Genomic DNA, 288,358 nt, shown 5'->3' on the forward strand with positions numbered 1-288,358 from the left:
TATTTTTTCATCCATAACTTTATGCTTTGTCGAGATCAGTTCATCTTCAGTTCTCTAAACTTTTCGCTGAAATAAAAGTCTGCGACTCTTTGTCTCTGGCCAGGAGCTGCCACACGAGAACTTCAACCTTCATTACCCTCAGTGAGACAAATAAATGATGATACAGCAAACTCCAGACATGCTCTATCAAAAGATTAACTTTTCTCAATATTACGCAACATTAAAGTAAGATCATCTAAAGAAACATGACATGCATTTTAATCAGGGGGAAAAAAGTAGGGTCTAGTCTTTGTAACTGCTTCATAACTTCAAATCAAAGCTTTTGAGAAGCAGTCTTTCAAAAAGGGCTTTTTCTTTTGAAAAAAAGATTCTAAGCTTTCCCTCTGACACAAACTCTGAATGCTAACAGGACTTTTCCATCAAGAGCTGCATTGATAATAAAAGTGTCTTCCTCAGGTCAAGAGATTATTCAACGCGTTGGCATTATACTGGACAAAATGGCCTCTTCACATTTGTAATCAAGGATTATGAATGTGAAGAGGCCATTATGCAAATAGGTTGAAAATAACTGAAGCAACAAAAAACAAAGAAAAAAAAAGACTTTGACTCGTGAATGCTGTTAACTGGGACAGTCACATCCTGATGATAAATCTCATCTGCATCTGTCAGGTAAGAGACACGAGAAAGTAAATTCAAACAGCTGCCTCATTTGCAACGAGCCAGCAATATGATATATTATTTTAAATTGACTATAAACCAACGCCTCCGAGGTGCCACAATAAATTGATTTCTTATGAATAACTCGCATTGCTTATATTGTTCCGCCCGGATTTTGCATTTGTTGTTCCCTATGTGCAGTGCTCCCTCTTGGATTCCAGACGAACACAGTGTCGATTCCCTCCATGAATATCACATGAAATGCATATTAATCAATTCCCCTGGCAAAGACTCAACCAGAGAGAGAAAGGAATTAAACTGCAGGATGTCACAGGGAAGAGCAACACTTCAGCCGCTCCTCCGGAGAACATGCTTCTCCACATCGGGAAAAGGAAAAACAGTGTCGGGTCTATTTAGTTGGCAAAGGGGGGGGGGGATACACACTCCTGACCTCATGCTTGACGAAGAAAGTATTTTATTAAATCTGCCTCCACTTCACAAGAAAGTCAATTTGAAACTTTATGGGCCTCGGTTCCCACATTACCTGGTTTTGTTGAATATGCTGATGCAATCTCCTGCCAGAAATTTCAGAGAACAGCAGGGAGCCACCTGGCAGGGCAAAACCTCGTCAAACTTCCATCAGACTGCAGACGCACAGTGTGGAGCTGCACAGATTGTGAGAGGTGCTGAGTTCCATTCATTACCATAAGAACAGCAGTGACAACTAATAAAAAAATTTAATAAACATTCGGTTGAACATGCTGTTGATTTTGAGCAGTAAAAATAGGAGTAGGAGGGGAAACGGTGGAAGCTGAGGTTTGTTTCCAAAGGAGGTGATTCAAAGTGCAGAATTTTCGTGCACGAATCCAGCGGGGGAATTTGCATTGGTGTGTGGAGAGGTGCTTACTAAAGGACGGAGGCTGGGGAGCTGTCTAGCTGCTTGAGAGATCATGCGTGCTGCTGCACACAGTGGGAAGCTAATGACCGATGCACACTGGCTATTCAATGAGGAGCTCCAGTACCGCTGCTCTCCCACCCTCTCCAGCTCCGGGGATTTCCTGCAGCAATTAGAGCTGAGAGTGGGAGCACATATATATTTTGAAGGGGGAAAAGAAATGGCTGAAGTGAGATACCGGACTTGAAAAACAAATATATTTCAAGGCGCTGTCCGAAATCACCCACTCATTCACTAACCCCTAAATCTTTATAGGGACACAACTCTGTAATAACGTTAGTGTTGCAGGTTTATGGCACACAACAATGTCTGCTGGTGGAAAATCTCATTGTAAATTTAATATTATTATTATTATTATTAATACTTTTAGGTAAAAACATGTTGAAAGACCATGTTTAAATGCAGCATTAAACTTTTAAAATAGGTCTGCGAAAATGCCTGCAAATTTCAAGCTGTCCATGATGATCTTGTCTCTCTGCCATTTTTCTTCCTGTCAACGCCGCGAGCTCAATACATGATGGTCTATATCGCTCGGTTAGTGACCATCTGTTGTACACTGCTTTTCACGGCGCACTGTGGATACAATGAGTCGACTGTATAGGGAATGAAACATTTCACAGCACGACATAATGGTGAATTCACTACGTAGTGGACTATGTAATGGTTAGTGAGCGATTTCAGACACAGAGTACTTAGAATACAATGTAGCATTCTGCTCATCATCCACAAGAAACTGATCATGACACTTTAGTTTCACCTAGGTTGACCTACATTAATTTGTGTGGATGTAAATGAGTAGAATTAATTCAATGTTCAGTTAAATGGGAGATTTTACCTCAAATTCCCTCCACCTCCTGTTGTGCTTTGGCCAATGTTTTCAAGTGAACATTCATGTTGCACCGGTGTTACATGAAAACAGGATTGAATCACTTTGGGGCTGTGAATTAATGGAGTGGTTTAATACGCCTTAGGCACAGTCCACTGCCCTATTGTTAGCCGTCCCAGGAGAAAGACGGCACGGCTGTGTGTGACATGTGTGGAGTTCCAGGTACAAAAATATGTTTGCTGCTTGCAGGCGCGTGTGTTTGATACAAGTGCGTGCGGCCGTGCGCACATGATTGCCCAGCACGGAGACACATGCAGTGGAAATGCCACAAAATTGTGCCTGGTAGAGTGGAGGCAGCAAAAATCATCAAAAAAAGGAAAGGAAAAGATGAATTTTTCATAAAACTCTGAAAGAATGTAGTAGGAGGTTGGCTGGAGGACGAATGAAAACCAACTCAGGCCTTTGGTGGCATTCTTCAATATGTGAGGATAGAGAGGGCTTTTGCTGCATTTAAATTACGTGGGAGGTAGGAATGTGTCGGCAAAGATTCACACATTCATATAACTGGACTGCTTGAGACGGTGGCTGCCTGTGCCATTGTGCCTCTTTACACCACAACTGCCTTATTTTCAGCTCGTTGTGTTGTTTCGGTCCCGCGGTAGATCGATAATGGAATCAATACAAATGAATACAGCAAAACATTAGAGTAACCATGATTCTTCAGAGTCAAAGAAAAGTGATACTATAGAAAGCAAATAACTACTCATAACAAGTGGGATTTGAATGGAATAAAGACGATTGAGTCAATTTAATTTGACGGTGGCCGAGACGTCTCATGCAGGTGCTCAACACGAATGCAAAAGCCACAACACAAATTCAAAAGCCACAGCACAAACGTAAGAGTGACAACACAACCACAAAAAGCCACAGAATGGAACTACAACCACAGAGTGAGCAGTCGTTTGTGAAAACTGTGAAAAAGCCAGTCAACGTTTAAAATTTGAAGGAAGAATGCACCTTTACAGTGACACCTCAAATAGACAGTTCAGCAGTGGCTGGCATTTGCCTGGTTTTCACGAATGACTACACACATGACTAAGTAGCATAATAAGTAATTCTGCTCGTGTCATTGTCAACATCCATTGTCACTCACTCCCGTCGTGGTTTGCGTTCCCGCTGTGAGTCTTTTGCAGTTGTGTTGTCACTTTCTCGTTCGTGTCTTCCTCTACTGCGCTTGTGTGAGACGTCTCAGCCACTGTACAATTTGATTTGTATAGCGCCACATCACAACATAAACCATGTCAACGTTCCTCATATCGTAAGGTCATGACCTCGTAACATTATAGATAAACTCAACAGTTCAGCAAACACTGAGGAAACTTCTTTTACCTTTAGTGATGAACTGTAGCAAATGCGAAGCCCCCGTGCTTACTGTTTTCCCTCTGAGTCATAATAACAATGTTGTATAAATAGTATTCACAAGTTGGAAGCTGTTAATAGGCCGAACTGTAAATCCAGCGTGTGATGTTCGGTAAAACACTAGAAGTAGAAAAAAATGGGATGTGCCGTGTGTTGACACTTCATTTCCCAGAAATCACTTGCCTGTCGAAAGAAACGACCCTAAAGAAGCTCGGAGACGCCACGGCAGGAATCCAAATTAAATACTTGTTGATATGCTCATTTTCGTATGGCAGACCTTTTGTCTTGTAGCTCATAAGTAAGTGTTGTTTTTTATTTTGTGTGTGTGTGTGTGTAAATTTAGATTTGCCAGGAAGTCACGCAGCGAGTCATCGTGCACACGAACGCAGCCCTGGCACAGAAATGGCGTTTCGGGGCTAATGTGATTAGTGACACCTGTGTTTGACGAGTCCCATTGTTCCGTGTGTTGCGAGCGCGACTCGACCGCCCTCGTCCTCGATGATCTGCACAGAGCTGTGGAGAGCTGGTGACGGATTTAACACAGGTGTGTTTCCTCCATGACTGTGCGTTACTGTGCTGCTGTCCATGATGGTGATTATATCCCCTCAGAAAGCACTGCAGCACACGGGGCTCTGTAGTCCTTTGTGTAGGGGTCTTACTGAGCCGCTGCATTTCTTCAAACACTGTATCGCTGTCAAAGAAGCCTTATGGCGCCTAAAGAATTTCCACAGTGAGTACAGTCCTCTTTAAATCCACCTGTTTCCTGACTCTGCAGTGTAATCCTGGGCTGTGCTCGCACACAGTATTTATCAGTTTGCCAGAACTCAGCTGCTTCTGTACGTGTTCCCATTATGCACATAATTCAGTGGCGGCCATAGATCTTTTTCAGTGTCTCAAACAGAATTCCAATGCACTGCAGGATATGAACAAGTGCCTCACATATAGCTGCACGTGATCCGTGGAGACGCGGCTGGAATGTAGTTGGATTACGAGGGCAATTTAAGGGAAAAAAGAAAAACACAGCAGCATTTTGTCCAAATACGTTTTTCTTTTTCATATGTAAAGTCAACACCTTTTGATTCAATTGTATAAACTAGCACAGTGCCTCTTCTAAACCTGCCTGTTGGAATAATCTGTTCTCTCGTCCTGTGTTCATGCTCCAGAGCTGCTTCAGAATTATTCCTCGTCATTAGTGAGTCCTCCTCAAAAAGTTCCACAGTATACTGTCACTTTTTTATTGTTTGTGTGCTGGATGTTGTGTGTTGAGCTTTTTATAAACAGTCTATCTTGCAGAGTCAAGTTAGAAAACTTTGTGTTCCTGGTTTATCTGCAATGAAGATTTTTAGACCAAGTTCTTCATAAAATGAAACTGAATTTTCTATGTTACTGTTCACATGTGAGGCTTACATACCAGTTTGAATGATTTACTTAACTTTCACATATATTTTCATACATTGCATGTCGGCCATTTCAAAGGTTTGTCAAGCAAGCGGCACAAGCTTGGACCCAAGTCCACAACTTTTCAAAATAAAAGCTCAGTAATTTAGCTCGATATACAGCATTGCAACAACAAAGCAAATGTTTTGCTTGTACTTTGAAGACAAATTGGCAAACAGTAAGTGATTCTGTGAATGTCGTTGCCATGATGGAGATCAGCCCCCTCCGAGGGTCAGTCCGTCTGTCTGCTGGTCCAATTTGGTGATTATCAAAATGATCTGGCGCAATTTTGTTTTGACGATTTTGACCCAGCAGACCAATGCTCTAGTTAAACTGAGGACGTACAAGTGCTACAGTGCCCTGGTCAACTGTTTGTTCAAACTGTATTAATATTGAATGTATTGCATGTCCACACGCAGTAATCTTGGCAATGCACTTCCCTGGACAATTTACAGAAAGATGTTTGTGGATTTATTAGATAGATAATACGACAATGCATGAAGGTATGAAAAAAAGTGTTCCCCTTTTATTCGTGTTTTTGTCAGTGGCATAACCTTTAAATAAGAGGCACAACATGACAGATTTGGTTCTCCTACAGCTGAATAACAACTACATAAATAACAGCTTCTTACTGTTGGTTAACTGGTCTGTACTAGTTTTGCATGCCTGCTGTTTAGCAGCAAGGAGCCCACAATTATTGTAATGCGTAAACAGTATGGCTTGTGTTTCACCTAAGGCAGTAGGTTTACCTCCTGCAGAGCCCCGTGGAGATGTGTCCATTTTTATCTGCTGAAGGAGATGAAAGTGGCGGGTGGCTGCAGTATGGTAGCAAAGGCGTGGACTGGAAATATAATGCATCTGAGCAGCAGCCCCCTGTTGGCATGTTAAACAGATGTGCTACCTTCGCTGTGTGCTCCAAGCCTCCTATGTAACAGATGCAGAGCCTCTCAATCTGAAAAACATAATGCCTACAGAAAGAAAACAATACATAGTGTGCTCTGTGTGCGAGGCGATGGTCACAGTGGATGGCGCTGCGATGATGATTAATTCACGCTTCACACACGCATACTTTTCGGCTACAGTGCATGTACTGTGTGTGCTGTAATTGGAATCCACTCCTCTGAGAGACGCAATAAACAGAAGAAAAATAAGGTAAAAAAATAAATCAATTGGTGTAACGTTATTGACAATCTACCATAGGTCCTTACTGGGAGATATCGATATTCATTTCCAAGGCTCTGCTTCTGGCTGCTGGCAGCACTACGCTTAGTGCTCATTTGTGACTCTGAGAGGCAGCGGCATGCAATGACTTTTACATATGGGCAAGCAGAGCTGCAGAGTAACACACACACACACACACACACACACACACACACACACACACAAAGCACCACTTCGCTGCATGATTCAGCTGTTTGAGATACCATTTGCACTGTATGAAACATCAATGTAGTGTAATTAAGTCTAGACTCACCAGGTTCTCTTATAATTGTGAGGTGGACCAGTTCATCTGAGAGACGAATGAGGCAGACCAGTGTGCAAACAAAGTCCTTTCATCCTGTTGGTTAAACAGTAGCAGAACTGATTTGGACCTAATTAGGGAATAACATCAAAACTTTTACCAGGGATACCACAACATTTGATAGCGATGTCCATCCATCCATCCATCCTGGGGCGGACTGGGACAATAATTCAGGCCGGGAATTCGACTCGTTTCCAGGCCACACTTCACGCAAAGGACCAGACCTCTAATTTTGTAGGCCAACCCTATTTGGGTTATATCACCGCCCTCTGCCATCTTTTCAGTGATGTCATCTTTGCCCAGTGCCATAAGAATCACCAAAACACCAAAACAGTGAAAATATGATATTTCCATGCGCTGTTACTCAAACAAATCAGATTGTCCTGATATTGTCTGGGTGAAAATCTGAGGTGGTGAAGTGAAATTAGTTTGTGGAAACAGGTTGTTTCTCAATGTTGCTTGAATTAAGTTTTTCTTCATTATAAAGTGTATTCACACAGTTGTAGTGAGAAATCCAAATAGTTTTGTGTGACTTCTTTAAAATGAAACATTTATTTCGAAAAAATATCACTATGCATCAAGAACATTAAAGTCTAACAATTGGAAAACACACAAGACATTGTCTTTGGGCTCCACAGGCTCATGGGTCAGGTGCCTCGGAGGAGACTCAGCAGTGCTCACCGAGAGAGGAGGAAGAGGAGGGGCAGGAGGAAGAGGAGGGGCAGGAGAAGGACGAAGAGGAAGAAGAGTTTCCCATTCCCATGAAGACCAGGCTCAGGAAGCAAGTTTGGAGGGAGCGAGAGAGGGAGAGAAGGCAAAGGATGCCAGAAACGATCAGTGTTTCTAACGGAGAGGAAGACGTCGGCCGTCGGCCGGTGGTTAAAATGTTCTTGTGTTTCGTCTATTTTGCATGCACTTCATTCGACTGCAGTGCGTTGAGGTTTCAAGGCTTTTGTAAAATATAGTATCATATCAGTAGAATAATGTATACCTATGAACAATTTTACGAAAACCATTGGCATTGTTTTTCCTGGTCTAGCACCGTGTGTGCACGAAGAACTACGGGCGCAATCTAACTCTGCTAACACTTTCCACTGAGCGGTGCGGCGGAGGTTCATGCGGCACCGCTGTGCTCTGAACACTGTGATTGGACCTGAGTTCAGCGTTCATCACGGCTCGCTGCAGTGCGCTCAAAGTCCGCTGAGCAGCGCGCTTTGCTCGGCGGTTGCGCGGGGGGGGGCGTATCACAGAGCCAACATACAGACACATTTGTTCACCACTATTCTCACAGTGAGGAGAACATGCAAACTCCACACAAGTGAAATTCATTATTTGCTTCTTTTCGGTTGCTTAAATTTGTAAATTAAAGAATCCGGACCAGGGAATAATGGAGAAGGTTTTGTTCCTCACTGACACATTTAAATGTCCTCTAGCATTTCAGGCGTAATTGTAAAGCACTTAGTGACTTTTTTTCTGTGGCTTCTAGAAACTGAATAGATCAACACAGCAGGATATTCTTTGTTTTCGACCTTTTGGCTGACATCTTTTTTTTCCTAGACACTGAAATGTTTTTAAGGTGACTTTGTTTTGAAAAAAGCTAAATTAAGAAACCCATTGTTGCCTTAGCATTTCCATAAGGAGTATGTCTACTAGAAGAGACGGACCAGAAAATGAGAAGGTGAAATGAGATTCTGTGTGATTCATTTTTAAATAAAGTTTCAGGAGTATGTATTGTGCCCCTAACTGAATTTGGGAAATTGGATTGTGTTGGCAATCAGCCCATGAACACATTCAACTCTTATCCTCTTGTCGCCTGACCTTGAAGAGGACATGTTAGGTGAGCTCTTGGAAATAGCTTTTGGAGAGTGACATTAAACTCACCTCCCCCGCTGCCCTGAAAAAAAAGCGCTGGTCTGATCCCCTCTTGTTATCCAGCGGAAAGCAGATAGTGACTCGCTGGCAACACCGGGACTCAATTGCCTGTGCTTATTATCCTTTGGCATAGAAACATCTCACGTATTGCTCGCCGCACAGGCTGACCTCTATTCCATCACTTAACCGCCGATGATAAGATGGAGGAGACTCGAGCCGGACTTATTCATGTTCAACCAATCGAGTGTGAATACATAGCATGTCGAGGTCAGGCATGTCGTCATGTGTCAGTTGTTCAATTGATCCAAACGGTGTCAGTTATCAGTTAGGTCTACATGTTCTAGTGGCAACATCCTGCTACCTCGTGTTCGGGTAGAGACTAAAATATGTGTTTAGCTTTTCTCTTTTTGCAGATTGCATTATTTCACTAAATTTGCATTGAGTAATGTGCAGCGTACCTCTGTGTATACCTCGGAATAATGACTATTCAATATCACTCTCAACCGCAGTGGCTGCGTTCATTCTGGAGGAGAGGTCAACGGTGTAAGGTTTGGTGAGGCTATTAGATATCTGCAAGCTAAACCCAATCAATGCTCATTCTTATGAGGGCAGATAGTAGCTGCAGCGTGTAGGACAACCTCACATATTCATGTCCAGATTGTTGGAAATGGAAGGATAAGGGGCCAAAAATAGATATCCGCCATTCTTGGATTATCGAAATAAAACCTGCACAATACCTAATTATTTATAGGCCTAAATATGTTTATTTCCCTACTAAAATAAAAATGCAGCTGCTCAGCCATAAAAACCTAATTTACTCGATTAGGAAACAGTTCTGGTTTTTGTTTGTGTTCAGACCTTTTGTGTCGCTCTTTAATGGAAAGACTGGGCACTGATAATATTTTTTACGCAGTTAATTAGGTATTTAATAGAGTGTTTAAAAGGCTTTTCAAGGGAGTCAAAAAAATAGAATTTATTTTATTTTCTTAAGCTGTTGCTTTCCCCATCATATGTTCATCTGTGGTTTTATTTTTGCGTTTCCATCACCTCCTCATCAATAATTTATTCTGTTATCTTTTTTTTTATTTAACATTTGTCGCATGAGAAGCCAATTCAAATAGAGCTGAGTTTGTGCCTAATGTGCTGTATGAAATAATAATTACAAAAATTCTATCTTTATTTAAATGAGAAGTTGCACTGCATTAAAAATGCCTTGACATAGGTTTTTTTTTAAGTTTTTTCAAAGGTTCTTGATTAATTAACACTTTTATTATATCATGTCAGTGCTTCATGTTCAAATAAATGACCTGTCAAGATGGACACTATGAATCTGTGATCTGCCATCAGTCAGCGTGTCAAAACATCATCACCTGCCATCTGTCCACATTTCTAAAGGTGCAATGAAAGATATCTTATAAACTCTGCGACACACACACACACACACACACACACACACACACACACACACACAGGGAGGACCTGTTTAACATGCACAGAGCAGTGACCAGCAAAACCTTTAATGTGAGGGGGAAACACACATGTATATAGATGATGTGTAGCTGAGGTTTACATGGTGGGGGGGGGGGCTGGTTTGATGAGACTGAGATGAATCGATGTCTGTAGCAACTGACAATCATCGCCACCTTGCTGTAACTGTAAATCCTGTCAGTACAGCCCAGTTTGATATAGTTATGAGTGCAATTTACTGTTTCAACCTATTCATCTGTTTTCTACTTTTACAGCTTTTGCTATTTTATTATTTGTAATTATGATCTGAAAATCAGGAATGTAAAATACAAGCAAATTCTCACAGGTAATATGTGTAAGAATATCAGAAACAGAATGTGTTTGAATGCAATATAAATAACAGTCACACATTTCTACGATTATTTTAGAATATAAAATGAGATGGTGAATATCCCTTGTACGTTTGAAGGTCATCTGCACAGTTTAATTTACCAACTACCAGTAGATGCAGTTGTTAGTGGCCACCAGCGGATGTTAGGGACATAACCTCAGTTGCGCACCTTAGGGTCATCCAGTGTTTTGGCCTTGTGATCAATGATACAGGCCGAACCTGAGGGTACGCTGAGGCTGAAGGTAAATCTGACTGGCTACTGGCTTGTATGGTCGTACTATAAAAGCCACGTGGCTGGATCAGTAGATCAGACATCATGTCCTCTATGCCTTTTTAAACTAAACACTTTCCCATTTTAAAACATAGGACAAGATGGAGGATATCCCTTGTATGTTCTACTGCACTAATTAATGCCTACCACCAGTTGATGTTATCAGATGTTAGTTGCCACAAGCGGATGTAATGGTAATGGCATTAAATGTTGTAATGTAAATGTATGAGTGTGCTTCAAATAGACAACAAGCTTCATTACTCAATAATTTTGGTTATATGTCTGAACTATTAACTAATCATTTTGTGTATTTTAAAATCTTTATTTATGCCACAGATTTTTTTGAAGTGGCCCGTCAAGCAAAGGAAAAACGTCCTGCAAGTAGACAATGGGCCAGTAGTTAGTTGTGTAAGCTGTCACTTTGAACATCTAGTTTGCAACAGATAGTGTGTGCCACCATTATAAAATTAACATTATTTGTCAAGGGGCCGTTTGCAAATATATATATAAAACTCTAATATATATATATAACAGTTTTGCAAATATTACTATATAAATAACTCCACTGTTAACATAACTTGATGTTGTTGTATATCCTCTCTGAAGGGGGTGGGGTACTTTTGGGACAGACTGACAAACAAAGACCCGTTTCTGCCTCTGATTGGCTTAGTCTGCTAATCTTATCCTAACGAACCAATCACCACCCCTCAAACCTGAACCAAACAACATCACCAAAAAATAAGCAACGAGTACTATATAATCAATCAGAGGCAAAGTAAGGCGGGTCATGCTTTCGCTGTCCAAGCAAAAAAAATAGCTTGCACCACACCACTGAATGATGAGCTTTGTGGCTATATACCACACTGATTGAAAAAGAATGTGTGTATATGCCATATACCTGAGTCTGCCCTGCACTACATCACTGGTTATGAATTCCGACACACAATATTTGTGACAAACCTGTTTATATTTATTACAACAAATGTGGTAGATTTAACCTAAAGTTTCATGGGCTAATGTATGAATGTTTACAAAGACAGTAAAAACATGAAAGATAAAAGCAATGAACACAATGGATGCATTGATTCCATTGAGTTTGTTTCTTTACAAGCAAAAAAAATAAGAGATGACCCTGCATCCCGAGTGTAGAAACGGAGTTTGAAATCTGTCTGTCTGAGCTGTCACACAAACGCACAAACACCTCTCACCGACTGGATGTGTGTTATCACATCAAACATCCCCGCTGTCACTGAGGAAAGGGTACTGGCTATTTGTTGCCAAAGGATGGACGGTGAAAACAGTCCAGCTGTCAAAAACGGCCGAATAAAACGAGACAAACTGCGTCTGAGTACAGCTTGTGGGATGCAGCCGTCTCTTTGAGTGGGAAGGAATATACGCTTACTTTTAAAACAACTGTGCCTCACCACAGGCAAAATCACAGCCCTCCACTCACACTGCACTTCAGCTACTCAGAAACCGAGATGTCCTGTTCCTCTGGAGTTTCCTGGTTTTAAGTGAAATGGGTGGAAAGCTTGTGAGTCTGATTCAGAGGATGTGCCTTAGTCCTGGGAAAGAGGTCACCACTTTTTCTGTATGAGGACCACTTTCATGACCATCGTTAGGCTTGTCTTAGAGATGCTCTCTCCTCATAAACCTGTATTAAGTTTAAATATCAGATCTTAGATCCACAGTCTCTTGCCTCAAGCGAGGACATTCTGTCAAACTAATCCCATGAAATATGTTTTATAAGTAATTGCTTAATCCTGTGTGGCCTTTTCTGCCCCATTTTGCTTTTTTGTACATTATTCATTTTAATAAATGCTAAATGTATCCCAGTTCAGCAGTAATGGGCTGAAAACACACACAAAAACGAATAATAAATGCAAGTTATAAATGTCACTGAATTTAACATAAAATGTTGACTGTGGGAGTCACACATGATGAGTGGGAATATGTCATAGGGGATAATTATTGTAGAATCTGACAAGAAATCTAGATGGTGTGTGTGTTTGTGTGCACAAGTGCAGTGTTCTTGCACAGATGACATTTTGGGTGGTCCTCACTTTCAACACACGTTGTTTGAGGGTTAAGACTGTGTGTGTGTGTGTGTGTGTGTGTGGTGTGTGTGTGTGTGTGTGTGTGTGTGTGTGTGTGTGTGTGGCAAAATAATCAATTTCCAAGGTGTTCAAATCTGTCACCCTCCATAATGCCACGGTTATGAAACAATACTTTAAAGCAACTGTTGTGGCTGTGCTGCAATAAAGCTCTAACCTGCTCCTTCCCATTTCTCATTAACTATCCTGCAAACAGAGACATCTCTCCACGACACTATATTACCAGCACTAGAGTATAACCAGAAATGCCATGTCGTTCTCCCTCAGGCCACCGAAAATCCAGCATTTGCACCATAAAGCTTTGTTGGCTGAGTGACGCAACAAAATCTTTCGACGCAGTCCAAATCCTGGGGGGGGAAAGCTACTGAGGACTGAGTTCAGGATCCAATCAGACGAGGAAGAGAACAAACAGGATTGATCGCACTCTACCTGTTCATTCCATGTAAAGTATTGACAGTGCACCGCGCTGCAGGGTAATCCAGTCAAAGTGAACGGAAAATGTAATTTTGGTCCACTGAGTCTCGGTAACCAGTTCAGCAGCTCTCGCAGAAAATAATCCATTCTCCAGATGTTCAAATTGAACCAACACGATCACTTTGTTTTGCCTGCTGCTCTTTTAAATTTAAGTTGATTTCAGACTCTGCACAAAAAGCCCATGCACATTTAATGCAATCCTGGGATTTACCGTAGGAAGGCATCATGGGTAACTGTTATGCGCACCACTTCCTGGATATAGACTTCATAGTTAGTGTTAGATAACATGATGGCATGACTGAAAAGGTACATGACCTTGTCCTCATCTGAGTGCAGTAAACTGTACTTAGGATACAATATTTTTTCTCTCTCTTTGTAATACCATATTCAGCGTTTTAATGCGACTGTTCATCTTTTTAATATTATTTATAGATGTAAACGAGTGAAGAATACACAGCCGAGGATTAAAGCCGGAGATAATCTCATCTAACAACTCACATTGCAGAGAAGCTTTACGAATAATCCTCAACTCCAAAGTCCTGCTCCTGAACTTCCCTCACTGTCACGTGGGCTGCACATTTCCACGTAATAAAAACAGTATCGACTTAAAAAAGAAAAGTGCAGGTTCTTATACGTGAGATTTATTCCAGCACCTCGGAAAATACGTTTTCCTGTAAACGACCGTCGGCCGGACTATCTGGTTAATGTTGACAAATGACGCCGCTGTCAAGGGGGTTTATTTATGGTTCCTGTACAGCACCTATTGTGGGCACAGCTCAGTGGCTTGACGGTCTGACCCACCCTTCGCCATCTTGCATCTCAACTCTCCCACTCGCTCTGTCACAGCTTTTGGCAGGGGCAGCTCCATCGGTGTTCAATAACATGACAATAATGTGTATTCAGTCATGTCTTACTATCGACAGAAAGAAAACCACCCCTCCATTCTTGATTGCTTTAAATCAAAGTAAATGAATAGAAGGTAGCAATTGGCAAAGATAAGCTGGGTCTGCATGGCACTGATACATGGCAATGAAAAATAAAATGAAAAAAACATATATAAAATGCATAAAACAGAAGCAGGTATACAGTGAATATCCAGGGACTCAGCCCTCCCTCCACTCCCAGCGTGGTGTTTATTAAATCATAGAGCACATGAATGCTTTATTGAATGAGAAAAGATTGAAATTCCGACATTTTTCTCCAGTTGGGTTTGTTCTCGCACTCCTCTGCTTTTAAATTGATTTCATGCTCTTGTGGCTATCTGCATGAGAAATAATGTGCAGCATTATTAACTGGGAGGAGGGGAGAGGAGAAATCGCAGGAGGCTCTGACTAAGAATATGGGCCCGAGTCTATCGTCTGAAATCCATCCAAAATCCCAAAAAGTGGGTGTTCGGTGCAAATGAGCATGCTTCTGTTGTGTTGTGCTTCTCCTCAGCACTGAGACATATGTGTTTGTCTGGGAAGTCTGTGTTGATTTCAACCAGGCCTGGACACAGAAAGCATCGACAGATTGGGAGCTCTTCCTCGTTTCTGTAACTCTCAAATTGTCTGGTTAATTCCAATTACGAATGCATCGATTACGCACCCATGTGCTGTAAACTTCCTAGAGGGACAAGCAGAATTCAGCCACACGAGATTGAGCAATAACCGGTCTTAGATGTCCGGGGCTGCACACGCTTCCACACTGACAGGATCAGCCTCGGTCTACCCTTCCCCGAGAGGCAGGGGTAACCTGCTGAACCCCCCCACTAGTGATAGGGATTGGGGATTGCAATAATTTCCCATGAACGAGGAATTCCCAGGACACAAAGGTCATACGTTTGGGTTGTCATAGGTTTTTCCTCACTGTGCTCGAGGGTTATGGACAGAGGATGTTGCACCTTGTCCCTTTCTTAAGCCCTATGAGGCAAACTGATTTTGATTTGTTTCGATTTGATGAACATCTTCCCCCTTTTCATCCCAGTCTCCTCTGCCCTCATCAGGAATACATTGATTTCCATGTGTTCTTTGAAGAGCCTCTCAACTGGCAGCTACTCCACTGATGTTCTGCTGTTGATCCTTTCTGAGTTTCCACACGCTGATCTCTTTAACATGACACTGTTCCCTTTTTTAAAAAAAAACATGTTATTGTCAGCAACATCCAAACAAATGGGCAGAGAGTGAAATGTTTGGGATAGTATTCATAACACTGTTGTCTTGTTTTGCTCATAGAGACGTTCTAATCCTGCTCAATTCCCTTTGAGGTTCAGCCGGGCTCTTTCTATCTGGCAAATATGCCAAAATACATTTTGATGATTTTGAGAAAATCTCAACTCCAACTTCATCCTGTAAAACATGAAAAATATTTTGACCACTCTTCCTCCACTTGTTTTGTACGGATTTATCCAATCAAAAGTGATGTCTTGTCTCATGATATAAAACCACAATTGACTGCTAGCTTGTGGCCTTAGTATGGAGCAAATATGAGGTCAGAAGTGTGTGTGTGTGTGTTTGTGTGTTTGGATATCAGTTTTGTTGAAATGTCCTAAAGAACACGGTTCAGTGCGTATTTATTCATCCCCCTGTCGTTCTTCCCGGTCTTACAACACAGGTGACAGTGGTGTGGGTGAAGGTGAACAGTCTACCACTGTAGAGCTGCTGGTATAACAGGAACCTTCCAAACCTCCTGCTCGGGGGCCACCTGTGGGCAGATCAATCAAGCTGCCAGTTCAGATCCATCGTTCAGCAGCCATAACTGCTGTTGCTGTCAGGTTCACAAGTGAAGTACATCCTGGCTGGGTGCGTGTGTTTCGACTGGGAGCATCCAGGCTCACTGGGTCGTGTCACTTTGAGTGATCAATTCAAATACCCAATATGCTATAATTCTATTTGAAAGACTTGTAGAAGAATGTGGCAGAAGCTTAAAATAAAGTTTGCACAACTGAGGTTGTTAAAAAGCCAATGATGCTGTCAGCAAAATGAATATATCAGAAATAAGTGGAATGAATTTCACAATACAGTAAAAGTACAATAAGTTAAAGTTGTAGACATTAGTTCTTTACTTCAAGCTTTTCGGTTTGACTGTCAGCATGTGTGTTAGCCCATGAATCGTCTCTGTCGACAGATCCATGTCATAAAAAACTCACAAAGATCATCGTGTAGTTCCTTTATTCAGCCATCATCATCATCATCATCAGACAACTGTACAAAATATATTTCTTCATCAGTTACCACCCACAGAGAGACCCTCTTGTCTCTGGTCAGGGGTTCGTAAAGTAGTAAGTAAAATAAGTCGGAAAGAGCCAGACAATTGCCTGCAGGATACGTGGACAAGGACCAAACAGGTTGAAGTTCTTTGTTTCCAAAAATCCTTTATCCGAAATATGAAGTCTTTGTTGTATGAGACGCCTCACAGACTTAACTGTGGTAAGATTGTCTTCATATACAGTATTTACTTATTAATTCCACAAATGTCTGTCTTACTGTCTGTGTGTGGAACTCTTTAGCAATAATTATTCAAACTTTAAAGAGTTCACTGCACCATAGACTGTTTATAAAAAGCTCTGCACACAAACAATATAAAGTGACAGTATATTGTAGAACTGTTGAGGAAGACTCACGAGTGACAAGACATACTTCTGAAGTATAGCTCTAGAACACTGGACAAGAAAACAGAAGATTACAAACAGGCAGGTTTAGAACGGGCACTGCACTAGTTGTATACAATAAATTTGACTGTAACACTTCAGTGTTTTGTGCATATTTGTGTTTGCGTTTACAAACACAGTGATGGAACTTCTCCTGTGGAAGTGGAGCCTCACACTGGCTGTGTCATAATGTTGTTTTAACATCGTTTGTGTTTCGCACTGTGTGGCGCACATCAGGGAAAACAAACACAACTGAACGGCTCCTAAACATGACAGCTTAAAAAAAACATGTTGCGTCAGATCGCCGGCAGCAACGTTTTTGGGAGAGAGAATCAAACTCCTCATTGACTGTCCAGTATCGCAAGTGAGGAGCTCGGATGACGGCAGGAAAGCAGATCACATAGTGTGGGGTTTGATGGAATGCGTGTAGAGCTGGAATCCCGTCTAAGACTCTGCTGATCGTTGGGTTGGAGCGTTTGCTGCTGTGATGTTTAATAAACACACCAACAGATCTGTTCAGCAAACAAGCCTTTATCTGCAACAAGGTGATTACAACCTTCCCCTCTTGTTCACTGTGTTTATCTTCCTATGGGTTTATGTAATCAGATTGTGATGCCGCTGTTTACTGATGTGACGATGTAAAATACATGCTTTCTATTTACTTGAACATTAAACAGGTTAAGAGACGCTCTTTAGGGAAAATTAAAACATGTTGTCATAACAAGCAGAAACTTAGGGTTAGGGCAGCCTTCTAGTCTTATATATACATATAATGCAAATGTAATGCTCCAATGTACTAATATACAACCCTGAGCCACATTTCCAGGTTCCTTACCAGATCAATAGATGTATGAATTAGTAATGAATTCAGGTTACATGAATTTATTGAATGGCAAAAGTACATATGTGCTAATACTTTGAGTTTCTGTCTTAGAATTGTTAGTTTGACCATGTATAATCAGAAACTGCGACAAAGTAATGTGGTTATATATTGAGTTACACAACTTTTAAGAAAATGGTTCAACCTTCTGGGAGATATTTTTCTTGAAAAGACCAAAAGAGTAGAATAGCTCAACATCCTCTGTGCATAACCCCCTCAGTAGAGTCCTTCAAGAGTCCTCTTATGAAACCATATTTAAATTCACCAGATCCAGATTTTTAATTGGTTCTGCACCGAATTGCACACACTCACAAATATCTGTTATTTAGACATGTTTTTTAGTTTTTTTTCATCAGGGTCAATTAACTCTTCTCTGGGAAATAAAGGAACACAATAATAATGATAATAACTTTATTTGTATAGCACTTACCTAAACAAGGTTACAAAGTGCTTCACACAAAATCCATGGCAAAACTATGAATGAACTAAAATAAAACATTTTCAATTCAGTTTCATTTTAAGAGCCAAATCATAACATAATTAGGTCAAGACCTTAAATATTATAGAGAAACCCAACAGTTCCCACAATGAGCAGCACTTTGGCGACTGTGGAGAGAAAAAAACTCCCTCGTCGACTCTATCAGAACCAGACTGTATCTATCAGAACCAGACTGTATCTATCAGAACCAGACTCAGTGTGGGCGGCCATCTGCCGGGACCGGTTGGGGTGAGCAGAGGCAAATGCGGAAGAGAGGAGAGGTGGGTGGAAAGAGGGGAGAGAAGACGGGGGGAACAGCTGTGTAACCATCATATTAAAGCTCTGTCAGGTTGTTAATGAAAATAATGAAAATAATAATCTTCAGTTGTACCTTGGCGTCATCAGGTGAATGGTCTTTAATCGTTATAGTTGTGGTTGCCATATCAATAAGCCTAAAGTTTGGTGTTGGACTCTGTAAACGGCACACAGGTACCAAACCTGGCAACCTCACTGTAACAACAAGGGTTATTGCTGCTGCACACTGTCACTACAGCCAGCTATTCCTCTACCAAGACATATCTCAAGCACCCATAAATCGTCATTGTCATTTTTACATGCATGCTCATGCACAGATTAAACAAACAAGATAAATTGTGTTAATGTGTCTGTTTGGAAAGGACGCCCTTAAATCTTTTATTGACATCTCGCTCTTTTTCTAATGGAGATTAAATGCACTAATTGTAAGTGACGTTGGACAAAATTTAAAAAGAGATTGAGAGTGGTGAAATAATTTTTCATATACACATCTCACATCACATGGTTAGTATTAACAGTAGAGTAAGTAAAAGAGTGACTATTTCTGTTGAAATAGTAGTTGAGCACACAGAAATGAATCTAGCCTCATACAATCCACATGTTCTCGCACATGTTTCATCGTCGACGCTGCAGTCCACAAAAGAATCCCTCTGTCTGTGCTCACCTGCTTTTGATTCGGTTCACATGTCTTAGTCTGTCCTGTCAAATCTTTGATGCACTGTTGGCTCGGAATCATTTCTCAAAACACTGCACAGCACACGGAGGGAAGCAGGCACAACACGAACTATACGTTTAGATCCGAAGAGCTGGTCATCAAAAAATGTTTTAAAAAAAAAAACACAAAATAGGGAAGAACACACAAAAAGAAACTTGCATTCTGGCTCATGACGACACAGGACGTGCTCTTTAATCTATTAGAAAGCTTTTGAGCAGTGAATTAGTGTGTGTGTGTGTGTTTGAGAGTGTGGAGTGGAGGTAGTAATCCTCGGTCTGGCATGGGCCGATGCTCCGTCCTCCTACGCTGCTGCAGGGTGACGCGGACGGTTCTCTCGTGAATTCCCTCCCAGCCTGTGGCTTGTTAGCGATGTATGAGGGTATTTGCAAACAGCACGGAGAGGACCCACTCTGTCTGGTCAAATGCTGCATAATGTTTGCTGCTCTACTTATTGGCCTCGCCAGTGAAATTGGTCATGTGTCATCTTCACATCTCCGATACTAACAGTGCTACATTAGACGAGGATAGTGCTTCATGCTCCATTTGTGTGTAAATACACTCCGCTTAGTGCACTGACCTTGCGAACAGCTTGACATCTGGTGCCTTGCTCAAAGGCATTTTTACGATGATGGAGAGCTTGTGTGATTGTAGCTCCTCTCCGCTCACCGGCTCGCAGTCCACTTGCATCACCGCCGACTCCAGCATCTTCATATTAATATTTCAGCTAACATGCCCTCACTTGCACTTTCAAGTTTGCCTCCCTCCCAAATTGAAGAAGTGGAATTCCATGTTGCCTTTTCTTTGCAAGATAATTTCCCTCACTGAGTGACTCACTCCGTCCAGGACACATGGAGTTAATGGAGATAGATGCCAACGGCTAAGGGTGGATGCACAAAATATCGAATGGAAGGATTGCATTGGAGGACAGTGAGTGAGTCTCCAGGGCCAGCGACTGCTCTGTTATACCCGACCAGACATTTCTGCTGTTTCCCCAAGCTGCCACCCTCCTGTGTCCGATTGTCCTCTCACTTTGTCAAACCCACTGCTTCCCAGGAGACAAAGGTAAAAGGAAAACTCTACTTCTGTCGGCTCTTACCACTGTGACAAAAATAGCCCCGTATTATGGAAATAGTCAAATTTACACTCATTTTGTTTGTTGGCTTATGGCATTCCCAGGTAATTGTAAAGTAATAATGCTTTGTGACTTCCATTTAATATTTTATATTTCTACTGAGATGAGGAGCTACTAGTTTTGTAGGAACCCACAACCCATTCTGAACACCTTATCATGCTTGTCACTTGTCAATTAAGAAAATTAATTAATGACATAAAACAGTTTGATGTCAGGTATGAGGGGAAAGGGGATGAGGGGATACGCTGCTTCCAGGACCTAATCTCACCACCCACATCTCTGATTTGTTCGGCGATTGGAACTCATTGCTCATTGACTGTTGATTCCATTAACGGAGCAACAATCAATCAGAGCTTTGTAAGTGGGATCAAGAACAGGGACACCGTCTTCCCACACATCTCACTGGTCTACATTGGAAAGTGTGATGAATATGTAACTTGCTTATTAATGTGTTACTGGTTTGGGAATATAAAAACAAATAAATACCCTCTTTAAATGAGCTAAAATTAACATATGTGACTTCAGACCCAAAGGCAGAGACCACACAGGAGACTAAGGCAAAGGTAAAAAGTTTTTACTCACAGTCCAACAAGTCAAACACAGAGAACGAGCAGGCACAAATCCAAAAACGAACAGAGCAAGCAGGAGGTCATACACAAGAGGTCTATACTAGAACATGAGAGAGCCTATGTACATGAAGGTAATGTTGACAATCTGGCCACTGCAAAATGAACAGTGCAGAGTCTATAAGGGGTTTCTTGGTGGAAGCACAGGGACAGAACTATTCAGGTGCAGGTAAGTATGTGTGTGGTGACCAGGAGGTACTGGAATAATGAATACAATGGCACTCAGTGGAGCGCATACCACCAAATTCACAAAAATATTTTTAAAAAATAGCAGAAAAAACATTACCTCCTGGCTGGAAGTAACTACATTCTGAAGATTACTAAAATGATTCCATCAGATCATCTTACTACTCGAGGACATGTTTATGGGTTCAAATCAACCGTACCATAATTTTCAAAAGACACCCTGAATCACACTGTAGCAAGGCAAAGGTTAACACAATATCAAGGCTAGACGTTTTCCTCTGAATGGCTCAGTCCATGAATGGAGGCTTTGTGGAGACAGTTGATATGACCACAACAGCTGCTGACACATCCAAAGATCCCACAGCTTCCTTTACCCGGCTTCATATCAGACATTAGCTCAAGCTTGACATTCAAACGACATTATATGCCATTTTGCGAAATGCAAAGAACAGAGATTATAACACACAACAGATAACATGTAGGATCACAGTTGTCAGGTTTTCACAGACCAACACAAAACATGTGATTAGCAAGACACACCGCTCCTCTCCGGTCCTGTAAAGGACAGCTTCAAGAAACGGAGCCGCAGAGCAACATCGGAGGAAAACACCGATGACAGGGTGTGATTGTGAATGTGTTTGCAACTTAGAACAATGGAGCACCTGTTTTCTCATGAATCGAGTTTGCTGATCACTTATCCTCATTTTGTTTGTTGGCTTATGGCTCTACCAAAAACCCAAAAAAATGAAAGTACTCCTTTGCTGAAAACAAGAAGTTAGTTTCCTTTGGGGTAACTGGCATTTGTGATGAATGTCGTAGCGTACATTTAAAAAGCATTTTCATTCTACGTCTTTTTATCATATATATTGTGTGACCATGACAGCCACTGGGCAGGTCTTTTTGCACCACCTTTAAGGGAAAGCCATGGTCTCATCTGTCATTATATACATATTCGGCAGTTATGTTGATCCCAGTTCTGCTTCATTGTGTTTCCAAAAGGGAATAGTTTTATTTCTTACATCAAATTTTACATATTTCACGTACATTTCTGACAGATATGGTGTCGTTGGATCACTCAAGTGGGCGAGACACACACACCTTTCCAGACACGTTTGAAACCAGGGTTTTCAAGCAGATAAATTTGAGATTTTACATCATTTTCATATTCAATGGTGAGAAGAGAACAGCTGCTGCTCGGAAATGTGACAACGATAAACCCACGCACAATACGCAGCTTGTAACAAATGGAGCTGGAGACCTATTTTTGCAGATAAGATTGTATAACATGACACACCACTGCGACTTGCAAATATGCCCCCACGTTTTTTTTGTTTAAAAAAAAGAACCCTCATCGTATAGGTCACCACGTGAAATACTAGGAGGGAGCACAAATTCGTGTGTGTGTGCTCCCAGACAGCGAGATGGAGTTTACACTGATGAAAAATAAGTCGTCAACATTTTGTGCGTTTGAGTACAACACGAGACGAGACGCGCACGGCCAGGAGTGTTAAAGTGACCGCATCGACACGGATTCATCATCCAACACCATTGATTAATAACTAAAGACAAGATCGTAAGTTTGTCACCTAAATCATAACCATCCGATCCTGTTTAGTGAGGTGGTAACATAAACCCTGTGCCTAATGTTAATATTTATTCAAGAGCAATTTGTGTTAATAAAACCAGACTCTTCTGCACTTTTACTTCTATTACTTTAAGTGCTGATTAGGGCTGCGTATCGCCACTGGTTTTCCGATTCAATTTAATATCGATTCAGTTAGGGATATTTCATTGTACAATACCAATTTTGCTGTGATATGAAAGAAATTCTCCGAACTAAAGCTGTAAACCGAACAAGAAAACCTCTAACTTGGTGTATTATCAAATATATTAAGGTAGGCATGTCATAAAAAATGTACTCGGACGAATATTCAGTCTGACATTTAAATATTTAAATATCCTCAATAAATAATACATAAATAAGATAAACCACACACACCCAAAACAATAAATAAAATGGACTCTATTTCAGAATACTACATGACAGGATTCTCAATCTGATGTCAGAGGGTCCCTGCATGTGGACACAGTGGAGGACCTGGTTAGAATAAGTGTTGAGGGAACTAGCTTGGAGGGGTTTGATGCCAATGAGGCTGAACAGATGAGGTTCAGTCAGGGCAAAAGAGCTAGAAGGCCCAACTCCAAGGGTCGGCCTTCAGAGGTGCCAGGCCCTAGTGGTCCTCAGGGGGATGTGCTCTAAAGGGAGAGGAAGGAGAGGCATCCTGTAAGAGGAAGTTCCATGTTTACTGGTTTTGTTGTTGTTGTGCTGTAATGGCAGTAATGAGCTGACCACATAAGTTTTCATTTATAATGTTTCTATTTGGTATTAATGTTTTAAAAAGCACCATTTAACTTAATGAGTTAAAGCACTTAAAGCACCTGTTAAAGCACTACTTCACTTTGTGACTTTAAAATAAGCACATTTCTGAATTTTCTAAATTGCCTATCACCAAAATTATCAGTAAAACAGACAAGATGGGATAAAATATGACTCTGTTATGTCGTTGTAAGTGATGAGCTTAAATGTTGTGCTGTGCCAATGCTGGAAAAAGCTAGTCTGGAGCCCTGCCAAATTCAGGAGCCAGGTTCAGGTGAAAAATGATTAAAATATATTTATTTGCAGACCAAGTACAAGGTAAAGATAATTAAAACAAAACAGGGTCCAAAAAACCAAGACAAAAACAATCAACACCTGAAGAAAAACGAGGAGAACCGAAAGTGCAGGGACACACACAACAGACACGGAATGAGACGAACTGACAGAGACAAAGGGAAGCACGGAGACTTATATGTACAGGGGAGGCAGGGTGAACACAGGAAAAACACATGAGGAACAGGTGCAGGCGATCACAAAATAAAACAGGAAACACAGAACTCAGGGACAACAACCAAACACAACACAAATCTAAACACAAAGAATCCAAAGTAAAGGTCCATAAACTAAGGAATCCAAAAAACTAAAAAAGCTGGACCAAAACAGTCTTTTTCAAAGGTTCATTGGAACAAAGGCAGAACCACGACAGGAAGGAAGAGAAAGAATGGCAAAGATTCATCGTTGTTTTTTAACAACCACTCACACGTCTGAGTCAAGGAAAAGTCAAACTGAGGTCTGCTGCAGTGGCTCTAAGAGAGAGGGACACTGATATTCAACACGACATTCAAGTGGTATTTTCATCTCTGAACAAACTTCTCTTCTGACATTTGACATTCTGTTTGGTGGGGGATGGTGAAGAAGTGTTGTCCATCTTTATATACAGTCACTAGAGAAGTATTGCAAACTGCACAATTGAGTGTCTCTTCATTGATTTAACTCAACAACAACAACAGGCAGGAGTTTGAGTTTTGTGTCAACAACATGACAGTCTATCTGCACTACAGAGTAACAGCATGTTCTCTGTCGCATTGAGACTATCTCTCCATCCAGATACATATGCCATATGTACAGTGGGGGTCATTTGATCAGATTTGAATTGAAATTGTTCAGTTGGGAAATGCCATATGCAGACTTTTTGGTGGGATTGTACTATTGTATTGTGGTGTTGGACGTGTCCATGTGTTGACTTGTTGGCTTTTGGAATAAACTCATGGAAGATTATGACGAAGGACATTCACTCATGAGTGCCCAGGTTCCTTTTAGATTTCTTCACACTCTGTTGACATCGGTTTCACAAACACGTGAGTTGTTCAGTTAATCTTAGTGGAGAAGCACTGAGAAGTAACCTCAGCAGAGGAATGTGCAATTCAAATGAACATTCGCATTAAACCATATTACATACCTTCAAAAATTGTACTGGTGGATAGACAGACATTCCATTTTCAGATGTCGCTTAAACTCTAGGAAGTTATGGATGGAATTTGTTTTTCATGACCAATACATAAAACAAAGAAACTAACAGAAAACCTACTCATCAAAAGTTTATTGATAATCCAACTTCTGTATTTGCAGCTCCTCCTCTCTGCAGTGTGTTATTTCATTGCACATCATACAACCTGAGCAGTGCTTTATAAACTCCTATCACAACAACACAGTGTTTGCTGTCTGAAGTGTTTTCATGGAGGATACAATACCAGATGTTGCAGACTGAATGAATCTTTACTCCAGAGGCTTATGAACAGATGAACGTGTGTCTATAGCTCTCAGCGAGTTTGTGGGGCAACCAACGCAAGTGGATGTAAGTGGTCCTCCATAGGAGCTGCTTTACCAAACAAAGGAAGAGCCTTGAGCTCAGTTTCAATGTTAGGTAAGGAGGTGAGCACAGCTGGCTGTGCTTAATCTTTCCACTTAATGCATTCTAGACATTACAATATATCTACAGGCTTGCAACTGTGAAGTAGAGTGTGGCTCTGGCTGCATATTTCTGACAGAACGCCACCAGAGTACGAGGCAGTAGTAGCCGAGCCAGTCCGAACCAAGCCCTGAGTTAGTGTTACCCTGTTGTTGTTACCATGATCACAGTTTGCCTATTTACCATGTACATGAAGGCATAGCTTTAAATAGGCTATGGTTTTACATAGGTGGATGTCGTCAGGTGTAACTATAAATCATGAGCTAAATAATATTTCCTGCGTGTTGTGTCATTGTGTAGATAAAAATCCTCCGCACTGAAGAGGAAGTAGGCTAATAAAGAATGATGTCCTTGATTTGTATTTATTTCTACAATATATTTACCCCTAAATAAAAAAAAGATTATGGCTATTTTTAGTTCCATAGTGGTCAAATAAACAATGTAATAAATAATCTTCTGAATAAATTATATTGCATTAACTAATATACAGTATAAATGTAATTAAATCCTTTACACTGATATCTGATATCAACTACATACATATACATATACTGTATTTGTACTCGCGCTCAAATAGTAGTTTGTACGACCATTGTGTAACCCTTATTAGCTGTTGACTGTGTGTTAGGAGAGAATGTGAAAACACTATCCCGTTTGGAAAAGGGTCATGATCTAAGAAGACCTTTTGTTAAGTGTGAAGAAGCAAAGTGAACCAGTCTCTAAAGCTGTCAGGAACAGCTTAGGGTTGTCTCTGTTACAAAAGCCAAGATAATTTATTCCACTCTGTAAATTATTGGACAAAACTAAATCGTTATAAGCGAAAGAAGCAATCTGTTTGAATCAGAGTTATAAACTGGGAGTTATTATTTTGTTCAATATAAATGTATTGATATGCAATATTCAGTCTATATTCAGCTGGATCAGGTGTTTTTACATGAACATAAAGATCTTGAACTGAGAGCCTCTTCTCTGGCTCGTCATTTGCTTCCACAAAATCGTTTCCTCTTCCAGTTGGGGGGGCAGACAGCCTCTTCCCTGTTCCCTTCCCATCTTTTATGATACAAATTATAGTTACAGCTGGTTGGGTTCAGGTCTGCCATGGACCAGCTCTGTTATGCTGCTATAGCTCTATATTGCCGGGGACACTGATGGGACCCTCTTCTCCCTCTTTATCACATTCATGTCTCATCAATACATATTACTGGCTCGACTTCATCCTAAGAGTCCTTTTGCATTATCATTGCAGATCCAGGATCGTGGCCGAGGCCCGATGTGGATCGTGATGCTGGATCATGGATCATGATCATGGATTGTGACCATGATGGTGGATCATAGGTCATGGATCACGGTCACGGTGATGGAGCGTGATCTTGATGGTGGATCATCATGGTGATCATGATGGTGGATCACAACCTTGATTGTGGATCATGCTCGTGATGGTGGCTTGTCATGGTGGATCATGGATCGTGATGGTGGATCATGGATCCTGATGTTGGTGGCAGCTGATCATTATGATTACAACTAGATTGCTTAGATAAACAATAAGCCTATTGTTTATCACTACAATTGTCATTGGTGCTCCCTTCATCTCTCTGACATTTTCTTTTGTATAAAAACTATAAAAACATTGATACACCTCTCCATTTATGTTAGACATTCTCTTTACTCATGAATGTTGTAAACATTTCGTAGTTCATCCTCACTCTTGCCGAGTGTTAAGGGCAAAGTCTGTCTTATCTTGTTGTGACTAGGGACAGATTGTGATTTGTGGATATTAGCTATACAAATACAATTTGATTGATTGATTAAAAACTTTGCGGAGGTAAGTTGAAAATAAAAAATAAATTGCGATGATAAGAGATGTAACTTCACCATTCTTATATTTATATGGGTAAAAAAAATCACTGTATAATACAGCAAAATCTCAAGTTACAATAATTTAAGAACAATAAAACCAAAAATAAATATGAGAAAACAAAAATATGTCCTCTCATCCGGAGATTATTCGCCCTCGCAAACGTTTGCTTTAATAAGGCCTCCCTCTGTTCTATTTAAGTTGAATTGATTTAATTTGGTTTATTGGAAAACTGGGAGGAGTGAATAAGAGGATCATTCCTCAAATAGAGATGTATGTGATAGAGATCTTCATCTTTGGCTGAGATCGAGTCCACACAATTCATTCTTTTCATCCATTTCTTATTTCCTGCACTGAGCCCACCCATTCACTCCTGCAGCCCACAGTACATGCAGCGGGTCTCATCAATTCGTACTGTGCACATCTCTTATGTAAATACCCACCTACACACACCCCTCTACCACTTCTTCTATAATTTCTCCAGGCAGACAGTTTGTGGATTTTCTTTGGATCGGTATTAAATTTAAGCCGCGATAAAATACAAATCAAACAGATGCTTTCTAAAGCTGCAGTATTAGAAATGTGTGCAATACAGTGATGCATTGTTCTAGGACAGATCAAGGTTAATCTTGTGTGGTCTCTCGGCATGAATTATAAATAGGTGCTGGCACAGACAAGTGTGTATGTACACATTCATACACACAACTGGAAGTGTACAGGCCTAATTGCCCATGCAGAAGATGATGATGAACCTGTGGTAATTAGTCTTGAGGTTGATTTGTTTATAATTGTATTTTTACAAAATGTTGTGTAAAACTAAATTTTCTTTAACGATGCCAAGATTAGACTGAGACCAGATCATAAGGAAACTAATGTCAAATACTTGACGATTTCCAAAAATGATCAAAATCAACATCTGAACTAACATGTAATGGGAGGCTGCATGTCATAAGACAAAAACAGAAACAGGCAGCCATTGAAATATATAGCCCCGTTAAGTGTTTTTAATTAATCGCCTAACATTTTGGAAACTGCACTCTATTAAAAGAGACGAGATAAGATTAGTACTACTCTTATATCAATTGAGTACATAACTTGAGATTTAAGACAATTCATTTCTTCATAAGAAAATAATTAGTAAGACATCTAAAAAGCTCTTCTACATTAATCGTTGTGTATGAATTAAATAAATCTGGTACATTAACTTTAATTAGTCAGAGAGTATGAAAAGTATTTATTTAATCTTCTTCTGTCAGAGAGAATGCTTCCTCAAATGTTGAACATCTCCTTTATGTTCACATTTGAAAATAAAACAATTTTAGGATTCTCTCTAAATTGACGCCCCAAGTAGAATTATTTTTGTGTCGCAAGAGCGTTTTCACTATAGCTCTATCACACAGGATTGCATTAAAGGTGATAGATACCAATTCAATCACAACAATGTGTTGTTTCATATCTTCGGTGATTTAAACGCAACTGCACTCCCTCTTTACCCCATTAATTTGACATTTAACACAATCTTATAGTAGGGGCCTTGTTGTTGGACAAGCATAATTGATGGTAGAATGCAAGCTTTTTTTATGTGGCCACAAATTCCAGAGCGAATGCATTTACCTTGCACAGATTAGTTCCAAATTAAACTTATATAACATAGGTTCCAAGCAATCAGACCTTCCCCAGTCGCTCCCCACGACTCATTTCCTTCAGCAGGTTTAATTATCTTTAATGGCAAAGTCAGGCTCTGCATATCTGGAGAAAAACAAGGTCCATTCCTTATAAATGTATTATACTGTTGGCCTGGGTATAGGGGGTGGTGCTCAAGGCAAGAACATGTCTTGTGTCTTCTCAAGAAATGAAGAGAATGAGATTGTTATCCATCCAAACAGAAAATAATTAACTGCCATCAACCTGTTTGATAACCATGCACACCCTAAAGGATCGACACGTCCTCGGAAATAGTATAAAATAAATACACCAGCTGTGTGTGGAGGGGCGGGGGAATTGACTGATTGATTAAATACAAGATGATGCATGGACACAAATCTGTACAATAATGCTATTTACATTTTTTGTATAACGCTTACAGCAGCTGGGATTAATTGTGAGTATATATTTATTTATTTTAGAGATTATTAACATTAATCTCCAGCAAGGCATATCAAGCAATGCCTTGTGTGCGTGCGTGTGTGTGTGTGTGTGTGTGTGTGCGTGTGTGAACTAAGTGAAAGATCCTCTTGATATCAGCGGTTGCCTTCTGTTGTTGGCCTGTGTCACATGATACACGGTAATGTGCGGTGTGTGTGTGTGTGTGTTCTGTGTGTGTGTGAGCTGTGTGTGAGCTGTGTGTGAGGTCAAATGTGGGAATGGATGACACGGGCGAGATCAACTTATTAAATTTCATGCAGATCGGAGTTTTAAATTATGCAGACATTGGCTGAGACACACCTAAATGGGCGGAGCCACACATCCACAGCTCATGTGTTTTCTGGTTAAGTAACATTACACTGCAGCGCATTGAAAAGAGAGGCAGTCGGAGAGGAGGAAACTAATACTATAAAACCTTCTGACACTACTTATTCTGACAGAATGTAATCTAGCTAATACACAACCCGTCCTGACCTCAGACACAAAATTTGCTGTCCTACCTGACTCTTGAGCCGTGGCACCGTCACGCAGACATCCCAGTGCTCCCACTGCAATCCTCCCTCCTGTAAAACAGTGTGCTCCATCTTACAGTCAAAGGATATGTTGACACACAGCACACTACACAGCACAGAATGAGATACAAACAAACAACATTCATGAAATATGTTTTCCTGTAGAATCTTAAGATTTAACTGAAAATGTATATGAACATATATAAGAAATATAAAATGTAGAAACTATACACTAAGCCTGTTGACTGGTAACTATTACAGCCCTCACGTTATCACACAATTAGCTCCAACTAAACAATGGAAACATAAGGTTTTAGAAATGGCTCCAGTTTTATTTCTTAAAATAGTAAAATAAAACATTCAGCTGCCTTATAGCTTTTAAGTCAGATTACTAGTTTAAAAGACCTCCTTGGTGTGTGCATGTCTGATGTGGAGCCAGTGATAGGCCGGGGCGGCACTGGCCCACCCACATAACTTACTGGCCCAACCAGCCATATAGGGATACCCCTCCCACTTTTTCTTTTGAGGCCATCAAAAAAATATTCTAGCTGTTGGTGCACAGTTGGTAGCAGGTGACAACATTGTAGTTGACTATTGTCATGAAGTTAGATTTCACATTGCTTTTTAAAATCCACTTGACTCAGTGATAAAGTGTCATTTCACCATCTCATCTGTTTGTTTGTCTTTTATACAACCGGCAATGTGCGCACAGCACTGGAGCAGAAAACCCATTTCCACATGTCATAACAGCTGATCATTTTCATTATTTAGAAATAAAGTGGCTGCTGGGAACCTGTGAAATTACAGTTTGGAAGTGAACCACACGCAACCATGGATAGACAACTCTGGCAGCGAGCTTGACACATAATCCAATGAGAAACAGCAGCTAGCAGCAGCAGCAGCGATGATGCTACATGCGTCTCCTCACAAACCATCATCTCATAGCAAGGGTGAAACTTGAAAGTGTTGGCATAAAAAAAGGCATGCTGGTGTGCTGCCGGCATTCTGAGAGCTCCACTGTGCTGACTGCTGTTATTGTATTTGTAATATAATGTATGCTCTCTGCTTTTATAGTCATCAGCCTGCTTCTTTATTGTCTAAATGATTCACAAACTGAAACTCGGAGCACTTGTCAAACACAGAATATTCATGAATCAGCCTTAAACACAGTAACCGGGAGCTGCCTGACCTGAAAACTGCTGTTTATTCCTGCAGTTTACCGTATACAGGCCTCATAAAACCCAGAGCTGTGACCAGACTGTCTAAGCTAACAGGCAGGTTCACTCCTCGGATAATAAACATTTTCTACCCAATTTTTCACACTATTTCAGCCAGAAATATATTGATCTTTTTATATTGATCTGATAAGCTCTCATTCATTTTGTGACGCTTTCTACCAGCCGCCATATGCATGTCACTCATGACGCCAATCAGAAACCCATACAATGTAAGCCTGTAGGCTACGGCTGCAGGTTTATGTCTCAAAACAATCAAATAAAACTTAAACAACTGTATCAATAGCTTTGGCTATACAACGTTAATAAAAGCCTGCAGGCTACGTGGCTGCAACTTTATCGGTCAACGATAAAATAAAATCTCAGTCATTAAGCTTTGGCTATACAATGTAGACATAAACGTTTAATTCCGTCCACATATGAGCGCCCTGTGACAGTGTTCTGATGTTGCCCCTTTATTCAAACACAGTGTCAGAACACGGCGCGATCTGGAAGTGACTGTCTAACAAAACACAGACAGACCATAACATGGACTGTCTAGCTCGGTTACTGAGACTGACAGACACAGAGAGAGATGATATCTACTGACCAAGACTGTTTCTTTATGACTTTGGACAGAAGAGAACGCTGCACACACACAATACTCCCGTGGGGGGGTTTTCTCTGTCGCTCTCTTTCCGTGACCAGAGGGCCAGTCCTGCATTCTCTCATCAAAGTTGTGAACAGTGACACCTGCTTTGATACGATGGGGGCCCCCTGCCAAGTGAGCATAAAGGGCACTGAGCTAATTACTTACTGCAAGTTAGCCAATTTACCTTCTTAGTCAAGTTCATGGTAGCTGTTAGCTAATTGCATTAGCCTTCTAACCTGCCAAGAGTATTCACAGACCAAGGAGCAAGTCTGGAAGAAAATAATGAGTAGTTTTACTTTGAGTTTGTTGGTTACAGCTTCTCTGAACTGCTTCTGTTGCTTTTCCTGAGAACGTATGCTACATTAAAATGGATGATATGACTCTTCCCCAAAAGTGAAAGCCTCTCGATCACTACGTTGGCGTTGGCTACAGCATGGGTAAAAAATCATTCCTCCTCCATGTTAGTGGATGGGATATTGACCAGACTAAAAAGTAAAAATATTTTTGACAGTATGGTGCTCAGGAATGGACAGATGTAAGATATAGCCTAATGTAGCTATGCTATATCCATACTTATTATCAATATGCTAATCTGAATCGTTAAGGTGTTCTGCCAACACTTGGGCTGTGATTTGCTATCTGCCCTGCTAAGGGTTAACCTGATTCATACTTTATTAACATTTTTAATCATTAAGCACAAGTAGGTATTTAAAACTTAACCTTGACCTTGACCGTTGGCTGATCAGCTCCAAAAATTAATCATCTGAGGAGACCTGCCCAAGAAGAAAAAATCAAAAGGGAGAGATACATCATTCACAGGACAAAAGAGTGTAACAAGAGAAGTCTTCGCCTCACAAGTATTGGAGTTACAGACTCATTCACCAGGAGGCTATTAGTGGTGTTGCAAATATCAATAGATGAGTAGAGTACCGCCAGAGATAAATATAATCCCCCAAAAGTTTTTTTGAAGCCAATCAAACTGCTACATAAAACCTTACACAGCTCCACACCAACACTTTGGCACCCAAACTGCAAATCAAATCATAGTTTCTGTAAAAAAAAAAACATCTTCAATTCCCACTGAAGTCACACTGTCTGTAACCTTGAGAAAAACTTGGCAAATACGAGCTCTGCTATTAAAAAACGTGAGGAGATGTTACAGTGTTAGTCACATGTTGTTCTCTGCAGCCTTGTTATCTCTTCATCAGCTTCCAGGAATGTCTCTAATGCCGCTGTCATCTATTTGGCTCGGTGAGAAGTCGGAGCAGTCATCGAGTCATAAAATGAAAATGGGAAAGCTTTGGTGGCGCTGCCTTAACACAGCGCACCTGAACAAAATACTGACTGTGGCTTTTTATAGAGCACTTGGCTGCACCTGCTTCTGTGTTTTTGTCTCTTTTTAATCCGTGTCTTCTCTGCGGGAAACTTCATTTTCCTTTACCAGGTGTGCAGCTGTCATGAATTGTCTGCGTCTGCAAATTTCTGCTTCTGCCATTGACTCACAAATTGCTACCCTGTGCACGTATGACTAAAACGGCACTAATTATTTTTCTTGTTTTCTTTTACAATATCTCAATCTGCACCTGTTTCAGAAGTGCCAAGCTGTGGTATAACAACACACTTGTTGGTGCTTTTTTTTTTTCTTAACTATACTTTTTAAAGCCGCAAGCGCCCACTTTATACGGCTTTCTTGGTTTCAGAGATCATAGAACTTTAGAGTCTCAAGGCTGTCTTTAATGTGTCAAGAAACTAGTCCTCAGGTAAATTCACCCCAGGAACACTTGGTCTCTGCGGCCGGATGTGTCACAGCGTCTGTCAGAACAAGGAGTGTGGGATTAGTGAACAGATTCTTCCTCACTCGCTTGTACCATTGTTCCAGATTGCTGAGCCTGACATAGGCAGGCAGCAGGTGGAAATTTAGATCTTTTGTCTCTAGGGCAAAACTGTGCAGCTCATACTTCCAGTTAGAGCTGCGCAAGACACATCTTCGTTGTGTTGGCCTTTGTGTTCCAAAACGTAGGCTCCCACATAATATTTGCTGTAGACACACTTATGGTTGTCACGCAAAACACTGACTCATACACAGTTGACCATGAACCACATTCACGTAACATCTGAGCCTGAAGAAGGTTCCTCACCAGTAGTTTGAATACCTTGGAGCGATGTAATGTAATTTGCCATCAAACTTAAGGGAAACATTAATTCACAGCCTCAAAATTATTATTATTATTATTGTTACCTCAGCCAAGGAAGTTCTGTTTTCACCCCTTTCCGTTTGTGTGTTGGTTGGTTGGCATGTTTTTTGAACAAGATTACACAAAGAATAAAGGACGGAAGATGGTTTGCTGCTGTCCAATATTGCACTTGCATTCTCAGGGAATAATTCATGGATCTTGATTAAAGAAAATGTATGCATGTTTTAGGAAACTGATATCTATGTATGTGCAACTTGATTTAGAACATAAATTGCCAATTTTATTTTTTGATAAATATCTCTTATTTATACCTTTTTTAGATCAAGCAATTTGTAATTACAATTTTCAAGATGTAGGTTGTTTTTTTTTAAATCAGAACAACACGTGCTCAGGCAACTTCCCTCTATATAATTAAGTTGCATATTAGAGAGCTGCACATGTATTCCACAATTACTCACGTCACATGAACATATGCAAAATCAACCCCATGTCATGAGCAGTCCATGCAAATCCACAAAGAAAAGCACCAAGCGTGTTGAGCTTTTTCTTCACATAATGTTTACCTAACGTTTTGAAGATGCAGACTCTGCAAGACATCAATTATGTGAAATAGAAAAAAGGGGACATTTTTTTCTTTCAACTGAATCAAAGAGCAGAAGTCAACAAACACGTTGGCAGTGGCTGAGATTCTGTTTGTGCAACTTGCAGAACCAACAAGCCAAAGCTGCTTTCGTGTTTCTTTACAAACCTCATCTCAGGTTGTACTGTCTGATAAGTGAAGCCCCTGTACTGATGACATATTGTGGGTACAGTCTATAGACCTGCTCTGAGAGAACTCCCGCGATGATGTGGCGCTAAATGAACAAGCTTGACTTGTCTATTTGAGTGAAAAGTCATTTGGCCATTTGTTGTCCACAGATTTTGATTGTAAGATGATATCTGAATATATATATATATATATATTTTTGGAGCTCAGTTTATACAGGTCAATCTACCTTATCACCGCGTATTTGTTTGCTTGCCAATCATCAGGGTTTACTTGATAGATGAACAGACATGCTAATGGCTTTCAGGTTGTTGAAGAGCAAGACATTTTACTAACTATTATTGTCCTGTAATGCTATGAGAATGAGTATTTGTATTCAAGCAGAGACATGATAGTTGCAAATTTTTATTTTTCCCACAAACTTGAAAATAACTGGAGACAATCAAACCAGTAATGTGATCACACAGTCAACATGTTGATGTTCTGACCTGTGGGTAGATTCAAGTAGTATTAGATGAATACTTAGTAGTCATTACCACATATTTACCTGAGTACTCTGTGTTTGAAGCCTTTTCGATTTAAAATTAAAGTAAAGTAGTTAATTTAAAATCGTATGCCGCGATTGTGTTGATAGAAATATGTCCACAGATGTATGTGTATCCGCCACATTACTCAAGGCCACCTCTGTAATGGCTCCTGCTACAAGAACCACATGTTGCCATGGTGACACACACACACACACACATACTCATAAACAGAGTCACAGGATACAAACAATAGCAAAGGCACTATGTGGAATAATCGTTGCTTTAAAAGTAATTAATATATTCTAGACTGTCATTTTTAAACGTTCAAAGTTTTATTTCTCACAATTACAAACAAGTTATTTAATTGCCTGGGGATTGTAAGCTTACTTATTCTTGAGCTAATTAGCTGAGCCAACTCCTCTGCTGCCCTAATACTGCTATAAATGATATGGTTTTTCACACCCTGCAGCATCTTATTTTACTGTCATTCTGATCTGTAAGTAAAATATGCATTTAGCATGTAATAGCCCAAACTACTGGATAATAGTTCTTCTTTTTAAAGCTGAAATAACAACTGAAAATTATCTGATGTCTTTTGATTTGTTTGTAAAAAAACAAACAACTTTCTGACATTTCATAATAAACACACCTTTTTTGGCACAATACATGAGCTGTTGGTGTCGGTGTTGTTTTGATGCAGGAAATAAGTAATTTCACAGCCAAGTAATCCAAAGTCCGAAAAGAGGGGGAAATAAAGGAACGTCAGAGCGCTCTGTATTATTCTATATGACAACTGAGGCATCTCAAGGGCTTTCCTCTGTGGCGTGATGTGAGAGAAACAGGATTTTCTCACCCTCATCTTTCTCCTTGTGACTCCTTTTAAATAATTGAAAGCCGAGCAAAGCCGGGCAATTCTGTCCCACTGAATGAGGGGAAATTCTTCTGTGGGCTCCTGCAGTGAGACTGTTGAAAAAGCCAAAACAGCTTAGATTTGTAATATCTCCACAGCTGTGTGGCGCCTTGCCATTGTTGCATTGCTCATCCCCAGAGCTTTGCACAGAGGAAGTCTTTGCTGAGACATTCAACTGGTTTTCTGACATCGGTGCTATTTTACTCCGATGGATTTGGGTCTCAGAGAGACTGGATTGATCACAGCTCTTTCGTGTGCCGTTGAGTCCCTCTGAACATTTTTCAATGGGAAGTTTGAGATTTCAATTGGTCCTTTTGAAGTCCCCCTGTCACATCATTATTACCTCCACAGAAAATTACTATCTGTCTCCGTAAATTACTGCATTTGACAAAGCCCATTCCATACAATAATTATAATGTTCAGCCATTATAATAGTAAGTGATTTTACACACGTTCTGTATCCGGAATGGGGGCAGCATGTAATCAATCAATATGGAGTCTTTTCACTGTATGCACTTGTAATATGGGGAGCACATTGATCATAATGATGACAGACTTTTTAATGCAGCCTATCATTACTTTAATGAGTGCTTGAATGTGCTCAATTGGGAAAACCGGCATTTGATTAGGCACAGCTGTGTTTTGGGAATTATTTATTTCTAGTATACGAGGCGTCAGCGATTCCATCGACTGTTCAGGGGTTGTTCTGCCCGACGAACTGCAGCATATCATTGTGAAGGTCTTCATGATGTTATCACGTATAGTCTGACTTTTTAAAGTGGGAATAATATTAGGCGTTTTCTGAAATAATACTTGTAAACCCTCTATTTTCTAATCAACAGTTTGTGCATACTGAAACATATTTTCTACCCTTTTCTTATCATTTAATAAAGTAATGCAGAGAAAAGAGGAAATAAAGCAGAGCATATGAAGATGTGTTTCTTGCTAGGACAGAGCTCAGTGTCTCGATGTGGATCCCATTCCCCTCAGGACCAATGGACCTTCATCGAGCAGTGAGCAAAGGCCGAGACACTCAGACATCACAAACACAGCCTCTGAGTTGATTACAGCTCCGTCCTGTCCACTGTGGGGCTGCAATACACCCGGGAACGTAAGTGAAGATCTAAGTCTGTCAATAACTTCAATTGAACAGATAACGGATAAAGGGACTAAACTAATAGCCCTGAGACCTGGGAATTAGATCGCTTTGTGGTAAGACAGTATAAAGATAGCTAAGAACTGCAGTTCTCATTTCCATCATACACCTTTTACTCATCTTTAATGTATTACACATTTTAGATTCATCAAATTAATGACTTAATAGCCAAACTATCAGTGATGGAATATAAGAAAGTACATTTACTTTGTTACGGTTCTTTAATACATTTTTCATGTATCTGTACTTCAATGAAGTAGATATATTTTCAGGTCTGTATTATTCTTTTATTAAATAAAATATACAGAAGGCACAGCGAATGGTGTAGTTGGGCTGTTGCATTAGGGAATAGGTTACACCTTGCAAGTTACTTTTAATACTTTAAGCTTTAAATATATTCAAAAGCCAGTACTTACTTACTTTAACTTACGTTTTAATATAAGATAACTACTAAGAGTGAAGTATAACTTACAGTATGACTTTTCTACCATTAACACATATATAAATCAGGGGCTGCTGGTGATAAAAGTTATTTTGTTGCAGTGTTGCAGGGGGGGTCAAACAAACTAAAGCCAGACTCAACAAAAACAACACACCACACAATATTCCAATCCTGTAGCCTTCATCCAGCTGCTGAGCAGATGCTAAGCCTGCCAGAAAAAATGTAGCCTCATTGTGTCGAAGTGACTGTGGCAACTTTGATGTTGTTTGCATTTTTCAGGGGGATGTTTTAGGGGTCGCACCCCCGTCGTTGTCCACAGTACCTCCGTGCCGACACTTTGAAACAGGGGAAGCAGTAAAATGCATTACTTACACCCCGTCCAGTTAGTCAACTCTGTTTCTCATAACAAGAGCGCGAGGAGCCACGGGTGTGAGCTCGACCTCGGGTCGGTCCGGACCAAGCTCCCTTTTTTTTCTTGAAATGGTGTTTTTGTAAAGAAATGACCAGATTTGCCACAGTTGCAGGTCAGCTCACAGCAGAAGGACCTAATTGACGGCAGATATCCCTGAGACGTCGTTGAGGGTCAGCCAATCACATTTGATTAAAAAAAACGTAAATCAATACCAATTCGCCTTCAATAAAAGTGGGAGTGTCTGTCCGCACCAGGAAGTATATGTATTTAGACTGAAATGAACCAAATACAATTGAATGCTCACAGGCACTTACAGTCTATCAGACATGTGAAACATGTTATATAGGATTTTTGTTCTCATGATGTTAGCGGGCCCCCCCCCCTATTAACAAGGCGCCACTGATATAAATTATAGCTCTATTAAATACCACAGAATTAAATGCATGCAATGTAACATGAATCACAATCACATTAACACCAACTAACTGGATCATCCGTTTCTGGATCTAATTTTATGAGCGCAAAGCCAAACAATACCAGATGTCCCAACATCACACAATTTCAATTTGTTTTTTGTGTGTTATTCATGTACATGATGATGAACCTTTAACATCCCTGAGCTAACGTGATGGTTGGCGCTCTGGAAAGCTCCTGAGACCAAAACCCAATAACAGAGGGCAGATGGAGAAAATAATGAAAAATGAAGCTCACACTCACCTGCAGATATCTTGGAACAATGCTGACAAATGGAGGCAGCAGCCCGGCTGTGCCGTTTTCATCAGATCACGTCGTCTATCTTGCAATGGCACCTGCCTCCGCTGCCCCATCAAATTTCAGCAGCCTGCTGTCCTTGAGGCAAGTACGCGGAAGCCAAATTATTTGCAGACTGGTTAGTCACTTCAAGGTGAAACAACAACTGAGCTCTCAATTATTTCACAGTGGCATATTCAGGCCTGACGTGAGGGAATTGGAAATAGGGCAGAATTGTAGGATGGATCACCCCTTGCCTCCTCACCTATTCACCTTGATAATAATTTCCCAGATCACCTTGGTGATACATCTGGCTGCAAACAATCTGCTTTCCCAACAAAGTGAGCACGGATTATAGGTCCAGAATAGACGTTCCCCGGTGGTGACGCCATTTTAGCAGCCTGCCAAAAAGATGGTTTTAATGGCAGACAGATGCAGTCTTTTGGCTGTCGCATTTTTGGAATTGGGAACTCATAACTCTTTCATGGGGTTGTTAAATAAATAAGGAGGGTAGATTGAGGCGCCAACAGAGACATGAGCTGTGGCATATGGCCCAGGCAAAAATGGGCCCCAACAGATCCCCCTTTTGGATGCCATCCTGGTGCATGCTATAGCCACGAGCCAGCCTAGACAGTAAAACAATAGCGGAGCAGTTAAAGGCGAGTAACGGAGGAGAGTCAGGTGGCTTTTTATTTTATTTTTTCAAGCAGCAGGGCTCAGGGAGGTGTTTATTGACTATGCAGATCTGTCTGCTCAACATCAAAGCAAAAGCTAAGTCCCCTCATGGGAGCCACACCAGACATAAACCCGTGAACCCAGAAGGATCAAAGTTTCACCTACTATTGAACTTAAAGCACATTAAATACATATGAATATTCTGAATATATAATATGATGGTGTACTTCTATTTTATGACATAATATTCTGAATATTATGTCATAAATAGAAGTACACCACCCAAAACACCAGGAAACCATCTGTCATATTATCCTATGGTAATTTGTGGGCGAATGTACAGTGAGTTGACATCATCAGTGTTTTTTATTCTGGGAAGTGAAATGATGCCTATTTCCCCCCCCCCCACTAATGAACCACTACTGTATAGTAGTGGGTTACTTTTACTTTTAGTGAGTGACTTTTACTCACTTATGTTTCTTTTATCATTTTCTTTGCTATAACTTTTAAATGATGTTGCATCATATAATATGTTGCCTTTGATTTTAGATTTAGTTTTATATCATTTATTGTATTTTACATTAAATGTCATTTTGCTAATTTGCTTCTTTCCTTCAATGTTTTGTATTTTTTGTGTCCTTTTTGTGAAGGATTTAAAAGGTCCTATAATAAGGTGATGATAATAATAATAATAATAATAATAATAACAGTTATTATTATTATTATTATCACAAAATCTACTTTTTCTACCTTATACTTATACTACTACTATACAGTCCCAGTATCTGCTATTCCAGTGAGGGTCCCATAGGAAACAGAAGGTCACTATCACCTTGGGATCATCCAGTAAATGCAGTTGAGGATGTGCAGGCACAAATCCATATGGAATCAGTGAACCGGTGTCCCAGCTAACAATGATATAAAGTGGGCTTGCTGCTGTCTGGCTTATCTGGTAGCCCCTGTAACTTTATCACCCAGTCCATGGGAATCGGTAACAAAATCAACTGTCATGTCCTTTTTTTCCCCAACAATCCTGAGAAGAGAAATTCAGTCAACAGCCTCCAGTAACTGACACATTGCTGCTCGCTCCTTAACAAAGAACGCTGCTGCTTTGATTTTTTTTTTCTTTCAGTGAAACAAGACGAGACGCTCCTGCGCTTTGTTCCCTGTCCCTTCAGCAGCAGCAATCTGTTTAGCCACATGTATGGTCAGTTATATTCACATAATGGCTGAATTTCATGTTCTCAATCATATCTATATGTATAAACAGAATTCATGTTTGTTAGGTTGTATCCGACAGAAGATACCAAATCATGTATGACAGTGCCGGCTTTGTGGACATGTACAGTGTGCGTGTTTGTACAGCATGCTGATTTAGTTGCTTGGTGTTTGAATTGAGTTTTGTTTGGGTTAAAGCAGTTTTCATGGGCGTTTAGCCGAGCGTCTACCTGTTCTGATGAGGTAGAGCATGTCAGTATTAACAACACTTTATTTCGTATATGCTAAGGGTATTTCCCTTTTTGGTGTGAGTAATGTCCACCAGGTTGGTTTAGACAGAGGTAAACTTCTCTTTTCTAAGTAAATAAGAACAAAACTGCTTCTTAGAATAGTTCTTGACGGTTAAGGTAAAGAATATTTTGTTCATTAGCCTGTACCCTGTGTATTCAGTAATGACAGGACATCTATAGTCAGTCTGAGAACATCTGACGCATGCAAATCTATTTACTTAATCCTCCTCTCATCCCTCTGTTTTTCCTTCATGAAGTACTTAGCCTGAAATCACTGTAAAAGCAAAGGATGCTAACTGGACAGACTGATCACAAATGTTCAGTGCCTGACGTTTACAAATATATTGTGCTTTGTGAAATAAGAAGAAAATGTATATATAAACATATATATCTAAATGTAAAGACAAAACTAGTGTGATATACTTTGTGATCGGCACATGCACCCAGCCAATCGCAGAGTAACCATGTAAGCCTTTCACAAAGAACAGTCAAATGATAAAAATAAGCAGCCATGTGTGACTGTCGGGGGAATTGATGCTTTCAGACGCCGGAGTTAACGCTGTTTTGTTGAAAATTGTTTGCCGCTACAGCCTGTTTTGCCTTAATGATGCGTGCAAATGACTATCTGCAGCAGATGAAGTTTTACAACAGCGAAGTAATAAACTCTAAACAACCACACCACTCCGCGTTAAGCATGATAAGTTCTACGTCTCTAAGCCGAACTCATCCCATCACATTAGTATGGAAGTCATTTCACTATTTAAAATGACATTAAAGCTGGTATTTCAGATTTCACCTTGTACATAAGACTTCAATTTGTGTGTGCGGGTTTCCAATTGGAAAGGATTGTCTGAAAAAGATTGTGAGATAAAATATTCATATTTGTATATTTGTATATATGTATAACCGATGCTTATTCTAGGATTTTTATGCGGTTTTAATACATTGCATGGGCTGGTGGCTCTTTCCAGTGCACCTCCGGACAAATCAATGGACCATACAAGTCATGTTGTATGGTTTAGCCAATTTACTGTCGGGTACTTTGCAAGTAGGCGTACCGATTGATTTTGACATGTATGGCCAATGGTATGGTCTTTGAAAAGTCCCTCCAGGATCTATGCATATTGGCTCTGTGGCAGCTGGGAGGTGATCAAATGAAGTCAAGATACCGAATATGTATGACTTGTGATTAATATGTATGAAGGGAGTTATCAAACCCTCTACTATGTACGATTTCTAATCAGACTCAATGTATTGAATTCAACTGCTCTACTGTGCTACAGCTATACTCTTGAGAATATCTGTGTTATGTGACTATAGGTATTTTACTGTATATTATTTTACAACATGTAACATGTGTAGGTGCTGCATTTCATTACTGGACTAGCGTCAGTTGCAAAACATCACAGTGTAATCTCTAATTTCATAGAGTACGCAGTTTGATGCAGTTGCCTGATTTAAGTAATTAACATGTAAGCCCTATGAATTAGACGGCATTAGATAGTTACAATTAGATGCTATGGCATTTCAAATACAATAAAAAACACTTGATTTACAGTCCACTAATGCTCATTCCATTAGTTCAGTCCTGGGAATGGGACATATGTTTGACTGACAGTTTGTGAAATAGAAGAATTAGCATATAGTAGGCATAATAAACACACCCGTACCTCACAGAGCTACACAAGGCTTTAAATGGGAGTCTTTGATATGGATATGAGAAACAGCCAACCTGCCATGAGTAGGGATTTAACATCTAAACATGAATCTCAAGTGATTTCCTTTTTATTTTAGGAATCTGAAGCGTCTGTTGTGTGACAGAGGCACCGCCAAAAGCAAATTCACACTTTTGTTTGCTTACATGCAGTGTTTCCCCAATGTTGTGAAGCACATGGATTTGGATGAATGCAAGGGACACCCAGAGGTGTGTCTGTATTTTCATGCTCAGTTGAGGAGAGGCGACTTGTCGCACGGTGTCAGAATCCATCAGTCTGTTCCTGACCTAGAATTTTTTAAGCACAGATCTAATATCTGAGAAATGAAAACAATGGATGTCTCCATTACTCCCCGAGGCTGTGAGGCCTCAAGAATAGCTTCTCTGCGCTTCTATCCTGCCTGTCTTATTTCAAGTCAGAAGATAAATGAGCATGCTTTGATACAGCTTGAGGGGGGAAAAGAGCGGCATACGTCCCTGTGGAGCCCTAACCAAGGCAGCCAAGATGTGAAATAAAAGGGAAAGGGACTGAGATCCAAATTTAATGCAGCGCAGCACCATGTTTTATAAAACTAGGCTGTCCCAGTCATATCCCTGGTCATTTCCCGTAACCTTCAAAGTGTAACCTCATTTTCTAATGTTTTGCTTAGAGACTTTCCAAAAATAAAAACAGTTGTTCAATGCAATGCAGCTACTTAATGTTTGTTTCATTTTGAACTTCATTAACTAATTACTTGACCAATTTTGTCTCTTTAAGATTACAAATGTGCAGCATAAATTAGTAATATTCCCTTTACATATCATCATGTCTGTGATCCTTCACTAATGGTGGCTAATTAATGTTTAGAGGCCAGGAGAGTAAACAAGTGAACTACCAATTCCCCTGTAAACAAGCAATTACCACTGGCACATGTTATATAAATTACCTTGCAGATTGCATCATCATTTAATGAGAAAATCAATCATATGAATCAAACATTAAATTGCTCATTTGGTCATTGACACGTGAAAATCACACCCAGACGTTCAGCGAGACTTTAATTTGTGCTTGGTTGGCAAAGCGCTAAATTCCGCCTTCAGAAATCTGGTAAAAGGTGGTATGATGAAATAAGTAATGAAGTCACAGTTTCACTGTAGTGCCAAGAAGACTTTTCTAATTGGTATGAACGAGCATTATCCAACTGCACAGATACACCGCTGCCTATATTAAAACTCAGGTCTGTACTAACCACCTCTTTAAAATCAAGATAGGACCATAATGTGTTTAAAAAAGTCCATAGATTGTTTAATACAACATACCATATTCTCAACAATTCAACATCAACAAAATTTTGTTAATTAAAAAAAAAATCTGCATATTACCTTTATTGCACAGAACAATTTAAATGTATTTTCCATAGATTTCTTTTTTTAGTATCTTTTTTTGTAAAAAGTTGGCTCGGACTACATGGTCAATATAGTCCAGGGTCAAAATTTTAAAAAAAGGAGTAACGGAAAGAAAAAACAGAATCCCGGGATCACTCGGGGCCAAAAAAGGCTAGGTACAGTAGCCACACTTTGAACGAAGAGAGCATTCATTATCAGCAAGAGGGAGAACCATGAGCCATATCCAGTGTTTGTTTTTTTTTTCCTTTATGCAAAACGGATTACACCAAAGCTGCTTCAGATTGCTCCTCGGGTGAAAACATCTGCGTCCCTCCAACCATCTGCATGTCAGTCCATAGTTCCAGGCCATTACTGTGTCATTGTCTGTAATGTCATCCATGGTAAATGACTTAGCCTTTATCCTCACACGCGTTTGCAAAGCCCAGCAGTCCACAGTGTGTACTGGTAAAGGTAAGGCTGTAACATCAGGTCTCGTACGCAGGACCAACTGGGAGCATTATATGTGGCAGTTCTTTTTTCCCCTCACAAACAATACACATTTCATGGGGAGTAGCAAACCTGTAAATGATCCTGGTGGGTAATATTTCCATGGCTTTAACGGGGGGGGGGGGGCGCATTAGTAAATCACTGATTTCATCAAACAATCAAGAAAAATAACCCCACAATGAAAGAAATATTCTACAGCTTGAGGAGCACATTGTGTCCAATGACGTGAGCACCCCGACTTTTATACCTCACAATCATGTTGAGCACAAAATAATACCATTACATAATAGTTTTTTTAAATGCAATTTCCAAGGTCGGGGATAAGCTTTTGTAGTATCAAGGAACCAACGTCAACCACACAGTGTGATGGCTGAACTGTGTGACAGATGTTGCATCTATTCTTGTTACAAAGTTGTTACAAATCATATCTACAACATCTCACAATTCTTTCTGTATCATGCTCTCGATCCACGAGTGTGTACTGTCCGGGTTGCATCTGAGAACTGGAGGATGAGTGACACTGATCAGATACAGGGCTCAAAAGGCTACATCAGAGCATTTCCTCGATGTTAAAGTCCTACATCAACAACTGGATTCTCCTCTACTTCTCAGAACTAAAACTTGTCACATGAACCTTTCTAACAATGTTATTACTCTTACATACTTTTAGATCTTATAGTGCTGTATGGAGAATTGGTATTCATAGTAAAGGTGAGTTGATGCATCCCTATGTCACTGAATCTACACATTTTCAGAGCACTTATTCTTGTACATCATTCAGTTTTTCAGGTCACATGATGGCCAGCGTCAGGAGCGTCATGCAAGCCAAAATACTGGGGGGGGGGGCACAATTAAAGCGGGGCTATGGACATTTTTGAAAAGACTTTTGGTTTGGATTATTTTACTTAATATGTTTTAGAGCTCTGTTATACCCCCAACTGATTTCAGGATAAATATTTAGGAATATTTAGATTTAGATTACCAAGTCAATTTATTCTGCTGTTATGTTTCATTAAAAAGATACTTTGACACTAGCTTCTACAGCTGCTAGTTTTCTTGAAAAAGAGCTAAATCTTGTCCACTTCACAACCCTCCTGCACTGTGCACCTATAGACTGAGGAATAAGCTAATGTCTTAAGAATGACACGAGTTTCCTCTGCATCTTGACCTCGAGATATCACATGGAATACAGTGTTTTGCTGATGGTGTCAACAAGCTTGAGACAGCTCTCTTACCAATGCTATATTTCATTTGACTAGCTAGTAGGCCGGAGGGCTAAACAACCATATTGAGGGTTGGCTATTAACTATCTTGCAAAGCAAACAATGCATTATTTCTCAAATGCAATCAAGTGTGAATAACTAATTGCATTTTGTATGCAAATTTGAAGAATAGATTTATGCTTAACTAAGCACAACAGCAAAATACCATTAAGCTGTAGCCTATGTCTCCTAAAATGTTTTGCAACAAAGCGCTGTGCAGGAAAAACCCAATAACATAAGGAAACAGAGTGTGTGACTTTTTGAGGTATAATCTATATTTCTTATCATGATATATTATAAAAATAACTATAAAATAAAAATTTGGAGATGTTAAAAAATTTGGTGAAGCATGTGCCCCCCCAGTTTAAAAGGGCATGACGCATGTGACAAGTGTAAACCTTTTATCCAGTCCCATTCACTGTACTTTTTTGCTCAACAAGATGGTTACAGTTACAGTTTACATACGACAGTTTTGTATTTCCCATAATTATTGTTGTGTCATACTAACTCCTGTATTTCTACAAATTGCTGGGGAATATAACTTCAACAGAGTTTATCATGTACTGCGACAGAGATATACATTTGATCACAGTACAATCATCACTGTAAGAAAGAAATGGACCATATGTAGCACATAGGATTCACAATTGAAACACTAATGTATTGTAATGATGTAATGCATCCAAGTGGTATAAATGTGCTCATCAACCCATACACATCTCTTTCATAACTTGACATCTAACCTTTGAAACAAAAAACAAACTCTAAATTAAAAATACAGACAAAAACAGCGATGGCCAAAATATGATCTGCCCCCTTGCATTCTGGCTGTTTGAAGTCTTTTTCTTTTCTGATATATTTTTTCCCAGTATAAATCCACAGAAATATGAACCGCTTTTGACAAATCTGCCGTTTCAATCAGTGCCCCCACAGGCCATGTAGAATCCACCAATGCCCTGTAGTACTGGGTGAGCTTTTATTCCCTCTCACTTGTGAAAGTCAGGAACTGACCTCCTCTTTAGTCCTTCAGTCAAGAAAAAACATATTACTCTGTGTTGACAGACCAGGATCCACAAGTTTGCAGGAGAGGAAAGAAAATGTCTTCTGTTCCATTTGTCTTATCTTTAAGTTCAAAATTAGTAAATTCCACACCTCCGTTAAATCATTTTCATGTTGAACTTGCGAGGAGCATCCACTGTGCTGCTGCTCATGCCAGCGTCTGATTTCCGTGGCACATACTCGATCTCGATATTGTGTTTAGTGTTGCCTTTTCCTCTGCTCCAAAGGAAGAGCAGTACCAGACAAAACAAGACAACACCAAGAAAAGAGATGAAGCCCATTGTGGTTGCAATGATCAACGTCTTTATATCAAACGGGAATGGGACGTTGGCTCTTGTGCCATTAGCACCTGTTTCTGTGGGCTGGTTGGAAATGAAGGCAAACGTCTTATTGGGCTGGTGTGGCCAGTCGGGCGAGTAGCTATGAATATGCAGGTGAGAAAGGGAGGTGTCATTTCCGCCTGCGTTGCTAGCTATACACACATATGTTCCATTGTCTTGAATCTGGGCATAGCGCACTTCAAGGGTACCGTCTGGCAGCACGGAGAGCCTTCCGATTGTCTTGCTGGTGATGAACTTTTTCTGTGGGGATAGCCACATTATCACTGGAGCAGGATCTCCATCTGCTTGACAAGCGAAATGAACAATGGCTCCCTCGTCAACAAATTTCTGCTGGGGCTTGCGATCTCTAATCCTTGATTTGCGACATGTGAAGTAGTTCGGCTGCAGAACATCTGGGAAGTCTTTGAACTCTTTGCCTTGGACAAACTCGGGAGAGGCACAGGTCGGCTGTTGCCTGTTGAAGTTCAGTCGCCAGCGTCGTCTGAAAACCCATAACAGTCGGCAGTCACAGGCCAGGGGATTATCATACAAGGCGAGGGTTTCCAGGTTGCCAACTGAATGAAAAGCAGACTCCTCTAAAGTGCTAAGAGAGTTCCCAGACACATTTAGAATCTTCAGGTAGTTCAGACCACGGAACGAGTAGGGCTCAATCATTGCCAGTCTTCCTCCCACCAGGTGGAACTCCTGCAGACGCAGAAGATCATGGAGCTTATTCCCCTCAATGGTATGGATAGGGTTATATGAAAGATTGAGAAAGCGCAAATAAACCAGGTGCCGCAGGGCGACATAAGGGATTGTGGTCAGGTTGGCATTTGCAATTGTCAGGGAGGTGAGATTTAATCCATACAGGCAATTAGGGGTCATGGTATCCAGGTATGGCCAGTTAGCTATTTCCAGCACTTTCAGCCGATAGAGCCTTTTAAAGGAGTAATCCCGTATCACATTGATATTGAGGTGACGCAGCCTGAGAGTGATCAAACTGTGGAGGTGAGTAAACGCCTCTGTTGGCACAGAGGACAAGTTGCACTTCTCAAGACTCAAGTGCTCAAGGCTACTTAGGCCATGAAAAGCCCGGTGGGAGATGAAAACCAGATCGTTATCACCTACCTCTAAAGATCGAAGGTTGTACAAATCCTGGAACATATAGTCCAACAGGATGACGATTTTGTTCTCACTTATGTCCAGCTGTGTGAGATTGCTGAGGCCTGTGAAGACACCGAGCTGGATCAGCTTAAGCTTGTTGCTACGCAGCCCCAATGTCCGCAAGCCGTAAAGGTTGTTGAACGCTCCGGGTTCAATAGTGGAAATCGTGTTTTCACTGAGCTCCAGGTGTTCGAGGTTGGCAAAGTTGACAAACTCATCTGGGTTAATGGTTCTAATGCGGTTCTTGCTCAGATCCAGCAGTCTTGTTTCTGCAGGGATGCCCTCAGGAACTGTCATGAGCTTCTTGCGGTGGCACATCACAGAGCGCTCTTGAACATTGCACTCACAGCGGGATGGACAGCCTGTGGTGGAGCCAGACAGCACAGTGCCCAGCATCAGGATCAGAATGGGCTGCCAGCAAGCCACCAGGTAGCTGTGCCCGGTCGCTTCCCTGGCCACCATCTTATCGGTTACCTGGGGAGACACAAAGACAAAGCAAAACATTTAGAAGATTAAATCACACCTAAATGTGACTCTGAAGATTTTGACTACCCAATCCATAGGTCTGTTTTGGATCTTTTTTTAAGGCAAGGGGGTAATTCACTGCAGATTGCAATACATTCGAATGCATCAGCTCAAACGTGGACAATAGAAGGATATTCAAATGAGATATTATGGCCTTCAGACCACGGAGCTATGGGCTGATATTCAAATCAGCAATTTTGTGCTAAACTCAGCAATTTCTCATCACATGTGGTGGACGTGACGGACAGCAGTATGAAATGACATCAATGTGAACTCTTATTATAACACTTCCCTTTGGCCATTGTGTCTATTTTCTGCAAGTCAGTGCAGCAATAATAAAAGCTAAAAGGATGGCATTCTCATGTGACACAGTTCCTAACAGAACAGAGAATAGGATTCCTGCTGCAAAATTCATGCCACGGACACAAGATGAATGGAGATGGGTGGCTACAAGAAATAAGGTATGTGTTTGCATAATTGAGAGTGCTGACAGTTTCGAATTCTGCATTGTTCACTTTGTGCACAGAGCTTCAAAAGGTATTTCAAATACAAGTTGCTGCCGCGGATGTTCAGCATTCTATCAGACCTATTTATGATGTAGAAGAGGAGGTAATGAACCTAGCTAGAAAATCACAGGCCAAATGCTCCTGGTAAATTACATATATCTGGCACTGCACCCTCAGTTCGTCTGCTGTGGAATGCTGAGCACCATTTCCACCTCACACCATTCCCACTGCACACCTTGCAGACGATCAATCAGTCAATGCTATCACCCTGATATGAAGTGAAGGGGCACAGCTTCAAGTGGAATTAACAGCATTTTTCAGATAGTAATCCAATTCATGCTGTGTCACAGACACATCTGCTGAGAACATCTGTGGCTTGCTCTGTCTTTTTTCGCCCCTGCTCTTTTCTTTGTGCTTCCAGTCTGAATTTTGTGTGCGGGCTAGAAAAAACAGTGGGGGATGGAGCAGCAGTAGCAGGAGGATGCAATCAAAGACGGATGGTGGCAAGTGTGATGTATGTGCTCCTGCTGACGCTCGGCTCATGCAATCTTTTATGATAAAATATAGACCACACAGCACCAGGGAATTGGATACAGAGGGATAAATACAGGCTTTAAGAGCAAAAAAAACAAACCCTATTTAATTTGAAATACCATCTGTTAGTGTGCCTCCTCCCTTACAGCTGACAGTGCAATTAACAGCTGAGAGGATCAAAACAGAGTTTCCAGTTATATGCAAAAATGGAACCAGTTAAATTAAAGCATGGAAATGAACATGGGAAATGAACATTCTTAATGGTATGATTTCAAATCAGACTGCTGTCCAAACAGCTAACTATTCATATATGTCCAACCAGCTACTTTATTCCACTAAACCTGATTTACTTATTAAATCTATTTAACTCTGATAAAATAGTTTTGATTAAAACGCAGCATATTGCTTTCTGTTTATTACTACAGTCCTATTCAAAACAATGTGTGCATGGTGATAGAGAAACGTGCCTGTTTGTATCAGTCAAGCCCCGACATGGTCTATAGGGATGTAGGGAGTAGGAGAGTCGTCCTCAGTGATACATTAGCAAAATAATTGCTGACAACACACATTCATTGTTGCAGTGATTGCACAGACAGGGAACGTCCTAATAAGACAACGAAAAGTCCACTGAAAGTGCCTCATTTTCCACGCTCTAAAATAAATTGGACACACTAACAGACTCTGTGGATTCAAAGCAACGCATAAGTGAAATATAGAATATGCCTCACTGTAGTATATAGTGTCTAACATTTTCTGGAACACTTTAGTATGTTTTGCGATTGACTCATTGTGCAGACGGTTTAAAAATAAAACATGATGCAACTTCCTCCAATAATATACAGTTTATGATTAAGTATTTGTTTATCCACGTCATACATATCATCCCTACTGGACACAGTGAAGGTCTCAATAAATAAATACAATAATCAATAAAAAAAGTAAGGTCATTCAGTCAATATGGTTTATTTAACTATTTACAGATTATTTGAGTTGAAACATTTCTCCTTTAAAACAATTCACTCACTTAAAATTTGGTAGGAAAAGTCATTAAAATATGCAATAATTAAGAATTGGCCTGAGGCCATTCAATTTGGGCTTTTAAGGCCAAAATGTTTGTTATGTGTGGGAGGATGTGTGAGTCTGTGGGAGGTTACTTTTCCTCACTGCCTGGTTCCTATGTATCCTCGTGGAAAGCCCTGAGGAAGTATTTAATTAGCACTAAAAGGACAATATTTCTACTGAAGCAAATGGAGGTGGGATATTTATTTACTGACATAATGCAGGCAAACCTCTTGGGAGCTCCTGTCTATGTGTGATGGCTGTTGTCATACTACATAGCATTTTGCCAGAGGTACGCAGCTTCATCTCTTGCTTTAAATTTATCTTTGAGGTTGATTGCGAACCGGACACATGGCAGCTCTTCCCGATTCACATAAGGTTTTTTGAAGAATGATATTGTACCTCTTTGTGCTTCAGCTCATTTCAAACACCTTATCACATTTGGCAGATTGAGACTGCAGGGAGGGAGGAGGAATATGCGATATTATGGTTGACATGTCACTGCCATTGTGGTGGCATCGACAGTCAGCTGGACATCAGACTCATCTAAAATAGGGGGCTTTATGAGTGAGATTAACTTTACTCAATTTCATTTTATTCCCTCCAAGGTCAGAGTTCAGATTGGGGAATAGATGATACCATCTGTAATCAAGGGAAACCAAGTGATTTCAAAACAGGCAGAGATGATGGTGCGTCGGAGATCAGAGACCTGCGCCGCAGCCTGCTGTGCGCCTTGTTGCCTTCAGCTATACTAAATCATTCTTATTCTGTAACACCACATTGATCAAGTCGGTGCTGAGCGCTGTGAGATGGAGTAGTGTGGGGCTTTGTGTGGCATACTAAGACACCTAAGAAGGAGTGGCCTTATCACAGGCTCAATTACGTCTGTCACCATGGATCATGTGGCTATCACATATTGGATATCAGTCTATGAGATCTTATTGTCCAACTTTATTACCAGTGACACTGAAACGCAATCAGGAAAACAATCAAATCATAATCCCTCGTTGGTAAAGCTCCATAACTGCAGCAGGTTAGAGACGCCAGTCAAGGCATCTCAATGAGTCCTTGGAGTCCTCCACACAGGGGGGGAAATGGCCACAAAAAACAATACACTTCGCTTAAGTATTTTAAACAGCTGTTATGAAGAGAGAATTCTTTTTTTCTAAAGCTTTTTACAATCGCTCCCTCAAATTGTGTTCCCATGTTTTGTTCACGAAAGAGCAGCTCAGACATGTAATGCACATGACTTCGGCGGCAACTATGCAGAGAGACGAGCAGAGACGGGGACACATTAAGATGAAGTATGTCATCCAATGGGTAAACATCCACAGCTCTGTTTTGTTAATGATCTGGTGTTATCGTTCCCGCACAGGCATGTGGTCTGAATGCAGTTCCTCATTCCAATCAGCACTCCAGTGAGCTCCCAGAGAATTACATTAATTGAGGTGAAATGAGAGGGGGCGTGCTTCTGAAAGGAAGAAATGCGGTTGAGGATAAGCAAGACAACGGTGCTCAATAAATGAGGACCCGCTGGTCCAAGACCAGTAATAACTAGATCGGTGAATGGTGAGATTAACGCCTTTATGACAGGATCCACTGGGAGCCCAAAGATGTTGCTTCGCTTCTGGAAGAGGATTTAGCCCTTCGCTCCTTTTACAATAGATGGCATTACAGCAGGCACTTCATCGGTGGACGTACAATCATAATTAAATGGACGACAGGTACGATTTTGACTTTACCCTTTGCACCGAATAACAATGTGAGGGTTCACACCTTCAGCTCCTGCCCAACTGTAGTCATCACATCAGGTTAATTGGAAAGTGTAAATTGCATATAATTCTCTTTCTGAGGTTGTTTTTTTTTCTATGAGGGTCACTTTTCCTTTGATTAACTTCCTTTAAGACGTTTCCCCATTAAACAAGTTGAATGCACCCACTTGTTGTAAGTCATTGATTGCTTGGTGTAGCTTTCACATACAATACGCTATTGCTTCCCTAAATCTCCCTCCGTGCATCTGAATGAGTCTGTCTGTCATCATTAAGTTCTCCACAATAAGCACATTATACATAGGTGGGGAGGGGCATTGTTAAGACCTAACCATCGCCCCGCGCTTTAGTTTACCTGTCACAAGCCATCACTCCTGAGCCTTGTTAAATACCATAGTTAAACACCTGTAAGCTTCTGGGAAATCCTTGAGATGATGCTGACGTTATCTGTAGCACAAAGTGTTAAAATCCTTTAATGCCCGTTCCTCTGTAAAAATGCTCAGTCAGCTGCTAGGCTAATCCTGAATGGACGGACCCAGCTGCAGGAATTTATTTACTGTACTATATGCATGACTTTGATAGTCTATCCAGTAGAATTTGCAATTTTTGCGGTTTTTACAGGTTTTAGAGGTAAGCAGATGTCCCTATCTCCAATTTAATCTTACAGCAGATGTAACCGATTTACAAGGAGCAGGGTTTCTTTTTTTGATGGCATTAACTTTCAACACTGTATTTTTGTATTTTTTCATCATTTGAAAATGAATCAGTTTAATTTAGTGTGAGATGATATTAGATAAACTGCTTCTTAAGATGCTTACCGATTCTACTTTCTCTTATAAGTGGCAGCTTCGACTTATAACACAGAACATGTATATTGACAGCCATACTTTGCCAAAAATCCATCTTAACCGGGAGCGTCTGACCTTTAGCTCCCCAAGTAAGCTCACTTTCACACTGCTTTGGGGTCGCCGCGCAGAATTTTAAGAGAAAGGTTACCTTCGTGTCATTGAGACGCTAAGCTGCCTGTTGGGATGGCTGGCCGTGGCCTGGCCTGTGAAATGGCAGGGCTTAAATGTAAGCCAACGCCCGACAGATGGACGGCAAAGCCCTAATCCAGGCGAAGAAGCTGGTTGGTGCAACAAGGTGCAGAATTCCAACAGTGGCCAGCTGTTGTCCCGAGGAAACTCTGTCATGAATCCTGTCAACATGTCCCTCCTGAACTTCACCTCGGGGAGGGGTCATTTAGTGGCTCTTTGCGGGTCCTCAGCTTATTGATGCTGCACGGCTACAAATATATTTAATTAGAGGATATCACAGCAAAGTTAAAAGAGGAATTTTAGGTTACTCTGATTTAAATAAATGGAGTAGAGAAAAATATTCGTATAGGCCCATGCTTATTTTCATTTTTCTCTGATGTACTCAGGTGTCTCTTACAAAAAAGATATTGATTATTTGAAGGTTATAATAATGAAATGTTTTAATGATGCAATAATTCACCAGTATCTCAAACTATTGCAAACAAATTTGAATTAAATTGCTGAAAAAATAGCCTAGGACTGTAACCTATCAAGACATCAGGCTGCACTGCAAGACTATCGTACTGGATAGACTTCATTAGCTTTAGCCAGACGTTCCTAATAACCTGGAGACTGAGTGGATATCCTTTATCTGCACATATGTATTTAAATACCTGGCTTGTAAGAGTTAAATAAAAGGTTAATGTGAGAGATGCAAGAGTCTTATATAAATTGTGCATTTTCTGATCCAAAAGTGATTTTGTTGGCTGAGAAAAGCCTTTAGACCACTGTATGGGCCATTGACCCTCTGCTGTGACCTTATTGAGTTTTGTGGGTGAAAACAGTCAATACAAATATTATTGTTGTTATAACAGGTCCAGGGTTTTTGAAACTCTGAAAGTTACATTTCATTATTTCCCTCTCTCACACAGAACCACATTTATGTGGTTCTGTGGGACTGTGCCTCCCTTTGTGATGTTCCATCATTATTAAGCTCATTAGCCCCGTCTCCCCAACTCTGTTCGGAGAATCACCATTCATTTTTTGCTCCTAAGGAGACGTGTTTTCAAAGAGGAGCGGCCTCCAGAATGTCAGACTTTTATAAAGTGGATCCAGGACTGCGGAAGGACTCTGATCAGTGCTCGCTAATGAAAACCTGCATTTCTTTCACAACATCCAGCTAATGGAACGAAGCCATCCAAAAGTGTGTTTAGAGGAATTAAAAAACCAGACCTCATTTCCCCATGAAAACTAAATTTGACTGATATCAAGTCCATGGTTTAGCAGTGCAAACGCTTCTATATATCGGCATCTGACTACATTAGATCTAAATAAAAAAAGCTACAGGAAACTCTATGCTGGTGAAAAAAGAGGGCAGTATATTGTTTTCAGTACATTTAAATGAATATTATCTGTTGTGTAATATTTATCTTGTTTGGAAGGCCTTTATCTAATGTCACCTGTGAAAGTGTGGGCAGAAAGAAAATCTAAATATCACTTTGGTTATGCAAACATCACAGGCTTCACGTTCACAGTTTGGATGAAACCTGTAAAACCAGGGGAAAATGAAAACATATAGGCTGTATCAAACTACTCAGCTGCCTTATACGCAACAGATTCAATTTATTACTTGTATAACCTTGATCAAATGTCTTTCAAGTGCCTCTGAGGTAAAGCTTAAAGTGACTTTCACTCTTATTAACCTAGTCTATAATTGTATTATATTATATTTTTATTGTTTCAAAACTCAATTAGGGGAACCATGGTTCACAGATTCAACAAAAAAATGTTCTATGTGGACTCACAGTACTGATCTTCTGATCTTTAGCAGGTGTGCTGATCAGTGGGTTGTCCTGATCATTTGTCTTTGGTTTTGCAGTTATTGCTTAATAAATCAAGATCAAGAATAAATGGAAATTGGACCTGATGATGGCATTGTACGAACAGGAATTGGATCACCAAAAATTATTACAACTCAATTTTGAGGACAACATGAATGTCTGTTCCAAAATTCAAAAACAAAATACTCTTAAATAGTATCATTGAATACAGAAAAAACATGCAAAGACTTAAAGGTTCACTGTGTAGAATTTAGTGACATCTAGTGGTGAAGTTGCATGTTGCAGCTGAGTCCCCCCTCACCCTCCCCTTCCAAACATGGAAGAGAACCTGGGGTAGCCTTCAGTTTTCATAAAAACCCAAAAGGTGTTTAGTTTGACCAGTTCGGACTACTGTAAAAAACATGCGACTTCATTAGAGAGGACCCACGCCGGATATAAATATAAAATATTTAAATATAAAGGGGCCATTATAGGGTAAAGAAAACAACAATTCATACAATTTCAATGAACCACACTAGTGAAAACATCACTAGGATTATTTTCTATAAAATGTCTACCGATAGATACCTTTCACCTACATCTTACACACTGGACCTTTTAAAGTATCAACCAATTACTCCAAACATACAGTGCTCGAAGTGGGGGACATATTTATTTTAACAGGCCAACTGAAGTGTTGGGGCACAAAGTCAGTAAACAGAACAGCTACACTGGGAAAGGTTGAGCTCCCCCAGAGAGAGGTGCTGGAATGGCAGTTTCCTTTTTTCCCCCTTAAGGCTGAGAGAAAATGCTTGTCAGGCAACACACATACACATACACACACACACACACGGCCAATGCTGTTATAAAATCTCTGTTTGTCTGTGCGTTGCTTTGTCCCATAATACTGTGCCCCTTACTCTGAGACTTGATCTTTTAGTTTGGGGACAACTTGCTGACGGAGCCTTCAACACTTGAGGCGATTATGTCTCGGGCCACACGCAGCTGCACATTGACTCCTCGGCAAACACTACAGGAGATGCCAACCTTCGGTGCACCGCAGCACCACTGAGGGATACACTGGAAAAACACAGTGACAGTAAATGTAGGACAGGCAATAATCGATGAAGGTCACACAAGGTTTTTATGTTATACTTGGATACTGATCTTGGGTTTCGTGCGTTGCTGGAAATAATGTGCGTGGGACGAACCTGGCCAGTTCTACTCTGTTTAGTTTGGAAGATAGAGAGGCCAGTATACTAACAAGGCCCCAGGAGGTTCCTTTTGTCTGTTTCAAGCAACGGGCCAATGAGAACGGCCTTTTCTTCAGTCTGCAGTTCTTTTCATACTATTTTATTAAAGTTTGAGATTATAATCATTGTTTTACCAACCATTCACACAAATTGTTCGAAAGATGCAAAAGACTGTGAGGCCAGCCATGTTTAAGGAGTCGGCCTCCGATACAATTTGATTCATCGATCCACAGAGGATAGCTAGACAAGACTGAAAAGCGATTAATCATTAAATTGACTTTATCAAGAAAGATATCACATATTAGCTCGTTCTGGATTCTTAAACTGGAGGAGTTGCTGCTATTCAGTTTTCTTTCATCAAAATGAAAAATCTTTGCTTTTTGGGATGGCTGGTAAGCTCCTTTAAGACGGGACCATTGGCACTGATGGGCCCTTTTGTGACATTTATTTATAACAATGAACTGAAATATACAAAATTCACCTGTCGTTAAAATATTCACCTTTCGTAGCCCTACTCTAATAACCAGCAGGCAGTTACCCTGGAACTTAGTGGTGGAAGTGATTTCCCACAGTGTTGGTGCAGGGCTGTGTCTGAGCATCCACAATGTGTGCACTGTGCACACAGACGCTATTTGCCACTGAACTTCTGAACTTTGCTGTTTGCAAACAAAGTCAACTTTGTAGTAAAGGTTAGTTCAGATCAATTTGCTTTACCTTAGTCAGTACACACATTTTTTTCTGCAGAAACTTAATATGTGTCTTCATATAAACTGTTTTAATCGTAATGAAAAAGAAAGAGGCTGTGATTGTTTGCACTACAAACATGAGCTAACAGTTCAGATAACTTGTAGTCAATTTAAAGGTTAATGCTTTTTAAATGACACTTTTTTTCCAATCTTGCCTTATAGTTTTTCATTTCCAAAACTAAGGAACCCCTTTTCCTCTCTGGCATAAAGCAGCACACGCTTCTGATTATGAAGAAACACTGACGTCTCAACATTATTATTGTAATGAATTCACAGGCTTTTGTGCAAGAAGCAAAGGAGCTTAGGCCAATAAGCAGGTTCGCCCATTGCTGCTTTGTGGAGCAGCCATGAAAACATTTAACTTATGTAATAATTCATCTTTTCTTCATCTGCACAACGCAGCTTTTTTTGTTGCACAGAACTAAAATAGATTTTTATTAAAAAGCAGCTGCAAGAGAGTTGACTAAAACTTGATTTAAAACAAACAGAGACCAGTAGTAACTGAAATTTCGCAAATGACTCTGCTTCATTTGTTTTCACCTTAAATGTTTTATTTTTTTGATATTACCATCTACAGTGGAGTCCAAACACTGACACCACTTTCCCATGAATGAGATCCAGTGCACTGGGCATGTTTTTATGTATGGCATTAAAGACTGATATCCAGGAATCTATTTGCACAAGGCTGCAGGACATATACAGTTACATAAACAAACAGAGTGCCTGTCAGTGCAGCCAAACTGATTTAAATGAATCCATACTTTTGCTCAGAATTAATTATTCATGAGTGATGAGTTAATATTATGCAGCAAAATCAAGCTCTTACCTCTTCTCTTGCACATAAGTGATTGTCGAGACACAGTGTCAGATTAAATTTAAGAATGACAGTACTAGTCCTCGAGTAGTGCTGTGGGGGAAGGATCGTTTTGTTTTTTTTTTATATCTGAAAGGTGGAGACGTTGAAATTGTAAAAATTATTCTCGAGAACCCTACGGAATATCTCAGCAAATGAATTCAAGGGTGGATCAACTTTAACTAGGGGGGAGCCAGTGAAATATTACTCTTCTCACTCAATTTGTGAGTGAATACATTTTTTTTCCCTGAGATGAAGTGAGTGGATTTGGCAGTTGCCCAGAGTGTGTATGTGCGCGGGGTTTGTATTTGACCGCGCTCTCATGCTAAATGGGGAAGAACCACTATATCAACTCCAACCACACTCGGCTGTAGATTGTAGCTTCCTTAGCTGCGACTCCACCGCAAGCTACACTGGCTCCACAATTACGGGAGTCAACATGGAAATATGCCTACATTTCATAATAAATAATTTAGGCTATATCCTGTCTGCTGTTAGGAAATGTGATGGGCACAGTGTGCTGCGGCTCAAGGCCATATTGACTTTAATAGTGACTGGCAACTAAAGGCTTGCCTCTCAGTGTGGTGAAGGAAATGTGCCTCAGCTGCTTAGTCGGCCCTGCAGTGCACAGTGAGGCCTTTAAAGGAAAATGAGCTGTAATTAGTTGACGGAGAGGTGACCCTGATGCAGAAAATGCCACACTAATGCACTGAGATCTCTCATCTGAGGATGCTGCTGCATAACATACTGTGGTGGAGAGCGGCAACGATTACACACCAAACAATGGCGAATGTGAACTCTAACAATACTCGGATTGTTTTCTACATTGATAACTGTGTGTCGGTCTTTGTGTTCTAGAAATAGTCACCAAGAAATGCTTGTGTGGTTGAAAAGGACAAATGATAAAGATGCTGCCTGTCCGTGTTTCTACTGTTCAATGGGTAGAGGACAGGAAATGCCCTCCACAGGATACAAAGCAAAAAGCAAACCCCAAAACAGCCATATTTTTTCAAAGCCACTTGCAGCATCAGGACTTTGTATTAGACTTCAAATGATAAATTGGCTGCTTCAGTATTAGAGATTATGATAATAGTCAATTGCAGATACAGTCTTTCGGTATCACTGCATGTGTTTCCTAAAAAAATAAGAAAGTGAACTCCAGAAATGCCATAGATGCATTCAAGGTAGTTTAGGGAGAGTGTAGCAATTATTGTCTTTTAGAAAGCACTGAGATATTTATTTTATGACTGTACAATGTCCCGCGGAGGCTGCAGTTAATTTTTAATAACTACATTAATAGGATTTGTTTTTTTCTTTCAATTATTTATTTTTTATTTTTATATAATGATAAGTTCTGGTTTCAGTCTATTCTGTTACCAATTTATGTATTACTTTAAGGGACTCTGGTACAACACCTTACAGTATTGATGCCACCACCCATTTACCATAAAGTTATGGTTCTTTATATGCATTGGACTGTTTTTTTTTTTTATTACAATGAGCCATAATTTTATGGAAAATTTCACTGACTGCTAACCATAGTAGCTTGTAGAGCTTATCTCAAATATTTCAGTCTATACAGATGTGCAAAAGACATTTTTCATGTCCTATATAACTGTGTTAACGTTACATTTGTCTGTCAACATTAAAGCCTATATAAGATCTAAGATATAAGATTGTTTTTAATATTGGACAACAATATCATAAATGCCCTTGTTGTTATCAGCATCAACAATCTGCTGTTGGTTTGACTCTTTTCTTTTCTTTGTTTAAAACAAGCTTTAAATCTTTGTAATAAAACCTCGAAATGCTCCAATGTCAAGATTTATCTTTAAATATCCCTTCATGACTTTCCCTTTATGACTAGAGAGAAAATGTTCAATATCCCTCGCAAGGATTTCTAATACTGCAGTCGTGAGTTGCAACAGCCACTTTTATTCAAGCAAGAATTCAGTGGCATTGAACTGATTAAAGCCACAGTCGTGCCATCCATCTCCCAAGGCCTCTATATGTACCATTTCACACTTCGCCACTAGCACGCTTTCACATGTATCACAAAAAGGGAAAATAAGCAATAAAACAACTCCCCCTGCCTCAGCCTTGGGGCTATTTATCTCTCTCCCCCCTTTTTTTTAAATGCTTAGTCATTTTCTTATTTTCTTCCAAATACTTGTTTGTTGTAGAATGTCCATGAAGGTGACCCTCCCTCCACACCATCACCACACCATAGTTCTTGATTTATGGCTCTTAAATGTTCAGACTCTTGTATCAAACAGCCGAAGGGAAGAGACTTCGGTTTACTCATTTAGGATTTATCTCCTCCAATGGCACGGGCTCAGACAAAAGCACTGTCTCATAGGTGCTTTATCAAAAAACCAGAGGTGCACATGAGCCAAAAGCTCTGAGTCAGATTGTGTCTCTGCACCAAACAAAACAAAAGGTTTCTTTCCAACGCTCTCCGCAGCAATGAGAGAAGAGGGAGATTTGACCTCCTTAATAATCAGTGACGGGTCAGCAGTGGATCACTATGAGGTCTTCCCTCTCATCCTCTGTTTGGATGGTTAGCGTAATGGGCCTGTTGTTTTAATGAGGCCTGACCCAGGCTTTCATCTGTCGACTTTCAGCAATAAAATGTCGAGTGGGCCCACAACAACAAGGCAATTGGAATTCATATGGTGCCGTTCTTGCGCTGGCTGGCAAACGGTGACTCAGGATGCCCCGCTCCAACTCAAATGGACAACCTGATTGTTTATGCAAACAAAATGGAGTCTGTTGAGGCATTCAAGCCGACTGTAAATGAATTGTCCGAAGGCCACGGTCTGCCGGGGTATCAATCCAAATGGCTCTCTGTTGGTAAAACAGGCACATGCATTGACGCACACAAACACAAATATTTTTTTTGTTGTTTGTGTAGCTGGTAGACAGTCTAAGCTTTTACACACAGGACGTGAATCGATCAAAAGCAAACACAATCCTGCACATTTTGAGCTCGCAGGGTGTGTGATCCCTGCGTTTGGCATGCAATATTTATATTCTTCTCCTCTTCTGAGGATCGTTTCACCGAAAACAACCTTTACATGTCAATGCTTTTCCCTCCACAGCGTAGGGAGAGAGAGAGAGAGAGAGAGAGAGAAGCGCAGGCTTGGCCGACCCCACCGTGGCTCCAGTGCAGAGATAGGGGAGCTTAATCCATGTCCTCTGAGAGATCGCCCAGAAAGATGAAGCCTTAATTAGCCAGATAAAACCCCACATAATGACTCTATTGATACAGACTGGGAAATGAGGACTAAGCAGAAGGAAGAAAAAAAACACAAATACTTCTGTATATATGGCTGAGATTGGCTTAGGAGACAGTTAGCAAAGTAAGTCCTGATAAAAAAAAAATTGGACAGTTCACTCTCGCTCTCGACTCCAGCAAGGGAGTTTTTGTCTCATCTCTCTGCGCAATCCACCTGCTCCAAATTTCTTTCATAAGTAGCTTAGAGGAAAAAACGCTGACCTTCATATAATCAAAGATTACGTGCAGGAAAACAACAACAGTTTTTGGAGTACTTAAGCAACAGCACTCATGGGAGGTTCGAGCAATTAAAGGCAAAATTACTTGTCTAAGCTGTCCTTGTATCCTCCCCATTCCCTATCTCTGGCTCCCCGTAGTACGAGGGGAGGTCATAAAGATAGTGAAAAGAAGAGAATCACATCTCACTGGCTCTGCTAATCCGCCGGGTACTAGAGGAAGCAGAATCGCACTTTTTCGAAAGGCATCTAGGTATTTCACATGCTGCACATGGATCAGGGATGAGGTGACCCTGTGTGGTATTACCGGGTTGACTTTAGGGCGGCAGAGACACGGCAAATCCCTTGTCAACACTTGTGCACCCTCTTAGAAATCATTACAGAAGAAAAAACAAGACTCGTTAAAATGTCGCTCCTTTTTGGCTTCGGAATCCTCAAAGCAATTCTGATAGAACCGATTTAAAATGGTACGTTTTGATAAGCTCACATACACCATGTGTGAATTAGTATCTCCTAACACTGGAAAACGCTCTTTATAGTCTTATTAAAATTGGTATCAAAGCTCGTCCAGCGTCAGTCTGCGGAGCGACGGCAGTGAGATGCGCTCTGCCACTTGTGCCTTAATTAAGGAGAACGACTGCTTTTTTTTTCCTCTTCTTCTCACAAAGCACTGCGTCGCTACTGACAGGCAGATACATTTTAGAAAGTCCATCTTTGTAGTCTTGTCATGTTCGCCCCGTTGTGATGTAACTTGTATGACATTTACAGAGGAGACCTACGCCGGCAGAGCTGAACGACTGCAGACATGTTTCTTGGTTTTGAAAATAAAACAATCTGCGCAGTCTGGGTGATTAAACACTTATTTATAGCTTTGGCCGACGGACGAAAAATAACAAAAAATGGTGGATTAACAAACACCATCCTGCTAAGATGAAAGCCGTCCTGAAACTAAACAGAGACCAGACGATAAACAGATGCACTGCAGTGGTCTAATTTTAGTAACATTTAAATGCTGCACTCAGAATTAAATAGGCCTATTAATCGATGAGTCATTCAACAGAAAAATCTATTAATAACTGTATTCATAATTCAAACAATTCTTTACAAGTATTTATCGAGCAAAACATTTCCTGTGCTTAGATTGTTGGACAAAACAAGATGGATGACAACCCTCCAGACTCCGGGCTTTGTTTTGAAGAATGGATCCAACCTCTGCCCTGTGTCATTTTTGTTTTTGTACGTTCTGTTTGGGCTCCACCCCATGTGATCAAGGTCTTGAGTCACACAAAATAAACAAAATAAGACATTTTAGACAAAAACAATGAAGTTGAAACTATTAATTGAATTATACTCATGTATATTTAAGGCGGACTATTATCTACTGTTGTCTACCATACAATATTCAGCAGAGGGCAAAGCAGATGATAAAGAAAATAACTGCGCGCATGCTGTTAAGGGGCTGAGGCTGAGGGACGAGCTATGGGAAATGGAGAAGACACATATTTTTTCTTACTGTTTGACTCATTATTGCCAACATGGCAGGTACGAGCACAAAGAAATGCGGAAGATCTGAATTATTTATATGACATTTGCATATCTAACACATGTTTAAGACTAGGGTGAGGAGGGATCATATTAATACTCCTGTGTTTTTTTTATACAGAAAAAGCTTTGCCTATTCACAGCCTCAATGCAAAGTGAGACCTATGACATGTTTCACTCCAACAATATATATATATATATATATATTCATCTTGTCATCGTAATGACTTGTGCCCACCTTGGGAGTCCCCTGCTAAATCAGTTATGAGATGGAAGGGTGAAAAAATGCTTGGCCCATCCTCTCGCCCCACGTCGCCACTCTGCAGACCTGATCTCTCCCCCTCTCTCTATTCCCACAGGTTCCCAAACTACTTTGCACTTCTGTGGCAGAGCGTCACTCACCAGTGTCCAACAAGGTCAAATGCCATTTCATTTTCTCGCCTTTGATCGCTGACTGGCTTTCATCAGTCTCACCCTCCCCTCCCCACCCACCCACATACATGCCACCACCACCACCAGCAGAACCTTTTCACTGGTTAAACTGCCCTAACCCATCTCCATCGGATGTGACTGGCAGTAACGGGAGTTTAAGAAAAAACGTCTGTCCAGAGGTAATAACAGGAGCAATCGATCTCCGGCTCGTGAAGTCGGAGCTACACTTACGCTTTTAGACCAGATGAGAAAAATAATCAGAGTGGACCGAGGTGTGGATTTAGTTGTGGCAAACATTAATCTCAAAGTCGTCGGCCGCACTTGAAAAAAAAGCTCCCTGCATTCTCTTGCGACTAAATGAGAATCTCCATCTTGGCTCTCTGCGTAATCAGCCCCGCCTGCACCGAGCAGCTCCACTCAGAGAGGAGGCTGCGTTTTTGTGCTGCCGCGCAAAGTTCCATCAAACAGACCACATATTTCAAATCAAATCTCTCACATCAGAGCCACAGCACTTCAGCATGCTGCCGTGTATGAAACAGACATTATTTAGGGGTTTGATATGGTGGACGTGAAATAGCAACATCCCTGGTTTGAGCCCGACTAGGAATGTCCCCTCCCCTCTCACCCCTCTTATATCTTCTATCCATTAATAGAAACAATCAACCAAAATACCTTTTAGATACAGTATTTTATGACTCCCAGCTTTATTGCTTTATAGCTTTATAGCTTTATCCCGGTTATTGATACAGTGTGTTACGCATTTCAACACGTCAAACTAGCTTATACTTCCAAACAGCTGAACTACATATATATTCTTAGGAGCTCTATTATTATTATATTTCAGACATGAACTCTCTCTGACTCTTGTTAGGTAAAGGACATTGTTCAGAGTTTTCCTTTAACACATGAATAACGCAGCGGGAGATTCTCCGTTCCCAATAACATGTTTAAATTCCACTGTGGAGATCACGTGGTTTTTGTTTACAGCACATCAACACTGGCGTCGGTTAAGCTCTTGAATCTCGTTATTTTTCCAAGCTGACATCTTCTACATTTATGGCAACTCTTTTTCATCCTGATATATTTATATTCTTTTTTGTTTTTTTCTTGCATCGCTCTGTGTTACAAAAGTCATCAACCCACCTGCTGGCTCGCGGTGAAACCTCTGGAGAACCTCTTGCTGTGTTTTCACATGGGTTCACTCGGACATTATGCGGAGGCTTTACTGGGGAGCTGTCAGGAGAAACTCCAGAGAATGTCCAACTGACTTGGACACGTGCACTCTCACATACAGCCCCTCCAGTTATTCTAAGGAGATTATCCAGAGTTCAGTTCATCCCTGAAAGCAGCTTCGATATCTTCATATTAATGTAAACAGTCAACACATTGTGACCTGGCCTAAATCGTGATGCATCTCAGCAAACATCTTCCTAAACTGTGAGGATGCTACGATCGTTCATGTTAAATAATTGAAGGTGTGCCTGAAGAATTACATGTTAGGTTGAAAATGTATTCTATTTTTCAACGATCAATCATCAGATCTTTTAGCTGTTTATAGGTGAAAATGTTATGTTTAGATTGAGACTTGCTGGATATGGATTTGACAGTCCTGTGAGTTGCTTGCTGCAGTTTCTTCTTGTTTTCACATCATTAAATTGAACACTCTGGGCTTTTAGCCGCTGGTCGGACTAATTAAGCAATTTTGACACGTCGCTTTGGCTCTGGAAACTTGTGCTGGGGATTTGTCATTATTTTTGAAAGTCTTGTTGAGCAAACGATGATGTTTGGGAGGAAAAAAAATTATCAGTGATTAAAAAGGTTATTAGTTGCGCCGCTGATATATTCTGGATTTCTCAGTGTGATTTCTCGGCGCTCCATTTTGGACATGTTCTCCACTAAACGGGGATTGCACATGACAAAATGGAAACTGCCTCTGCATTGTTTGTCACATACCAAAGACAGACAGGATATTGTGGCACATCCCAGCTGTCATAATCGGGTATTCCATTTCCAAGACAGACGAATCCCAGAATATCCAAAGAATATGGTACTTATGTTAAAGAGCCGATTACGCTAATTCCACTGTATTCTTTCATAGCATTTCTTGAAGATATGAGTAAGCTCCGTTTCAGGTCTAACCATTGGTGCGATTACTGCTGCTTCTTCATGTCTAGCAAACTAACATCTCCCTCATGCCACCCGGGCTGGTCGATAACCTGAAATCCGACCTCTTGTTTCCACCCTGCACTTTCGCTCTCCTCCATCGACAGTATTAGTGGGTCTTTATTACATTGTTCTGTCATTCCCCTCTCTCTCTCTCTCTCTCTCTCTCTCTCTGCATTGACGGCGAGTGGGTGAAAAGGAAGCCAGAGTGAGAGAGAGTGAGAAAGCCAGACAGAGAGCGACAGAAAGAGAGAGAGAGAGAGAGAGAGAGAGAGAGAGAGAGAGAGAGAGAGAGAGCTTTCAGGGAAGTTTAACAGAGGGAGTGAGAGCGACCAAAGAGCCAGCCAAAGAGATGGGGAAAGGGAGCTTTTAGGGGACTAAAAGCCTCCTGCCGATGCCTGTGTTGTCTTGAATCACATGATAAATGGGACCAGACTGTGAATGGATGAAAAAGCAACCTCACTGATGTGACGTAAGGAGGAGATAATGGCCACATTGAAATATTTGAATTATCAGAGAGCGCTCTAGTCCAAGTATCACACAGGGTAGCCTTTGTGTACTGTACTGTGGGAGCACTTGAACAGGGGTGTCCATGTTTTTTAATGATTTCTAATTGGATGAGTTGGTGGCACTTTTGAAAGAGCAGCCACAGCCACATGTTCATATCTATTCAAAATGAATTTGCTTAGTGTGAAACGGGGGACTGTTTCCACATCGTGGAAAATCTGAACCAAAATGTTTTTCTTTTTTTTTTAAATGACTAATTTATATATTTTAGGCTACAGCAACTTTGAAAACCGGAGGAGACCTGGAGCAGATCGGATGTAAATGACAACTCCACTCCTAAGTAGCTACTCGGTCGGCCTTCTACCCAGAGACGAGAGGGTTGAGAGCGCTAATATTGTATCTAAACACCGAACTCACTGAACTCTGAATCTCAACAGGGTGTTTTAACAGCCATTACATCAGGGAGATGGGGCACAACACAAATCTTGCTCCCATTTATGGGAAATATCACACGCTCCATTTGAGTGTGGCTGTGTAAGTGGAGCTGCTGTTGTATTTCCAGTGGCCACTGAATAGTACGGCTTGAATAGATGCTTGCAGTGGAGCAGATGCAACATATTGTCATTTTGCTGCACAATGCTAATCATCACGGCGGCAAACAATTTCCTCCAAAATCTAGTCATAAATGCGAGTATCAAGTGAGACAATAATGTCCATTGTCTGCAGATGGAAAGAAAGGGAAGTCATTGTTAATAACAATGGATTTAGAATTCGCACCAAAAGACATCACATTTGGTTTTGAGCTGCTTTGTGTCGAGCTTATATCCTTGAAATATAACCATCTCCAAGAATAAATTGCAGATGGCTATCAGCAGCAAACAAGATAAATTAAAGAGAGCATTTGTCCTGTTGGAACTCGCTGTAGTTGTTTTAGCACCGACCTCTTATGCGAGGCAGCTAGTCCGAGGACATCTACCGCCTGAGCCGCTGTAGCACCAGCAGCGCTGTTGACTTATGTGTCAATCACACAATCATCTAAAAGAGAGAGGTCTACGTTTAAGTCTGCCTGGCAACAGGGGCCCCGGCACAGGCATTGATTAGTTCCTCTGCAGTGAATACAAATGCCTTCTCCAGGGTGTTGGAGAGGAGCCTTAGTAAGCACAATAACACCTCCCCAACCCTTGACCCATCACCTCGTCCACCATCAATGCCTTTTTTAATGATGCATCCTCCAAGGGACTCCGAGTGGTTTATAGCAGGAGGTTATTTCAGGCCTGACAATGATTAGGAGTTTGCATCTAATTCAAGAAAACGCTTTGCAATATCATTTCATTGGAAGTTGAAGGTAAGGGAATTCAAGAGATCATCAAAATGGGGGCAGTGGTCGAGCCTGATTACAAAAATATATGGATGCACTTGCACGTGGGTTGAATACGGTAAAAACGTGGATGAACAGGACTCTCGCTCTTCTATGTGGATATCTTGATTTCTTTTTTTTTTTTACACAGGCATAAAATGCGCAACTGCTCCCTCAGGCCACCTTTGCAGAAATTCCCTAAAGGCTTCTCTTTCACAGCACTGTGAAGCAGATCACAATAAGCTGAATCCTTTAAAGGTGAATGAACCCTACAGGCTAACGTGAATGCATTTTGACAGGCCCCTGACAACCACTGTGCAGGGACTTTTCACCTAAAGAATCCATTCAAATACTAATATGGTTGTCATCATAATTCGTCAGTCTTTTTTTAATAGCTCTGTTTAGTTAGAATGAGTCGTGGAAATACAGCTACTTAAATAATGAGCACAATCACAGGATGTGAATATTTCCTCTGGCAGTTCCCAATGTAAATATTTAAAATGTGCTTTTTGCAGCTTTGCGGCAAGTATCATTGATGTGATAAATACATGCTAACCTGTTTTGTATGTATTCTGGATTAGTGTATACAATAATTATGTTAATGTGTCCAACATCATGGGATTTAGAGCAATGGGAGAAATGATGCGGTGAGAGCCACTGTCCCACTAATGAAGGTAACGTAGAGGGCAACACACAGGTTTTTCTGTGGGTTTATACATTGCAGCATTTACTGTTGAAACCCTGGATATATATATATATATATATATATATATATATATTCGATTGAGTTTCGTTAAAGCAGCATGAAATGTCTGGTGCCTAACACATGAGCTTCTTTTGATTATTGGTCACCCAGAGGCCTGCAAACCATAAAGCAGCTCCCGCTGCGAGAGCAATATATGACACAGATTCTGAGCATGCACGCTGCTGCAAATAACAAGACCTCGTGTTTTTGGGGCAGAGTGCAACAAGAACAACCATTTGCTACGATGCTTCAGATGTTAGACTCATTTTGAAACAAGCGAATTGAATATTAGATGATAATATTATGAAGCTGTGTTAAATGCCAGTGCCACAGTGACTGGGACACTTTAACAATAGGTGGCACACACCCTGCTCCAAGGGAATGCACGGGTGAAACTATAAAAGACGGACCAAAAAAAGAATCCTGATGATTTTTCAACAATTGCTGCTGCTGTTCTTCCTCCTTATCTAATTCAAAAGACATCTACCAAGGACAACATAGGCTTGTGAGCAGCCGCCACCCTCCCCCCCGCCAATCAAACAGCTACTACAGGCCTTTTTATAAACATGCCACCCAGCCTCGGGCACTGATGTATCAAGGCAGTGGCATCAAGTAGAATGGCAGTCGGGTCTTATGAAAACAACTTAATTGCGGTCCCGGGTGGAAACTCTCAGCACTGTGTCATCGTGGCATGATGGAGGCATCATGGCCTCGCAACATGGGAGCTAATAAACACCTTATCATTGCAGTAGGTGTCAGCTTTGCACCCAGGATGACTGTCTCCAAGAGACACACACATACACGTCATAAGCCAGCATTACCCTGCTCACTAAGACTATTGGTCATTTAGTGTGTGATCAGTCATCACGCAGCAGCATCATTGTCCACACCGTCGCCGCCCACTCGGTCTCGGTTGCTCCTCTGCCCCTGTCACGCCGACGAAACTATGGCGAGGCGGATTTCTTTCCTAAATGATTTAAATGCCGCACACACGCCTATTCTTGCCTTATTGGTGCGCTTCCCCATTCTTCTGATATGGGATTAAATTACAAACATGCCAAGATGTAATCACTCCATAAATTCCCAGGATATATAATGCTGTTATCAGGAGCATGGTTTTCCTGACATCTGATACTCTATTATATTGGCCACTATGTAGAGGTTTGGCTTATTGCAAACATTGATCAACGTGTTGTAATTCAATACAGCGTGTCACCAGCAGCATAATGTTGCAGGGGAAGAAGGGTGGTGGTTGGTGCTCTTTGCTACATATGTCCTATGGCCTGCTGCAGGGCAAAGGGGTGAATCTCATTGACGGCTCGTGGATGGTCAAGGTCAGCGGCCGCACATTTGTTTAATGACGGCGGCCAGAGGAGTTTGGACGAAGCGGATCGCACTCTTCAGCAGCCGGCTTTCCTGAGACGGACATTATTGAGGCTGCAGCAACGCACTCGTCAACTGGATCAACCGGAAAAACCTCACCAAAAAAGAAGATTTCAATCCTGGGAGTGAAATCAAACATGTTGTGACACCTTGCTGGAATATGGAGAAACATTTAACGTGATAAGGTCGCTCTAAAATCACTGCTTAAATGGAAAAGGTATTGTTTGGTAAAAAGAGCACACAAAAACTGAGGGAAAACACAAAACAAAGGATAGGCAATAATGCCCCTTTAAACCCCCGTCCTTGTGCCACACCCTTGCCCCTGTATCTGCGTGACATCTCAGAGTGTATCAGCCATCTATCATCTTGGATCGTGGGTCCAGATAAGGCTGGAGAGGCTGTGCTGCTGCGGCTCCAACTACAGGAGGCTGCTCCTGCTGTATCTGGCTGTCCGCTCCCTCCGGCTATTTATAACCAATACAGCTACAGCACTTTATGAATGTCCGCAGGCACAGCATCACAGAGTCTTCTGATACTCTGCCGCAACTGGGTTTCTGGTGTGTCATTAGAAGAGCCAGTGCTGGACAATACGGGGCGAGAAAAGGGAAATAAGGAGAAGAAATAATCAGGGGAGGCCACTGTCATATATTCTGTGCAAATGCCGCCTTGAATAACAAACAACAGACGGTGTGTGGCACCCACCAACACACAAGTTTCACCCTGTGTCCTGTGTAGTGGCAGTGTGGGATCCCATGGCTGTTGCCTTAATGAAAACAAGAATCCCCAAGTCGTTTTTTTTTTTTAGAGGAATCAATAAAAATGCACAACTCCTTTGCAGCAGAAGCCCAGGCTAGCTTTTTTTGTTTTGTTTTTATGTATATATACACAGCCCATTTAACAGATAGCCATCTTTTTTTGCAGATGGATAAAATGGCATGCGGGGAGGACCTGCCTCACACTTCCACACAATCCACACAATGAGGAATAGTATCTCAGCCCATTGCGTGTACGTGGCCAAATAAAGGCTAGATTAAGATAACATTTTTCAATTCAACCCCCCACCCCCTCCACCTCCACACACACACACACACACACACACACATTTGCGGGACAATTAAATTTGATTAATGGCTTAAGCCTTCATCCTCTCAGACAGGACACACACACACACACACACACACACACACACACACACACACACACACACACACACACACACACACACAAACGTCAATGACCAGAAAAGATGATTAAATAGTCCGAAGGTTCATCGATAACAAATCTATAAATTAATTGTCAGAATCTGCGCGGGTGAGATGCGTTCTTTACCTGCAGAGGACGCGCCTAACCACACTCCAAGAACCCGCTCCTGCCTCCCCTGCCCTGACAGCCAGTGCTGCCCGGTGATCACCGCGGACTTTGCAGGATCCGATGTGAAATCGGGATGAGCTCCCGTGTGTATCTTGTGCTGAAGTAAAGTCTCCGTTGTTCGGATGCACATTCAGAAGTCTACACGTTTGAGCGATGTTTTCTCTCCCAAGTAGCGCAGAGATCGTGTTTTTAGCTGCATTCCATTCCCAAAAAAATCTTGGCCCACATTAAACTGCGGCTACATTACGCACGAACACCGTGGGGGGGACAATGAAAGAAAGACCCGGGTTTTGTGCCATCCGGATCGGACACTCACCTGCTGTAGCCTTCACTGCTTCCAAGCATCCTTTCGCATTTCTTCCCGACGGCAACTCCCAGCCACCAAGACGCAAATTGAGACGCACTATCTCAAGTCCATCGGCTCGAAAGACAGCTCTCGGAAAGAGGAGAAAAACGACGCAGCCAGTCGTTTCTATGCAGATTTCCCAACGGTTTCCAGAGGTCGTGTAACGATGACAGCTGTGGTTTGGGAACAGGCAAAAAAAAAAACCCTCACCGCAAACACACACGGGGACACACGCACACACAAAGCGGCGACGCTCCCTCGGTGGGTAATGGGACTCCCTGCGCGCCCCGGACTCGTCCGGAGGATGAGCGTAAAGAGCCGGAGAATAAAGACGGAATGCAAATGGCAGGTGGAGAGAGAGAACAACTCCCACGCACCCGCTCCCCGATGCAAGCAGCTCTCGATGCAGCCTCTCGACCCACAGCCTCGCAGACTCTCTCTCAGCACTGTGGCAGGGAGGAAGAGGCGCACACAATCCGCTTGCTGGAGGGAGGGACGGAGATGATCGGCGGAACGCACTCTGCCCAGTGTCCTACTCAGCTGTGTGCGCGCGCGTGTGTGTGTGGAAGGGTGTGTGCGCGCCGTTTTGTGCCCATATGAGTCTGATCACCATACGCACGCAGTCTGGTCATTTGCTGCCGTGTGTGTTTTAGATTCTGCGCGTTTTGTGAAGCAGCCTTATCTGTCCAGATTTGTCTGCCAAGATCCCAGCCTCTCCTCCCGAGCACACGCGTTTACGCGCACGAAGACGCACGGAGACACCCACATATGACACGTCTGCTGAGGGTGTAGTGACTACGAAAAAAGAACTCACAGTACCACCGCAACATGCACACGTTCAAAGGTTTCACAGAGAAGCTGCTGGATATACAAATCAAATTTAAGGCTGGAGTGGAGACAGTGGTGAGGAGGCACCAGAAAGTAGCAGTTCCTCTTTTGAGGGCCTGATGGCACTGTGGGCTTCATATACTGCTCTCACACACACACACACACACACACACACACACACAGGAGCAGGGTACACTTACAACACACAGTCTCTTCCAGGAGGCTGGTATCAGTGTATATGTTATCTGATACATATCTGATCCTCCGTCTATCCTCTGTGACTTTAAATGTGGTGTTCATCAGAATATGAAGCACACATATTTCATAGCTGAGAACTCTTATCTTGTCCAATCTGTTATTGTCTGTTATCTTTAATTTGATGCCAAAGAAGAAGATTGTTGTTCTTCAACACATGATGATGAAGGGAACTCAGCCTCACTTGATCTCTTTCACTGATCCGGGATCAATTCACGCTCAGCTTTAATGCATCTCAAGTCGATATAAGCAGCCGAATGATATAATTCATTTGCAATCGCCGCCCATGTTATACATTGATTAGCGACGGATTCCTTGTGGTGTGGGTGTTTGTCAACACTATAGCCTCTGCCTGACTGTGAGAGGCCCGGGTTAGTCATTAGTCTCCTGCATGTTGTGGGGGATGAGGGCATATTTGATCTCAGCTGTTAAACAAGAATTCAATACAAGCTATAGATACCATTCTCTAAAGGCCAAAAGAATTAAATGCAAAACTGTGTATCTGTTAAAAGTATTATTATTCTTTAAGTTTGGAAAGTTGAGAGGAAGAAAAAGGAAGTTCTTATCAGATTTTATCTGTAGATCTTTGGCCAGTGACAGCACATTTCACACAAATACAACAATTTTAGCATTTTAAATCATTATGGATATTGGTATTATGTCCAGGAACAATCCATAATGGCACTCAGAGTGCAAACCTCCACCAAGGCCACAGTATGAAACCACATTTAACTTAGATCCAGATTTGTATTTGAATCTGCACCAAATTTCACACACTCATACATGTGAGTACCCTAAACATGTCAGATTAAAATAATAATAACAGTAATTCCTGGATCCGGATCCACAGCAGTGGATCATGCCTCACCCCCCCCCCCATGAAAATGTCACGGATAACGGTCAAGTTGCTCTTATGTAATCCTGTTAACTAACAAACGAACAAACAAACAGACACAACCATCACCTCCTTGTTGGAGGGAAACAGAGGTTTCTAATGTTCCCAAAGGTAAGCAGAAAAACATAGAGCAGAATGAGACAAAAGAACTTAAGAGCTCACGCTGAATCAACAGCTGCCTCTGGCTGTGTCTAAAACCATTTCCTTGTTTACCCATTCACTCTTGCCTAACAGTTTACTCTCTGGTGAGCAGTGAAGTGAGATTTCAGATCATCCTGCACCAACTCTTAACCCTTACATTACGCTAATTAGCAGTTCATTAGCAATTTAGCGTTTGGAAGGAAACCGGACACTGTCAGGTGTAATGTGCAGTGTGTTGCATAGTGCGATTGGTAAAAAAAAATAAAAAGGTATACTCTCTCCATTCTGGGAACACTGAATACCTGAGGACCCATTTAGCCACGGAGGCTAAATAAATGCAGGGACATAAGTGCATTTGGTTTAAAGGGATTAGTTGCCTCTAGTAATTTACGTCAGTAATTTAATGTATAAGTTATTCAAATATGGCATTGGTAGATAACGTGAGCTGAATATGATGAAAGATGGAGAAGTAATGGTGCGTTTGCCTCACCTCGTCTAACACTCTCATCACGTGTGTGTTTCCGTGAAGTTTTCCCTCTGAGCGCACAACAGAGGAAATGCCACAAAAGTATTTGTCTGGCAGTGTTAAAATGCGTCTCTGTCCTCCGCGCATCCTCCAGCGTCTCTGCAGAGGCCCTCCGAGCAACTTAAACCACTCAGGCATCCCAGCTACATGTGAATGTCATCAGCATCAGTTCACGCATGGCCAGGGCACCCTTGCCATGAGTACATGGTATTTTCTCTGTATCGTACAGCTGTTTTCTACTGGCTGGCCGTGAAACCACTCCTTCAGGGCGGGATGCAGGCTCTTTTGTTTCCAGATCAGTTCACTCGCACTGACCAGATCCAAACTCAAATACAGGGGTTACTCAACGGCTACTTTAAACTACTCAGTTGACATTCCATTTCTTTATCAACGCTTATGAATTCCATTCTAAACAATTTAAAATAATTATTTACTGATGCATATCAACATGTTTGTATAAGTGCTTGTGTGACACTATCATCAGCTCAATCCTTTTAATGTGTTAAACCCAATAAACCAACCACAACCCATATGTGAGTAGCCCTGGTCAAAATGTGTGGAGAGTGTTGCTGGTTGAATAAAACAAAGAGAGAATGAGATTTTAAAAAATAGCTTTGACAGGATGCACTTCATGTGGAGGGAGGAGAGAGGGGGGGGGGAACTCCTGGTCTGTAGCTGTGCCCGCCTCGTCTCCATCCTCGCTGCCCCACTAAGAGCTGCGAGCAACAACAACAGAGGTAACAATGGATACCTAGTGACGCCACGGGCTTTTAAAGCATCCCATCAATAATTCATTTGTTCTGCTGTGTTCCTCAACGCTGGCACGCACGCTTGTCCTTAATCTTTTGTTATACCGGATGTGAGGGGCGCCTGTCACACGGACACTGTAAAATAAATGGCTCAACAATGAATAACCATTTTGTTATCGCGATCATTCTAACTATCGATTAGGCTCATTCTATAAAGAGCATCACTCCTATTCTGATATTAATACACTTCACTGCATCATTACAACACAGCCACATCATGACAAGATTGCGCCAGAGTTGGAATACAGACATCATTTCAACCAAAGTCAGGCAACGTGTCTGCAAGTAGAGCTCCTACTCCAGCTCAACTCATTTCCCTCCTTGTGCCAAATTAAATGCTGGTGTTCGGAGTGAAAGTTTGTTGCCCAAAGGAAGTGACAAAATGGAAATGTAAGAGTGAAATCTACGTGACGTGAAAGCAGAATTCACCTGTGTACACTTTCTCTCCCGACATGATATCTTTTTTGAATAAAACATGACGGATGGGGTCTTACCACAGATCGTTTCTATTGTATGTGAGTGCAGGCATTCATGATATTTTTTCTGAGTAAAGTCAAAATCAATAAATAATCTTTAAAATCTAAAAAAGACCAAGAGAAACAACAGAAATGTAGCCCAGAGAAGATATAGTATGCAGTAATGTATTCAACACTCGGCTGCACTTGACCACTTTATTGCGCTGTAGTTTATATGATATATCTGAAGCATAAATGCAGACTTTTTGCACAAAGAAATTCAAGAGCTGAATAAAAAGAATGGAGGAGACATTCACAAGCAGGGGATATTTGAGGTTCAGAGTAAGAGCAAGTCCTGCTCTCAAACTGACAGACAGCGCTTTTGAATGAAGATGGGGACGGAACCCATATGTTGCTGGCGAACGTTTTGTCAGTGAGGGAATTTCTTTCTGTGCAGGGTGTCTTATCAGAGAAGTTTGAAACTTTAGTGGAAAGTATTTTTTGGGGATTCAGGTCCAAACAGCAGTCTGCACCATGCTGTGACAGCAGCCCGGCCAAAGCGCTGCACAGTTCTTCTCCCAGCGCATGATTTGGATAGCTCTTCAGGAAGTCAGCCAAACCCCCCCCCCACCACTGAAAACAAACAAACACAGAATCTGATCTATAGAAAGAAGACCCCCCTTCTTCTATTAAATAAGCCTTTCAACTTCCAAACAAAATGTGTATTTTTCTCTTTTAGAGTTTGTCCTGTTTCATCAGCATGTGAAGCTAACAAAAGGAGAGTCTCCACTACAAGCAGGTAAGCACTACTACACCCAGGGCTATGGCCATAGATTCAATTACATCAACATATATGAATGCTATAATTTGTAGCTGTATGGCAGGTTACTTATACACTGTGATTTCAGGAACATGCAGAGCAGCGGTGATTGACTCAAGGCAGAAGAATACAAAAGAAGACCTGCGTTCTATCACCACCCTTGCATATATCCAGATTCAAGCAGCAGATCCACATTCTCATGAATGCCATGTTGTCCTTTTTACAGCAGCACGCACAGAACCCCAGATACATTAGAGCATCATTATTTACCATCCTGTTCTTAATTTATCCCAGTCAACAAGGACAGGGCAGCCTCTGCTGCTGCAGCAGGAGGAGAAACCCCAGATGTGACCGGCTAAACTTGGCCTGCAAGAGTCATGTCAACAGTATTTCTTTCCAAGGTCTGTCGGTTTCAGAAATAGTATTGCCCATGGGTGTCAAGGTCACATTTAGGCAGCTGATACTGGCACAAAAACACATTGATAGGATTGACATGCTAAGGAGGGGCTGTATGTGAGCAGCCAAATGTCCGAGTGAGAGGCTCCAGACTTTCTCCAGACATTCTCCTGCCAGTCCCCTGGTTAAAACTCTGGATAATGAGCTGATGAGAACACAGCAGGGGGATCTTCCACAGGATTCACAGCAAACCAGTGGGCATGTCGATGACCTTTTTAAAACCAGACAGGTGCAAACGAGATAAATTGCAGATCCACATGTAAAAGACGCAGACGAAGATGTCATGTTGTGATAAGGGCCTGTAATGGCAGATTTGGCATTTGTGTAATGTTTAATAGAAGAACAGATATGTATTTAGAAGAAGTAGATAACAAATGTGTTTCTGTGACTTACAAAAGTTGCAGAGGGGAAGGAAGTGTTTATGACCCCCACATGTGTGTCTTAGCAAATGCTTCACTGCAGGGGTTACTTAGTGTGTCTGATAGAGATGGGTGAGGGGAACTCTGCATTGTATACAGGACTGGGGTCTTTTGATGTTGTAAATCTAGATAGGGGATCTCGGAGACAGATTGTCTCACACCAGAAAGGCACACCAGGGGGGTGAGACGGAGATCTGAGACAGGAACTCTGCCCAACCTGGTCAGACATCAAGAGACTGAAGTATACCTTTTGGCTCCTCGCGGGGAGGGGCTTCTGATTGTATAAGTGAAGTGATTCTCCTGTGCTCTGTGCTCATTCTGTACACGTCACACTAGGTGGCTGTGTGGGGTGAGCCCACCTGCAGGTGATTTAGTTGAACTTTCCTAGAGACAATGTTATGTGTGTATTATTATACAATAGAGTATCATTATTAAACAGAAACTGCCACCACAATTTTGGCGTTGTTGGCAGGATCACTCGTGTGAGCAGACACTCTGGATCTCAATGCTGAGGAAAGTCTGGGACTCATACCTCAACAAAATGAGGGCCGAATGCTTGAGAGCCAGGAGTGCACTCACTGAGGTGATCCAACGGACCTGGTCTGGAAAACAAGCATTGTCTCTCGGGTAAGTAAAATTAAAATGTTATGATCTATTAGGAAAAGATCCAGGAAAAAGAGATTCACTCATTCATTGTATTGAGGGACAGACGTGTCTGCATGGCAAGGTTTTGGAAATCGGTGTAGGATCCAGGAAGCTTCGTTTCGATCTTTAGGAAAAGGTCAAATATTATAGATAAGATTGGGCTCTGATGTCGGGCTCATGACTAGTAGTTATTATTAATATATAGTAATATTATTATTATTTTGCAATAGAGGTGTAGCTGGGACAGAAGGACCAAGGCCGGTCGGATCGTCTCAGTACAGCAATCTGTTGAAAATCTGATAATTCCAGTACATTTTATACCTGCATGCGAGGTGCTAAAGAGAAGTGTGAATATGAGATTTCTCTAAGGCATTATATCAGGCAGAGTATTTAAAATGTATTAAGGAATCAAAAACGTAGGAACAATAATTGAGAAATTTGCCAAGTGATCAGGAATTACAAGAGGTAATTACAATTGACAACATTATATTGGAGATGGGTTTTTATTGTTCCTTACAAAAGCATTTTTTGGAGTTTGGTTGAAGGTTAAAAGCATTTTGGTGTTGGTTGAAGGTTTAAGGTTACTAACACTAAAACACTAATAAACTAAACTTAACAAATTTTGTTGATGGATATGTGTGACTGTGAAAGAAGAAACATGTAGAATTTGATGAAACTAAACTGAGTATTTAAGCTGAGGATTTCAGCTGAGAAAGCAGAGGAGAAAAGAAAAAGAGAGGAATCTGAGAATCCTCAAACTGGAGAAAAAGGTGAGTATATGTTTAAATATATTTGGGGTATAATTGGGTTTTTAAAGGCTAATAGTAAAAGGAAAAATAAACAACCTCATAATAAATCTTAAAATAAATTTTTAAGAGATAGAAACGATTTGGTTAAAAAATTAAATTAAGAGACTTTTAAGTTCTTTTCCCATATAAGCAGAACTTTATTTTCCAAATTTCGTATTCTGCTGAACAAACCAGAGTTTAAATTTATAAAATAAGAGTCGGGTTCACAATTGCTGAGACAACCTATTTGAGAAAATAGGTTTAAAATAGAGAGGATGACTGTGTCTTTTCGGAGCATGGGAAGTTTGAGTTTAAATTATCTTTGGTAATTCAAAACTAAACTGCGTGTGAAAAGAGAGAAATAAAAAGAATAAGAACGAAGTAGAGAGGACAAAGAAAAAGGAAAATGAAAGTAGGGATATTTGTGCTGGATTGAAGAGTGTATGGATGTTGTTTAACTGAAGTGAATATGCAGGAACTGAAATAATCTCCAGTCTCAGTGTTTCCGACTAGATTCTGATCTGGACTCAGCTCCACCAAGAGGTGGGCAAGAGAATGCCCTGGGAAGCAGCGCACACAGTGCGATTGATTAGCGGTGAGCTGGGGACAGTGAAGGAATTCATCTGGTGAGGACACTGAGATGGAGAGAGAGAGTTTCAAGCACGTCACTATAGTAAGAACACGGTTACACACACACCATGTGAATTAATGTTAGACATAGAACAGATGATTAAGATTGCTATTGACCATTGTGAGCTTGATTAGAAGATCAGTAGAGAGAGGCCTACTGTACTTTATGCTAAATATTTTCACAATGATGTGTATAAACTAATGCCCGAACACACAAATCACAGTGAGTGGTAGAAACATCACATATATTTGTAGATTCAGGAACCGGAATCAGTTAATAGATGTGAAGAGTGATATTACTCCTAAAATGAATGTTGGATATCTCATAATGATTGGAGCAACAGGTCTATCAACAGTGATAGAGAGATGCACTGTACAATTGCTATTTTTCATGATGTGGTTGAAGGGGATTTTTTTAAGATTCATTTTTGTTGTCACCACACTGCCTGATAAATCTTATGGGTAAAGATTTGATGTGTTCATTGAGTGGTATGTTAAATTTAAACACCGCAGGGCATTAGAGGTAACTGGAGTCTAAATAACATCTGCATTTGTTTGATAGAGAGAAGATTTGACACTAGCATATCAATGGGAGGTCTAGACTCTTTTCTACTCTCTGGAAGTAACACCCTCTTGCGAAAGGCAGAGGCAGAGAGACTTCAGACAAATGTGAACATAGATGTTATTTACTCAGAGAAGCGGACTTTTAAGTAAGAGCAAATTAAGTTTAAGAAGGTTATAGAGGATGTGAAGTAAAGAAAGGATAAAGTAGGTTGGTTGTATTGAGATAGTAAACACTGTGTTGTCTTAGTAGTTTTGATAGACTCATTGGCTAAAAGATTTGTTAAAATATCAACTTTTGAATTTTAATACTACTGGAGGAAAAGACATTTAATACCAATAAGATATTTTAAAGAGAGTTAAAGGTTAATCGCAAACGATTTTCCATAGTGATAAATGAAATTAGGAGTGTTGAACTCATTCCTGAATGTAGTAAATTTTTGATAAAATATATTACGATTTTTAGTTTTGGTGTAAACATTAATGATATTCCTGAGTTGAAACAGGTACCGTCATGTTTGTGGACCGGGCACAAATATGTTTTGGGTCTGATCAAGGGATAAGACTCAAATAAAGAATATCTGAATCCTCGTATGGAATATGTAAAGATTGTCTGTTAACACACTATTTTTTTCCTGTAAGGAAAACAAAGGAAACAGAGCTTCAAACAATGTTTTAGAGTTTCGACAACTGCTGAGAGAGCTGTGATATTTGATGTGTGATATGTGACGCTGTGATATATGACTTTACTGGTGCCAATATGCTGATAGGGTGATTTTGCTTGGGCAAAATACCTCCCACCTTTTAACAACCAGGTGGCTCAGATATGGAACAGTATTGCCTTAGATGATAGACATCACTATTTAGAGATGCAATGTTTTTAACTATGCGACTCTCTTCCCTACATCGGTAGGGATAGCCACATGATTGCGTAGCAGTTTTCTTAACTAAAGAGAAAAAAGGTTTTTTTTTCTCCTAGTTTAGAATTAGATTTTAAGAGATAACCAGCTAATTATGCAGGAGTGATAGTTGTTTGGTGATAAGTTCAGCATCAAAGGATGCAGCAGCTGAGATAACCAAGTGGGTTTACGACTGTGTGATACAATAGAGGCTAAACCACTCCCATCACACTATTGTGCATTGACTGAAGAATGCAAATATGCTAGGGACAAGAGTGTTAAGAGCAACACTAATAGCAGGTTTGCATGGGGGTGGCATGTGATTTTGGCCGAGTTGATTGAATAGGAGATTCATGAACCTATTTCACTTCACACTCATCTGTGTGCTGATAGATGCTGTGTTATTATGCAAACTGTATGCAGTCTGCAAATGAGGAGAGCGTATTAAAGATTTTTAATGATAACACTTAATGTAGGTTATAGGAGCTATAAACAAGGGTCAATCGCAATTAAATAATTTTGTAAGAATACAGATTTAATTTACTACGTTTAAGGAATAAACTGGTTGGTGGATAACAGTCTGTTTGGTGGTTGACAGACTTATGATGTGGGTCACATGGATGATATTGTTTAACTTATGTATGTTTCTTCATTAGTTTGAATTGACACATGACTGTAGTCAGTGTGTCAAAAGGGAGGAATATAGATATAGGATATTGGGTGTACAAAACAACACTCTAAACAATACTCAATAAAACTTTTTTTTTATCTGAGTCGTGTAATTGAATTACAATTAAAATAGGTAAAGAAATCCAGATTCCACAAAGTGAACAATCCACCACCAAGCAAACAGTTTGATCATTTATAGAGGAATTTGATAAAGATTAAATTAAATTGAGTAAGTTAGATAAATAAATAAATACTGTCTTGTTCTTGTTGACATGTATGCTATGCAAGTAGAAGCTTTCCCACATCTAAACAGGATTCTTCAGCAGTGGCGCAGACACTGCTCGGAGAACTCATTCCACGTTGGGAAATTCCAAAAAATGTCCACTGATAATGGTACACCATTTGTAAGCACAGCTTTAAGGATGCTGGTGAGTATGGGTATCGACACGAGGCAACATCGTGCCTATCATCCCGCCAGTGGCGGGCAGTGAAAGAAACAAACAGTGGAAGGAGACAACAGCACATTGAAAAGCGAGCGGTAGATATTGTGTAAACCTATCCCTGTACTCTTTAAAATCCACAGGCAGGTGATGGACTCCCTACCGAAATCCATAGACAGGAACTGCATGATCTGAGACCAGGAGACAGGATTGTGGTGAAGGGCGTGATGAGGAAACCAGGAGAGCACGTCGATGGAGCAGTGCAAACCAAGTGCCTCTCACCACACAGACGGAAGTGAAGGTCAACCTGGAGACATGCAAGCCATTGAAGGAGGATTTCCGGGCCACGAGTGGATTCTACAGGACGGAGCGTGCGTTGTGTCAGTGTGCGAGCCTTCAGCCTTCAATTGTTTTGTGTTTGCAAGCAAGGAGGTGTGGAAATGATTAGGGCCACACGTCTCTAATCTCAAGAAGGCAACACTTTGAAAGGGGGTTGGCGAGGGCACTGCTGATACAATAGCGCCGAAGGGAAAACAACGACACCTGATGGGACGACTGGGATGCAGTTCGAGGAAAAGATGGTTTCCCTGTTCATGAACACCGTCATCGTCGTCCTGCCACCAATAATATGGCATGTGAAACCTTGGCAGGAAGAAAACACGAAATATAACCTGAGCATCAAAGTCAGGACAAAGGAGAACTCATGTTCAATTTCCCTGATGAACTGACAAAGCCTGGAGAATGCATGGTTTGAGACCATGAAAATATCAGAGACCCAAGCTCATTTACAGATTCAACTCATTGTGTGTAATCAAAGGTGAGAGTTCCACAGTGTGAGTGTCTCCAGATGAAAGGTTTTGGAGGACTTGCCCCGGAGGCACTGTGAAGAACACACAAACAGATGAGTTTGCTCTGGAGATGGAAGATTAACATCTTTAGAGGGGGCTGGGTTTTCAACTCTTTCTCCCACTGTCTAGGGTCAGGAATGACTCTGCATCACAGGATGGCTTTGAGAAAGATGCTAGCCAAGAAGGTGTTTGTCACATAATCAGGACGAATTGTGGCACATACACAGTGAACATTTTGACAATATGATGCATATCGTTTCAAATTTTAAATGACCTATTGTCCAGAGAAAGAACAAGGACACTTAGATTCCTGAAGGGCGGAATTGATGGTCACGCCTACTTTTGAATGATTGCAAAATATGTTATTGAAGTTTGTTGAAACCTATTTGAATTTTCATGTGTGTACTAGTGTTGTTGAACTGTTGTATTGTCTTTTGAGTTTAAGACTATGGTTATTTCCTTAATCAAGTCTATGATTGGACGATATGTTCAACTTCCTGAAACTCATCTATCCTGGATGCTTCCCTTCCAGGATGATGAGATGGTATAAAGATGTATAAAGGATATTGAGCCTTTTAGGCTCAAAGGGGGAATTGTAATGGCAGATTTGCATTTGTGTAATGTTTAATAGAAGAACAGATATGTATTTAGAAGAAGTAGATAACAAATGTGTTTCTGTGACTTACAAAAGTTGCAGAGGGGCTATAAGTGTTTATGGCCCCACATGTGTGTCTTAGCAAATGCTTCACTGCAGGGGTTACTTAGTGTGTCTGATAGAGATGGGTGAGGGGAACTCTGCATTGTATACAGGACTGGGGTCTTTTGATGTTGTAAATCTAGATAGGGGATCTCGGAGACAGATTGTCTCACACCAGAAAGGCACACCAGGGGGGTGAGACGGAGATCTGAGACAGGAACTCTGCCCAACCTGGTCAGACATCAAGAGACTGAAGTATACCTTTTGGCTCCTCGCGGGGAGGGGCTTCTGATTGTATAAGTGAAGTGATTCTCCTGTGCTCTGTGCTCATTCTATACACGTCACACTAGGTGGCTGTGTGGGGTGAGCCCACCTGCAGGTGTTTAGTTGAACTTTCCTAGAGACAATGTTATGTGTGTATTATTATACAATAGAGTATCATTATTAAAAACAGAGCAACCACCACAGGACCGACGTGCTGTAAACAAAAACATGTGATCTCTCCGCAGTGGAATTGATGCGTAACATGCTGCCACTTCCTGCTGCACCACCCCCTCACCTGAACGCTCGGGAGATTTGTGTGTGGTTGAGAGCGTGTCTGAGCGGAGGATCCCCCGCTGCGTTGTTCATGTGTGAAAGACAAACTCTGGAGAAAGTCCAGACCAAATTCTGCTGACATTCTCCGTAATAATTAATACGGATATGTCTTCCAAAGTCAGTTCACATTTACCACACACTCCCTGGGAAAAATTGCACGATCATAAACTACATGTTACATATCGCATATAAATACTAGGCTTTGGAAAATTACAAGCTGTTGGAATAATGCTTTGGTTTAAAAAGGAAGAAGACAGATGTTCACATCAAACCCATACCTCAGTTGAGTGACAGTGGTGTTACGACACTTCCATGTCAGACCAGTATTCTATGGAGCTAAATTCAAAACTGAACAAACAAAGAAAACGTGTTTACCAAAACTCCCGAGTTCAGTCTGAAAATTGCTTTCAAAGAGATCTGACATCCTCGAAAGTATAATTTTACCATGTGCAAGGTCTTTTCAGTGTCTTTTGTTCATAGGTTAGATTAACACCTGATTTAAAAAAAAAGGTTTATTATCATTTTGCACAAGCATCCCAAGCATTATCACAACACGACCAATATTTCCGTCCTCTGCTCCTTGTTACCTTTTTAGCCGTGTCTCCCTAAAATCCTCTGTTTCACCACCATCATAATGCATGCCTGTCCTTCTGACCTTTTAATTGAGTATACTTGCACAGGCACTTTTTTTTATATTATTATATTATTTCTGAACTAGGCTTGTACCTCCTTGCGGGTTTCCTGGCAGAAACACCAAACAGAGTCTTTCTTCCTCTCTCTACTCCCACTGTACAGGACGTAGGCTGACAAACACGCAAAGATTTCCTGCACGACACATCCTTTCATTTTTCCGTGCGTCAGATCCACCTCACATTATCAGTGAGCACACACAGAGGCAACGCACTGCTAAATTAATTGGATTGAATTGATCGGGACCTCATCAGTTTTGCTTTGTGAGAACACAATTGGATTCACAGTTAACAGCAGTGACACACTTTGTCTCCTTGTGACGAGATAACAAAGGTGTGCAACTTTAGTCATCGCATTCCCTTTATTACTTAGGTTTCACTTCAATATTACTTTCTATTTCTTTCACTGTATTGTATTCCAACACACACACACACACACACACATTGACTCACTCATTGTCACTCACTCTCACCCTCGCAGCCACTCATTTGCCCTGACTTGTATTATTATGCTGCTATGTGAAATGCCTGGTGCAGTGGAAATAGAAAGCAGTGTGTTTGGCGAGGTTGGAGGGGGAAAACTACCCTCAATGGGTTTTGAATTGCCAAGGTCCTGAATAAGCATTATAATACAGGCTTGCAGGCAGCGACCGAATGTGCACGGAATTCGATGTGGCATTACTGACATGTGGTTTTATCCTTGCAACTGCATAACCCACACAAATACAGACTCAAAATCCTGATAATACCCTCCTCTCGTTTACTGTAGAGGATGTTGTTCAGTGGCTGCATAGGGTTTCTGGGATGGCCATTTTGGTTTTGCAATATGCAACATCCTTGTGTAAAAGCAATTTCAATGACAGGCAGTTCAAAACCGTAATGTTGCCAAGGTGTCGAAGCAACGTGGTAATGACAGCCATCAAGAAAGGGAAAATGTGCCGGCGACAAAGGCGGTACACCAGGACACCAGGGGACAGTCTTTGTGGTGGTTGTAAAGACGACAAGATGTTCTCAATGAGCAGCTAACTACCCAGCATGTAAATAACCATAATCATAGCAAAAGAGATCATTAACCAGTAGCTTTCACACAATAGTTCCCACACAGGATTGGAAAAAACCTAAGATAGAAGTCTAACTCTAACGCTCTTTGGTTACTACCTCTACGACGAGTGTAGCACTGGAATTATAAGCTAATACCAGATTGTTGTCCACTGATCCATCCTGGATTTCAAAGGGAGACGAATGGGGCTTATTTACACAAAGTGGAGTAAATTGGAGCCAGCTCCGTTGGGCCAGTGGTCATGTGAGCAACACTTTGTCTTCGGTGGTTCAGATTTCCCACAAAACAATCGGCAAGCTCAGCCTCGGCGCTGGGCAAGAAAGACTGCAAAGAAAAAGACGATGCTCCCTCGCCACTTGCACACACTGCTTTGGGCAGACTATCATTCCCATTAAACTAATAACAGTTAGCTTCTTATCTTGCAATGTCTTGGCAAAGTCACTTCCACCCTTGAACAAAACATAGTGCCTTTGAATGCTGGGGCTTAATCTATCACTGAGGCCCAACTGAAAATGCATAATCCTCTGCAATTTGCCTCCTTGCATTCCACATCGCCACAGATTTCCACGGCAATTTTACTACATAAATTTCTCGTTTCGGGGACATTGATTGCGTCCTTCAACTTCCCAAGCAGACACAAGTAAATAATCTTTCATTTTACCGCTCAAACAACAACAACGGATTAATACATATAACCATTGTGCAGGATGGGATTCTTCTCACAACGATCCTCTTACTTTGTGAGAATATGTTAAAGCTAAATGTTACTTTTCAACATTCCGGCGCGAATACTCCAGGCTTAAAACTTAAATGGCGTCGTTTCGGGTCGAATATGAATGTCGGGCTCCTCGGATATTTGGATGGCACCACAGGAGCAGAATGGAGGCAGGTTATGTTTTTTTTCTGTTCTTTTTTTTACATTTGAAAAGAAGGTACCAGTTACTTCAATTGTATTGGATTTGGCTCCAACACTGTTTACCCCTGAAACTCCAAAAGTGTTTTGTGAACACTTCACCCACCCCTCCATCGGCATATCGGTGAGTGAATTTTCATTTTTCGGGGAACTATCCCTTTAAGCACGTTTGAGCCAGGTTAGTAATCTTTTAAATATACTATCAAAAGCATGAGCAGTCAGTCAGACAGACGCAATGATGACAATATGTCAGCACAGACAAATGTTCCGATAATAACAACAATTGCGACCTCAGTTCTAAGACGTTTTGCCACAGTTGTAATTGTCAATATAACAGATCACTTGTTTCTCTAATGGCACATTGTCACAGAACAATCACAGCATCAATACTACATTTGGGAGTCAACCCTGAAAAAAAAAAAAGTGTTTTTTCTTTTAATTTCATGGGAGATAATAGGCATTTGTAAATCCTTCATAACTACACTAAGTTTGAAGTGCTGTCATCTGAAAGAGCATCGTCAGTAAACTAAATATCAGAACGCCGGGAATTTATTTTCATTGTATGTCTGGAGAAGGACGTGTCAGTATATTAACTATTAGAAATATAAAACAGAGTGTCATCTGGATGAGAAGAAATGCAGCGTATTGTACCGTTGAGTCACTTGAAAGATTACACAGGGTGATGAAGTTATTGACACACTGCATTTCATAGATGTATAATTAGATGTTTAGCAGATATAAAAAGTTCACACATATACCGACTCAGGTGTAGTCAAATTCGTTCAGTGTACAGAGACGAAACTTCTTGCATCTGGGTTCATCTGAGTCTTAAAAAACACATTATTACCTGAAAAAACCCAGATCAGACTTTAATATTGAAATAGGTTTAAACTAAATATTTCAAAAGTATCTTCTCCACTCATTAGAAACAAAGTTCAAAGCAACTCTTCAATCCGTATCGGTTGCATCAGCCTCGAGTAATTTAGTAAGTCTGGCAAAATGTGTCCAAGTATATCAACAACGGCTGACAGCTCCTGGGGGGGAGGGGAGGGGGAACTGAACAGAGCGTTCGAACTGTCCAACAGACTGTGATGGAAAGTAAAAGAAGTTGAGGAATGGCATTTTGTGGAATAAGGACTGGTGAAAGCATTACTTAACTCTCAAGGTAGTGTGAATAACTCAGCATGTTTACTTTGACAGGGTCTGCAGATGAAAAATGTTGACTTTTTAAGACTCATTGCCAACAGCCAGCCAAGTATTTCTGTGCTCTTATAAAATGTATTTTTTGTGTTTTGAAGAATGGATTATTGGGCTTTTGTAACCATATTTTAAACATGTAAGCTCTCCTTGTGTTCCTGAAGGGGTCAAGGTAGTTGTCCTTCTGGAGTAATAAAGGTCAAAAAGACATTATATGACCAACAGAGCTGCTTAGTTTCATGATCCATGCATATCTACATGTGCTGTGGCTAATTTTACAGAGGGAAAAACAATCCAAATTGTAATGATTATCAAAATTATGCATATGCACATGTTGCAAATACGCAAAGGAAATTATTGGGAAAACTGTGTTATATACTATATATATCTCAATCATTAAATAAATATTCAAGACTTAAGGAAATGCATTCTAGATACATAACCCCCTTAGGCAGGAAACATTCACATGGCTATATGAAAGCATGGCCATACATTTACTGGTCAACAAATGTAGATGCTATTTCATCTTCTAAAGCCATTTGGTTTTCGTTTTGCCAACAAGACAAATGTGACAAATGTATTTCCCCATAGACAAACTATTACGAGCAGCTCTTTGGCCTGAGACCCCTGCAGATATTCTGCTCATGGCCTCCGCTTCCATTTGTATTTATTTTTTTCATCTGCAGGGCACCATCCATCGCCGGGGCTACTCGCCTGTCATCTCCCCGCACAGACAATGGCTTCCTGACACGATAGCTCCTTGTAAAAGATGTTGCCACCCCTCGATCTCTGTGCGACACAGACCCACACAAACATGTGCACGGACACACGTTGCCACAGACATGCGAACACATGAGCACACAGAAAATACACACACACAAACACACAAACACACACACACACACACATAAACAGAAATCAAATCTGGCTCTAAATCAAATCCCATCATTTTGTTTTTCAGAGTCAAGGGGGGTGAGGAATCGGGTGGGAATATTGTACACTGGTTAAGTAATCACTGCCGTTTTGGGTTCACCCCCTCCCCGCCACATCACCACACCATTCCAAAGGGTGGAGAGATTTCAATCACTTTGTCATTGCCACGATGGCTTTAGTAAATTGTTGACGGCCAAATCCATGTCAATCCTTTGAGTGATTGCATGCTGGGAAAGGTCCAATCTCATTTTCTCTTCAGTGTCTGCCGGACCGTAAATGAACACACATGAAGTTTAGGTCTCCTTTGTATTTTCCCCTAATCAGATTCTGAGTTGAAAATTAGGTGAGGCTAAGATGAGAAGCTACCAATCATGAAACCCTGAGCTTCACCGACTTTATACAGTCTATCGTGGAAGTGTCGCTTCCTTCAGCTGGTACATGCAGTGCTGGTCTTACAGCATGAACACAATATGATGAAGTCACTTTGCACTTCACAGAGGATTCTTACAAAGATGTAGATGGTCGGGGTTCCTGGATTTTGCTGATATAACATACATAAAAATGCTTATAGAGGCCCAGTGCCTCTAGCTTCTTTCCCATTGCCTCCACTCTTAATGCTATTCATGCATTTAATATCGTCACCAAAATGCCTGAGTCATGGAAAAATTATGAGGCAATTTATATGAGCTGCACTGCCTCAAAACCAGATGAAAAAGGGGCAATTTCATACAAAAAAGAAAATTGGTGGATTCCAAGGATCATGTTCAATAATCATTGTATAACCTTAATGATTATAGAGGAAGAAAGAAAGACAGAAAGAAAGAAAGAACGCTTTTGATGAATAATGTGAGAAAAAAAGAAAGAAAACCTTTTGTAATAAATGCCTATTCAGCTACATTTACAACGGCCCCAGGGGAACATTGGGATTCTGTGCTGTTTCTTCTACTTTGTATAAAATAAATTCACTCAACTTATTCATCCAGTATTCATGAGTTGACCCATACTGTCTGACTATATACTGCTGCTAAAAGATACATTAAGGTAATGATGTATAAATATTATCATTATGTCAACACACAAACACCGGAATGCAAAGTGCCTTCACATTGTTATCATGCAAAGTCGAAGCTCTACCTTCCCCTTGACAAAACTGTCTTCCGCATACCTGTCTGTTATTTGCTGTGCAGCGCAGCTCCACTGGGGCAGCACAAATCCATTCCTCTTTAAACATCATTTGTTTTCTCAGCCGAGCACCTTCATAATAAGCACCTGACAGACAGATTACTTTTTAACCCCTCACACATTTCGCTGTGAAAGTGCTAAATGGCTTGCATCCGCTGCCTCGTGTGAACAAGGTGGCGACTCGGACCAAGCATGTTCCCATTCTGTCAGTTCATGTCTGAGGGCTAGTACCTGAATAAACCCTAATACACTAATGTAATGTTTTCTAGGTCGTTCATGTAGCAAGATTCCCCCCCCCCAAAAAAAACCCCCAACTTGTATGTTGGAAACTGGAAACATTGGTGTGACATTAAACTCACAACACACATAACGTCACATAAATGTGGACCACGTATAGACTAAACAATGACAATTAACGAACAAAAAATATTAATTATTATTCTGTCATGCCAATGCATTTGGCCCATCCCCTCTTGTGATTACCAGACTTCCATAATTAACAAACACAAACCTCCTCTTCCAGTATAACATAAACAAAACATGGAAAAAAGGAAAAAGAGAAGACACACACACACACACACACACACACACACACACACACACGAAATTGAAAATGAAATCAAAAAGCAGAACTAATACATATCTGTAAATTGACTTTATAAAAAGCTTGTTTTTCCTCTTCTGGCTTTCTCCAGATAACTGGCTAATTGAATACATATTCTGTTGTTTATACACAGTTGGACATGCAGCGTAACGTTTATTTGAACTGCCACTGTCTTCTAAACTAAACTAAATTGCCTTCTTCTACAAGATAAATTTGGCCATAACAAAGTTCCACTTGCCATTATTGTCAGGTAAAAGAGTCAGAGGCCTGTTTTTCCTGCCAGCCCCCCCCCCAGTAAAGACCGAGGCGTTGTTTCTATCACGCGACAGATGCAAAATTGAAAGGATGAAAAATGGTGTCATTCACGTGGTAGACTTTCGAAAAAGATGTCACCTTGGAAAGACTATTATAGTTTGGAGAGCTTTTGGTTTTACGGGATGGGGACGCCAGTGTCAATGTGCTGTAAACAGAAGCAGGTGATCTCCACAGCAGACTTTAAACGTTATGTCCTTCCTCCTGGAGGCTCTACCCCCAGGCACCACCCCTCACCTGAACCCTCCGCTCGACTCAGAGAACCTCCTGCTGCGTTCTTCATATGTGAAAAAAACAAACTCTGCGCAACGTCCGGAACCCGTTGTCTGGACATTTCCCAGAGTGCATGTAGGAAAACAGCTTCGGATTCTTCTGGGTCTGCTTCCAGTAAATATACCCTCACGTACTTCTAACAACAACCCGCACCTTCCAGCACTTGCCCGTAGCATCTGTATAAACGAACGATACACTGCCAGTGATCACAGTAAAAGCACTGCGCCGGGTTCAAAATGCACTTTTTACTGTAGGGGATACTTTGAGTATTTCACTTTAAGACATGGTGGGTGGTAACATATTTCCCCTCTGAGCCTATGAATCCATGCTGTGCTGTGGACCAAATAATCATCTCCCTGTTTCATCAGCTGGATGTAGCTGCCATTGCTTATGCAATTTCTGTCACTATACAGTACATTTCTTTGACTGAATTTCTCATCACTGTCACCACGATTCACAAGCTCCACTGTGAGATTGGGATGAACACAAGAGGAGTCGTCCTGTGCAGTGTTCAGTAGCACATATTAGCACACCACATTCGATTTGGGGAATACTGGCAACCCTCGGAATGCTATTATGGGCTTTTTACTACTTTGGTAATTAGCGTAAAATGCCCTTTGAGATTCTACAGTTGTTTTAGGACGTACTTCATTTGCATCTCTGTCTTTAATCTGGGAAAGTCCTTGAGCATTTCAGCGTGACCTTGCTGGAAGTCGACTGGCTGCTATCTGACACAACACACCATGGTGTATGGCTTATTAATCACAGCGAATCCAATGAAAACAGAATCCACAGCTCTTGTCTTGTTTGATTTACAACAATGTGCGATCCAGCACGGACAACCCACTGTGATCCAAAGTCTGTCAGGAGCACAGTCAAACAGAGCTGCATCTGCCAACGTTTGCTGGAAATGTTTAGAACAAAAAACAAGTAGAATTTACACACCAAAGAACAACACTTATTTTTTTTTCTCTCGTCTATTTTTATTTTACAACTGGTACCAGAAGTGTCATGAGTGTTATAAAAAGTATAATCTTATTGGCTGGAGTGTTGAACTCCCTCCTCACCAAATAAATAATAATTTGATAATAATTCTACTTTATTGATCTCCGTGGCACACTAAACAGTCCCGATGCTTGCTGACGCTTAGGCTTGAGCACTTACTTTCCGACTGCGGGACGGATACTATTCACTTCAGCTCCCTGCTGCCTCCACTAATTCAAAAAAAAAAAAAAAGTGTGTCCATGAATTGTTGAGAACTGCTAGAAAATATTAATAAATAATGTGCAAGAGCAGCAAATATCATCTTACAGCCTTACTTAGCAACGTCTAGCTTTTACCAGGGTGTATATGGCCAGCAAGAGTATTCATAAATGTAAAAAAGGCAACTATAAAAATGATTATCCATCCAATTTTTATTTTTATTTTTATTTTTATTATCCTTTTGAGAGTAGTGGGGGGGAGCTGGATTCATGCAGCTGCATTGGGCGAGAGGAATTTCACACAAAGAATCCAACCTAACTCGGATTCAAACCAGGAGCCTTCTTGCTGTGGCAACAGTGATAACCACCGCACTACTGCCTAAATATATTATTATTATGACAACACATTTTTCTGTAATAAAATAAAATAAGAAAGTACTTGATGTCCTTCAGGGTGGGCCCCTCAGTCTATGCTCATCACATCGTGTTCAGGGTGAAGTGAACACACATGCATGTCTTACATGTTAGAGCTGTCCAGCATCATGGCTACTGTCATGGAAAGAAAAGTAGATACAGTATGTTGCACTTTCCAAAGACATGTGAAAGAAGGATTTTTAATTGTTGAATCCAAAGAAAAGCCAGTGCCAGTGTGTCATAAGGCCAATCTAGAGCGTCACCACAGCTGTAAACATGCACATTAACTAGATGAGCTGCGACGACAGATGTGCTTGCATGAAGTTAACACAGCCCAGCAGAGTTCGAGTGCCCAACAAGCCACTTCCTCCAGACTGCTTTCTGACACTGTCGCGAGGGGGAGTTTTGTGTTGAGCACGGTAATAGCTAAGAAGCTGACACCTCATTCAGAAGGAGGGTTTGTGGAGGAGAGCCCTGTTGCCACTGCTGATCTGCTCGCACTGGGAAAAGGCAAATTGTGCATTGTGTGCAAACACTGTGCATTGACTGTGCAGGAGCAAAACCCTGCTATGGCATCTGCCGGTGAGTTTGCAAAACTTCAGGAATTCAGGACAAAGAAAAGTAAACTGAAGGAATTGAACTTTTTTTTTTTTTTTTTTGGGGGGCATTTTTGCCTTTATTAGTGAAGCAGAGACAGGAATGAGAAGAGGTAAATGGTCCAGCTGGCCAGGGGATATTCCTGCTGCACCCTAACCATTCAGCTGTCGGGTTGCCCTGAATGTATTTGTTAAAGCATTTATTGTGGAACCAGTTGATGTGGCTGAGCACCTACAAGACAAAATCATCGAGCTGCAAAGCAATGACAAGCTCAAAGGTCGGCACAACAACTTCCTTCTGCCGGAGCTCTACAGACTATACAGAGAGGTTTTCTTATTCTGTGGATGCATGCACTGTCTGCTGGGGACAAAGCTACTCTTTAGTTCTTTTCAAAACTGACTCTTGCAAAGATTTTAACTCTGCTTAAGACTGACTGACCCTAACCTGGAATACCTGCACCAAGTAACACCTTGCTAAGGAGAAGCAGTTCCATCCATTGAATTAGAAAGGTCAGTGTGATATACAGTGGAAATAGTGATCACCCGTTTGAATGGAACAAAAAGCTTGGGACAGAACCGTTTCTATACAAATGCTGTTTAAAAAATTCGGTTATGGTGATCAGGTAATACGCTTACGGTGTTCGTTTGGGTCTTTTCATTCATGTCTGGACTGCTAAAAAGTAATTTTTGACAGTTTTTAAAGGCTCTGTCAGCAATTTAAATCTCCTCTGTGTGTCTCCAAACTAATCGAGCAGAATCAAGCCAAACCGAGCACCCCACCATCTCCCCCGGCTCTCCATACATTATCTAAGTTTACAAATTATGTTGTTTCTACCCAGTCTGAGTTTACACATGAGTCCGATGACACTGTTTGCATATGTGTGTGTGTGTGTGTCGGTGGGTCTGCACGCACGAGAGAAGACGATTTTGAAGATTTTACTCATTAAGAAAAGTATCGATCATGGTGATCAGTGTTGATATTATGGAGTCACTTCAAACAAATTGGCATTTAAACTTTTGCGAATCAGAGACTGTATCTGTTTGTCTGTGTGTGTGTCTGAGAGAGAGAGAGAGAGAGAAGTGAGCGGCGGGGCTGCACGCACCTTTCCTTCAAGTTCTGGGACTATCCTAAAGAAGTTACGCATTCTTTTATAGTAATCAACTGCCTATAGTGATCATCAGGGGTTTTTCCACCCCTGATGAAGCTGTTGCTCCTCTCAGTCAATACACTTTAAAACATCCTGCTCAATTAAATGACCAAAGGTCATATTTGAGTTCTAGAAAATCTGAATCCTGTTCCGCACATTTTTTCTAACATACAACTCTTAAAAGAGTTCGCTCTCTTGTAGTGGTTTGCTCGTGTCATATCGGTCTGTATAAAGCAATGGGATGAATTCTGTTATTGTAACCTTCTTTGCCAGGTTTTTTTCAGAGGATAACTATCGCTATACAACGGCAATTTCACAGGAGCATGAAGATAGGATTTTCAGGAGAGCAAACAGGCTGTAGCGAATACAACCATTTAACCTCTTCAACCTGTGTACCCTGGCGAGGCAAATGGCAATTACATAAATGTTTGGGCACACACACACACACACACACACACACACACACACACACACACACTAAAATACCCACACACAGAGTCAAGCGAACTGTGGGAAGGCTGGAGACAATATACTGCATATTGCAGTCAGTCTGGTGGCCGCATTGTGTCAGCAGAATCTCATTATTTCCATGCAGCTTCTGAGGCAATTATCGGTTGGGGAAATACTAGCTCTCTATTGGGTGGCTTTATTTGTTCCAGGGTTATGCCCATTTCTCAATGTGTGGCTCAGAGCGACATGCCAGTCCCCTTGCGGTGTGTGCGTGTCACTGAATGGGTTCGGATGCGTTCCGACTGTTGTTTGCGGCTTCCACTGGTGAAAAGCCGATGTGGAATTGGCTGCTGGGAATTTAAGTCACTTTGGTGTCAAATGTCAAAGAGGACTCTGCTTTTCTTCTGGTAATTACAGAGAGCTGAACTAAACCGCACTGAGCAGAGCTTAGCCAGAGACAATACAGGGAGCTTCCTATTGACCCCCACCCCCCTCCACCAAGTTTCTGATGTATTCGTTTCCTCTCCATTCAGAGCACCCAATGCAGTCCAATGTCAGAGGAGAAGATCATTTTGCCCGGCAGTGCTCACTTATGAGGATGCGAATATCACTGAAAACTTAATTGTGGACCGAGCCCATCTAGTTTTCTTCATAGAATAAGATGTAGCTTCTTGCATCAACAGCAGGAGTGAGTAGGCTGGTTTAATTGTGAGTCGGACTGAGATGTGGTAGCTTCCAGGTTGAATTTGTTAGTACAAGTTGATGTGATCAGTGGAATTTCAGTGTGTGTGCTGTGTCCTCGTGTTGGTTATTGATTGTTTCCTCCCTATGGGTCCTGCCAAGAAAAAAAGATGCACTTCTTTCGTGTCTCTGATTGCTGCAGAAAATAAGCCCAGGAAGTCTAAAAAGATGAACTATGGACTGCACGAATTGAGTGAATGATGCTTTACTCATGTGGAGTAATTGGGATCAGGATCTCTCTCTCTTCCTTTGGACAATAGAGAAACAATGCAAACATAAACAAGGGCACATGCTTCCATGATGTTGTTTTACTTTGGTTTCAAAATGTGGTGTCTTAGACTATACTGTAGAGTACAAGGTTTTTACAGGAATGAAAGGGTCTAACACACCAACCTGATATACTAATGTATTGTTTCAATGCTGTCCCACTATGTGGCTTATTTGGGTTTAAGGTCAAATTACTTGAAACTCTTCTCCTGAGTCTTTTCTACAGCCCCACAACAAATGGATGTATTTTATCACCATTCTCACACAGTACATCACTGAAGTGTGATGAAAACATAGGTCATGGAAGTGACCTTGAGGAACCCACAGAGAAACATGCTGTGAAACGCACCTGGTACATGTTTAAGAACACAAAAAGCACTTTGCATCACAAATACATTAAACGTTGTACTTGGTGGTCGTTTTTCATGATTGCTGATGCATGGCACAGTGATTCTGACACTGACAGCAGGATTTTTCTCATGAGGACTGTTGGGGCGTTCACCGTTCACCTGAACTAGAAGCTCGGGCAGCACATGTCGTCAAAACTAAAAGCCTTTCAGCACATGTTAAGTGATTCTTGCTTTGAGAGGAGCTATCAATAACATAGTACGCTACTTCCCCCTCACCAGGAGACCCCTGTGGTGCTAAATTACATTTGAAAAATTATGTTTGACACTGAATGATGATTGAAGGTTAATTACATGCCAAGGCTGAGGAGGGGAAGACATGTAGCTATTCAACCATGTCCGCTCTAAGGCTCGCACCTGTGATACTTAAGGCCCAGTGTCAATGCTTAAATCTAGATAAACCCGTCAGGGATTCTCTCTTAGGAGCCTTTGTGCTGGCAAATCAGTCGACATTTGATAAGAGCAGAAATGAATAACGGAACGCATGATGGATATGTTGTACTGAAGAGATTACATGTAACAAAGAAGAACTCAAAGTTATATTACTGTGTAATTTATAGTGTGTCACAATTCAGTCAGTGCTGTCAAGGATATTATACATGATTATTTTTCTCTCAATATGAAATACAACAATCATACACTTCAACAGGAGATTATGCTGCACCCAAGATCACATTTCAATAGATGGGATGACAATTTATCCCACGTAACTTCATTTTAAATTCCACTCATAACCCCAGTGTCCTCAATGATATAAAAAGTAATCACAATGTTTTTTCGAAATGTGTACAAAATGAATCTCATCCATAACGTTTCCATATGAGGTAGTACTGTTGAAACCAAATTATACTTCAGGTCTTCACGAAACATCAGCATCACACTTTCAATGAATTACTCAATCAGATATTGGACCAATGGGATAACTTGCTGTGCAATGTGTCAGAAACGGTTTAAGTTAACATTTGAGTTAAATGTCAGTGTTTTGCACTTTGTAATTTTTTAATATGTTTAACCAGACCAATCAGACCAATAAACAATTAGTCTGAGATTGTATCAACTAGACACTGAATCTGTGTTATATGGGAACAAAGAAAGTCTACATGACACACACGCACACACACACACACACACACACAAATCCGCTGCCTAACCCTGAACCACTCATCCTAACATAGCCAGCCCTGCACTCTAATGTTATGCTATTCAATCTTTTTAATTGTATTCAAATTATTCCTCTCCTGTAACCAATCTCCTAAAACACAAAATACCATAATCACTTTTCCTTAATGGGTTTTCTCACTCTGCTTCCTAGTTTCAAACATGTACACACTCTACTCACTAGAGTCCTGACTCCGCACTTATCTGCTGGTGTAAATATTCCCTTTCTTTTCTCTCATAAGCAGGAAACAAATATTTACAAACATAAATTAATTTAATTTGGCCAATGTGGGAAAGATCATGGACTAATAGCTTTCAATTTTAGAGGTTTTGACCTTTAATTACACTGCCTAATCTGAACAATTAGTATAAAACTAAAACAGAGTGGCAACATTTATCTTCCTGGCATGGTCGGGCAAATGACAGCACCAAAAGAGATAATATATGTGAGTAGATGGTATTTCAGTTTAGTCACTGTATTTGATCTGATCAGTAGTTTAATTTAAAAGTCAAGAGGGACAAAAGTTATGGCGGCGCCCTCGATATCACTTGTGCTTCACTCTATTTAAGAGCGCCAAACAAGACCAGGGTTTGTAGTTGATGGCTGAAGTCAAAGAACGACACAGCCTTGGCAGGAATCTCAGAATGAATGGTGAGGCAGGCCACCACAAGTATCCTACTGATACTAAAGCCAATAAACACTTGCTGCTCCCAGCTGGAGAAGAGCCAATGCCACAGGGAAGCAGCAGGATTAAAAGGTCTCCTGAGCGATTCATAGGGCAAGGTGGGTTCAGCAAAGTGTGTACAATGACACATGCTGTGTGGCCTTACAGCAGTGCTATCTATTGTTTTTCCTCTAAAAATACAATTATTATTGCTATGTGATTATATTCCTTCACCAAAATACAGGGAAAATCACCCTTTCATAGAGTTTTACATCGCCCGAAAGACACTGGATTCTGTTGTCAAACTGGCAAACCTGACCAAAAGGCATCTTGTTGTGCTGCTTCTTCCTATCAAAGGCCAAATTAATAGTGTTTGTAAATGTTACACACAATGTAAGTTTAACAAACAGTTGAAATGTAAGAATATTACTATTAAAAGCGTTCACATTCTCCCATTTAGGATACCTTAGTGCTTACTGTTGAGGAGGTTTATATTGGGGGCCAAACGATCAGCAGAGGTCTCCTCCACCACAAAATTGGTGTCAAAATCAGTTGTCTGGCTCAACTTGGGAAACATGTATGGATGAATCAATCACAACCTGTTCAACACAGCATGTGGTGGGAGGTATGGTAGTGTTCACAATACCATACCTCCCACCACAACAGGGAATTGATCACCAGCTACATTAGAATATCCAAGTGGTACAAGACTGCCCATTTCACAACCTATTGGCAGAATCAGGAAAAGGGAATCAGAAAAAGCTTAACTATTATAAGCAGATTAATCACAACAGCTCAACAACCCGAAATACAAGTAGAAGAAGAGAAGAATTCCAGCGCCAAGACCAGGAAGAGGATGTACCATTGATTGAGGAAAAACCAATACCATGTTTAAATGGTACAATTCGTCAGGCACTGTCGGAAGCAACATACCCAGGTCAATGAAATAGGCAGAGGAAAGGCTGAGAAAAATCAAAGCGATCACACTTACCAGGTTGTTTCAACAAGTGCAGGGTTAGATGATGTTCAGAGGTCAAGTCAGATGTGCAGGCATCACCACAAGATCAGGATGCAAAGTGGACAGCTGAAACACCAGTGACACAAGCAGAAAACATGCTTCAGTTGAAGGACATCTTTGGGAATCCATGCAGAAGGTGGCCCACCCACCTACAGCCTTGGGGGAAAACACGTACAGGGTATGGGAATAACATGATGTGTAAGTATCAAAAAGTTGGAGGAGTTGTTTTTTTTATTGGTGTAGTCAATATTCCAGACATTTTTTTGCAGAAATGTTACTAAATAAGTTTAACTCTTGTACTGTCAGCACTTTTTGGCAAAATGTCTTCTGTGTTTCTCTTTGTAAATAGTAGGGATCAAGGCACACGTTGTGTCTAAGTTGGTGTCTGATTGTTACCGTTGTTACAAGTCATTTCCCATCTGTTTCTCTCTTCTAACCCTAACCCCTGGTTGTCGAACTACTTGTTCCTTAATGGTCATAAAGACCTGTAAGGATGAAACCGCAATGGTAGCCTGAAAAAAACAATTCATAAAATGTAGTTGCTGTTTACTGAAACTGTATTTGTTTGGGATTAAATACAAATATTTGGATCAAATACAAAGCTTCATGCCAAGTGCTTGATGAAGAAATCCAAAGTACACCACTTTTAACATTCATCTCAGTCTTGTGCTTTTGCTCGATTTCCGGCCCCTAACTAAGTGGATTCCTTATTGTTTATTTAGGCTGGATAATTATGTGCCATTTGAAACATGAATGTCATTGAATGGGGATGATGGGGGACTCTTGGTCGTCTGGATGCATTTGCTGCCTAATCGACATTGTTTATAATTCAAATTGCTTTTGAATAGTTCCAGATTGCAATTTTTCAAAAGCAGCACTTTGTGTGTTTTTTTTCCCTCTCTTCCGCTGTGAGCATCATGAAGGTTTAAACTCTCCTTAGTTATGAAACTTGTTGACCGATTCATAAATATTGGTACCATCTATTTCATTAAAATTATTGAGTGAGTTTGTTGTTAGGGACTGCTACGCCAGAATCAAAAGAAGACCTTGTGCTTTTATTTGTGACTGTGTGAATTGCTTAATATTAAAACCTCCCTTCAAGTGTCGTGACACATCAAAATGGCATTGAAACAGGGGACGTGAGAGATACGGAGTGCACTTTTCAATTCGAGGTAGTTTGTTATTCCAGTGTACACATTATATGCAGCAGGACTTCAACAAAGTGGAACTATTAATAGAATGGAGAAGTGGAATTATTAACATTGAGAGTGATACCCGAGCATCAAAAGTGCTTTATTGAACTAGTAATTCAATTAACTGGCCATTATGCATGCCAGTTTGAATTTAGTTGAATTTTGAACATCAAGCTGTCCCATTCTGTAATGCAGATTACAAACAAATGTGTCTCCTGAAGCCTTTCACAGATGTGCCAATCTCAAAACAACTCTGAACTAAATGACCACTTCCCAGAGATCAGAGCACATTCAGTTTTTTAAAACTAGCCTTTGCGCTACAGGACGGTCTAAAGGTGACCCCGGCAGTGACATTTTGCACGGCCCCTTGAGTCCTACTTAGCACTTCACTTTTTAAGCTATAGGCACAATGTTGTGGCATGAAAGCGTTTCAGGGAAAAAAAGGCGACTTAATTGCTATTGTAAGGAACCCATTTTGAAGTCTCAAGGGTTCTAATGTAATTCCCATGATAGTGGCATTATCTGACATGCCTTTCAACCTCCCACAGTGATATGCTCAGAGCTGCGAGTAATCATGGGTAGAGGAAAAGATTAGAAGCTGTGCTCAGAGGGCTTTGGTGTGCAATTACCTTGATGCCTCTCTTTTACAAATGATTAATTGCCCTTCACTCTTTTTCAGTGATCCAATTTCCAGATCATTAAAGCACCTTTGGCTTGATCTTTGTTGTGGCACACATCATCTACAGCAACCTCCCTCCCACCCACTGACCTGCACCTCCAGCATCGAGAAACCATCCCTCACGTTCGGCAAAAACAACACCCAACAAATCGCCTCTCAATAGGGAGTAAATGACTGTTTCACAATCAATGCTATTTCCCTCAGATGCGACACATTAGTTACTGCCACTTGGTACCACCGCAAGTTATTTGTCAGACAACTAGTTCACGTATGCTGTTGGTGAGGCTGTGTTACTAGATTGGTTTCCCAGTGAACAGGAGCCAAGAGACTGAAGGCTGACTTCAACATTAAAGTGGCCATGATGAAGAATCTAACAGTACACTGCTATTAAACACTCCTGGACCTCACACGGAACATAAATCTTTGCCATGCAGGTGCTTTAGATGATGTCTACTTGATAAGAGTGCTGGAGGACCACCGTGCCTTCTCACACTGCAGACCACACAGGCAGTGTGGGAATGGCTGTGTAGCTTTCCACTGGCTGTGGGTCTAATGAATTGCTCCTGTGATCTGAGTCTAGCATCATCAGTAGCATTCTCATTGTTGGTTGTCCTCATCAAACTCACTGAAGCTAATACCAGGACACCTAGTCTCACTGAACCAATGGGCTGCTCACTGTGATGTGCTGCGCTTCACTGCCAGCAGACACAATTGGTAGTATCAATTAATGTCTGCTTACTGTCTTACCCCGGCACTGGCACGCTTCACCGATCTCCAGGGTGGGAAAGAACTACTATTTAAACCAAAAGAATTATAACAAGAATTATTACAATTTAGTTTATTTCCGGCAAATATGTTTTAGTGCTGATATGTTTTCCCTTGGCGTGCGCCTCTTGTTATGATTGAATTTTGTATAAAGAAAGTTTAAAAGAGCATTAAACCCAAACATCTTTTGTTATTTTCCGTCAGAGATTTGTTTGCCACCGAGGATGAAAAAGCAATTTCTCGACTTCTCCGTTTCTCTGTAATGCTTTTACTCTTGACCTTGAGGAGGAAATACCTCTGTGATCATTGTCTCTTTCCCAACCTGTCTACCTCGGCTGGAGAAAATGGGCTCCTGCTCCGAGAGACAATAAGCAAAGCTTGCTGAGCTTAATACTGGCTGTTATTTATTCGTCTTTCTCTGTGTGTGTGCAAGTGAGTGAGACATAGAGAGAGATGGATTTGGTTTTTCACACCGTGCATCATATGTGGCAAAAGTGTCTGTCATCAGCTTTGATCATCATGCAGGAAAAAAAGTAAAATAATGAATTCACCCAGGGCTGATAGAACTGAAACATTCAACACTTTACAAAAAATGTCATGAGATCCACATTTTTAAATCATTTCGAGTGCATGAGCAGAATATATTAGTTCATGATATAACCTATTATGATGTACGGGTTGATTTATGGGCCGGCTTTGATGAAATGAATGCTTTGAAAAGTCTGCCTCATTTAGCCGAATATTGTGTGACCCACATCCTTAATGTTCGTACCCAGAATTTGACTATTCACTGAAATATTACAGGCAAAACAATGTTCAACACGTGTTCTGGCAAAGGTATTTAATGAGGGCGCGGGTGTAATTGGCTAAAGTTTGTGAGACGTGCTGCAACTAGAGTCGGCGCAGAGAGGCAATATAAAACGAGCAATACCCATTTGTAACATGGCAGGGCTGTGAGCCTGTAGTTGTGTAGTTTTAAATTTTACAACTAATTTGAATGAGCCCAACAAAAAAACTCCAATACAGATGCCACTTGAAGTGCAACAGGTTTGAATGTGTCTTCCCAGAGATAGTGAGGCAAACTATCATTTTTGCCAAATGCAACAAGGTCACACCAGATACATGGTAATAGTGTTTTTTTCTGTTTGTATACTGGTGATTTTTTTAGGTGTGGGTTGCATTAATCAGGTGAGGTAAATAGGAATACTTTGCTCGGTGTAATAAAAAAAACGATGCAGTTAGTGGTGAACAGGTGGGTACTGATGGAACTAGGCTCCTTCTCTTCCTTCCTCTTCAGCTAAAAGCCTGAGACAAACAACAAATCATGAGTGCGCAGCAGCTTCCTGTGTCTCCCAGGCCACATCCCTCTCTGATAGAAAAGGTTCATTCAGTGAAACGACTAGCAACTGGTAAATAGAGTGAACATAGAAGACGAATGGCACGAGGATTTCTGGTCCCAGGGCTTTCCCTGAGATAGAAGTAGGGGCCCTGTGCCTTTAAGAAAAGGATTGTGATGTGAGTGATGTCTTCAGAGAGTAAAATGGTCTTATCCACAGGGTACGATCATGGACGCAATTGACATCGCAAGCACGGACTGTATGGTGACCTAGAAAATAGATAGATCAACCCGTGACCAAAACATAATAAGCTAAATCAAATTGACAGCCGCCCATGTGTCCATCAATAGCCATGTCCAGTGAAAGTGGCCTCGACCTTGAACAAGACACTAAAATCCCTCTTTCCCAATTACTGTAAATCAAGCCTGATAAGAGCATCAACCACATGTCAAAGACAAAATGAACATAATGAAAACCATGTGTCAAGACAGGTTTATCAAGACGTCTCAGGGGGTGGGCTCGTATCGACATTACTGTCATACAGTGTCCACTCAGAGTACATGCACACTTTCTGAAATTTAATGTCATTGATTGAACACGTCTTCCCTAAACTAAAGCCCTGCAGTGTGAAGAGCAGAAATGTGTACGTCTAAAACCTATTCTATTGTACTTATTATCACCAACGTGTTAATCTAAAGTGGCAAATGAATGAATCAGTGTTATGAGAAAAAGTCTTCGTAGTGACTGAGGAGTGTTTTGTGTAACCATATCACGACTTCTACTCTTTGTTGTGGTTTATCATCTGAAGTACTGCGGCCCTGAGCGCTGAACACACTGCAACGCAAGAAAACACAAAACACAAGCAAATGAAAAAAAACATTGTTGTTTCTCCAGTTTAAATCGTGAATCACATTCGACTTACTACCACCACTTACCAAGAGGAGTGTACGCTATCAATTTCATGGATAAATAAGAAGAATATTGTGGAAATGGTCATTAATGGTGAATATAAAAGTGCTGGTAAAAGAAAACATAAACAATGAACCACTTATATAAATGCTCGGATCGTATTTAATGTATCCAGATATTTTAAGATATCTCTAGACCTTGAATGTCTAAAACTAATTTAAAGGAACCCTTTGGAAACATGGCTGTAAATTCACACTATTTCTAGATCTATTTTTTCCCAATTTAAGTTTGTTTTATCAAATTTTATCGTAACCCCTGAAATGTACATTTGATTCCTTCCATTGACTTTCTAACTCTTTGTTTGTAGGTGGACTGCATCCGCCGATGTACTCCATCCACTGCCAGCCATGTCCCGTCCAATAAAAGCTAACCTTGGATGATGCTCGGCCGTGTAATCTTTAGTCATGCAGTGGGTGATGACCTTCATGAGAGGTCATCACGAGGCAGACGCTTTGCAATAATCTTAAAAGCAGAATGTCATCACAAGAATACGCATGTCATCAGACTGAATCATCACAGGAGGAAGTTGCTGTTAACTTGATCCAACAGCTCAAACTCATATATTTGATTGATCCTTAAGCTTTGACATTGCAATGCAAAAGACAAATTATGTAATATTTAAACTCACAGACACATTATATATTGTTTTGGATTTGTTTTACTTAGAGCACACTGCTTTCCTACAGTCAGTGCTTCTGAGAAAGACCCTGATGGAGGACTTTTGAATTTAGGAGGAACATTAAAACATAAATCATGAAAAAATAAAAATGATGCGTTTGCGTTTCTTCTGTCGCAGCGTGTGAATGAGTTTGTTGACATTCACACAGATAATACCTCAAATCCCAGTTATGCTCCTAATTGGGACGAGCTTTTGTGTATCTGCGTATTCCATTTGCAAACACCCCTGTATACATCAATTCACAGCCTGTTTCCACGGCAACACCTCATGGTAATTACAGTGTTTGAACACACAACGGGACAGACTGTATATACCTTTACTTTGAGGACTTAGTCTGCCTCTACACTCTACTGGATTGCGATGAGTCATTGTCTGCAGGGCACTCATACAACTCTTGTTTGTCAATAGCAAACAAAAGACTAACCAAGAAAATATAGATTTGTTTTCGTCACTCGTGAAGCATGTTCTTTCTGTGCATTACATCCCTGGGTGGTAGCTTTCAGACATGTGCCTTTCTTTGTGTTGTATTGGTCTTTCATTTGTGTGCATTCTGTGAGACAACGGTAGCAGAGTACTTATGTACCACAAAGCTGTACCCAGTAAATCCCTTTACATGATAGAAATATGGCCCCTGCATCCTTTGGAAAGCTGACCTTGGATTCTTGTTTCGCGCTTAGCAGCGGGGATTAGAGGAAATCTTCCACAAACACACATTTTGCTTCAAGAGATCTGGGCCTATTTTGCCTCAGCTTTATTTCAAAAACGCAAAACAAGGCTACTTTTGAAATGAACTCTGTGGATATTGACAGAAAGGGAAAATACTGTGCGAGGGGCTGATTTTTCTCTTATCATTTTTCTTTTTCGTGTGTCAAAAGTAGGTCGAGCTGAAAGGCAAAGAAACTTACTGATATTTAGTTCTGAGAAGAAAAGACTTTCCAAAAGTCAAGTTAAACTCTTGGGCAACATTGACCTTCCCATACATTAATGAACCTTCTTTTTTACTTTAGCGTTTTAACTCTCTGTAGTGATCTGGGTGCCTATTTGTGCTAAAAATGACTGAGCCCCAGAAGTGCACTGGAGAACCGAATGTCATTGGCTGGATCTTCTGAGAACACAGCAAGAGATCCTACGCAGGGTTCAGTGAAGAAGACCGATGTTCACACCAAACCAATACCTCAGTTTGGTGCCGGTGCTGGTATGGCAGTTCCATGTCGGACCATGTATTCTATTGGATGGAGAACTGTTGGAGCGTCTCATATTCACTTAAGCTCACTTTACACTGCGTACGAATGTAGAACTTCTTTGATTGCCTCCTCGCACATTGGAGAGCTCGTTGAACAGCTTATCGGAATGTAATGGAACTCATCTTCCACTCATAATGCTGCTCTGCTGCTCGAGGGCCAGTCGTCGATTATACGGGGACACACCTGGAATTAAATGTACAACTGCAAGTTTGTTGACTGGCTGTTAAATATTCTACGACCCAAGGGAGGAGACAAGGATGGTGAAATCCCCATAAAAGAGACCGTATGCATTCATTTCAAGTTTACGTGATGCTGAGATCTGTAGGTGGAATAAACACTGGTCACCTTGGCAGATTTAATACCTCACATGAGGTCATGGATGAGACATTGTAATTTTTAACTCAGGGGATGTGCTCACATATCTTGTACGAGACATCTGTGAAGTCAACATATTGTATATCTGTATATCAGTGCACCAGAGTACAAGTTAGGAGACGAAAGGAGCAACGTTTATACATTTTATTAGGAACACCAGTGCACCTGCTTATTCATGCAATTATTCGATCTGTCAATGCATAAAATCCTGCAGATCCAGTTCAGGAGCTTCAGTTAAATATCCACATTAAACATCAGTATGGAGATTAAAATGTGATCTCAGTAAGTTTGACTGTGGCACGATTGTCACTGCCAGATGGGTTTGTTTTAAAGTATTCTTGAAACTCAGATTTTCATGCACAATGGCAGAATTATTTGAAAAAAATCTAAAGATCATCCAGTCATATTAGGGCCAATTAAAGAGGAAGAAAAGTGTGAGAATTTGAAAAATGATGTCCTAATTTTACGAGAATAAAGTCGGGATTTTGTAAGAATCAAAAATCCATACGATTTATACTACTTTGTTCTCAATTACAACTTTATCCTCATTATTTTACATTATTCTAAAAATCGCAACACATTTTCTGTCTGTAACATGACCCTATCACTCTGTCACACAGTGAGCATCAGTCCTGTGGGTGGAAATATCTGGTTGATGAAGAGAGGTCAGATGAGAATGGCCGGACAGGTTAGAGCTGACTTCCACTGTGACACACTTTACTACTGTGGTGGCAGAACAACATCAGAATGCACAATACATTGATCCTTTAGCTCGGGGGTGGGGGAACCGTTTTTTCTATCAAGGGCCATTTTAATTTTCACAACATTCAAGGGCCTGACTAAATTATTGTTTATTGCTAACACATAAATCACACCAACTTTTTACATTGGTTGCACCTAACTTTTTCATTTGGGTGCAGCTACAAATTTTCACAGCGCCATTTGTCACCGTAATAGTCCCGGAAAATATTCGTTAGAATATATGTTACCAGCTCAGTAAACATTATGTAATGGTTCGGTTTTACATGAACTTTTAGGTTTGAATTGTATTAGGTTAGTCTTCCAGCATCTCACGTAGGATTGTGTGTTTGTTTTTGTGTGTGTGTGTGTGTGTGTGTGTGTGTGTGTGTGTTTACATGTCTTGTGAACTCAAACAAACACAAAGTAAACTTCCGCACTGTTCAGGTCCTAATAACTTGTGTTGGTGTTTATAGTCAAAGTTTAAAGTGATCGCAGTGTGGAGGGAGGACACAACCTAACCTCTCATTCGCGTGAATGAGTTTTCCTCTATCATCTCTGCTTCACTTTGTTTCTCCCAGGCTGTGTTCGGAAAGTCAAAATAATCTCCTTTCCTAACCACTATTCCTTGACCCAGATGGAATACCTCCTGGGGTCAGGGAAAGATGAGAAGTAGAAGCTGTAAGGAGTTAGGAAAGGAGAACCACAGTGCGGAGACAATCCGACTCTATTTACACTTTACACTTTTTTAAATAAAACTTGATTTTAAAAGAAGATACGTACAAAATGTACGGTACTCTGTGCTGTAGGCCGTGCACTGACAGTTGTCAGTTGATGTTTCCTGTTTAAAACAGAATGACCTGTGTCCTGAGAAAAGATGTTTTCAGTTTATACAGAGGAAACATGTAATCATCACTTATTCACTGAAATAAACAACAAAACAGATTTAATTGAAAATAAAACAAACAGGAATATAATAATGTGAGGAATATACGTGGAGAAAAAACAAATATTGTGTCCATTCCACAGTCAGGAGATTGAGATATATTTTATATTTGTATTTAGTTGTGATGATGATGTTGTGAACTGTAAGTTCATTCTGTTTGTTGTTTATTGTGACTCCTGACTGGACAGAATTCAGACGATCATGTGAGGATTTTAGTTCTGGATCGTGTCACAGGAATAAAACTGTTCTGTTTTTTATATTTACGTGGGTGTGTCCAGGTGCAATTACAACGTTGTTTGGCTTCACATGTTGCTGCTGCAAAGAATTGTGGGACAGCATTTCCTCCTTTTCCTTTCATAAAGGATGGGCGACGTTTCCTATGCTAAAGGAGATAAGTGAGGCATTGAAGCTCCTTGTCTCACCCTTAAGAGAATTTCAACAGCTCTTATTATGGCGGCCCCTGAAATACTTCTGGGTCATTTCACTCAGTTAGGAAGGTTCTCACCTGTCCTCTGGTGACATTTGGGAAAAGTCACGGCCACGAGATACTAAGGATGAGAGATGAAACCTTTCACCTAATCACATGACATAGCCTCTATAACGGGCTTTAGTTTAATACGTACTGAGATGGAAACGTCTGCAATTAATAATTAATTAGAACATAGGGCCATATTCTCGTACGCGAGTGCATTATACAAAGCGCAATTAAATGTCCAGTTCTTACTCTGCCGTTTTTTTATGTTGGTGACAGGATGCGCCTTGCGAATCTGGAAACAGGGAGATATTTAGATGTAGCCTACTGCGTGGGGGGGATAATCAATCAAAGTTTTATACGTCTATTTTCCCCTGTAAGTAAGTTTATCCTCAGATTCCCAAATGTCAGCAGATGGGGCTCCGTAGATTCCGAAGCAAAATGGACTGTTCGAATGCAGCCCCTGTTGTGAGTGAGTGGGGGTGGGGCTGTGTGTGAGTGTAAACTCGGCCTCACTCCCAGAGGAGAGGGGGTGAGGAAGAGACCAGTTCAATGTTAGAGGTGCAGATGCACACCGGTGTGGAATATGTTAGTCACGCTCTGATCTTTGGTCACGTGCGTAAGTTTATTTAAATCTATGAAATGCCTCGAGGGCCGGACCAAACAATCTGGCGGGTCGTGTACGGTTCCCCGCCCCTGCTTTAACTAATACACTCTGGGCCCCTCGTTGAATGCCACAGCCTCTCTGAGTATTGCTGTCTACCATTTCAAGACCAGAATTGAACATCCTCTCCCAGCAGTTTACTGCCATACCCATGTCAACATGGACCAGAATCCACCATGTTTCGGACTCAAATACCTGATGCTGTTCTGGGAGCAAAGAGAGACGACACTCAGTATAGGTGCGGTCTTCCTAATAGTGAACATCCTCATGGTCATTTAATAACAGACACGAACTAGACTTTGCAACTAGACAGCTCCAATGACCACTGAGAATAGCCATAACCTTCGGCTTCAAGCAATAAAATAGATGTAACGACATTTTCATTTGAAAGTCATAACATCACATTTATCTCCATTGCAGTTCTCAGCTGCAAAGTCTTTGTAAAACACAAAGTAGTAACCTGCAGCTAAAGACTTATTAAATATTATCTCAAGATTAATTTCTAAAATGAACACATACTCGCCACACTTTCTGCGAAACTTCGTAGGAGACGAAAATCCACTGCACAAAAATATTCTGCTATATAAGGACGAGGATGTGCGGGTGTCCTCAGGCATTGTATTGATTCTGCTGGATGGGTGGGAAGCCAGAGAGATGCTATGTTAATGCCGCTACAGATAGTCACGTCTTGAATGAAGAAAATAGCATCTGTATGAAATGTGAGTAAATACCTCTGGTGCGTTCAAATGTCAAAAGAACGTGTTTATTTGTCTTTTTTCCCTGTTCAGTCTTTTAAAACTCCAGATGTGCGTTTGCTGCTGCTAACCTTCACACACTTCCTCTGAACTTCTGCGGAGCTTATGATGTTTTTCCCGTTTCTCTCTGTGCTGTTTTGGAGCAGCGGCGATGCAACTTCAGGGTGATTTATGAAGCTGCAGTTCGTGGGGCTGTCGAGTCGAACTGTGCTATGCTGGTGTTTCTAATATTTTTATCACCCCATTTATATAAATGAGCGCAGAGGGTAAAGTATTGTCTTGACCGTTGTGAAGGTAGGATTCACTGAAGATTTATTGCGTGGGACTGCGTTCGTTTTTTTTAAGCCAGGTGACTCTAATAAACCCGGGAACAGAGTGTGCGAGCAAGTTAAGAGAGTAAAAAAAAAAAGCAAGAGCTCAGTGAGAGCGCAACATGAAAGTTTGTGTTTCCTGGCCGTATTATGTTGTGGTCTATGAGTAAGTGTTACTAAAGTCGACTGTAGCTACAAGGGAAATGCAGTTCCTTGACATGATGCCAAAGAACAGAAATACACCACCAACAGCAAAACAAGACGTTGGATTACAAGGCAGATTCATGTATTTCAACGTGTGTATTTATGTTCTTGAGGTGTTTTTTTTTCTTTATTGTTCAGATTTAAGAAATGCACATTTGTGGCACAGAGAAAACTATTTTAGATCAGATCAAAACACAAGAACACATCTACCTCTGTCTGTTTGTTTCCATATCACAGTGTGTCGAAATCCAGTGTGTAAGAAGATCTTGAGAGCGTTCTTCAAATGTTTGTCCAGGCAAACATGTCTTGTCGAGTATTTTGTTCCGAGAGCCCACGCCGAGTTTGCATGTTTTCTCCAAAAAACACCAATTAAGATTTTATCGTATTTGATTTGATTTTAGGACTGATGGTGTAAAGATGTCCTTTGACAACGCCAGAATATGATTATCTACTTTTGACAACTTGTATTGAGAAAAATAAAGGATCCAACTCCAGGGAAATCGTCTCTAATTGGACAGAGAATCATGCGCTGCCCTAAAGCAGGAGAAACCAATTATGTGGCAGGTACCGAAAATAAACAGGCTGCTTCACTCAGCTCTTCCTTTGAGGAGAGATTCATGAATTCCAGATCAGGCAAATACAGTCGGGGCATCTAATGATGTCGACGGATATATCTGGAGATTGACAGGGCAACATGTTTGAAATTCAACCACCGCGATGAAAAGCAAGGAGGGGCTGAGGCGAATTTTCCCCAACACGGTGTGGACATGAGCTTTCCTTTAAGAAATTCCCACCCAGATTTCCTGTTGTGAAGTCAGGAATATTGTCTCATCTGTAAACAGAAGAAAATAAAAAGCACAGCCGTTAAACCGAGCAGCGTTTCAATGCATCTCAGGACGTCTCACTTTACATTCCCGTCCCGTCCCGACGACATGGATGCAGGTTTGCGTGGGAGAGGACGTTCGCAACTCAAAAGGTCAAGTCAAGGGGGTTATGTATGCGAGGTGGAGTGCAAGCCACTGAACAAGAACATTTCTCATTAGAGCTCACTGAGAGGTGTCCCGTCATTGCTCTTATGCAAATGATGAATAATTTTCTGATGCTGTACAACGACAGTCGTCCTGTGCAGGAGAATATGTGATCTGCACTCTTAAGGCACAGTGCAGCGGCTCTCGACATGTTTCACATGGGTGTAGAAGAAACGAGTAACGCGTGCTGAGCTAAGCAGCCATACATTGATATACTATTGTATGTATGTATATTATTTATTTGTTTTTTTGTCATTTTGCTGGTTGATTCATTATAATCATTGTTATACAAACTGCATGCCTTGTTTGAGTGAATGTGTCCATGTTAAAAATTAAGAGGATTATGGTAATCTGCAAATGAAGTGTTCTGTGAGTTGGAGAAGTGTGAATCTGTGAGGGTACAAGGTGTTTCTAGTTATTTCAGTGACACTGAATCCTTATTGTAAAGAGGAGAGCAAGGCTTCTGAAGTGTCACTGACACAGCACAGAACAGTTTGGTGAGATACGGAACGAGGAACCCTCAAACAGTGATAACAGAACTTATCACAATGTGTGAGGTGAAGTGGCTGCACGCGTGTTTTGTTTAAAAATCACTTTGAACTCCATTTTTAGTCAAATTATTAAATGTATTCATTCTATTGGTTGATTGTATTCTACATTTGGGGATGCCAAATGCTATGCACATAAAATATAAAATTGTAGATGACAGGACAAACACTGGAATTAATGCATATTTAGTTTTACACCCTTATAGGTCAAATCATTCTATCTGTTCGTTCTATTTGATTGTATTCTACATTTGGGGCTGAAGAAAACACAACACTCTGGATGACAGCACTGACATCTGATATCCAGGCTATGTGTAAATACAATCATGATATATACAAACTAAAGATGTCTGTATGTGTATACAGGAAAATAGAGCGATTCATGTGTGGACTACATTCTGTCAGATTTACCTGAGTCAACAGTTGAAATATTATTAAATTACTCAGGGAAGATATGTGGGTGTGTACATATATTTATTTCCAGCTATGACTGGGACACCACATCAAAAATGCCCTATTCAAGCCGAGGCCCGGTAAGCACGGCTGTTTTCCCTGCTGGCACCTCACGACAGCGCTGAAAATACAATGAAAAAGCCCCACTAACTCGCCCGTATGTCTCATACATCTTCAGTCATGCGGAAGGCCGTCCGTCAGTTTTACTGCACATCGGCTTCCTCTCAACGGCGCGTCGATGACTGATGGCCCTAAGTGCAACTAGATAACTACGGCGTGGATGATAAAAATGTGAAAACACACATCCGAGACAGGAAATTGGCCGTTTTGGAGCAATTGATACGGACGAGCTGCAGCGATTTCACTTCCTGTGACGCTCCTGCCTTGAAAGGCAGAGATGTGTGGTCGTCCATGGGGAGACAGCCGCAGCTCGCTGGACGTGTTACGACGCTACACTAACCTAAACAATCTCAATTTCGTCTCTTGAACTTTTTCATCTTTCTCATATTTTTACAGAGTGAAACCTAAGATAATAACGTCACGGGAAGAAAAAAAAGTTTCTTCTAATTCCCGGCCATCAGCAGCGAGTTTCATGAAATAAAGAGGTGTCATAAAACAATAGCCTGGTAAAAGTAAAGTAATGAGTTGAAGTGAATACCTATGAAATGGTTCGCCGGGGCTTAATGGTGAGTAGAATATCAAAAGAGAGAGTCGGGCCTAAGAAGCTACCAGGGGACACAGCTAAGTGTTGATTATCAGAGAATATCCTGATTATATCTGAAGAAACTATATCTCAGGTCTTTCTTTTTTCTCTTTTTCCTTTTATGCACCAAACGGAGCATTGATTGATGACAATGGTAAAACGGTAAATGGTCTGTTTTTATATAGAGCTTCTCTAGTCTTGATGACCACTCAAAGCACTTTACAGTACAGTGATGACACAGCTGCTCTTTCAGGGTTATGTGCACATTATAGAGTTCAGCAGTTTAAACCTATTATTTTTTTTTTATGGAGCGCAATCAAGAAATCACATATCATCTCTGTATTATCGGACTAAATAATGGAAATCATACCGTTTGTGCACAAATGGGCTCTGATGGGTCGTGTCTCCAACAGATATTTTTATCCCTGGCGTAAAAAAAACCTTTGATCACATGATAAAATTCCAATCTCCCGTAGTCACAGCCAGCGCAGACACTCTGTATACAAGTGGGTGTAAAAATCACTTGAGTGCTGATTAATAATTCATCTGTGTGCTGTCACAAAGTGCTCGTGGTCCACTGCTTATCAGACTGCATTACCTCTGACACCGTGGGGATTGCAATGCTGGAGATGATTTAGTTTTGACCAGCCATAAATAACATTTGCTGCTGCTGATTAAGCGAGGCAACTTAAAAGGCGAAAAGGGATGACGATTTGTGACACTACAACACCCACGGTTAAAATAAATGAATTTATTTCATGTTTAGCACATAATTCACTTAGTTTTTTTTCAGTCACAGGAAAGGTCAAGTTTGGAGGAAAGGGCTCACTCAGGTATATTGACTTATATGTATATTATCTCTCTGTTAACACCTATTAGAGTGGGAGAGCATCACTGTCTGGTCAAACAAAATCAACCCATACATTGCTGTACTTCCTTGGCAAGTATCAAAAGGGCTAAAGTTGAACATATCAGATAAATATATTGACCAACGATGTCTGATATTTTCTTACTGAATACATCTGCAATTAGAAGGGCTGACCTCTGCGCGTACCTCTGCTAAGGCTAATGCCGCCGCTTGAGCTACTGTTCAGCTATCGTCCATAAAGTTACCGTCCAGGGAGAGAGTCAGACCTCCTGGTTTCTGCTGCAGTTGTGGATGTACCCAAAATTGGCACGCAATGCCGTTCTCTCTCACACAGCAACTTGTCTTTCACTCTTTTGTCTTTGTTCCTGTAACTCAGACTTGGTCGCATGTGAGAGTGACGTTCGTGTGCATGCATGCCGCCCGATAAGATATATACTATTGTACCATTAATACATTTTGCTGATGGTTTTAGCCATAACCTCTCTGTACTGCTTCTATCTCACTATGTAATCACCCAGTGATGCTACTGCTACAACTTGACATGATACTGATTTGGCCGATTTTACGTTAGTGTTACTTAACAATTTCTTCATATTATTACGACTAATATTAAATTAAAGGATTATCAAATAAACTGGCCCTAGAAAGTTTTCTTGGAAGAAAACAAAGGCGGTTTACACTCCACCACCAAACTGTATGTCCTGGAGGTATAAAATACATGTCAAGTGTACTTCCTGCTGCGTACAACATTGGAAAGCTGAGTATTGGTACTGCAGGTAATATTTAAAGTTGTTTTCATACATCTTCACTTGCCTGAATGTTTCTTTTTCCTTGTCTTTTTTGGCACATTGCAGCTAATGTTGGCATCCTGTGATCCTGTGGTGCCACCAATGCTGGGACTACGTGTCATGACACTCAAGTGCAGAAATGTACGTAAGTAAAGTGCATCACTGTGTGCGACATAAACAAATAACAGTCCTGCACTTAGTGAACACAAAACTGCCTACGCCTGAAAAACCTTGCATTTGAACATAAGCCTGGCAGAAGTTGCATTTCCCACCACACCATATTTGGAAGACATAGCAATGCTTATATATACACAGGTACTGTATGTATTTCTAGGGCAAAACAGTTGTTGATTTGAATGAGCCCAACCCAACCTGAGGAAACTAAAGTTCCTGCATTTTCCGAGGGAAGCTTTGTCTGACGTGGTGCGGTGACGTTGATTGACACCATGAGATATGGAGATCAGACACACGTCAGTGTTTGAAGTGTGTGTCCAGACTGCTGTGAGATGAGTCTGCTTTGTCAAGCCTTTGTTTATAGCACCCTCACATATGAGATGGTGTCATGTTGTTTTCTGCATAATTATCTTAACTGAGCTAATTGTCGGCTGCCTTGACGAAGTGTCAGACAGCACCTACAGATTTCCGCTGCATTTCAGTGCACCGAAGCAGGAGATGATGTGAAATGTGCCCACTCAGAGTCAAATTCTGTACACTGCGTGCTGATCAGCGGGAACGTCTCATAATTCGAGTGGTGCAATAATACTCACAGGCAGTAATTGTGAGCCTGCTGATTCCAAAGAGCTGCTGGAGCTGCTTTCTGCGCTGAAGTCAGGAGGCTGGAGGTGTGGGTGGGCGGCGTCTCCCCCTAATCCACATACCCCCGCAGCATTCCCTCTTCAATTGATCAGCCCCCTGCAAGAACCAAGAGACAGAGGAAACTTACTCCCAAATGAAGGAATCAGATACTTCGGTAATCAACTTGTACAATAATGGTTTACTGTCTCATCATATACAATAGTTACACCCAAATATTTTAATATTTCTGTGGAGGTGGAGGGGGCTGGGAGAGCACCCTCACCTGAAGCACAGAGGATCAATCACGTCCTCACGCTTAAAAGGCAGCTTCTGCGCTGCCTCGGGGGATCACGCAGAGACTCGCGAAAAGACCCAGACACTCGAAAGACTCCTGGACACTCGCCGACATGGAGACACGGAGCGAGCTACGGAGCTGGAAAGCTCAGAAGTTTAAGTTTAAGTTTGAATTTATGTTAATAAATAAAGATGCTTAAAAGCAACCCGTGTGTCTCTGGCTGTGTGTGGGAGAGCCCCGTGGCAAGGTCGACTGCCACAATTTCTTATTACACTACTTAGTTAATAGTAATTTCATTATTTTTAACAAAGCAGGACACAATTTACGGGTAAACATCTTTCATTGGGTCATCTAATATTCAGAAACCTCTACTGCGGTCAAGGCAGATGGCCGCCCACGTTGAGTCTGGTTCTTCCAAGTTTTTTTCTCTCCACAGTCGCCAAGTCTTTGTTGTGGCAACTCTTGAGTTTTTTCTATAATATTGCCAGGACCCTACATAAAGTGCCTTGAGATGATGCATGTTGTGATTTGGTGCTACACATGAAAATTGAATACACTGTTTTACCTTAGTTTAGTAAGATACAGTGACATTAAGAGGGGGGTATCTTTTGATTGAGGATCCCAGCCACAGCACGATCCCATCACAGTCTGCATGATGAATGCTCAGAGCCTCCCTGCTGTTCCCGCCTGTCACATGCTGTAGATCTCTGCGTGAAGTTGATTTGTAAACCTACAAATCACCTTTTAATGCAAAACGTTTCTACGATGATATAGGGATTTTTCTTGGCGAACAGTTGCCCATTTACACATCCAGTGGGAATGGACCAAAAATGGCATTCATTTGGAGTTGTTATAGTCAATTTAAGTACAATAATCACTTTTAGTAGTTCACTCCTGCTTTGATGTCCACCGGCTCATGGGGGAAATATTTGGCTTTTTAGCTGTCCAGTGCTGAAATACATTCAGCACATAGACACTCATGAAGTGTGTCTGTCTGTTGTGTTGTGTTGGTGCAGGGAGGGACGTGTACACTAGGTTCACGACAGCTGCTTGCTGTGACCGTAAACCATATTGACAAACTACAGAGACGAGCAGAGTCAGGGCTATAATTCTCTTTTGCCTCCTCACTATAACGCACCACTGTCCCATTCGCACAGTCATCTGCAAGGACATCCTCATTTCTCAAGATGAATCACATTCATGGAGTTTGCATAAACATAACGCATTCATAGATTAAGATACATGAAACAAACACACACCATACCAAAATGACTAGTTTGGTATCATTAAGGCCTGTTATTTACAATGGGGGTATGGGAATTGAAAATACAAAATGCGATGCGAATATATGGGAACAAATTTTCCATTGAAAAAGCTCTCAGCAAAGGTGCAAACCACTGCTTCATCTTTGCTTTTGGGTTTCACATCTCTACTCACAGTAATAACCACACGCTCCATTTCCCTCCCCGTGGGTGAGAGACGATCAGACTTTGGAAACGCCAGAGAGATCTTTAGTGTTTCAGAGGTTGCGGATGCCTCAGTAATTTGTTCCTTCGTCACAGAAAATAAATAACAAAAAAAGCTGCCTGTGAATTTTTTTTACTTTTTCACGTTTCCGATAACCAATTTTGAATGGCAGCATTTTACACCGGCAGCTACGGGGAGCACCTAGTGGCAGGTTAGGCGAATAGAAGCGTGATCAAAGAGACTCGGATCCACACATTTAGAAGCTGTAATATCTAAACCATGTTCATCAGCACACAGTGCAAAAGGGAACGGCCCGGGACACATCTGATCTTCCACATTCAGATACATGCAGATAGAAATGGCTGATGCATTTAAATCAGAAAGGATGTAACTTCTCTTTGATTCCCCTGGCTGGGAAAACTAAGACCTTGGATCCAGAGCAAAATGTTGGAGCAGCTGTGCCGCCGTAATTTGTCTGCAGAGATGTTGGCAGCAACAGAACACACCTTGTCCTTCCTCGGCAAGATGTTCTACATTTCAGCCGCCTGATTACTGGCAAAACAATTCGTTTCGATTCAGGATATTTGGTTTCAGAATATTAACTAGCATCTGTGTTGGCGCTTAAATGTTACAGTAGTAGCGATTAGGGAGCAGCAGCAAAGACACACATTTTAAACTTTACTATTGCTCTATGCATATAAGCAAAATTTCCACCACAAAAACATAGGACGGAAATATTCTACACATTTGACACATGGCAGCTATAGTTTATAGTTTATAGTTTTAAAAGAAAATCAGATGTGGTAGCAGGTAACTTCAGTATTTTATTACTAACTGGATCCCTGATGTGGACTTACAATGAACCAGAGTTAATGTTGTTTTAGTAAAGCAAAGGCATTTAATCATAATTTTACTTTAAATTCCTCTATGTGAAACTGCTTATTACAAATCACCATTATGGAATATGAAGTAGCTGTGAACACTGGCACCTTTTGTATAAGCAGCAACAAGAAGAGGTAATTAATTCAGTCACTGCTGATGAAATATATTACCTAAATACATGCATAAAGCAAAACACTGCTCCTGAAAGGCCTTGTTGTACTCTTTTTTTTTAAGAGAGCAATAAAATATAATGATGAAAGCACATGTAAAGCAGTAGATGTATGTTTGATTGGTGACATACAGAACAGAAATATATATATATATATATATATTTGTGTATATTTCCAGAAATGCATGGAAGAAGAAAAAGAAGAAACAGGAATAATAGGATCATGAAGTAAAATGTAGCAAGTAAAAATATACTGTATCTAAGAAATATAGAGAAGCAGGGGAACATAAGGATAAGGACAGATGTTTACTGAGTGGTTTCAGGGTAAATGGTGTTTAAGATATTTACCAGCTTCCTTTTTTTTTTGTCTAATAAATTGAACGATTTTAAATACAGAGTTAAGTCCAACGATGAATAAATGGTGAACATTTCGACATAAACATAGGAACAGATAACATCTCTGAGGTCGAACTTGTTAGTAGTTAGTTAGAAGCTTTGACAAAGTGAGACTCCTAATCTGACCTGAATCTGATTCCTTGGGATATTACACATTCAGAAAACAAGCGAGAAGTTATTTCAGTACTCTGGCTGGTACTTCTGCATCATCATGACGATCAGAGCAGACTGTCTTATGTTTTATAGAGTCAGGAACTAAAACCAAGAGACAGAGGAGCTGCAGCAATGGACAGTATGAGGAAAGTGTTGTCTGAATATTAGATTACGTAAACCTTTTTATGTAATGACCCAAATCAAAGTTATAAACCTGAATAAGAGTCATGTAAAGCAACAATAACAAAAAAATTGATTTGCTCTATGCAAGGGATGCTCCTACCTTTAATGTGTGATACTGTTTTGTAGCTTGAAATAAAATAGGAATCATTATCAATCTCCTTTGCACAGTTCACACTGTAGATGTGTTTTTATAGAAAACTGTAACTTTATTAAAACCTTTTCAGTGGCTTGCCTGGTTTGCTGCCTGGCTAATACTTGTCCTGCTGCTGGAACAGAAAGCAAACGAATGCTGGGAAACAAAGTCTGTAATTTGTTGTTTGCAGTTGGATCTCAAAATGCTTTAAACCGAAACCCTCATAAAAAACGATTCTGTGTTATTTATGCAAACAATGGTGTGAACACCTCATCAGTAAAAGTCTTACCTTTTTTTCTCTTTACCCACGATTCTCCACAGCAGCATGAATGATTGCTCACTATGTGATTTGAAGCAAGATACTGTTCTTCTGACTAAAGAACTCTCACAGCCGTGTTCAGGCATTGATGGCATTACTTGCTGAAACAGCAAACATATTATGCTCGGCTTCCCCTCTGATAATGCAGAAGGAGCTGTTTGAGTGGAACCTGGAAGTCGGCTCCCCATTAAAACTGCTGCTGGGTATTTTAAGAGCGAAGCCGAGCCTGATAAGGGAATTGGCCCATTGTTCCCCCTCTTGAAAGCCGTCAGCCTGGGCTTGCAAAAATTATTCCTGCCACTCCGTCACACTGACAGGACCTCAGAGAATATCACTCTTACTGCCACCGCCAGCCACCGCCCCTGCCTCCACCGCAGCGTGCCGTGCAGCAAGTAGCTACACATGTTGCTCTTATGAAGCATAGCTGACAAAGGCAACAAGGACACGCGACTGACACATTTATAAAATGCCAGTCCGAGGGGATAACGGTAATCACAGAATAACCTGAAAGCCACTTCTCCTTCAACAACCTTGAGGTATTCGCGGCTAAACAAACAGAAACACACACATCCAGTCTAAATGGAAACTGAGAAGCCCCCATACAGAAAGCAGGGTACTGGGGAGAGGGAAGATGAGTCACTGAAAAACACCATCTGCACAACATTTAAACATTTAAACATTTCAAATGGAGAACAGGGAACCAAACGAAGTGGAAAACCAGAGCATGAGAGACGATGGAGGTAGAAATCCAAGCAGCGAACTCAGCAGAAAAGTAATTTCAAGGGTAAGTGTATGATATAGTTAATAAAATAAATGAATGCATAAGTGAATTACGGATCAACAGCAGCAAAGCCCTTCAGAAGAGAATAAAACAAAACAAACTTTTCTCAGTTTCTATCATGTGCTAGCATGATTTTACAAATCATCTCCTTGAGCATAAGTCTTTGCTACTGATAGCTTGGGACTTTCTTCCCCCGTGTCTGTGACAAGATTAGGCTATCTCTCCTTGTGCACATGGATGACTGACTCCTTGGGGCCGGTCGCATCACTCTTTCACCCCCCCCACCTCATCCCAAGGCAGAAAACATTTCTATTTTCAACAGGATTAGGTCTCACCACAGGCCACCTGACAGGCGAAAGCATCACCCGCGTGGCACACGCCCCCCCCCCCAGGCACACGGCAGAACATATCCTGGCCTCGGTGACTAACAGGGATCCCGGGGAGTGTACCTTACAGTGGCATCCACTGTGGGTAACACGTTTCTAACTTCTTTACAGCATCTTACAACCACCCTGTCGCAAACATTAACCCCATCTATCAAGCTGTAAACAAATGAATGGACGGGACAGAGAAGTATTCACTGTCTCTTTGCTGAGTTAACAAACAACACGTAACTTCAGAGGCTCAACTGGTTCAATATCCCACATTTTAAAACCTCCGACTAATTTCAGCAGACAGATACAAACAAACAAATAAAAAAAAGTTACGATGACAGCTATAAGTAGGTTCCAAAATATTGGTACACTCATCGTGTTGTTCATAAATTCAGTGGTCAGCCCTGTTGCAGTTTCTCTTATCTTCATTTGAGGATAAACTTTCAGTGTCAGTGTGTTTTGTATTATTCCAATAGATTCCCTTAATCTGGCCTCTGTAATCCGTAACTAAAAATCCCTCAAACAAGGGATTTGAAATAGATACATTTAAAAATAACACTTTGAATATGAATATTTTATTCAAATATATTACAAGCCTAAAAAATCAGAGCAGAAGAAGGAATTGGGAAGATTTAACTAAAAGGTTGAGAGTTTAAACACACAGTTACTTCATAGAGTCTGTAAGTAAGACGCTGTACCCTACCTGCACTATAAAGGAGTGGAGAACAGTCACCCACAGCTCAGGGAGGAAGTGGTCGTACTTATTAAACAGGCTTTCACACCTTGTTTGGTCCGAACCTGAAGACTTTTCAGTTTAGTCCAAACCAAAATACCAGGGATGAAAGTTTCCTTGGACCATGGTCCGGACTCTGGACTGACAAGTTATATTTAGTCAAACAAAAATGTGAAAGCATTTTTTGGGGGATAGTTTGGATTTATGTACCAATAGCAGGAAGTTGAGAAGGTATTAAACAGTAAGAGAAGTGGAAGCGCTCGCAGGAGTGCTTGTAGTCTCAGCTTCAGTTGATATAAAGTTTGAAGTACCGGGATGTTCCATTTGATGGTAGTTATATGATATTACAGTGGCAACGGAATTACAAACAGAGAATACTTTTTTTCTATGCATTTAATCAAAAAAAGTTAGCAAATAAATTTGCCAAATTGACAATAGGTCATCTAACACATGCTGAATACCATGTATAAGTAGATACAGTCCAGGTAGGTGATAAACAAGAGGACATACATCTGTCAAAATTCCTTAGTCTGCGACCTAAATTACAATGTGAAACCGAAACTAAGTCGATCGAACTTTTTTGTTCAATGTAACAAAGACATGAACTTGGTCTAGACCTTTATCCAGACTTTGTATGCTGGTGTGTTTGGGGGATGAAATAGGTAAATGATAAACTTTCTCTAACCCATTAAAATAAAAAATAAAATCAGCAGTAGCTGGATTAATCTACAGGCAAGATCATAAATATGAAACGCCTGTGTGTACAATAGAAAATGTAATCAGTTTTCCCCTTGTTCCAACTCAAATCTATATTCACAATCTCCATAAACATGATCAGTCAGCACTTAGTGAGTACACATAGTAAAATCATCCGTCTTTAGAACCACAACAATTTAACAACTAGAAACCATTTCAAAACGAGCTGAAATTAAAGTAAAAAATTAACGTGGATTACATTTTACAATTATTTCTACTTTAATGGGAATATTTAGGAATAATACATGTGTTTTTGCTTCCTTTTAGACAGTGACAAGCCTAATACTGTTTTATTCATTGAATATAAAGCTGGAATCCATAGCTTTAGCTTGGCATAGCATGAAGACTGGAATCAGAACAAGCTCACTAATGAATATGTTTTATCTTGTAAATTTATCTTTCTTTTGAATTGTGGACAGTCATTTATCTTTACTAAACAATACAACATTAAATATTGCACATTTATGTCCACGGCATTAAACCAAATGAGAACGACAAATGTTTTCAATTTGAAGCCAACTGCCTTTCCTCTGTTCCACAGTTACTAGAGGGAAACTGAGTGTTTTCTCAAACCAATCAATATTACATTCTCTTTGTACTCCCTCCTCCTCCCTCTCCTCAAAAAGTAAAATAAATATATAAATGAATAAATAAACATCAAATCCCCAGCTTTATTTGTGTCCTGGAGGTCACGGCAGTGCTGAAATAAAAGCAAAGAAAATCGAAGACCCTCTGCGCTGATGGTTTCAGGAAGCTGAACACACTTCTCTGGTTGAGCATTATTTTCATTCCAATCATATTATCCTAAGAAGATGCCTGTAGTGTGATGTGATTTAAATATAATTTCACTGCAAGAGTAGGGGGAAGAAGCTGAGGGCTAAAGTGCCAAGTGAAGCACCTCTCAGACATCGCAGGTTAATAAAGGAACACACTCAACCTTGACATCCTGTATTTTGGCCTCGTATTTTTCCTCAGACAGTTTCGAAAGTCTTAGTACTGTTTAATTACATGATGCATTGAAATACAACATTAAAACTCATGTTTGAATGTCAAACAATTTAAATGCACGGCAAATTGATTAATTGAAGAATATTGAACTTGAACTTTGGACTTGAAATGAAACACAACAACCATCTGAATTTTGGTTCCACTCCTATTATACATGATCCTCCCATTCAGAACCATGCAAACACATGGAGACAGGAGACAGCAAGATGTTCTTGGCAGGTGTTTCCCCTGCTGAGCATCAGAATTATCGCTAAAAAACAGTAAAAACAGGCAGAACAGGTTGAGCATAGCCTACGCTCTCGGTCCAATATGAATGCAAACGTCCTGGAATTAAAGTTGTGAGTCAGCATGTGCACCTTCCAGCAGTTTGTTCTGCTTTTCAAATCTAATGTGCTGGAGAGCAGAGCAACAACCACAACAGAAATCTGTCACTGATCTAACTCTTTCTGTCTGCATTGTTTGCAAGCTAAAGCTGAAGCTGGAAAGGATGCAGCACATTTTCCTGCACGAGGGTCAAGCACCACACGACATGTTAAAATGCATCTATGTGAGGAAAAGATGAGTGGTCTCATTTACACAGCATCGTAAGTGTACTAGTGTAACCAACTAAAAACTAAGGATCATTATAGAGCAAGTGAGGCTGTGACAGCGACAAGCACAATGTTGAGCTGAGGAAGATTGATGACAAAAACAAGATGATCTTTCAAAAATGTACTTCATAGCAAATCCCAAGCATTTCCCATCAAATATAATAGAGAAAGTGTTAAAGACCCAATATACCGGAATTTATTTTTCACCATTTCTGACTTTGGCAAGTAATAATGAAAGCATTTGAACCCATAACTCTTTAAACCTAAATAAACTGGTTAGATTATCATAAATCACTTTTTCTAATAAGCCATAAAATGATCTACATTCTTACACTTCTTATGATCCCGAGGAAAAGCCTCTGCTGTGATTGGTCTCCATGTCAACAACAGCAGCAAAGTTTAAAGCGCCACATATGCTAATGTGTTGAATGTCATGTCATTGTGACTTTAAGAGTTTTAAATATTCATGTTTGTTCCCTCTCATGTGGTGGTCTCTGAGTTTTGCATTTCATTGACTCTTTCAAAGGAACAGTGTGACCGGCTGACATCAGCTAAAAGCAGCACACGCTCTATAGTGTCCCGTTGATATGTGCAGCTGATATATATATACACACATATATACATAAGTTAGTACCGGCAGGCCACACTAACATTATTCAAGGCTAAACTCACTCTCATTCAGACCTTTTTTGGCATCTTGCTAACGCTGCTAAGTCCATCATGTAGCCTCGTGTCCCAGTGCTGGCAATGGTTGACGAGATAAATGCATTTTTCTTATTTCATGTTGAGGTATTTGTGGTAAAGCAAACATAATGAAAGGGACAAAGCTTCGAGGCATCTGGGTCAGCTCTGCTATTTTCACAGACTTGCAGTCAAACTACCAGCACCTGTGTTGTTGAATCTGTTCTTCTCCGCTGACCTTAATTACGATGCCTTTTTTTTATATGCCTGTATATTTGAAATTCTAATGCACGGTCAGAGGTGAGAGTGCACAACTCTAAAGGTGATCCAGGGTTAAATGATTCCACGGGGGTTTGCATTTCTGTTTTAGAAATCAAATTTCTCAAGGTCACATGAGCGTAGCACGTATCTCTAATTAGGAGAAAACGACATTTTCACAAATGTAATTGAGGTACTTGTATCCGTGAAGGTATTTTTCACACATAAAGTGTTTGTTACAGTTTGAACAAAGTGAAGTGCTTTGACCCTTTTGGCTCATTTATGATGTTAAAGTACAGCAGGACCAAGAGTAAGACCTACACTTGTTGATTAGTAGTTTATCTCGAATTTAAAACCTAAGTCACAATCAAGTCTGTTTATTTTCTGTCAAGAAAGAACTCTGCGCAAGTCATGTTTGTGCATCACCACATGGATGCAGTGAAATTGAGTGTTGTGTTGTTTTGTTGTACATCAGCTAAAGACAACTACCTGTTTGCCTCCTTCCACTTATCACATAAGTTCAAGCTGCAGTCTTGACTACTCATGCTCATAGTCAATTCCTTTTCTGAGCTTATGTATGGCACATACATGCGGTGCAGCAAAGTGCTGCATGATCTGCTGTCAGTCACCAGAACTGGAGGTCCCCGCTGGGGTTGATGTTGTGCTGATGGTGCAGAGTGATACTCACTTAAAGTGTCTAAGGAATGAGTTACTTGTCAGTCCGTATGATGGACTGGTCCCAGTGGTCCCTTTTAAACCAGGAACACAAAACAAACAAGAAATAGTGACATCGCCCTCAACCTAAAAGAGGTAAAATCAAGAATCCCTCACTGGTCACCTGTCTGCGACAGTAACATTCTCATGGTCTTAAATATATATCAGTAAAACTGTAGTCTCTATAAACAGATTCTGAATGTGAGTAAACAGAATCTGTAGGCGAGGGAGAAGATTTTGGGGCTGGAAGCCTTCTGGTTTCTGTTTCTAGTTTCTGTTTCGTTTGAGCAGGCTTCAGTTGCCTGCAGGTAAACAGTCCGTGTGGAGAGCAAGAGAGGCGGAGAACATTGACTGCAATTCATCCGCTTTTTCAATATTTCTGCATTCATATGCAGATAGCTGTTAATAGAGATGAGCCAAATGCCATCTAGAAAAAAACACGTCACTGTTTGTGCTCGACTCGGACTGTAAACAGTGTATGGTGAACACACACACACACACACACACACATACCATAGTTAACCTCCGATGAGGGAATAGAAAACCTGACATGCAACAGTAATTATTTGCTCCCCGAGTTTTCATGGCGCCCTTGTTTTAATGGTTCATGACTCCTCCTCTCTCTCAAATTTGAATGACTTAATTTAAAAGTATACCACAATAAACATAATTATGGAAACCTATAGCAAAGTCAGTGTCGTAACGTTGAAAGATGCGGTGAAGCTCCATCTGTAATTGAAAGGCAGCAGTTTAAATGGGGCAGATAAGGGAGGTGTCCAGGGAGCGTCGCCCGTAATCAACTGATGAACCATTAATGAATTATTCATTTGTGAGGAGCAGTCTACAAAAAATGGAATTGTGGTGTTTCTTTGTTTAAATAGGAGTTGTGCCTCTCCGAGGTTTTACCCTGCAGAGGATCCAGTGGTGCTTAAATATATTAATTTATGTTTTGGTCATTTGAGGGCACAATGAAAAATCGGAGCTCCGTCTCGATTCCCCATTTACACCACTCCATACCAATTTCTAGATAATCCATCAAATAATTTGCTGCACACAAGCAAATTAATCTTCACTGTATAATTAGAATATCATTAAGAAGCTGTGTATTCCTGAAAATGATGCCTAAGTGATTTCATGAATCATTCGGTCCGAGATGTTATGAAAAAACAGATGTTATATAGAATCTAATGCCTCTCGCAGCAAAGAAAAGTTTATCTTTGCTAATTGTTAAGTGAACACGTTGGCACAGACATTTCTTGGTTCATGTGACACTGTACAAGATTAGCTCAAGCTATTATTTTCCATTTAATCCAACAGAAAACAAAAAGCAATCATATAGAAAACAATATGTCACAGTATCTCATACCCTTCATCTGTTATAAACGTCCATTTATATCTAATGAGTTTTAATCAGCCACAACAAACTCACCTTGAAATTCCATGAGATACACACAGCTGGCATCCAGTACATTGTAAATACAAGTTTATACTAATTCCCACATATTTTTTTATTGAGACAAATACGTCATATATTGCCTTTAACCAATACCTATCAACTACTGAAATTCCACCGGTCAATAAAATATCCAAATGCGACATTCAAAGAGTTTGCTGCATTTGAATGAGTCACCCTCTGCAGATTTAACAACATGACAACTTTCCCAACTGTATTATGCTCATATTGAATATACAGTGCATTTTATTCAAGTACCTGACGGCTGGTCTCCACATTTTTCAGTCATTTTCCAAATGCATGTCTGTCTCATAACAATGCCCTCACTTACTGTAATTGCAATCTTGGCTGGCTGGCTGTCTGTCGAGACATATTTATAGCATTAAGAAAAGTTCACTGACAGGATTAAGATGTCAAACTATTTTACCTTCTAAGCATATTTCTAAGGGCACGGCATCCGCTCAGTGCTCATAAAAGCGCCAGCGACTCTTTGATGACCGAGTCGTTTTACTCCGTGAGGGGTTAGTCCGATAAAATCGCAGAGAACTAGAATGGCAGCTTTAATAAGGTAAACAGTTTATGGACACAGTGCCCCTGTTAGGGTTAGATCAACAGCTGAATGACTGGACTGGGCAAAATAAAAGCACTGACACAGGGACAGTGTCAGCTTTTCCATCAAAATGAAGGCAGTAAAAAGAAATTGGATGATTTTAACTTTAAAGCTCCTCCTGAGGAAAATACAGTAGATTAAGATACCCCATACAGTACAGGCTGTATTTCTCCGTGACAGACTGTGACAGCCATCCATTCCATCAATCAATGGGGATGCGGTGGGGAAATGAGCTAAGAGGAATAACCAGCCTTGGGAAAATTTACAACGTGGAGGTAAATGATTGCACATTTAAAATCGCATGATATATCAACTCATCTATACAGATCCACTAGATACACACTTACGCCCAGAATGTTCTGGTGTGAGCATCTCGAGAGAAGATCCATGCATAGTTCATTTCGACCTGTGGGCTCGCAGCCCAGCCTGAATATTAATGAAGATGCCAGGAGACCAAGGAGACTCATTGTAAAGCTGGGCCATTATTGCAGAGTAGTTAGAATACTGAAACCGCCTTGTGCCCTCAAATTGGAAATCTGGCGGATTTGCAATCTTGGGATCAAATAAATCATCTACATCATATGGGATTTACCACTTTTGCTCACAGAGAGTTCAACATACAGCTACTAAAGTAGTGGTATATGCGAAGATTAATCTAAGTGTGATTGTATAATGTTAATCTAAAGACTGTGTGAGTTTGAAAAATCAAACATTAACTCCATTAGATCTGATGCTATTTGCACAATATGTTTGTATCACAGCAGAGCTCCGTCTTACCTTCTAATTCCACAAACATCCTGCTGCCTGCCTGTGGAACGCAAAACTCATCAACTGTTCATCTTATCTGATTCACACTTGGCGTGTGTTTCGTTAAAGACCTGAGGAAGTGCACTGTTGAATTTGGTGCAATTGGGACACATGAAATGTTCAATATTAACAGAACCTAGACAGGCAAACAGTGCCCTGCAGTCAGTGAGGGTGTGACTCAACAGTCAGTCTGTGGACCGAGTTAAACATGTCTTCTTCTCCATCCTCGGGTAAAATACAGCATTGGCCGACAACTGGAGGCTCGGAGGTCAAATCTGTCCCACCAGTGCATTTTGATCATTTGATTATTCATGGGACAGACACAGACATGCATGGGTGCTGATCTCCCTCCTGGCAACAATGTCGACAGAATCAGCAATTTCTCTTTAAAGTAAAAGCTTAATGTTCATTTTATTGCTGCAGTGCTGTTAACCAAGCAGAACTACAGAGGTTTTATTTTGAAAAGTTGTGACCTTGGGTTTGAGGATTGTGTAGGTTGCTTTACAGACCTCTGAAATGGTCAACCTGAAACATATGAACTTAATACAAGTTCAGTAAATCATTCAAACTTATATATAAACTGCACACTTGATCATAGCTCACTTTTCACTTTTGCAGTTTAAGAAAGAAAACTGCAACCAGTATAACCACAGGCGAAGCAAACAGCCCATTCCAAACAGGCAGGTTTACAACGGACACTGCACTAGTGTAAATACTAACAAATTAGCTATCACTATCAGTAAACACACTTCCTCTTGAGCGTATGTCTCTGCATGCGAATAGCAGGCTGTCTCATGATTCAATGGCAGCATCATAAAACCCTAATATTACCTGGCCTGACTGCAGCAGGAGAAGAACACCACCATGACGGATGCTGTACTGTATCCGCTGGCCAGATGTTCCTGTGACGTTACAGGAAACACACCGGCTCTCACCTTGAACCATCCTCATCAAAGAGGTCGTCAAAATACATCACTTTCTGCTGAATCAGTATCACGCCTGCGTATTCATCGCCGATGCCACTGGCGTCCGGGCCTCTGTTTACCCGTCTGCAGACAGATTGCCAGTCAATTGAAAATCAACATCATGATCTTTTTCTTCTGTGCAAACAAACGCCATTATTGCAGTGGCACAATAAACCCTCCTTTCCCCTTTATTAATTATTTCATGGTGACACCAAGTCCCGAGACATACCTACTGTTAGTGTTCCCTCACTGATGCTTAGGAAAAGATTTATATTACTGCTGCAACCTGATACCACACTCACCACATGGCAACAGAAGCAAAATAGCCAACTTTATACCCAGAGACATTTAATTCACAAATGGATCGTGGAGGGGGTCCAAGGAAAAGTATAAAAGAGGCAAATTCTGGAGCAGCAGATGGTTGAAATGACTCGAGAGTTTGGTGTGAAACAACTTGAGATTTAGTGCATGACTAACAACAACGCAGCCAAAAGCACTTGCGCTTATTGCATAAGCATAAATGAGATAAAGTGCAATGGAGTGGCATTTCAGGGTCTGGAGATTAACAGCAAATTTTAATTTGTGTTTCGCGAAGGCGTCCAACTCCTGACTGACTGGCTGGGGCTCAGAAACAATTTGAATAATTTTTAGGCAGATAAATTATGAGATGCCGACACATTTTAATACAGTCACCTCCTCTAAGTGGCTGGAATATGGAATTTGTTTCTTGTTTTTAATTTAAGACGAGCCAGGGAAACCTTTGCTAAAAAGCACGTCACATCCCTTGACTAAATGCTATAGAGAAAGAAATATGCATTTTAATCATGAGCGTGCAGATTTAACTACATGGCTGTTATACCAAAGTCTGTAGTGTATAGTGCATGTATAGTACTAAAGTAGTAATATAAGTACTATAAGTTGTGGTTACTAATTATGTTAGTCATTAGTGAAGTGGAATAGTTCAGCATGTGATATTTAACTAGTATAGGTATTTATAATCAAATCTACACACTGGGGATGGTATTCAGATCCTTCACCTGTGTAAGTAAAAATATAAATAATCTATGATAATAAAAGTAAAAATCATGGTATCCGAGCTTAGGTAATGATCAGTAAAATGTACTTTAAGTATCAAAAGCAAAACGACCCGTAAAAAAAAAGGCTGTAAAACTGAAAAACTGATATGTGGTTATACATTACATTGCTAAATTGTTACTAATGAACATTTTATCTGTTGGACAGATTGCTTCACAAATTAAAATTGTGTCTGCCTCTAATCTTTGCTTTCTTTATGAACTCCTGTGTGATTGTACCTCTTCAGGCCTTGACGGGTGAATTGATCATGTTTGGAAATTAAAAGGGAAATCTGCATTCAGTCCCAAATACACCTAGTGTGTGATAATTCAAAAAAAGGTTAGGAATCAGTTCTTTAATATTAATGTGTCCATTGCATTTTATTATTCTAGAATATATTTTTTGAAGTAAAAAAATGACTTAGCTCACTACAGTGATCAAACTGTTAATGTGATGCAGAGAAAAGTAACAGTTTTTCCCTTGAAGTGGCATAGTAATGCACGTACAAGTACCTCAAACTATACTGTATTGTACACTACCTGAGTAAATGTACCAAGTGACGTCCCATCATCGCTATGAACTGTCTTTGAGCTGCTTTTAGTCAATCAATAAATCAATCAGAATTTCAAAGGCTCAGTGTATTATTCTTAAACTTTATCACAAATTACATTTAGTTATTTATGGTAGGACTGTGCTTATGTGCATATAATATCGAATGAGCCTTTGAACACCTAGCTTCTATGTGCTTCAAATGCTAGGTCACACTTTGTGAAACTTTACTTTTTGCATTTGTTATGAAAAATAAAATCTGCGCTTAAATGACTGAAAAATAAAATATGATCACATCCCTCATGGGGTTTACATGGGTTCCTAAGATCTGAGCACTGTGCAGTACACAGGAAGACCCCTGAGATTTCTCCCCCCCCCCCATCTCAATAGCCTTATCTGTGATGTGCAACTGATGAGCTCCTGAAAGACTCTGTGGGGTTTTGCCCGTATGGATCAACTGACAGGAGGATGGGGAGCTCGGTCCATTTCTCTCTCACTGGGAGATAAGCGCTGTCTGTCAGCTTGATTGACGCTTTAAAGAAGGGCGGCCTCGGTCATTGTGGGGAGGACTTGACTTCTGGATGGCTTTCCCAGCAGTTCACAGGATTGGATTCTGATATAAGCAAACCATACACACACACACACACACACCTTAAATATGTATAATGGTTCTGCTGCATTCTTACAATAACACCTTGAATGGTTGATTTTAGCATGGACCACAATGTAATGATTCAAGATCATTGTGTGCATGTCTGGCATTATTGATTGCAGTGGAGGTAAACAGTATAGAAGTATTATGTGTCTTTAATTTAAAAAGGTGACTCATCTCATTAGTTTGAATTAGATTTCAGTTATTTTGGATCCTATACCCCTTTGACATCACTTAGACGCCTTTCAGACACTGACCTACGGAGATCGACCAGACTTTCTGCACAAGGGGGGGTGTGTGCGAGTGCAAATATCCGAGTGAGAGCATCCCCTGTTTCAACCTTCTTTCTCCATCTGGCCCCCGAGAATAAAGTCCTCGGAAAGTCCGGAGGAGCTGACGTGAGAACCCAGCAGGAGATCCTCTGCAGGATGCACCGTGAGCGAGTGGGTGTGCTAATGACGTTTCTAACGTGCAAACTGAAAAAAAAAAAAAGGATACAAATAGCTCTGGGGAAAAAGCGGAGCGATACGAGACACTGACAGAGACGTCAAGAGAGTTTGTGGTGATAGGAGCTGATGCTCGGTGTCAATGTGCTGTGAACAAAAAAAACGAGTTAATCCAAAGCAGAATTAAAACGTCACATACTGTCTCCGCCTGCTGCGTCACCCCCTCACCTGCATCCTCCGGAGAATTCATTGTTGTTATGGTGAATGTGTCTGAGTGGAGAATCTCCCGCTGCGTTGTTGAAGTGTGAAAGGCAAACTCTGGAGAGAGTCCAGCCCTACTTCTCCGGGGGTCATGTTTGAAATAGCTTTAGACTCCCACAGAACTCCAGATAAGCTCCTGAAATTATCCAGAAGGGCTGTATGTAAGACCGCAAATGTCCAAGTCAGTGGCTGCGGACATTCTCCTGGGTACTAACTCTGTGGATAATGTTTGAATGAGCCCATGTGAGAAAACAGCAGGAGATTATCTGGAGGATGAACCACGAGCGAGCGGTTGCATTGATGACGTTTCTAACACGCAAATATTACAAAACTATAAGAAAGTACTATACTTAAATAATACAAAATAACACAAACCTCTCAGGATGAAAAATAGGGACCATACGCATAGAGCACACCAACGAAGACGTCAACTCGGAAAGCCAACGAGATTCGAGCGGCACATCAGCTATAAACCAAACAAACGTGATCTCCACAGTGGAATTTATACTTCATGCCCTGCTTCTGCTCTACCCCTCACCTGAATGCTCCGGAGAAGTCGGTGTTATTGTGAACACGTCTGACAGGGCGCTGCTTAAATGACGCTTCTATTATTTAGCCAGAGAGCAGAGAGGAGTCATAAGGAGACGAGCACATCAAAGCACTAACACAGGACTCTGTGTTGCATTTCCTGAGTTTTTCTATACTGTTAACAAGTGATTGGTTTCCATAAAACGTTTAGTGGTAAATCCCGGTGCGGGGAGTCACATTCAAACACATTCACATCACACCACCGCCGAGGAGGTTCGCCTGACAGCAATTGATGATAAGCGTTTCAAAGCTGCACTGTCTTCCTGGTCTGTTCCTTGTTCGACAACACATAGCATTACAACAAGCAACAAAAAAGGTGGGTGAGGAAGGCGACCCATACATAATGCAGCCGCGGACTCACACGAGGCCTTATACATCAAAGGCTGGACGGGCCGGGCTACCGAAAATCACAGAGGCTGTTTTGCATTTACCTCTCCATCCTTCAAAAGCCGCGCGGGCACCAGCGAGACTGGGAGAGGCCACAGAAAAGTAATTGGAAATTCAGGCCCACACCAGAGGCCACCATTTATCAGACAGAGATAGGTACTGTAGCATTTTACCCAACTACTTTTGTGTTGAGAGGATTGATAGTCGTTCACAAGTGGTTTGTTACAGATGACTTTTGTGATGCAGCAGGGCAAGTGCAGCGTTTTTTTCACATTTGGTTCAGACTAAGCTTTTACTCAGCTGATGCCCCAGCTGAGCGTTGTCTTCATTTGTTAAGCAAAGCTGAATAATCGCAAAAAAAATAAAATGAATCAAAATGCTGCATCACTACATGCACAGTCCCCTATTACATTAAGTATTTAATCTGTGTATTTACAAATGTAGAACTGGGTCATTTCCCCTCCAAAAATAAAACCTAAACTCACTAATTGGACGTGAATAGAAACAGAAAGCAAAGTGCACCGTCACTGACAGAGCAGGAATGCTTTATTTCCGTGTGGACTCATCCTCGTGCTCTTCATCCATGTTGGAGTCTGCCACCAGACAGGCGGGTCAAGAGGGTTGGAGACTTCAAATTGCCCAAAGTTATGGATGTGAGCGACTGTCTTTCTGTGTTACACCAGCGATGGAGTGACAAGATGCCCAAGGTTTTACCCTGGTTCCCTCTCCGCCCCATCGCAGGACTCTTCCAGACAGTTTCAGTACATTGTGATCACTGTGGACAGCACAGTCTCATTCAGACCCCACCCTAGAATTTTTAAGTCAGTGACTCACTTAATGTTATTTATTCATTTTCCTGGTTGGTTCTTTGTTTCGGGCCACAAAAGAAACCCCTCTCCTTCATATTAATATTGATCGTACAAAGGCTGCGTAGCTAGAGATATCTGGGCAAATTGTTCTTTGTTCAGGCATATGCATTCAGAGCCAATCAATATTTGATAATGTTCTATAAAGGGTTGTAACAGAAGCATATTTTTAATCAGTTTGTTGATTATTCTCTCAATAAACTGATTCATTGCTTAGTCAAAGTGTCTCAGATCTCAGAGATATTAACTATTATATGAGAATCCACACATGTGAGACGCTGGAACCAGGCGATGTTTTGTGTGAATAACGGCTGAAAAGATAGTTGCAGATTATTTTGCTGCCAATCAACTTATTGATTAATTAACCACAATGGTACTCAGTTGAGCACTATACCTCCACCAAGGCCGAACATTCCCTTTTAAATCAGTCAAGATGCACCGAATTTCACTTCGGCAAAGATATCAGTTCTCAAAATGTTCAAGATTTTTTCCACTAAGATCCATGACTTCTTCACTGGGAAAAATGTGAAAACGTTGAAAAGCACCCGACCTTATAATTTTAATAAAAGGGGAAAAAAACCTGTATCCGCCCCCTGATGTGGACCTGCACAAAACGTTTTATGGGTTATTCCCTGACACATCCCACAGCTTTCTACCAACATTGATGTAAACCAGTCAGTGTTTTTTCTGTGATCTTTCCTACAAACAAATCAACCAATCTTCTTGGCAGATGTAATTATTTCATTATCCATTGAGCTCTACAAAAAACAAAGCAAGAAAAAACGATGAACAAAACCATTATTTATTTATTTTTTCATTTGAGTTTTTTCACTCCTGACATTTTACCCTTCGCTTCCTTTTAACAAATATTCATTCACACAACTGTTTGTATCCTTACAAGCTTCAATTTTACACCCTGAATTTGTATTGACAAAATCGTAGCAGCTGAGTTTCTTTTTCATATATAAACATATATATATATATATATATATATCCATTGCAATAATGGCTTCACAAATTAAAAGCTGCACTTGCCCTAAGTTACAAAACAGTTGTCCTTTCAAGGTTCCCTGATACCTGCCATTAAACTAATTAAAAATGTGCTCTTTATTTAACTGTTTTCAACCCGTGATCAACTGTGAAGTATCCTCTTATCTTAATAAATGTTCCTTTAGACTAAAATTCTGTTTTTATGCCACTGTACTTTTTCTTTCAGAAAGAAAACTTTTTTTTCTTAAGTTATTTTACAACTTTTTGGGGGATTGTTTAATAATAAGAAATTAGGACCTAATTTGTTTGTCCCTTATTCCCTTTCCAAAGTCTACACTTACTTCCTGTTTACCGGAGGAACATCAGCCATCTGTGAGCCATTATCATCAGAATCCCAAGACTGACAGCCTGCTGGCGTGCACGCAGCGACATGATGGAGCGAAAAGGCGCAGACACTATTTTATTGTCAGGACAGACTTCAAGGTGACAGGAGAGGTGTTGAAACTGTGATTGATTGTGCTCACAGCCAATAGAGCCCAATAACACACAGCTGAGCCGAACCACCTGGATCAATATAGTATCAGAGAGATATTCGTTCGTCTTTTCTGTGAGAGCATTATGAAAAAAAGTCACGTGCACTTGGTAATGACTTCATGTGCTAATTGGCAGCCATTATAATTAGGCTGGGCGTCATTTTTATTGTTTATTGTTTTCTAAATATAGACAAGAAGCTAGCTTTCACATGTTGTGCAACCTGTGAACAACAGACACCCACTATAGTCCCTGTATTGTATAATATGCATGGGAATGTAACACAAAAGTCAGTCATGATTATTTTTTTAACATAGCAACTGTTTAACGTGATGAAATTAAAACCGTATTTTCTAAATAATCTTCAACTACAAATCACATACAGTTTGTTATATATCACATAAACTTCTATAATTTCAGTAATGGCATGACACTGAAAGGTCACCTCACCCAAAACCTATTGGGAACTATTTCTATACTAAAATACCAACACTATTTTTCTGCTGTGAGCAGCAGGCTATGTGGATAACATTGAGTAACAGTGTTTTCTTATTTTCAAATGTCACATTTTAATGGTTCACAGAAACAAAGTCAGGAACCAAATTCCCTTCCTCTCCAGTGTGTTAGTGTGCCCACACCGAGTCTCACTGGAAGAGAACTCCAACCCTCTGATAACAAAAGGTTGTATTCATAGCATTACATGGAGGGACCAGACATTCAGACAAGATGGCTCCTAATTGTTTCTCTTATTTGAGGAAAGTGGCACAAAACACATAATTGAAAATGCCCATAGTGTTTTTTATTGGGATGTTTCATCATAAAATTCGAGGTTTCCTATTTTAGTAACATTACTTTAATTTGATTGTGATGTGCCACAGCAATCCCTGGTCCCATCGCATGTCCCATGTTCCCAATTGGGGAAAATAAACCAGCAGTATCAGATCATTCCTCATTATCTACCTTGAGTTCTTTTTTTACCCGGGTTAATTAAATATAATTTCATATAAACACTGCGTGATTGTCCCTCAACTCTGTGACGCAATCTGCTGCTCCACTGCAATATGGTGACAGAACAATATATATGGAGATTTTGAACCACACAAATTACATTTTACAATGTGCCTCAGGCTTTTTCTACTTATGTGACATGCTATGATGATGGTAGTAAAGTTCCATATGTTAACTTGGAATCCAAGTAATGCAGTGTTAATTAACTGTTCAATCCATTTAAAAGATGGTGGCTTCAAGTGGTGGAGCTGTGGATGGGAAATCATTCAGTAAGTTGTAATTATAGTAATGTACTTAGTCATCCCCATATAATATAGTATATTATATACTATATGGGGTATAATCTTTTGTAATCATTTTTTTCATCAACCCTTACAATGAAAGCCATGATTTAAATGTGATCATTCATTTTTTTTATGAACTATGTATTGTATGAACTAAATACAGATGGAACAAATGTAAGAGCACATATATTTGACATGTACCTCAACGAGCAGCAGGTGAACCTGTACACATAAATATTTAAACTATAACTAACATTACGGGGTTTATACGTCAGAACTTTCCTCCGCTGACATGTTAATAAAATGTTCTTGAGACAGCAACAGGAAACAGAACTACACAACCAAGAACCTGGTGGTCTTTACGATAAATACAGCAGAACACCACGTCACACTCGAGACCTAAATGAATGAGTTGAGAGGATACAACTCAAACTCAGCATTGCGGTTTGCAGTACCAGATTGCAGTGTTACATCACTGCAGCGAAAGCAGATTATCTTTGTCCTTCCACTTCAAAAAAGATTTACCTCCAGATAAATGTTTGAGTGGTGTGTACCTGTGCACACTCCTCTCACTGCACAACCAGTGACATACGGATTTCTCTCGTTTTTTTTGTGTCAGCTTATGTTTCCAGCTGATTCCTCCCACTCAGTGACGCACCTGCTGAGAAACCAACTCTACGGGCGGCTCTCTGAGAGTGGGAAGTTAGTGACACCCGAGATAAACAAATGTATTGGGGCCATGCCAGGCCAGGTGATACTGAATCCTATTTCAAACTGCTGGCTAAGGATAGACAAAAATAAACACAGAAACCTGTTTATTCACGACAGTGGTAACATCAACCACTTATGCCAGATGTGGCAAAATGTTCTGTTGTGAAAAGATGCCATTCATCCCACTTTTGATAGGGCAGCTCTTGTATCTCGAAATCTGTAGAGATGTGACTGTGTTCATTAGACATCCAGGGCCATGAAAACCCATAGTTGAGAGCAGGAGGCAGATTCTTAAACGCTTGTCTGCGTTTCTATCCGAGCAGTCATCCACCCAAGACCCCATAGAAACTGAGCCTGCCCCCGACCACCCAAATGAATGAAATCCAAAGTAAACAGAAGAGGAGTTCTACATAAAAAAACACAAAAGGATTTAGGCAACTACTTCAACAGAACCAGAAATTGGAGAGTCATATTTGGACTATTCAATATTTGGTCAATCGCATCTAAATCTCTATCAGTCAGTGATATGATTACTGATCTTTACATTGATTTGTAATGTAAAACTGCAACCTGCTTGCAGCAGTAATGTGTTAGTGTAAATGAATCAACACCCGCTTCTCATATTAAGTCTCACATTCATTACAGGAGGAAGAGGAGGAGGAGGAGGAGGGGCAGCAGCAATTTTCCACTTCATCTTGTTAATCAACCCTCACCCTAAACTGAATTAACACTCATTTAAAAGCCTTTATCTTAGTCTCTCTCACCCACAGCAGGAACATGCAAAAAGTAACTTGTATGTCATCCACCTGCCCCTCACTCAGACTGTTGTACCTTCATTCGGAGGCTTTTTTAAATATGAGTCAGTGCTTACTACAAACAGATGAATTATCATGGGCAATGTCAATATTCATGTATAGATGTTGACAGCAACAGCTTTAGTCTCAATTGGCTTTTACCAACATGTACACAAACCCACTCATTGTTTTAATCACACCCTTGATCTTGCTCTGACATATGGCACAACATCTGGAATTGTAATATTTCCCCAAAACCCCTTTAACGTTTTACCAATTTGGTTTACTTTTGATTCGCAATAGAGGACTACAACAAAACATATTATAGTTGTTGTCTATCAAATACTGTAACCAAATTCAAGGATAGACTGGTACAGATGTATTGTCCAGTACAACAGCCTATAGAAAAATAAAAAGTCTATTGTTGTCCTAACCGACTATCAACATCCAGCCTCAGGTCCTGTGTTTGCCAAAGGTTTAAGGACGTATTTGGCAGGAGCCCCACACAATTCTTTGTAAATGCTCCCAGGCGCTTACGGTCTACCAGGTGCATTGTACGAAGAAGCTATTGTATTTTTTCTCAAGATGGAGGGGGAGGCGCCCTGTAAATAACCAGCCGCCACTAGATGGATATTTAATTTAATTGAGCTGTATCAAATTTCAGAGTTTCAATGCTCAGTTTCTATAAACAAGGTGCAACTGACCCAATATGCTGACCTTTCTATGAGGGAGAGCAAAAAAAGACAGAGCTTATCGAGAGTGAACAAGAAAGGATCTGGAGCTTCTTTTAAATATTACAGCTTAGCTGTGATTTAGGATTTTAGGTTGATAGGCATTATAGTGTTTCCGACATTTTTAAGACATTCTTAATCTATGTTAATTCTGGATGTTAACATGAAGAGAACAGGACTTTAAAGAAGGAGTGAGTGAGAATGAGTTACATTGCTTCACAGCCTTACTTCCCCACTCGTTTCTCCTGTCTTGTTCTCAAAGCTCACGGGAGTTCTTGTGGGGAGGGGAAGGGATATGTTTAGCAGGTTCCACAATCCCTCCTGTAAATAATTACCCTAGTTGCTGGTGAAGCTGCCAGCTCATCGGATTGGATGAGCGCACGGTGTCAAACGTCAGAATAAAGCATACAGGGATGGAGACATCAGAACTAAACAGGCCCTGTTGGTGATGAGAGACCAAGGATACACGTCCGCTCCACAGTGAAATGTGAGCACTGGACTGATGGAATGGGGCGAAACGTGAGACAGCACATTTTAAAAAGCACTGGGTGAGAAACTCCACAATAACACTTTGTGCAAAAGATGGAAATAGAACATGTGGCTATTACGCCAGTTTGCTGGGGGAGCTGTTGACTGGAGGGAATGTGTAAAAATGAATATGAAGAGTTAGATAACCCATTGTATTAGATGAACATTTGAACACCCCCAGCTGCTGTAATGGAATTGCTCGGTGGACAACAGTAGGCTACAGTTGTACTGGGCAGTCCCTGATGTGAGTGTTTATATGTGTAGCCCTCCCTATTCTTGCAACTGCTCCCCTAGGCCATTACTGTAAACAAGAATATGCTCTTAGCCAAGATGCCTGGTTAAATAAGGATTACAGAGAAGACACTCCAAAAGGAAGGTCAACTTAAAAAGTTGTATTGTTCTCTGCTTCTGTCTCTTGTTCTGCAATACATTCAAAATGCTGCACATTAATAATCATATTGCAGTTTCAAGTTAGGTATTGTTACCAGTGGTGTTCCTTTGTTTCTGGATTATTTGCTGAAGAGTTGTTTTCTCTTGGGTTGCACAGTTTCAGAGATGGTCACCACATAAGGCCAAATGGCTTATCAACATTTTATTCAATAAAAGGAAATGTATTTTATTACCTACTTGAACCTTATCTTACTCTTATGTGGGACACTAACTGTACAACAGTGTTCACATTAAGTTACTTAATGGGTCTTGTGCCAATTTAAAAGCTATTGGGTACTAAAGGGGGGGGGGAAACTTCTCAGGACAACAGGGTTGAAGTGACCTGAACGATCTGGATTCATGATCTGACACCATTGATTACCAACTAGATACATTTTTGTGAGTGACAGAGATGGGCTTACACAACACACACACACACACACACACACAACACACACACACACACACATACACACACACACACAGGCTTCAGACATGAGAGAAGTACCTCCTGCAGATTATCACACAATGCAAATTTTTTATTTAAACTTTGTTGTTGCAGAAGAAGCGGCACCCTGTTTATCCAGGAACATGAATATGAATTCATCAGGTTTTTACAAAGATCAGCTCTAAGTGTGAGTGAATGGAAAAGAGGAGAGGAGCAGAATCTCTCGTTGACCAGCGGAGTAATGCACCTCGATGGTGCCAAGGGGGGACCAGGCCACCCTGATACAGTAAAGGCTAAAGATACAGCACACAAGTGTAAACTGAATAAATGTCAAATCACTGTGGAGAGCTGTTATAGACCGACTGTTGTAGTCGGATTTTAGAATTCAAAACCTTTTTTTGTAGATTACAGCACACTTGTAATAACAGTAAGCGTTGATACTATTTAAAAAGCCCAAATCACCAGGCTAGTGAAGATACACACCTCTAGTAGTCACACAGTGATGGAAAAAAAAAACTAATCATGTATAGAAATACAATTCTTTGATGCATCGAGATAATAATAATCGTTTTACCATCGAATCGTAGTCCACTGAATCGGAAATGAGCTGTGAGAAGCCTAGAGTGTAATGGTGGACATGCAATAATCGTGCGCTAAAAAAAAATTATATGAATAAAAATCATCTTCAGTCCACAAACTAAACTAAGTCATGAAGTGGGCTTCTGAAATAGCCATGCTCGAGTGTGTGATACTGGCAGCTGAAGCCACAAGATGAAACAACTAAATGATCCATGTTGGTGAGTGAGTGAGAAACTGTGAAGAGGAGATAGACTCGTCTGGCTCATAGTCCGAACTGTAATTTAATATTGCGTTTGTGTTATTTTACTGATGCATATATATGACTATGTGATTATAAATGAATTCTATTTTATTCATCTGGATTATATATATTTACTGAAGGAATTCAAAGACAAGGGTTTCTAACATCATAATGGGCATTAAAGTATCTTCTTATGAATCTTACAGTTACAATTATTTGAGAAATCTTTTCATTCCCTTGATAAGCTTTATAGTCACTCAAATTTGAACTGAAAGGCTTTTTGGGGCCTGTGATCACACATGAACTGTCAACTGATTCTCAGAAGCCCCCCTCCTTTCTGTGAATAGGCAGTGAGCCCTCCTTTGGTATTTTATTAGGACTGTTTGAAGAAGCTGACGCAATTCCCCCTCTGCAGTGATGTCACTGGTGTTAACTATCTGGCTTTCATCTTTCTTCAGCTTTCCCGCCTTAGCGGTAACCGCCGAATAGCTGCCTCATTTCTCTCTATCTACAGCCTGCCTCATTTCTTGGTGTGCGAGGCAGTGCGTTGGTTTTTAGCATCCTCTGGGCCTGCATACAAGAAAGCTAATATGGCCAAACAATGTCAAATCCTCCAGTGACATGTACCCACCGTGAACCTGCTAGATCACATCAATTATGAGACAAGTAACATCAGTCATTGACTTTCAATAGCCGCTGCCGGATCCTTGTCCAAGAGAGTTTTCTCAGCTGTCTGTCTAAACCTTCCCAAATCAAAGCTCTACTCTACAAGCCGTGGCTAAAGCCGTCCTTGCTGTGCACAAAGAAACATTCATGTAGTATTTATGTGAGGAAGAAAGTGTGACAAAGATGACATTGATTATGAGAGTTATCGGTAAAAGACCAAGACGTGAGGTAAGATTAGTGCAAAATCTGACTGTATAATTTATAATCATGATGAAAATCTTATATTTATAAATGAGACAGAGACAGATGCTTTCTGCTATAGTTAGGATATTGCTATGGTATTTTTCTTTGTTTAGTAAATATTTATGCAACTCTATTAAATTGATCTACTGTACTAGGAGATGAATGTCATCTAATCTGTGAAGATTCTCAGTTGTCCAACTCATGGTATCTTCAGGAATTGAAAATGTGAACAGGCCTTGCTTGATTTCTTATTATCCCAGAGGCCTCGTCAGTTCTAACCGTCTTGTGGGAGGTTTCAGATATTTAACCTCCGTTGGTCTTTACCTATCTCAAGAGTCGTTATGTCAAACAGGCGGGTCGTTGAACCCCTGACCAGCTAGTGGCTCGTCGGATCCCCAGCCGAGTCACAGTGTGAACAGCTGTAAGTCGCAGATGTGAAAGAACAAGGTAATTTAAAGTTAGTTCTGGTTCCGATGCAGTTGTTTGGTTCAAATACTAAATGGCCATTATTAAACAATAACATCTAATGTCTAGACACATCCATACTTTTATGAACTCATTATTTATGGATAGGTTTGAGCTACATGCAGAGGGTTAGGCTGTTTTGTAGTCTTGTATTGGAGTTAAAACTAAATGGGAAACTTGGTCAGATCAGTTCACACCATCAGGTTTCTGCATGGTCTTGTTTAAAAAATACTTGGGCTGTGGTTAAAACCGAGTGTAATATTTTGGCCCCTTAATGTCAAAGATCACTTACAATTACAGCTGCCAAGGTTATTACTCCTTGGAAAGTCTTGACCTTACAATATAGGTTGTGATTTGCTGCTGTAAAAATAAAACTGAATTAAATTGATTTACTTGGGTAAGGGGTTTTATTGATTTTCTATTTTATCATTTGTGGTTGTGCTGCTTTCTTCTCTTTCTGCCGGAGGCGGAGCAGCATACTCATGCTCCACGTGCGCATATACACACAATAAGGCACATGCACAAAGAGCAGCCAGCAGAGCAGAGGTGGAGACAGTAAAACAGTGAAGATAGCTTGAGTTGGCAACAACTATGCTCGGTACTGTATGAAGTACTTTAACAAACCACCTGCTCAATAGGCATGTAGGAAGGTGACTGGTTCCCGACATGTTTCACACAGCCACAACACAGGCTTTGGTAAGAGGAAGGTTGACTATATGTACCCTAACTAAATATCTTAATTTCCATGAATGTTAAATTACAGCAAATCTTTCTACCTGAGACAAACCGGCTCCACCTCCCTCCAATATCTGCAGGCGGTGGATCCAAGCAGCAGTCATTAGTTAGTCATGGCACTCCGACAATGGCTTGGACTACAGATGCAAAATACAGCCATTTATAATGTATTATTCACTAGTGTTTTTGATTTGAAAATGGACTGGTGGATTTTTGCCATGGTGTCTTTTAAGAGTTGCACTGAAACAAATGGAGCATAAACTCGGTGCCAGACACACGCCCCCACAGCTAGTCTCTTCACAATGAGAGACACGTAGACATGTCCTGTTCTCTTCTTAATTTCACTATGTGAGGCCTCGTTTGTGGGTCGAAGCTCAATATGAACATTTATTTGATTAGATGAAGTTAAAATCACACAGCATAGACATTCAAGTGTAGTCAGATGGTGATGGGAGGACTCAGGTCAGAGTTCAGCACGGAAACATTTCTATTATTAGCTTTGTGTTTTCTCTGTACCCTTGTATCTGGGTTTGAACACATATCCATAGGAGTGTCAGGAGACGTTAAACCTTTTCCTCGAGCGTTTTAACTTGTAACACAGCAGAGCAACAAGCAAGTGAGCAAAAATATCAGAACTAGTGCTGTATAGAGGCATAGGCCTGCTCCTCCTAAACTAAACATCTTTAGTTTTAATTAGCTACCAGGCTTTTCTCCACTGGGAAAGTGTGACTTTATTGCTTGTATAAATTAAAAATGTTAGTGCAATGACGGAGATCTTTAAGGAGGCCTGGGGATTTTTTTCTTTTTCTGGGTGAGCAGTTGTGTTGCTTTTATTGCTGGAAAACAAAGTTATTTTAAGTATGAAACCCCAGACACTCCATTGGCCCTCCAAATCAGCCTCCCACTGCAATTCACAACACTATGTATGGTATGTAATATTTTTTATATGTAATAGTACTTTACAGCACCTTGGGAATACTCTATATTCTTCAAGTGGAGGTCCATCTTAATTATAAATGAGCATATGGAACGCTCATAGCCATCATTGCAGTAACTACTTTCTGGGCAGCCGCTGGGACTTTGAGCCCCACGAAAAGATATCACATTGGGCTCCACCACAGGAAATACCAAATCTAAAAATAAAACACTGTGCAGCAATGCATGCTACACAATCTGATTGAGTTCACTAGTTGTTGCAAGATTGATTAAAATTTCTTAAGTGGAAAATTACCCCAATATTAATAATAACTCTCTTTCTCATACATTAACTTATTCAATTAAAGTAACATTAAAAATAAAATAAACATCACCATGTAAAGAATGATACAACAATCAAAAGAATAAAATTGACTGTAAATTTCTGAATGAAATGTCTTATCATTGGAAAGGATTTAATCCGTTTACAGAAGCTCTGCAACTGTGGCAGCTGACATGTCATGCTCACCTCCTCCAGTTGGGAGTAGGGCTGATTTGTTGATATGGGTTATGGGGATGGGGAGACAATGCTGCTGAGACTGAACCTGCATCAGTTGGCCCTCCATGGCGCCAGGCAGGGACAACTGATTGAGTATGAATAGATTACCAAAGGTTTTCCTGGATAGATTCAATGAATCATCAGTGATGCTGTAACTTCACAGAAAATTATATTTCATGGGTCAATTTCCACCACTCAGAGACTATATCCGCCTTTCTACTGAAAAAATGGCTGCCCTAATATCACCCCCCTCTTTTTGTCTTTGGAACTCAGACTCGGACTCAGTCTGGAGGAAGCTGGGGATGTTACTCCACTGGTCCTTCTCCATGAAATTAACTGCTGGCAAGTAGACAGGACCCAACCATCTCATGCAAACCTCAATACGTTTCCTTGTTTTGCTCTGCATATGCAGGGAGAGTAGCCTGGAAACCACACCGATAAGGTTTGTTAAATCACGCTCACAGATGGGTCCAGGTCTCCTCCGACTGGGAGCAATTTCCTTCTGTCCTTAAACTGGTCGGACCAATCCCAACCAGCAGGTTTGATACACTGAGTGACACAAGAGCAACGAATGGAAGAGCCACAGAAGCAAACCAAACCAACAGCACCATTGTGGAGAGGTCTGTTGAATCTGTTATCGAGACAATATTATACGGATAGTACATCATTCTAAAAGAACAAGCAAGTCTGCGCTGTAGTCTGTTTACATTTTTCGGTCACGCGCTACATCACACATTCCATTGCTCTGACTGGTTGTAGGTCTGTGCTGTTGATAAGGCCCCTTGGTAAGTGAAAATGATATGAGAGATTCTCGACCCATTCACAAACATGAATTGAACCGGCAGTCCTCGGCTACGTGAAGGGAATAGAAAGTCGAGGGACTTATTTGGCCTGCAAATGGAAAACTTTCTGGGACAACCTGAAAATAGAGTGGTGCGGTGTGGATACAGATATTTTGAGTATATCCAGCACACGAGTCGAGGTGTGAGCTGACTGAACAGTGAATGGAAAGGAGTGAGAATACCAACAAAATAACAAGATGTCAGCAAATTGAGGTATTATATAAATTTGACCTAATTATAAAAACTGAAAATAAAGGACAGTGCATGTCAAAATAATTGGCATCCTGACAGCAACTTGCAGAATGTCTTTGAGTGTGGATAAGATGATTTATTACAGCCTCATCTCAGTACTTTTTTCTCAGAACATCTGCCTCGGTTTGCTTGTGCGCACTTTTTGGTCTCGTTTTGTCACAGCAAATTCGTGTAATGTGTAAACCTGCTTGGATATAAAACCCAATTCTGATATGGATTGTCTTCCATTACCATTGATATGACAGGATGCCAAAGGCAAAGACTTTGTTTTGTATAATTTCTCATGAAATCTAGCAGAGTACACCAACTTTCTCAGTGAAAGCTTTGAGATTGATATAATCTCTTAAAGCGGTGTCACACTTCCGAGGGGTGACAGGGAAACTATGTTTGAGTTTAAACCTAAAATAGAAGCAGCTGCTGATTAAATGTGATGAGCTGTCATTGTGGCAGCAGGCATGTGAAATTCTCTTAGAAATATTCAAGGGTAACACATAATAGTCCTCTTTCACTTATAAGTTTAGTTTTAGCTTCTTTTTGTAAATCGAAAAAAAAAAAAAAATGTTTCATCATTATCAAGGTTGATCACAGGCCGTACCTGAATATAATGTGCCCCACTGGTTTCACTCAGACAGGTTAAAACCCAGAGCAAAATGTATGAGTGCATGCCAATATCTCAAAATTGCACTTATTTGCTGTACTTCACTAAACATATTTTTTCCTTTTAAGATGTCTAAAAGCTATTTAATGAAAAGACAACAGTAGGTTTTGTATTTATTGTTATTTTTACAGGCTAAAGCATATTTATTTGAATTGCAAGTAGCGATTTTTGTACTGTTTGTACTGTTCTTTGCATCTGCACACATAGGTGTTGGCTGCTGCTCTGAAGGGTAAAAAACTGCAAACTTTTTGCAGCCAGCTTTTGAGGGTGAGCTTTTGATACGCAAAATATAGATTTCAGGCAGAGCGTAACTTCAAGGGTGTAGTCGTATACAAGCGAAGGCTTTTTACACATCCATACGTCTTTTAGATGTGCTTTCACCAACAGCTCCGGAGCGATTAGCGAAACCTTTCTAAAAAGCCGCAGCAGGTTAAGTTCTGCTGACGCTGAACCCTCAAAGGGAGATGCCTGGAAATAACAAAGATCCCTCTAAGAACACGGGGCCTTTTGCTTTCCAGGCAGGGTGATTCAGGGATATTCTCCAACAGTTCAGCAGACTTTTACTGTGCCTATCGTGACAGCGTCTGCAAAAAGAGAAATTAATAATTACATGAGCTGAACCACGGATGGAAATTGAAGAAAAGGAGAAAGACAGGATGCTTAGAATTGGCTTAGTGGAGAGATGTAAGTTGGGAACAGGATGAAAGACCTGGTGGGAGAGAAGAAAGTGTACGAGAGAGGAGCCGTACTCTCTTCTTCCAAGGGAAAGAAATCCAGGCACAGAGAAGGGAATAAGACAGACAGGAGAAGCTGGTTGTGGGGCGCATGAGGGAGGACGAGAAAAATGGAAGGATGATAAAGAGATGGCACGACATCTAAGACGAGCAGCAATCCTCGCTGTCCCTCCTTCCCTCCCACTCTCTCTCATTATCACTGTGTTCTCGCCAGCTTCTCTCACAGTGTCAAGCTCAAGACAGGATGTCGCCGTTGCTGTTGTCAAGATTATTTGTGCATGTGCGGCGTACTTAGAGGAAACGTGGGTATCTCGGTTCCCCGTGGCATGCAGGCAGAAAACAAACATCTGTCAGTCAGTTTTCCTGGGAAAGGTGGAGAAGGCAGAGCTTCAGTGGAAATGAGCAGACAGCCAGTAGGTGGTTTAGAACGGTAAACAAGGGAAACGAGAGCCAAGCAAAACTCCAGCACTCTGACTTAGGTGAGTAGTCTGTGAGTGCAGTGTCTAACGTTGATACGCTCACTCACTCAGTGGATGTAGATACTGTGTCAAAGTACAATTTCATACGACATCACATAATAACAAGGTAGTAGCACATAATTGTGTATTCCGTTATCATAGTTGAGGAATTGCTTTTCCAGATTACACATCCATTTAAAGGAATCAGTCATTTGGAATGTTAATAACTGTCTTTGGAGAATATGACTGAGTATTAATGACTGTTAGATAATAGATGGTATAATCTATCAAGGTTAACCAGTTACAGTTTCTGTCATGTGTCAGCAGCATATTATGATTATATTGTAACGTCATGTCAAAATGTGGCACAACATTTTTCTGCATTTTTAAATAGGCAAGTGTTAGCCAACACATTATCCATTACAACTTAATAATGTGATTCTATACCCTCAGTGGCAACTTTATTAGATGGACGGAACTTTTTAAGATTCGAGCTGTTGTTTTGAATTGCAATTGATTGATTAGGAGTATTCTTTAGATACTGTCTGAGGCTGTTACCTCATCATCCTCCAGAGTCACTGCTGCACATTTTCTATAAAGAACACTCTCCATCTCTAACATGGTGTCAACAACTGGTTAAATCTTGTCCCAAAATAAATTGCTTTCTTTTTCCATTTTGTGGTGACTTGAAGCTTGTGAGAAGGTAGGACACAATTAATTGGTACTATTTCCAGATGTTGCGTTTTCTGACAAGGTTTACTAATTGGAAAACTGTAAATAATTACACAACTTACATTAATAAAAACGGGTAAATTCATTGATTTTTGAATAACTGTGCACCCTCATCAAGTCATTCCACTGTGTCTTGATGCTACTTTTGAATTAATTTGATAAAGAAAAAAATTAAAGTAGTTGTTAAAACAAAGCAAATTCGAAGTTAGCCCTGACTAACACTTCCGGGGATGGAGAACAATTAAAACAATGATTGTGTTTGGAAAGCATGAAATGTTGTGCACCCTAATGAAGACAAAAGGATGTGAAGTTGTATTTACTCTGCTGATGTGAAAAACTCAGATGGTGCAAATTAGCCATTGCTTGAGTGGTGACCACAGTTTATCTCCAAACCATAAACCCCATAATAGCACCAACAATGATCATCTTTTAAATGTCCTCTCAAGACACAAATTTACTTTAATGCCTTTAATATCCTCTAATTTATTTGTTTCTTTATCATAATTGCTGCATTCATTTAGAATGATGGGGGGAGGGCGTCGCTTTAATTACTGTTTTCCTTTTCTTTTTTTTCTTGCTCTCTTAAGGCACTGGCACATTTAAAACTGTTTGTCTGACTCATAAATGAAATTACACTGTTGTAACCAGTTTGCCTCTTTTCTTGTATTTCTCACAAACATTCATGAATATATTCATATCGCCAGGTGTCAGCTGTCCGGTGGGTAGGGTTGTAAAAATGTATATTTCTGAGTAATAGGTGGGTGAAATAGGCGTTATACATCATTAATGTGCAAATCATTAATTGCATTCTCTAAAATGTAAACGACAAACAAAGATAATCTTGTGCATTCCCGGAACGCGTTCATTCAGCGCAGTTTGCAATTACTAGTCAATGAAAACATAGGGCCTTTTATTTTTGGTGCACAGTGCAAAGTTCCTTTAAATGTCCAGTATGTTGGTGACAGGATGTGTCCGGTGCATCTTAACACAGAAAGTGATTGAGATGTACTGGTTGTGTTAGCAGCGGGATAACCAGACACTGTTTTATTACTTATATCCTTCCCTTTAATGAAGTTTGTCCTATTAAATCATTTTTTTTTGTTTTGTAACGAGAGACAGTTTACAGCTTTACCTTGTGACAGCCTCCCTCCTCTCTCTCTCTCTCTCTCTGAGACGCGTGCAGTCAGCCCTCACCAAAATGACACTACACTGTTGCGCGGTGCACACTCTTCTTAAAGTGAAGGATAAGGGAAATACAAAACAATGTCTGGTTGGTTAAGTCAATCCCGGCCCCCACACCGAAATACCAAATGCACACAGTCACGTTCACTGCGTCATGACGCACGAAAACAGGCCCAAATGTTTTTATTGATTAGTAATTGCTAACGTGGCCTCAATCAGAGTCACATCATGTGATTAACGTTTCATCTCTCATCCAAGAGACTTCTTCAGTAAAGAACAGATTCACAACTCGTCGCCACGAGTTATTCATCTTTTTCCCAAGACCACCAGTTATTCAGTCGTTCTCGAGCGTTATTATTTCGTGTGCACGCAGTATTTTTTCCCCCAAATGTCACCAGAGGGACTCCATAAATATACATCTCTACCTACGTCATCAGGATGATTTATAAGGGTGGCACTCAACCTGCTCTTCATAAGACTGCTGATTGCTGCCTCTAATTAATTTGCTTCATATTGATTTCATGGCATGTCAGCGTGCGATCGTGATTCACGATGAGTAACAAGTGCCGTGTCAACATTTTCGCTCCTCTGTGACCCGATACGACTTGGAGGCGTCCTTGGGTCAGATCGGCAACATTAACTGAAGTTAACAGCTGTCGTTATCTCAGATTGATGACAGAGTCAAGTAGACACATGTGGAAGTCACATCATATCCCACTCTATTGCTATTTGATTATTAATATGATGATACATTGTGGTTTGAGCCTCTGTTAATCTTTAACCTGTGACAAGGGCAACACTCTGCTACTTAAAAACAAATTTAAAACACATTAACACCTGAGAGAAATGACTTCATGAGAGCTGTTATTACTGAATCAATTCTGTGGATTGGAAATGCACAAAACAGTACAAGTAGTGAATAAGATCAATATTACATTACACTTTTACATTACATTTCATTTAGCTGACGCTTTTATCCAAAGCGACTTACGATAAGTGCATTCAACCATGAGGGTACAAACCCAGAACAACAAGAATGAAGCAAGTACAATTTTCTTCAAGAAAGCCAAACTACAAAGTGCTATAAGTAAGTGCCATATAAGTGCTACTAAATATAGTGTTTTTATTTTTATATTTATTTTTTATCCAAGGTATAGTCAATAAACAAATCAAATTATTTCAATGTTAAAGGGGTCGCTAGGCCGAAGTCACAAAACCTCAAGGAATTATCATCCAGCACTGAACTCATGATAAGCTAAACAGAACTTTACAGCATCTAGTGGCTAATTGTTTTTCTTTCTGTTTTGGTTCAGTCTCAGAACCCTTGTCTCCAGCCACATCAGTCACCGGCTCTTAGCAAGAACATTTGGATCGGCCCACCATGCACTGCTTTCCTATAGCAGCAAATATTACACGGATAAAGTCAGTGACATCTGATTAACAAAAATCGGTAAGAGACCAAGTTAAATCACCTGGATGAGAGAGGGTATCTATGGTGGGCCTATGCAAGTGGCCTACGCATTTAGTGTGCTCGTGTTTCTGCAAAGCAACCAACACTACTGCATCAGGCTGCGGTGTTGGTAATTGGGGGCAATAGTGAGGCAAAAGCTGTGTTTATACACTTTTCAAAAGTTGATAGCGACAATGCTGTCTGCAGGTACAGTATTAGTATGTACTGCATTTGAAAGCCTGAAGGCCAAGTCCCCAGCAGCAGCCACAGCCAGCTTCAATCCCTGCAGCCAGCCCCGAAGAAGACAACAAAACCTTACGCGAAGCATCGGCAGTTCACAAGTTGGATAAGTTATGGCTGGACAAAACATTCTTGTTCACTGTTGGTTAGCTTCTACTTCAACTTTAAGGTGCATACTGCCACCTACTGTACCTATTATTTTAATATGTATTTTATTCCGGGAGGTGGAATTACATTTTCTGGTATTACAGGGAGAGGTAAGTACCCCAAAAAAGAACAGTTGGGTACTGATACGAAATTTCAGGTACTGGAACTGGAAACAAATCAATTTAATGTGAACAGGACTCTATTCTACACACACAGCTTCAGCTCAAAATGACCACGGAAGAACAAGACTTCATATTGGCCTTAAATGTGATATATGCTAAAGTTGCTCCTTCCTCAGGAGACCACTCTACAGTGTTAACATGTCAGACTGTCAGGCTGCCCCGAAGTGGCCATATAATCAAATGACGCTCTATATCCCCTTCCTTTTCCCACTTCTTATAGGCAATATTATGTAACTGAAAGTACAGATGCCGTATTTGTGATAGGAGGCAAAGCATTCCAGATTGAGTAAAATGCCAACCGCTGCTCTTTCAATTGAAATTCAGCAACATTGGTATCTGAAAGTCTATCAACAAAGCCGTAAGAGTCTCATTCCACTGAGGATACTGTGCATTGCGTCTCTGAGGCTGAAATCTAAATCAAACCTTCTATTTCTGCTGACACCATAAACCTGTTCCTGCGAGTAGATGTTTGCTCCTATAACTCAGACGGTTCAGCTGGTGGTTGTGTTTTACACTAGTTGCATCTGACAGACTGTGCTTTGAAAGGAGGATAAACCATGAAATCATCTGGAGAGAGTTCAACTTGAGAGAAGTGACTCTCTGCTCCTCTTCGATTTCGGTGAGGGAATTCTGTTTTCAGGCACAAATCCTAATTATCAATGTGGTTGATTATCCAGTTTAATGGACCAGCATTGTCCAAACAAGGCAAGACAATAAAACAGTGAGGGGTTTGAACATGGATACAGGTGGCCCAAACATCTGCACCTGGGCCAGTGATGCCAGTGGCAATTAACACTGTTTCCAGTTCATTGATAAGGCAGGGGTCCTGTAATGGTGGTTGCACTAGAAGCTGTGCAAGTGAAGGTAATATATACATTTTAGCCATCATTTTACCCATATCTTTATTTCTTCCAATCTAAATAGGGATAGCAGTGTGTTCAGAAAGATCATTGTCAAGAAAAGAAAATAACAGAATCTCTGAGGATAAAGGAGCCACTCTAAACATCCAGAATACCTGCGTGAGAACAGCGAGCCTCAAGTAATCCTCTTTAACCATGCAGCATTGTGCAGGCAATCACATAGTAGCAAATGAGGACATATCGTGCAGATGTTCAAGTCTCAGACAGCATTAGTAATGGACAAAACACCAACCGGCTCCACAAAAGACTTGAAATAATTCAAACACACTGTGGAGGGGGCTCTCCGGAGCACCTCTAGGTGAACCAGGGAGAGTGGATTGGCATGGCTGAGAGTGGTTGGTCAATTAACTGTCCCTGGGTTAAAAGGCAGCATGAGCCTCATCCGCAGCGGCACAGGTTCGACTCCGGTCTACAGCCCTTTGCTGCATGTCCTCCCCCACTCCCTCTCTGCCACCGCTTCACAGCCAGCTCTCTGTCCTATCAACAATAAAGGCCGAAAAAATCCCCCAAAATACAATTTAAAAAATAGGCAGCCAGGAGAGTGGCCACAGAGGACAAAAGAGCTGCCAAGCAAAGACTGCTTGACACTTTAAATTGAGGGTAATTTATGTTTGCTCATGTGGTTGAGAGAATAAAAATGCTGAAAAGTGAATAGTTTGTCTCTGGCTGCTCTGGGGAGACCCCGGTGGCAACTTCCTGTGCCAAAGTGGCGTCCAAAGTGGGGCTCAATGCAGCTGGAGACAGGGAACTGCAGGCTGAGATGGTGCTGGTTGGAGTGGCGGGGGAGTACGTGGCCATGTACCGGGAGCAAGCGGCGAAGAGGAGACAGTAGATGGAGGCTCTCCAGAGGGAGGCGAGGGCAGACAACGTTACTGGAGCGTCTCCTGGCCCGGGCCAGGGCCCGATCCTGTTCCTGCCTGCCACACAGCGCTGAAGACGGTGGCGGGCGCGGCTCCGGTTCGAGGTGGCCGCTCTGTAGTGAAGGCGGCGGCCTCAACTCCTCTTCCGGGTCCTGTCCCCGGATCCACATCAGCTGTGAGGTCGACAGCGGGTCCTGTCCCCGGATCAACATCGGCCGGCCCGGTCTCCACGCTGCCTGGTCCTGTCTCCGTGGCGCCCAGCCTCCAGAGAGCCTCTGCGTGCAGGCTGGCTTCCTCTCCCTGGCTTGAGTTCGGCGATGGGGGTATGTGGAGGTGGCTCAGAGAGCTCCTCTAGGTGAACCAGGGGAGTAATAAGCCAAGCTAATGGTTGATAGCTGATAACTCCTCAGGTCTGAGAGGCAGCAGGAGAGCTGCCTGGAGGAAGACACATGAGAGAGAAACACGGAGAGAGACTCAGAGCTGAGCAGCCAAGAAGCCACTTATGTTTAATGTTTTGGAATTTATGTTTGGTGCAGTTTGATTAATAAAGATGTTAAAACCTGAATCTCTGGCTGCTGCTGGGGGAGACCTCTGTGGCATCGTCGTGTGCCACAAACATGAAAATAAAAATAAAATAAAAATGATTAATGAAATGGTATATAATTGAATGTAATTTTCAACATGGAGAGCCATGTTCCTCCGGGACCACTTTCATTACTGCAGATAGAAACTTCAGAGCTATAACCTGTCCTTCATTCCCTGTCATGTTGCCATGGAAACAAGGGGAGAAGAAGGGAACACAGGAAATACATTTATATTTTCTCAGAGTACAAGGACTCGTCGAGCCTCATGTTGACTGATTATGTGAGGTAGTTTTTTGTTTTTTTTCTTCTCAGAAATAAAAAGCAACAACTATCAATGCAGACAACTGTAGAGAGCTTTGAGTGGTCATCAAGACTAGAAAAGAGAGACAATTTAAAGAGAGACAACCTTATTGTGACACTGATCAAACAACATTTAACATTTGGGTGTTTAACAGATCAACAGCAGCCAATACAGCAAAAAGACATCACATATTTATATAGTGATGTATTTATATAGTAATATAAATGGGAATTTATATAGAAATATACCTAAATACCTACATCATAAATTATAAATATCCATAAATTCAGTGCAAGAAGAGATAACAACCAACAATGGATCATATTTAATCAAATCTGCATTAAATTTCCTGATCGTGAAAGTAGTTAAACAAGTGAATCCATTTATTGAAGACAAATCCTATCATGGTGTCATTAACAGAAGTTAATGCACAATTTATGGTGCAGGAAATGAGTTGGCGCTCGCTACTCCTGGAGTATGAAGACAATAAGCGATGGCATATTTATATCTGCACTTTCGTAGAGGTGGGGGCTGATGCTGCTGTGGGGCTCATCAGCAATATGTTTGGTGTTTGATTACAATCTGCATACAGATCATCACAAACAACGTCTTAGTGATTGCAGGTTTTGTGATATGGCTCCATGCTTTTCTTGTAAAACAGACAGTAGCACTGGGGGATCTTAAACACAGCCGCTTCACACATTTCTTTAGATACTGCTGAAAAAAACATTTTATGAAAAGATAAATTTATATTCATACTTGGGCCGATGTCAACTTGACATCCCCTCACTCATAATGTTTTGGGCAACAAAGGCAACAAATGTCTACCTTGATATTTGTCCCAAAAAAAAAACGATAATAAAACTGGTAAAAATACATCATTACAGTTCTGAACAGTGTGTGTATATATCTATAGATATATATATATATCTATGCACCATATCTATAGCTGTTCCTAGGACTGTCCTCTCAGGGGAGATCTCAGGTGCTGTCCCTGTCCCCTGGAGCCACTCCTCCAGTTTGGGGTTACGGCCCGTCATGCTCCGATTATCACTGGAACCACTGCTGCCTTTGTCAGCCTGCATGTTGGGTTTCAAAGTATCTATAGGTCCCACATCCGTAGGTACCATGCCCTCAATTCCACGTGTTCCATCCCAGTCCATGTCTTCTTTCAGCAGTTCCACCTCTCATCAGAGTGCCTTGGCGCAGGCCTTGTGAGCCGAGTGACGTTCGCAGGTATGACTCTCCTCTGACTCTTTGCACTCATGCCTGAGGTGGGCTGGGAGCATTAAGGATCTTGCCTATGGGCCCACACTGGTCTTTCTGCCCGCTTATGTAAAGATGTCCCAGTGGAGACTGAAGTCAATGGGATTTCATAATGTGAGGCACAGCTCAATGTTTCTTCTTCAGAGGCAGCGTTCCTAATAATCGCTGCTCATGAGCTCTAGGGTCACTTGTTTTAGACTTGGACAGAAGTTAATATGGTAAGGAGATTGGTACAAATCAGCCTGATCGAGAGAGGAGTCCAATCCAAGTTGTCGGACATGACATTACATGATAAACTTTTCTAAACAGCAGTGCTAAGCCATAGTATGCAGTGTGTGTGTGTGTGTGTGTGTGTGTGTGTGTGTGTGTGCGTGCGTGTGTCTGTTGGGAGCATGAGTTTGAACCTCCACAGTCACAGAGTCAATAAATAATTGAAAAGCTGCTCTTGTCCCACAGTTTTCCCCTCTGTCTGCTTTTGTCTTTAATCAAGAGGCGATGGAGCCACTAATCCTGACGTTCTGTGTCAGGGAGACCAAAGTCACACAGGACAACAAAGTCTTTCAAGATACAATCAAACTTTGGCTATAAAGCAGCACAACAGTTGCAACTTAAGGAGAAGTGAAGTCATTAGAAGAGAAGGAAAAAAACAAGTTGTGGCCGCACTACAACACTTACATAAGGGCCATTTAGGCCTTATGTAATGGCCTAGAGTAATTTTTAAAGCAACAATAAACTCTAGAGAAATGATACCTTTAAAAACACTGAGTCTGAGGCTCATGCTATAGTTATGCTATAAGTTATAATTTAAAGAAGTGGAATGCCAACGCATCGTCACCTCACTACACAAAGGAACATGTGACATGAAGTCCTTTTAGACGTCAGTTGCTAAAAATGATAACTTTCACTAAAAACCAACATATGTATAATTTACATGTGAAATGTAGATTTATCATGTGCGTGTTGTTGAAAGCGTAATAAATCATTTCACTTATTCGCACTTTCCCAGCGAGGAATCTATCCGGGACCCAAGATCTCAGAAAACCACACGACTTAAAAGCTCTTTTTATTTATCAGACAAAGTAAATCACAAGCAATTGACACTTGGGATTCATAAATGCGACTCTGTTCAAAGACAGCACTCATAAAGCTGCTGCGTGATTGTCCATTAGCTTTCATCTCCCCTCCCAAACTGACAGTGACCTTTGTGTTTGAAACAAGATAAGAGAACTGTCAAAAACGTGACTCCGGGCCCTCCTGCCCAACATAATTCAACGGCCATCTCTTTGGGCCGTCTTTTTTACCGGAACAATGACCTTTTCTGCAGCTCCGAGAAAACCACCACTCACGCCATTGTATTTGCATAACTGTCCCTACACGCTCATAATTAGTCAAATAACCTTGAGTCAGCCAGTTGAATGAGGTGTGACTAATTAGCTGCGCAGTTTGCGTTCAAATATTTCGACTGGAAGGCTGGAACGCTACGGGCACAGAGACACAGCTCCAGTTTTTACAGCCATAGAAGTCCTCATCGGGCACTTGAAGCACTCAGTTTATGGGGAAGTTACGACTACATATGCAGAGCAGAAGCCGATGGTGACTTTTCACATCTTTGTCTGTGTGGGGAGATGTAATTTAAGAAGGAAAAAGGCATGAGGTCGCACTCTATAAAATGTTTATTTGCATATTGTGGTTGCCACATTGCTACGGGCAGAAATGTGTGTCACTAGAAACTGAATTCAAATCATTTATATTAAACATGTTAATTGCTCAGCTTGAATGACTGAATACGTAAACTGAATTTGAAACTCATGATTTTATTTATTTATTTATTTTCTGAATAGCATGTTTTGAAATAGAACTTATTGATTTGGAACTGAATTTCAATAGTTTCAATGAACCAAATAGTGTACTGTAAAGTACTGTTTTGTAATATTTACCCTGAGTTAATATAGCCAGGGTATTGTTTTCATCCCTGTGTGTGGTCCAGGTGTTACTCATGTTGTGGGGACCTCAATCTGTTCACACAGTCACATGATGGCAACTTGTCTTCCTAATGGGGACAAAAATAAAGTCCCCATAACATTATCATTTAATTTTGAGGAGAAGACATTTTTAAAGGTTAGGTTTGAGTTTAAAGGTTCTTTCTCAGCAAGTTGTCACTACGGTTCAGGGTTCGAGTTAGTCTCCAGAAAATCTGTGTTAATGAAATGTCCTCTGAAGTCATGGAGACACGACACGTGTGTGTGTGTGTGCGCGTTTAATGCATTTTCACCAAACTTGGAGGAAATATTACTTACTGATGAGAAACTCTTGGATCCATCGGTCAAAGGTCAAGCTCATTTAAAATATATGACGTGATGATGACATAATTCACATGAAATGCAATTTTACAATATAAAAAGGTTAGTGTTTGCACAGGGCATGCAGCACCGCTCTGAGTAAAGAACACCACTTTAATCAAACAAGGAACTTTCAGGGGGACATCACAAGCAAACAAATGTGTTGTTTTCTTCTTATATCAGGTTTTGTATAAGCTCGGTAAAAAGGCAATACTGTCTTTAGAAATAATATAAGATGGTGAAAAATGTGTTTGGTCTTACTTTGCAGCAGGGAGATACAATCATAATGGCGGACCCTGATTTGCAGCCATTACTGTTCCAACAGCTCCTGATTAAAATGATGGAAACCTGCTGAGTGTAAACATTCTGGAGAGGAGTGACGAAGCAAGTGCTGTGCATCTAGCTGATTGGAGGGGCTTCGCTGGTATTGTAGGAAAGGAAACAAATCATTATCGAGACAAAGCTGGAAGGGACTGCTAAACTTGTAACCTCTTGAAACTGATTTCAAATATTGTTACAGTTTCCAGATTTCACATTCAGACTTGATGGATCACTAAATTACACAAAACATGGAGCAATTACATTGTGTGTTTTTGTTCAGGACCACCGTCTCTCCATCAGTAGGATTTCCACACCAGGCCGCTTTTAAAACGAGATTTATCTGACTTCATAAAACATCACAAAAAATACTGGCAATCAACAATACTAAATGATGATGTATATGATAACACATTACTTTAAGTCAAAATTGTAATTTGTTCAATCAATATTGTTGCATACTGTTGATACAGATGTGCTGCATTGTGGAGGCTCAATGAAATCAACTGCAGAATACAGTTACAGCCAAGTGATCATGTAACCGGACAAACAAGCGAAGTGACTGAGCTCTGGTTGTTGTAGATATCAATTTTGCTCAGTTGCTGTCAAGCTTGATGTAAAAATATATCATAATTCATTAATGAATGGGCAGCATGGTAGTGCGGTGATCCACACTGGCCTCACAGGACCATGGTTCCCTGTTTGAATCCCAGTGTCTCAGGGGTCTTTCTGCCTGGATGTTCTCCCCGTGTCTGCATGGGTTTTCTCCGGGCACTCTGGCCTCCGCCCCCCCACAGTCGAAAGACATGCAAATCACTGGAGACTCTAAATTGACTTGTGATTGTGAGGGTGAATGGTTGTTTGTCTCTGTGCATTTGCCCTACAAATCTCTGGCGAGCTGCCCAGGGTGCACCCCACCCCTCTCCCAATGTCCGCTGGGATTGGCTGCAGCTCCCCACGCGTGTTTTTGTCAAGAAGCCAGGAAAAGAGAGCAAAGAGTATTTTAATTCATTTATCCATTCATGACTAAATGCTGATTTTGTTTTGTCCTCAGATGTGTGAATTTTCACCCAGTATTCACTTGTTTTACCTTCAACCCCTATATGATTAATACTTTCAGTCAGGTTTGCAGGCAGTGTATTATTTTTCATTCGGCGTCTCGAGAGGTGACTAAGCGGCTGCACAGGGAACCTGTCCCCACAGTATGTTTAATCAACATCAAACAATAACAATTTGAAGGACCTCTTAAACTCCGGGCTTTGATTAATAACATTGTTCGGTACTTTTTTTTTCTCTCTCTCTTGTTGAGGTCAAGAAACTTGGGTTGAGGTATACATCAAAAAATATCTGACATCTGCACTCTGTGATCTCTAATGCATCGCCGTCAGCAAAGTAGCAACAGCCTGAGGGGTGGACTTATAAACAAACCAACACATCAGACATGAATTCCAATGAGATCTCTTCGATGGCATCCTGTCCCGTGCACCTAATAATAATTTAACATGCACCCACTGACACACTGGTGAACATTGTTTTTAGGGAAATACGAGACAATGACAGATAAACTTGAATTGAATCAGTCTGTCTTATCACTGATAAGCATCTATTGCAAGAAATAAGAAATAAAGTATTCCATTTAGCCTTGGTAGAGGTAGTTTGGCTCCTAAACCGTATCCTGCACTGTAGGAGATGGGCATAGTAGCGATACATAAATAAATAAGCAGCAAGCACTATGAAACCAGCCACGGGTGCAGAGCGAGTGAAACCAAAGCGGGCAGAGGCCGAGTGTTGGTCATAGTGGTGGAGGAAAAAAACCCAGCATCACTCATCACATACTCTGGAGTGTACAGCAGCAGTGGTAAGTGATGGTCTCTTCCAGTCAATAAAACAGTCTGCATCGCATTAGTCCAGCACTCATTTCCTCTAATCACTTCCTGTGTTGGTAAGCACCCAATTCAAAAGACTTTAGTTTTAAGAGGTGAGTTAAATTCAAGTTTAAACAAACATAGGGATCATACATATTAAATCGGGGCCAGGATGAACAAGGGTTTTAAATGTACTGAGGTCATGACTACAAATGTCACTGCAGATCTACCCAACTCCAAACAGATAAGTGTTTGTACTTATAACGGCCAAGCAGGTTATGTGTTCACCCCAGTCATTTAGCTTGTCGGTTTATATTTGTTTGTTAGTTGGCAAGATTACGCAAAAACTATACAACCAATTTCCATTAGGTTTTGTAGAGGGTTGGGACATGATGACCCGAAGAAGATCGACCCTTTACATTTTGGTGCATCTGCAAAATGTAAAGGGTTCTTCTTCGGGTCATGCATCTGCACCCTGATCCAGATTTGCAGATCTGGATCAGGGTGCAAAGCAGGGATTTTTTATTTCTTTAACATTTCGACAAGACTGCTTTCCCAAGTAACCATTTGCTGATCTTGACGAAACAATCTGGCCCATGAAGGGAACTGATATCTGTGAGTTTGTGTAATTTAGTGCAGATTGACTGAATTAAACCAGAATAATGGGCCTTTGCAAAAGTATACACTCTAGAATGTTCTAGTTTACTATGCAAATAGCTGCTATTATGATATGATGTATTTGTGTACATTATGGTCAAAATATTCTCTAAACTGCTTGTAATGTAATTGTGGGGGGAGAATACTACAATACTTTGATAATACTCAGACTCTCAAGATAATAAATACACAAAAAATGTTCATACACTAACAGATGCCTAACCTCAGAGCAAAATCTAACATGCTGATGCTTACTACATTAAATTAGCTTATTAGCCTGTTGACTATCACTTAACACAACATTTAGCTCAGGCTGATGGAGTTTGCAAGTATTTGCTTAATGATGAATTTTAATTTGGACCCAATGATAAGTGGAGCTGAAAAAGTATGAAAAGTCTATGAAAGTCGATAGAAAGTATTCTACACTGCTAAAGCTAGTCATTAAGATATAACAAGATGGCCTACACTTAATGTTATAGATATTACTTTTATTACACCATATTGCACTAAATCTAATAGTACTTGTTTTATTTTGTTGTATTTATATGAGCGTATATATACTATACATTATTTTTTTTAAGTATCCATTATAATCCTGTTATAATTCAACCAAACTTTGTTTTTATTTATTTATTTATATATATGTTATACTTGTACATCAATATATCAACATGTGGACAATGAATAGTGCTGTAGCTATGCTGTCATGTTCCATAATTACTATACTATTACTAATACTCTTTTATTTGAAAAGTGCTAAATTAATAATCATTTTTACTTTAAAAATCATTTGAAATGTATAATTGTAGAATATCTCCTCCACCTAAGATATCTATTAACCCTTCAGATCATTTATACCACTGACTGCATGACCTCACTGTCCTCTGGAGCAGCTATGGACTTTACTTTAATATCCTTGGTTGTATTTGTAAAACTGATCTCCAGACCGTGACCAGGTTGCAGCTGTGTGGATGAGACGGATCTTGCCTTTGTCAGACTGTGAGGAACCCGCTCTTTCAGCTCTTATTGCACATAAAACAACTCCCTTCCACCCAATGACCAGCATGCACCTGGGCCTACATCAATAAAAACAGCTTTGGTGAGAGCTTTAAGCAGCTGTTAACAACTCCCGCAAAACTGGGACAGCAGGTAAATTGATATCGTAAACCATTTTCACATCAAAGACCAAAAGGAGGTGCTGAGGACGTGGCAGTGGCTCCAAAGACAGATGCATTAAGGGGCACAGCGGAAGCACTAAGATCATGGGTGCATCCATGCAGTCGCCGCTGTGCGAGATGACTCAAGCTTGAATTGGGCATGATGTCTGCTGTCTCTGACATGCTCTGAAGATATTCTGGTCTGTTTGTTTTTGTTCCTCCTAGTTGGTTATGTGGAGAGGACAAACAGTGATTTGGGGGCTGAAAGGAGACAAATGTCTGATCTAAAGTGAGAGGCACAGCTGCAGAAAAGTAGCTGTGAATCTGAGTGTCCTGCCAAAATACACTCCACTCGATTCAAGTGACACGGCTCTTAACAGAGGATGTTCTCAGTCACACACCAGCGGGGGTTTCAAACCCATACCTAATTACAAATGTGAAGAGCATCATCAAGGCCTAAAAACAAACCAAACTCATTAAAGTTTTAGTTAAATTTGGTCTCTTACATATTTTTGACCCATATTTTCAGGTTGATTTTTTTTTTTTTCTACCACTTCAAGCTTAGAGTGATGCAGGCAGCAGCAGCTGCAGCTTTTTGTATTGTTTGTACAATCTGGATCTCACCAAGCTTCAGTTGACGTAGATAAAGTTTGAATGTCAGGGGAAGTAGTGGGACACATTTCGACAAATACCACAAAATCTGACATTCTGAAGTCAACGGCAGAAAACATCCCAAATGCTGCAGCAGTAACAGTATTTCTACGAACACGAGGCAGACAACACAGCCATATGCTATAAAACTTCCTATCTTCATCACAAATGTTCGTTTTCCAAGATATTTTATGTCAGGGCAAAACAAATACCAATGAAGTAACATGGAATAATAACTGTTAGTGTAGGTAAGGGGATATATATGTGTAAAGCTGCTACAAGGCTACATCTAATTACTGAAAATAAATAGCCCCTCTCAGTGCTGTGTCTACAGTGGATTCACAAGTCCCTGCACACATGCACACACACACAAGAACTGGGGAGAAACATCAGAAGAATCCCACTGGGAGACAGAAGGGACTCCAGCAGACTGCGTTCGGCAAACAGCAAAAAATCGAAATGTAAATTTAAGTGTGTTTCAAATGTGTTGAAATAAATGAGGGACTGTGCCAGATGCTTTAAGTATTCCGCATTCAAATCTCGTCTTCACTCGAGTTTCAGGAGAGAAGCTCGGTGCTTAAAAGAACATTGATAAGTCGTCTTCCCGCAACAGCCTCATATTTAAACTAGTGAACAGTGGACTGTATTATTCTACTGAGCAATAATCAGGGTCTTACAAGAGGACGATGCAAATGAAAAAGAAATACAGCTGCTACATCATGACATTAACTTCAGATGGTGCAATGTTCAAATGTGACTTTTTGTCACTTTACAAGCCACCACAAGCTGTAATGCAATTCTTAAATCAGTAATGGAGTTCAGGCTAAGTAACAACAGTGTTTAATGTTCCATTAAATTAAACGCCCTATACCCATTCGGCTTTGCTTTAGCAGGATAACAGAAAGCAGAGATACTACATGCTCCACTTATTATTTGGTCTTGTTGGCTTTAGAAATGACAGTTAAACTTGTATTCTTCCATGGGGACATGAAAACCTCACCAACAAGGATTTTACAGGTTGAAACAGAGGTTGTTGATCAAACAGAAATAAGGAGAGGCAGAGCAGTGTTCATCTGAGGACACTGAAACAAAACCAAATCCCATTACTGACTCCACATTCAAATTCGACTCGAAAACGGCGTCATTTACACCAAGTTTTTAGCCAAAGTGTCTTCTGATAGACTCCTCCGGAGCCGCGATCACACGTGGATCACAGAGGACATTTTGGCTCAAAGGACGGTGTAAATGACCTCGTTTCGAGTCAGATTTGAATGTCGGGGCTTATGACACTTGCCTGACACAACAAGAACAGTATGGAGGTGTGTTATGCTTTTTTTTATGTCGGTTTTTTTTACGTTTGAAGAAGTGGTCACCATTTACTTCAATTGTATTGGATTTGGCTGCAACACTGTTTACCCCTGAGACTCCAGAAGTGTTTTGTGGACTCAAACACTTCACCCGCCCCTCCATCGGCACAGTGGTGAGTGGATATATAGAGATGAGTGAATTTTCATTTTTGGGTGAACTATCCCTTTGATGTAAATAATACCATCACTAAATGTTTTATCAACAACAATACAACAGGCCCACTCCATACTCAACATAATTATTAATATAATGAATAATTATTTTACGTTGTATTATTTGTTGATATCATTTGAATATTAAAAGTAGACATGTCACCTGCTGATGTCTGCTGAGCAATGGCAGTTTTTGCGTCAAGGCTCTGACGTGATCAAGCAGCTGGATTATCTGGTTCTTACCTTGAAGCTGAAGATTCCAAAACGTTCAGCAGCTCTGTGACAACCACCAGAAAAGCCAAGTCTGAAATCCATTACTTATCCGTGGGCACTTGAATGTTGCTTTACTTTCTTGCCTGGAAAAATCCTGAATTCATCACGAAGCTCGAACAAATGGCAGAGAACTTTCCCACATCTCAGCCATCTCACCTCCTGGTGGTGCAGCACTTCACCATGCGGCGCTCCCATTTCATCCAGCAGAGCCTTGAACCGACGGTGTGACAGCGCCTTGGAGCGTTTGTTGTTGACACTAGAGACGACATGGTGCATCACGTTCTTAAGCCCTTTGGATTTGGCACACAGCTGTTCTTGGTGTTATATACAGTACAATGCTATTTTAAAACTTTCCTTGCACACTCACAGACTTGTGAGGCCGGATTTCTTCCCTACCATTGCTCCTTTAATTGGACCTGAATGTGTCTCAAGGCCGGTTAGGTCGTGCCAGACTTCAAGATCCTCACTGACACAATGCAACAAAAAAAAAAACAACACCTGTGCAGAATCGGATATATCAGTGCTCTGGTCACATGCGATTGAAAATGCAGAAAACCCTCTTGCTTTATCCATGATTTGCTCACGGACTTCTTGAGCCATGTCCTCCATGCGGCGGGTAACGGTGTTCTGGGACAAGCTGATTTGGGAGAAAGCCCGCACCTGATCAGGAGACCTGCAAACACCTATAGTCAGACACTGTTTCACAAAGTCCCCGCATGGAAAAGCTCGTCCACTCTTCGCCTTCAGAGCCGATGTCTGATAACTTGCTCGCGTTGCATCCTCTTGTGCTGATGACGGCTGCAACCGAGCCGCCGTACTTTGAAAAAAATGAGGGAATGTTTTGTTTCCTAGTTGCGACGTATATAATATCATTTTAAAACAGCCACTCTGTCTGCAAATGAGACAAACTGCCTGTCAAATTTATTTCTGTGAAAAAAAATAGTCCTCCTGCCAGTTTTCTTATCAGCGTGCCACTGCCTCGTTCGCTCTATCATCTACCTGCCTGGCTCGTGCTGTTGTGAGGCAGTGGATCTTTGCCCACAAAAAACGCCAGCGCCTATATTAAACTGTGGTTGGAGATGGACTGCAGCGAGCCTCGACAGACAGCAGTTGGGGCAGAAAATAATTCGCCCTTCTTGCTTTTAATGTCATGTTGGGCCAAAGGGTTGACCAACAACATGTCGGGCCAAAACAAAAGTCCAACGGGCTCCAAAATTGGGCAGCCCTGATTTAGACAGTGCCTCCATGGGAACAGTCTGTTAGACATAAAGATGGAGTAATACTTGTTGTAGATGCTGATTTAACAGGAAGACTAAATAATGTTTGTTTGCATTTGAATGTGTGCATAGCTTATCACACTGTTTAAATAATAAACAGTAATCCCCACCTGATTTAGATAAATGATCGTACCATTACAGTCCCGTCGTACTGTTTGTTAACGTTACTGTACATTTCACTCAAATATGCAATGTGGTATTTTCTGTCACTTGATAATGGTCTTTATTAAACCTAAAAGTAAGAAAAGAAAACTGATGCTGTTTACCGTCTTGAAGATTATTTACACATTGGGTTTATCTGTAGGTTTTGCAGGAAATATCAATCACGGACAAAGCTGTAACCGTCAAACTCACCAATGTCAGGTCAAACCATATTGCAGGACTTGCATTGCTATAAACAAATGCTTCCTTTGGCTTAAAGGAAAAGGCTTAGAGCTAGGGTTGATAATCCTGGGGAAGAGAGCAAGAGCAGGCTAGACTTTGAAAAAAAATGTAACTGACACATCCCACCCCCTCACATCCACCCTCTTGTCAAAGCTACACCCTTAAAACACTGTGCACTGACTGACAACTGCTCTGAGCTGGCCCTGACAGGTGTAACAGTATTTATTTACGTCCAAGAGCAACAAGACAAATTGCCTCATCAATGTAATTAAAAACGTGTATGTAATAAATCCGTAATAAGAAAGTTCCATTTAATTACATCTAATAAGCTGTTTAGGACCTAACAGGAAAAGTTTTATTTAATTAAAAGTGATTAGTGAAAAGCAAATTAATTTCAGTATAGACTGAATCACGATGTGTTTATTGTACTTTTTCACAAGTTGATGTAAACAGCTCTTAGTGCCAGAACCAAGTGAAGGACGGACTTATTCCTGAACCAGTTATTAATGGGGTGCATGCAAGTATCACTGGAACCAGAAGCAACATGTTCGCCTTTGATTTAAAGTTTAATTTAAAACTGGATTTGTTTTTGGAATGCAGTAAAGCATTGTTCTGTTTGGCAACATCCATTCCATGTCACAGGCGATCCTGAAATGAGCAAACAAAGATTACGAGTGACCAGCGTGAGCAACATGTCAGGAAAAAAAGCTACTAAAAACTACAATCTCTGGTGGTGTGCTAAACTGGTTCCCCAAGATAGAGGACGGTCCATCTGTTTGCAGTGCCGATGTGATGAAATGAAACTTTTATGATTTGTCGCCTGGAAATGGGGCCAGTGCAGCTGCAAACAGTGGCTGATTTCAGCAAAGAAAAACCAGTGTAAATAAGTGCACAGAGAGGCATGCTGACATATGTACGATGAATTAGGATAGCACCCGATGGGGACACGAACCCATGTTCTGCTACATTTTTGATTGAACGAAATGAGTGTCAGCTGTAAATCAAATTCTGCAAGAGAAAAGCCAGCAATTGAGAAAACAAAGCTTTGGCCTCTCAGATTTCAAACTTGAATAGTTTTTTTTTAATCATAAAGGAAATAATTTCACCTTTGGACAACTCCACAACATTTGGCTCCAGTACGATACCAAGTAACCGCAGGGCCAGGATAACCAATATTTGTACAGATAACATAATTGGTCATGTCTTATTAAGGTAAATCCATCACTGGCTACTTTTAAAAGACTGTAGCAGTACAATTCTCAGTGTTTACGTCTTTGTAGACACACCCGTTAAACATTCACAGCACCGGTGGAAAAAGTCAGTGAACCCCTGAATTTAATAAGTGGTCAACGCTCCTCTGGCAGCAATAACTTTAAATAATAGTCTTTGGAGGCTGTGGATCGGACCTGCGCAGCATTCAGGAGGAACCTTTGGACCGTTCTCCCTGAACACCTGCCTCGGCTCAAACATTTTCTTTAGATGTCGATCTCTCTGAGGTCATTTAACAGAATATCTATTGGGTGAATTCTGGACTCTGATTGGGCCACTCGAACGGATGGATTTTCTCCGTTTGAACTTGTCCTCTAGCACGTTTATGGTCATTGTCCTGCTGCATCATTACCTTCCACTGAGGAGTCACATGCAGAGCCCTTTTTCACCCTACACATCACTGTGTGTTTCTCCAAAAACAATTCAACCCTACTTTCTTCAGCCCACAATTCACATTCCCAGAAGCGTTTCGGAGTGTCAAGGTGCCAAATGGGTTGCGCTGTATTTTACAGCCAAGGACAGACATATAGGAAAAATAAGAATACAAAGAGCATTGAGCCTATAAACGGTATGCATACATTGTGTCATGGTTTTAAACATGTGCGACTGAAGCTGCGAATACTGACTATCTTATCAGAAAGTGTAATTATGATAGTAGAACGAGCGTATGAAGCACATATGTGTAATGACCTTTCCATCTACTCCAGAGATAACCAGAGCCTATTTATAGCCAAAGTAAGGAATGTTCAGATCAACCCTGTCAGAGACAGTGATCAATTTTCTGACGACTATCAAATTATTCATATATGTTTCTTTGGGAAAAGGAAAAAATGCAGCAATCCGGGATATATTACACAGTATATTTTCATATCTCCATGGGCTTTTTACGAAAGGATTGTCAGCAGAAATACTACATTTACATGACAAGATCTGAGCAAAAGGTCACAAGACACTGAACACAATCAGCTTGTGTATATGCAAAACTTTTGCCATGAATTTTTTGCTGAAGAGAAATATGCGATGTGATTAATGATTTCTTAAAACAAGGGTAACAGAAATAGATAAGCACATATTTTAGCTACAACCTCCAGAATATGTGCAGCAGTGTCTGTGTCTCTGGGAATCCCAATCACTATCTGCATTCAAACGCATCTTCACCGTACTAAGTCAAGGGTGACCCAGGGTCATTCATTTGCTTTTAACGCATCACTGTCAAATGACAGCGCGACTTGAAAGTTTCATTTAATTACTCTACGTTATTACTGGGAAGTTTCTTTCACCCCTGTGTTTTTTCTTTGCCCTTCATGATAGAGCCATGAAACCAAACACTGTGCACTCAGTGGAAACGTGTGAGCAAAGATTCATTTATTAGCCCTGACTACAAGGAGTCAGGAGTTCACTGGAACTGACAAGAAAGAAAAAGACAATACCCAGGGGGAAGTGTTGGGAAATCGATTTCCAGCCAGTTTTCCAACTGAAAACACATTTGGAGAACATTGCTGGTATTTTTGAAGATCAAATCACAACCATTTGAAGAATCTGCGATAATCACTTCTGCAGACTCTTGTAGGTAATCACAGAAGTCATTTGAAACAAAATGAAGAAGCAGCTAAGCCAAAGAGAGTGTGTGTGTATAGGGCATGGAAGATCGATTATCCACACTGAGGCATTTTTCCCTCATTGCTCCCATTTTCACACAACTCACTTAAAGGTAAAATTCTCAATCCAGATCATATTTAAACGCGGCAGCTTGACCACTTTCAAAGCAGCACAAGCGGCTGCATCAAGGGACACATTGTTATTCCTTTTTCTCTCTCCACTCCTCTGTCCACAGTCTGCTCCTGTGTTTGAACTGGGAATACACTGCGAATTACTGAAGCGAGACGCTCTTCAAGCGCGGCTCCGAGATGTCTTTAAAAGCTCGGATTCCCATTGATACCTCATGTGAAGTATTCACTTACTGTAAGACACTTTGGTTAAAAGTGACCAAAAAATGGAATACGTTATGCATATTTTATGACCGCGCTGAAATTATAAAGGGTTTTAACTTGCTATCTCTCACACTCGCTCCCACATTCACACCAATCTGTGGCCGCGTCCTCTGATACAGTGCGAGTCGTATTAGGAGCAAAAGCGGGGGCACTTCGATTACAGCAGTGAAATGACCTACTTCACACAAAGTTCACCTCATTTCGGCTGCAAATGAAATGCTGACTTTGGTTCAGAGAGCCGAGCAGGTAGCCGTGTGGAATAGCAATATGCCAGCGCCATTCTTTTACATTCACTTTCACTGTATGCAAGTGGCATGTCCATTCAGAGATGAATCTAGAAGTGTTTGTCTCTTTTGTTTTAATTCTGACTCCTTTTGAATCCTGGCTTTGGGAATAGACAAACCAACCTCATCAGCTCCAAATAGGCTTCAGTCATATTATAAATAATCATTAGTGGATCATTATTTCAAGAGTGCCTCACTTGGGCTTGACCACAGGTGTAATCACAACACAGTGTATGTAATTTAAGCAACATGGTGGGTGCTTCTTCCTAGAGCTCATTAGATTACCGTGGGTAAATACATTTTTAATCTACAATTGATAGTCCCTGTGGGAATTAAGTCCCTAAACCTGTCGCTGCAACATTTTAAGTACTATTCTCATCTCAGTGAGCAACACAATATCACAATTATCAGAGGACTCCACCGAGTTATTATCCCCCTCCTTTAAAAGCCTATCACCCGTGTATTTTCTTTTAATTTGCGTAAGATCCATAATGCTTTCCTGAGCCACAAGACGCTCAGCTTGCAATAATGCTTCCCCTAACCCCCTTTACAGACGGAACACCACTGGTTCGTCGGTGCACCTTAGCTCTCTCCTCCGAGGGTCTTTTCCAATTTGGCTTAAGTGAAGAACACTCACCTGAGCCTGGCCCACTTAAGGTCATTACAGCTGGAGACTGCGGCTCCGAGGAGTCTCCTCCCGCCTCCACCTCTTCTCCATCATAATCTTCTCTCTCGGCTCCAGCCGGCGTTCAGTGGCTGCTCGAGCAGGTGATGAGCAGCAATGCAGTATTAATGTACTGCTATTCACATCGCTTCTCACAGGTGGTGATGACGGTCATTGACAAACACATGCTGCCGACATGTGCCAGGATGCACAACCACACATGTTTGGTCAGGATATGCATGTGCCTTTGCACATACAACATACTGTTAATTACCAGCAACTATCTGCATTACCTGAATGTGTAAAAAAAAAAAAGTGAGACACTGCTCTTTCTAGTGCCCTCCCACATGCCAGGTGTGAAGTGGAGAAGATCGATGGTGCTAGAGATATGCATTCCACAAATAGATGGACAGAGATATACATATGGGAACATTTGAGGTTGGTGAGTACCAACTGCAGACTGCATCTCTCTCCAGAGCCTCCCCCAAAGGAACTCAGTTTTGAAATTTCAGCCAAAGAGGAGGATATGACAGACTAGACTAGACGCCCCGGCCTGAAATGCACCTTCAAGTACTTTACGGAGACATCTGCAATGATAAATTATTTTCAAGTGAATAAGGTACAATCTGATGCATGACGCTGAAACATCACTGAGTTCTGAATATCACACAATTAGAGCCAGAAGGATTTGAAAAGTACGATTGCAAAGAGACGATGACTGACCAACCGAAAACGAAAAGGTTAAGCTTCAAAGCGCCGCAGACCGGACACAGGTGTTTATAGTGTACCATGGGTAATTAGCCTTCTGCTCAGGCCGATGCTCAACTGTGCCATGAGTAAAAATAAATGACATCAACAAAGCCCATGTACTAATAACACTGATAAAAGGTGAAAAGCTTCCCCGAGCCAGCAGGTGCAACATCACTAACAGAGTGGAGGGAGATGTTTAATAAGCCCCCACACAGTGCCGCACAGAACGAGATCGAATCAGGCTTGGTGAGTGGAAACACGTGCGTGGGCGGAGGATCGGGGTGTGTGTGTGTGTGTGTGTGGAGGCTCCAGACAACTGAATCTTTTCCAAAAAAAACATTTCGGTACCTGGTCATGAATGATGAAATGAAACATAAGGCAGCGTAAGCACACAAGAGGGAAAAGCTGATTTTTTGTATTTGTGTGTGATGCATTCTTTCAATCAGCAATGACCCAACATCTTTGTGTAGTTGATGCTTAACCATCAAATATATAGTGATCTGAAAACAAAGGGCAAAGTTTGCAGACAACAGATATTATAACATCCTTGGCTTCGTGGTGGCTTTGTGGCTGGCAACTGAGGACTTTTCTGGTCATCATGGCAAATCACAATTTCAAATGTAATCAATGAAACAATAACACACCAGTCTCTGGGACACTGCTCATCAAGTGGCCACACACAGGGCCACAAACCCAGTGTTGACAAACTGCAGACAATACAAAACACAAAAACATGCCAACAACTAATTTTCCAACATAAATAAAAAATAGCATGGTGCATTTGTCTGGATAATCAACAGGATTCAGCAAATAAACCAAGTGAAAGACACAAGCCTAAAGCCCTGTTTCCCTTCATTTCAAAAAAAGGATCCTCTCTGACGTGCTCATTATCATTGATGTGAAAGGATGTTTGTTTATTTCTTTAAATCTGAAGAGTACTTTACTGAAAGAGACTGCCATGTACCAAGAGGCAAAGAAATAACCAAGAAGAGAAGAGCACAGCACTGACTAGAATTCCAATGATGAGGGATATTCGGCGAGGACAAACCGAGGTAAAAAGCTTTTTTTTCTCTTGCATAAAAACCCTGGACTGCCTGAACCTTGTTTAAATGCACATCACCACAACAGCATTTTTTATATCTGTCACATTAGCATGTTTTCTGCGGAATATCAACTTGAGCTCTGCTTTGGTGTGAAATGTGTTTTGGGTCATCTTTTACACAACTGCATGTTCAATAATGCTCAAACCATCAGGATCAGTCATGACCAAGGCCACGAGAAATATGCGTGCAGAGGGTGCTGCAGCAAACCCTGTTGGTAGAGCACCTGCATGTTCTCAGCTATAGATAAAAAATGGATAAAAAAAAAGATGATATTTAATTATTTTTGGTTAAAGGGGACATTGTATGCCCATTTTACCACAAGTTGATATGGTTCCTTGGGGTCTTAATGAAATGTCTGTAACATACTTTGGTCAAAATACCACAAGGATCATTTAAAACAGCACCCTTTTTACCCTGTATAAAATGATTTTAAACGATATAAATTACATATTTTATATGATATAAATTATCAAATATGCATCCCATACTTTGTATTCCCCTTGTTGTCCTGGAGTTTTAATTTTCCCAATCACATAATTAAATGTCCCCTCTGCCCATCCACTACAAGCACACAAGCAGACAGACAGAGAGAGAAGAGAGAGGGGGGCTATGAAGACCATCATTTAACCCCGAACCCCGACATTCAACGGGTACAACAACAAGCGGAGAAAGCAGAATCGCGGGCTGACCTTATATATACAGTCTATGGGGCTGACCAGCGCGGAGAAATGCACGTCCTGCGTCCGGTGTAAACCCGGCGTAACGAGTGGGGGCTCTGTGTGTTTGTGCCAGTGTTACAGTAGTGCTGAACACTGCTGGCTGTGTGGCGCTGACACAAATTCCAGCTCACGCATGGGAGAGCGAGCGGTCGCGCCTGAGCAACTGCTGCAGCCTCCCAGTCCCAACGATCCAGACAAATGCCACATGTGAGTGAATCGCGGGCTGACCAGCGCGGAGAAATGCTCGTCCCATGTGAACAGCCAGGCGGCTGCGTGCTTGGGAACGGCGCTGCGCTGCGCAGCCTCGCTGCGTCCGGTGTAAACCCGGCGGGGGGCACGGGGTCAAGGCCATGTAGGGAGACTTCCAGTGTATTGTTAGGACACAATACACAGGAAGCTCATTTGAGTCACTCAAGCATGACGTTTCTGACTTAGAGGAACCATAACAAAACGTGCAAGTCTTTTTTTCCCAGAGTTTTTGGGTTGGTAGACATGCCAGATACCCACATTAACCTGTAGAAGCACTAACAAAGTGGAATTTGCATGCTATGTGCCCTTTAAGTTAATATCCTGATAACATATTGATTTCAACATGTGATTAATAGTGGATCTGTTCCAAATTTCTATTCCAGGTGGAATTTAAATTTAGTTCTCATCACGTGACTTCACACTTGTTACACGCTGAAAACCAGCGCGCAACAACTCAAGAGCAAAAGCGACTCGTGGATTTCTTTATGAAACCAGATCAAATGTATCAGATCGTAATCAACAGCTGACCTGCAGCACACAAGACGATAGGAAAACTCTCATCGAGCTAACATTTATCAAGAGGAGTCAGTATGAGGAGGAGGAGGCAGGAACCAGTAGCAACCCATTACAGGGAAATATGATTTATTCAGTTCCTTTTCATATGTGTGTAGGGGGGGCGCCCCCTGGCCCCCTTTCGTCATTACCCCATAACACTTGTTACCACGGCTCGCCATGACTGCCTTTCTCTATCTCTGAATTCAGTGAATTCAATGAGATGGTTTGATCGTTTTGAGGTTATCAGCATGGGTCTCTTAGTAATATTACCAATTTGCAAATGCTTTTGCTTGTGAGAGGAGACGATGCTCAGACCTCCCTTGTCTCCCACAGCAGATCACCCACCAAAGGCTCAGCTGCTTGATAACAAGCTAAGACACATGCTCATTTGAGAATTCGAGTGAAAACACACATTTTTTGACAACTACATTCTTTTGCATGATTTTTAAATTAACAGCATCAATTTGTCAGGCCCTTGCTGGACTTGCTGTGGTGAAAATGATGCGTGTTCTAATCTTCCCCACGTCACCTACAATGCCTGCTCTTGCCTCGACGTGAAAATATTGACTTAGCTTTTCACAGATGCTGTGTTCACCCAAAAATAGACCTCTGGGTGCATCATCCGTAATAATTAGAGATATTGGCAGCTTTCGCTTTAGCCTGTGTTTTAACTCTCAACTGGCGCTGATCACATCGGAAATTTCAGTAGAGGAAAGACTGGGAAATGATCCAGGGGCCGTGTTGTGGTAGAGGCCCCTCTCACCCAGCTGTGCTTATGTAATAGACTAGCTTTTCGGAGCCTAGAATTAATCAGTAACAAAGAAAGATTATTTTCATGGTTTAAATATGTATATATTTTTTAAATCAAATTTTCAAACTAGCTGCAAGACTAACAGCTTTTGAAAATTGCATAATAAACCAGGATTTGCCCTAATTATTCACAGCACCATAAAAATAACATACAGAGGGTCGAGTGTATGTCTGTGTGTGTGTGTGGGTGTGTGTGTGTGTACTCCTTTTTCCCCCCCTTATCCATCATAAACACTGACCTTGACAGGACCAGTAGTCCTAATGGGGACAAAAGCCTGGTCATATTGACGCAAACTTCATTCCTAAGGTCCTGGTTAGTGGTAAGATGTGAACTGTGGTTAGGTTAAGGTTAGGGTAAGTGCAATTGAAATCAGTTTTTTTCACGAACCATCTCAAACAATTAGCTTGTTGAGACTATGGAAAAGATCCTGAACCACATTTTGATACCAGATCAAGTGGTGCATTATACTGTCAAACAGGTATGGAGACCTCTGGCGCTCCACTGTTTAAAAAGAGGTCTGAGAAAGCGGCTCTGAAATTTTGTTCCATGCTTTTTGTAAATTGATGGCAGGTTAAGCTGAGCACTGTGGTGGAGAAAACATGGAATTAAAACAAAATTACATGTGTGGTAATTATGGTTTCTGCATTAATCTCTTTCAGTGTGTTATTAACCCAAGTATTGTCAAACACGGGTTTGTTGCAATTGCTGTATTTCAAAGCAAAACACTTGATTTACCATGAATATCAAGCAGGTTTCCACGTGGAATAGCTGCAGCTTAAAACCTCACACAAACTTTTTTCATTTAGATTCTTCTTCAAAAAAAATAAAACACCCCGGAAGCATCTGGATGAACATTTGGGATTTGTCCAATTTGACCTCCTCCTCAATTTCACAAGGCAGCTCGCTCTACGTGTGCCAGCAATCAGAGGGAATCTATTGGGCCTCAACCTCGAAGTATTGTTTGTCCATTCATCGTGCTGTCAGTAATGGGCTGGCACAAACAATTTCAACAGAACAGGTGGGATGAAATGGCAGAGACCTTGTAAATTGAGACTGAAAGGTGATTTAACACAGTAAGGCCACCTATTTGGGACAAGACAGAAAATACTCTAGCCGAAGGAGGGCTCCGTATCTCAGTGTCCGTTTGATGCAGTTGTACTCGGCTGAGGTTTTGTATCAAAAATTGTATTTCACTGTGTGACGCAGGGGGAGGAGAGACGATGCATACGTTTCTCAGCATGATTCTAATGAACACAAGCAGTGGTGGCTCATCTACCTCCATTTTGTAGGTGTAAATACAGAACTGCGAGTAGAGACATTTATTATTCACAAGCATCAAAATGCCTTTTCCAGATGCTCTCTGCACGTTATGATCAATGCCATCGGCAGTGTGTTGTGTTCTCGTCATTACTGTAAAACGGGCATTCTTTGTAAGCAGAGGCCTGACTTCACTGAGGGGAGATCTAATTTAATTATCAATAACTACATTCAACCTTATTATTGTGTCATAGATTGAAACAGGTTTGTCCATTTTGTGGTTCTCGACTCATGCTGTAGAAAAATGAATACATATTAAAAATTTTACTCATTCATCAAAAGTGACCTATTTGTGAGGGATGGCAGTAAAGCTTCAGTACAGTAGGAGAACTTGAAGTAGGTGTGACTAAAGAGGCTAAATCCACTCAATAAGACCAAGTGCAGCCAAATGTGCACAGTAAGTACTAGTTAGGCATATTAGGGTGTGAGGAGAAGAGGTGCTCACAAAAGTGACAAGTTTTCACGCCCAAATGACTGAGTTCAAATAGATGGACGCAGACTAAGAAGTAGCTTAGGGGGGGGAAGTATTAGCGCCTCAAATTTGATTTGGCCATGTGTAGCATGTGGGGTCTGTTTTAGTCATAGTGCTCTGTATCATCTTTAAGGATGTCACAGCACATGAAGGGAGCCCCACTAGAAGATCATTGCAGCGAGGTGAGGGGAGAAATAACCATGGGCTTCACATATTTTATGTCCAGTTCTAAACCTGCCTGTTTGGAATGGGCTGTTTGTTTGGCCTGTGGTGATGCTGGTTGCGGATTTCTTCCTGAAACTGTGCACGTGACCTGCGGTAATTAAGCTGCTGCAAAGTAAAGTGTGGCTGTGGGACTCAGTCCACAGAACCCTGAAGCTGCACCACCGCTGCTGCACAAAGAGGTGTTGACCTGTGTATTCAAAGTTTAGTGAAGCTCGACTCAGAACACAGAACCCGAGCTAGAGAATCAGCCAACGCGCCCGTAGTTGTGAACATGCTGTTGTCATGATGGATGATGTCATGGTGATGAGCCCCGGGCACCCCCCCGCTATAGGCCGCTGGTGACCTGTTTATTCAAAGTTTATAATTATTGAACATATTGCACACCAAATTTAACTTCCTTGGGCCCTTAACAATTCACATGCCAAATGTGAAGCAGATAAGATGAACGGCTCTCGAGATTTTCGCCCCACTGACTGACAGACAGAGATATCTGGAATTATTAGGTATAAATGGCCTGTATGTAGAACCATAAGTTGGAAACTCAGGGTGGATGACAATGTGAATTAGTTTTGGTAAATCTGTGACATCAAATATATTTACTTTATCCATATTGACAAATCTGTATCAAATACAATATGTCAATATGTCTTGTTACTGTAGAATTCCTCTTGGGTTCTGAAAATCCTGGTGTGAAGTGACAAAAACCCTCGAATCAAATCAGTGGTGTCAAAATCTAGTAGTAGGTTTTAATTTAGTGGTTTGTGCTCTTTCTAATTATGAAGAACAACACAAATATCTGAGTAACATGTAATCTGCACATTGAGGTGTATGGAGATAATCCACCTCAAATAAAAAATAGGGCATGAGAGGAGCCGTTTGATTTGATTTTGCAAAACAACAGAAAACACCAAAGGTCAGGGAGCGGTGAATCTCCCTGAGACTGTAACATATATGAATCTCTTTTGTGTTGGCCTAGTAATTCTCCAAATGGAGGATTAAAAGCTGTACCTGAATTATTTATGATTTCCAATTTATACAATTTAGATTCTCTCAGTTGGCTGGCAAAAACAAGTAGAGGATTTCAGCAACTACTGCTCTCATCCTTCTTGAACAAGTGCTGAGTTACATCCTTAACCCCCCAACTACTGCATACTGCATTTGGATTTGACAAAAACCCGAAAGCGAGTCCATGAATTCATGTCTGTCGAGTGGGTTGCCTTGCTCATTTGTGGCATCTGAGGCAGATTATTATTCTTGTCAGATAATAAAAGGTGTTAGCTTTGAAAAGAAAAAGGATCTTTGCAATAAAAGTAGATGAGTGCTACTCACCAAAAGTCCCCTTTTTTATTTTACAAAAAATTATAATTTGATATCCTTGGCAGCTTCAATTCTGATATTTTTTTGGTCTGGTTTAGTTGCACAAAACCAAATAAGACTGGGGCTTTCTTATTGGCTGGATGGGTTCCTCAAGGTTGAAGAAGCATGTTGAATGAGAGGTGAACTATCTTCAAGAAACACAAGCAAGGCCGGGAGCTTACACTCGTAACTGATGAGATGATTCAACTGTTTCTGATCCTTTTGTTAATAATGTTGCACGTTGGGAAAAAAAAGTTTATCAACGATTTGTATCCATTTACAATTATTATTTCACTTTAGTTCAAACTATCACAGTGAGTAAGAGAGTTTTACATTCAGGGACGAAGCCTTAGTCATACGCTGCTTTTAAGGAGTATTTGTACGAGGAAGACGATGAGTAAACCAGTGAAAGGAACTGTGAACAGATTTTTCGCATTCATCTCTTATATGTGTTGGTGTCTGGCCTCAGAGTGCACTGGGATGAGAAGCGCACATCTGCATAACGTCACCGTGCGAGTCCACCACCATGGATGCCATTAGCTGAGAATCGCTGGAACAAATTTGCCAGCTTCATTTCATGCATCATGGTGAATCACGAAACCACGTTGGTAATAACCATTACTTGATATAATGGCCTTGAGAATAATTGCCTTGGGAGTTGAGAAGAAGAATGAGTGGTTAGCCTCTCATTTGGTGATGGGCAATATCAGCGCTTGCCGGCTGTGGGTGGAGGAATGTTCATGGGCACCGTGAGTCACTCTTGGATGCAAGTCACCCACCGCATGACAAGTTTTTACTGCAGCCGATTAGTGTAGAAACTACTCCTGGTAGCCAGACTGTACCACATCCTGTGTGTGTGTGTGTGTGTGTGTGTGTGTGCAGAGGATGTGCTGAGAGGGAGATATCACTTCATAGTTAACAAATGTACTAATCAATTGGCAGAATACCTCTAGTTCAAAATAGAATGCACCAGCTCTGAATTTAACAGCAATGTATCCTGGGATACCATCCTGGTTCAATCTTGATCTGCACTAAAACCCTCATAAAAGCTTCACTAAGTAAAGTCAGATCCACATTGTTTATGTTTAAACCCTTAAAAACATATTAATAATGCATTAGGCCTTTTCAGCTCGGTTGCTTACACCAATAGAGAAGTGAGCCGCTAATGAGAAAAAAAATATTCAATACATACAATCTGCCTGTATAGGTTTCACATTAACATGTCATTTACATTTGCAATATGACTAAGCGCTCCACGACCGGTGGGAAACACGAGCCACTGTGGTTGCACCTGTGTTTCAACATGCAACAGTATCAGCTGACCCTGGCTAAGTGCTGGTGAGGAATTATAAATGAAACAGAAGCAGGAGGTCTACACAAGGTGGGATAATTTGATTTATCTTTTATTATTCTTCCATCCCCCGCTGTTATCATAGTTTCTACTCTGAAATGGGAAATGTGATAAATATTGATGTCCTTTACAGGAAATGCAGCCAGGCATGTGTGAGAGGCAGGCCCCGGAACTACCTATCATAGGAAAACTCCTATGGTGAGCTCCGGTGTGTGTGTGTGTGTGTGTGTGTGTGTGTGTGTGTGTGTGTGTGTGTGTGTGTGTGTGTAAACTGAACCCCCTACCAAAAGCATGAGCCTCAGAAGAGATTTGTTTTGCCTAAAAGCTTTTGTTAGCACACACACTCTCAGTCTTCTTTGCCCCTCTTGGCCTCCTGTCAATCTTTTCCCTGCCGTATCCCTTCTGCACCCTTCTCCCACTTCACCTTCCGCTGGCCCTGATCTCTTCACTGCTTTCTCTACCAGCCTTTTTCTTTCTCCCTTGTTCTGTTGTTATTCCGAAAATGTCTCAGTGTCTCCCCTTCCACCAATCTCTCTTTACTCCTCTCCCTGTAGAGCTGCTAGAGACGAGCGAGAGAGAGAGAGATGAGCAGAGAATTAATAACAAGCCAACACTGAAGATAAAAGGGAAGAGGCTCATTCAACATGCACGGCGGACCAAAATAGCAACGTCAAGTTTGGCTCATGCCTTCAACTGAGAGAAAGAAACAAACATGGGATCTTCATCAATATGTGATTAGCATTATATACAAATTCATAGGGCAAAAAAAGAGAAAATAATGCAAATACATTAAGTATGACACAAATTATTCAAATGATTTAATGAGACAATTCTTGAGCATCAGAGCTGTTGCTAAAAGGCCAATAAACCTGGCGGGACACTACCAGTTGGCCCCCCCCGCTGAAGCCAATGGGGTCTCTATGACAGTATGTGAATGCACAGGAGCATCTGAAGGAACAAGCCCCATCTTGTCGCATCAAACACCTCCAACATCACACACACACACACACACACATTCTGCACAAATCCACGTCTCCTCATGCCCTCCTCCCATGCTGTGAACAGAAGGCAACACACACACACACACACACACAAGCAAATACCCAAATGCATGTCAAATCCCGCACACCGACATTTACTTCCCTGTTATGACAAAGTCTCTCCCTGTCAGCGTTCACACATGACTAAAACCAATAGACCTACACTATCCCTGTCAGGTAGACCATGCAAAGTTGTCTCTGGGGGACGTGAGCTGAAAATAACAGCAGATCAATGGCAAGTACCAAGTGGAGCATTTTTCCCTCCAGCCTCTGACAGCATGAGCAACACTGCTGGTGTCGGCACACATTTCTATTCCCTGCTTCTCTCCCTGCACGCTCTCTCTCCTGCTCCCCAGTCAGCCCATCCTCATTTTCTCCCCCTATCCGTGTCCTAAATAGCTTGCTCTGCTTCATTTAACTGCTCCCCTATCCCATAATGTGTACTGCTGGCACCTGTCAATATGTTATGAGTAGTAAATCAGGCAGGAAGTGCAAGAAAAAGGAGATGGATATGCAAGAAAGAGAGCGGTTAGAGGGGTTAGAGAGGGAGAAGGAGACATGAGAGAGTCCTTACCGGAGCTGTAACAAGGGGGATTCAGAAATTGTCTGCTTGATTCCTCGGTGGCTACTCATTAAATCCAAGATACTGTGGAAAGGATTGAAGATTCCATCGAGATGCTGCCCCGAGAGGAGGAAAATGAGAGTCTTTAATGGGAGGATTTTTTTGGAGTGTTGTTTAAAAAATGGGACAAATTTACATGAGGAGAAGGATCTGATATCCAAGTCCAGAGCTCTTCACGAGTCCTTGCCGTCAGCTCGCCGAGCCACGTGTGTGCACAAAGACGCGCTCACTGACACATGCGGTTCACACGGCAATTCGCACACGTTTACGCACACACATGGTGAGGGTGTATCCTCTGTTAGTCTCACCTAGGACGAATTGAGGGAGAGAGAAGGAGGGATGGAGACGGAGAGGAAGAGAGAGAGAGAGAGAGAGAGAGAGAGAGGGAGACAGCGAAAGGGAGGGGATGTGGAGAAGGGCAAGGTGGAGGGAGGAGCTGCAGTGTGTGATGAGAGATTGAGTGAGGGGAGGGGAGGAGGGAGAGAGTGTCTCTCCATCCTTCCTTATTTCAGTCTGAACTGCAGTGTGATCTGCTCAAATGTCACACGTGGAGTTAATAAATGCCTTTCAGCCCGTCTTCATCTGAAAAGACAAGCGCGTTGCCGACGCTGCTAAGCTAAACTTAGGGATGGAAGAAAAAAACACAAAAACATGGAAGCTGTAACACTCAGATCTGTTTGTGCGTCAGAGCGCTGAGTAATGTGCTTTTCTTGTGCACAAAGCTGAGCAGATAATCACGCTGGGAAGATGGCTGAGAGGGATGAGAGAGGGAGGCGGTTGATGCACTGGGCAAATAGCCAGCATCTAAACATACCCTGAGTCAGATGGGATATCAATGGCTGCAATTCAACTTTGCAAACAACCATCACAGTACCTCGTCAGACAGTGGCATCCAACAATTGGCCAATATCTCCATCATATCGCAGTCACATGAATACAAACTTAGTGACGAGTCATGGCCACAATCTGATATATGCTGAAGGGAGTAAATGACATGAAAGCAATCTAATCTCTCTGGATGACTGGTTCAGAAATATGCAACACTGAAATGTTAACATCCAAGCATAATATTACTTCAATGGCTTCGTCGGGGTTTGGTAAAGTTCCTACACGGCTAGTACCATCCGGACCGAATCACTATGCATTTCGGTGATGGAGCAATGACCTGAAATAGTTTCCCTGCTTACAGGCAACATAAACATCACCACACATGCTTAGTTAACATAACTTTTAATAACAACACACTCTCTACATGGCTCTGACACAACAACAAAATGTCTAAAGCTAACCGGTCAAAGGTGTGGCTGCGAAGAAACAGTTTGTAACATAATGTAAAAGTGTGTCAGTGTCTAAAGTATTTATACATAAGAATATGTCTAATAGAGATGAAGGGAGCAGCAATGACAAATGAATTGAGGACTTATTGTCTTAAATTGTAGAATGAGCACTGTAACTATTATTTCATGTTAAGTTATTTAGATTTTATGTTTAGAGTTTAGAATTTCTTCATATTTATATATTTGAATTAAGTATTTAACAGTTAATATGTTAACTTTTTTCAACTTCCACTTTCCCTTGGGAAATAAAAATAAAAGCTGCTCTAATCATTGATTGTTGTTCTTCTCATGACACTAAACTCTAAGATTTTTAAAAGTATTGGGGATTTTTGATGTACACTTTTGATTGTTGACTCTTTTGGTTTATTAACTTTTACCTGTGTTTCCTTGTGTTAAGGTTTGTGTTCAGTTGTTTCCTCCTGAGCTCTCCTGTTTTATTTTGAAATTATGTTCCTTTGCGTGTCAGGAGCTTTATTTCCTGCCTTTGTCCTGTTTCCCTGCCCCTTGTGATCATCTGCAACTGTTGCTCATGTGCTTCACCTGTGTTCAATCAGCCCTGCCTCCCTTGTGTATATAAGTCTCTGTGCTTCCCTTTATCACTTTGTCTTCTTAACTCGCCATCGTGTTTCCCTGTACGTTTTTTGCAGTCTTTTCTTTTCTTTGGACTTTGTTTTTTTAACCCCGTTTTGTTTGCTCTAAGTACCTTCGCCATAATTAAAGGGCACTTCTCGTTTACCTTGCTTCTGCATTTTGGGTGGACGTCCACACCTCATCTTAACACTAATGTGCTTTTTAAAGAAAAGAAATACTGGTTCTGGCCCCATTTAGGCACCAGAACTGATTTGAAAGTATCTATTTAGCACTGTTATTGAAAAGAAACAAAAACTGTTACCCAAGTAACAAGTTAAAACCAATGTATGACTTATAAGGGAAAACAGCATTAATAATTATTTCATTATACTTATTATGCATTGATTTAGTTTTGGATTTGGACATTTAGTGAAAGTTAAATTGGACCTGATAGATTCATCCTCTGGTCTTTACCCTGACAACAACTTGTCCTCCAGCATCATCCAACTGACTACATATATTGGCAAGTCTTTCCGCCAACACTTCCTTTTGAAAAGCACAGTGGGCATCCCTGGGCCGACATGACTCACCCGATATAATCCTACACCGCTGATTCATGCTCTAAATCAGCGTACACTTCCAGGCAGGGGTTAAGAGTATGGGTGGCATAAGCGGTCAGGACACCCCACTGCGATCGGCTTACAGACAGGATTAGGAATCAGCGGTGGTTGGATGGGAGGCTGGTGGGTAGAGCTCTGAGGATATCTCGCTCCTCACTGGAGCCATGGTTGTGGGCGATAGCCCTTCTGTGGTTGAGGAGGTTTGGTTTGACTAATAAGATGAAGATGTCTGTCCTTTACACAGCTCTATCTGCGAAGGAGCAGGCTCCAACAGGTTTTACGCAGATTTCCATGGGGCTTGATGAACAGCACCTTCTGAGAAATCCACTCCCCGTCACTTGTGTCTGTTTCAGTGCTTTGTTCAAGATGAATATACTGCTGTGCGTGGTGTTCTCTTTGATTTAAGTCAAATACATATATATTAAATGTACAAAGACCAATTTTAAAGAGTCTAATTACACAGTGCTTTTCTGGGAGCCCTTTTTTCCCAGTGCCACTACTAAACATGGCACATACACATGGAAGCCTGTAGCAGCCAAGACAGAGTGCTTTCATAATACCCAGCAGTTGTTTGTGCGTCTCTCACTTCATGGCTGTCTTATTACTTTTCTGTCTTGCATGAAAATCAAGCCGTCCGTCTGACTGTCTGTGCGATCTATCCACAACAGATAGCACCATTTCAACGTTTCTGCCACGCCAAGTCACTCAAGGGATCCTAAAGAAGTTTGTAGTGTGAAGGGAAGGCAATGGGAAGGTCATATAACAGCACAGTGCAAGAACAAGCACAGTATTGTGTTAAAGCTAGCGTTGGCCATCCTGGAAGAGTTAGTAAGAACACTTTGAAAAAATGTAACCGATTTATCCCACCCCCTCCTATCAGTCCTCAAAAGCTCTGCTCTCAAAACACATGACTGACAACTGCTAAAAGCCGACTTTGTCAGGTTGGTTAGTAACAGACGGGTACACCAGCCAGTCATTTCCTTTTTGTGTGTGTGTGTGTGTGTGTGTGTGTGTGTGTGTGTGTGTGTGTGTGTGTGTGTGTGTGTGTGTGTGTGTGTGTGTGTGTGTGTGTGTGTGTGTGTGTGTGTGTGTGTGTGTGTGTGTGTGTGTGTGTGTGTGTGTGTGTGTGTGTGTGTGTGTGTGTTGTGTGTTGTAATCTCCTGTGCCTGTAGTCGTATTAAGTTCCTGGTGTTTTCCCCTGTGTGCTCTTAGTTGTTTTTCAGTTTAGACTTTTTTTTTGAGATTCCTCTGTTTTTTCTGTTGGCCATTTTCCTATTAAAAGGATACTTTTTGTTTAAAGCTCTGCTTCTGGGTCCACCTGCTTAACCTAACCCTGACAGATCCATGATTGGTTGTGTTTATTAAAGTCCTGACACTGGCTTTTCTTCTTTTCTTTTTTTTTCCAGATCAACTATTGATGGCTATCGGGATGTGGAAAGGATTTGATCAAATAAGAAACTATCTCAGACACTAATAACTAGCCCCACCTTTTTAATTTGTGGAGACAGGAACCTCATTATACAGAACCAACATTTGTAACCCTGCAACAAAAGTGGGCGATGTTTCAGAGCTCACCCTAATGATCTCAAAGTCGGCTTACAGGGGAGCTCATGGCCTTTTCAGGGTGGCTGAGCTCCCCTTAGCTCCCCTGTAATTCCAACCATGCATGTACAACTAACACCAAGGAAAGCAATACAAACAATTTTTCTTTAACCAAATAGAAAAGGCCTCAACACATAAAGCACAGCTGTAACACACACACACACACACACACACACACACACACACACGTAAACACAATGCTTCCTTTTGAAGCTGATATTTCAAAAATGTAAATATCATGTATGTGTTGATTTATTGTCAGTCATTCAATTTACTACTCACTAAAGCATCATATAAAGTGTGTGTTTTTTGAAGCATATTAAATAAGTGTGAGGGAGGGATTTGAGACACAGTGCCAGTTTCCTCTGTTTAGTTGCCAGATTGTCTGCAGTTTGATTTTCTTCATTGCTTTCAGCCATATCTGAATCTTGTTTCCTCATTGACTGTTACCTGAGAAGCTCGCTCCAGCCTGAATGGCTGCCAGCTTGACTTTGAACCTCAATTTAGTTAACTGCTTTTCATCCCAGCCTGCCATGTCCGGTGAGTGAATATGAGTCCTACTTCCTTTTTGTTGAAACCTGAAAAACAGTTTTCCCAAAACATATCACACACTGAGGAAATATATCTGAAAGTTGTCATTCACTATCTTAGAGAAAACAATAACTTTAGATACTTAATTTACATTGACCCTAAAAATGTGTTGGTTTTCTCCAGATGCTCCCTCTCACAATTCAGAGATTGACCATAGGTGTGAATGTGAGACTGAATGGTTGTTATATGAAGGGCCTGCAATACCCAAACGTTCCAGAGTGCACCCTCTTGCCTCACTGATATAAATATGGTGGACAAAATAGAAACATCTCTCAGCTATCTTGAAGTGCCTCTTGGACACACACATGGACACACACACATATACACACATTGTTGTGACCAAATACTGATTAACTTCCGACTGCAGCGCATTACTGTACATATTGCACAATCCCTCCCCTGGTGCTTATTGTATTTTTTAAAATTTTTTATATTAAATATTTGGTGTCCTATTTTTTTTATATTGTATTTATTTTTACCTGCACAAATACACCACAGCAAATATCTTGTATGTGTTAACCTGCTTGGCAATAAAACCAGATTTAGATTCTGACATACAGGTGGGGAGATTGTAAATGATAATTTGCTCACATCTGATGTCTGACCCCTTTTTGAAAGCTGAGATTTTGAGATTGCCATGCTGTGAAATAGATAACTTTTAAACGGAAGAAAATCAAAAAGGAACTTGAGGAAGTTAAGCCATATACATGATAAGGAACAGTCACCAGCTAATGAACACGTATGTGGGAGATGGATGTGGACATTTCATAGCACACTTAAATGTTCTTTAACAGTTTTTTACCCCTTAATCTCAATATATACATATATTTACCAGGAATACATTAGTTAGTATGTTGGTTGTGCAATAGCTAATAAAGAACAGGACAGACAGTGATTGCCCGTTGTGTGAAGTCAATTTTCACTTGCAGTTCTAAACATTGACATTTGATTTAGGCGTTGCTGTCATTTTAGAGCAATGTCTGCGTGGATGCTGCCACACGCAAACATACACCACCGCTCACATGTGGCGGTGAACGAGCCGCAGCTTTTTCCCTCCTGTTTTCTTCCCAGAAGTTACAGCACATATCCACAATGAAGAAATGATGCACCTGCAGTTTCTCTGTGAGAGGCAAACAGATGCTTTTGCAGGGCTTATGAAAAAAGGGTTGGTGCTTGCAGCCAATCACACACAACCATGAATAATGAAATGGTACCTCCAGCAGAACTTGGACTTTTTGTCCATCCACACAGAAGACAGTCCCAGCTCTCATTGAAATCCAGGCACTTGCTCCTGTCCTTGCTTAGCATTTGCAGTGTGGTCCCCGGGGTAATACAGGCGCAAAGTCGTGGTTCTATGCATGGCAGCATTTCTCCCTTTTCAACACCGCTGTGACCCACAAGAAGCATTCAGCACCTGAATTTCCCTATGGATCACCCAGGCAGTATAGCATAGGCATGCCCATGTCAAAGAAAACGGTGTGTGTGTGTGTGTGTGTGTGTGTGTGTGTGTGTGTGTGTGTGTGTGTGTGTGTGTGTGTGTGAAGGTTTACCCCACACATTTAGGATTGTAGTGTGTAGTCTCTCTGCATGCCACTCGTCACTCATCATTCTCTTCACTCTGAGTTATCCTTCTTTTCGCATGTTTTCAAATCTCCTTTAACTATGGGACGACAAGATTTGGATCTTCCTGTCACACAGTTAAAATATGTCTTACTGTTTTTTGTGGCTTATTATTCACAGGGAATTGTCCATTTTAAAGTTTCATTTTGGAATAAGATGTAATTAACTAGAACTGTGTGAAAACCTAATTTGAATATAGAAAGGAATTCTGCATGTTTAACCCTTCATAAATGTTACAAGTAAAGTAAAAGAAGTATCTGCAGTATTTAGGGCTCAGATGAATTGATTGCATTTATTTGTGCTTACACAACAGTTTAGCCAGTAAATATAATTATCAAACACATGCATTTGACCTAATTTTAACTGTATTTGTACTGGCTTTGTTAGCAGTATAATTGCTTCTGAGGTAAAATAAAAAAGAAAAGATTTAAGTTAGGCCCAGACACAGAAATTCTTATACCATAATGAGCGTGAGATCCATAGACAATAGGAATATTGTGCCTCTTATCAAACAAAGCTAAAATCCCACCAAGCAATCCAGTAGTTAATTAGATTCTCAAGTTGGCAGTGGGTTTTAGTCCAACGATCACATTGGCCATTGCATAGTCTATAAAAAGAAGTGAAAGTTATTAGGGATAAGTGTGTTCTGTTTTACTGTGCACAAGGCGCACAGCGGAGGACATCTGGGGTTGTCACATAGAAAAGCCGACTTTAATCACAGTTTCAGCCTCAAAGAAATTGTATATTTTACATAATGCCCCGACTCCTGCTCAATCCTGTCACTAATATTTAATCAAATTGTTGAGGACTGATTGTAGTTTCACATTTACAGGAACAACACTTTTTATATTTCAAACAGGCCTGTTGACTAACAAAGTGGCCTAGGTCATTGTGACCATGAATACTCAGTCACATCAAATTCAAGTATGACACCAGTTGTTTTTTACTGTCCAAGACTGCTCTGTCCTAATTATTTTTTTACTTAATTAAGCCTCACTTATTATTATACAAGAATGACTGTATTTGCAGTACATACCTGCTATACATAATTGTATGAGTGTTATTTTCTACATGCAAACCATACATGTGGATCAAGAATTTGTGTCTGTACAAACAGCTGATTTACTACAAAGCATTTTAATCGTGGACTATTTCCCTAGTCATTGCAATTGTGAAATTACCCCATGGTTCATTCAGGCGTCGCCTAAATTCAGCATTTTGGATTCAGGCAGACAGTAATAACCCAATAATACCGAGTTTAATGAACTTGTGAACACTAATGGAGCAGCAGTACTGTGAGCCACAGCTGAGCCTTTGTGTGAACCATATTAAGGTCACCGTGAATATGACGTTCTCATCTGGCTCTGCAGAGAGACACAAAGGAACGTCCAGAGTTTTTCAAATACAGCAACTCAACGTGCCTTTTTTTCTTTCCCCTATTGGTATCCACATAGATAGCACATCATCTCCCTGGGTCCTGAGCCATACATCTGCCGTGACATGATTGTGTCCCCTCGCACCAAGAGGGTAAATAGCATCAATAAAAGCCCCATTCAGGGTATATGTGGAAATTCGGGCGTTTACATACCTCAATGATGCAACTTGAGGTTATGTTGTTCCTTGCAACAATTTCAGAGTAGTTCATGGTACAGGTCTTTGATGAACTCTAATGTAGCCTGTAGACATGTGACACCCCCCAGATGCAGCAGCACCTACATCTGTTTCAATGTGCCATCTCTCGTAACTCCAATTTGCTTTACAGACATTTTACTTTGTGTTAATCTTCATAGGCTCTTTATGTAGAGAGCTCGCAAATGTCCCTGTTGAATTTCGATACCTATTTTTTGACTTTGATTTTCTAAGGGAAATGATTTGTGTAAATAATGAAAACAGAAATGGCTCTATGGTGAAAAAACAAATGATGTTCCAGACATCTGGCTTGACTAATTCCTGTGTCAGAGGCTGCCCTCACCCCAAGGTTCCCCTCATTAGCTTGACCTCTTACCCTGCAGTTTTAATAATCCACAATATTACTACCCCTTGTGACCCATGCATATTTATAAAGCCCTCATTATGCCATCACTCAAAGTAATCATTATCCTGGGGCCCATTATAGCAGATTTTTTGGGCACTTTCCGCCGCGGGACTGTTTTTCAATAGACACAGCACAAACCAGTGCAGACTTATCCACTTTGGCGGATCACAGGTGGCGCTGAGAAGTGACAGAGAACAAACCTTGCATATGTTGCTATGAACGACATATCAAAATATTATCTAGCCGAAAGGAGCAGGAGGAATAAAGACGCGTAGCTGAGATGTCTCGAAACAGAAACGAGCCTGTGCTTGCTTTCCAGCTACCGTAACACTGCTCTCTTCCTGTGCTGCTTTATTTGCTTGTAGCTGTGTATTGATTGCTTGTGTTCCCACTGTTGTCTGTGAGTCAAACACATGGTATCTGTTGTTGTTCCCCATGATGCATCCTGGTGTAGTCAGTGTATGTTGTCTGGTCGTGTGTGTTTTGCTGAGCCACTGTTGTTTCTTTGTTGTCTCGCTCCGGCCTTAGAAGTTGAGTGTTACTTTATCTTTTTTACCTGGGGGACACACCATTTGTTTAACAACATGAAACTGGTGCTGACTTGTGCTTGATTTAAGGTTTAGCAAGCCTTGAATTCCGATTTGCTGCTCTGCTTGCAAACCCTGACCCCTCCTGCTACGTCGAGGGATATCTGTACATTTTCAACTGGGCAAAGTTCCCCAGCAGCCAGATTCTGTCTATCAGCCAATCAATCATCAAATTAAATGATGCAATCTTTGCAGCTATGTCAGTTTAATTTGTGTATATGGGTTTTTTTTTCTTTCCAAGCCAATATTTCAGTTAGATTTAGAATGAACAGACATAACTGCCCATATTTTATTAGGTTTTGGGAGAGAGTGTAGGAGTTGAAGAATTCATTTGATTTAAAAATGCTAATAAAAAAGTTCTGCAAAGAAGCTCCCGTGACATTGATAACTTAGCTCGACCTTGTCCCCTAGAAATTATATTCATATAGCTCTCTCAGTTAGGCTGTGGTGGCAGTGTGGTCTCTGTTAAATGTATTAATGCCGTTGAGTTACCATGTGGATGGTGACGGTACAGAGCACACACCTGTCACACCAGAGGCTGGGATTCACATCCACCGTCATGTTGGTGGTTAGGCAACAAACTATTTGGTTAAGGAAAGAAAGTCAGTATGAAGTTTTTTTTTCAGTTTACCACAATATTTCCCTGACCTTGAACAGGTGCTGCAAGAAACTTAACATTGCAACAGATGTTGTACTCACCACTATTTAGTATCAATACTGTACTGCAATATCATTTATGCAGCAAGACAAATGCATCATATGTTACAATTGTATTGATACTTTTAGACACTTTTGTGACACTCACCAATATCTGTGATAAGCATTGAATATTATATGTATAGATGCTTTGCTAAACATTTTAATTAAATTATGAATTACTGTTCAGGCTAATGACTGTATATAAAGATGGACGACAAGACAGCTCACCATAAGTAATGTCAACGTGTCTCGATTGCCCCCTGGTGGCCGGCTGCAGTACAGATCATAAACCTTGCTTCCTCCATGTTGGTGGATGGGACCAAACCAAACAGTCAAAGCACACATCAAATAGATTTATCTCAAAGATGGTTTCTGTTATTTTATGTAGTTCTTGTAACACTGGTATATATGTCCAAGATTACATTTTTTTTTTGTATGTTTGGTTTTTCATTATTTCCGATGCTATAAAAACAGTGATATTAAACTGAGACGGACTCGAACCTAGCTGTTGCACTTTTATTCCCTCATTCGCTACTGTGCATACTCGGGCTCCAAATGCACAATATTGCAGTGTGAGTATCTGGCTAACCTATCAACAAGAAGTTAATAATCCACAGTTGGAGCCTTTTCATTATTCCTGTGTTGTATATATGATTTGATTGCACACATAAAATACAGCAGGATCTCCATTAAATTTTTATTAAAATATTAGGTGTTGATTTGACTTTGCAAATCCTCCTTTAAAAGCTCGATTTATAGATCAAAAAGAAGCTAACTTTTGCCAGTTGAAATGCACAGCAAAGTTGGCTGATACCTCAAAAGAAGAAGCATCTGAATACAAATTAAAAAATGTATATATTAATTTACTCAGAAATGTTTTTTTCTTTTTCTTTCAGAAAAGGCTTTTGAGATTATCACCTGCATCACAATAGAGGCTAATTAAATGAAAAGTAGCAGTGTCACACACAATGGTACATTGTGCATTCAGCGACACAGCACAGGTATTGTGGCTGTTTTGGAGATGTAACCTTCAGACTGTAGAAGCAAGGTTGTACTGTTCATCTACAGTGATGAGGGACAAAGCCTGGCCAGTAGCTGAATTTTAATTCCCTCAGATGAATCATGCTCAGAAATTGCAACTACTTTGGGGTGATTATGCTGGGTTTTTTTGAGTTTATTTGTAAGGATGATTAACTTGCCAGAAAACAGATTAGCCAACCGATCTTTGCTGCAATGAACCATAACATCAAATACGCCCCTTGTGAATTATGCTCCATGTTTTGTTTGTTTAATTTGGGAAAATATACTTAACATTTATAAATATACAGTTTGCACCAGTTTGCGGTACATAATCCCAGTTTCAGAAATCCTATCATATTTAACATTTTCACAAGCATTAATCCCACTAACTAAGAGCAACTGTTTGTATCTGTTCGTCAAAGTAGAAACGCAGAGCATATTCATGTGTCATTTAGCTAACTAAGTCAATGACTCACCGTCAACAACCTATCATTGTCCAGCAATTTGTTTGTTGGTGCGATGCTCAAACCTGTGGGCTGCCAGCAGTGGAAACTTCCTCCGACTGTTCATTTTTCTGCCAAGGATGTTGCAATATGTGACCTTCCATGGCCTCACATAAATATTTTAAATGAAAAGGCATAAATGTTAAAATGATTATAAAAAAGTTAAGACTTCCTCCCACTGTTACTGCCTCAAAAGTTGAACTGTGTACCTGCAAAAAGAACAAGCCCTGCATTATTCAATATGAATGTTTAGTTGTTACTTTATATGAATAACCCTGTGCACTGGGGAGCACATTAGTGTTTTGTAATTCAAACTAAATGAATCAATAGCACTTAGCATTCTAAATTCTTGGTGTATGCTTGACAAACAAGTTTATGGAATTGTATGACATCAAATCATTTTCATTAATATTTTGAGTATTTGAAATCATGTTCACAAACAATTGCAGTTGTGTACACCTGATGTGTGATTGTGAAAAACGACTTGCATTCACGAATGTGTGAATTAGAAAAATCTAAAGGTATCATGAATTAAAGTGTGTAATTGTACAATGTTTTAGAAATAAATGTAGCCATAATATGTTAAAAAAAAAGTGCACAGGCACACAGGAGAATATTCTATGTAGGTATGTGTATTCTTTGCAGTGTATGAGGTTTCACAAGTTCTTTCCGATCTGTGCAAGTGACACTCAAGTTGCAATTTACAACCAACAAGCTACGAGTTACAAGCAGGAATTCTGATGCTACATTTTCGCCTGAGCTGATGAGCCAATCAGCACATTGCCCACTGACTATCCAATCAGACAAAGTCAAACTGTCCACTTGGGGCAGAAAAAGGAGGGAGCTAAACACTTCCAATCATCTGCTGACTGCTGACGTTAGCATATAGCTAACCGGTCATTCCAGATATTGGACATAAGTTAATGTGAAACGCCAAAGCAAAGCTAACAAATTCAATGAGCGACCCAATGTGGAGATTTAAGTTAAGTTGTATCAAGTGCGTTAATGTTCTAAAGGTTTTAACGTGTCATTCATTCTCCAAAGATCCTTTGTTCTTGTTGGTGTTTTGGATGTTGATAACCATGTGATCTTTATCAAACAGACAGCTAACTGTATATCTCTGGAAACTACAAAGCCTAGTTTAGTGCAGAGACCAGGAATCCACTGCTCTAAATGTCATCGGTGTCCTCCTGCCAATGCACTGCTATCTCTCTGCCAATCATTCTGGGGTGTAAGCATTACTTCTTTGGTAGAATGTAGCTCCAATCAAAACTGTCCACAACCTGTACTGTAGATTATACAGATTTATAAAGGATATTGATTCTGGAAATTGATGGTTATTTTAAACTTTTCAATGTCACTTTCAAATGAGGTGGGCAACCAAAATTAAAATTGCATGCACCTCCAATACATCAGGGGGAAAGCAGAAACCTAAAAGATAAATATCTGAAAACCTGGTCATATCAATTCAAAACCAACCCAGACTCCCTTGGAAGACAATGAGAAATGTTGTGTGTGTGCTTTGGGAGAAGCAACAATCCCTTCACCTAATTAATTCTGCAGCATGGTTTTGAAATTCTAATTCTCCTGCAGTTATGGGGACTTTAGCTCCTGTAACGCTGTGCTGAAATCAGGCCTGACTCGGTGCTTGGCTGCAGCAGAATACAAATATCGGATTGAACGCAGCAGAAAGTCTGAGAGACCTGGATTAGACATTTTCACTGAAGTAGCAGGGTTATTCAGAGAGCTTTTTGAAGAGGGCTGGATAATGTGGCGCCAGTGTTCATCCTGCTGCTCCAGAGCCAGAGGATGTCTGTCTCTGGGGACTCTAAGTGTGTGTAGGTGGGGGTTGGCTGGTGACGTTGGGAGTTACCACACACACGGGTATAGAAGCTCAGAGAGGGATAATATGCAATGGCTCCAGGTCGCGGCTCAGTGCATCCCACACAAGTGCACACCTACATCCAAAGCACCCAACATTAATTGATTCAAATGAATGGATGAATGATTTGATTTGTGTGTCCAGAATCATAAGCTCTCTTGTTCTATGTTCTTAAAATTAATTGGATAAACTAAAACTTGTGCATCAGATGAATTTCACACACACACACACACACACAGTATAATGTATACGAGGATGAAATGTTGAAACTCAAGATCCTATTCCTTTGAAATTAAACCCTGAGTTGGGGCAGGCATGTCTACTTGTGTACAAATAATGTCATTGCTATACAGCAGTAAAATACAGTGCGGACTGAACGTCTTTAAAGTGGTCTCAGACTTTGGACCCCACTGTATATTTAAGCTGAGAGGCAGAAATATACATGTGAGCCTTTTGGCAGTGTTTTAAGAGTTGAGTTTTCATATCTGAGGTATAACTTCTTTTGGAAACACAGAGACCAGTTCACAGGAACCTCTCAAAGCAGGTGGATCCCCTTGGATATCTGAATGTTACCTTGTTCCATATCACTTAGTACAGTCAAAGAGACCTGTCAGAGTGGGGATAAAGTCAGCTTATTCTTAAAAGGCACCCTACCCTTCAGTGCTTACAGTGATAAATGAAGGTTACCCGCTGAATAGAGCTGCCATGATAATTGACATTTAGTGATGAAATGCCTCACACAATGAATGCTAGAGGGGGAACTAATTACTGCCTATCCAAGTGTCAATAGCGTCATCTGCTCTCTTCTAAATGTCAGTTTTACATTGAAATGCTAGAGGCACGGCTGCCAAGCACTAATGGCTGGTCATTGGCAGCGAAGGCTATGGAACACACTCTCAGGTAGGATATGATGACAGCTCTCATCCCCATGCTGCTGCTTGTCCTTATTGCTGAAACCATTGCATTTTCCACATTTAAGAACCTTCAAATGGTCACTTACTAATGCATGGCATCAGTTCATCCAGGGGTCCTTCAGGCAGTGTGTTGATGTCTTTGCCAAAGGTTGCATGTGATGCAACTATTGTTGTGTACTTTCATATTTTTCAGCCCTCATATGTGGCCACTAGCTGGGGAAAGGGTGCAGAGACATCCGAACATGGATGAACCCTGACCTGACCATGGGTTTTAAACGACTGTAGGTGCTGCGGCTTCTCCAACTACTGAAGCAGTCAGGTACTTAAACGACTCGTCGGTTCTGTGGGTTATTAACAACTTGTTGATTGTATGAGGTTAGCCAGCGTCGCCAAATTTATTGTACATAAACACCAGCACCTTTGCATATTTCTTTATTTATACTTCATATTTCAACACAACCTTTAATTCTTGTTTCAAAATAAGAGTATTTTCATGTTAAGTGAGATCTTCACTGTGAAACCACCACAGTAAATTGCGATGACTCAACACTTTGTAAAACTAGAGTATTGGGTTTTAAGCTACTGCAAAAACCTGATTGGCTTTAATGCACAATTCAGTTCAGATTAACGTTTTGCTGAATGCTCGCACGATGCATCGATGCTGCGCTCAGTTGATGACAGTATTCCAGAGTCAATACAAACATATGATTATGACACACTGTGAAAAAGACTTTTCCAAAGCCTGTAGTTGTAAAGTGAAACTAGTATTCCTAAAACACTTGATGTAGGGATAACTCAGCTGTGCCAGACCTGTACTGCAGATTACAGTATTGTCTCTATCTACTTCAAACATTCCTCAATTATCTGTGTATCTTTCATTTTCATCTATTTGGAAAACCCAAAGCTGATAATCTACGTGGCATAGTAGGAGATTTGCTCTGGAATGTATTTATCCTGGACCTCAGTGGCTGCTGTGACTGTTATTGTTGCTCTGTTGGGTTTGTCTATGTTCTGACCCTTACACAGGGATGTCGCAGTTGAGGTCCTGTTACTCATTACCAGTTGCAACACGGGGTCACAACCACTCTGGTCTTGAAGATGGGAGGTCAGGGCTAATCACAGTGACATAACTGTAATGTCAGCTGAGAGAGAGGAGCTGAATGTCAGGGCTTATTATGCTAGCAACACATGCTAATCCTTACCTTGCTCTCTCAGAAGGAGCTTGGCTTTACTCGAGCTGCTGCGAGTTCAGCGTGCCAAGGATTTGTTCCACCTCAGTCACACAAAATGGGAATGTTGCAAATAAAATTAGACATTAGAGGGAAACTCAAGACAGATAATATGCCGTGGAGACATGGAGTGTCTTAATTAAGCGTTTTTTGGAGTTTTCTGCTGCTTGTTATTCCTCTGGCACAAAGCCATTGCGTTTTCAGGTGGTCCAAATGCACATATGCCTGTCCATCTGTCTGTCCATCCCATTCTTGGCACAAATGTCCACTTGGGCTAAAGGATAAACTGAGTGACTACAGGACTACAGGTCGAAGGTCACTGTATCCTCATAAAAACACATTGTCGACAATAACTCTAATTAAAACACAGCTTTAAAATTAAAACTTACCTATAGCAGCCGAAATTGCAACATTGACAACATTAGGAAAGACAAGTGATGACATGAGGCAAACTTGCCAAGGTTGGATTTTAAACTGAGGCGCTGTGGTAAGGCCTCACCCTTGAGAAATGGTATGTGCTTCATCAGGTGCGCTTTTTCTTGAGAGAGATTGCATTTTATTATGTCAATACTTAGTAGGACCATTAACATTGTGTGATAATTACTGCAACTACCTGTGTTTTTAATTGTGACTTTATGGTAAAAGTACAAGAGGTGCTGTCTGTTGCCCTTTTAAGCTATTTTTCCTGTCAATCTAGAATAATTCAGCAGTGTGGAACACTGAGGGCTTGTTCTGCATTGCGAGAAATATCTAAAAGGGGATGTGACATCTCAGAACATGTAAAGATCTAAAAGGTGCTGACAGGTTTGAGAAGTAAGTGAATATAAACTTCAACTTATTTTTGATTGGCTGCCTTTTAACTGCCATCTAAATGCTTTCATGCAAAATGGCTTCCGGGTAAATATAGAAGAACCCCGCTGAGAAAAGTAGCATACATGTAAATATAGTGCTTATTTGTGCTGTCACAATGGGATAATCCTCCCACAAGATATTTGCCTGCTGGTATAAGAACAGAAAATGCCCCCTGATGTCCAAACCTTCATGTCCTAATCAATTAGTAATAGCTTAGCCATTATGAGCCATATATATTATCACTGATAGTGTTCAGTGGTGTTTTACCAGGTGATATGTCAATAGTAATAAATGTTGTAGTGATTAGTATATAGTTAAATGTATTTTGTAATAAAATAATGATGAAATACAGCTGGTGTACAAACTAAATATTAAAAGGCTTAAAGCTTAAAGTAGGCTTTGTTTAGCTAAAGCACAGACTACATAATCAGCCCAAGTTTGAATCTTTACTGTTTGTCATACTCTCCTTATCTGGATTTCCTGTCAACATATAGACTCCTTGCTATCCAATAAAGAGAACAATACTCATACAAATAACAATACCAAATATTTAAAACTTATTACTCTACACATTATCAAGGCAAGGCAACGCGTCTGCACAGATGCCAACATCATAATCCAATAACCCTACTCGAGGACACAGGGAAACATGTCAAGTTCCATCTTATTTCTGCATCAATAATTATTTTGATAATGCTTTTACATATATAGCATTCATTATAGGATTTAGGAAAAAGTCCAGAATGTGTTTCCAGGGTTAAAAAGTAAAATAATTAAAATAAACAATACGCATATAGTGTATCAGTTAGATGAATGGTCGATATAGAATACCCATGATACTGTACATAGTGCAACTCTGATGAAGCAATGACTTTATTCAGTATCCATGGTGACAGACGTTTGCTTTTTTACGATGATAGTTCAAAGGACAAGTGACATGAGTCAAACGATAAGACTCACCATCTCCTTTACCATCTATCCACAAAGATTAATTTTCCTCACTTCACCAAACACCCACCAGCTCACCCTCCTCTCAAGTTGTCCTCTGCCCCTCCGCTCCCAACCTGTTCACAGACTGCATCAGTGTTGGGCCCCTGACCAGCTGCTGATCTATTTCCCTGCTGCACCGTTACAGCATCTGCCGTCTGTCCCCTGCCTGTGAAAAGCCCAGCATGTCCAGCCAGCTCTACTGATTCCCACCACCGAGTACAAAATACAGAAAGGGCCTGCTGAAGTTTGTTGAGTCTGGGATATGATGACAATTACACTCATGACTGTTCCCAGTACGAGACAGGACCTAATGTAATAGTAATAGAATGAGATTCAAGGATCACAACTGTGTAAAATGTGATCTATTCAATGGCATGTCAGACTGTCCCAGGTCTTCCATTGGTATTATAAAACCCAATTCAGTTCCACTTTGTTGCATTTAATAAATTAGTTTTTTTTAAATATAAATTCTGGCTTGTGCTTTTTTTTTCTTTTATTTTTCTGTTCAGTGTATAGTTAGGTGAACATATACATTATGAAATATCTCTTATGTATAAACTGTCTGAAAACACAACATATATATTATTTAAGTTAAATGGGAATGCTCTAAAATTTAGCCACTTTCTGTCATACATCTTATTACTTATGACCGCAGGACATCTGTTTCCATCAGTACATGATTGTAAATACACAAACCTTTTCAGCACTATGGTCCCTGGCCTCATTAATGTGTGTACTGATGACAGATATTCATGAGGGTATAGCTGCAAGACAAATGTATGCACCCTCCTTTACTGTGATATTTAAGCATGACATTCTCCAAACATGGAAAAACAAATAGTTTGTAAATGATACATTGTCCCACTGATTCCTGTTGGGGAGGGAGAGCAGATGTGGATTCAAACCAAATGCAGCACCTCACCACAGAGTTGTGTGGATATGTGGACGTGACACAACCAGAAATAACAATCAGATAATAATGTTTTATTTCTTTGGTTCACTGCTTTGTTTTTGTTAACACTGCTCCCTCTCTTCATTCACGCTCAGGCTCACTTGACCAGCGTTGCTCTTTCTCTCTTGTGAAGCTGGAGACGGTTGTCTCTATACCTTTTTAAGTGTGAGGAAAGGCAAGCAATTTAGTACAAAAACAGATTCTTTGGGAGTGTAATTAATATTAAATAATATTTAGAAAGCACAATCTGTAAAATGTAGATACAATTCATATCCATGCGATTAATTCAAATTAATATGTGTGTCTGTGTGTGCATGGTTATTAATAATGTTATTCATTATTTAACCTTAGTAAGCTTCAGTTTTCAGAGCCACATCAAAAACCGTAATTTCAAGGCTTTGAAACATTTACTTTCATTTTTTGTGAGCCACATGCAGCGTGCTCCAGTGGTGGCCTGCATGTCATCAGTGCACTCCCCTTAAAAAGACCCACTACATTTCACATCAGATCATTTCTGCTCTTTGAGGAGCTGTATGCAATATTCTTTCTCCACACATGAAGCCTCTCTCTGGTCTAAATGAAGGTAGAGGAGCTAACATCTGGTCCACAACGGGTTTGATAATTCTTTCAGATTTGGGCATCGCACACAGATTTCAGCATCTGTGCTGTTTGCTAATTGCCATCATTATCACAAATCAGTGATTTGACAAACGGTAATTCAAGGCTCAGACAGCTGTACAATGAGTGCTATGCAGCATTAAGAAATAAATAATAAATAATTTGTACATAAAGTTGTCAATAACTAGATAAAAAAATATATTTAATTACATTTTTTTAAATTTCAGTTTGATTCAGTTTAGTTGGTTCACAGCATCAGGAGCAGGCTTATGTGGGGGTCAGTTTAATGCACCAGATGCCACTTGCAGGCTCCCCATTTGTTTAACAGACCTTTACAGCCACACAAAGCTAAATCCCACTTTGATGAAATCATAAAATTTGTCCATGAGCTTTATTTTGGTGTTTGTCCCCACCTCGGCTATAACGTGAGGCAGCTGGCAATAAATGGCAAAAATGAGACCTTTACAGTGAATGTACTGAATGGAAATGCACCGGCAGCCTCATTGTTCAGCGGGGCTCTATTAAGCAGCGAGGAAACGTACCGAAAAGACTATTGTCATTCTTTGCTTCCTCACCAAGGAAGCCAAACAATGCTTGTGAACCTCTGTGACTCCTCTCCGCCTCCTTAAAGGCAATGAGCCTGCCGGTGGAATTGAAGGCCAATGAATTCGGCCTCAGCCTTGCTTTTAATCAAGTGTCAGATCAGCAGCAGATTGCTCATCTCTACCTCTCCCATTTCCACAGCCTTAATTATTTACATTTTTGTTCCAATGAACTCTGCACCACCACAAATTAAAGAGAAGAAATAAAAATATATATATATAATATAAATTGTGACAGTATCACATAATGGCTGCCTCAATATAAATCCAATTTATTTTCAAAACTAACTAATTAAAGGGAACACAATAAAAAATCTGCTATGCTGTGACTGAATTAAAAGGCAGCACCACATGTTAGGGTTGCTCTTTTGTATTCAAGTGATCTGTTCCTGCAAAGCACAGTTTACAATGATAATAGAGGAGAATTTCCCACCTTGAATTCAGTTTTGAACAGCAGGTCCTTGATTTGAGACAGGTGGACAAATGGAGCAAGGTCAGATCAAGTTTATGCAGGACAAGTTGATTGGTCCGTTTATAAAAACATGGTTGTTCTTCAGAAACAGAGAAGACATGGGATGCCATTACATCGTTGTTGTGGTATGTAGAATGTAAAGTTCAGAACTACTGTAAATCTGCACATTTTAATGGACCTACAACATGACTGTTATTTACCGCATAATTTCAAACAGCAGTCGAACATTAACCAACTGTGTTGAGATTAACAACTATGATAACTTGTGTTTAAAGTAAAGTATCCGACATAAAAGTTAATATAAATATATCAATAAGATTTGTTTTCTCATTGGATAACAAATTGTCAACTTTTACCAGCTGTCGTTTTCTGCACAAATCTCCCAAGTACACACAAAATAAGGTTATATTTTAGCTTTTTGTTACAGTTCATCGTTAGGGAAACAAGTGCACTGTGATTGTGTCAAACCCGCAGTGATGGATGGCAGCAGTTGAAATATTAGTTCTCTACAAGTTGAATATAATGGATAAGGGATCTGTCTTTAACAGGCTTTTTACTAAAGGTTTTAATTACATTTGCTTTCAGGCATGCACTGATATTTTTGAATTGTCTCCGGAGGAGGTCCACGTGTGAACGCAAATGTCAAGAGTAGAGACGCTCCGCAGAAATCCAGAAAAATTTGATGTGAGAACACAGCAGAGCGAGCGATTCACCGCGAGTGGGGGTTAATGAAGCTTGAAAACCGCGACAGATGCAGCAATGAAAAAACAAAAAGAAAACAAATATCTCCCGGTGAAAAAGCTGTGTCATGCACGTAGAAGACACTAACGAAGAAGTCAAGAGAGTTTGTGGTGATAGGAGCTGACGATGGTGTCGGGGTGCTGGAAACATGATCACATGACCTCCGCAGAAGAGTTAATACGTCACTTCCTGTGACTGCCTGCTGCACCCGGCTGCTCCACCTCTCGCCTGAAAAACCTCCCGCTGTGTTGTGCATGTGTGAAAGGCAAACTCTGAGTAAACTACAAAAACGGTCTTATAGTCTTATACAGCACAAGTTGCTGATTCTCAAACTCCCGAGAGGCTGCATTTGATTTAGTGTTTCCTTTGTTAAGTGTGCGGACTGCCTCACTAATCAAGATGCTGATAACAACACCAACAAACAGAAAATAATAAAATCACAATAACAAAAATATCTCCTGACATCTTTAAAGGGGACATAGCATGCCCATTTTACCACAAGTTGATATGGTTCCTTGGGGTCTTAATGAAATGTCTGTAACATACTTTGGTCAAAATACCACAAGGATCATTTAAAACAGCACCCTTTTTACCCTGTATAAAACAGCCCTCCAGAGTGACCTGTTTTGAGTGCCTGTTCCTTTAAATGCTAATGAGCCAGCTCCCCCCTCCCCCCCATGATTTTAAACGATATAAATTACATATTTTATATGATATCAAATATGCATCCCATACTTTGTATTCCCCTTCTGTTGTCCTGGAGTTTTAAGACCATGTAGGGAGACTTCCAGTACCTTGTTACGACACAAAACCCAGGAAGCGCAATCGAGTCGCTCAAGCATGACGTTTCTGACTTAGAGGAACTATAACAAAACGCGCGAGTGTTTTTTCCCCAGAGTTTTTGGGTTGGTAGACATGCCAGATACCCACATTAACCTGTAGAAGCACTAACAAAGTGGAATTTGCATGCTATGTCCCCTTTAAGTCTCTGTGTAACATGGTGTCTGTCATCAGACGATTTTCCCCATGTAGCTAGCTTAGTTGACATTATTAGTTACATGGGTTGGTCATCAAACTTGTTTTAATATATTTTTTTTAAGTTTTATTAGATTAGTACTTCAATCAATCAAATTTTATTGGTATAGCCCATATTCGCAAATTACAATTTGTCTCAAGGCATAACAAGGCTACTTGGCACCTATTATGCTGAAAGACAAAGGGTAGAGCTGCAGGAGTAAAATATAAGCATCTTTATACCAGGACAGACAGAGGTTGTTGCCCCTGAAATGTCTGTTTTTAAAATGCCTCAGCCCAACTACTAATGAAGGATCAACCTTTTAAATATCCGCTGTAAGGGGTAACCGTGGAAAGCTGCTCGTATGGTGCAGAACATTATTTATGACTTCATTTCTCTAATCTATTCTGTTCTTCGAGACGATATTTAAAAGATAATTATGTTCAACAATGGCAACCTCCAATCCGGACATGGATTGATCCACAAGGTCTTTGTGTTTTCAACAAACTATTAAATTGTTACTGGCATTGACATTTTTTTTTTTCAACCACTGCAGAAAGGGGAAGGAAAAAAAAAATCCTGAAATCTGAACGAAAGAACACATTCAATGCTTAACATTTGCATAACAATCCCTGGCCTTTCTCTGACATTTAATATAGCCTATGAATTATAATCAGCCCCAATAATGAGATGAGAAATACCAAGTGTGTCAGTGAAAGGTTTGTCTCGATTTGAATCGCAGGGATCTTGAAATGCAACTTAAAGACACAGTCCGTAATTTGGGAACTAAAGTCGTTCCAGCTCTACATGAGTCTTCCCTGGGGAAATGTTGCCGCACAAAGACTAAATAGCTTTACAGGAACACAGCTCTACGGTGTGGAGTCTAAATGCCTTTAGTGTGAAAACATCCATTTAAGAGAAGAGAGCAGGTGTCAGCTCTCAGTCATAAAACCACGGTTGTGTGTGGCATCCCCCATTCATAATACTGCAGGGGAAACTACAGAGGGTTTGTGATTCTGAATTCATTTTAGAGGATCCTAAGTCAATTCTTTGAACTTAATGACTGCTCTCAAGCTTTAAGATGGTGTACATGTCATATTAAAGGAATCATAAGAAAGAGAAGTACACTGAACATCAATCACATAGTTTAAACCGTTTACAATAAAACATACACAGATCCCCACAAAAGAACTGATCTGTTAATTAGCCGGGAACAAACCTTAACCGTTAATTGTTTTCTATTGCAAATGACACAGAAAACGTTATCTTGCTAAAAACAGTGTTCAACCAAATGCAATGGGAGCTAAAACCTTAACAGACTTCATTTACTGAATGTCTCTTTGATTAAATTAAAGACTGCTATAAGCACAGGATGGCCATGTTATGTGACTGCTGCTGTTCTTAGCCAAAGACAGAACAGTAAGAAATGTCCTGTCTACTTTTCCTTAGACATTATTCTTTCTTTATTTCAAGATAACTGTTCAGTTTTTCTCGTTTGTTGGTAAAACAAAAAGCAGCATTACCACAGAATAGTTCTTTTATTGGATAAACGGAAGCTGTCCTCACTAGGAAGAGAAAGTTAAGTTGAGAGGCAATGGAGGCTGGTTGGGTCCTCTCAGTGTCAGAAATGGACTCTGAGAGGACCCCATCTGAAAATAGCAGTAATAGTGCTTCATTTTAACCACGACCACTTCCGTCAGTTAAATTAGTTCATTTTAGTATAAACTGATCAGTATGTTTTTTCATTTTTTTTATTAAAATGTATGATATCCTCCTTTGGAGCCACGCTCACACCGAACACAAGCTCTCGCCCAAGGGGGTGCGTGTGATTCGCGGTAGCATAGCTACTTCTGGTAGGGGACATTTAGGCTAAAAACACATGTCGGGGCTTACGGACACTTGGATGACACAACAGGAGCAGTATGGAAGCATTTTATGGGTTTTTTTTACATTTGAAGAAGTGGTCTCCAGTTACTTCAATTGTATTGGATTTGGCTGCAACACTGTTTACCCCTGACACTCCAAAGGTGTTTTGTGGACTCAAACACTTCACCAACCCCTCCGTCGGCATAGTGGTGAGTGAATTTTTGTATTTCTCTGTGAACTATCCCTCTAAGGAAAATATAGCATAGGGAAAGTCTCATTTGAAAAGACTATGAAATGCCATGGAACAAACTTTCCTCTTGCACACTGCCCGATAAACTTTGAGATTCTGCAGCAGACCTAGATCCACCACTTGTGATCCTGACAAAAGTCTAAAAATAAAGACAATAAAAAAAACTACAACATTGTCATTTCAGGGCTCACACACATTTGCAGTTTGTGTTCTTGGTGCAAACTCAGCAGTTCATCTCTGCTGGCTTGTTCCACCTGCAAACTTAATCACATCCCGAAACAAAAGAAGCAACGCTCTCCAAGAGCTTTTCTGTAACTGCATTTACTTTTATTGCACAATATGATTCTTTTTCCATTGTGTTGAAATGATGTAGAGTCTGCATTTTGTCTTTTTCGTAGATAGTATACAGTGTAGAACTTGAAGTAGGTTTGGAATGGACGGGAAATATGAAAAGTCTGTCTTTCTGATGAGCGATGGTGGTTTTTTGAAAAAGCTCAGTAGCTGGATTGGTTTCACAGCATGATGAAGGCTAGAGGCTAATTTCCGCTTCTCATTTAAAAACCAAGAAAAGAAACAGCGAACTGTTTTACACTGATTGCAAAAGACATTTGTCATAGTCACTTGGACACTTTAAAATACATTTGAAACAGCTGGAGATGTGGGATTCTTTTACATAAAACATTCGTCATCACCTGAGTAAGCCACTACACTGTTCCAACTCAAACCCAGGTAGATATGTTAGGTTTAATCAGCTGAGTGTGATTTCCCTCTGCCACACAGTTACTAAAGAGGTGCAGTGATTTGTGGCAATTGTCCAGAGAGCTTGTGACATTTTTTTCTGCAATGCTGCAAGTGCAGGCACAATTTTTCAAAAGCCGAATTCTTAAATCAATAAAACAGGTTCTAGACAGCTCATGTCAGACTTGATTAATAAACAGAATGTACATTGTATTCATAAAGAAATATCACATATGAGCAAATCTGTCCAGAGCTATAAGAACATGTGCTGCGTACATATCACACCGAGTCATTTCTTGCTCAAGGTTTGCCTGTGGAGGGAAACAAAACCGTGACCTTCCAGTCACAGAAATTTTAGGCCATGCCAAGTCAGGGCCTGAGAACAACTGGGCTCGTAGTCAGACTGTCAGGAAAGCACTGATACTCCCACTGTAGAACTGTATAATTTAAGTCAATTTAAAATAAAACAGTCGACAATAATTTAACTTTAAAGTTTTCACTATTAGGGGCAGATTCAATTGCTTGAGCCATGCAGAGCCACAGTGGTATTAAACCAGAGACACTGGCTACATCAGATTTTGATGTAGGCTCTTCCCTAGAAACAGCACAGCATGGGTATGCTAACAACAATAGCCAAGTCAGCCAGATGCTAACAACCATGCAAGTGTGCCTTGAAGACTGGGAGGAGCCCTAACATAAGTTTTGAAAACAAACGAGCTGAAGTGTCTCAAGGCGGAGATATACTTGCTGTTAACTAAACATACGTGTCCGCATGATGGCTGCTCGCGTATCTTGCGTCCATTTGGAGCATCGGTTTTGCACGTCCTCAAAAATTAACGCTACGCGTACACCAGATGCAATATGCACTTGACCGGTATTATTCATCATCAATTTCTCGCAAGAGAAACATACTCTCCATTGTCACGCCGTGCTTGATCTAAGGGCCTTACAGACCATCTATTATGATGCCTCCGGCAAGAATGTGAACAACTACGTTCACGACGCAGCCGCTTGTCTCCACGAACACGTGTTTAAACAGCACGTATATCTCCGGGGCACCAGCCTGAGAATGCGACACACAGAAACATTGTAACTGGATGTTTTCTGTTTGTATGTTTTTTATTTGTTTTAGGCTCTCCTGTACACAGAACCTTAATCAGGTGGTCTCTGATTGTGTGTTTTATGGGAAGCTTTGCAACAAAAGTAGGGAGGTGTGGCCGGTAAAAGCATTTGCTTTGGTTTCATAAGCTGTTAGAAGTCCGACATCTATTGTTTAGACAACCTTTAATGTATCACTTTTTCAGTTTGAATCATTTTGAGCAGAAGGTCAGCATCAGAACATTATTACACGGATTTAGTCTTTGACAGTTGTGCTCCCTCCCTGACCTAGTGCACAACTGAACACAGTTGGCAGTGTTTGCCAGCAGAGAAGCCATTAGTAGTATACAGAGTAATGTTGATTAATAGCTAACACTGAGTTATGAAAGTTCCGTGTAGCTCCACGAATAAATGGAAAGTAGTTACTCTAATTCAAGCTGAATGCTGAGCAGATAAGTGTCTGAATAAAAAGCTCAATCAGTTTCATTTTAAAACACATGACTCATTTATGACGAGTTTCCATGTATCCTCAAGTGCACCTTTACTCTTTGGACAACTTTAAATGTACATGTGACAGAGCAGAAAAGTGGAACAATGCGAACCCATTGTGATATAAAAATACAGCAGGAGTTTCAGCATGCATATTTCAGGACACGAGGTGGACTGTGGCACCTAGTTGCTCTCAGTCGGGAGCTCCACAGTCAGCAGGAGGAACAGATTGTTCACTTACATTTTTTGTCTTGTCATCGTTTCCGGCTGCTGAAATAATTGTCTTATCTCTGCACTGTTGGCAGCCGAAGCCAAACCAATTTGTCAAACAGTCTTACGAGTGAAAACTGTACACTAATATATACTGAGTGTAAAAACAAGACGATAATAATGACAAAACGCCTTCCATATGTGGAGGCTGACCAATGACCAAACACTTTGAACTAAGTGTGCTCTGTGCTCTGATTGATCGGCCACCGATCGGTATCGGCCGATATTAGTTTGATTGGCGATCTCTATGAACGCAGATCAGAGGAGCCGATCAGATGAGGCAAAACAAACTGTCACTCATGAAGTGCAACTCTTAACAGGTCAGAAGGAATTCAAATGGCTCACTCGTCATTTTTTCAGGAAATACATTTGTATTCTATCTTAGGTAGTCATGACTATTTTTTTGTTTTTTTCCTGGACCTCATGGTGAGGCATCTTTCTTCTCTTCTCATCTCTGTGGAGAGTTGCACAAGTGCAGTATCGATTAAACAGGACAACGGCTGCACCGTGGGCTTTGCCGGTCTGGCAGTTTTATCAGGTGTCTGATCACCATTTACTTCTCTGTGATGCAAATGACGTATGTGTGTGCTCTCGTTTAAGCAGCGGATGTTTGTGTCCTGCAATATCACCAGACTCCCTTTAAAATCGAGCACTTTTGAGAGAAGTTGAGTGAAGAGAAACTTTAGTTATTATAAATTTGTGCATTTGTCCCAGTGTGTTTGCCCAGTAGTGTTGCGGTCGGTTAAAACGCAACACATTACATCACTTTTTCCCTTTTTTTTAAAAACACGTTTCATCTTTGCTGACGCGGTGATGTACGTGTTTATTTGCATATAGAGCTGGGGATTCTATCACGAGTGGTCCTTCTAATCGGGTTGTGTAACCTCCTCCACTGTGGCCAGCTGTGTGTGACTCCCGGGCGAGAGCCTGTCACAGCCTGGCAGGACGCAGATTTCTCCTTTCTCTGGTATTAATGCCTTCCTTCGTCATCTGTGATGTGAAAACATCAGATTCCCACACAGTTAAAGTTAAAGTGTGTGTCCTGTTCATATATTTTAGTTATAAAATCCCACACGGCGTCACTCCGGCAGCTGCTGACTGTGCAGGTTAAACATGAAACACAGACACAGGCTGATACAGGTGGCACTGAATATTCAAAAAAAGGAACAACTTGACAGTAATAATTGACATTTACTGAAAAAATTCTGAGTGGGATTCAGCCCTGCGTTAATTTGCATATAGAGCGGTGAAGAGAAATCCAATCATAAGTGGTCACTTGAATCACCCAAGACACATGTTAACCAGGTGTAAACAGGGCCCAAAAATCCTTATTGGAACACCCTCACATTTAACCCCATAAAATTTGGCCATTTCCAAGGCCCCTGCTCCAAAACTAAACGCCCAAGTATATCTCTGCAACTACAGGGTCTATATAAATAGCCAATTAAATCGAGGAACAGCCTTTAATTGTATGCCAGCCACCCAGTCGACAGCTGTGAGGGGGATAAAACATGCATGGAAGATGAAGGCCTGAAGTGGCAGTAGAAACGTCACCCGGAAACTAAAATCATAGGTTGCAGAATGTCAGGAATCATTTCAAAGTGACACGGAGACATTGGATTAGCTGACTGTACTGCTGACCCAATGAGAAAGATACAGTTGGAATCTTTGGTGGCTGGGCTTTCATTTTGTGGACATGTACAGTTTGTGTTTTTTCTTTGACATGCAGATTTAGTTTCTTTTGTTTGGATTGTATTTGGTTTAGGTCAAATGTTTTAATGGGGGTTTAGCAGAGCTTTGACCTGTTCCAACGAGCTATAGCGTGTTCATATTGAATAAAGGTTTTTTTATATGTATCTCACGTATGTTTCATAAATGTGTACATTGTGTCCCCTTGGGTATGTTCACCTGCACCTTCCCTCGATCACATCCATTTTCTCAGGAGAAACTAAGGTTAATGTTTGATACCTGAAATTGATCTGAATTTATTATGATACCCAACATGTAGAAAAATCTAATCCAAGTAGTTACTTTGTTACACACTCATTTTCTTTTATCATAGTTTATTATCTGTTGGTGAGAATAATAAAACTTTTTATTGCAGTCTGGAGAAATCTATTTTACCCATCAGCAAAACAACAAGCTGAAGTACATGGTTCTTTACATATTAATATCTCGTAATCAATCACCTTTAGTGCATTCCTGACAGATAAATTGCAGTCTAATGTGTTTTCAGAAACTGAAATCAGCCACAGTGCTGTTGTTCGAGTGTCTTGGGTTTAAAACTGTCGCTGTGTAGATTCTAGAAGATCTGTGAAACATCAGAGAACTCACACGTGCTGTCAGCTCATAACCATGAATCCTTATTAAAAGGTGAACTCCAATCACTCTGGATCAGATTTAAACTTGCTTATGGAGGCTGTTATCATTCTTCTGATTGAAGACTACTACTTCTGTAAGTTAGCACAAGGTAGCTCTAGGTTGAATGTACATGGTTAGAACATGTTAAATTATCTGGAATTAGAATTTGTTGCCTAAATTTGAGTTTTTTCCAGAACTTATGTTTAATGACAAGTATTAGTATGAACAGTTGCTGCTGCAAAAGTTGTCCATATACATATGCCAATACACTTCTGGTACAATTCTACCAAACTACCTATGAAACCTACCTACTACTCACAAACTGTTAATAATACAAAAAGTGTTAGCCAATATCCTAGACGGGGCTAGGGGGCACTGGCCCAAGCTGAAATCTGATTGGCCGCTGAAAAAAAGAGAATCACTTACTAAGTATAGGAACAATAAATATTACAATTTGCTAAACAAAAGAAAAGTCTTCTAAGCTACTTGAAAAACACAATATGCTTGAACAAGAAAACATTTGTACATTGGCGTTACTGCCAATATCTAAATAATCTGAATAACTTTTGACTAGATGTGCAGTGTTTCATATTCACAAAAGATAATACAGGATATTAATACAGCCCTCTCCAGCTATAAGGACTTGCTAACTTCCTAACATGGAGAAAAATTATTACAGCTCTGTGAACAGTCATTTCTATGGAAAATAGTGAATCTGTAATTCTGTAGTAAGTAGCATTTGGCTGCAGATTTGACTACGGCTCAACTATAATGTTCTGCTGCCAAGTGGACACAAAGAGGTTATGATTATATTACTCTATATGAATAACCAGTAACATGTATGTGCTCTTCTTTTGTTCCTAAAGTACAACTGCAGTACAACCATGCACTGCAGCTCCTTTTCCCGCTGACTTAGGCACAAGGAGACTGTGACGCAACAGAGACATGAGGAATCACTCAAAAGGTCAAGATCCCCACACCCAAGTCCACTGCGGTCAGTGAGGAAAAAGCTGGAAGCTGTGTGGCCAGGGATTGAGCTGCTTACAATCAATGTGCTTCCCTAAGTGATGGCAGTAATTGTACCTCAAGCCCGGGCTGAATTGGGACAACAATCCAAAATGACTCATATTTAACCTGCACCCATTATGTGCCAGTTGAGTGTGCTATATCCAGTAGAAAAGGAAATAACGTCACTGATAGATCTGATGTGGTTTAGGAATAATCTGAATAAACTATTTTTATTTTTTGACGGAGGCCTGGTCAACATTTCATGAGAGCAAGCAGCCAGTGTCTTGTTGCCATAGTTACTGAAACACTGAATGTGAAGAACACCATTGCTTTGGCCCATAAATATGCATTTGCTGCACAGTATACAAGAATGGGATTTCCTCTGCAGACTGTAGCACAATGAAGCAAAGGGAGAGTGATGCCGGGATAACTGCAGTTATTTGCACTTGGGAGTCTCACACGTCGCTGAAAAGAAAGCCAATTAAGGAACATGCATTAAAACTGAGACTAAAAGAACAGCTCAGTAACACAATAGGTACACTTCCGGCAAATTAGAGTTGATTAAAATTAATTACTGGAGGAAAAATAAGCTCACTGCATGAGCTCTGACAAGTTTTACATGCTTTTATATAACTGACATGTATTTGTCCAAACATATATATATATAGTAAAATATGCTGCATAGCCCTCTATGGATAATCATTCCCTAGTAAGACAGTATGGTGGGTCGCTTACTGTATATGGTGCCCATCAGAATAACTAACCTGATTTCATGTTCCCTTTGGTCCATACTGGCAAGGATGTGTGGGGTTGAGTTTGAATGCTAACTGACTAGACTGTCACTTTTGCAGGCAACTCCATTGTCAACCCTGAGATGAACAAAGATACCTGTCGTATCGCCATGTTCTTGTTTCCCTGCTAACCCCAATAGGAGGTGAAGCTCTGTCCATTTGAGGTTTCACTGCACTTTGCTGTTGATGCTTGCGATTTAGACCGGTTGCGTTCAGGGATACCTGCCCTGCTCGTGAAAATGACATTGTGCTCGGTAAGCTTTCAAATTATTGTGCGTTTTACTTAAAGGCCTACAAGAGCCGGGACTCATGGAAACACTGGTCGACACACTGGGCTTTCAAAAAACACTCAACAAATGTGCTGTTGAAAAATACATGCTGTGCAAAAACAGCATTGTCTGGCTGCTGATTGATGACGGTTTATCTGAAAATGTACTAAATAGTATGGCAATATCTGTCAGCCTGTGCAAAGGCATGACTGTAAAATCTATTCTCGGTGTAAAAACATATTTCCTGTTATCCTGTGTGTGCAATAAATGCACATCTTTTACAGTCTCTAGTGTTGAGTGCTGTTTAATGAGGGCATATCCCAGGATGCTTTCATCTGCAAGTCTAAGAGTCAATACATCTTGATGCTGGTTGGTGCAATTGTGAATCAACCAACCACAGCCGCCAAATCAAGATGAACAACAATCCCCGGTACAACAGCATGTTTAAATCATGCAGCTCTGTATGAGTACAGCTGCGGTGGAACTCTCTACAAGCAAGGATGGTTGCATCCTTTCTTACTTTGTGTGAGACCTTCATCTACATTTTCATTTGCACACATGTGTACACACACACACACACAAAATCACAAAAGAATGCATAGACTCTCGCAGGAAATTGCTTGTGACCCTCAGCCTTATCCCTTTCAAATTGGTGACAGGCAGTGTTGGCCTGGCACTGAGCATCACTGACAATCCAGTTTCTCTTCAACACAGCAGAAGCCCAGTTCTATAAAGAGGTAGGTCAACAACAGGGATGACTTTGGATCTGGATTCATTCTCCTTACTCATCATTTGTTGTTTTTGTTTATTTTCTAATGCTGTTTTGTTTCCATATCTCCGGTAGAAATATATCAACTGGAATCAAATGCTGATGAAATAAAGGGGCACTCCACTGATTGTGCATATGAAGGTCATGTAACTTGTCATGAGCAGCACTACTCGGTGTGTAAAACCCATTGTATTATGTCCTGTGTGCTGTGAAAGGAGCCTCCTGAACTCCCGTGCAAATAACATGGGTAATGTCAGAGGGGTTATCTCACATTTTAGCTTAAGAATGCATTACAAAGAAGCGTATAATACTGCCAAGGCCCAACAGTCCACTTATGAAACCATATTTAAATCTGATAGATCTGGATTTTATTGTGGATCTGCACCATGTTACACACTCATTGATATCTTTTCCCCAATTTAGTTTTTGTCAAGATTAATGTATTATCTGGGACATTGGGGAAGATGTCAAAAAATGCAAATAAAATAAAGGGATGAAACTCCTGGATCTGCTCCTTTGTCCTTGGCCTAAATCCCACCCTACCACCAAGTTTCAATAAAATTGGTTCAGCAGGCTTTGCGCAACCCTGCAAACAGACAAACAGCTATGAAAGCATTTCCTCCTCGGCAGAGGTAACAAGAGGTGTACAATTTGAAAGACGTGGTCATTCACCAGGCAAATGTCAAATGAAGAAACACTAATGATTTGCGGTATGTTTTGGGAAATGGAGTATCCAATGTTCGTGGAGCTTTAACCTACAAGGGTGAAAATCTGAGAATACCTCAGCTTCAATTTCTTCAGCAATTCTTTTTCCGTGTCTTCAAAGTTCACAAAGCATAACATGTACTAATAACGATTAATTAATTTATGGCAACATAAGGACACACCACTGATTTTTCCAGCACTGACACATGACAAAGCCATGAAAGAATACTTCTGTTTCGTGGAAAAGGCACTGACTTCTTACCTTGACGATTCCTTCTGTCTTTGTAGTGTAACGTGTCATAAGTAATACTGGGCACAAAGGCTGTTGCATGTCGTACATTAGACCTCCTACAACTGAACAGACCATAAATTAAATGCACTATGGTGATGGTCCACCACAAGCCACCAAACAACTTGAATCCAATTTGGCAAAGTGGAACTCCCTTCTTCCAAAAATACATTCCCTCATTTGATGATTGCAGAGCACAGCCAAACATGTCACTCCAAAAAGGGCCAAAGTTGTTCAATTAAGTTGAGATCTGATGAATGCAAAGGCCAAAGCTTATGAGTAATATCGTTTTAATATTCATCAAACCTTTGAATGACCCCCATGGCATTCATGGAAGCAGCCGCCTTTGTTATGTTTCCGCTCTCATTTATTCAGGTTTTTCCTTTAATTTGTCAGGCTTGTCTTCTGTAATTTACATAAAATTGACCGATATTAGCATCAGTTACAACGAAGAAGTATCACCTCAGCGGAGTGAAAATGTATTCCTGTGAGTCTGGCTGATTGTATTCCAGTGATGCATTACTTCAAAATGATCCGTCCCGCTGCACGTCCCCCTGGCCACATCCCACCACTCCAATACACAGATGAGTGTGGGAGGAAGTGAAGTGCTCTCTGCCTGTCTGCCTATAGGGCCATCTACTGGATACTGGCACCAGAGAATCTCCAATGAAGAGATTCAAGTGTGCATATCGAAAGGCCAATGGAGACAGATGGAGGACTGGGACGTTCAGACAGTCCCCTCTTGTATTGCTGTTGTAAATGTGATGTTAGTTTTTTCCTGCCTGCCACCGCCTGTGGTATAAATGCCCACCCGAAGCAGATGCCATGCACAGCCTAAGAGAGATAAATGGTTTGTATGCTGCTGGCATGGAACACTGGCTCCCTGTGTACGTCAGCGATATTAGCTGAATGTTATTAGCAGTGTCTCCTCCTCAAGAAGGTATCAACACAGATTCGAGCCCTTGTCCGTGCAACTGTGTTTCCTTCCTCGTGGATTTTCTAAATAGTTTGAAGAACTGAGAATTCCTAAATCAAGTCATAAATCACTGGGAAGGTAACCTAAATGGCTTACTGGCGCAAATTAGGCTTTTCAAGTGATGTGGCTTGGCGCTGCCTCTTGCCACGGGGGACGAGCCTGATTTGCAATACGGTGATGGATCCGAGCCGGGGAGCAGTCATCATTTAGAAGACCTCTGATACCGGTGCACCAGACCCAATGTTCTCGAGCTACATCACTGCCTAACATAATGTTGTGACAGCACTTGACCTTGCAGTTGCTTCTCTGGGAAAATTACTCCACAAATCAACAAGCTCGGCTCTTTTCAAGTGTACAGTCAATTGTGGAGTGTAACCGTCAACACAGTGAACTGCCAGTTTTCTAATCTCTTTTACTGCAGGGATTAGTTATGATGGGATGCTGCTGTTGGTAGCGCCACGTGCATTTCTTTTGCAGTCAGCCAAGGAATTGCTTTCATCTAAACCTCACAGAACCTGTTTAGTTAAGGAGCAGTAATTCATCAATAATGTGAGGACGAGTTGTGTCCTTTAAACAACTCTAATGTATGGACAATTAACTGGTCGCATGGTATTTACGGTGCAAAGAGGAAATAACCAGGATTAATCTAGTTGAGGAGCATCTCCTCATTCTGCAGGTGAATGTAGTTTGCATTTAAAAAACAAGGCAGAGCTGTTATGTAGGATTCTATGTTGTTTATGTGGTTGAGGTGTTTATATTCACCACGGTTATTTCCAGAACTCTCACAGGAGGTTTAGTGACTTCAGTATATCTGCTTTCAAACTCTCAGTTAATACAAATTAATATTTCTAATTTACCCAAGTAGTTTGTAAAAATATGATATACTCTAACCACAAAGTAATTATAGCCTAGGCGGTTATGTTTACATCCCTGTTTGTTTGTGTGTTTGTTAGTGAGCAAAATTAGGGAGAAACTACAGGACACATTACAACGAAACTTGCAGTATGGGTCAGGCAAGAACCCATTTAATTTTGGAGCAGATCTAAATTTTCTTTTCACTTTCTTTAACATTTTGAGATGAGAAGGGGTGTCTTTTTTTTACATTGTCACTGATGTCTAAGGGAATAATCTATGGATCTTGTTGAAAAAAATATTCAGGGAACTGATATCTATGAGTGAGTGCAAGATGGTGCAGCTTGAATGGAATTTAAGGGGACTGTTGGGCCTTGGCGGAGGTATGCACTCTACTGAGTGCCATTCCAATTCTAAACTGTGTAGACATCAGGGAATTTAAGTAATTAGGAACAATGGCAATGGACAAACTGAGTATTAATGTCGAGGATCGTGTGATATGATTAAAAGCTCCAGAAAAACTCGTGAATAGACCTTGATATGAGATTGTATGAGTAAATCCAATAATAGTGAAGGAAAGAAGCACGATTTAGTTATACAATGGATTTCTTCACATTATTATATATGTTTTTCTGTGTGGAGCTAAGTGCAACTGGTGGCTTGTATGCCACTGGTATGCATTTGAATGAAATATGTTGTGTCTTTATGTGTTAGCCCAGACATATGCTCTGCAGGGTTTGTCTCTACTGGGAAGGCTCCAGCCCCTGTGGCCCACAACACAATAAGTGGTTTTGCAAATGGATGGATGCCTCTGGCATGAACAAGTTCCTGTTTCTACAAAACATGAAATCAATAAAATGATCCAGTCAACGTTCTATTAATACGTTCAAGCTTAACAGTAACAGATTACTTCTTCAGACATACCACTTACTGTACATCAAATTCTCAATTATTAATAATTGTCATTACTTAACATGTAACCGTGAATGTCTGTCTTTGATGACTCTTTTTACACCCCCCCAAACTTCCTAAATTCATGTTTTAATTGAAAGTGTTGCTCTGTGTATCAATAATCTGCTCAAACTATGCCAGTTCGACACCATCATCGACAGTGTTCCCACTGGGGAGGCGTTTTTTTCAGCCACGAGGAGAAGGAGGAAATTAATCATTTATTTCTCGAGTGCTGTTGGGTCCATTTCATCGGTGTCAGCAGAACCACAACCTGCCACAAACTACGTCATCAGTGGTGAGGGAGAGAACCTTTGGTCCACAGGGGCAACTAAGTGAGCACAGGGCATGATCCAGCAATGAAACATAAAGGTGATGAGAGAGGGGAGGCAAAAGACACAAAGAGACAGAAAGACAGAAGTGGGAGGAGGAGGTGAAGCGTAAGAGAGGTAGATAGGAAAGAGAGGGATGACTGGACAGTCAGGGAGAGAGCGATAGAGACGTGGGAGGAGGAGACGGGCTGTTATCTGGGGAGAGAGGCAGTTCGGGGGCTACCTGTTCTGCAACACTGCCATCTGGCTCTAATGACATCGCACTCCGCCAGGAGGGGCGGAACGTCTGCAAGAGCCACGGGAGCAAAGGCATCCACCTGGAGGATTACTGACATGTGAAGTAAACAGAGCAGGGCGGACCACTGGTACTGACACAGAGGTGGTTTTTTCGCTAAATGCTTACAAATAAATACAACCTGAGAGATCTTTATGTGATTGGTAAATATGTGTTTTATACCAGCAACATGCACAGAATTATGCTAAAAAGACAGCAGTATAACTTGATGTGTCACAGTAAATTGAATATGAAAAGCATGTCTGTTTCAATAGGATTTCTGGCTATATAACGTGACCAAACATGACATATTTCTGTAAATGTTGTCAGAGGCGACACACAACAATGTTGGAGACCTCAATGGCCAGTTTCTCCAAACATAGCGTTCAACATAATAGCGTCTCTGACTTACAGACCGTTGACACGCAGTGAGTCCAGCCTGACACAACAAGGTTTTCTGACCTCGCCAGACAAGGAGCAGGGTAAAAAAAACTCTGTTCGAGCCAATCACACAGTAGGTTTAGGTATCATGTGGACGTCTTTCACATTCTGTTTGGGATTCGAGCCACAGCCTGAAGAGAAGATTAAAATCTAACATATGGGACTCCCTGTGTGGGAGTGCCGGGAAAAAAAATGGAGGTGAGGTACCGAGTACTGTGTGTTTGATGGACACAGGATCTAATACTAACTCATTCGAGGGTTGATAATCTTGGAAAAGCAAAAAAAACTAATTAAATAAAATGGTTACACTTGCAAACATGCAACAGATACATCCCGCCCTCTCGTCAACGTGCACTGCCTGACATCTGCTAGAAGCCAAGTTTTCTGGGACCCACCCGTTCCCTGGCTGGAGACTGCGGTCATGCTCAGTGGCACAGGCAGGCATGTCGGTGATTGACGGACAGGTACGCCAATGCAAATCATTGCATTTGGTCCAAAATGAAACGATAGGTGATGTTTATTACACTCCTCTTAGCACCACAGACCCTGTTTTTTGTTTCTTCTTTCAAAGATCTGTATTTAATGATGGCTGTTGGGATGGGTAGAGGATATAAATAAACAAGATGAGAAAGTGTTTCATAAACAACTTCCCAATCCTACATTTAGGAGACTTTTAGATGACTATGAAATATATTTTCTACAGGCCATTTCAATTTGGTGAGTCTTTTAGATTCTGGACCATAAAGACACTGTCCCAGGCTGTACTGGGACTTCTTGTACTTTGTCAGCATTTTGGAACAAAGACAGAAGGCAGCCTATCTATATTCCCAGGTAATTATAGGCCTTGACCTGCTCCCTCACCGGCCCTTTGAGGCTCAAGGGTTTGAAGCCTGGGTAGGGCCATTATTAGTTCACCTCTTGCCACAAAAGAGCTCATTGGTATTTGAATGAAGCACCAAGGGAGTTCATTCATTGTCAGGATGTCCGTATAGTGGTACATCCAGGTAAAACCCAACTGTAAATCTGTACTCAGACCAAATCCTGCAGTTGCATTTCTACCAGTGTCTACAAACCGACAGCAAACATTGCTACTGTGTCCTTGACAATGTGGGGATAATGATGTCTGTCTTTGCTTTGCTCTGATGAATGCAAATTGCTGGGCTTTATTACGAGATGACTGACAACAACCCTGACTGATTGACTTGGGTTTTGATGAATAATTAAATCAGAAATGTGGGTTACAGGGACGAGGGAAAAAGCAGATACATGGACAAGGCTAAACTAAAACCTCTGAAGCTATAGATCGAACATTCAACATGCAGGAACAGCCAAACACATGGTAACTGCTGAGTTGTACGGACTCTTACTGTGAGAATTGGTTTTAAATCTGCCATTATCTTCTAATCTAACCTGTTCCTGACCTTCATATTTTGCTGATTAATTCTCTTGTAAATACATACCATTCAGTCTGAAATGAAACCCACCCATGCAGTGTAAAGATACCCAGGGCACCGGGTGACCAGGCATTGATCACCTGGTAAAGCAAGGGGGCTGTTGTGGAATATAGAGTGGATTTTAATTATGCTGCTGTTCTAGTTATCACTCGAATAGAGGGCCATTAATTCAGAGAGACAATCGTGCCCCGGCCCTGTAAGCCTCCCAAGAGATAAAAGGCATATTGCCTTGACGATGTCAGCTTTGCAATAAAGGACCTCATGCAACACATTCAACGAGGAGCGACACATTTGTGCAATTCTGTCTGACAATGAGCGCATAATATTATCCACACAATCAATCCAGGGACTCTTTTTGTCCGTGCAAATGAGCAGGACTGCTGTTATACATGTAATACCTGACAAGGACGCCGAAAAACACTGTACACAGTACTGTACTCCCGTCGCTCATTGTGTCACAGTGTGACAGCATGCATTGTGATTGTTTCTATGCACATTGACAGAGTCGATTATATTGTATGCAAGTTAATAACTACACGATATGTCCAGTGCTATTAAATTCAAGTTAACATAAATGTAAGCCCCCTTGTTACTGCATTAATAGCTAGATACTGGAGAGCGGCTCATGACGGAATAAGGCGCGAAAGAAGCACTGCTGCTCTCGCTGTGACCTTTCACTCGCACTCGGTAAGTATGGGGACATCATCTGACAAAACAATTTGCTGTTTTTTTTTCTCCTAAGAGTAAAAAGTAAAAAATCATGAGAAGGCCACTAACAAGAATCTAAGATGGCATTTGACAAAGATAAGTGCTGGCAAAACCTGTCTGGAGATGCAATCTGTGGCCTTTCCAAGTTAAATATTAGGTCTGATGTCTATTGCTGATTTTTCTTTTTTTTATCTGGCAAAAAAAATCTAAAACAGGATTATTGCTCCTCTCGTGAGTACTTTTCAGAGTTACCCCAGTTTTGGTCAAGGATAAGGTCGTTTTTCCTAAACTGTGAAAAGGACAAAGTTGTCGACCTCTGTTCCCCTCAAACATCAAATGAGCTGCACACTTGGATTCCATGAGTTGACACAAGTGAAACAGGCAACAGAGCTACATCATCATAAAAGTCCTTAAAACCAAGCAAACCAAACCGTTCATTCATGAATACATGTAATGACCACTGAGTCAAGCATCGCCCAGCACTGAAGCTGTGCAGACTTATCCACTCAAACATGTTTTTATCATGAAGCCAGTTTGTTGTCACACATACCAGTATAGTTTTACTTTATATATTATTTGATGTCATGCTTTCCACCATGGCGTTTGCTTATAATCTCTAACCAACAATATATATATACATATATGTTCCATGGATTAAAGATCGTATGCATGATCTGACCCTTGAGATAATCCAATATGTTACTAGAGGCTGCATCCTCAACTTTTACACTATTTGGCTGGAACATGTAGGAAAAGAATTAATGCACCCGATATTTTTGAAATGTACAGATACAACCAATCCCCCTTTTCTTGTTCTTTATATATTATTCATATCCATATTCTGAGTCTTTAAAGTATCTTGCCACTCATCTTTGAATCTATGTTCTGACATGCCATATTGTAAATTGGTAATGTGTAGGGAGATATGAGACATCTTGTGGGATGGTATTGTTAAAATTTTATGAAACTGCGCAAAAATTGTATAAAATTTAATTTTGTATAGTAACAAATAAAAAAGTACAAGTTGAAATCTTGGTGCAGATGCAGGATTTCTTTCACTTTCTCATTCATTGACTTCTCAGAGTATAATTCAAGGATCTTGATGAAATAAAACCAGTCATGTTAAGTGGACTGATATGTAAGAGTGTGGGCGATTTGGTGCAGATCTAGTGGATTCAAATTTGGTCTCATAAGGGGGCTGTTTGGGCCTTGGCAGAGGTATGCACTCTACTGAGTGTCATTCTAGTTGTTAAACTTTTTAACTATAAGTGTCCTAGTTAAAAAAAGCTTCAACAAATATTGCATGAGAAAAGAAGGCAGAACTAATAAATTATATGAAAAAAACATTTTGAAGCAAACAGTGTTGAAGCCATTTTTTGTAATACTGCAAGCAGCAAAAAGTCTGATTTAGATACATTAAAGATATCCACAGTGTTTTAAGGTCCTCTGCCCTCGCCCTGCTTAAGGGAGGGAGTGCTGTGAATCAATTACACTCCTCCCTGCAGCCTCCCCGACCGTGGCCTGCTGTGGGCTCTGGAATGCAGTAACCCACGGCCATATGCTAATCAGACTCACATATGTCGCCTCTGAGACTATCAAAGAGCCCGGAGGACCCAAAGGACGGAGGACGTCGCTGAGACTGGGGCAGGGAGTGCTGGATAAGAGGCAAGTTGTTGCCCTGTGCATGTCTTTGGGCTGCAGCATGGAGAGAAAGGGATGGGGCAGTGACTGGGACAGTCTGGCTGGAAGTGTGCTGCCAGATGGAGAGACTGCCTGCGGACATTCACACTTAGTAGGAGACTAGTGCATACTGGTGCCAAGGAGAATCCAAAATAGTCTCCTCTATGCCCAGTGTTCTTCTGACCATAAAAATAACTTCCAGCAGCATTTTTAAGGGATGGTTGGACTTATCTCAATCGGAAATGTGACGGTTACACATTCATTATCTGCTTTATTATATCTTATTAAAATTTTTCTGCAGGTAAGATTTATATGGAGTTGACACAGGGGGCATACACTATGTAGAATTGTATTGCCACAGCACTCCCAGAATGCCTGCAAGTGCACTAACACCACACACACACACTGTCTGTGTGAGCAATGTGTGACGGAAGTTTTATATACATTTGACCCATATGCAAAGAGCCAGATAGAATTGTTGAGTCAAGAAGTGGCAAAGAGCACGATAAGTGACCTGTTTTCCATGCTTGGGGGGCTGTCGACTTCCACTGAGCTCCAGAGTGCAAGGAAACTTTGCAGACAGTGTGGAGGCGGGGCTGCAGACCTGACAGCCGAGGAGCACCCGGGGTCGCTGGAACCTCTGCAGCCCCAGGCATAAGCCGCGCCCCACATGCTGTCAACATCTCCAGACTGGAAAGGTCCCGGGTTCAAGACATCGGAGCACAACCCTCATGCAGCTCACAGCTAAAAAAATATCCACCCAGGCTCTCAAATCTAATCCAGTTGCACAAATCCCTTCATCTGAATTACAATCAGTGCCTTATAAAAATCGATACATTTCTGCAACATACATTTGTCAGGGTGTATGCTGGTCTCTCTTGTCTGTGCATAATTTGGAAGAGAACTACATTTCTATAAAGCCTGTCTTATTCCACTCTACCCAAATATATACAATGCTAAGCAGGCTCTGGAGACATCTATGATGCACGTAATCTCACTGGCAATGTTTAACAGCAGATACAACATTGATGTATGATTGAGAAATAATCCTGATTGAATTTTCATGTAAGTCAACGGTTGACAAATCCCAATATTATTAACATCGTCCATGCATTTAGCCAGTTGGGAATAAATCACCTCACTGTGGATATCATCTGACAAAGAAAGGATTGTTGGTTACCAGTGAACAATAAGAGGATTATCTTCAGTGTTGATTGTATTTCAGTGTTAATTCACTACAGGTAGAAAATGGGTTGATGGGGTCTAAGCAAGTGGGAGTTGCGGATCTGCACAGGGTAACGATTAGACACTTTACAGTAATAGCAAAGATAAAAATGAACAATAGTTCAGGGTTCTAAAAGTATTTAATTCACGAGGCACTAAATAATTGTTTCTTTTTCAGTCAATACTAAATTAGTCCGAGTCCTGGAAGCTCGCAGTCTTGTGTCTACTTGATTCTGAGTCAGGCTGTGTCCAAGTTATTATTCGAGTAATCTAGTTAGGTCGTGTTCTATTGCTGCAGGTCTCCGTTCTGTTAGTAAGTCTAATGGATTAGAGTGGACTCACTATCATGTCTGATAATGCAGTGTGATGTGAGACAGAGGGTGAACTCACGTGTGCCACTACACTTTGAGGCTGCTCTGTTAATTGGTGGCTCATCGTGCTATGGCTAATGGCGGCATTCTCCCTCTGTTTGGGTATGTTGGGGTTGACTGCGTTTTGGATGGGGTTTAATTATCCTGAGGCTAATTCAGTTTCGTTCTGTGTCCCTTTTGTGCCTTCTTGAGTTTTCTTCCCATGAAAATGAATCCAAGTACATATGGTTACGTAGAGGACTGAAGTCTGTGCAAATCTTTAGTTGTATTACCTAGTGCAGGGTCTGCTCTAAACCTGCATGTTTGGAATGTCCTGTGGTGATGCTGGTTGCAGCTCTCTATCTGAAACTGGGGAAAAAACACCTGCAGTAATTGAGCCATGGCAAGAAAATACCTGGCGCTGCAGCACAAGTTCAGTGAAGCTCCACTCAGTACACACAAACCTGAACTGGAGAATCAGTTATAGATGTTGTTGTGAACGTGCCGTTACACGTTGAGTTGAAGAGTCCCAGCTTCTGCTGTTTCAGAGCCCTGGTCACCTGTTTGTTCAAAGTTTAATAATACTGAGAGTATCTCATGTCCAAATCGAACAAGACTCCACGCTACACTTCCTTGGCTCCTTCACAATACACATGCCAATGGTGAAGGCAATAAGATGAACAGTCCTTTAGATACGTGAGCCACAGGCCGACAGATACTTTAGAGGTGTAGATTTAGTTGTTATCTCTCCATATTGTCTTAACCCGTTGTCATCACAATTAGTACGTAATTAATCTTCATTATATTGATCACACTGTGACACAACATAGGTACTGTCCTTATATTTCAGTAAACAGGAGCAGGCGATGACGGAAAATTTGTGCTGGGGCATGTCTGAGAATTCGTCGCTAAGTAAGTCAGGTCAAACTCTCGAAATTTATGACCCTCTGCTTTTGTTAAAGTGGGTCACAATATACCTGAGCAGCCTGTCTCTGGATTACTCTTTGAACATAAATGTACACAAAGCGAACCCCAATCAGTGTGTTTACTTCAAAATCTATTGAATGTGGTTTGAACTGGAACACGGGGAGTAGTTTCAATGGCGAGTCATTATTCTTACCTGCTGCTCCTCAATCGGTGCCTCTGGTCTGTGTTTTGGATCAATGTTGGCAAAGGCTGGAGACAAAGGAGAAAAGTAGTGACCCAGAATTCAGATTGTGGCCCATTAAACTATGTCTCAAGAGAAACTCGGAGGCTCAGCGGGTATTTTACATCTAGAATCTTGCTTCACTGGACCACAAAAGGCTGTCATGTTAATGCACATATTCCACAGCCTATGCACAGAGTCCCTGGGAGACACAGTGCAGTGTATTATCGTCTGCAATAAATCAAGCATGAGTACCTGGGAGTCTGTCATCTTAAGCCAAGAAAGTGTCAAACAATATTTTTGCAGTCTAATTGGATGAAAGTGTTGTCAGCCTGGTGTGTTGTGCTCTGAGTCTGGGAAGCACTAAGAGTCTGGATGCCATTAATCAGAAGCAAATGATTCCAAGTGAAGCAAATAGCAGGCAAAACAAGTGAATGAGGAGCAAGACTAAAATCTATATCCTATATGAATTACACAAATACTTTTAGCGATATGAAATAAACACAAAGCTTTAAATGATGTGTGAAGTTCAGACTATTGGTGGAGGTTTTTATATTTGTTGAATAGTGACTAATGTGACACCTGCTGTGTCAGCTTTTCATAAAACGAGAAGCCTTTATTCTAAATGACAAGAAATGTACTGAAACTGAAGCTCTTATGTTATAAACTGATGTATTCATTTATTATCACTTCAAATTATATTTAAGTATATTTTGAATGTAATGTAATATATATGTGTGAGAGTGTGGCTCAGGCTGCAATCGTTTGTCTGAACCTGACCGAGCCTGAGAGAAAAGGATCCAAGCCTGACCCACGCCCAGCAGGCATTCTGTTTTTTGTGTCCTAACCTGACCCAGGCCCGATGTTTTCCACAGCTCGTGCAACATACACATCAAATCAAATCACACAGAGACTCCATACAGGAAGACCCCAGAGAGACCCCAACCTTCATGCTGTGAGACGACAATGCTGCATCTGTATACGTTTTTGGAAATATTGTAAAAATGGCTTTGTCATAATGAAGTAGAGAAACTGATATTCTAATGTGTGTTGCCCATAAACCTAATTATATCTACTGTGAATAAAGTCAGTCACTTCCTGAGAACCTGGACTGACCGAGTGATGAGTTCCCCATTACTGGCTCCTGCAATATTTCCCAGTTTGAAGTCTACATCCAGAGGGAGTGTCCTAGTTTTGTGAGACACACACAAAAAGAGTTCAAAGCCAAGGCCAAGGAGAGTGTGTGTCTGTAAATACCATGTGAGAATAACACAGTTTACTTCCCTGTGTACTGTACACTGCCGACCCTGTGCTCCAGCTGTGGACATTTAATGCATTATACATGTCCCAGAGAGCTAATGACAATGGAAGCGGAGGTGCTTTTTCGATAAATATTGAATGTGCATCTGTGCAGTTATACATTAGTGGGTAACTTAAGTCAAGTGCATCCAGTCTGGATTTAGGCTACACAGTTGGAAATGAGACACTCAGTTGGAGTAATTGTCATCTACAGGCATTATAACACAAAAATATCTTCCAACACTTCCTGTAAAACTTTCAAAGTAAAATAACTCTGGCGTTTCTGTTGGCTGAAACATTAATTTGTTTTAAGATGTTTTTTATTGTTAATATCGCAGGACTGGAAGATGCACAGCTTCATACCGTACAGTCCTATTGAGTTAAATACATAGGCCTGCTTTTATATAAGAAAATACAGTAGTAACAGCTCTGCAGCAGTATGCAGCAGATGAACAACAGACACCTGCAAGACTGCAGATCAGCGACGCAGCCGTCACTCACTGCACACACACCTAGTGTGGCCCAGGCTTAACCTTTCAAATTGCTGTGTAATGGTACCACCTACCAGGTCTATACATATTATCTTCTGCTGTCATGTTTGTCTCGGAGCTTGTTTATCAGCCACTTACGAATTACACACACAGCCTAATTATATGTTATGACTCTCTGTGTTTAGAACTGCACTCAGCATGGTTTGTATCAGTTTTTGTCTGGGTAATAGTGCATTCAGTTATGATTTCTACTCATCACATCAATTACATACCAATAATTACAGTAATACACCTCCATTACTGCAGCAGTAACTATGCCATCCTTTTTGTTGGTACATCTGCATAAAAATGGAGAATTGACTCATCGATATGCTATGAATTTGTCAGATCTAAAACAGGAGAACCGCACTGGAGTTTTATCTCTGCAGACATTAGGTGGACGTTCAGCTGCTGAAGGAATAAAAATTATAATTTCATGAGTTGGTGGGAAGAGCCAATGACCTTTTTTTTTTGGCGAACAAGGCAGCTAACTGATTAGTTTTCATTTATGAATTTAAATCATGTTTAGTGAGCGAAACAATGCTGCGTGAAGGAAACAACACTTGATACTTTTGTAAACACCAGAGTTTGATTGGATGTGGTTGGTGACCTGCAGTGTTACTGGATAAGACTAGTGAAGTATGATTAGTACTGTTGTGAGTCATGACGTGAGAATGTAGTGTACTTGTTATTGTAAAATAGTGGACACGTTGACTGTAGGTGGGCAACCATGTCTCTTAGAAATTACATTCACATATTCATTTATTACAATGGAGTATTAAGGCCACCCAAAGGGGGGGAAAAAAGAAATAAATCATATTACAAGAGAAAAAGTAAATGCTAGGTTATGTATCATGTTAGAGGGGAAGTATGAGAAGGTCAGCCTCTCGCCTGTATTAGGAATGTGGAGCATCTTATTAAGTTACACTTCCACAAATTATTTTCACAAAATAAATCAGTACGACATTAAAAAGAAACCACCTTAGTCGAAGAAAGAACCACACAGACTTGGAGGAAGTTGCCTCAATTTAGTACCAATAATTACAGTAATACACCTCCATTACTGCAGGAGTAAATGTTTCCTTTTCTAGGAGAACTGCACTGCAGACAATGGATGTCGAGCTGCCGAAGGACAAAAAATAATAATTTCACGAGTTGGTGGGAAGAGCTGATGACCTTTCTTTTGGAGCACAAGGCAGCTAACTGATTAATTTTCAGTTCATTTCCGTTATGAGTAATCTGTAAGTGCAGAGCAAATATTGGGTGCAGGAAGGTTATTAATGTTCGCAAGCATGAAACTTTGGAACCAGCATGTGTTACTAAAAGATCTCATTGTTAACATTGTAGCTATTTCCCGATCTTTGAACTGGAATCTCTTCAGCAAATGTGAGGCGGATCGTGTCCAATTCATGCAGAGGAAACACGAAAAGACGCCAGCAGGCATCATTTTCTCAGGTCTATGTGAGAATCTGTCTTTTTCTGTCCCTTTTTTAAAACCATTTCTTCTCAAAAATATGTTTTCTCTCAATCCAAAAAATAAAATGATGTCTAGGCATTTGCCTCTAACACAGAGAACCAGATCTCAGTCACTTGAGTCAGCACCAACTAAATTGTGCTGCCTCTGGATACTGCAAACTGTCGGTCTCACACTGGGCAACATCTGTCCTCTGCTGCTGCCACACAAAAACGCCTTCCCTCACATTTATTTTGGTAAAGCAGCAAAATGAAGGATAGATTATGGACAGATAAAGAGCACAGAGGGGGAACGAGACAAACATGAACGTCAGATCATCAAAACCCGCTGGCCATATGCTGCAGTATGCTATCAGCAAAAAAGAATCGCAAAGATAACATTAAAATGTGCACGAGTAGGAGCTTTGCAGTTGTTTTAATTATGTTCAGTAAGCTGGGCCGTGCTGAGGGAAGGTAACAGCAGAGGATACTTTTGTAAACACATGAGTTTGATTGGATGCAGTTGGTGACTGGGTCAGTGTTACTGGATAAGAGCAGTAAAGCATGATGAGTAATGTTAAGAGTCATGTCGGGAAAATTTACTTTAATGACAATGTGGTCATTATTATGGTTTAATGGCAAACGTGGCAACAGTCCAAACACTCTTTCCACAAGTAGAAGTACAGATACTTCTGTACAACCAAAAGTATAAACCAAAACTACAACCAAAAGTATAAAAGTTAAAAAGTTCCTGTTTCTACCGACTGTGTTCAAAGCAAACTGAGACTCATGTCACATTAATCAGAAATACTTTATTGATCCCCGGGGGGAATTGTGTTTGTTACAATAGCTATATATATATATATATAATATGAAATATATACAATACAATAGTTTGAAAACTATTTAACTTAAACCACTCTTACTTCAAATACAAAAAAAACAATGAATTAAAAACAGAGGCTAAAGCAGGAAAAGATTTGTAAACATGAAAAATCTTCCGGGATGAAAATGTCTACAATGCATTGAATGAATATTCTTCATTTAAATAAGACCAGGGATGGGGAACATAATGGGCATATGTGCTGCGCCTCTTTCTGCGTTCGAGTCTCCCTCCCTCTTTATACGACTTTTACGCCTTGTTACATCTGTTGTGTGTGTGTGATACTGGTAAATATAGAGCAAGCAATCCTTTTTGTGTGTGTGTGTGTTATTGTCCTGTCCACTTAGGTTGAAATCTGTCTCGATGTTGGGAAGGCGGCGAATGATGACGCAAAATTAAAATAAAATTGATAGTTGGCAACCTCTAAGAAACTACATTTAACTTATTGAATACATTGGAACATTTTTGTACTTCACACAAGTTTGGTCAAAGTTAGGGAGAGATTGTTGTTGCTTTTAAATGATTAAACAGTATACTTGTCTTGTCTCAAGCTTCTTTTTCAATATTTAACCCAGACTGTGATATCTCTACGATTTCTTTACAGGAATAAATCCAGCTAGAGCCTCCCCTGCTTTTACAAGACAAACAGGGACATTTGTTCCCTTTTGTTTTGCTCGTTAGTCATTAATCTCACCGAGATATTTAGGAATTGTTTAACACTGCAGACTGTAATGTGAGAGAAATGTATTTTCTCAGTTGATCTCCTGAAACAACAAAGTGCTGCAGCACATTATAAAAAACATCTTATTAATGTTGGTGCTTTTTGGACGTTACAAACTTCTCATCCTCCACTTATTTTAACAGGAAAATAAAATATTTGGTTCCACGTTGAATAATACAAACCTTTCAGGCTTGTCGTATCCTCAACAGTAGGTAATCTTACCATATGCTATGTTTTACAGTGCTATATACAGCCCAATTATCCATGACTCAAATGATTGAAATCAATCTAATTAGCACCTTCTAGTGTGGACAATTTAACCATGGCAAGACTTTCAACTTTACATTTTGCATCCACAGGGCGCCATATGGTTAAGGATGACTGGGTTTACAGCAGTTAATACACAGGTCCAGCAGTGGTTAAAACCATGAACATGTGTGGTCCAGGCTGCTCATGGTGAGGCTGTATTGATTCCCCCCCCCCTCCTGTTTCTGCAGCCTCTGCGGGGATAGAGCTCTGATGGCGCTGATTATCTCGGGTGAGCCTCGGCATCAGCAGGCTGTCCTTCCAACCGAAACCCCCGAGCTTAACGAGCCTTCACCTTGACTGACCCCGTCTTCACCCCATCACTGCTTGCTTTCATGAGGGCGCTAAGTGCACCGGGGCCGCGTTACGTAGTATTCCAGAGGGCCCGCTGTGTAGCGTTGTTTTTGTTCCAGCCTCCATAATTAATTGGCCTTGATGAGCACAGACATGGATACTAATTGGTCGGTTAGGGGTCTCTTTGACTTTCTGTATTAACGTGGGAGTGATGCACAACATTTGAACTGATTCAGCCGGAATATTGTGAGTGAAGAGTCTCTACGGTGACTCTGGGTCATTGGGAATCCTGAATATTTATTCATCCAGACATATTTCATTCATTCATTGTGGAAAGGACAGTATTTGATTCCCTGAAACGGAAATTACTTTAATCAATTTAACAGATCCTCAAAAATCATTTAAATACAATTAGTACAAAAAATGTATCTTTTTAATACAACTTGCAGAGCGTGACTTTTAAATTCTGACAATGTCAACTATTCTTGTCTGAAAAGATTCGTATTTGTCTTTCTCAAGTGTTATTTGTTTTGACCCTCCAGGTCAGAGCAGACTGCATTATTGTCTGTTGTGCTACAACACAACTTTAACAAGACTATCTTTTACTGGAGTCTGGTTTTAAAGAAAACAATGTGCACAGACACTTGCCTAAGTCCGCTTTACAGGCGGATGTGAGAGTGAGAGGGTTGACTCTCTACGCTTGACCCTACGATACGCTGGCGAACCCTCCAGGGTTTTATTCCGCCTCTCACCCTATGTCAGCTGGGTTTGACTCCAAAGGATGAGGGGTATAGATGATGGATGGATGCTTTGAGTTCCCCTGGACTGACCACTGTCTCTCAAGAAGTGCAAAGTGACCACTTGAAACACCCACCAGAACAAAAGTTTGGATAAGTCGTTTTTTTCTCTAAATTCTACCTATTTGAAAAAGTACTAGGATTTTTTTTCCACTAGTCTTCTAAATTAAATGTTAATGCCACTGTGGGATATTGTTTTCTTATAAAAGATGATTTTAAAAAATGACCATGTCCATGTAGATGAGCTGAGGGGCAGACGCTCTTCCTCCTTGTAAATGTGAATTCAGCTACTGCCGACTGACCCGGTGGCTGTCTCCTGAATAAACCCTCAGATTCACGCCTGGTGCAAGGCCTGGCAATCTCCCCTTCTTTTTGTCTCCCTCTAATTAGTCACATATTAGAAATGCAGTGAGAAACAATCTAATTAAGAGGGCCTGACTCAATTTGCTTGAGGAAACTTCAGCAATGGAGGTGGGGGAGAGCGCGGGTGGAAACACGAGGGAGAGGTGAAGTGGTGAGAGGGGGCTTAATCTAAGCCATTTATCTCTCCGGCTCCAAGCCAATTAATGAATCTCAACACACAGACATGCGAAGGACGTGGGCCGACGCGGGAAGCTGCCACCTGTCACGCTTGTTTACTGTGTACGTCTCCGTGTACGTTCCTACCTGTTGTGAGATGAAATCCATCGAGATTCACCATGCTGCATCGAGACGAGTGATTAATCAGCACGAGTTAACTATATGCATAGAAAATTCACTTGTGTGTGTGAACATAATGACAGAGCTAATGTATGAACTGCCGATTAAGTTGTTTATCTTCAGGCTAATTTGATCTAATACCTGGATTTATCACATCGGTTGGCATTTATCTTTTTTTTTTTTGTTGATATTTATTTTGTAAAAGACCTTCATCAGCCCGGCACCTTAAAGACAGAAATATCATGAAGCCTTGTGTTTCAAGACTGCATAGTTTTGGGAGAATGTCACGTTTAGTTCACATTTGTTTTAATCCTAATTGCCTCCATGTTGTATAAACAGATGATTGTGCTAATCATTTACGAGGATAAACACTTCTTACATTACACTGCGTTTGGTGTGTAGCAGTCTAACATATGATGGATGGATGGATGAATGGAGAGTAGCCATTAAAATTGAATTGACTTACTTGAATTGCTGTAAAGTAACAGATTTGAGGGGTTATTTTATACAGAAGGGCAGAGTTATATTTTTTGTTTCCCCACTACATTTATATTGTTCAAGGTAAGATATTGAAATTGGTGCAGCACAGAGAGGGAAGGAAGCACCACGCAGTTCACAATACATTATGGAACTTCTCTAACAAGCTTTTTAAATAGACAAACACACGCTCATTACAAAAGGAGCTCAACATAGCAAATCCTGTGAAAACACAGTGCACTTAAATGTACTGTTAAAGCACTTGTTTATAATACAGGTGCATATTATTCTAACATTAAGCAAATATTTCTTGTTCATGAATAACAAAGAAAAGCAGAGTGTTAATAATTGTTAGATAATTATATGGAAAGCAGGAGTTAAAAGCTTACAAATACAAACAGGACTGATTAATATGAAAGTAACATTCCTGAACCTCTGGCAGTTTCCAGCCCTTTCGGTACCTTCTGAATAACCTGTAAACAAAAATCAATCTATTAATTGACACAACCGTCAGAGTTCACGACAGAATAATCGCAATATTAAATTGTAGGTGAAATCAATACAGATTTATAGCTTTGGTTGGATTGACAAGGTTGTTTATTTTTACCTCCACCTCTCTTCTAATACGACCGTATATAACTTATTTTAATGTCACCACTGTCAAAGTAACAATATCTGTCGTCAATGACAAAGGATATTTTATATTCATCAAAAGTTTAATTTAGTATTTATCCATTCATTTTACATTGAGCGAAGTTTGCAATAAGTTTTTACAGCAATTCAGGATTAAATTGGTTAGCACCGCAGTATGTATTGTGTTATTGTTGATATTGATTTATATATATATATGTGTGTTGTTGTTTTCATTCTTTGCCTTTGTGACTGTATCACATTGCAAACATGGAGAGAGACAGATGAGTAGAAATCCAATGTGCCCTAAGGCTATTAAGAGAAAACGTAATTGTAAATAAATTTGAATACTTAATGTTGTAAATTATTATTGACTTACACATGTCATATCAGATCAATCAAGACTTTATTCGGCGTGCATAATTTATTTGTGTTTTACCTAAAAGTGCAACAAATAAGTGACAGTGAATTACCTATCGTGAGCTAAAGTCGTGTAACGTCTGCTGTAGAGTCTCAGGTCAGCTAAAAGGGTCACTTCTGTAAAGAGTTTTCTATAATGTGCCCTTGTTGAAAGTTCATTTGTGCAATAATAAAATTGCAACAAATTTCTTTCTTCTTATAAAGTCTCTTTTCTCGTATGAAGGGTTTCGGTCCTGTAATGCAAGAGGGGAAAAACAGCAAACCTTATCAAAAGTTAAATAGAAGAAAAAATATTAATAATAGATGAATAAAATAAAAAAAGAGAGAAAAGAGAGCCACAGTTGTTTAGAACCAGGTTTTGAAAAGGAAATGAGAGTCCTAAATAAAACACCAGTCGAGCACCTCATCTTTCGGATGTTTTTGTTTCCTCTAGTCTGGAATCTTCTTTGGCCCTTATATCTATTTATTTAGCAGAAAGTATACAGTTGGTTAAAAAAACAAACATTCTTATGACGTTTAAACAATTTGAAACCCCTAAAACTAAAACGTGTACACATGTATTTTTCCCCTTCTGTGTCTTTGTATTGTTAAGCAAGATGTATGTAACACAGATCTGGTGTCACAGTACTTCCAACATGCAATATTCACTGCAAATACAAGCTGCTGAAAGTAATCTGCATGTGCATGTTTTCCACGCTTTGGTTGGGGGCCCATCTTTCATTACCATACTCACACATGGCTCCGTCATCCTTCTGCAGTTTATTTGTTTACGCTCATGCAGTGAGGTCTTATTAGTCCAGATTCGTCGTCTATCCGGAGCGTGAACTTGAGCTGGCGAGCTTAATTCATGTTGGCATATACTTCCACTCCCAAGGACAGAGACCAAGAAACAAAAGGGTAATGGATAGACTGTCTGAAGGTCACTGTGCTGCCCACTAATGGGTAAAGCACTCCCCACGGTGCCTCTGAATACGGCCCTGTTCTAGAACAGTGGTTTTCTACAATGAGGTAAAATTAGCAGGAACCCAGTGCAGCTCAGGGGAAGAGAAGCTATAGGTTTGAGTCTTGGCCTCCAATGTATTGTGAAGATTGTCTGACTGTGCCTTAGTACAAGGTCAATTTGCTGTACCTCAGCGCTGAACATCATTGCATCTGGTAAGAACTACAACCAAGTGCATGCCCTGTATTTATTCGGCCCAGTAGTGAAACCTTTAAATCTCCTGCTGCTTTGTTTGTCCAACAGCAGTGTTCACAGTGATTACAGTGACCCATCAAGGTCAAAGGTGGTCGAAGACCTAAATGGAAAACAGGCAGTTTAATCCACAGCACATTGTGGGAGGTGAATCCAAATTCATTTCCCAGCTTTGTGAAGAGCCAAAACATTGTGTCCAGGATCAATCCAAAATAATTACAAGAAGCTATAGACAGCGACAAAGACAGCATGAGAAACACTGAGGAGACTCTTTACTGTTCTGAATGGACAGAGTTAACCTAAGGGTGGTTGTATTTCACTGGTAAACACTGGATTGTAGACCTAGTTTCGAGTTTATTAGATACACATTGCTAAAACCAATCCATTACATCAACCTTGTGATTAAGTCTGAATTCATGACAACTATAATGATCTGGTAGAGTAGAGTTGATTTTAACAGGTCATTTTAGAGAGTGTTGTGAAGACAGTGTATTTAAGAGAGCACCATTTAGACCTTTAGACACATTCATTTGTTTTTCAAGCTGCTTAGAAGAAAACTAACTGAGCTGATAGTTTGGAGGTGTTAGCTGATCATTAGCAGCCGGCTTCATGTCAACCCTGAGGGGCTGAAGAGGGGTTCACAAGCCCTTTACCTCTGAACAAAGCCTGCTGATTCCTGAATTTAACCATACCAGTAGATAACATACACAAAATGGGTATATGAGATGACTTTAGAGTTACAGGAACTGTGTTTTATTGCTTTGGCACCTGCATCTAGCTAAATTACACCAAAATGGCCGCCATACACTTAGCTTCAATTGCTTAATTGGCAATGCAGTCTGCTACCTCTTTCTCTAAATCACCTGATATCAATGGCCAGTCAAATTACTGGTAATATGGCAAAATATGACCCCCATATTGTCTATGTATTGGAGCATTACTTGGATTATTTTAGTGTAATTACTACATTTCAAAGTGAACTATTTTGTAGGCCTGGGCAATATTGCCAAAATGAGATAATGTCATATTCTGTGATGTTGATAATAAAAATGATTGTAACATTATTATTTCTGTTAAGTCCAAAGACTGAGTTCTGCTCCTGAGTGAAAGTTGTGGTTTAAACTCTTCTCAGAGAATAAAAACATAAACCTCTTACAAATGAGACATGCATTAATTATGTGTTGTGCATTATGTAAGCACAGTGAGGACATGTTAGACATATCCAAGCAATGTATCAATATAAATTAGACTTTTCTTATATTGCTATTGATCAAAATGATATTGCAATAATTATTGATAATGTTTTAATAATCTAATACTTTAACTATTCATTTCTAAAAAAAGGAATCACCTGACATGAAATTAGCAAAATAAAAAATACAAACTGAATAATTTGTTATCAACAGCCTTTGCTTCACAGTACTTGAATTCTGTGAAAGCAGCCACACTAAAAACCCCAGACAAGACAAGACTGCCCTTTACGTTTAATGAATAATTTGGAATTGATCGACAGCCCCATGCTGGGCCACTACTTTCCCACAGGAGGAGGTGAGATTATTTTTGCTGGATGTTCTCTCCATATATAAAATAAAACCAGGTATTGAGGTGGAGGCTTGGAGGTGCAGTGTAATTTGCTAAGGCTCACATTGAAATGTATGTACTACATTCGGGCGTAAACACTTCCTTTGCTCATCCTCGACCAGCGGCGCCAGGTGATGATCCTCCTGGCCACACTCACACCACTGCATTCATCATTCGTGAGTGGTGACTATGTGACTGTGTGAGTATATTTTACACGATGCCTTTGAGAGACACTGAGGGCTGAGGGCCATAACAAAACGAACTACTGAATAATTGTATGACCCACTGGCACTACGGACAGGTGAGGAATTCTTATGACGAGTCTTTTCAGAGCAACTACGGCAAAATACATTTAGTGAAGTAAAATCCAAGTGACATTAGAGTGGTTGAAGTTCAAATTCACTGCATGTTGAACACAGTATTTGTCAGAGCTGTGTGTTTATCTTTATCTTCCTTGACTTCATTTTAATGCAATTAATCTGAAAGTTTGCAGAAATATCAGTCGGTACTTAATCAAATTCCAGCATCTACAAATGCAAAAATGACTAAATCGCCTTGCGGATTGTTTTTTTGGTGCAGTATAATCCCAAACTACGTAATTGCAGTGTTTGGAGGAAGCAATATTACACCTAAGCAAGCTGTGTCACTCAAGACACAATCGAAGCCAGTACTGGCAACAGAAAGCTGGGTGGGAACAGCTTGTGTTTTGCAGACAGCAAGCAGGAGGGTTCGCATAGGAGGAGAGCTCCAGGGTTTGATAAATGAGGCTGCATGGCGGCTGCAGTACTAAACTGCTTCCCTGCTCAGCTGTGGTGACAATGTGATTAATATTTGCACGGCATTAAGCTAATTTATCATGGCCACGTGCGAGCCTATGGGAGAATAGACTGTCACATGGGCTCCTGGTCTAAGAGAGGAGAGTGGGTTTGGCAAGTGGAAGCAATTATTTCAAGCCAAAATAAACAAATAAATAAAGGAAATTTATATTAGGGTGAGGGGAGTCTGCCAAGCAATAAGGAATTAACAATATGAGAAAAGCTGAGAGTGACAAATAGTGTATCGCTCAATCAAGTTTGTGATAAACATGTGTGATACAAAAACACCTCCAAATATATAGGTGTTGCAAATAGAGAGAAAAAGCACAGTACTGTAGAAATAATTCACTGAAATGATAATAAAATTGTTCCTGCATGGAGTGTGAGAACAGGAAATTTCTGTCAGTTTTCATTTGGATTTGATACAGTGCAGTGATAGTTGTTTGTAATATACTATACATGTCACTAAAATAAGCTCTTTGCCTCCTTTAGCATTGCATTGGTTTGACTTGTTCTCTTAGCAATGCCCAATAGTTTAGTACGTTTGCATGTACACAAATAAAGACAATATAACATTTTAATTATAGTAGCCAAAGACCCAAATATCATTTTCACAGGAGGTGGAGACCAAAACAGAGCTTAAAATTAAACTATCTAACATTTACTGGGCAACAGTGACCTCCGCACATCGAGATCAGATCTGTGTCCGAGAAATAAGTGGTTTTCATGTAGAGAAAACAACAATGGGTATTCCTCAGGATTTCTTGCTTCCTGAACTAGAAGTGCTGCAACATACACCAAACTCTAACAAAGATTCTTGATATTTTAAAAGTCATAGCTCCATCGAACTAATTTTGAAGCTGCTTTTTGAAGGTAACAGTGGCATAGTGTTGTTTAGAGGAGGGTGACTTGAGCTACTCCTAAACCCAGTACTAGTGATCAATGCAGCAATGATGTTTCCGCCAAAATGTATGTATCAAAACCATTTAGTCGTGTGTAGACATGCTGTGCAAGTAAGCAGCCAATTGCTATCCCAGAAATCTCAAATACAGGATGTTACATATCTCAGAGTTGTGCAGCTTGTTTTGAAGTGCTGATGCTCCCTTGAAACACTTGGCAATGCCTCATCTGACAAAAAACATTTGTGCTTTAGAAAAACTGCTTCCCTCTACATGAGAGACTCCTCTTTTTGGACAAAACTCAAGGGTTACATAAATTCAGGCAGGAAAAAGTGACCGTAAAAAAGAAAAAGGAGAGTGTTTCTTTGTGAGTATTTCTTTCCAAGAAAGTCAGGGTTAATGAATTGTCTCACCACACAATGGATTATCTGTCAAGTAGAAGTTGGTTGGGTGTGTTAAGGTTGCATGGGAGTTGGCATTGGCTTTGTCTCAAAGTAAAACCTTGCAAGTGAGCGGCTGTAGTTTGTGGAATCCGAGCTGGTTTCCGAGGAGAAGGTGACTTGTTCGAGACACTCTGAAGCCTGAAATATGGATCAGCACTCGTACAAGTCTGTTGTGGAATTCACATTAGGCCGAGATTTCTCTCCCACAGTGCTGTCTGTCAGTATTCTGTGTCTAGCATCTCTGGTGCAGACAGACTAGCCGGACTGCTGCCCCGGACTGCTACTTGGCAGAGGCTCTGCTGCCTTGGCCAGTAGCCATTTTTAAGATGCTACTGCTGTCAGGGGGCCCTGGAAAAGAAACCAATAGCTAGGGCAGCAACTATCCCTTCAAGACCATTGGCTTGTTAAGGAAAGTAATCTCCCCCCAAGCCGCTGCCTCATTCAGACATACATACATCATTGACAAAGACTGGCACAGCAGTATTCACACAGTCAGACTTGGCCTCCCTGCTGTCTTGCATTGCTCAGCTTGGGCTTGCAAGGTGGATGGTTGTAGTCTGCCTTTAGTAGTGTTGTGCCATAATGCATCAAACGTGATACCATAAAATGGTGTGCCTTTCGGCATTCAATAAATTTGGTTATCAAGATAAAATATTAAATATTAATATTTTATTATTAATATTAAATAATAACTTTAATTGATTAAAGTTACCTCGGGGCACTACCCTTCAAAGGAAGCGAAAAGATAGCCAATTTATTGATTAAGTCTCATAAAGGTTCTAACTACAAATTTGGAACTCTGATTAACAATTAAATTAATAACTATAACCAAAATTACCATATAGATAGTTAGCTAAGTTGAAAGATATGGGGTTCTTTGACAGTGTAGAGGTTTTGGCGAAATTCACTTATGCAACATTAATGGAAAAACATTTATGAAAGAAAAACATTTATTATGAATATAATAAAGTATAAAAACACAAATTACTAACGGTCTAATTGCTAAACAAAGATAGGTATGTGTGTATACATGTGTGTGTCTGTGAGTCAGCGTGCTTTCAAGATGGTATTGGCCAAAGAGATAAATAGACCTTCCCCACCTATTGGAATGTTTAATAATTCTGTAGAGATAATGAGGTGAGGGAGTTATGCGTGTGTCTGTGTGTGTGCTAAATTAGAGGAAGCTACTAGATTGGATGCAACGAAGACTGTGAAGAGTATAACAGACTAACATTACTTTCTCAATAACTTGTACCCAAAATATCACAACACCACAAATCAAACTTTATAAACCTCACACAGAATCGAATAAACGGTCTTGCTTAGCCTAGTATAATTATTAAGCCCAGATGGTTACCAGTCCGTGGAAAGGAAAACGGAAGTTGCTGTGCAGTTCGCAGTTTTGTGTCGTCTTGCTGGTTTCGGTTGAGTTCAGTTCAGTTGTTGAAGTTTGCCAGCAGGACATCGAGCCGCTGCTAGGACGTTGGTAGAGCTTGGAGGGCGAGGAGGTTTCCTTGGTGAGATGAGCTGGAAGCTGCACCTTGTGCCCTCTCGAAGAGTTGGATGGGAAGAGAAGATGTGAGCTGGAGAAGAGGCCCACAGCCTTCCCTCCTGTGGAAGGATCTAGGAAGAGGCAGAAGAGGCTCAACAGCCTTCTCTCCTTAGAGGGGTTTAGCAAGAGAGAGATCGAGAGCAAGAAGCTGGAGAACCTGGCTTATATTGGCCCGGTGACTCACAGGTCATGGGGGTCCAGAGTGACCAATGGGAGTTGAAACCTGTGTCCTGGGGGTTTTCCACTTCTCTGTGTGAAGTTGTTGCCTGCTGGGAGACTGAGTTCCTTGCTCTGGTTTTTAATGGCCCCTGGGAGACGGAGTCCTGGGGGAACATGCGGCTTCAGGGTTTGATGGCACATGTAGGCCGAAGTGTGGTTTCACACCAAACCATGGCCCAACAGTAGCCAGGACAAAGATAGATGTCAGAAAACAGGGTGTTGCACGGGGACGTACCATACCTCCACTTGTGTGAGCCAGTATTATGATAAAATGCAAGTCACATTCATCCACTTTGTCACTGGAGTGTTTCCCCAGTGATACTGAGCTCCTCTGGAAGCATTTCCTCTCATCAGAGAACCCACTCAACACCTCAGGATCCAACTGTGGCTGCTTCAGCGTGACAAAATGTCAGTGTTTGAGTCAATTGTTCAGATTGTTAAGAGCTTCTCATCTTTACAATTCAGTAATAGAAAATTAGACTAAATACTGAACTAAATGATCATCATTCTCAGCAGCAGCAGCAGCAGAAACCACAGTGATGAATATATTAATCTCTAATTTAACTCTGGTCATTCTTGATGAGCAATTTAGTAATCTGACTGAGATGAACCCATCAACATATTAATTTCAATTTTATTTGTATAGCGCCAAAGCATAATACACATTATCTCAAGGCACTCGAGACCTCAAACAACCTCATTAACTGGAAGAAACCTCTGGCAGAACCAGACTCAATGTGGGCGGCCATTTGCCTCGACCGGTTGGGGTGAGCAGAGAAAAAAAAAACACAGTCAGTGACATGTAGTAAACTAAATGAAAGTGGGGGCAGAGAGACAGAGAGAGGGAAAGAGAGAAGTGCATGATGGGAGTTCCCCCTGCAGTCTAGGCCTATAGCAGCATAACCAAGGGATGGTTCAGGACTCACCTGATCCAGAACTAACTATAGGCTTAGTTATGTAGAGATGGTGTCTGCCTCCCGAATGTTACGTTGAGTGTCTTTGGACCCCGGCGCAGAGACAGAAACACAGAGCACCAGTCCGAGTGGAAAGTTCAAAAGGAGTTTATTGTCTGATCAGAATGAGGCACGAGGATGAGATGAGGTGGTGAAGAGTGAATGGTTCGCTCATAGAATCAAGTCCACGAGGAAGGAAGGCAGGAGATTGGATCCTGTAGACACGAGGAGAAATGTAGTTTGCGGAGCAGGATACAAGACACAGGAAATAAACTCTAAACACACTATTTAGAGAAGCCAAGAACGAGTTACTACCACTGTGGTATCGAGGATGAACTGGCGATGACTCAGAGCACGACCAGGGTAGATATCCTGCTGGTGATCAGGGAATGAGCTGCAGGCGAGGTGGTGAGCTGTCCCTGGCCGCTTCCGCAGAGTCATCGGTGAGATGGCACACACACCTGCGGAGGGAAGACAAACAAGGGAAGGGGGGGGAAACCCCTGGGGAGCCCAGAGGAGCTGTGACACCGAACCCAGTGTGGAGCTGGTTCCACAGGAGAGCAGCCTGGAAGCTGAAGGCTCCACCTCCCATTCCACTCTTACAGATTCTAGGAACCACAAGAGAGCCGGTGTTTCAGGAGCGTAGTGATCTATTGGGACAATACGGTGTTATGAGCTCTTTGATATATGAAGGCGCTTGATTGTTAAGGGCTTTGTATGTGAGGAGCAGGATTTTAATTCTATTCAGAATTTTTTTTTCATAGGATTTCTCCTCACAGTGGAGCTGGGGGCCAAACTAAAACCATCCATGGTGACTATCTGTTCAGACAGTGTTTCTGAGATGTTTAGTTCCAATTACAATGACCTCAGTTTTGGCTGAATTTATAAGTTATCATTTCTGGTTCGTCCAGGCCTTGATGTTCTTGAGACATTCCTGAAGCTGAACTAAGTGATTAGATGGTGCATTGTTTCTGATATCATTTATGGAGCGTTGTTAGTGTCCTCTGGTAGAAAGGATAAACTGCACAGTGTACATGCAACAAACTTGTTTGTTTTTCTTTGCACATTTAAAATTTTAATACATGTACATATCTCTAGAGCATCGAATGATTATTTGGAATACTATAGATCACTGACTATCACGATTAATGTTAAAACACTTCCAAGCCAGGTTGATTGAATTCATGTTGCTCAATCCCGGTAGCACAAGAAGTTAACTCCTGCCTGAAGGGGGAGTCTATGCAGTAAATCTCCACAGGATGGTGTGGCTACCCCCTGGTGAACCCAGTGCCTGAACAGTGAAGGAACATATTCCAATTTAATTCAATCAAAGTACCCTGAATTGCAAACACTCATAAATATCAATCCCCCAAATATGCAGGATTTTTGTCATCAAGATCGTTAAAATTATTGCAAATCAGTGAAAATGTCAGGAAACGCCCACCACCACTGGAGTGATTAAAAAAAAGTTTTGTATCCGCCCATGACTTTTTAAAATAATTTTCAAGTAAAGCTTTCTTTTCTTTAACAATTTAACAAATGACGTGCATGGTGACTAAAATCCAAGAGAACAAAGAAAATAGCGGAAGGAAGAAACAGGGAAATAATGAGGGGGAAAGTTCCCTTCTGCTACACAGCTCTGCCTAAAAAGTCTGCAGTCCTTGTTTATTGTTAACATGCAAAAGTTTTATTGGATGCAAAACTAAAATAAGGCTTCTCAGCCTCTGAGACATAAGCATCTGAATAATTGAGCCTAAAAGAAAAGCAGTTCCTCCAAGCATTAATTTACTGGTGAACCCGTGGCTTTGCTTCACTTACAATGCGTCCATCATCACATTGTTTGGCTTCTAACTTTTTAACGTTTTGTTCAAGAATGTACAACTGCGCCACAAAAGTTAACAAATATTAAATAGTTACATTGGAACTACACGGGAATCCTCATTAAAATCCTCACTGATTATCACCTTTTGATCGACACTTAGGCAACCAAACCATGTTGTTCTCACACTGATCCATCTGATCGGAGCTCATTTGTATTAGCACCAGGCTATAGACGCAGGCGGATGGAATATATATATATATATATATAAATATATAAGATCTGCCTCAATTTATAATGAGTCTAGCTAAAAGAGGCCAGCTATGCTGCACTCGCACAATGGTGAGCAGGTTATGAACCACTTGTTTCCAACACAAGAAAAAGTGTTCCGTCTCTATTCACTGTTCATTTTGCCAAGCCAATCTAAGTCAATTATATTTATACAACCAAAGGTCACATTTTTTCTTAGACGTCTTTTCAATCTGTGCAACATACATCATCCCAGACCCTGTGTATTGTTTACATTAGTCTTGTGAGGTCATGTATTGTGCCTGGCCCTCTGTCCTCATTTGGCTCTAATCCTCCTTCCTCCTTTTAACTGTCTCTAAACAATGTTGTCAAATTGAGTTTACCAGATGACCTGCAAACAAAAACCAGAGGATGTTTGTTGTTTTATGTGTAATAATGAATAATGAATGTTGTATTTTTTTGAAGCATGTTTATTAACACTGCCATAACTACTGACAGAGGTTTATCTTGACAACTTGACATCAGCCACTGGGTTATACGGTTAGCTCTCATAAACAAGTCATGGCAGACCGAGTGCAATAATAAACTGTTATTACTCCTGAATGCTTTCACTACATAATGTCATGCATAATTAATTATGCTTACCTCAAGTTAAGGGGCTGAGTCTTAAAGCTTCAGGAAAATGCAATAAGGCGAAAAGACAACAGACATAAACAATCATAAAGTTTAATTCGTGTTGATGACAGTTGTCACAACATTCGCCGAGCATCTATTCTGATAGACTGTCATCCAAAAACTATTTTAAATTCTCCAAATCTGTCGGCAGCGGGGTTCAGAGAGGGCCTGTCTGGGTTGCTTCTCCGCTCCACTATAATCAGATACCTGTGCAGGGAGATACACATCAACAACCACAGCAGCGCTCCCCTGAGATAAGGGTGGGGGGGCAGATTTGCTCGGTCGGTGCTGCTTTGTCTCTGGTGCAGAGACATCAATGAGGATATGTCGACACAGACACAGGCAGGGGGCTTCTGGCACGTACATCAGTCGTGACCTTTGGCAGAAAAAAAACTCCCAGGATGTGTTGTTAAACTCAGCAAATGCGACAAGCTATGTCACAGCCAATGGGGTTAAGAGGTAGCTGACAAACTGCAATAGATGGACATCTGCCTGGCATCCGACACCCTGCAATTCAAGATCTAAAAGCTGCTGCAAAAAAAAAAACCGGAGAGAAGAGGATGTTGACAACTTCACCACCCAGCCGCATCCGTCAGTCTGGAGTCTGGAGCAGTTTCACTGCAGCGACACCGGAGTCAGTTCAGTATGCAATGAAACGTTGACATTCACTCAATGTTACATTCAGCTGGGGTAATGAGGCTGTGGTGGAAAGAGAGGGAATTGGTCTGGGATATTTCCTATATTTTTTTATTGGTGCCATCATGTTCACACAACTCCCTGTGCGGAAATAAGTTCAGTAATTCAGACGACCCTGGCCTTACCCTCCCATTTCCTGGCTTCTAAATCAAGTGTGCTCCACACTGGCAGGCACATTTTTTCCGGCAATGCTAATAAGACTAGCAGAACCTAATGGGAGAGTCTCGTTGCCAACATATACTTGACATCCGGCATTTACTGGATGCTGCATCTAATTTGCATTACTGCAGCAGCCACTGCAGCGTGTACATTATATAACGTCGACCTAAGTCAGCAAATCGTGTCACCAAATTCAATCCATCAAACAATATTAGATGCAAAAAGTAAGAATGAGTCCGGTGGGGAAATTGAGGGGAAACTAATGGCTTCTTTCATAGATGTACACTTATTTTGGGATACAGAGTTAACACTGTATCATCTATAAGTAATAATAATAATAATAATAGCAGTGTGTATTCAACATGTGCCCCCTCATCTTTCCGCACCACAGATTTGTTTTCATATCTTGGCTGTCAGGACATCAAGGCCCATTTAGCATTTTGGCAAGAAATTCCATTTGCAAAACAATTATGTTGTGTAATATGTAGTTCACCACGTAGTCACTGCCACTCTTTACCCTGGGTTTGTACTTGTAACAGAACATATGCCATTTGGTAGGTGCTTTTATCTGTAGTGCCCTGAAATAACATGCGCTTTCATTTTCTGTGTATGTGGCCCCGGTGGAGTTGAACTGTTAACCCATGGATGGTTAGTGACATGCTCAACAAAGTACATTACGTACCGTGTTGTGTGTGTGAAGAACAGTCTGGCTTCCAGCTGATGCTCCAGTTTTTATGTTAGAAGTTTATATTCAGACTAACCTATTTTTATTTGTTGCACAGCAGAGTGACTGAGGTACTCAGGGACACTGCAAGTTCATATACACTTTTCCTGTCATGAATCATAAGTTCATAAATGAGAATATCTATGTGCAGAACTGTTAAAAACACAAAATTATATAACGACTATTCAGCCTCAGTTACAAGATGACTCTCGTTGACCCCTTATGTGATGTGTTGGAAGTTCATTGCTCCCTCGTTTAGAGTCGTGGGTCATGACAATTCACAGAAGAAACTTTTGAATAGAGAACAATTTGGTATGGTCTGATTTGATGTGATTCAATTACATTTGCTAGCATCTGATTACAATTTGATTAATGTAGACATTCATTTGCATCATGAACTAGAATAAACTAATTCTATGAAGGCATTGCTAACCCTCAAATTGGTATTTAATAAAATATAAGGAAATCTCAACTATGGAAAAAATTGGAAGAAATGTATAATCTCACAGCTACATGTCATTCTCATTTTAATTTGTATAGGCACAGACAGAAATACCAAACATGACACATCCATGTGTCATGTTTGAAAGATGTCTTAGTCCTATGTAGCCCTCTTGCTTTTGCTAACTGTGCTAGCATCGGCGACTCCTCCTTTCCTGCACAGGTTTCGCCTTTTGGTCTCACAATGCCACCATACCAGCTCAGGGTTAAGACTATTTCTTAACTGATGCTCTATAGATGTTGTCGGAAATGCAGCTTTTGTATTTTCTTGCTGACAACGCTCCTCTTCTGTGATGAGTCTCGCGAGAGTCTCACGTTGACATTTGGACTTTTACGACAGTTTGAAGATGCTGTGTGTGAGCGTAGCAGCCTTGTCAGACAACAAATGGATTATTTGTGATACAGAAGGAAAAGTTCTAAAGATCAGACTGACTGCTGAAATACTGGCAATGCAATTTTCAAAGAATTCTTTTTTATTTGCCTTTGTTTTGTTTGTTGGAGAAATTGTCCCAAAACGTGATGACATTCAGTTTCCCAGTTCTCAGTGGTTGTAGCAGGGATCCTTTTTGTTTGTTCTTCAAGTGCTACTAAATTTTTAAACTTGGGGAAAAAAGAAAAAAAAACTGTAAGCATCAACACCTGATTTGTGGGCATCTTCTATGAGAGCAGTGATATTCTCTTGCAAGCTCCGACTGTGCTGAATAGAAATGCTGTTTATTGGAAATAATCCGAGGGATGGTGGATGAGCTAGGTTCCTGCTGTGGACTGTGTGAGACTGATATGGACTGAGAGAGAACATCACAAGTCCCTGAGCTGGGGTTTCTCTGTCAGCCAGCAATCCCTGCAGCTCGCCCTAGGGCCTGTTGGCAAAGAAACTTCCCAGAGCTTTCCACCTGCAATGTCAGGTTGATTACACAGCGGGAAGAGCAGAAAGGAGGTTAGTGATCACGTTTGCTCTCGCTCGCTGACTTTCACTTTTTTTTTTTTGTTTCACATCCCCACTTCCTCTTTTTCTGAGCTTGTCGAAATCAGAACTTCCCAACAGGAAACAAGAGGGTCAATCCTCTCAATTCCAATTCCCCACGAGGCTTAACACATCTGTCAGAACCTGCCAGGCACGGTTGATATAACCGAGGTTGCCATGGCAACAGCTCTACCCCCCCCCCCTTACCAACTGCGAATGTCCTGAGGGAGAGGAGGAGGCAACACCATTCTCACCGTTCATCAGGGTCTTTGCTCACCTTGATGAAACTGTCCCAGTTGAGCGCACTAATGGCCCAGTGGAGGTAATTTCACAAAAATCTGAATGGCTCTAGCAGCAACAACCAGGAGTTGTTACGTCATTATGTAGGATTATTCTTTTTGCTCTGTTTACAGAACTTTTCTGTTTCTCTCAACACAGTTAATGGCCTGTTAGGGAGGATGTCCAATTGCAGTGCACTTTTGACCTCCTGAACACACCTGCAGCCCTGAAATGACGTGCACGGTACAAGAGAAAGAGCGGCCCCTGTCATTATGGTTCCTTGTTATCCAGGCTCAATGGAACAAGAAACAACAATCTCCTCAACAAGCTGCAAGAAGAGAAAAGACAGTGGTCTTTTCTCTTCAAGCTGACACACCGGTAAGCTCCTGTATGAGAGCTGAAAAACAATGCCTGGCACTACTCTGCTTGGCTGATAAGAGCAGTCTCCTGTGCCGTGTGTTTCTTCCTCTAATTGGCCCAACCTCCACACTCAGGCTCTCAGTGGCTTTACCCCTCCGATTGGGGGAACTAGAGGATAGGCAGCACGGTGCGGGGTAGGGCGGGGGGGCTGGGTGATTGGGGGATTTGGGGAAGGGTGGATTCAGAAACATCCAGAGGGCATAATTACCAGCCCTGATGTGCGTGCCCGCTATCGCCGTATTGATGGGTTTTTGTGGACTGGTATTTGTTATCAGGTGGCAAGGGCTGGTGCACCCTCATTAACACTTCTCACCTCTGGAGCAGAAAGCAGTGGAAGTAAACAAGTGAGAAGGAACAGAGTTTGTTTTTTTCACACATGCACCCTCGCAGGATGTGCACACAGGCAAAACACCCACAGCACACCTGTATGCACACGCGAGCAATCACATACAACTCACACAAACGCATATCTCTCTGCCTATTCTCTCTCAAGGTTTTACATGTTCAAATTCAATAAATAATGATTTTGAAGAAGCAGAAAAGCCCATTTTATTTTGTCCAAAGCAAAAAAAAAAAAGAGTAGTCTCAGAAAATTAAAATAAATATTCCATCTTTGTGATTTAACATTTCATAAAATATGCATTTTATCAATAAACCTCTCGCTTCGGTCTGAGGTCAAGATTTTGTCTCGATCAAGATGAAATATCCTTTAAAAATCTACTGTCCTCTGTTTCTGCACAGCTCCGATAGAGGTAGATGTCACTGTTGTAACTGAATGGTGGTGGTTCTGCTTTCTATTTTATAGGAGGCAATTAATCACCTGCCCTGGGTACCCTCACCAGCTGTCTTATGTTTTCAATACACTTTCACATTGATGTCCCAAAACTGTCTCTGCTTAATGACATTAAATCAACGTGATGAGGGGAAAAGTTTGATGAACAATTCAAAAATGTTTGTGTGCTTTCTTTAAGGTGAGATAGATCAATTCACTGAGCACTTTAGGTGTCCAGGTGTTCAGAGGTCCGAGAAGAATAGCCAGACCGGCCGGCACTGAGGGAAAGAATAAGGTAACTCACACAGCCACTCTTTACAACTGGGGCGAGGAGGAAAAGTTCTTGAGAATGCACAACACATCAATTCTTGAGGTGGATATTTTACAGTCAGGTTCCACTCCTGTCAGCCAAGGGCGGAAATCGGAGGCTGCACTGGACAGACTCACTTACACTGGTCAGCTGAAGATTGGTAACGCGCAGCCCGGTGTGATGAATCTGGAAAAAATTAAGTTCACCGAGTTCACCTACCAAACTACCAGTCATTTTCTAGAGGTGACCTAAAGCTATGGTCGATGGTCTCATTGTCATTTTGTGATTTAAGTCTCAACTATTGCTCGGCACAAAATTACATTATGCAATTGTTCAAAATGACAAACACTCATAGATTACCCCCGGACAGTCCTTATTGTGCTAAATTGTGTAGGAGGATTACATAACTGGATTTGATTATCACTAAATTATGCAATTGCCACACTCTTGCATATAATGCACTAGTGGAAATGATTGAGGCGGAGAGAACATTGCAGTAATGATCAATTTTCTCAATGAAAAGATTGATGAACAAGAATCATTACAGGTATGTAACAAAGCAACTAAAGATGATCTTGATAATGACCTCGATAACACGCTCTCAAAACAACATTCAAAGACTGCATTGCTTTCCGCTGCATCAGGAAAGCAATGCGGCAGTAATGCACCATGGGCGCTCAAATGGGCACAAGTGAATTTGGTATTCAAACAGTGAGGGTGCTGGCTGAGAAGACGACAACTGCATCCGTCAGAAACACTTCTGCTACACAGCAGGTTCCGCTTTGCACCGGGGTGAAGCAAGGACCCTAAATCTTTCGTAAAAACTAAATTTAGATTTGTTTCCTTTAGATCACTTCAATCTCATGTACGTTTTTTTTACTAGTGCTGAAGTTAAATTGCTTCATTACCTCCACCGATGAGGTTATGTTTTAACTGCCGTTAGTTTGGATTAAGCAAAAACTAGTCAACCAATTTACACTTGATTTTTTGGAGGAAGAACTTATTAAATGTTGGAGTGGATCAGGTGTTGACTTTCTTTAACATTGCAAGATAGAGAATTGGCCTTGGCACCACTCTAGTCTCCAATTTGCCCTTCACTTTGTTTTCCAGAGGAAAACACATCTTTCAACTCTTTCTTGAGATAGTACTCTTTAACTCACACTTCTCTACACACACACACACACACTTCTCCACACACACACACAGTGTTGTTCCTGTGACCTTTGTGTTTCTTAATGACACGTCATTTGTACATGCAATAGTCCTTATTTATTCTCCAAAGACAACAGATGTTTACAGTATGTCTCCGTCTATTAGGTTTTCCCTGTACCTTGTTTTTACTCACTATCCAATTTGTCTAAGCTTTATAGGTAATGAGCCTCTGTCATTTCTTGCTGTGTCCTTATGGCGCCACGAGCCTGAATCATCTGACGGGGTCTGAAATATCAGGGGTGGCTAAAGATGTGCAAGTGATTTACAGAAGTGTGTCGTTGAAGCAATTAATTTCACACTATCCTCCAGGGCGACTGCATACATGGCAGCATCAGGCTTGTTGGTTGCAATTAACATCTTGTGACTTGATGTTTCCTTATTCATTTTTAATAAACCCATTACAAACAAGGATGTTGTTGTTCCTGAACTAAAGCTCAGTGCAGCGATGTACACATGCTTGCTATTAGAACAAATCAATTTATGGCAATATTGCAGTTTGTATTACATTTTGGAACTGCAGACTGTAATTGGAAAATGTATTTTTAAGGATTTTTTAAATGTACCTCCTCCATGGGCATTGTATACAACCATACAAAAGACAAGAACCTCTTGCAACATTTATGAGACAATTCGTTTCCACACGCTTTCATTTCAAAGCTCGTTTTCCCAATCAGATGAGATTATATTTCACTTTCATGGCAAAACGTAGATAATTCTTGAGAAGACGTACGTGCAACAATGAATGAAATCAGTGTGAATACCTCATTTAAAAGTAAACACAACCAATTAAGATGTTGCTGATAATGAAGCAATGTGGAATAAATGTAACAATGTGTTGCGGTCACAGTATGAAATGAACTGGTCAGTGTGCATACTGAGCAGTAAGCCTTGCAACGCTAATGAAATTTCATTATGGCGCCACGCGACTGATACCAATAGCAGCGTGGGGACATCCCTGACCACGACTGATTCTATCTCGCCGTTATCACCCCCGTTTGTGTCTCTGTGAAGGACACAGCAAAAGGCTGCTGATAGTCATTGATCTGACGCCTTTGACTTGAAAATGCAATTAGAGGCTGGCCAGCACTTTGTGGGTGGTTATCACAAGGCGCACTGCTGCACATTCAGATGCCTCGCTCTGGATACACACAGTAATTATTATTTCCTACATGCACAGGCCGGATTTCAGGGACTTCACGATTGCAAAGGGCGAATTACAAAGAGGTGTTTCTCCCATTATATCCTCGATATACAGTATATGTCTGTATTTTTTTACTTCCTCTAAGAGAGGTGATGTTTTCATTTCATCTGTCTGTTAATTAGCAGAATTATGCAAAAACTACAGGAGGGATTACCCCGAGACTTGGTGGAAGGATGTGGTATGGGTCACACACACACACACACACACACACACACACACACACACACACACACACACACACACACACACACACACACACACACACACACACCCCTCCCTCCCTTGAGTGAGAGAATTGCATTGCATGCCATTCATTCACTGCATCTGAGGTCTGACTTTATGGATTGTTACGTCCCTAAGACGTCTAGGACATGAGGGACAGACAATAGAAAAATAAGCCAGGCCGAAAACAAGATAAGAGTAGGATGCGTTTTAAATGAAACAAGTATTTTATTAAACAACTGTAGGTTGAACACAAAACACCCTTCCCAAAACAGAGGTGGGGAGAAACACAGCAAACCCCTAACTAGGCACAATATCCACGACTTCAAGAGGAACCTTGCAAACAACACCACACCGGAACACTTACTACTGCACACAGTATGTCCACACTGCAGCTTCTCACACTGCAGCTTGGCCCACTGGCGACAGTTGACGCTCTGCTCAGGGTTTTATTGGCCACTCCCTGATTTCAGAGTGGCCTCAGCTGGGCCAGTGGGGGTGCTTCAAGAGCACCCACCTGGAGGAGATGAGAGAGAGGGAGAGAGAAACACAACACAACACAACACAACACGGCACGTAACATGGATGATAGCGTTGGTGCGCGAGTGAGCATGTGGCAAATAGCTCTACACACAGCTAAACAACACAGCTACAACCAAGCAAAACTCCAAGTTTGAAAACTCTTACGTTATTATAAGAAGTGTACCATTTTTTATTGGGTTATTATGAAACTGTAGCGGGACAAATTACAATATGGCAGACCGTCACAGTCCAGATAATTAACAATGGAAACACCGCTTGGACGTGGTAAGATAGGACACTAGCCTGGGAGGAGGTACGTGCTCTCGGAGCACCCTTCTACTCTTCTTTCTTTCAAACTATTTCTTCACAGGTGTGAAAGCACGACTTCCTTATGTGAACAGGAGAGGAACACATGCTACAAGTAAAAGAAAGAGAATTTGGGCAGTGCGTACACCGAGTTCAACTTCTGGCCAAAATATTCATGTGTGCCCTTTTTAATCCACCCTCTGTTTCCAAATCTATTTGTGTGATGAGGAGGATTTTTAAATGTCATGTCACTTCATTTCATATTCTCTCTGATATCACTTCCTCTGACCACTGTATCTGTAGTGCATTATGACAACACTCAGAGGGAATTATAACTCGTCATGTCTACTGGCTGCTCTAGGTTGTCTGGTTGTCTGCGTCAGCAGTCGTAAAACATAACAACATAAAAACATAATGACCCCTGAGTGTCTTATGAATGTTTACACTGTATCTACTGAAGGATGATAGACAGAGCGGCAATTATTAAGGCACACAGTAAGATGGGAATGGGTTTCTGCAGGTTTCATGTAAAATCTTAGACTTTTTAAGACATTTTCAAACCATAATGAATGAAATATAAGACCTACGTCAAGTACAATGCGAATGAGGACGAATATGAGTCCAAGTATTACTTAAAATATATATCCTAATACAAGTATGGTTGAAATAGGATTACAACACATGGAGACATCATAATTTCACATTTAACATTTCTATCTTAAAAAAAGTTAATAAAGTGCAACAGAATTGTGACCCCAAAGAAACCCTGTTTTAACAAATGGCAAAAAAGAGTGAGATTGCAAACGTCATAGAATAAATATTCATTGAACAAACTTTCTCTAAGTGTTTAGAGATAAAAAAAGGTTTGGTAGATGACATAAAAATATTACTGTGGCTGCACTTTCTGACAAATGTGACAGTAATCCCTCCATGAGTAATACAATGAAAAATGGTTAGCAGATTTTTTGTTTAGATATTTATTTAACTCAACAATAGCTGATTAAGCGCACATGTTATCTCACTTCTGGGTCTGCTCTCCCTAATGCAAGCATCAATTTGACAAATTAGGGACATAAAACATCAAATGTGAAACGCTGGACAGGAGGCACAACGCTCTCGTGTCTATTTGTTGACTATAAGGCCGACAGGCTGCAGTGGGCTGCCTTAGCACAAACACTGAATACAGAGAAGATCTTTGCACTGAGCTGGATCGATGTGTGGGGTCACTCCATGGAGGCACTTGGCTTCAGGTTGCCTGTGGCACTCGCAGGTGTCGCCCCCTAGAAGCTGTACACCTGGCTCCTCTCCTTTGAACAGCCTCCAAACTGGCCACTGTCACTCGGGAGGTAGACTTGGACCTTGATGACAGCTCTCTATCTATTTCAGGCGAAAAACAGGACTTCAAATATTGAATGCATTTTTTTTTCTTCCTTCGCCCTTCTGCTCTTTGTTTGAATTATTACAGTGTGTGAATATAAATGCTGTGACGTCCCACGAGAGCAGGAATAGTTTTTCTATGACGCTGTTCAGCCCTATTCAAGAGGAGAACGCATGGAGTGTAAAAGGTTGTCATGTATAGCAGAGTGAATCAAAGGGAGACAATATCTGTGCAATACTTATAGGAAGTGCAGCGCTGAAGCTACAAATTGTAAAACAGGGCTTCAGATGTTTTTCACAGATTGCACCAGTACTGCCAACTGAACTTGTTTAGGAGAACCAAGCTAAGACTTTTGGATGACATATGTCGGTCCTGTCATCATCACCTACGTGGCCTGATTCTACCTTCTATCATAACTGAGCTATCAGCTAAAGAGTTTGGATTTGTGTTCATTCTGAGTTCTGTGCTTCCTGTTTTATTTTGAAATTTGGCTCCTTTGTGTGTCTGTAGCTTTATTTCCTGCCTTTGTCCAGTTTCCCCGCCCTTGTGATCATCTGCACCTGTTCCTCATGTGTTTCACCTGTGTTCAATCATCCCTGCCTCTCCTCCCTGTGTATATAAGTCTCTGTGCTTCTCTTTGTCTTTTGCTGTCATGTTCCCATTGTTCCATCCCTCTTTATGCGCAGCGCCTTATGTTGCAGAGCCTTTGCATCTGAGAATGAATATTGGGATTGAGAATTACATACAGCATGTCACATCATTTCAGTCTTTCACTGGTCACATACCATCACATGCATGCTGATTTGTGTTGGTTATTTACCTTTGATGTCAAGTTTTTCAACCATATGGCTGAAAAAGGCTGACTGCAGGATTGTTAGCTTCTCCTGGTAAGGATGGCGTGACCCAGTGTGTGGCCTGAGAGCCAGGGCCAAATCTGGCTCCGGGTCCGCCAAACTTGTAGCAGCCCTACCGTTGTAGCTGCATGAGGGCATGTTCCCAGTGCTTCTAATGTTTTCTCAGTTGAGCCTTTTTGCAGTCTTTTCTGGTTTCTAGTGTTTTTCTGTTTCTGTTAACCTAGTTTTAGGGACTTTTGCTCTTGTATCTTCTTTTGTAGTTTTATTTTTGCCCTATTAAAGGACACATTTAGTTATTTTACTGGCTCCTGCCTTTCCCCAATTCCTGACACTTTCAAAAAGAATGAACCCCTTCACTTTGGTAATTTTGCTGCCTCTGTAATAACATTATGGTGTTCCTACCCAAAATAAATGAACATCCTTGTCATTCAAACACATCATCGGAAGCAAAGACTAAAATCTCTCCAGAGAGCAGCCTCATTTTTTTTCTGTTTAATGCTGTCTCAACATCTTGCAATTGGTATAAAAGTCCAAATTATATTTAAAAAAAAATGTTTTCACACTTCAAATGATCCGTACCATCGTTTAGTTTGATCCAGACAAACTCTTTTGGTCCGTTTGGCTGGACTATGGTCTAAGACACCATTCACACTTGTTAACAAACTAAAAAGTCTGAAGGTCTGGACCAAACAAGGCATGTGTGGATGCCTTTAGTTTGATACCAAAGTGTCAAAAACTTTATGATTGTTGATGACAGATGAGTGGAATATTTTGTATTTTATGGGTAATTATTTTTCAGTGAATCTACGATTGATCTGTGCACTGTATGCGACCCTGTGAGCTCTTCCTCCCACTTCTGCAGGACAATTTGTAGATTGCTTTCTTCGGAATGCTGCTGAAAATGGCGCTGCACTTCCATCAGGCTGCGTAGTTTATTCTCCATGTGTTTCATGGCAAAGTTTACGTTCGAGTTAGGAAAGTTTGTTTTCAATGCAAAAACTAGGTCACACCAGCAGCAGTAGACACAATACATGGCGTTTCTGTTTTTGCTGTATCTCAGCTATGTAAACGGGGCTTTTCCTTTTCCAACAATACTTCCAGCTCATGTAGCAACTTAAAAAGTAAACCTGAAGCATTCCCGCAGGTACGTTTTTTAGAGTGAGCACTGCACTAATGCTTAAAGACGATGGATTAGGCTGCCAGCAAAAACTCAGCTATCTAGCTGATGAAAGGCAGTGACCAAACAGAACAAGAGTCCCAGTTAATATGTGGATTACATTTATAAGATACAAAACACCTCATAATAAATAGCAGTTGATTGATGTTTATCCTAGTGGACCTCTAAATAAGCAAGTCATTGCTATGTTTGCCATATCAAATGTCGAGATATTTCCTCAGCGACGAAGTGCCTAGTTTTCGGCTATCAAAAGCTAATACTTTTTGCCATTGTTTACAAGCAGCAAAGCCACTGACAACTTTGTTCTCAGAGTCTTTGATGATACCAAATTTGTCCCAAACGTCCGACTTGGCTCTCGACGATGTGTTGTCCACAATTTGGTATTCACCACTGACAATTTGTCTTTGTCATCCATTCTGATCTACTAGCTAGCAGCTAGCCCACACCGCTGTAGCATCAGTGACGTCAAAATAAAGTCTGTGTCGCCGGCTTTCACAATAAAACATTTTTCCAGTTGCTTATTAGACTTTTCATCACGATATCAATATAAAAAATAACAGCAACCACATATTTTTGTTCTCACCCGCTATCCGCCTGCATTTAGTTCACTTTTACCCGTGCCCGTACCCGTGAATTTACATAAATATATTTTTTACCCGGCGGGTACCCGACCCGGTGCAGGACTCTGCTTGGTGGGGCTGTGCTGTGCCATACTCAGTTTTCAGTAACCATCCCACTATGATATAACAAAAATTGCAGGATACCAGTTCTTTGTGAAATAGTAGTTAATTATTTAATTCCAATAATAAACATGTCAGCAATTTTTACACAACTTTCTGCTGTAACAGTTATGGGAAAATCCTCGGGTGTACGTATCGCGGCTGCCATGCTGTTTCATGCGTACCCGCATCCGTCATGTCACTAGTACAGTCTGATTTCCTCCACCACCGACACTGATTGTCCGGGCTTGGGAGCTATCGGAATCGCCCTTCGGGCATTATTTTCGTCAGTGTTGATTGGCCAAATTTACTGTGCTATACGCGTATCTTCCCCTTTTTAATATTAAATAAACACACTCTCCACAAGGGGGGGCAGCGCCCTCTATTGGCCAGCCGCCACTGATTGTTTCCTTTTCCAGATGTGTTGTGACGCTTGTATTTCCGTGTTTTTCGTTAATGAACTTGTGTCAGATATCTCGGATATTGTACGTTTTAACTGTATTTTACAGTGTTCATCAGGAGAGTGGATTTTTATTATACATTCAAAATATTCATTTTTATGACTAGTTTGCTGTTTACGTCTCACTTCACCTTGAATATCTCTGGTCTGTAATTGGCGAGTGCTCTTCCTCTAGCTAGAACAGTTACACTTTCAAATAACAGAAAAATAACCCTGGTTTACATTAAAATAAAAAGCAAAGTTTAAGACTGAGAATTTTTTGCTCTGCAGCATTAAGATGCAGTGATGGGGGGGTGGCGGCTCAGAGGAACATTGTTTATTCATGGTTCATTAGTTGTTTTTTTTGTGAGGTGGTTTCCTCCCTTCAGGCACCCTCCATGCTATGTTATGCTTTCCCTGTTTATACTACCTGCAATTAGCCTTGTACATTAAAGTGCTTGCTGATGTCTGACTAATGGTGAGTATCTATCACACCCTGCCAGGCAGGTGGGTCTCTTCTCAGCTAAGAACATGCTGTGTCATGTGGCACTAGGAAACACTCCATTTATTTATGCAAATCCACCAAAAATCTGTCTTTTGTTTTTAACAAGACGGAAGTTATGAGTGTCTCAGTTACCCGGCTCTGTGAAAAGTAGCAGACGGTTACTGCAAAGGTGCATTTGTGTAGTGTGCTAAGACATGGCAGCACCTAATATCTGGATCATAATTCGTTAAGATATGTTGCTATCTTGCTAAAACCGGGAGAGTATTACTTTAATGTAAATTCCAATGACTTAAAACTGTATAGCTACTTTCAGACTTGCACTGGACAATGGATAGCTTCTGGGGAGAACTTATGTGAGTGTCTCCTGCCTGCCCCCCTGGTAATGTCCAAATAAGCCCATGTGAGAATAAAGCATGAGCCTTTTCGTAGGATTCATCGTGAGCAAATGGGCACGTTGATGTCGTTTCTAACACTGTGGAGCCATACATGTAGATGACACCAAAAAAGACTTGGAAAGATATAGAAATTCAACAGCTTTTTGTGATGAGAACCAAAGCCAATGTCAAAGGGCCTCATTCACCAACCGTTCTTAGGAAGAAATGTCTTCTTAAAGCCCACTTACGCAGTTTTTATGTGAATTCTGACATTCACCAATTTACATAACATCTGAGATTATTTCTCAAGTAAGAGCAGAATCTATGCACAATGAAGAGCACTCTTAATCACACTTGACGACTGAAATGCTTGTGTAAATTGTTTTTTTTAACTCTTAATTCTACAGTTATCATTTTTATCCAAAAGACAGACACCTTTCAGTGCACATTGTACTTTTTTTTAAATGCATGATGTTTACATATTAAATTAGTCAAATTTCCCATTCACGTGTAGCCTATTTATACTGAAAACCAAGTTATTTCTGTTCTGAGACTGAGATGGCTCAGGAGATGCAACCGCACCACACAGTGCCCACTGCACCCAGGACTTCAAACCTGAGATCAAATAATTGTTTTACTTCAATTATGCGACTCCCTACCAATACAGCCTTCACTGTAACTGCATTCCATGTATCATTTTTTTATGTCCACTGCTGACACTGCAAAATATAACTACTTTTTTTACAGTATGAGTCCGGTGCAGCACTGTCTTTAGATTTGTGTTTAATCATTTCTGGGTTCTTAAATGTTATCAGTTTCTTTGATTTCTGTGTGTGCACACGGCACTGCAGTCTCATGCCCTTTTATGGGCATTGATGGGGCATTTACCTATGCTAATTGGGGATAATATACATGCGCTTTCAACTTACGAACACATGGCATTCATAAATATAAGAAAACAGATGTGAACAATTCTGTAGTTTCAGAAGGCGTCATGAATCTGATGTTGGGATTTCTTAGAAAAGAGAAAGGAAAAAAAAAAACATTGTTAAAAGATATTGGTGAATGATGCTCAATGTGCTGTAAACAAAAACAGGGATATCTGCATTGGAATGGAATACGTTTTCCTGCCTCTGCCTGCCGTGTCACCCCTCACCTGAATGTTCAGGAGATCTCTTTGTTGTTGTAGTAACGCATCTATCTACCATCTTACTGCTGCGTTGCTCATATCTGAAAGGCAAACTCCCAACAAAGCCTGGAACCCATTGTGTGGATGTTTTCCAGAGTTCATGTCAGAAAACGGATAATGTCCACTCATATTGGTTTATAATGATATTGGTTACTCTTTTATAGATCGTTGTTCCATTCTGGATGTTATGACTGCAGTGCAAGACAATATAAGAATGTAGTATCTCCGAGACTTTCTTAAGAGGAAACATTAGGTTTACTCAGTGTACACAAAAATCCTAATGAATGCATTTAGCATTCATGGCAAAACACTTGTCACATACAGTAAGAGGATATCAACTCAGTGACTCCACATCTGCTGCTGCAGCTGAATTAGACATGCATTATGATGTGCTTTTCACACCAACCCACCAAAGGGCAGACAAAAGGAAGGAGAGAAATAAACAAAGAAAAACAATATTGTCAAGAACAGCGAGTAACACAACTGAAGCCTTCTCTGGAAGTCAGTGATGTGACAGCCAAGCATTCACTCAACAGCTCCTCATGGAGCTTTAAAACCTCCCCACACTGCAGCCACTGTATTACTTATCACAATGTCCTATCAGGAAAACCTATCAAACCTCACTTCGAATATCCGCCATGTTTTTGTGTGGGCCAGATTTTAACCAACTGTAAATTCACTATAACCTTAGAAATGAGGTCATCCAAGCAGAGGAAGAGAAATCTGAATTATTCCCAGAACAGAAATCTGACTTCATTTACAAGTCAAAATCAGATTATAAATGTTTATGCTTTTCCTAAACTGCTACTCAGTGTGATATTATAAGTTACTTTGAAGGTTTAAGTGTATCCAAAAAGCATGCAAGGAGATTACCTCATTAATTATTTACAAAGCCTCCTAGTGTCATTGGATTCGTTCAACTGCTACATTAAGTGAATAACTGACTTGAGTCAGCGGATATGCAGCTGCACAGATTTTAGTGGCTCGAAGAAAAAAAAAAGTTTGCCTGTTTATCACCTGTTGTAACTTTTTCCCCTCGCCCAGCTTCAGCGAGCGGCACATAGCACCAGAGGGAGACTTGACTTCTGAGGCAAATACACAAACACAGTTATAAAACTGAGCACAGCATCGCTCTGAGGGATCTCCTTTCTCAAATAGTTTAAATTGTGTGTTCTGTAATTGTGAAATGAAGCTGTTATGAATAGTGCTTATATATTCATGACTGTGCTGTGGATAATGTCAAAAGCCTAAGAGTCCTACTTCCTCTTTCCAGAAGAAAAGCTATCTGGGACACACAAGCTACAACTGAGATTCACAGACCACTTGGTGTGCAGTTTGATAAAAACATCTTTTTGTGAAAATGAATCTTTAACCCCCAGAAGAATCGCACACTAAATGTCTGTGGCATCGAGCTACTAATGAGATTTGTGAGTTATTTCACAGGAACCGCTAATGTCCTGAGTGACATCATCACTATATACTTTATACACATTATACTGGAGACATGTTATGTAAATAAAGATGCTCAAGCTTTTTCAAATTTTATGCGGCACATTATCAGACGGGTTTTGATTTCCACACTGAGGCGTTAATTATTGTCTGATTCTCGCCGCTGCTATCACCAGCGAGCTGAGCTGAGACGGACTTGGCCTATATAATAACTAAGCCTCATTAGCCACAGCCTCAAACCTGAGAGCGACTGGGGAGGCACAGAAACACAGATTTCTCCCGGTGACAACGCCACAACAGATTCCAAGCCGCCACAGTGGGTACAGCATATAATTGGACATCTCCCATTTGCCCAGTAGAATTTTCCTGATGGAGACACAACCTCCCGTTTTCAAAGGAGACCTCTGTGATTCTCGCCCTCAGGCTACACACTATCTGGGTGACAAGAGGGACACCTGTGGAGAGCAGGCTTTTCGTTAAAATCCTTTTTTCTGCTTAAAATGTATGAAACCTTCTGCAATCGTGCACCTCTTATGTTTATTTGCATTTAATTGCTTTGTGTACTGGAAAGAATTGTGACAGGCTCTCATAAAAATGGCCAAAAATATGTGGGGGTATAAATATTGCAACTATGTATCAATATACAACTAAATGATGCACATTGGCTGCTAAAAAATGCAACTGGGAATATTTTCCCACAAGATTCTTGTGGCCGGCTGCAGTGATTTGCTCCCAATGATAATTAGCGGAGTCGTCCTCTGATGTTGGACGAGAAGGCCAGGCTCATAGTTATGTTTCAATTCTTACCAAAGGTGATGGAGGAGGTTAAGATCAGGTCTCTGTGCAGACAAGCCCCCCCCCCCCTAACTGGGAAACCCATTTCTAATACACCTGGATTATCACATAGTTTATTTTCTTTATTGTATTTTAATATCAGTGCATGGACTATTAAGTTTTTCCCTAATGGAACTAGGGAACCATGACCTGTACACAGTATCAAAATCATGAAAACACATTTTTGAATGGTTAAAAAGTATGTATTTATAAAGAGCTTTTCTTGTCATGATGGCCACTCAAAGAGCTCTACAGTAGAGTTTTAGCATTCACCCAATCACACACACATTTATATAGGGCATCTGTATGCAGAGCTTAAAATATCACACATCATTCATACACTGCTTGATCAGGGGAAACTCGGGGTTCAAACCAACAACACTGGTTAGTTGATAACCCGCTCGACTTTCTATTTGTAATGTCACAAAATGAATATATCCATTTGTGTTCTAAGCGTTGTCAAACACAAAGCTAATGAATAACACAAACCAACTGGACATCATCACGTGCTCAATAGACTGGCACGTCATGGCTTGTACAGTCACACTTGGCTAAAAATGCCAATTAAGTATTAAATAAATCCAGTATGTAGTATATTCACACCATTTTGTAACCAGGCAGGTTTCCAAGCTATGGGCCTGTAGCCAAAGTCCAACACAGATGCTCTTTAACATATTTCTATTGAGTGACACATAAATCTAAAGTTCACTTTGTTAGACTCTCTTGTAGAAAATGAAAGTAATTTTTATTTTGGAGGAGACACATCAAGAGATTTGTCAAATTTGCAGCAAAATCCAAAGCCATGTCCCCTCACTGAGTGCATGTGACAGGAATGCATAAGCGCTTCCTTCTGTTTCCCCCCTGGCCACGCAAGTTGCACATCCAGTTTGCATACATTAGTCGAAGCAATGATGTGGATTTATGCATCGCTTTGATGTGTTTTTGTTTGTAATCCACTGTCCCTTTCCCATGGCGTCAGGGTTCCAGCTGGCTGGAACTCAAAGAGGAAGAGAGGGGTTAATGACACCAGAGGAAAAGCAGCAGTGAGATGAGAGGGAGAATGTCTTATTATGTTGAGGTCAGAGCGACAATCAAGTGTAAGTAAAGTGTTGTCCTGAGGATTTGTGTGAAAACTGAGAAAAGGCTTTGTGTGCGATCAGGGCAGAGCTAATGTCTCTCTATGATTCTCTTTGATACTAATAATCTTTATTGAATATTTTGTATTATATCTGCACGAATTGTTTATATCATATCATGTTTTTTTGTGTTTTGAAATAACTTTGAATCCTATCAGCCTGGTTGGGTTGGGTATTGTTTTTTTTCCAGTGCCAGAACCAATACCTTTACCTTATCGTTTTTTTTTTTTTTACTAGTAAACCAAATTGTACCTTAAAAATGTAACATATTAGCTGTCAACAGTTTCAAACTTAAAGCTACAAATATAAATTACTGCAAAACTCTTAACGTGTTTATGTAACAAATTCACACAATATGGATGATACTACCGGCTGATGTGCTTGACATTAGGTCACACTAACAGAGCAACATGGTGCGTCCCTCTGCTTCCAAATTGATCCTGTGCATCGCCAGGTGCTTTATGAAGTTCGTTTTAGTTCCTCCCTTCCTTCCTTCTACTTTTTGGTTTACTTGCAGTTCGCAAACAAGGAGGTGCATATCACCACTAAACCTGCAAGCTCTTACTCTCGGCTATCACTCAGAATCCCGAGTGAAATCCAGCCTCACTGTCGAACTGATTAGCTTCAGCCATTTTGACTCGTGTTTGAGATAGCTACTAGCTAACTGTAGGCTAATGTTGCGTACTCCCAGACCTGTGGAGAGAGTGTGTTGCCACCAGGGTTGAGTGCTATGTTAACTAAGCATGTGTGGTGATTATGTTTTGTCTGTATGCAGGGAAACTATTTCAGTTCAAAGCTCAGGCACCAAATTTGCATTGTGCTTTGGTCCAGCAGGTACCAGCCATGTAGGAATGTGATTTAAGTCCCCAACTCTACTTAGCTTTGCACATTACATATATGCATGAGGCGGGAAAAATTACTTTACTTTTGATGTAGCCTACTGAGCTCACATTTGCATTTTTCAATATGCTTATTGCAAAAAATGTTAAACCGAGCTGTGGAAAATTAGGTTTTAGTCCATTTGTAAATAAACGCACTACAAATCAGATAACAACTTACAATATTTAAGCTCGGGAGCAATAACTGTCAGTTTATCACCATATTAATCAATTTAAGAGTGAAAAACGTCTCCAGTGCGTCTCTACGTTGTTTATATCACATAGTTCATTATGGAATGTCCCAAAACTGTTTAATAAGCCGGTAATTATGCAACCTCATGAATCTTAAACTGTCAGTCTCCCACCGCTCTAAGAAGGGAATTATTACTGCACACTTTCTAAGATTAACAGTTAATGAGCTTCACAATTTCTAAAAAGTTTTTAAGAAAGAAATTATATATATATGACCCAAATTTCATCCTGGACCTTGCAGAGCAAAGCTGTATCAACTAACTGTATGCATATCAACTTTTTAAAATATATTAATCCGAATGTCCTTTTCGTGCACCAGTTACTTCAGGGTACAGATTGAGGTCCTGGACAATGGAGGGCATGGAGAGCTGGATTTCAAACAAGGGACACGCCTGCCACTGAACTTTAATGAAACTTCTAGGCAGAGGAGGACGATTTCATTTTTCCTAAGGGGCCATACAGTAAGTGCATATTGAAATACTGTTCAGTCAGCAGTAAAGTGAGGACCCATGTGACCATTCAGCTGTAAAGTGCAAATTACTTAAAGGCCTAGTCTTTGATTGTAGTAATGTGCCCCTGCTGGAACACCGTCATTCCTCTATTGGCTACTATAACATCATGATGACTGTAATTATACTGAGGGATTTTTCAGGGCTGAAATGTGGTATGCTGGATATCGGGGGATTTAACCACCGTCTTGTCTGTGACCTTCAGAAATATCAGTCGGTTTGAGTTACCTCAATGACCATCAGGTGGTCTGGGACGCATGTGACCACATTCTTTTCCCTGCGTGACTGCAAATTCGTCCTCGGTCACATATTTAGATCTCCTACTCAACTGACGTCTCTTCACAATTAACCAAACATATTCTAATGCTTCGCAGTGGATTTGTTCGCCCCTCATCTCTTACAATTATTATTAGGATTCTTTTTTTCAAATTCGTGGATCTTGGTTTTATATCACTGAGAAGCAGATAAAAAAATCCCTGACCATGTTTTTTTTGTTGCACAACAAGAAAAATGTTTGTTTTAAATAATTAAAATGGTTTATAGGTTCCTAGTATTAGAAGGATCCAAATGCAGACAGAATTAACTGGCAGACTAAAGGCAGTTTAGGAAGTTCAATAGGTCACAATAACAGGCTTATTATTGGCAACAGTCACACGGTTAGAGGCAAGGAAACTAATTTGGGGAAACAAATCAGCAGACGCAGGGTGCAGGTAGAAAACTGGAGGGATTGGCTCAAACTGTACACCAGCAGTCCAACATACTCCGGGCGATCTGACAAACACTGGCTGAAGACTGGCCTCTAGATAAACACTGCAGCTGGGTGGGAACGAGTCTGAGCAGGTGACTCAGGAGACCTGGAAAGTGTCCCAGATAACAAAGTGACCAAGAATTTTAATTTGCATTAAATGTTTATTAAAAAAAAAACTATACCGTGCAACTGAACGTTATCCAGTTGTTCGATATCAATGTTTAAAAGCATGTTACTGCAATGGATTTTCTATATCGAGAGGTTTGCTGTGAGTTTATATCCCATGCATACATTTTGAGCAATGGGAAGAGTAATATTGACTGTAAATAAAACAAAAGACATGGGAGAATCACACGTTATGGATCTCCTTATGTGTTGTGCAAGTTGCATGCCACATAACAAGAACAAAATTATCATAATCTGGTAAAAAAAAACTGAATAATACAATACTGTTTGGCTTTTTAAGCAGCACAAATACACCAGGCGGGTGGGCAGATCAAAATTGTAATTCATGATTCTACATAAAATATTGATCTTGAGGGATCGGGCCTGGTTGACATGCATATGATTCCTTTTTAATATGGATGAGCGTAAACAAACGCTGTTGATGGAAAACATGTCGACAGACAGGAGTCAATAAGGCCCCTTAATTAGACGAGAGCAGCCCAAACAGAACTAGATTACCATCTAATTATGGAGCTGAAAGTAAGACATCAATGCATATGATCATTTCTGACACTGAGTCATTATGTGAGACAAGTTATTTCATTTGGAAGTCGAGTTCATTTGCAACAAATGTTGGTCTTTGAACAGTTTGATAAGCAAGAAAAGCCCAATAGACCTTTTATGAAAGGAAGCAGAAACCAATATCAATTCTAAACTAGTTGTGCAGTCTTTTGTTGGTTTTCTCGTTCATGCCTAAGATAGTTCATCGCAAACAAAATATGTTGATCCCATGATGCATTTCTTTCTTTGTTATCTTTCAAAGAGGAATTATCTAAAGAAGCATGGTGGTAATATTGGATGATGCCAGTTATTAAGAGCTCTGATGCATAGGCTCAATTGATCTGATTATAACTGATACCGGTATGGCCCATTTTTCCAACTATAATTTAATCTGCATTTCGAGCCACAGGGTAATCATTTGTCACTCTGAGTGCCATTAGTCACCAGATGCATCAGTGATGGCAGAAAGTGTTTTCTTCTGAGTGCACAAACACCAATAGTTTGCTTGTAAGTGGAAACGGAAAAAGAAAAGGGAATGTTGATTGTCAATTTTGCACAGTGTGACAACTTCAAGTGGCACAAGAATTGTCTGTTATTGTCGACAAGATGCCTTCTGTTGTTTTGGTTGAAGTTTCCCTGATTATATAACTGTGGCATGTTTAAGTGCCATATTACTGCATGAGCTGATCACTGTCAGTCACCTACTGCAGAAAGCAACTGAAATCAAAAACAAGAAATAATCCATCAATGTGCTGCCGACAAACTCTAGTAAAATGTTATCTGTTGTGCAGAAACATGTTTGCTGTTGAGCTTAAAAGTTTTTGATTATAATGATGAAAGTTGCCGATAACTGAAAGCTTCAAAAAGAAATCTTCAAAAGTTTGAAAGAGGACCTTCAAATTGACATATCATTAATTGGATCAATAATGCAACCTTTATATCATCCCAATTGCAACTTGTACATTACAAATGTAGGAACGCAATTTGATTCATTATATACTCCCTGCTACTGGTTTGAAGTTAAATCCTCAGATGGGTCCTCCGGGTATCAATATTAGGCCCTGCTGTCCACATATGATCATATCAATCAATTATTACTATAATAAAAAATATTATCAAACTGCCCATCATCTTTATCTTGAAGGGGTTATTTGTACGGCATAATACACCAGCTACTTTTGAACCCTGCGTAATTAGTTACTGTCCAGCTAAACATTGTGATATCCACTTCTATGCTGATGATACCATCTTGTGTCCACATTCTAAACTCATAATTTAACTTATCTAAAGATGAAGCACTGCATTATGAGCGCTAATGAATTCAGTGAGACTAAAAGCTGACACTCATATGTTCCATTTAACTGGGCGAGGCTGGTTTCTGTTTCTATAAGGTTTTTCATTACTTCAACTTGCAGAATTTTTTTAAATAATTGCTATTAATACATTTTAGTATTGCTATTTGTACATTGGCCTCTCTTGTAAAATAAATCTTTATCCATCTTCCTGCATCTATACATTTTATGATTAAGTTTGTACAAGTATGCTGCAGAATGGTGGAGTTAATCAAGAAAGAAATAATTTGTTTACTGGGATTTGGTACAAACTAGCCGATGGGCAAAAAGGAACAGTTTACTTTTTTTTTCCAAAAGTGGAGGGAATTACAAGAGGGGCATCATCGTTTCCCCTGTGATAAGAGTAACACAGCAAAGGTCTGATAGAACAATGCAGTTTCTCATGGTGGAGATTCCAGCTTCAAGAGCATCGGAGGGCTGATGCTCAAGCTGTTTCTACCTGTAGCCAGCAGAGAGAAAACAATTATGGTTTTTTGAAAGGTTTCATTCTCCTACTTTGGTTTACAAATGCAAAACTGTTTGTTTCCTGTAGTTGTATGTCTGTTCATGTCTGAACAGCAGGTGACTATTTAACTACTGACTCACTGGCCCCTGTACACACAAATGTGTTTTTTTTCGCACGTTGACAAATCTGAATGCATGCGTTCACACCTGGCATTAAAATGTGGCCCCACATGCGTCTTGTGATTGGATCTCGTACGTCCTTTCCTTTCACGAAGACCAAGTTATGCTGTTGAGCAAACAAGTGTGTCTGATGTCACTGTGTGTTTGTGTCGGCTCGATCGAGCGAAGGAGAGATAGAGACGCGAGTCAGGAGAGTGTGAATGAATGTGGTGCAGCTGCACTGTGAAGAAAGATTTGACCAATTTACAGAAGGGATCGATCATAATGTGGTGATCAGTGTTGATATTGTGGCGGTGGTCAAAACAAATGCCACTGCCACCCCCCACTAGATCCTGATTTGCCTGCCCCCCCCCAGCAAAATAATAAATCAAATCAATAGATTATTTTGACGCTCTCCACATGAATGCACTAAGGCTTTTGTGGTAAAAAAAACTCTGATCATAGCCTATTGTTACGGCTCTGTGTTCCTGTTGTGTCCCTGTTTGTCTCCTGTCTCTCCTCTAGCTCCACCCTGATTAACCAATCAGTCATCAATGAGGTGCATCTGGTCAGTGAATTGAGGTTCCTCTAAAAACTCCTGTGTCAGGATCAGAAGAGAGGCTCCCAGTGTGGGGACTGCTGGTTCTGCTGGGCCTCAGCCTGGGATTCTAACATTGTGTGTGTATAGTGTCGTTTGATGTTAATAAATCCCGTGGTTCGGCTGTTTTAAAGGCTTTCTGTTGTTGATTCGTGTCAGTGGTGGTCAGTTATAATGTGCCTCTGCCCTGATCCTGAAGCAGCAGCGACAATCAGACTTATATTAAGACCATAAGTTCATGTCTGAAACAGTGATTACCAATTAGTGGGATCAGGCACATTTTTGCATATGAGCTTGTTTTTCTGTTGGTTTGTCCGAAGCTAATGGGGCAGCACTGACTCTCTAGTACAGAGGGAAGCTTGATCGGCCACTGTGCATATCACAACATGTTTGTTGCTACACTGGGTAATTTGTAGTGAAAAACAAAGCAAAATTAATTTAGCTGATGAATGTTTTAGTTGCGGTTAGATTGAGCGAGCAGAGCTACTCTGTGCACAAAAGAGTCAGAGTAAATTACCTCTATCCCAGTTTACCCCTGGCACTGGGTGCACTTAACCCTTGTATTAAGAGTTCATGAATGGGGGAGCAGACAGGGTACAGAGCAAATTGTAATAGCTTTTGTTGTTTAACTTTGAAATTCTTGCTCCAAAAGTTGGGGCAGCTTTCAAACAATGTGGGAATGTCTGTTGTCTCAGACCACTTTGTACACCAGAAAGCAAACAGTCAAGTAATTGATTCCATTTCAAGTTGAACACAGGGGGACGCGGGTAGCAAGTCTCTCTCTGGCTGTTAGCACAACAGATGTCAGGTTGCATGTGGCTAAATATACTCTTTGGGGGTTTGTTATTTCCTCAGCTATTGATTCCTACCCATGTGCCCTGTGACTGAAGAGCTTCATTTTCTTTTTTTCACTTTGAGGGCCCCATCACAAGTCGTGTATCTTTGGCTGCACTTTATCACTGGAATGGAGTTAATTAGTTTTTTTAAAGGCGGGGTAAGCTACATTAATTCAATACACTTTTTGTCAAATTCTGCTAATCCCTCGTCATGGAATCCTTTCCTTGGAGTTTTTTTAATGTGGAAAAATAACTGTCACATCTCAAACGAGCTAATGTCGTCATTGTTCTACCATTGAAGGATGGGAGTACGACCTGAAAAGTGACCTGAGATAACTCACACCGCCACTACTGTTTCTGAACGTAATGCCCGGTGTTTGACACTGGAAATGGAAGTGCTGAAGCTGAGCAGACTACAGCTAACACAAAAAAAAAGTAATGAAATAACGAAAAGGCAAAGACCTGCAAGAACACCGAGGCGTTTCAAGGGCGAGACTACCGGGAATGACCCCGGGAACGGCGCTGCAGGCTGCCGCAACCACACACTGGTCTGCCTGCTCATTCTCCGAGCCAGCAGCAGCCAGTCACTTTACACCAGTGGTGTAGAGGTAATGGCACATCAGTGTCTGACTGTGTTTGCTGCTTCAAGGGCAGACAGACACTCACTGTCATGGCTGATTCTGGTCGTAACAGCGATACAGGGTTTATCTCGTCTACAGTTGATGTTAACGTCTGTGGTGGCTAATTCCAGCTTTTTAAGATCGGCGGTTCACTATTGCAATGTGCTTGCATGAATTCGGAGGCTGTGGAACTTCACTCAACCTTTAATCATCGGTAATCACTGCAGATGTCTGCATCGTCGAAAACCAAGCTGGATATTCTGCCCAAATTTCACAGACCTCACAAGTTGCCTTATTGAAGTTCATGTAATATTCACAAAATTCGAGTCATCCACAGTAATCACTATTTATGGATGTACAAGCTGGCACCAGCTGCTTCTTTAGACACCCGTCAGATCCGTTTCACCCTCGGATCTGTATTCATTTGAAGCCCTTAATACCAGCTGAGACACATCTCACGAGGCTTGTTTGTGCCGCGCCCCAATCTCTCATTGCGAGTGAGGACGTACATTTATCATTGTTATAAAACCATCTTCTGCTCTGTTTTTTTTTTTATTTTTACAGGTGAGGAAACAAAAGGAAGCCGGAAAAGTTTTGTTTATGCAGTGCAAGTAGGGAAAACAAGTAATTTCTCTGTAAAAACGGAGGAAACCGAGGCAACTTTAAATCAGTTTCACTGTGAAATTAATTTGAAACATGTTTTATGTCTCTTGTCTCTGGGAAGGTTTACATTTTTCCGTTCATGGCCATTTTGAGGTGTCTGCATTCATTTGTGCTGAGATAATAAATGCACTACTCCAGAACATGTTGTTTGGTCTAATGTAGCAAGCTCCCATTAATGTTTGCTGATATAATACAATGGTTACTAACAATAAGACACAAACAAGGAAAAAAATTGATTTATAAGATCACTGTGACCTTTGAAATCTGAAAGCTAGTGAGTACATCTTTGAATCCAAGTGATGAATGGTCAAAATCTGTAGAAATTCCCTCCAGGCAGCCTTGAGATCTCATCAAGAGGCCGAAAGACGTTTTGTGAGTTCAACATGACCTCGATCTTTGACCACCCAAATCTAATTGGGTCCATTTTAAGTCCAAGGGAAAGAAATTCTCTTAAATTGTTTCTGAGCTGTTGTGTTCACAAAACCAAAAACATGTCTGAGGTCACGGCAACCTAGAGTTTTGAGCTGACAAATTCCAATCAATTCGTCTGTGAGAACAAGTGAGCATTTTTACCAAATTTAATGATATGCTGTTGCTGGCGCATTCATCAAAAACTGTTGATGAATAAAAACATTACTGTTTTGCAAAATGTTGATGATTGTTACATTTCAGACTCAGTTAGTTATATCTGATAGTGAGTAACATGGGCTCGCTATGAAAGAGGTGGCAACATAAAAGCAGATGTTTTTGGTAAATGAAAGTTGTTTAGTTTATTTTAAACTTGGTTTTAAGACTGTAAGACAATGCAGGTCACATGAACTAACAGGAAATCAAGCAACAGGGTGCTATTTCAAACATAACAAAAAGAGGACTCTTAACAAGAGCTACACTAATCTTATATAAACCAAAACAAAAGGTAATACTCATTAAACAAAAGACATAAATTCTCTAACAATTCTGGTCTGACTCTCAGACAACATCGTTCAGTATCTCTTAAACACAACTGTGACTGCTTCCAGCCTAAGTGCTTCTGGGTTTGTAGTTGATGCCGCTCCAATCAGGATCTCCGTCTTCACCACCAGCCACAGGAAGGAGGAGGAGCATCTGCCAGGCTTTACTGAATACAGAGAGACACAACATACACTCTAACTGGGCCAGGGGGCGGCTACGGCCGTAACACATGCAATCTGGTGCTGGATACACTATATAGACAAAGTTATCTGATCATGGGACCCTTGTTTTTACACCTTGCCTAAATTGAATGCTTTGATTTCTGTTTTTTCTCATTTCTGAAACTCTCGAGGCGCGACAACATTCTGATTGTCATGTTTTTGTCCAGGGAACACGTTTGAAGGCATTTCAGTACCACTACAGGAAGGGAGGGCTGAATCATATGTTTGTTTATATGTATGAAAGGTATTTCTACTATACAGGCTATACAGGTTTCAATAAATTTTTTTGGTGTCAGTCACTGAGGGAGTTAAATGGAAAGACAGAAGTTATTAAGTGATTTAAAGGAGAAAGAAATGAGAAAGAGGAAATAAATCAGAAGATAAACGTATAAAACTAAGAGATAAAAGGTGCAATTTTAGGAAACGAGCACTGATTCAGCTTATTTGAGGCAATTGTAGGGATGGCAGAAACAATGATGGAAACTGTCCATTATTGTAATTTATAATTAAATTAGACTTATAACGGAGACTGTGTAAAATGTATCAAGACATCTTTCCAGTGCAGTGTGCAGTAAAGGATATATTTCTGCATATATCACCGAAACGTCATGTCCTCCCCTGGAGACCGTCACAGCCCATTGGCAGACATTTCACAGAGCTGAACCCTGACCCACATGGAAGTGGACTGAAAAGGTCACAAGGACAAAGACTGAGGGGGGGGAAATCCGACCTCCTCAGCTAATTGTGCTACCTTCACCAGTGCCCGCCGCACAGTGGGTTCCCTCCTGTGCCCCTCTTGACTGATGTGCTGAGAATTCTATTCTGTCACTTAAGAACTCACCAGGGCGACACCCCGGCAGACTTTTTGCCGGGCCAAGACAGGAGGCCGCCCCGGTGGTATTTGGAGATTGAGAATGGGGTCACTTTCTGTTTCATCCTGCTATGCATGACTGCTGCTTCAGCAGACACTGACAAATGCTGAGAAGTGTGGAGTGTAGATATACTATTGTCTATTTTGCCACAGCATAGAATAGAAAAGTATACAATGAAATACTGTTACAAAAAAACCTCTGGAGCAACACAATAAGCTTGTTAATGGTGAAAGCAAAGATAAATTATTTGTCTTGGAAGCTTGATAAAGGTCATTGTCAAGATTCTTCGTGTAACCAAAAACTGCCAAAGGTCTGAAAAATGTAAAAGTTCGAAAAACCTTGTGGATAATGTTGAGCCTTGGAAATTGCTGAGAAGAACCTGCTGATGCTCATGGTGTTGCAGGACATGGAAGATCAGGTGCTCTCTGGACTGAAGAGGTCATGTGAACGAGCTGGAGAGCAGACTGACGATGCAGGGGGTTGAGTGAACCTGGAGACGGGTGAAGATGAGCCGGTTACGGGGGTGCGTTTGTGTGGTGAGTGTGGCAGGCAGAGAGTGAAGTGGACAGACAAACATGAGCAGATCCTAAAGCTCAAGGGAGTAAAGGTCACAGAGGAAATTACTTATTTGAACTGCCTGTGTTGTGATGATATCATTATATATAAACTTGATTTTGTTTTATTTACGTAAACATACATACATTTAACCCTTGATGAACTGCCATGTCTATATAACAGTATACTCTATACAAAGCACTTAATGCAAAAGTTAAAACTTTCATCTGATTCAAAATTAAATACACCATCTATTTTTAATCACCCTCTGCACGTCTTGTCTTCTATCCCATGAAACCTGTACCCAGTGTCAAAGTCGTGGATAATTTATACTGGGTATACAGTTTCTTCTGAGGGAACAGGGCAAAGACAATGTGCGAGACAGTGCATCATCAAAAGTTCATGTTGAAAATGGAGCATGGATGGATTTGTGAATGAATGTTATCTGAATGTTTTCACTGCACATGACTGCTAGTTTATGGAAATTCTAATACGGGCTTTACATGCATTAGCACATGCCAGTATTTGTCCCCACCAAGGACAAGACAAGCATCCTTGATGTAGAATTACACAATAAAATCCTCTTGTGTGCAAAGTGAAGTCACAGGGTTCTATCTGCTCTATATGTTACACAGGCCTCAGTAGATCACAGCGCTTTGTGAGCATCCATCCTCCTGTTTGTGGTCACCCATGATCGAACCTACAGTTAATTACTATGTTTTTAAACAAATGACGGTGAGGCAAAAATGATTTTAACTTGTATATTTTCCAATTAGCTGAAATGAAATCTTTAAAAAAAGAATATATGTCAGAGGAAAACCGGAGTACACTTTATAGGAATAGTTACATTTTAGAAAAGTATTTGTTTTAAAAAGTGAGAGAAGATTTTGCGTTGAGAATGTAAATAGCTTAAGGATGTGGTTACTGTCGTGTTCTTTTTTCCTTAGGTAGAGAGGGTAGAGTCGGTCTGGTTCAAAAAAGTATTTATTTAGAAGCAATGAACAGCTACTACATAGCTATGGGCTATAGCATTGGTGAAAACATGTTTTGGTCACTGTAGCGACACCGATGCTACCAAATCTGGCAACCTCACTCCAAAGAAAGAACTTCCCTGCACAATTTGACTGCACTTGGTTGTTACTCCCCAAGACACAGTGCCTTCTAAAACCACACGTACAATTATATTATTGTGATGCATTACTTTCCCAAGATGATGAAATATTCCTTTAAAGCTGCACATCCAAACATTTGTCATACAGAATGTTGAGCAAAAACGGTTTCAAAGTAAATAATTGTTTATAATACAGGTGGTGTTGATAAGATAAGAAACATAAATCATCCCATGCAGGGAAAATTCACTTGTTACAGCAGCAGACATTCACAATGAGGTAGACAAGAGAACATGTGAAATTATAAAATAGAATAAAATAAAGGCAATAATAACAAAATATAATCTAAAAAAAATAGACTATCTACACAATCTAGACTTTTCAGTACAGATGGAAATATTATTTGTAGAGAAATGTACTTGAGTACAATACAGTGGAACAGGATGAATGCTGTTTGTGCACACATTCATATTGTATACCACACCTGCATATATGTGTGAGTTTGAAATGGGGAAAAAAACCTATCAGTTTTACTTGATGAATGAATAATAAAGTGTTATGTTTGATAAAAATGTATTATTAACCACCTATCCAGATTTGAATGATAGAATAACGCTGGGTTCACACCGAATGCGGAAGCGCCTCGAAGCCCCGCGCAGCGTCAATTCTCGAGCGCGCAGCCGTCTGGCTGTTTACACCGGAGGCGCACCGCTCAGCCCGGGATTCTGCTTCCTCTGCTGGTTGTTGTATGCTCCGTTCAATGTAGGGGTTCGGGGGTATGGTCTTCATCATTTACCCCTCTCTTTCTCTCTATCTGCTTGTAGTGGATGGGCAGATGGGGAAATTTCATCATCAAAATTCGGGGGAAATTGAAAATCCAAAGTATGGGATGCATATTTGATCATTTATATCATATATAATGTATCGTTTAAAATGTGTTATCTGGTCCGATCACCTTTTAAAATGTTGAATAAATTATCTTTAAGAAGGAGGACCTGCCCTCTGCTGAGGGACCTTAAACCCTCCCCCAAAAATTGAGCAGAACAACAATGATGAAAAACTGGCTATACAATTTAGCATGACACTGTTTCAGTCTTTTCACATTTTCAGTAATTATTTTCGAGCATGCATAATGTGCTGAGACACAAATGTCTGGTTTCCCTGTACAGACTTTCAACATCCCAGGCATGGCCTCTGTCTTGGCTTCAGTGTGACAGTGAGCCTGCATGGCATTACAGAAGGCTGAAACTAAAAGTGACTCATTTATTATTTATACTTCTGTCTTTTCTGCTGTGTCTTGGGAAGAAGGCCTTTTGTAGTGGTTTGTACTTGTCAAGGAAAAATCAACCCAACAAATGTCAAAAAACTGAATTAAGTGGTACATTTTGGGGCGGCCTTTATGTACGTGTATAGCGGATGCTAACACTTTCCAGTGTGTCCTACATTCAATTTGATTTTCTACATGCTATTATTATTATTAAGACTAACACAACTCTATTTTTATACAAATACATTAATTCATCTCTACATTTGACATAATTAAAGCTAGGTTTGGTAAGTCTGGAAAGGCTAGCAACAGCAAGCTACACTTTGGAAATATGCAACCAATACATCCCGACCCGTCTCATCAGCCCTATCATCAAAGTTACTCCCCCAAAACACATGAGGATTCGGTCTTAATGAAATGGTTGAGGTAGGAATGGTTGACTGCTATAATAAAATACAAGGACAGAATAGGACTTTAAAGAAGTCAAGGGGCAGGGTGGGACAGTGATGGGATGGGGACACTATCAGAAGAAAGAGCAGAATAGCCATTGTGACCTCCTCTCCTAAAGGGTCAGAGAGCTTAGAGAAGACAGAAATGAGGTTGGTGCCCCTCTGTCTTTTCAGTTGAAATGAAGATTGTGGTGACTTTAAGGCTCAATCCCATTTCACCACTTCTCCCTACCCCTTGTCTTCGAGGGTTGTCTTTCCCCTTGAAACAGAGTCACGAGGCGAAGTGGTTGAAATCTTCCCCTACGAATTGGGACAGCAATTCAAGAAGCCTTTACGCTTCAGTAGTCATCACAAGAACGTGATTCGTCATCAGTAGTCGTTGATGTAAATAGACACAACAAATAACATGTAATAACATTGTTGAGATCTTAAATAAACCAATGCTTTTGCTTGCAGTTACTAAACTGACAAACCTATAATATCCCTCCATACTATGGCAACAATGACATTTGCCATCCGTCCAATGAAAATTGAAAAGCATGGATGCTCTGCATTATTTCACACATAAATCAAAAGCTCACTGCTTCCGGCTACAAGCAGTAGAGGGGTAGGGAGAAGGGGTGAAATGGGATTGGGCTGTCCCAATACCTGTAGGGCCGAGGGGGCTCTATACCTCTCCAAAGGGAGATTTTACAGACCCTCACGTCAAACGGAGGGGTACCCAGAATGCCTTGAGAATCCCTGGCAAGCTGGGAGAGAGACCCACAAATGTAGTATTTTCTCCATTAATAAGGATTTAAAAATGATGATTGTAATATCTTAGTTTAATTTCATTTCAATGTATTATGGTCCCTATTAAGACCGCGAGCGCGCTAGCGTTAGCATGCTAGCGATCTTATTTGGCATGATAATTCCGAATTTTCTCTATTACTGTTCACCATGTGTGTGTTGGCTTTTATGCACAATTGAATGATTTACTGAGCTAGTTTTATTTTTCATAAATTGCATGTTGGTAATATCAGAGGTCTGTGAAGCAACTCCTGTTAACAACTTTTCAAAATAAATTACAACAACAAAACAAACATGCTTTTAAGACAAATTGCTTACCAGGAAGGGATTCTATGATTGTTATTGCTTTGACAGAGATCAGCGCCTGCAACACCTGTGAATGTGTCGCTCTGATATGCTGAAATAAAAAGATACGGAGGTGATTTTGACCTGCGGTGTGTAGGTCAAAGACGCACAAAATTTGAATAGCACTTTCCTGGGCCCTGAAGTACACACATACCAAGTGTGATGCTGGGAAGACGTCCCATATACAGACAGATTTAGTAGGAATATAACATTTAAATATTGGGACATATAGAGGGCAGTGAACAATATACTGAGGAAATTGTACAAATCTGTCACACCTTCATGATGAATGGACTGTAAAAGTAATCATTTGACAACAGCTCATGATAAGCCAACAATAGTCCCTTCACCATCAGAACATGAAAGCAGAAGTAAATACAGGTCAAAAGGAGGCCTAATTAATGTATTGTACTGGTATCAAGGAGCAGTGACAGCTCTTGAACCACAAAACGGGCTCTGGGAGCTGCAACAAATCCCTCAGCATGTTTTTTTTCTAGCTGGTGTAGGCTGTGAGCAGAGCAGGGGACTTGAGATGTGTGTTTTTCCTCAGTTTGTCACAGCCACCTACACAGCCTGGCTAATCAGAATAAAAGATCCGGTCTTCAATATTCAAACCAAAGTAGTTATTGGTATAAAGTGTAGAATTTGTGCGTTCTAAGATTTATTTTCTTCTCTTTATCTGGTGCGCACAAGACATTACCTTGTGGGAACAAGTAAATGTATGTGTAATGATTCCTATTGATTACAATGTCTCCATACAAGAGCAGCAAAGAATTTAATTATGACTTTCAAAGGTAAAAATAAAACCTGATTAGCTGAATTCTCTCCATCACAGCGGCTGTATGCATCTGAAGTGATAAGAGATGCATATGGTATTTATATATATTATGTCTGCTGGGTATTTAGATTGTGACCTTATTGTAGGCTACTCTTATTGTGTATATGTAGTCTATTCTCTGTATAGCTCTTTTGTGCATGAGGCTGTATGAGGTAGATGTTACATAACATTGGATGCGGTATGTTTAGATGAACATTTAGATTGTATATGGTATATTCTGATTGCACTTTCAGATTGTATATCTTACTGGAGGCACTCTCTTTTTGCACATTTTATATTGTTGGTATGTCTATTGCTTTAGATCGGTGTGTGTGGGTGTGTGCGATTGTGTGTGCATGTATGTTGTGCCTCTGTGTTTTAACTGAGCCGTGTATGACCACATGAATTTTAAGAAGTGTACCTTGACCTTGATTAAATCAGTATAACCAACAGCAAATCAGTACACGATGGATCACATTTAAATAAACTTTGGCTTGTTAAGAGAAAAGCTCCAGAAAATAATTAAATATGTGTCGACACATCTTGTTCCTTTCCCACCCCAGGTTAAGAGTACGTGGTGTGTTCCCTCTGAAAAATATACAAAATTATGTATTGGTGTGCCTTTTAAAAAAACAGGAATTAGTGTGATGCTGAACATTAGTTTCTGAGAAGCTACACACCAATACAGAATCATGCAGAATTAAATCTTTGCAAAATGACTGTTTGCTGTTTATTTGTGAAGTTTGAGTGGCACATTTGATTGATTGTGATGCTGAAGTGTTGCATCATATAGTACAGCACTTGTTTTTTTTAAAAACGGTATACCAAGTATAAAATAGTATACTGCAACGATTGTATGACAAAATACCATTTGCATGGTGAATACAGTTATTATGGAATAGGAACCAGACCATGTGTTTCACTGTAATTTACCTTAGACACCAATAACCTTTACAAGTCACATTGCAAAGTGGCTGAGAAATATTCCAATCCTGAGGGAAGCTATAGCACAACTTCAGAAACTTTCTCCAGCTGAATAAACAGCATATCATGTATCCTCTACCACATTCTTCAGGGAGGGAGTAAAACTGAAGAGGCATGCGATAAACAAATAGTTATTAATAAAATTTAATTAAGCCTATGACAAGATCAAGATTAGTTTTGGGCCTCTGATTCCAAACCGTTTCCAGCTTGGTGACTTGTTTTCTCCACAGTGCACAGACCATAAATCTGAAACAAAATGGAAATATCAGCACGGCTTCCTGAGGAAACCAAAAGCTCCTGGCAATCGAGGAGCCACAAAGCTCAGCGAGAAGCATTCACTGTTCCGACCGATTCTCATATTCTTCGGAGTGGCTCCGAGCAGATGAAAACTCAGAGGACGTGGGGAGAAGCCCCCCTGAGCGTAAACACATTGCATAATGGGCACTTTCTTCAAAATGCTAACAGCCCTGGAAAAGGTCTTACCATTTAAGAGATTTGATGCATGTAAGAAAGGGTGAAAATCGGGAAAAAAGGAGAACAACATCTACTCTACATATTGACAGAGCTGGCAAGACATAGACGGTAATATCTATATCTGTTTTTCGAGTCTGAAGGGATTTTTAGTAGGCTGCTGAAATTGCTCTGCAATGTAGTTGGTACAAGCTGGTATTTTCAAAAAATTATACTCTGCAAACAAAGCATGTTTTTCAAGAAATAAGTAAAAACAGACTTTACGGGAGCTCTTGTTTTCAACTAATTCTTTGTTTTTTTTGAGTCAGAGTAGATTCCAACCATCTCTTAACTCTCAGAACTTTAATCAAGACGTGTGTTGAACTGTTATTCTTTGCAACTAATTCAAAGTAATTCAAGAAACAGCCGTGTGCCTCAGTTTCTTCCTATAGGTTGATCTTCCCATAGCACCAGGGTGTGACACACTCGGGTCAACAGTCAGTGTAGCAGTGTATGTGTTGTTTTTTTGGTGTTCGCAGAGGCAACTACTTAGTATTTCGCGAAACAACTAATACTGCCAACGAAAATGATAATTGGTCCAGAAATGTGACGTAAAAAACATATTTAAGATCCGACATCAGACCAAACACTTTTCACTTCATAGTATATAGATTTTTTGTATCTTAATATATTTTTGAAAAATGCATTATTTATATACGTGTTTACTGTGGGTAGCACTATTCTTCTTCTCTGCTTTATACTTTCATAGCACTTTGTTTCATTGGGTAACTGTCAACCAGCTGTATATCTGTTTTCCATTTTATTAACAAAACTGCCATGCACTACACTTTTGAAATACTGTTCTCAGCAGGTGACAAATGTGTGTATATCAACATGTACCTGCACTTATGTCTTATGTTCAAATGCAGCATAAGATACAAACAAATCAGGGGTCCCACTCATCCTGCCACAGCACCACTAGTGGTCAAAACATTCTGCTGGATACCTTTGTGCCCTTTGTCCCGACCGACTGATATGACCCACAGCTGTGTCTCCTGAACTAACATTGCATATGAATTGTTAACGGTCACTGCTTTGATAAATGTTTGTTTAGGTTAGGCCACAAAAGCTACTTTTAATCAAGATTAAGGTCAAGATCATGGTTTGGGTTGAAATATCAGCATCTTCTTGATTTATAAATGGTCGTACTTGAGTTGTGTTAATAGGTAGATTTTTCGAATTACCTCATTAATGTGGGACTTGTAATGTAGATCTGATCACGATTTGTAACTTCAGAGTGAATTACCCCAGAATATGAAACAGCATTTATCTTTGTTTCAGAGTCGTCTAGCAGGATTAACATTTTGTCCTTATTTAACTTCTTTGTACAAATACATTAACCTGAGTGACTAGTTTTCCTCCGACAGATTCTCCTGATCCTGGTAAACTGCTATTGATTCAGTCAGTCAACCATTTCATCCCTTAGTGGAACAGCAGTTCTTAAAGCAGCTAACATGACATCGTTGAAACATGTCACTTACAGAGCAGTCACAACTGATCTCATATTAGACATCTTTGATTCTTCCTCTTCATCATTGAATCATTTAAAAAAAAAAAAATCCAATCTTCTTCTTTGATCAGGTTTATTTGATGCTCACCCAATGTAATTAGTGTTTAACCCTGCTGTTATTATAAAGTCAAGAATGCTGAAGAGTGACCCCATTTACATGATGCAATTCACAAGCTCCATAGCTTTGACATAATTCTTTTCATTAGAATAAATGTTCAGGTCTCTTTTCAAGATACATCTGTCATTTCTAGTGGTACAAAGTGAACTCAGCTCTGGGGATTCCTGTAGAAATAGTGATGAATATCTTGGTGTCTGATGTGATGTAATGACGAGCTCTGATAATTCTGCTTTGAGCTCAAGAGCAAGATATTGAATGCAAACCTCCCTGGTCAATGTCATTTAACACAGGATTACCATCCTCCCTACTGTTTGTCTGACTGACTGACAGGACAAACTATCAGTGTTGATCACCCAGGTTCCAATTTAAAATATATGTAGTGGTTGAAATTGATATGACAGTTAAACTCCAATCAGGTGGAACACCTTTGTCCAGAATAAACAGAACGGGACGCTTACCACTCCAAAAAATTTATTAATTTCTCACATGTTAAAAAATTGTACCAATTGTGAATGAAAGCTACACAGTAGCAAGGTTGGAAATGTGCAAGTTCTGGGGTAGTGACAACTAACCTGATATAAATGGCCAATATGAAAAGGTTAAAATCTTAGGAGCCAAATAACATTAAAATCCCGTGAACAGAACAATCACTGCACACGTTAACACGGGTGCATTTGCACAAGTGGATTGTCACTGCAAGCTCTATTATACCATCAACCAATAGTTGTGGGTCTCTAATTTATGGAGCCAATAACTCACAAATATTTAAGCCATTACACTGTGGTTGCACAGTACCCATCAACAATATTGCACGTTGCCCATTTAACCAAGTACAAAAAAAAAAGAAAACAAAGAAACCAGAAATCCAACAAATTCCAAACAAGAGGCCAAATAATCTAAATAAAACCTTAGTGTGGGAAATAACTGACAGTAAATATCCTGCCTGAAGACAGCCCTATAAAACAGACATGTCATATTAGGTCACATGGTTATACAAGGTAATTGTTTCATAAAATTAACAAAAATAAAACATGCTATTATGCCGTACCTTTAATTCATTAAAGTAGAACCTAGAGTCACGCTGTTCTTATTGTCTTGATGACAAGTACTAAAACAGGAAGAAAAATACACTAAATATCACGGTTGTATAGTAGTATAAGCTCTTGATACATGTCAAGCACATCACTTACAATTATAGTTCCTACTCGTTTGTGTGTGCATGCTGACGAGGAGATTACAGTGTGCCTACACTGCAACACTGATACTGTCTCACACACACACACACAGCTGTGCGCTGGGGTCTATGACAGAAATGCGTTTCATGTTTTAAGCAATGTTTTTCTGTGTGATCTCAAATTATGTGATACTGATTTTCAGTTATTACAACTCTATTGCTTATTGCAACAAACTTTGTGTCCACAGATGCTGCGCCCACACAACGCTACACCTTGTTACAGTACCGTCAGTAGAGGGAGAAAGGTAGAGTGCTACTACCGGTGTCCCTAAATAATCTTCCCCCAGTGTCAGTGATCTCTTGAGAATAATTACATCTAAAAGATGCTTACCCTTCATTCACCTTGGTTGAATGTAGCCTTGGCCAGGAAGAGTTGATGTCATCAGACGGTGTCCAACGTTCATTGGGTGTTTCAACCCTAAACCGTGACACCCTCCCGTTGGCGGGTCGGCAGTGGTGGCCAAATCACTGCCCATCTCCTCCTCCTGGCTTCCAGCTTAGCTCCTCTCTCCTGTTCCGTAGCCAGCAAGAGGCTCTTTCTGCTGCCTCCCCCATCCTGGGAGCTGCTGTCTTCCTCTCCTTTCCTTTCATTCCAATGGCTGTAAGCATTCTCCATACCGACTGGGCCGGGAATCCTCTACAGCCGACCTCAACTGGAAACAGCCATGCCTGCCATCCTTTCCCCCTGCAGTCTTGCAAAAGGTCCTGGTATTTGGCACTCTTCCTCTCAAAGGCTTGGTCGAACCCTTCTTCCCACGGGACTGTAAGTTCAATCAGGATGATCTTCTTCGCCTCTTCAGACCACAGAACCGCATCTGGCCTTGGTTGTCAGGATGACTTGAGGTAACTGCAGCCTTCCTCCCAGGTCTACCTTCATATCCCATGACTGGGCCTTTTGTAGTATGTTGTTTGATGTTCTTGCTGTGGTTAATGGCTTCTCCCCCTCCTTGAAGAACTTGACTGATGTTTTTGGTTTCCCCTGTGTTTGGTGTTTCTTGCGTCTCTCTTGCTCCAAGGTGTTAGTGAGTGTCATGAGCACCTTGTCATGGTGCCATTTGTACCTTCCTTGGGTGAGTGCTGTTTTGCACCCTGACAGGATGTGCGCCATGGTGCCCCTTCTGCCCACAAAGCCTGCACAGTGCAAGTTTGGCGGAGTCGGAAGCGTGTCGTAAACTGATCGCAGCAGGAAGGAGATGCGGAAGGGTTCCAGTTTCCATGGATCCGTCCATGTGATCTTTCTCTTGGGGAGGTCCCATTTAGTCCAGGCTCCCTGGGATGCTTGCTCCACAGCCTTCCTCCTCCAGGTGCCGTACTTCCTTCTGGATCATGGCTCTCGAGACCCTGTCTTCCAGTACATGGCGTTCCAATGATGTCACGTAGCTTCAGCATGCTCTCAGCTTGTGCGACAGAGGTGTCAGCTGCCCACTTGCGTCCTGATCTTGTAGTCACACCTGCATGTCTGACTTTTTCATCCTGGGAGTCTTGCCACCTGGAATTCCTCCACCACGGATGACAGAGGAAGTTGGAGCTGTCCTTATCTTATGTAGAGGCCTACTGAAGTGAAGCTTGGAGGGATTCCCAACCACCTTCGGAGGTACTTGTTGATCTTTCTCTCCACTCCTTCCACACTGATCATACACTGTCAGAAGCCACATGAGTCTCGGCAGCAGTCCGTGTTCGTAGAGCTATGCTTTGAATTTCCCTGGGAGTCCTGATTTTTCGATCCTCCTTAGCCATTCCTCTGTCTGCTTTTCAGTGCTGGCGATGTGGTTCCTGTCAGTAAGTGAGTCATCAAACCACTTTCCGAGGCATTTGCTTGTATTCTCCTCTATTGATGGAATAGCCTCTCCCTGGACTTGCAGCGTAATCCTGTTCGTCACTTTGCCTTTCCTGATCACCATGCTCCTTGATTTCTTTGGCTTGAACTTCCTCCTAGCCAGCGTTGCCATGTGGTCCAGCACTGTTAGCACCCACCTCGCCTCCACGTGGGTTGTTGTTGTCACAGTGAGATCATCCATGAAACCTCTTATTGGGGGTTGTCGGATGCCTGATTCCATTCTTGGTCCTCTGGCTTCTTTTCCAGAAGCTGCTATAAGGAGGTTCATACTACTACTGGTGTCCTTAAATAATCTTCCCCCACTCCCGGTGTCAGTTATCTCTAGTCAACCATGACATAGAAACATAAGTGGGAGCAAAAATAAAGAAAGAAGAGAATTTGAAACGTACCCCAAAATATACCCAATAATATTCAGACTGCTTCAAATATTACATTTTAGGGAGAGTCATCTGGGGCTTTTATTTTGAATCATATGGGCACCCCTATTACATATACAATAAAAATAATTTTGGTCAATGATCTCACATAAAAAAAAAAGAATTATAAAAGAATATAATGGACATTGACAAACACAAGATTTCTGCGACAGGCACTAGATGGGTCTGTGATTTCTACGATGTGCTTGACCATGCCACTCGCTGATTAAGATCACAGTGAGGTTAAGGAAGCAGCATGGGACCTGTGTAATCTCTGGTAGACACATGAGTGATGGCCTTTCAGGTTATTATGGTTTAATCAGTTTGATTGAGCTTCAGCCCGGCAGCTTGAACTAGCTCCTTGATTGGAGAGTGAGGTGGTGGGGGTCTAGTTGGCTCCCTGCCAGGTGAGGGGAGGGGGAATTATGGCCTGTATGTTGTCCATTGTGCTTATCCACACATTCTTGCTGGGGTATAGCAACCCAAGGGCATGGCATAGGTGGGCACTGAGTCATCTAGATGAATCAGGTATAAAACGATCTTTAGAGTTCCATGACATTGAGATTGTCAATTATCTTCATTCCATGGGTGAGGCAAACCAATATCAGCCAAGGGGTCTGCAAAAGACATGAGTGCATGTTGTGATTGACAGTCACTTAGTTTCTCCAGCGGCAGGGAAAAGTCTTTTTTTCAGGACCTTAGAGACAGTTTTCCTGCGCAGAATGTCAAAAGACCCAGTGTGGATAGTAATCCTCATATTACTTGGATGTCTAGAGAGGATAACTGGCAACAGCTCTGTTAGCTCCGTGACTGGTGTGTAAGCCACAGTTAAATTTGCAGTCTTTGCAATTCTTACATGCTCGGTTATAGAATCCACAAGCGGAGTAATGTCAGACTTATTGGCTGTGGAGTGGGTTATGTTTCCACTGGCCGTCGCTATAGCAGCGGGACTACTACATAGGTCTGACTTATTGCTGGTGGTGTGATTGGCTTCCCTGGGTTCAATGTAGTTAGTGCTAATATACATTTTATTTTCAAAGTCAGTGGATCGTACATGTTTTGCAACGAGAATTCTTCTAAAAATGTCTCTAACTCAACAAATTGCCCAGGTTTGGAGCCATAGCTTTTATGTTGTCTTTAGAAAGTCAGAGAAGCTATGTATGCTAGGCTATGCTAGCTTACACGAGTATTCAGTCTGTGAAGGTTCCATGTCCTAAAAATAAACCTCTGTTCTGCAATTCCATGCAACTATTTTCCTAGCAGCAATGTAACCTGCATTTTTTTCAAATTTTTTCAACAGCATCAGACATTAAAATATTTGGCACAATTTTATTTGAAGGACAAAAAAAGTATTAGTTGACTACACTTAATTTGAAACGCTATAAATGATGAATAGATTTCAGAATGTAGGTACAACATCTTTGACTTCATCTTCTGTAAGATTAGCAAGCAGGCGGTCATGTTAAATACTTAATTCGTGGTCCATTATAAAGAACTGCCTGTCCCTCTGGTGTTCTCCTTCTGTCATCAGGAAACCCAGGGTTTTGGTTGAATGACAGAGACTCAGTACTATCTTCAACTACCAGACATGTACTGTGTTCCCTGGCTCTTTGTCAAATCCACACAGAGAGCCACTCGTTTCAAGTAATGAGAGTGGTGATTGAATATTTAAGCACCTAATTAAATCCTCTTTTCATATTGAAGGAGGGGTTGGGGGTAGTTACGTAGCAACTTGGTGGCACTTGTGCTTGAGTAGTGCCAAGTATTTGAGTGCTTATGGTTGGGAAAAGGGATGGTTCTGCTTTCCATAATGAACATGACTTTTAGGATTATGACCGGCTACAAAGAAAGGAAATGGAATTCACAGTTATCTGAAGAAACAAAAAGATTTGATCATTAAAAGCGACCCTACATTCAGGATATTAAGTTGTATGTCACCTATATATAGAGAAAGAGAGAGAAGTAATACAATTATTTGGTTAAGTACAGCAACAACAGAAGTATTTTTTAAATATGTATTCATATGCATATGTGTTTAAAAGTCATTCGAAAACATCTAAAACACTCAGATGACATTGAATGTTTTACAGATGTTTTACTCTGCCCTCTCTAAGTGCATGAAGCAGGTTGGAGAACAAAGCTACGATTTCACTGTTTCATGTAAACCTTATAATTAATTGTCATTCAGTCAAAAAAGATCAATCTACTTATATCAGAGAAATTACCATATCTAGAGGCAATGAAGAAAAAAAAAAAAACTTGCATCCCATGTGTTTTACCAACCCAACACCCATGTGAATACAGCACGAGCCCAGAGCACTTCCAGTAAACAGACTTGTCGATTGAAAGGTCAGAGTAGCTGGATACAGTCGGAGGCAGAGAATTTCTAAGAGGCACTCAGGTTCTACAAGGAGTTTGTTGAACATGAACACAGACTAAAAATGGCTTGGATTTGACTGCTCTATCAGAGATGCCCCACTGAACTGTCAATGTTGGTCCCTGGTGAGGTCATTCGATCGGATTTGCAGCAAGGTTCTTATAATTTATCAATTTTGTATTTTTCAGGATTATTTCCATTCCGTTTTGACTTTTCTTCAATTTCAGATTAATGCAGTTTACAAAATTACTAATAATACAAATTGAGTTTGGATTTTAAAATTTAAAAATGATTAGGTTTTTTTGTAATATGCGGGATTTGTCAGGGATTAAATTTAGAAATGTCAAAAAAGGTATTGTGTAATAAAAGATCAGCAACACATTGCTTTGTGCTGCTTGGCCTGGATTTAGCTTCACTGTCAGGGAGGGCGTCTGAATGAGCTTTTCAAATGGACTTTCAGATTTGTGTGATGTGTCCTACACATTTCATCATCTTCCACTACAAAGGACGAGCTCTTTAACCGAGACATATGTTGTTATGGAAATCTGCAGACAGACTGACAACACGTCGTGGACACTGAGGTGCTGCTGGGTTGTGCGGTGGCGTTAAAACCCTGGAGGATATTTAGATTACATAGATTAAACAAAGGGCAATTTTTAAGGTTATGTTGTTTAACACGATATAGTTTCACTTAGTTATTGTATTTTTTGTAAGGTCTCTTTATTAATAAAATATTTTTTCCCCCGTTGCTTTTAAAGTTTTTTGTTTAGTAAAAAAAAAAAGCTATGGAGTATTTACATCCCTGCCTAAAGTCTGACACTAACCTTCATTTAAACCTCATGTTAACTTTCCTCTTTTTCCTCCTGGCTCACTCATATAGAGTGTTGCAGTAAGCACTCTCCTACTGGAAGTGCTCTTGGGATGGAGATTTCTGCTTATTAAGACGTGTCCAATAAAATACAGAGATAGGCAAATTCTACCCTTGACTTTAGGGGAATCCCACTAAATTTCAGGCTTTACAGATATTTCCAAGTGCCCTGGGTGCATTTCATCTGTAATATTTAACAATCCCTGCTGACTTACACTGTCAGACCAGGGAAGGAAAGCTGAACTGAATCTGAGAGGTCACTCCCCTGCAGATGCACCGAGGGGGAATAGAATAAGCAGGACAAATTAGCAACATTTTATACATTTAAGTTATTTTCAAACATGCAAAATTCAATACACAGTAGACTTTACTCATTAGTCCACATTTAGCAGTTTCCTCTCCTACATAATAATAGTGAGAGCAATTGATGTGATGAATATTTCCACCAAACTACAAGAGGTTTTAAACTCCAAGACAAATATGCAAGAGCTTGATTTAAACATGTTGCATTTGGGCACGATTGTTTCACTGTATGTTATCCATCGAATAGGTATGAGAAGAGTGGTGTAACGCCCAAATGCCTCCAAGCTAAATAGTTGTGATACAGTTTGTAGCTTTTTATATTTGATTCATGAGCAGTAAGAAGAGTGGACTAACTGAATAAGATTACAGGGTTTGTAAATGTATTCATGTGTATTTCTGTTATCTCACTGTTATCTGTTGTTCACTGAATCTTCACGGGAATGCAGATATTCCTGTACAGCTGTTACTTTGACATGTTTCCCATTATTTAATGTATTTGCCAGAGCTGTAATTTGAAATGTAAAAGGTTAAAAATATAAAACTACATAAAAATTTGATCGACTTCTGTTCAACTTTCCCCAGGACACATGCGGCTCGCTTTTAACTGTGCATAGCAGTTCACTTACGTCGAATGATTATTCATCTGACATTTCCAACAGCATGTGCTCCAACCCTCCACAACAAGGCGAGAAGGTGTATTCCCCAAATGCTCATCAGAGAAAATCAAACACAGTGTGACTTTCAATCCTTGAAGGCAGATTATAATGAGGGGAAACCTGAAAAAATATGTCCTCGCCGTTTTCTCTTCAGATCTCAGAAGGTTATCTCTCTACGAAAAGAATACAAAACACCGGTGTTTAACAGAGCAGTCACGTACACGGCAAACAGAGCAAGGACGCAACAGATGAAGTGTGTGTGAATATGGTGCTGAATGTTTCTTTTTATTTCAAACTTGAAATATGAAAACCTCTGTCATTATTTCATCTATATCCATGATATATATATTCTTTGGAAGGACTGTAGACTATAAAATACATATTTGTGCCACTTTACATAAAGACATCGCTAAAAGAGAGACCACAGTCTCCTCAGCTTTGAATTGAATAAGTGTACTTTTCACTCACTTGCTTCAAATACTGCAACCAGAAATAGTTTATCCATTCAGAATTATTCAAATGTGGTCTCAACTCCAAATAACAGAGAAACACCTTTAGGCTCAATCCCATTTCACCCCTTGG

At 40.7% G+C, this 288,358-nt stretch overlaps 1 protein-coding gene across 2 annotated transcripts; it reads right to left on the minus strand.

Moving 5' to 3' along the window:
• Positions 1–44,403: 44,403 nt before the first annotated feature.
• lingo1a (leucine rich repeat and Ig domain containing 1a) lies at positions 44,404–182,144 on the minus strand. 2 transcript variants are annotated; one of them, XM_035156983.2, is made up of 4 exons: positions 181,769–182,144; positions 116,355–116,499; positions 99,842–99,934; positions 44,404–49,295 (listed from the first exon to the last, which is right to left on the minus strand). In XM_035156983.2, exon 4 carries the CDS (start codon positions 49,281–49,283, stop codon positions 47,436–47,438), a length of 1,848 nt encoding a protein of 615 aa, XP_035012874.1. In that variant the 5' UTR covers positions 49,284–49,295; positions 99,842–99,934; positions 116,355–116,499; positions 181,769–182,144; the 3' UTR covers positions 44,404–47,435. The 2 variants fall into 2 exon arrangements, with proteins under 2 accessions (XP_035012874.1, XP_035012873.1); XM_035156982.2 differs by lacking the exons at positions 99,842–99,934; positions 116,355–116,499; positions 181,769–182,144 and adding an exon at positions 72,232–73,028.
• Positions 182,145–288,358: the final 106,214 nt, after the last annotated feature.

The sequence above is a fragment of the Hippoglossus stenolepis genome, chromosome 5 (assembly GCF_022539355.2).
Source record: "Hippoglossus stenolepis isolate QCI-W04-F060 chromosome 5, HSTE1.2, whole genome shotgun sequence".
Classification (NCBI taxonomy): domain Eukaryota; kingdom Metazoa; phylum Chordata; class Actinopteri; order Pleuronectiformes; family Pleuronectidae; genus Hippoglossus; species Hippoglossus stenolepis.

Coding starts and splice junctions, on each gene's coding strand:
- lingo1a (XM_035156983.2), bottom strand. CDS start 49,283: ATGGTGGCCAGGGAAGCGACCGGGCACAGCTACCTGGTGGCTTGCTGG.